The sequence below is a fragment of the Rhopalosiphum maidis genome, chromosome 2, assembly GCF_003676215.2.
Source record: "Rhopalosiphum maidis isolate BTI-1 chromosome 2, ASM367621v3, whole genome shotgun sequence".
In the NCBI taxonomy this organism is placed as follows: domain Eukaryota; kingdom Metazoa; phylum Arthropoda; class Insecta; order Hemiptera; family Aphididae; genus Rhopalosiphum; species Rhopalosiphum maidis.
Genome location: NC_040878.1, coordinates 1,815,308 through 2,076,939, shown reverse-complemented (window position 1 = coordinate 2,076,939; position 261,632 = coordinate 1,815,308). Strand labels below are relative to the sequence as shown.

The window sequence follows — 261,632 nt, the reverse complement described above, 5'->3', positions numbered from 1 at the left end:
ACTTACAAAATAAATAATAATAACAACTGTATCTATAATAATTATGACTTACGATTTTAAAATTATTATTGTATATTATATTAATAATTTACAAAAATAATTCATATCTACATATATGTTTAAAAACTTATATCAACAAATTAATATATACCTAACCTAATTATAATGATGAGCTTTTAATTTAAGTTTACATTGATGTTTTCATTATTTCACTATTGAGATACAATATATAAGCAACAATTTACTTATAAGTCATAAAAATTATTAGTTGATAATATTATTTATTTTATTTAAATTTAAAATAGCATAGCTAAAATATAGAATGTTAATATAAATAATAAGTAGTTTTTGTTGTACTATAATATTTTGAGCAATAATTATTATTTCCGTTGATTAAAATAATTACTAACTATTGTACTAAAATATAAATAGTTAGAATATAAAACTATATTACAAAATTAGTTAAGTACGCAAAAAGAATAAATATAGTTTTATATTATATAGTCAATACTTCTTAATTTTATATACATTTTACGTTTAAAATTGTAAATATCTATACGAATATTATTATAAATTACTTATTACTATAGTATATTTGCAACATGCATGTCTTACAAAATTATCGACATTTTACAAAACAAAACTGAGTAAATATTTAAGTTTTTACCCTAGTAATGGGTACATGAAAGTACCTTTTTTTAGTTCCTAAATAATGTAATTTAGTAAAAAAAAACATACGTACTAGTATACATTTATTATTCTTAAAAACGTATTCCGCTGATTTATTATATTTTTCTAAGTTCAAATTATTATCACCACATAGATTTTATATTTTATATTTCAGACATAGGTACGTACTAGTAAGACATATAACTCTATTTTATGATTTTTTCTGAGGTAGAATTATAAATGATACAAATTAAAAATTAAAATATTAAAATATGTATTAATATTATATGGTTACTGAATACGATAATATGAATAGAAATAAAAGATTAAAATTTAGAATAATTAAATAGGTATCTAATAACGTGTACTACTTATTATTATATAAAATGTATAATATTATAATATTTAGGCACATTATTACGAGGATCCGGTTTTAGCCAATTTATGTTTGCACTATGTTGTATAATGTAAAAGTAGAAAATGTTATATGTTCAAGTTTAATTCATATTGATGTACAAATAATGAGTAATAGATAAACTGTATTTGTAAATTAAAAATATAAATTTAGTATTCTCTAGGGTTATACTATTATCCCGAATTCATGACCATAATCTTATTATGTTAGCATAATTCTATAATATAGAAATATAATTCCACATTGAAAACATTTTGTAAAACGACAAATGCACTTTAGAAGGTACTCAATACTCATTACCTGTTCAATTAAATTATCATATATTTAGATATTTAATAGAAAAATAAAATTAGGGGAAAAGCTATGAGAAATAACTATGTTGCATATTAATTATTATTATTATGAATAAAACACATACCGACATACATAGTACTTTTATTATGTAAGACTATAATTGGTATTAAAAGTATAATGCTATCATCTCAAACATACGTTTGTTAAATATTAAAATGACTAGATAGTACCTACTTTAGAAGATATAGGACGAATAAAAAATAATTTTAACGGATTGGTAACCTAACCTAACCTGGATTGGTTTTAAAAATAATGTACTGCGTGAATGGGATCAACGTATTTCGGTTTTAATTGACTTGAAATATACAATATTTATATTTATCGAGTATAAAACACGCAGGTTAGATTAGTTACGATATACTAGAAACAACTGCCCAATTTGCAAGCTAATGCCAAAGCTAGCATTTTGTATACCTGTCTTTATTTCTTTAAATGTTGATAAGTTAGAGAGTGTTATAGATTTTTTTTAATGTAGTCAATACGTGTCATGATTTAATCTATATGAACTATAAAAATACTACAACCAAATTATTTTAACAATTCTTTGTTGTTTTTTTTTCATTTCATTATCAATCTAATACTTATTATATTATAAACATAATACGTATTTCCATACAGTTTACTAAGATTTTGAGTTTTCTATATTTCTTATGAATTTCTATAATATTTTTATATTATTATATTATTTTTTAATTTAAAACGAACTAAACAATAAAGTATAAATAAATACATGCTGTTTTGACCTGTTTCTGTTATTTTCTGCAGTTTGCACTGAATTAAGCGATTTCTGCTTCATCACGAATCATGTATAATATATTGCAATACCTACTTATTATTACGGTCACGATAAAATTAAAAAGAAAAACTACGTAACTTGTATACCTAATAATAGGATACATATTATTCAACTAACAACTGTATGTTGATAAGATGCACATTTTTATCTTTAAATCTTTTACAGAAACTTCGTATTGTTAGTTTTATATTGTATTCAGTAATAAATTATTGTAGGTATAAATGTATAATAAAATAATTTATACATAAAAACTATGATAGCCTAAAAACACGGATTAGTGCATACTTTTTGATTATAACTTATACGTTTTTACTTATTACCCGTATTAATTATTAAATATTTTCACTAAAATTAATAATTACTATACTTAAATTTAGTGCACTGTACAACATAATTTCTTAAACTATAATATAATATATGAGTATTTGCAGACATTTAAACATAGACATATCTTCTCTGTATTTTGTTTTATTTATTTGTCGTCCTATTTATGCAATTTTTTCGAAAAAAAAAGATCCTATCGATATCCCTTTGCGTTAATTCGTTTGTGTAATAGATAAATTTTACAGAATGGTCAGACAGAGATCACCTTTAAGAAGATGCCACATCACTTGTAATTTACCTATGAACATGGTTTTGCACGGAACAGACTAATATCTTAAGTCAGTATTCACATTAGTTTAACTAAATTTTTACTTAACATACAGAAGACATTTACATAATATGTCGAATCGAATCATTTTTATTATTATTATTATTTTTTTTTTTTTTGATAGCTTAAAGACAATAGCATTCATTTATCCATACAGATTAATTAACGTTTCTTTATGTTCATTAAAAATTATCGTGTTTTGGTATCAATAAAATAAAAAAGTAGTGTGAAAATTCGGTTAAGTTATATCTACTGTAAATAATGTACTTACTCGTAAGTTTGTCCTGTGTGAAACCGTTTTCCTTTACAATACAATATTATTACGCAATAATCAACAGCTGTTGTTATAACTGACATGGGATCACTTTTAAAATACTTTTAATTAGTATCTAAATATATTTAAGATTAAACATAATATTTTAATTCTTCTCAAATTGCATTAAAACTGCCTATATCAAACCCTTTTAAGTGGTGAGTGCGCGGAGTCGTCTTAACTAGATAACGTCAACCATGCACGGGTTGTCTCCGTCTTACAAACGTACAGCATAACACATATTTGTTCATCGGAAATGTTAGTTTTAATATAAGAACGGATGTTCGTTTTTAGTTTTTTCGATATTTTAAGCTAATTACACACAACCAATTCTGATGAACGGAAATTTTCTATTCCACAAAGTTTGTAAACCAAAGTCAACACATGCATGGGTAGCATCCTCTCAAAAGTAGTCCAAAAAAGAAAATGACTACTTTTTGGAGTCGACAGCCATGGGTCTCGCCGTCGAAGACAATAATGCCATACAATATGTAATAATAAGATACCACGCATCTCGTTATTCCTTGACGACAGCTCCGTTGTCGTGATGCTGATGCCATTTATCCTTGATCATGTCAGACGCCTTTTCCGCAATCATTATGGTCGGCGCGTTCGTGTTTCCCCGGACAATAGTGGGCATGATGGAAGCATCTACCACCCTGAGACCTGCAACCCCGTGCACGCGCAGTTCCGGGTCGACGACGGCGTCGTCGTCTTGTTCCGGTCCCATCTTGCACGTGCCAACCGGATGGTATATGGTGGCCGTGTACTCGGTGGCCACACACGCCCAGTACTCGTCCGAGCCGAACTTATATTTTTTGCAAGCCTTTGCCGGCACGTTGACTAACATGGCACCTATTTTACGCATTGACTCCGTGTTCACCAGATTCGCTGCGATTTTCATACCTGCACATATTATTTAATATTAAAAACAATTCTCAGGCGATGTCATGATATACATAAAATAAAATATTAATAATTAATATAGGTAATAATTATATTTTAATACACCGCAAATATATATATATATATTTATAATACAGGGTATGCTTCCTGTTCTTCTGTTAAGGTAATACGTCAAAACAATATCATCAGCAAACCTATTTTTATACCATTGAGGATATTAATAAACCCTTCAAATGTCTTTCTTAATACAATTTTATCTCCTATCATCAATTTGAAATACCTACTATTTTTATTTAATAATGCTGTAATAAGCTACTTTGTATACACATATTTTAATATTATTCATTTTTATATTGCGCAAGACTCTAGCCTCTGTAACCACTAAATTCTAGTTACGCTCATGGACATGATATCTCTTCTATCCAGATGATATAATATATTTTACTAATGAAAACTATGATGTACAATTATCGAACATTTTTTACTTTGTGTATTACTATATTTCTTATTAGATGAATCTAATAACAACTTTTTTTTTTTACATAAGTCGTAATTATGTGTGATTGCTTTGGTGCTATTGGAATATACTAGTACACTAGAGTGTGGCAGTGACAAAAAAATCCTAATTCCTATCAATATTTCACACATTCTTCGTAATATATATGTAGTATTTAATATTTTTAATTTTAAATAAAATTTTACCGATGAGGAAAATATCCGGTCAAAAATCAGATATCTTAAACAAAAATATTAAAAAGTATTCAATAAGCTTATCATAGATATTATGTATTATTCAAACATTATTTATTATCAGCTGTTAACCTTTGATATAAAAAATGTTTTCAGGGTGTTGACAGTATGAAAATAAAATTAATTAAAATTTAAAAAAAAAATAATATATCTAAAAATAAAAAATTTTACCAACTTCCTCTTCGAGAATCGTATATAACTACCTAACCTATATTGAATTTATATGGATACGGTATTTTATACTCCAAATAAGAACCAACCAGCAAAAAGTCACCTGTTAAGTGTTTTAGGTACTCAAACTCAATGTTTTATAAGATTTAATATTTTAAAATTTCTAAAATTAATTATATGGAAATATTTGTTCTGAAGTCCAAATACAAAGTTTTTACATGAAAAAAAATTAAATGCATTTTCTCTAATTTACCGGCAGGGTCAATTCCAAATCATACATTAACACTATTCGCAACGATAAGATATTAAAAATAACATAAATAATATTAATTTTGTATATCTACATTGTGTACTTGTGTAACGAGAAATTATTTATTAACACGCAATTACATAGTAGACTGTGGTAATTTATTATAATTCATAATGTTTTGATGGGAGATGACAATGCCTTTTTGAAATTAAAGAATTTTATTATGATATTACACACACGCACATTCACGTGTGGATATGTACATTGTAAAATAGTCAACTGGATACTGTTAACCTGATTTTAGCACTAGAAAACTAGTCATTAAGTCAGTACGAATCGCAGTTTAAGAGGATGAACATTACTTGACAAAATGGTTACTATTACATAGTATAAAAACACTATGATGGTGACCTAAAACGTTACGTAATTACTAATGAGTAATTATTTCGATGAATGTTCGGTTTTGCAAATGTTTCGATTAAGCACCGTCTATGATAATATTATACAGCATATGTAAATAAATAACAGTGTTATATTTGAAAATGTACATTTACGTCAACGACTTCATTAAGTATTTAACGGGTATACATTTTAAAAAACTGGGTTAAGAAGAAGCAATCCTAACTTAAATTAGAGATTGTTTTAATCGTAGTTGCCACATTTTATATTTTAAGGTAAGTACCTTATGTGATTGCGAAAATCGATTATGGTAACAATTATTATCAATATTTTTGTTTTCATTTTTTATTTTATGTTATTTCTGACAAGCTTAGTTTCATTTCTACTGTATCAAAATAATACTTTATATGCAATACTAGCTGCATAGTCTGACTACGTCAAGAAAAAAATTAAAAAACATAAAGTACAACGCTACATCGAATCGGTATTATCGATATAATATATTGGTTTTAATTTACCTTAATTCGCGACAAATTGGTATCGGTATACCTCGTTTTATGAACTAATAACCGAGATGGGCTAAGTTATAGCAATTGGTATATTTTGTAACGTATTATAAACTACTCTACATTTTTCCGATACTACTAAAAACAGTCGCTAACATTTTCGTAAAAATCGTAGTTTTTTGAATTTAAGAGCTATAAACAATAAATAATAATACGAATATAAAGTAGGTAATTTATTTTTTTGTTATATATAATTTTGAGTAACAAACAATAAATTAAAGTTGTTTTATTTTATTTAAAATCAAATTCGTACATACACATGGTTTGTCGGCTAGTCCGTATACTATTTTTTCATTTGTTTCTGTAACCAATAGCAATGTTAAATATAAATTAACAACTATATTCGATTTTCGTGGCCCTAAACGAAATTCATGTTTGAGCCAAGTTGTAAAGTATGAAGGTCGAAAAATATGCTTAAACACCCTGTGAGTCTCAATAAATCTATGAATAAAACTTTTTCATTGAAGTCTAATATAGATATTTTCTGAGATTAGTCATTAGTAAAAACTCATATCATATTATAAATAATATTAAACAAAATATTGAAATTTTAATTCGTATCTGATGAAATGATTTTAGATATAATTATATAAAGAAAAAAACTCAAATTGTATATATCATATTTATGATGCATTACATCAATGTAGTTAAGCTGAGACTTAGACCAATCAATACTATTATTATTTCAATATTAAAACTATTATTGTATTATAGTAGCGATTAATATTGCATTTGAATTAAATTAATATTATTATTTGAACACTAACAAGATATTATAGTGTAGACAAAAATATCACAGTTCATAAATTATTATATAATGAAACTATTTATTCCAACCAATAATTTAATAGTATTACGATTGATTATAAAACATGTTCTATAGGTACTTATAGTCATTAAAAATAAATATAACATAAGAATTCTATCTAATATACCTTTATTACTGTAAAATGGGTTAAAATAATTGGTACGTTCCCGTTAACTATTAAATTATAATTAATAAATATTTAATTCTAGTTTGTTGTTTGATACTGTTATATCATAAGAAAACGAATATTCAAAAAAAAACCGTGCTAACTATTATATAATATGACTAATGTTTTTATTTTTAAAATGTATCTGTGAATAGTTTATGACAATAATATTTAATATGGACATTTCCAGTGTTTATCTGTGGATTTTAATTTATATTATAGCTACGTATATAATAGATGTGTTATATTATTTATATTACCTTCAACAAGTATTTCAAGATCGTTCCCTTTAGTAAAGAAACGTGGATAAATCAGTGGTTGACCCCATATTGGATGAGTATGGTTGAGTAATATATACCCTCTACTTTTTGGCTTCAACAATATCGGTCTTACATTAATCGCTTCGTAATAAGAAACAGGAGACATAGCGAATTTTGTGGCATTTGCGGGGTCGAGAATCCAATCTTTCTCGTTACTATTATCAAATGCATAATTTATGTCCGGGAGATCCGGTGAATCTTCATATCTATAAGGAATATTGTCAAATGTATGTTAGTACATGATAGTGTTTCTTAAAAGTGTTTATGGGAATATTGAAAAATAATAAAAAATAAAAAATAATAAATAAAAATAATAATATTGATATAATAATTAGTATTATTAATAATTGTATTAATATGCAACAATATAAGATGTCAACCACAAACGAATAATGTGTTGCGTTCAAGTGCGCCGTATAACGACAGTGTAAAACAGTATTTTTGTGTAATAATAATTTACTATAACCAGCGTACTTTGTCTGAAGGAATACGCCACATTGTAATGGGCCAGTGGCCGCCAAAGGACCTTTTCGTTTTTTTTTGTACAAAATAGCGTCTTCCTTTTTCTCTTTGAGTGGTTTGTCAGTGGCGGTTTTTTTCACGCGTATTACAATACCGTCGCTCGTGACATGGTCCTGTAGATTCTTACCGACAGGCAAATTCTTCACCACTTTAATGTTCATCTTCTCCAAGTGTTTTTTGGGCCCGATACCGGAAAGCATCAGTATTTTAGGCGAGTTTAGACTGCCGGCACTCAGAATCACTTCTTTTTTCGCGAATACCGTTCTTATTTTATTCTTATACAAAAACTCCACCCCAATAGCACGTTTCTTTTCAATCAATACCCTAGTGACGTGTGCGTCTGTTAGAACAGTTAGGTTTTTCCGTTTTTTTCTAATCGGTCTTATGAACGCTTTATTGGTGCTCATCCGTTCGCCGTGCCTAGCCGTCGATTGTAAATGAGTCACACCTATTTGATTTTCGGCATTTACATCTACATAAGGCAAACCTTTCTCTTGCCATGCCTAAAACGATAATATAAATTACAATGAAATAATTGATTTAAACGTTAAAGATATATTTTGTTCTTGTAATATTACTCATAAAATGAATTACTTAATACAATTAAAAATTACTGGTAAGTGGTAGTTTATTTAATTATTTAATAAATATTATAAATAATTTAAAAATTTATAATATTATATTCTATATGAATAAAATAAGATAACTTAAACGTGTAACGATATAACAAAAATCTAAGTGGAGCAACAAATTTATTGACTTTACAATGATGTGTCTGCATTGTTTATTTTTTGTCTTTCATCGCCTTTTAGAGCAGTAAAAATTCTTAAATTTTCAACTTAAACATATTTTCTTGCAGCAAGTAAATTTACGTATAGTCGCTCTTTATGACGTCAAAAGTAATCTCTAAGTAATTTTCTCGATAACTAGGAAAAACAATAAAACGAAAATATAAAAATTTCTATAAAAAAGATTTTAGCAAAATCTATTTCCTTATTTATCTGTTATTTAAAAGGAATGATCGTAGATATTTGAAATGTTATTCAAATATTTATATTAATATTTTCTACGTACTATATAATTTTAAAAATATTTCGACTGTTTTTGAGTTATTTATAGTCATTTCACATTTTCAATGCTATTTTTTGGATTTTTATCTATTAATATTAATAACAAAAATTGTCACTAGATCGAAAAGATTGAAAATTTAACATAAGATTTCTCATAACACATTAGTGATTCATACTAAAACTAAAAAATCTAATTTTACTATTTAAACACAATTTTTGGTATAAATATTTAAAGTTTAAATTTAGATGGAATAAATTATTTAAAAGAAGAATAAAATGTGTTAGTTGTTTTGTTATAATTCAAAAATACTATGCGTGAGGAAATTAAAACTTTAATGTATATTATTATATTAGTATACAGTGATGTTTTCAAAATATTTTACTTTTTTTTTTATGTTATTGCCTATTTATATCACGAACTTATTTACACTGGTCTATGGTAAATCCCAATTGACTCAAAAATGAATAAGAAAAATATTATTATATAAATATGAAAATACTATTGAAACAATTAAATAATAATAATATAATATAATATAATAAATGCAATATTTTCTGCAAACGTAAATTCAAACTACATATTACTAACAGTAAAATAAATTACTAACATTATTAAAATAAATATATCAGAAAATATACTTAGTTTTTCGAATACAATGACTCATCATTGAATTCAAATTTAATGTATATATGTATTGAAATGACTTGCTCAATAACGATGCATAGGTACTTGACACCTACTGTACAACAGAGCAATTACCTACTTTCCCCCTTTTTTTTTATACCCAATATTTAGTGAACGTTAAAGCTTTTTATACCTTAATTAAAGATACCGCTGTAGGGTCTACATATGGAAACCATTCCACCGTAAGGTATCCACCTTTACCATGAAACTTCGGGTTTTTTTTATAAACTTCTGGATCTTCATTATCCTCGGATTTTTTAAAATAGTATAGGACTTCATCATATCCCCATCCTGAAAAAAAAAATATTTTTATAATATATAAATTTATATTACGATAAAAATTAAAGATATATTTATTAGCTTCTAATATGTTGTATCTATACGTACATAAAAAAATAAAAGTTTCTATTTTTCTTTTTTTTTACTTTGACCTCTATATACTAAAAAACTACTGGAACGTTTTTTAATAAAAACTTTATAAAGAAGATTTTCAGCTTCATTTTACAACCTATAATTTATACGAGTATACAATCTATGTATCTATAGAGTGGCTCATTAATAATTTTTTTTTTTTGGCTCACAACAATCGATTTTTTTTTTATATAAATAGCATTTTCAGTGAACACAAATAATAAAATAATTATCATGATTGGATATAATTCTCTGTGTTTTAGTGTATTTTATCATTTAAACATTTTAAACTATTAAAGCCATTCTATATGAATATAAAATTATGAAAAAGCTAATTAGTCGTTAAGTATGTTGAAGTTTATAAACTAAAAAAATACTCGAAAGATTTTAGCAAAACAAAAACAATTATAAAAATAGATTGTAATATATAGATGTTTGGGTAATATATTAGTCGAGATATATCTAAATTACGAATAATATGCAAATTCGCAGTTTTTGACCAAGTGTTACCAAATTATATATATGTACATATTATTTTAGACCCTAGACGGATCGTAAGAGTGTATTAGAATATAAGCCACGAATAACAACTATCATGTATAAAATTCAAAGTATATAATATCAAAATAAAAAAAATATTTAACTGATTTTTACGATTCGGGGGAGATTTCAGATTATAAATTATGAACCAGTTATCTTATAGTGGCTTACCCGCTATTATTACCGGTAAAAATATATATCTTAGTATAAATCTATTATACTTATACATATTTATATATTTATATTAGCTGTATAACCTGAATTCTTCCGGAATATAATGAAAAAACATAAAATATGGCAATATCAGTAATATACCGGTTTTAGTGAACCTTGATTCACGAGCAAATCAGCATCGATGCAATCACACGTTATAAACTAATTTTTAATCTGAGACAGATTGGATAAAGCATTTGGTATATTAATAAACGTTATATAGTAATAAACCACTTTCTAAACTTTACTGATATCTCTAAAAGAAATGTATGTAATTTCATCAAAATTTGTTTCGGAGTCTACAAGCATAAGGGCATTGTCTTGCTATTGTACTTTTGAATAACAAACACATAGATTATTTTCTTTCATTAAAAAAGCAGATTTTATTTATTTTTTCTTTAACCAATGATAACCCTATGCATGAACAAAAAATTATTCGATTTTTGTGAACCAAAATTAAATTCATGTTTGGACCATCGTATAGAGTATATAGGTTGAAAAAGAAGCGTATAACAACCTCAAAGTCTTGGAGAATTTATTGATATATTAAACTTTTATTGAAATCGTTCCAGTAGTTTCTATCAGGTCAGCTGTTAGTAAGACAATATATTATGTAGGTAGGTACCTATATATTGAATAGTAATTATAAATAATATGTTCATTATCAATACCATACAAGAAAAAATAAATCCTCAAAATATATAAATTATCACCATATATAACATAGCCGCCTGAGAATCAAGTTAAAAGAAACAATCAACTGTTCACGGCCATCAATAGGTATACAATAAATACACACGGAGCATCTTATTCCCATAAGAATGACGTAATTTTGATGATACTTTCTTTTGACACGCCCTGAGATATGACGATCAAACGGATTTGAACGTATTATGTACATACTCGTAATATCGAATTATCAAAAAACTGTACGAGTATGATTTTTTTTTTTTTTTTTAGGTACTATTATTAGTCTCACGCAGGTTGGTTCTTACCACAAAATAACATGTTTTTAAAAAATAAAAAGTGTTATATAACAATAAGCTATACAACGCATGAACGCAAACATTATAGTGTATACATATTTAAACATTATGGTAGAAACGTGGGTGTATATCATCATCCATCGCCATTATACTCTGATGACAGGTTTCATAATAATTTAAAGATCGTATTTATGGTAAAAAAAAAACATATAAACATAAATTACAGTATAAATAACATAATATCATACACCTTATTAAATACGTAAAATAATATGATGGCTTACTGATAAATGATATTCCGTATTTAAGTTATCCCAAATAAAACCCATCATATTGTGTTATTACCATCAAAAAGTGATTATTAACTATTCATCTTAATAAAAGTGTTTTAGAACAGTGTAAAATGTTATATTATTTACAATACGCTATGTTAAATCCAACTAAATAAAACATATCTACATAATACATAATTAATACCAATGTTTCGTAATACTGTTAGGTATAATATTATCTATCTATAATATAATTATATGAGTTTATTATAAAATATATATAAATATAAATACTGATGGCATATGTTTAAATTGAATATATTAATAGAAAAGAAAAAAGAAAATAAGATGTTACGTATTCATTTCAGACCAGTGAAACTGTACATGTGAAATGTATAATATGGTGTTATATTTATATACTTATCTGATAATGTACGTACCGTCATTGCCCATACGTTCCCATTCATTATAATCTTCCATATTGCCTCGAGTATAAATCATATAGTTGATCGTGCTTGACCCGCCCATTACTTTACCCCTAGCCCAATCACAAACACCTCCTGGTCTAGACCTACACATGTGTTCATCAGGCTGTGTTGTATAATTCCAATCGATCTTGCTTCCCAATTGTAAAGGTGCAAGACCTGGCACAGAAGAAAATTCGGGTTCCTCAATACCGGCTTCGAGTAGTAATACCTATTGAAATGCAAAAACAATACTATAGTTATTAATTAATGACATATTGTTTAATGAATCAATAGTGTAATTTTGATTGTAAGATATGCCCATATATTATAGCAAACTATAATATTATTCACTAAGAATATTAAATATTTTTGAAGTTATTACTATATCGTATCCTGTTGTTTTTAATGTTGTACATAAACTAATAGCAAATTCAACTATGTCAACAAAATATAAAAGTAATTCACAAGTCTATAGTAACAGATATTTTTTATTTTTTTGTCATATTTATTTTTCATATGTACAATCTGTATAAAATATATTTAAAATAAGCACAATAGATGGAAGGATATATAATAGGTCAAGGTTGGCTTGAGTGAAGGAGCACTTCGTTATTAACAGATGTAAACTTTAAATGGTAAAAAAATGTATTTTATAATTTTATAAGGCAATAATTGAGGAGAACCCCCCTCCCTCTTCATCATTTCATCATGATTCAACCACTTTTCAGGAAAAATTATGAAGTACCTTTACAGTCATCCAACATCTTAGGGGTAGTTGCAACAATGTGATTGATTGTGGTTCTAGTGATATTTTATAATACCAATGTATAATATTATAATATTTAGATACCTACCAAGTAGGTACCAATATTTACAAAATAGGTAAGGCTTGAGTAAAGTATGAAATTCACGTTCTTTCAAAATCATTGTGGATCAGTTCCTGTAACTACTTAATGTAGCATAAAATATAGATACCTTCCAGTCTTTAATTTCCGACAATCTGTTGGCAACAACGCAGCCCGCTGACCCGGCACCGACAATCACGAAATCGTACTGTTCGTCCACCGCTCTTTTTCGCCTCTTATTCTGGAACACTGACATAAACATTTCACCGAACAGATGTTGATAACCATCCAAGAAATTCAAGTCGATCTGTGTGTCCGTGGTGGCGGATGATTCAATTAGTACATTTTTATCATTCGTCTTCGGCGGCCCGTCAACGGTGTATCCGAAGAGATGCATAAGAAACCGTAGAAACACGAAGTTCTCTGTATGACAGGCCGAAAGTGGCTTTCTGGTCTGTATACACATTTCCGACGAGTCTTTAGGCGTAAATGGCGTGGGGTAGTGTTTCGTCATGGTTTTCAGTAGTTTTGTCAAGTCTGTCAGCAATAACGGACGAATGATGTGACGATGAAATTCACTGTAAGAAACAAATACAAATATTACATAATATGTATGGGTACGAATTCCGATATTATATTTAAACATTTTTGTGACGTTCGAGTATACATAGAATAGCGCAATCGAGGTACTCATCAAACAAATACAAAACGGAGGGAAATAGGTAACCTCTCTGCAGTATATAGTTATAATAGATGTCGAGTGTACCCTGTCGAGTAAGTCACTGGTAATTTACGTGTTAGATTTGACTTCAACGATAAATCATTGCACATGAAAAACGATTTTGATCGAAGATGATCTGTCAGCAAATATTACTAAATACATTTGATGACATACTAGCTAGATTACTCGCTTTCGCTCATGTACAGTTTTGAAATAAATTGTTACAGCTATTTGATTTAACTCATTTTATACATGAGGTGAAAAATAATTATTTACTTATTATTTAAATTACTTTGTATGTGTTCAATTCATAATATGCACATGGTTTTTTTTATTATGATTGAAAATTTATTGTTTGCTTCTAAAATTTGTTTCCTAACCTTATTTTTCCAATTAATAATATTGCTATAACATAATATTTATTGTCCTATGTGTTTGTATTTTTTATACCATATTTCTAGTAATAATAATAATATGATCTGCAACTAGCGATAACCATTAAAATCAACAATAATATAACATTATATTTTTTTGAGTCTAATAAAAGTACGTGTGAATTACACATAGAAACATATAAGGGGTTGAAAAAATAAGCTGAAAACATCATTAGAGTCTCAAAAAATCAATTTATATAAATTTTAGTAAAAATGGTCCAGTAATTTCTGGTATATAGAGGTCAAAGAAACAAATATTCATTTAGGTGTATATTGATATTATAATGCGTATAAAATCTTATAATATACATAACATTTTCAAGTCTCAACATATAACATTTTTGAAGTACAAAAAAATAACTAAAATTATTTTTATTTAATTTTGTTCATATTTGAACAAAAATACTTAAATAAAAAAAAACGTGCACATATATCTTCAAAAATGTTAAATAGATATTAAGCTAAATAGTATTTTATTGAAAGCTAAAAAAAAAAAGTTAATAAAAAAAATAGCTATTATAACAAGGTGTGAAATGTATTGCATTTTCAAGGTTTTTGACCGAACGAAAATATTCATCGATTTTTGTAGAGGAAAAAACTTGATACTGTCAATAAATAAGTTAAATAAATTCAAAATATTTTAAAAATCAAAACATTTATAGAAAAGCTAATATTTCAATATTTGGTATAATTTCAAGTACCTACAATTATTCATTTTTGAAATTCAACCAAATCATGCAGTATTTTCATTCATTCGAAAAGAGATGATAGACAAAAAAACATCATTATAAAATCAAAATAAAACCAATAAAATAAAATCAATAAAACCTCGGCTGAAAATCTAAAATAGTAATAATGATAAACCTAAAACTTATTAAACATGTATTAACTTAAATATTATAACTCGTACAGATTATGATACATAATAACTTATACTTTAAAATTTTACGACTGACTTATATGAGATATCTCATTTGTTATAAAATATTAGATACTTCAGTATATTATATTTATATACCATTATATTCCATTACCGTTTTTACATACACGCATTTTTATACCAAAACAATCGATTACATTTTATAGTCTAAACTCCAAACAATATATCGTCAAAAACCATCAAAAAACCAATGGTGATCGTATTCTTTTCGACCAATATTCATCTAATGGCCACCCGTGTCAAATTCAATTTCTACATATTTTCCTCGTTGCACAATTCATTATACCTATACATAAATACTTAAGGTTTACACAGAATACAACGTTTAACAGTATTTCTGCAACGTTTTTACGTTCAATTGCACATTTTACAGCAGTTTAATTTCTTCGTAGCCTACTTTTTCAATAATAGGTGCATATATTTTTTCCCAAATAAATATTTACAATTGATTTATTTATTTTATATATTTAGTATTTTAAATGGTTAGTGATTTTATATGCAACTCTTTATAGTATAATCAATAGTAAAAATCAACTATATTCTATAACGACTAACGATTAACGGATTTAACTTATAAATTATAACCGTTTATGGCCTGCATTAAGATTATTTCATTAGCACATTCGCCTTAAATAATCTACATTAAATTTAAAAGATTATATAAAAATAGAAACTAATAAATACTTAATTCATTGAAGTATATCATTTTTCAATTTATTTCCTAAAAATAACAACATTTATACAATATAGATAATATAGAATATAAATAATTAAAAATAAATGTTCATAACATAAAATTTAGGTAATATTATAAAACTATTTAAAATTTATTTCTCTATAAGAGGAATTCTAAATTGTTAAAGAAAAGTCTAAGTATATCAAATAAAACTGGAAAACTTACTCTATTGTAAAGTTTTGAGCGTGCTTTATAATTTATGAAGTCACTGTAATAGATTTTTTAAATTTAAATTCAATATTATGAATCATTATTGTATACAAAAAAAGAGATTTGGAGCGGAGACTTAGTATATCAGCCTATATATTTAAGAATATTTTATGATATATTTATATAAATAACTATAAATAATTTATTTTTCCATTAGAAAAACGGTTTGTTGAACTTAATAAATAGTTGAACTACTATTTATTAAGTTCAACATTTTGACAAAATTATCATGCATATCTTCGTATAAATTATATAATATTGTAATACCTATAACAATTTATAACTCAATATCACCCTACTACAGAATGATTTTAATAGTTTCGCTAATTAAATAGCTTAAAATTAATCTCGACATTCTATGAAGATTTCTTTGTGGATAGAAAATAATAATAAACGATTCGGAACAGTTAAGTCACCACGATAAACATTATTTGATTGACCACAAAATAACAGAAATCATTAGCGAAAATTTAATTTTTCTCTTTTAATATTCAATTTCACTAAAGTTGTTAAATCAAATAAATAAAAACAACTGTGTATATACCTATAAATATCTGATATTTTTAAATTGCCATAAGAAAAATTTAAATGAAACGTTTCGTATATTAAATTTTCAAGATTTTGATCAAGGAAATTTTTTGTCATCATTTATCAAAGAGAAAACTGAAAAATATTTATAAACAGTAAGTTAAGAAAAGTCAAAATATATTAAAAATTACACTATGTAGATAAAATATTTGGAAAAAACTGAAAATTTAAAAATACAAACATATTATATATAAATATTATCAAAAGCATTTTTTATTCTTCAAAAGTGATAACAAACAAAAAATCGTTTTTAATAAAACATCATTTCAAAACCAATTTATTATTAATCCCATTTAAAAGCATACATTGTATTAAATCTCTCTTATTTCACTTAAAATCTAAAAACTCTGTGTCTAAATATCGAAAAACTCTAGATCTATCCCTTCATCGTAGACATTTTTATTTATTTTCAGTACAGAGTCGTAAAAATATAATTATTCCATTTAAATAATATAAACATTTTAAGTATGATTTTGACCTAAACAATAAAGTGTTTTGAACTCTACTGAAATACATGTTATGATAAAATTTATTATTACCTTAATAATTGGACTTTTATTGTTGATAGTATTGAAATGTTTCACTAAAATACATAGAACAATTTAATTTTTACACGTAACATAAACTAAACAAAAGAATTATTTTTAAAAATGTAATGAACGAAAAACTACAAAATTAAAAATTAAACATTCCTCGTGATCCGCTCGATATAGATTGATCGTTTTGGTATTGCTGAACCAAGCGTGATATTTTTTTCCCTCCAAGTGTCAACAACATTCACGATAAAACCAACAAACGATAATTGACTATGGCTATGATTCATAGCCACATAGTTACGTGCTCTAATATTGAACCAAAAGTAAATTGTGTATCACAATATTTCTTAACCAACATTAAACTATCATTTATAGAGATATAACAAAAAATTCTAAATTTTCTACCTGAAAAACAATATTTTTTTTTTTTGCTTCATTTAACACAGTATTTTTAAAATGTAAATTTATTAATTCATGTATATGTATTGTATAATAGATACAATTTATAATAAGTAAATACATGTATATAAGCAGGTATAATGATTTTTTAACTTGTCATAGTTATAATTAAATTAAAAATATTTATATATTAATAAACAATTTGATAAAAGTTTTTTAATGTTCATTAAATACATAATTTATTACCTATAATATTATTAAATGCAAGTATAATTTATTTTGCCAATAGTAACGATGTATCAACATGTTTACACTCACCGAATACTAAGAAATTGATTTTAACTTTAAAGATATGAAATCTAAAAATGAATGTAATGAAACAAGAAAACAATTTAACGTAGTTTATTTTGAATTATACAAACTAAAAACCATAGATGTTGGCAGTATTTGAGTAAAAATATTTGAGTACATGTATTTAAATACTGTCTTGGACGTATTTGTATTTGAAAATCAAAAACTTTTGATAAACAAATTATTCATCACTCAACACATATTTTTTTTTTTTTGAAAAATATACTATTTTTCTATTTTATTTATATTTTTCATTCCTAGATGTTGAGAACCCCTGTCCCCTATTGCCGATGTCTCGTTCATTTTTGAATGTGATTATTACAAAATATAAATGTACTTAAATGCAACAAAATTTTTTTGGAAATGATTTCTTTTTTTTAATTGCTTTTTATATCCTCGTATTTTATATTTCATGAACAACTGTTCAATTATTAATTGAAATACTACTACCTAATATTAAAGAATTGCTATAATATAACAAGTTTTATTTATTTTTATTTTTTAGAACACAATTAAGTAAGTGGTACAAAAAGTTCTAATTATACCTAGTTGAATGTAACATGACAATTTTAAATTAGTTATTACAGCATTAATTTGGCAAGCTAACTAGAAGAAAAGTAAAAAAAAAAGTATTTGAAAAGAATTTAAATACATGGTAAGTATTTGTATTTGTTCTTAAATATGTTTTCTTGAAAGTATTTTAAATGTATTTTAAATACTCTCTGAATGGATTTACTTGCATCTGTATTTAAATACAATTTTAAAAGTATCTTTTACAATACTGGAAATATTATATATTTATTGTAACACTATAAAAAAACCTTTTTAAGATGTTATTAAATGCAGTTATTTATACAATATTATAGTTATATTATTTGTATATTTTGTTATTTATTGACACAAATAATGATGTTTTAATAACAATATGATAATATATATATATAATTATTTATATTATGTTAGTAATACTCATTTACGTAAAAATAAGTAATATTTTTATAAGTTCTTTAAATGCGTGATTATAATTTTTATTAATCACCCGATATTATATAAAATTCTATATTGTTAAATTGTATAAATTATAGAAGTCCTTATAACATGTATTTAATGTTGCTCTTATTTATTTTATATTATGATTCTTTAGGTGCCTATTGAATATTTAACAATCACGAATCATTGAGGTATTTTTGAATTTTTTTTTATTCTTTTTAAAAGTGTATTACTAAATGGATAAAAAGTAAACCAAACTATTGTCTGTAAAATATTTGGTAAATATCACAAGTAGTACTATAAAAAAAAATATTGCATAATATTTTATATTGCATCAAAAAATATTTAGCAATATATTTTAAATTCGTTTGTTTATTTTATGATAAATTAAGTTTAAAACATTAAAATGTGTAGATTAATAACATGTCGAATAAAGATAATTTTACACTAATCTCTAAAAATGTTAGAAATATATATTTTATAATTATAGTAGTTACTTGTACTTATTATGGGTACTATTAATATTTTATTAAAATCCATTTTAAATCAATTTAATTGAATGTTTTGTTTTAAACTTAAAACCCAATAATACATAATTTGATAAAACTAGAAGATTTCAAAAAAAATATATTTAGAAATTATTTTCTTTTACTTATATAACTTATCATAAATATGTATGTATTTATATTAACCACACTCATCTAAATAAATAAAATCAAATAGTTGCACTTAACTCAGACTTGACCTAGGAGTTTTGCTTCAGTAAATATCGATAGTAAGTGTCGATATAGTTGAACGGTTATTGTGGTGAGCCACACACAGACTGCCGACTGGTAAGTTACGTAGGTTGTAGATAGCCTTGACAGAAAGGGAAAAATCCCTTAAAGGATTATCCAAAACAAATAATGATATGTGACCTTCGGAAGAAATTTTAACAAAAATCACGACGTAATCTTTAACCAAAATAACAACTTTACCTGATTACTATTACTGATCTAAATATAATATCTTCAAGTATATTGGCGAACATTGGCTTTTATAAATATATTTAAAAAATCTGATTTGAGCTCCTATGTCGTATCTTTCATAAAAATAATAGCAAAGATAATTCTAGTTATTTCGTATTTCTTAAATGTCAACTCTTACAATAGGTATGTGTGCACAATAAAAATTGAATTTTTCACAGTAGTAAATTATAAGGTATCAAGTTGAATTAATGAAAAAAAAACACAATTTATTCTTTATTAATTAATATGGGTTTGATTACTATTTTGATACTATTTGTATTCAATTCGGGACTGAGCCCACTAGAAATAAACTACATTAACAATAATTCATTGTATTTTTTTTATCCAATAAAGATATTTTCAAAATGTTTCGTCTTAAATACCTATTATTCATCTATATAAACTAGAAATAAATAATAAGCAAAGATAGTAGTTGCATAATTCAACATTCAACAAAACAGGTAAATTTTTTTAAATTCTTACCATTTTCTTAAAAATTATAAAAAATACTACCAATTATTTTTTGTAAATTTTATCTAAGTTTGAAGATACTCTATGCACATTTATTTTTATAATTTACCATCCGACTGCTGTATATTTAGTTATTTGTCGATTTTCTGTTACTTTTATAATAATACATTATAATTTTAAACAGAATATAATTTCAATCTAGAACTCTAAGGTTAATTTTAAATATTTTTCATTTAGTACTAATATTTAATTTATAAATCTTAAAAATTAGAATGCTTGGATAATTTTTTTGTTTAACATTTTTAATTTGAATTACATTACTTTCCTCATTATTAAGTAATTAGAAATAAATACCTGATATAACTTGAATTTTTGTATTCTTGTCTGAAACATTTTAATACAATCTTTATATATTATTTTATAAGCATTTCAAGTTTTAAAAACATATTTCACTTAAAATCGAATACTCGTAAAAAATTAAAAACAATATTCCAAGTGCAAGTAACATTTACTAGGTGCGCTGTAATTACTAATAACTAATTATTCATAAATCTTTTTTAATATTTACAAGAAATACAAAATTTAAATTATTATTAGTGTAAAATCTACTAAATTATAATTTATTGTAATGTTAATTATAATTAGTATACACTCCATATTCACTTACGAAGTAAATAATTAAATACTTAATAGATTTTATATTAATAATTATTTATTACTGTGTTACATTTACTTTCATTATTGTTTTTTTTTTTTTTTAATATAACGAAGTATCATATAGTAAATATTTTATTATACATTTTGACTTTCATATACATAATACTACAAGTGTAAGTTGTTATAATAACGTCAATTCACGCATGCATAAACTACGACCTGTTGTTTATATCATTATATAATTATACGAAATGACCTTTGTGTGTTTATTCAAACATTAAACAAGCTTAATATTTATTTGTAAATAAAAAATTTTAAAAGAAAATAAAGTAATATGCCGTACATATTTTCGTTGGATATCACAAATCAAATTTAAAGTTGATCAAAACTGTAACTGGAATGGTTACCAAAAATGAACGTTTCATCATTGTGTACCGTTTTATTATTATAATGACGAAATGTATTTAAACAAAAATCAAAAATCTAGGACATATTACATTGAACTCATTTGTTTCGGTTCGATGATCGTCCTGGACCCAAATCGTTTTTAATCATTATTTATTGTTTATACGAACGCGCACAACGTGATACAGTTTTCTCCGGACCCCGCGTGTGTTGAGAAATACACCAAACCTCTTCTAAATGTCTACGAGAAACTATAATAATATAAAGCTGTATATTTAATATAAGCATTTATATACAATTATTTAATGTGTAACATTGCATCCGGGTCCGGTCACGATAAAATAAATTAATGAATTGATGAACTTAAACGTCGAAGATACAATATAGTACCTATCAGTATTGTATACATAATGTATACAGACGAGATGGGACAATGACTAACGATACTTTTACAGTAATAATAGCTAATAATTGTTCGTAGATATAACATTGCGTAATAATAATGTGATTGTAATATTATAATAGTCGTTTAACAATAAATCGAAACTAAAATGACATTAAACAAATTCTAAATAATATGTTTATAATATGCTTACGTATTATATCAATACTAATCTAAACAATAATAAAAAATTATAAAATATCATTATTATTATATTTTCTTTAATTTATTTTTATAATGAATAATGCTGTAGTGCCATAATTTTTTCCAAATATTTAAATGATGAAAACTGACAAAACTATAAAGTTACTTTTCCAGAATCTGACGATTGTCAAGTATGCGTCTTACATATTTTAAATATTAAAATTACCCGATTATTACTCGTTTGGTTTTCCTAAAAATATGTACTTCTGTTAGATTATTAATTTCTGTACGGGTATATTAAATTATGTTCTTGGTTCTTATAATTTTTTATCATCTTAACTTTTGTCCATAAATATTAATTCCAAAATAAAATCCAGAACACAGTAAAAGCAAATGTTTTATTTAATTAAATAACTTAAAACCATTAACCTTCTTATGCATAAAGGCTATTTTGGTCTTGAAAATATATTATGTTTTTTATATCTTAAAAGTCAAGGTCGTTAATAAATTCTAATAGTATATACACTTCTTACTTATTTAGAATACTTATTAGGACTGTTTTTACATCGATGATTTGTTTTTCGACACAAAAAAAAAATACACTGAAAACACGTGTGTGTAATCGCCTGTACACGTCATCCGAGAAACGCAGAAAAAATAAATAATGGCAAATTAAAAATACAACGTATACAGCGTATGGCCTTTGCGGCCAGGTTCGCGACGACTACAATATGTCGCAAATAATATTTGTCATATCATCGTGCGGTCGTTGGCTGTTTGTACGGCGGCACGTTGTTCTCGTGCACATATGCACTCCACGTCTGCTTGACCAGATCCGAGCCCTTTTCGGCCACCATTATGACCGGCGCTATGGGATTGCAGTTGGGCCCGGTGGGGAACACGGACGCGTCCATCACCCTCAGGTTGGCCACGCCGAGCACCCGGAGCTCCGGGTCGACCACCGTCTCCGGGTCGTCGGTCGGTCCCATCTTGCAGGTACCCGAATGGTGGTTCTCGGGCCTCGTGTCGGTGACCACCACACACGCCCAGTACGCGTCCGAGTCGTACTCGTGCTGCGCGCATTCCTGGTACGGCGTAATGTCCGGCTGCATGTCCCACTTGCTCATCGCTCGCGTGCGCATCAACGCCAACACGATCCGTATGCTCTCCACCATGGCCAGCACGTCCCGCGGGTCCTGAAAGTAATTGGGCTGGATGATCGGGTCGTCCAGCGGGTTGCCGGTCCGCAGCGCTATGTAGCCCTTGCTCCTCGTCAACAGGTACGTCGGTCTTGCCCACACGTACGCCCTCGCGCCGTCATAATCCCGGTACGCCGGCCCGTCCGGATCCATCGGGATCTTGTCACAGTTGGGCGCCAGACCGTCGAAGTACACCTGTGCGTCGGGCACCTGTATCGTAACACACGCGTAAACGCATACATATATTAATCACGCCGAAAAGATACAACGTTCCCGTCTAATTTATACGTATAAATAACTAGGTATTTAGGTCATAGTGTCGATCGTCGGATTGGTCTTACGTATAGTAATGCGCACACACGCCGTTCGAACGTCGACAGCCGATCGCGGCGAGTTGCGGGTTACTCGTACACGACGACCTAACCCATAGACGTGTTTATGGGTCTTGCCTGGTCCTGCACAGGCATGACCTGCGAAATTTGATCTAACTTATTACATTATAAATTGTGGTGCAAAATATAACCTTATTTTTTTCTCAGTTTCTGATTTCATATAATTTTTTTTTTAATTTTCATCATGTGGACTTAAAACGTTTATATTTATAATTATAGTACTATAAAAATTGATAATTCTAGTGCAGTAACCCTATCCTCCTGGATATGCCACTGTTGTGCACGACCTGCGAATGAAGCCTAGACACGCCTATGACCTAACCTAATACAGTGGACGCCCGATAACTCGAATCGGTTAGGGGCGAAAATAAAATTCGAGTTATCGAAAATTCGACTTATAGAGGTTTGAGTTATCGAGATTCCACTGTATATTTAAGAAAATACTGCTCACCCCGTCGACCGAGTACGAGGTGGTCAAGAATCCTGTGGTCTGCGTGAGTCCCGTGCTGGCCAGTGGGCCGGTGCGCGTGGCCAGGAACTCGGACACCGCGTCCATGGTCAGGTAGTGCGCTTCCTCGGATGCGTTTACCGTGGCAGCGACGCTGACGGACACGTGGTGCTGCAGGTTCCGACCGACCGGCAGATCCTGGAAAACGGTGACACCAGCCCGGAGCAGTTCCTCGGCCGGCCCAATGCCAGACACCAGGAGCAGGTGCGCGGAACCGACGACGCCCGCCGACAGGATCACTTCCTTTCGGGCGCGCACCATGTGCTCGCCGTACTGGTCCACGTACTTGACGCCCTGCACGCGATTGTTCAGCTTGTTCAACACCAACCCAGTCACGCGACTGTTGATCTTCACGAACAGGTTAGGTCTGTCGTGAGCGGGCCGCAAGTACGCCCGTGAAGTGCTCATTCGCAGGCCGCCATCCACCATCACCTGGGCTATGGAAAACCCTACGACAGAAATTTACAATAATATTTGATTATTTGATTTTGTCTATACTTTAATGTCATACCACATGATTTAACAGTAATATTTAAATTTTCTTATAAAAAATGCTCGATCTGGTAATGACGATTTTTCAAAATAGGGTTGTATATTGTATAATACGAGCACGATTTGGCATCACGATTTTACATTCTCCCAGCACAATACGCATTACACACAATAGCGTATTGTATAGGTACGGCTGTCTGAACTACAAGTGTTTATTACCGTGTCGGGTTTATTTGAAAATGTATATAAAAAAAAAAATATATACATGCCCAATGTTCGACTACACAACGCGTTACTATTCAATGCACCACCGCCGGCCAAACATATATATTTTCATCAATAATAGCTGTGCCTACTATATTTCACACAGTAGGCAATACTGTTATGAAATCGACCAATAAACTGTTTATAATAATAATACATCATATTATTGTACGATTTTGTATCGTAAGTGTTACTTAAACGTCTAGTCGACAATTTTTAGTACCCCATAATCCACATAGTTAGTAGACACGGATAACGCGATACACGTGGACGTATTTAATGTACATAATATTTATTAATTCCTGCCAGAAGAAAGAAAAATAATAAACGGGATAGATACAAAGACGTATTATTTAACAAATATACCTATTTACGTTATTTTCCACTAAACTATGGCTGCACGTACGTTTGTGAAATCTATTTTAATGCGAATTCGTCACTACTGACATTATGTTTTATAACAACTTTTTCGTATTCCGTTATCTCTGTGAAAATATTACAAAATATAAATTAATTCAATTTAATCAAAAACGTGTTTTTATTTCCAGGCCGATCGGTTGTTCCTCTTCCATAGAATTAATACTATAGTCTCGAGTTCTCGACTCAATAAACACATAACTGCAGTAATTTTCCGATTTGTGTGTGAATCGTTACATTCCGATTGCATGTTAACCCATATTATAATATAATAATTATTAGGTATGTGTAGCGTGGTTTAGTTTATACTATTGTACACAAATGATTTGCATCTTAAGTTTAGCAAATAATACTTAACTCATAAAAAATATAATGACAGTTTTTTTTATAAAATTCAAAAATAGGTAATAAATAGAGATATTTTTTTTTTTTACTCTGGTTTTGTGAAACTTAGATGATGGTAGGCGATATAAGGGGTAAAATTAAGGAAATCATTTACCTCTTCACCGGTGACATACTGTCAGGAGGAAGAAACACCCTTGTTTTTTAGAAAGTGGCAATTGTTTTAAGGTTAAGTCCTCTCTCTCACTCACTATATAACACACTCATTTAATTGAATAATAAAATAAATTAAGTATAATGTTAACCATTACTGTAACTGATAGATTGACAATATTAAGTTATCGATTTTATATAAATATATATTTACATGTGGTGTTAAATCGAATAAACATAATATTATATTTCAAACTAAAAATTGTTAAACAACCTTACTCCCTATCATCTTCCCACGCGTTTCTTTATGGTGACTTATTGTACAAATTCACGTCACCATTCACAGCTAAAAAATCTAATAATCGTGTTCGCATATTTATGTGGTGTAATAAAAGAAATAGATTCAAATTACAAGCATTATTATAATTTTTTGGTACAAGTGAAATTGGCGCTTTAGGACATTTGACACATATTATACATATCGATTCATTATAAGGCTTGGAAATTAATAATTATATTATTTGTCTTGATCGTACTTTGTACATGCTACAATTACTTTGATGACATCCGATTGGCTGCACATTTATTTTGAAATAAGTATTATACATTTATTTTTTTTTATTTTTTTATAAGATATTTATAATGATTGTAAGTAACGATAATTAAATACGAAATTATATTTTAAACCATTCATATAATTTATTATAATATATACAAGGCTGCTTAGTGTACCAGTGTTAGAATTTTATGAAATTGGAATACTCTAACAAAATAAAAAATTTTAATAGGTCAAAAAAACACTGGTATCACCAAATTTTCAATTTATCTCCTCAAATTAATATTCAAATTTATTGTGTGTAAATTAATGAAATGGCAATGCAACAAAAATCATAAACCAGTTTTAAATATATCGCTATTTAATACTATCCTCTGTGGTCACAACCATAAAACTTTATATACCTACACGTATTTTCCCGTCCTAACATACCGTTATTTTTTTTTGTGATGCAAACTCGTACCTTTAGCAAACATTCGATAAACTACTTTTCATAAAACTTTCATCCGTCGTTTTTATTTTAAATATTATATTATTTAATCTACGGATTATAATATATATATAAAATGTTTACTGTACTACTATGGTTTAAACATTAATCAAAAAATATTTACTCTTAATATTTATACATACATTTCCTATAATCTGTATTATTTTAGTTTTTTATTTACTTCCGATTTCCAAATGTATAATATAATCGTATCACGGAAAATGAGTTAGCAGCTGAATGTGGCATATAAATTCCAAGCGCATACTTTATTATCAATCATAACTTCATAGCAAATCACGAGATCAGATTTGTGGGAATCAGGTTTTACACTATTTTAACTGCAGCAAGGCATCGCATTTCAAGCACGTACACAACAACTATAATAACCATAAACACTATTTGGGCTTATTTCAAAATTATAATAATAATACCTGTAACCCCTCCTGCCAACCGCGTGTGCGTTGCATTGCTGCACATGTAGTTAAAAAAAAACTCTAAATTCCTCGAAAATTATTTATGAATGGTATAACACACTCTGATGTGATATAGTTGCCGTTAAATTATACTCGTGCATTATCATATCGTGTATACATCAGCAATAATGTACGCACCTGTTTGATTGCGTCCGTTAAGGTCACCGGTTCTGTAGCCCAACTCGGCACCGGCCTGCACGATGGACTCTGCCATCTCGGGACGGTGAGCGAACCGCTGCACTGACACGGGACCGTCGAACCCGTGATACTCGGGCTCCACCATGTCGGTGTCCTTGTTCCTCTCGGACTTCTTGAAGTACGGCAGAACGTCCTCGTAGCCCCAGCCCACTACCCCCGAGTCGCGCCATCCGTCGTACACGCGCCGGTGGCCCCTCGAGTACATCATGCCCGTCATGGCCCCGGTGCCGCCCAACATCTTGCCCCGCGGCCACGCGCATATTCCGCCCGCGCCCAGGCACGCGTTGCCCTGCGGCTCGGTCAGGTACCGCCAGTCGAGGTCGGTGCCCATCGCGGCCGACGCGAACGCCGGCACCGACGTGGCCGACGGCTCCTCGGGCCCGGCCTCCAGCAGTCCGACCGTCCAGCCGGCCACCTCGCTCAGCCGGGACGCCACCACGGAACCGGCCACGCCGCCGCCGACCACCACGAAATCCAGCTCTTCCGGATACACCGGACCGGACGGAAACGGCCGGCGGCCCGTGGCCCGTCGACACGGGTCCGTCACCGAGCACTGTGACCGGATCACCAGGTCCACCAACGACATGAAAAACGCCAGGCCGCCGGTGTTGCCGCACGACCCGGACAGGAACGACGAGTCGGACCACGAGCACTCGCAACTTCCGCCGGAAGTAGGCATGACGGTCGGCAGTGTTCGTTATGTCAAGCGGCACCGGACGATGTGCAATTATTTTAGCGACCACCACAAGTGTATAATATATTGTGTGCGCGCGTGTGACGTCGGCAAATCGACGAGAGAACGCGGATTCGGGATTTAGCGCACGCTCGCGGTCGCCGGACGTGTGTGGTGATTTAGGTGCCGGTGCTGTAGTACAGCAGTGAAACGAGTCGAGCTACGACGACGGTCCAAGTATAATAATTATCTGCCGCAGTCATTTCATCCGTAACCAGTGGCTCCGGAGACGTATTCTACACTGAACTCGGTGTGTTCTGTTCTTGAAAAACATAAACGAATATCGATTGAAAATATAATATATCGACTTGGCGCTTAGATGTCCCGTGGCCAATCAACTTTCTCTATTGTTTCAAGCCCAGTAGTGTAGTGTTATAATCATAATAATCCGCAGAGTGGGCATATAAGAAAGTAAAAACTGAGGAGAATTTTTTTTTTTTTTTTTTACTTTCGGATATCCCAGTCGGACGACTAACGAGTTCTCCAAAAACCAGTTATGAGTATATAAATGAAAAATATAGGCTTTTAAAAAAATACATAATCCGTAATCAATCATCCTCCCAGAAAATTCAATTTGAAATCGACGTGTTTTCGTTGCTAAAATACATTCTCGGGTATCGCTTTATTATCATTAATTAACATATTATAATATGCGTAGAATACACATTGTGCATATTATTATAATACTATTATAACATGCGATACACTCGCATACTTCATTCTCAATATCAGTATTACTTTCAGTGCCTATACGTATTAACTTACATAGCACCCATATAAATTTGACTTTTTTCGATGAATATACTGATATAATATTAATATCGTATTAAAATAAATAATTTATATTTTTCATTTTATTCGTCATCATATCTCGACTATTATTACAAATAAATAACAATTATGTATACACACTTAAGCTAAACTATTAACAGTTCATAATAATATTTATAAGATATTAAATACGGTATTTATAATAGTATAAAATAATAATTTACTTAAATTTATTTTGAAATCATCTATGCTTACTCGTCAGTTTCTGAGATAAATATTGATATTTATTAAAAGTGTAAACAATTACAAATTACATTCGATTTACAATTATTGTTGTACGTTTTGTATAATAATGTACGATATACATTTTCATATTTGAAAAATATATTCTCGCAACAATTAATATTATATCTGAATAAACTAAATTCCATCCATATTAGTAGGTACAATACGATTATTAGTGGTAATAATCGATAATTGGTTAGTGATTAGGTATACAAAAAATATAAATATCGATAATAACTTTGTCATTTAAATTTCATTTCTGTAAATATATCTATCAATCAGATTATCTCTATACTCAGATGTACTCGGATAACGGTTTACCACCATCTCCTGAATGTCTTCTTGACATATCGCGTATTAAGTATTTTCGTGTGTCCGGCCCAATCTTGTTTGATCATGTCAGACGCCTTTTCCGCTATCATTATTGTTGGCGCGTTGGTGTTGCCGTTAACAATCGTAGGCATTATAGAAGCGTCTACCACCCTCAAACCTTTGATGCCTCTCACCCTTAACCGTTCGTCCACCACGGCATATTCGTCGTTCTCTGGACCCATCTTGCACGTGCCGACCGGGTGGTAAATGGTCATGGTGTAATGACGAGCCTGGCATTCCCAGTATTCGTCGGACAAAAACTCGTAACTCTCGCACCCTGGCGTAGGGATGTCGTGTATAGTGGTATTGATCTTGCTCATTGCCACTGTCCGGCTGATGGCGTATCCGATTTTGGCACCCTCCACCATAGTTTTGATGTCCCGCGGGTCGCTGAAGTAATTTGGCACGATTTTCGGCGCAGCGTAAGGGTTGGAACTTGTGATCTCAATGTAGCCTCGGCTGTACGGCCTCAGCAGCAACGGCGCTATCGTAAAAGCGTCTTGGTATAGTATGGGTTCGAAAACTTGCTCGTAGTACTCGTCGGTGATGCCAACGTCCCGTTTGTTCAATAGACCACCGTCGTCGTTGTCCCCAGCCGTTGCCATGAAAAGCTGAACGTCCGGCCAATCGAAATCATCATTATAGCTGCAACGAGAAAACCGCATATAACAGAGATAAAATAACAAAACCGAAACAAAACTTAGAAAACTATGTGGACATAAGCTCGCTCACCGTGTGTTTACAAAACCCATGACTTCGCCAAGCGGTATCCTGTAGAGCGGTCCCATTTTGTCGCGGAAGAATTGGATGAACGAGTTGAGCGTCAACACCCTCGGTAACACTATCCCCAGGCCGAGGGGGTTGGATTCGTCGGGTGAATCAAATAGGTATGTTACTCCGCCCATCGCGATGTGATCTTGCAGGTTCTGGCCCACGCCGGGTATGTGTTTGGTGATTTTGACGCCGGCTTTGCGTATCTTGTCGGCAGGCCCTATCCCGGACAACATCAACAGGTGTGGCGAATTTATTGCGCCCGCCGAGAGCACTACTTCTTTCTCGACTCTCACCAACGTCGGTATTGTCCCAAGTTTCGATATCAGTACACCCGTTGCACGGCCGTTTTCTATTACGATTTTTAAGGCATGCGTGTGTAAGCTGATATGAAGGTTTGGACGATTTTTGATTGGCCTCAAAAACGCTTTGGCCGTACTGCACCTTAGTCCGTCTCTTAGAGTTCCTAAAAAATCATATGCGTTACACAATTCAATAAACTTTTAAAACTCTTAATGCGAAATTTAAACACCGACGTGGGTAATAATAAATATCAGAAACACACGATAAATGTTTCGTTTGTTGCCTACCGCATTTTATTAGTTATATAATTAGTACCTTGAGATCGCGTGAATCCTGTCTGACTCTGGCCGTTTATATCGACTTCGTCGTAACCGACCTCCTTGACAGCTTCCAAAAAACTTTCCACGATCGGTGATTGCGACCGGAAGTGCTCCACGCTCAAGTATCCTCCTGTACCGTGGTACTCCGAATCCACGAGCTCCGGTATCCTCATGTCCTGGGACTTGATGAAGTATGGCAATACATCCTCGTAGCTCCAGCCCTCGTTTCCGGCGTCTTGCCATGCGTCGTAGTCCTTCCGGTTGCCCCTAACATAGAACATAGCGTTCAGGACACTGCTGCCACCGATAACTTTGCCCCGGGGCCAGCTAGATTGGTTCCCGTTGAAGCCCAAGCATGACGAATGACTGGGTTCTGTTTTATACTGCCAGTCAACAGACGTACGCTGGAGGGAAGGATATAGCAGCGGTATATCTGACAATGCCGGTTCGTCGATTCCAGCCTCTATTAATAGAACCTAAAAAACGAGAACGATTGTTATTACTTGTTAATTGTTATAGTATTCGTTTACTTTCTAGATACATATTTTTTCTCATTACCTACGATCGATTCATATATCGCATACCTATATTTGCAACTATAGTTTAATTGTATTTTAAATTGCATTTTTATCAATTACAAATTGAATACGATTATTGTTTTAATAATAATTTAACGCGTTAGTAAATAGAAAACAATAATTACGATTTTAGAATTTTTTTTATTTCGCAATATCTGTATGATTTATAATTTCATCTACTATTCATTCAAATTATATATAATAATATAAAAGTATTATTATGATTGTGTTATGATAATAATACATTTTTTAGTAAACTTATTCAAATACGTTTCAAAGTTTGATTTCACTGTTAAATTAAAACTGTGATATAATTTACAAATTAAATTTAAATAGGTTTAATTTGATTGATTAATGATTATTAATCATTGTAATTTGTAATGAATTTATTTTACGTAAACACAATATTCTATTCTATACATTTGTGACAACATATTGAAAAAATATAAAAATAAGATACAAAATCTTTATAATATAATTTTTAAATAAATAATTAAATTACAAATAAAATTATTAAATTTAATTAAGTACCCCCAAGCTCCTTATATATTTATTATTTAAAATTATAATTTATAACTATATCAAACTTATAATAAATATTATATTTTATGTAAAAAGATATTTTTTACTGAAAGTAAGTAATTTTTACGAGAAGTAAATAAACAAATTTCCAGTATATTATCAATTAATATGTACCTATAATTTTTATCTGTAAACATAAAACTACTTTAATGGCTAGCAATTTAAAATCAAGAATTATAAGCTTATTTTCGCATACATTTATACAGCTCTGTTACCCCAGCACTGCCATGTATGAAACTGAATATAAAAATTTTCCAGTACTATGTACTTTATTTTGTACAACCAAACTAAAATTTTGTGCACCTCCCCGATCACGAGAAAACACGATTTCCCTGTGTCCGTGCTGTGATTTTTTATTTTATTACCTTGTAAAAATTTAAATTTAAAAAGCAAATTACTTGATAACTATATTAAACAAACATTAAATATACATGTTTAGTAAGTATTTTGTTTACTCTAAATGACAGGTGAAAATAGAGGAAGAAAACCTAAAATTGAATTCATCAGCATTATCGAAAACGAAATAGTTAAGTTTTAACATGACATTTTTCAGAACGGAAATAGTAAGATTCATATTATTTTAATTAATATTATCACTGTATTATAATTTAAAATTTCGAAAATGTGTGTACTAGAAAAATATCCTATAATGGCAGTGCATAATACTAGTACCCAATTAATTTATTTGCAATTATACCACTAATTTTATTCTTATCATTGCTTAGTATGATGAATCGAATAAATTCACTATAACTGCGTAGTTACTTCTCGGTTTTTAATAATTTAGCAAATACAAAAATTACATAATTTAACCACTAAATAAAAGTATAAATAAAATAAAAATATCTTCTCACCTATGAACTCGTATAATCGTGCATTATAAACATTTTTGACAGGTTAGAGATACACATTTTTATACAATATACTCAATATCAAAATAACTACTTAAAAAAAAAAAAAACTACATAAAAATGTCTTCATGGTATTGCACCATACGCGTTGACATTTGACACTATATAATATACACTAGATATATAATGAACAAAACGACTCGGGTTCCATTTTTCGATTGTCGCGTTTCGTTTGACCAAAAACATAAAAAAATATTTTATTCGTTCTATGTAATCTAATTGTAAACATAAACATACCTGTACGTTATATCCTACGCGAAACTGATTGTAGCGGTGTTATCTGACGGTTTACCGGTTTTGTCATAAATTACAATCTAAATGACAGGTTATGATATAGTAACTTACAATTTAGACGTTTTAGTATTTATCACGCTATTTTGTTATTCTCCGATATTGTAATTTGTAACACTGTAATAGTAAAATCGTTTAATAAATCGCTCTTCGCCAATTACTTTTAGTTGTGTTGGGCTTTTTTTTTAATAAAATGTCCTTGTTCTCTGTCCCCTCCCGTCAAATCATCCAGTTTTTTGTATTCAAATTCACTTAATGTTTTTACGGAATATTGAGTCGATTCAAACTATATTTTTTAGAACATGTGTTACCTAACATGACGGATTTTTACACGCAATCAATTATTATTGTTATTTTCAATTATTCAATTTCTTATTTAAGACATTTTGTGTTTTTACAATAACATCAGTGCACGCACTCAACCGCTACAACCTTTATCGCGATAACGAGGAGGGGTTAGGTGAATATGTTTTTTCATTACCGTCCAGTTGGCGTTCTCGGACAGACGATTGGCCATGACGGAGCCCGCGGAACCGCCGCCGATCACCACGAAATCGTACTTGTCGCCGATCTCGGCGATCCGCCGGTCCTCGAGCCGGTGATCGATGTCCTCGATGTCGGGCCGGAAGAACAGTATGGCCACGCGGAGGAGCATTATGTAGCTGACGCTGGGCCCGTACGACATGGCGATCCGGGCGGCCAGCCGGGCCGTGAACGGGTTGGGCGCCATGCGCGACGGCGGCGACCGGTAAATGGACACTGCCGGAGGCGAACACGCCGGCGCGCGCGCGTGCCCCGCTACCTGCGCAGGGGAATCGGAACACACACGCACACGTCGAGCACACGTACGCGCGCGCGAAATTCGGACGGCGGCGGACGAGATTCGCGATTCGCGGCTGGCGATGTGCAGACGACCGACAAGGCGATAATGACATTATCGCATATTGTCATGTCCGTCGGCCGAGTATGTGTATAATAATATTATACACACGTGTGTACCGGAAAGACGACGCGATAGGTAATAATATAATATTATACTCGTTATTATTATTGTTATTTTTTTTTTCGGGTCTCTACTTCGCGTCGTCTCCAGTCATGCGACAACAACAATAATATCGTTGTGTACCTGTCGACGAAATGTTTTTACACTCCATCCAGTGGCGGTTCGTTGTTTGTTTTTCGCAATATCCACTCGTATGAAAAATACTCGTGCAATGATAATATACACATGACATGTACATTTTTTTAAAAATATTCCGGTCACCGCCAGGACCATTAGGCAGGATAGGCAACTGCCTAGGTCTCCGTTATTAGAGGACCTCGGATTTTTATGAACCTTTTTTTTTTCATCGTATTAAATAAATATAAGAGACATATAATATTTCAAAAAAATTAAAATAATTAATCCTTATCAGCGTAAAATGTAAATGAAAATAATAGGTACAAGAAATCTGTACCCTGTAGAGATGAAAAAAATTTATAACATTATAATTATGTTTGTGAAAATATATAAGTAAATACTAAAATGTAATAAATTATTATTTTGTTCTATACAACCCATTTGTGGAGAGGAGCTATGGCTATATACGCTACTGTTGACAATAAGGGGCCACATTTTTTATTTTGCCTACGGCCACAAAATGTCTAAATCAGGTCCTGGTCACCGCGTAAAACCCTTGTGATTTGAATTCGATATTTCGGTACCTCTAACACATAACTATCGTTATTTTACGCGAGTACATAGTTTGGTATATGTACATTGTACATTATAATCATTGGTGAGCTCCGAAATAAAATATAGAAATCCGAATTTTCGATTTTGAAAGTCAATATCCCAAGTTCGTAGCAGCAAAGTTGCATCTTATAAATCCATCTATCTTCTGTAGATCTTTTGATATTCTATCCCGACTATCAAAGGCTTATCATGTATAATGTGATATCGTATCTGTATATGAGAGTTAGCAAAACTTGCAAAACCTTCGACACACCACACTATACGTACACTATACGATAATGTACTTGACTATGTGCGCAAAGTTTTTAGAAACATAACATTATTATAATGGACATTTTTTCGAATAATAATCGAATTTAATGTTAGTTATCGACATTAAAAAAATGTATCTGTGCTCTTTTGACTAAATGTGCAAGTGAGTATAGAATATAGTATACGTTGAACCGTGGAGAAACGACGTTAAAATCGGTACATTTGATGGTATATTTGCAGTTGTACGCTGAGCACGGTCAAATGGAACAAATTTAATAACCATATACCTAACTGTGTAATAGTAGGTAAATAGGTCCAATAATAAGAGTTATATAAGACCTCGTTTTTTGTGTAAAACAAACCATTGCCATGTGTCAAGTGCTATTGAAAAAAATTTATCGATTATAAATTAAAATAAACTTCTCATATTCGATAATCTATCATAAAGATTGTGAGCCGAATACATATATATATATATAGATACACTTTAATATTAGTTGACGTATTATTAAAAAATTGAAAGCACAAATCGTAATAAAACCAAAAAGATAAAAAAAAAAATAATAATAATATTACACAAAATAAAAAAATTGTCTACAAATTCCTGGCCCATTTGGTTGTGTAATCATAACCAAAGGTATATTCAAATATTTTCTATTTAAATAATAAATATTATAATAAACGCATAAACACTATATACAATTCGATTCGTTATACTATACAGTATAAACAAACGATCAAGAAAAATTCACATAGGTAGCTGAAATACATGAAATTTGATATAATATATTACATACATAAATACTGTATAGTAATAATATCAACTACAGTCTATAGTTCATAATTGAAAACCACGTAATCAACTAAAATTAAAGCCGCCCCCGGAAACAAAGATGTATGATATTGTTACGCAATGTGGATCTATATCAATAATAATATACAAAGTAGACATGTCTGAAATCGTTTTAATTTTTTATTTACACGACAATCACAAGGTTTACTTTTTTTAAATTTAATTTCAATTTATTCTATACCTACTAAATATCGTAGGACTTTTATTATAAATTAATAAAGTTGACTCAGATTTGATATATTTTCTAGAAAGCATATCTTAAGTTGAAATTAAACCATCTCAAGCTTATTATTTAATATTGGTTACAAAAATAAATAATCACCTGATATCGTTAATTTAATATAATGGAAAATAATAATACTGAAAAGTTAGAAAAATTATTAATCAGTTAATTATAAATCATATACTTACTTACACGTGTGTTTATGTATTTATAAAAAAAAAAAATTAAAAATGTTGATTTAAGTATTTTTGCTTTATACTAATATACTATTAATTATTGCATAATAAATTTTTGTCTAGTGTACATTATTCTAACTATTCATTCCAATACATTCGCAGTATACTAGCTGCATACCTATTCAAAACTAAATTACAATAAAAACTTTGTTTTCGATTGTGTCTAAATTAAATGAAAGTCGTTTCAATTTGTGTTCAAGGTACATAATTAAATTAGCACATCAACTAAAAATGTTACTAAGAAAAATCCATCGTCTTCTCCAGTCAGAAAAATTGCTTAGCCAGCAGTACCTAAACGTCCTAAACACCTATTATATAAATGATAAAAATAAATATAAACATTTTGTATAATTCATTTGTCCTAGATAATAGGTAAGTACGTATAATATAGTTTTAAGAAGCTATAAAATAACATTAAAAAATTTAAATAATCATGTGACTGTAAATGATACTAAGTATTTTTAACATATACTTAACGTAAATAGGTCATTATCATCGATAATAGAATAAGTATTTAAATAATTATAATTTCAAGACGTTTTCTTTGTGATCACATATATTATACAAATTACGAAGAAGTATAAAATAATGTTATAATATTATATACTTTTTCAACTATCAAAGAATATTCTTCTATATTACATATAGCTATGCAATCACATTTAATTATTTGACAATAAAACATATTATATATTTTTTATTATAAAAAATCGTTTAAAAAATAAAAATTCTATCGTTTTTTTATAATTTACAAGAATGAAATTAATTTAACTGTAACATTCAAAAATTTAAAAAGCAGTAGCATACATCAAGATTAGTAATATATAGGTAAATGGTAATATTAATAATAATAATAATAATAATAAAAATGGACAAGTCATTCGGCAGTGAAGTACACTTTGAGTATTTCTCATATTATGTGAGGCACTGCAAAATATATATATTAAATTTGAATTCATACGAAATAGGAATCTGTAGTAAAACGATTCGTCAATCTCAATAAAAAATAATAAACATAATATAATATAATATATATATATTATTATATAATTAGTATATTAATAATAAATTCCTATTTTAGTAATAAAGTATTTTGAACTAATTTTTGAGAAAACATCGCATATATTATATAAATATAATAAATATTAAGATATTATACGATAGGTATACCTATTATTTTAATTAACTTAAAAATCAATACCTGTGACTTACCTATTTAGAATGGAGTAAATAGCCTTAAATTAGTAAAAATATTTTGAAAAATTCATTGTGTGTTTAAAAAATAATAATATATATATTATGAACAAATATCAAGTTCCTACAATTAATGCTTTTTAAATACCATTATAACAACTAAAAATATAAGAAAAAATCTTTATTACAAACAAAAATTGTGTATTGTTCAATTTACATAAAATCAAAAAATGACAAATGTTAATAAATAGCTAAAAATAAGCAAAATTATATCATATGATCTAAAAAATTTTAATCTGAATATTTAGTAAAAAATTCAAGTAGATATCTGCAAATGTTAATTTTTAAATTAGGTACAACAAAATAACAAAATTGATGTTATCAAAAACTAAAGAATTTATTTTTCCTGAGATTTTTTAAAATATTAGGATATTATGTCCCTCTTCCTCCAAAGTACTAGCCATATCCAATTTGTTACCAAAAAGTAGAATCATGGTCAAAGTTAAAAATAAGAACATTTTTTTTTTTTACTCCAACCCGTCATAAAATTATTGAAAACAATAGACACACATCTACGTACATTCATCGCTCTGCTAGGAATCTAAAGTAATGAATTTCCTAAGAACCTACTAATTTAATTGTTGCAATATGAGCTCGGATTAAAAAAAAATTGTTGCTTTCATAATATATTGTATTTTATTGTTGACACATTCAGGCGATAACAGCAGTACCATCTACCGTCGTCATATTGAACATGTCAACAATTGTGAGTAGAACCGCCAGCGAGTGCTAAACGGTGTTGCCGTATAAGATTTTTATTTTTCATTTTTTTGATTTTCAACTTCTAGACCAACTGACACTACAATTAATATTGTAGTGACTTAGGAAAGCCCAAAACTGAAAATCTTAAAAGATTAAACCTAATATAGTAATATAAACCATCGCGCATTTACATATTACTTCGAGAATAGGTTATGGTTATCAACAACAGTATTATATTATATTCTCTAATATCGTCAGGCAAATTGAGCAAGTAAATATTCTAGGAAGTTATTTTCGTTCTTCAATTTTAACTATAATTTAATAATTTAATTTTAATGTTTTTAAATAATATATTGCTTATAAAACAAGTTTTTAAAGCTAAAACATTGTTACTCTTAAAATATAGAGCATAATTATTTTATATTTTGTTTTTTATGATGTAGGTATTATTTTTATTCTTGTCTTTCTATTAGATTTATTTGTATTATAACTATATCTATTAATTTATAGTGTCAATAAATATGTAATGTTTTGTTAATGGGCTTATAGCCGTTGATTATTAAAAATTAAAATAAATAAATAAAGTATACAATTTACTAAAAAACTTTTATCACGGAAACGGTTAAACTTTAAAACCGATCGGCACCGGTGGTGGAGTTTAAAATCATAATTAGTTTTTACGATATAATTATATTTATATTATAATTTATACATCAAAATATAATAATACAACGCTCTAACGAGATGAACACTTAAATGAACTAAATTTATGGATATCTATATCTTTGTAATAACTTATATGACCACGAATAATTGACAAATGTAAATCTTACTTTTAGATAATTTGATTTTAGTTCAGTAGAGGCATAGAGGCTGATTATAAAAATCAATATTTATTTATACTATTATGTATTACATTTTTTTGTTATATAAGCAAGCATTTTCAAAACTCGAGACTTACAAAATAATAATTTAAGAGTTATTCAATTATTATTGACTATAAAAATATTATAATTCTACTTAATAATCATATAAAAAATAAAAATAACTGAAATATTGCTAAAAACTTTGTGCAAATTTTAATACATGGGAAATGTTTTAGAAAAACTAACAATTACTTATTGCTACTTGCTAGAATCAAAATGTTTATGAATACTACATGGACAACAAAATTAAAACACATATAGAGGTATTATAAGTGTATAGCTTCATAGTTATAATTATATTATAATTACTACTTCAAATAATTTTATGAAATTTCTTTGTGTTATTATTTATTCTACATAAATTTATTATATCATGTGCTTGATATTAAAATAAATATAACGCGCCCTTTATCAACGATTTTTAAATTAAAACAGGATACGTATTAAAAAAAAATTAGTTAAATTAGCTCATAAATAATATTGAGAAATGTAGAACTAAATCGCTTATGAGTTATGATGAATCGTATAAAATATCATCTTTACACTCTATTGCAGAATGTTTTTTATTTAATCAAAATAAAAAATAAATGAAAACATCCAATAGTGTCTAGATAAATAAAGATAATACAGTATTCCGAATAAGTCATCATTTGCAGACATTATAATTATAAATAATTTAAAAATAATATCATGAACACAAATAATTTCGAAATGTCAAAATGTTTAAATAGTATTTTTTTTATACATAAATTAAAATGTATTTTATCATAATATAGGTATACGAATAAATAAATAAATAAATAAATAACGTATTTTGCACAGGTCGGGATCATAGTCGTGCGCACCGTGGGTTCCGGGTGTGCCTGGGCATCCCCCCCCCCGATATGTAATTGGAGCCCTAAAATTTAAGTCCTATAGCATATATACGGGTCCGTATTTTAACTAATGTTACTAGAATAAAAATTATATTTTTTCTAAAATATGTTGTAAAAAATTATGTTTTGTGATAAAAAAAAAAAAAACAATACAACTTAAAATATTTTAAATTTTCGTGGTAAAACGTATTATGATTATAACAGCTAGATTTTATTGACTACAAAAGTAAAAATAATAAATAAAATATATTGCAATTATCTTGAAAATAAATTTTGGATCCAATTATCTAATGAAATATTATATAACTTGGTACTAATAATAGTAGTAATACTACTGATCAATATGTGATATAATGTAAGTAATGTTTATTTATGCATTATAATTAACTAAAATATGTACTTGTCTTGTTAAGAGAGGGCCCGAAAAAATTGTAGGCGCCCCCCGAAATTCAGGTCTGCGCACGCCTATGGTCGGGATGACAATAATACCTTTAAATAGTTACAATATACTAATAGAATAACGAAAAAAAAACAGAAGAAAGAAAGAAATTGTCGCGGTAATAATAAGTTATTATAAGACCCGGAAAAAAACAATATTGTAGACGTTCGCGCTCAATTTTCAATCACAGTCGTCGCGTGTCACCGTTTCCTGCCCAGCCATTTCTCCTTGATCATGTCCGCGGCCTTCTCGGCGATCATTATGACCGGAGCGTTGGTGTTGGCGCTGACCAGCGTGGGCATGATGGACGCGTCCACCACCCGGAGACCGTGGATACCGTACACCCGGAGTCGCGGGTCCACCACCGCGGTCTTGTCCCACTCGGGTCCCATCTTGGCGGTGCCCACCGGATGGTATATGGTCACGGTGTAGTGCCGGACCATGCATTCCCAGTAGGCGTCCGTATACCGCGGTATCGTAGCGCAACCGGGGAACGGTATGTCGTGCAGGCGACTGCCGTACCGGCGGAACGGCGTGGTCCGGGACATGGCCACCACGAACTTGACGCCCTCCACCAGCGTGTCCACGTCCTCTTGGACCGTCAGATAGTTGGGCAGAATTCTGGGATACATGGACGGGTCGGTGCTTCGTAACAGTATTTCGCCTCGACTCTTGGGCCTCAGCAACATCTGTAGATAAGTGCAAAACGTTGATTATACGGTTTTATCACTGAGCAACGTCGCAGGACTCGCGTCTGAGGGGTGAGTAGATATCTGTGATTTAATAGATACCTATTGGTCTAAGAATGTGACTAGTTTGCGTCAAATAAACTAATAAGGATACAACGAAGAACGTTCAAATATAAACCGTTTTAAAACTATGGTGAACATAACACTATAATTTCAGCTAAGTCTATGAAATAATTTTATTTGAAACGATTAATAATAAGAAAATTATCAAAATCGGTTTATTTAACAAGTTTATAAAATATATTCCTCGAATACTACCGAAGGTAATAGTATAAACGTCAGAAAAAAAACAGTATAATGAACACTGTGATAAATTTCTACAAACGATACATGCATTTGACTTAAGTGAACAATTCAGCTAAACAAAATTTCGAATATTATAATATTGATATAAAAATGTTTCAATTCAGCAGGTTTATGAGTTCATGAGGTATTTGAATTATTAGCTCTTATGTATTTGGCGATCCTTACACACTCCGTGAAAAACCTATTTGTTTTTCGTATTTATTCAAGACATTTCACTTACAGGTATAGCAGACCACACGTCTCTGTTGTTAATCGGTTCGTAGACAGATTTGTAAAACTCTTCTTTCAACCCGTGTGCTTTCCACAGTTGTACACCGCCATCAGAGTTGGTGGAACCAGACACAAAATGTAATTCGATGTCCGGTGTGTCCATTGAATGATTAGCATATTTAGTGTTGATGAACGCCAATCCTTCGACACCGCCCATGACTGTCAACGGTCCGTCGCCCATTGTAGCATAGTTTAAAACCGTTTGGACGTTTTCCACTCTCTCTTGCGTTAGCGACACCTGTACAATGAACAAAAAAGGACGCGGCTATATTATTTTAGTTCAATACAAAATTACTGTAACCAGAAAATTATTTGGGGAGGGACAAATTTTAAAATTGCATAACAACACACGTTTAATTAATAAAAATTGGTTCATTAGCTAGTAAAAATTGAATAAATAGCTTCACCAGAAATTATAATTGCAATTAATTAAGGAGAATACATTTTTAAAATATATAAATTCGATTATTCGATGTTTAAACCTTCCATTAATATAAAAAAGCAAGTGTTCTAACTATGGCTAAAAACTGGAATCCTTAACTAAAAAATCTAAAATGTTACAATAACTCAATTCAATTTCTTTAACTTGTTAAGGCAACATCTAACGTGAAAATGTTATCTATACTCGTGGTACAGATCTGTACCATCAGTTCTGTATTATCATCGATGATAATTTATTGTATTTTTACTCGATAATAATGTTAATAAAACGGTTATTTTAATTTAAATAACTAATTATTTAAAAAAAAAACTAAAAGAGCACATGACCCCCTCCTTCCCACTGGTTACACCAATACCGCAGTGGGCCTATACATGCGTCAACCGTCATTAATTTTAATCGAATTAAATAAAACGACGCTTTTATTATCATATTAAATTGATCAATGTGCACAATAATATCACCTCTTTGTTAATCAGAAATGCGAGGCCACCGAGTCCGATGTGGTCTTGAAGATTTTTGCCGACATCTAAATCGGCTAGAACGGGTATACCCATTTCCGTCAGATGGTTCTTGGGGCCTATGCCCGAAAGCATGAGCAGTTGCGCAGAACTAATGGAACCCGCCGACAGCAGCACTTCTTTGTTGGCCCGGATAAAATGTCGCGTGTTGTCCTTGATCATTTCGACGCCGAACGCGACTTTCGTCTCGGGATTGATCGCCACGCGCGTGACGTGAGCGTTGATGGACACGTGCAGATTCTTCCGCAGTCGGGCGGGTCGCAGGAAAGCCTTTGCCGTACTGCATCTGGCTCCCCTCCTGATGGTCCCTTGAGGCGTCATGAATCCGGTTTGCCGTTCGCCGTTTATGTCGCGGATGTCGTAGCCCATTTCCTGGCCGGCCCTGACGAACGCGTCGGCCAACGGCGTTTTGTACGGCGCCTCGGACACCGTCAGATATCCGCCCATCGAATGGTACGGGGTCCGCGCCAGGTACGGGTTTCTGTTGTCTTCTGATTTTTTAAAATAGTAGAGCACGTCGTCGTACCCCCAACCCGGATTTCCTTGATTCAGCCAGTTGTTGTAGTCCATTTGGTTTCCGCGCACATACATCATATAGTTCAACACGCTAGACCCGCCAAGCACTTTGCCCCGAGGCCAATTGCAACGTTCATCTTTCATAGCTGTAATACACATGCGTGTTTTCCATTTATTATGTCTGTAGACGAATAGTTTTATAATCATTATTATATCGTTGTTTTTTAAATAATTTTACTTTAACATCATATTATTATGTATTATACATACGCATGCGTGCGTCATGCGCTACTTAATAAATTTTTTTTTAACATCTTTAGTATCAAGCGTCTATGAAGAAAGAATTTTAATATTAAGTTAAAATGTTAAGAGCTATTTTTTTTATAATTACAATTAAATAACCAAATATAATTAATTTTATAAAGTTTATGACTAAATTTGCTGCAAAATTTTGCAATTCATTTTTAAGAAAATTTTGTATTGAAAATATAAAAATACCCAACTTAAAGTATCATTCATGTTGATTTTCTAACTATAGAATAGAACTTTATAAAACCTCAAGATTACCACTCTTCAAAAGAGTGTGGTTGTGTAGTTTAATATACTAGTATCTAACATTTAAATAATACTAAATCATTTATATTTTATACCGTTATAACTTAAAAAATTTTAGTAAATTTATCAGAATAAATTGAGTCCACAAATATCTATCTATATTAATTTATTACTCACCCAAACATGCTGTATCCTGGGGTTCGGCTTTATATTGCCAATCGAGCTGGGTGAGTTGCAAGTAGGCAGCCAACAAAGGCACGTCGGATAGTTCAGTTTCATCTCCACCAGCTTCTATTAATAATACACTCCAATCTTCGACTTCGGTCAACCTATTCGCCAGCACCGCACCTGAATAATTAACGGTTTTTTTTTTTATATATAAATATTATAAATAATATATCATTTTGAAGAGTGAGTCCCATCGCGATATCGCAATATGAAATATTACGAAAGTACACCACGTATAGGTATATTATAATATTATAAGAAAAATATAAAATATGTTTTCACCTGCCGATCCAGCGCCGACTATAATAAAATCATATTGGTCAAGAAGCAAATTTCCGGGTTGATCTATAATCCTTGACTCGGGATCATTTACCTCGTAGTGGAAATAAGCAATAGCCGCGACCAAAACGGGCAGGAACCAGGCCACTTGCGACGCGGCCCCTGCAATCGCTCCGATGGGTAGAACTTCCACGCCACTCATAAGTACCGCATAGTATCACAACAGCTAATCTAAAAACATAAACAAGACACAAGATGGGTCGCCGTGGATGTTTGAGGTCACTATCACTATCGGTGGTGAAACTAACCGATGCCAATTGCCAGTATTATATTTTATACCATGTACGGCGGATGTGGCGAAGAAGAAAGGAACGGCGCCCGACGTGACAGCGAGCACGTAGACGTATGTTATAATAAACATGTCGCTGTAACCTAATTTTCAAATGTGCAAAGTCGGACGGACAGGATATAAAAAATATGAGATGATAAAAATGTGCGGTTTTTTTTTTTTTCACGAAAACTATATTTCAGTTAAATTGGTTCACGTGATAAAAGTAGATCAGATTAATAATAGCACGTACAGATCGTTCATTATACCTATCACAATATATGATTTACTGCGATATATTTTTCTCGCGGAACACGGCGGGTTCGATCACTCGAATTAGTTTTACATGACGTCATAATCGTTAATAGTCTCAAGATTCGTCAATTCATACAGGTGGGTTCGGAAATATGTTTTGAATATTATAAACACGATTTTGTCCTTCACGGATGTACAATACGATGTTTAAAATAATTAACTACGTCATTATGATATGTATAATGTCTTTGTATACAACAGAATATATCTTAAATCACCTACCAAAATGTTTTCCGGTTAATGTTTTTGTTGTATGCAATGAAACGTTGCTTCTGCGACGTCAAGACATAACTCAGTCGATAACGTATAGTGTCAAAACAAATGCATCGGCGATTGACGGCTCACGCGACGATTATATCTACATAATTTACGTAATTATATTACACTACATGTCGATAACGCGCGAACGTTAGAGTGATTCGCGAATCAAAGTGAACACAATAGACTCACGCAGGTGCGTTAATGTCACCTCGGCAATGAAATAATTAATTTAACGATGGCGATATTAATAAGATGATACTGTACAATATCGGTAAATCGAATACGTACAATATAATATAATATACGCGCGTTCCTGAGCAGGTTACGAACAACGGACAACCTACCTCCTCTACACGTCCAGATCAACGACCTTACGCACTGACATTGAGATGAGTATACCTACAGAACCGCGCGCACATATATAACGGTATTCGTACAAGACACTTAGACACCCACCTCTCTTTTGCTTTACGAACCAGTTTGAATTAGATATAATTACGTAGGTATACGGTGGCGCTGCGGCGTGTCATCACGAGCCCTAACAACCGGAAAATTGGATAAACCTTTTCCATTTCTCTCAGACGGATGATTGCTTCCAGCGCGATCGGGACTACTACGAGTATGACGTCAATTCGACTACTCGGTCGGGCAAAACATTATAATGGATTTAAACTACATTTTTTCGAATGGATATTTTTTTTTTAATATTATTATTAAATGATCGTGACAAAAGTAATTCACATCGAGTGATATTCACTGAAGTTAATATAATTATTTCGGATCAAAAAATATACTTGAATCACACTATATTATGTAGTAGGTAACTACTTGCCTATATACTAGAGTAAACTTATAAAATATAAAAATGAGATACTTAACTTCAATGTAATCGTGATGTATTTATTAGGTTCGTTATAATTATTACAAGCCGATATTTTTTAGATAAATATATAAAATATGTTACATACCAAAAAAACGAATTTCCTGCTTTGAAAATATTGTTATTACGCTTTTAGTCAAGACTAAATCGTTTTATTTGTAGTAGAGTTCTTTTATCGGGTATCGATAGATTTTAATTTAATATAATAATTATTCTTATAAGTAGAATAATATAAATACATGATGCATATGCCTAAACAGTATAGTATAAAATAATTATAAAACAATTACATTTAAATTAGATAATCCCACGTTTAATATATTTAACACAATATAATGATATAATTATCATTAATAATGTAACATCATTAGTGAAATGAATATTATATCATTAATTTTTCGAAGGACGTAAAACAATATAATTCTAAACTAATTCTAACTAATAAATATTTTCATAATACATATTATAATCACTTGATTCATGAAGTATTTAACAAACATTATAATATAATGAATCTTTTTCATAGATACTTGTGTTAAATAACTTTAAATATTGAACAAATGTAAACTGTTATTTTAAATAATATACCTACCTAAAGTACACACGTGTGTATACATATTATTTTATTACAAATCGCTAGTCGCGTAATGTTTCCAATCATTATACATTTTTCTTTATTAAATAATCCATAAAAAGTTTAATACATTTTATCTGTTTGACAAAACAAAAATATAATAATATTATTATTTATGTTATTATAAAGATCAGACGAAGATATAAATAATACTATAATATTATTATTACGAAAATAACTTTTTTTTTTTAATTGAAACATAAAGTAAACAAATAAACTGAAAATCAAAAATTCCTTTTGCGTATTGATAAAATATTATAAAATACATATATGTTTTCATAGGACAAGTTTGAGAGGCAGGTAAGTTTATTTGTACCTTTAATTATAGTAAAAATATCTTTGTAAAGTATACATGTATATATGACAAGATAAACGTTATTATATTATAATAGCTACCTAGGTATTGTATTAAAAAAAAAATTATTTCTTTATTATGTTATGAATGAACACTAATTTTATCATGAACTACAATAATTAATAGACACATATTTTATTTTTCACGCTTCATTACATTTTAGAAATTCCAGAAACTTGATCCTGAAAATAAAACAAAACAATAATATAATACAGGTAGATAGTTAAGTTTACCCTCAAGTACTATCAGATTAATACCTCTACGGAACTTGCATATTCTACCAACTTAGTGACAGAGTTTTTAAGCAATGATTTGAGTTCATCGAAAATTTTATCAGATTCAATTGAATCATCATTGTAATTTTGATCAAATCCAACAACTTCGTTCAATATATAATCAATAGTGATGTAAAATTTTCCTGTTGCTTTATCGGGCGTTTTCTCGGTCACGTCAGAAACTTTATTTAGTCTTTGCAAAGCGTCCAACCAATTAGTCAATTGACTTTTTAATATCCATATCTTTTCCGACTTTATATCATCGACCTAAATAAAAATAAATACAATATTAATAACACCTTATTATATTTAATGACATAGATTCGTAATAAAATAACGTCATTTAATATGGACAAGACTAACTTGCATTTGTCCGCATCCAATTTTTAGCACTCGTGCTAGTTAGCTCCCCAAGTTAAAAAAATAATATTTTTTTTTTACTAGTTACCTCCTGACGTAACATAAATTACATTGTAAACGAAAAAAGTCTGTGTACTAAATAATACTCTTGTTTATTTTTATACGCTGATTAACCAAAATGTATGTAGATACTTTCATGGCAATTTACAAATATTTACCTGGATATATAGATTATTATTAACTTACAATTTAAATTTAAACCATGGATATACAAAATATATATGTTGGTATCTCACGAGTCACATCAATAGAACATCCTTAATTTGTGTGCACGTTTAGTTATCAACTATTGGCATTTGGCATATTATTTTGGTTTGAATATGTCTTAATCATTATTATATGTTATAATATTTTAATAATTACTTATAATTTTATATGTGTAAAAACAATTAAAAATGATTACCTTACTCATTTCAAGTTATACAGAATACCTGTTTAATAATTTTAGACAGGTCATTTTCCACGAACTTTGTAAATGTATCGAATGCTTCGTTGGTAATCGTCTTAATTTTTTCATTTTCTACGCCATATGATTCTATTTTTGACAAAGAATTTTTTATAGAATTTTGGGCATCAACTATCCATTGATTTTCAGTGACTTTAATCGGTATGCTACTATCCTAAACACACGTGTAGATAATATATATATTAAATATTAAGTAATAAGTTATAACGAACAAGGTATTTCAACACCTACTGGCTTAAATAAATTATTTCAATAAGCCATATCAATTTTGGAGCAAAATAAAAATGGAAATTTAAAATATGCGAGTGGATCTCATGCAATTGTCAACTAAAATTAATATTAATAAGTTCTATGGATCAATTCGACTATTCAGATACCTTTACACATAACACATACGCTTATATATATTAGTATATTACTTACGCATTGGTAGTATAAATAGTTTACAATTTTAAATGTATGTTTTATTGTATTTATAAAGATAACTATTTTAATATTAACTATTGTCGCTCAAATATAATGATGCCTTAAGGCTCAAGATAATTAAATTAAACACATATCATTGCCTAACCTACTAAATTATACGTTTTTAGAATCGGGTAGTTAAAATATTAAAAATGTATAAACTGGATTAGTAGGTAATGACTAATGATTTATATTACTTACTTGCGCGGTAACTAATGTTGCCACCACAAACAATGTTGTATACACAATGATAATATTTAAAAAAGCCATCACTGTATATACAATTATTTTTCAGTCTAGTCGTGACTAAAAATGTAAAACTGTCAATTGAGACAGCCAAGATTGATACTCCCTTTATATACTAATTATCGAGTAGAGAATAGGTGTATGTAATTTAAACTTGGTCCCCACTATAGCCAGACACAGAGCAGACATTTTCTAATACATAACCATTTCATAGGTAGATGCTCATGTTATCTAATATAGTAAGTAATATGTTATCGAAATAAAACCAATACAGCTATTATTAGGTATTATTATAAACGGAATTTATTTAAGTTTATCAATTTAATTTTAATCTTAAATTTTAACATGAAATGGTTATTTCTTATTGGCATTTTATTTATTTTATTGGTATTATAATTTATAACCTATAGGCATTATACAACTATTATTTATTACAAAATATAGAATAGGGCGAATAGGCGCTTATATATATTAACGTAAACTATGTATCATTTTATCATACATAAAGGCATAATTTAATGGTCTCTATAAACATAAATATATTTTAAGCCCTTATTATATTTACAAAAAAAAAAATTAAGATGGTGAACCTATTATTTAAACCAGTATAATATACCTACATACTATATTATATTATTATTTATTACTAAAATATTATGTTAATATACCATGTTTACGTTTAATATTAAATATACCTACTTGCCTAATTTGAAATTTATAACTAAACAAATAATAAGTAATTTAATAAAATTATCCGAATATTTCTAACAAAAAATTATTAATAATAAGTACTTATCTACCTAAGTGACCTAACTACTTTAAATAATAGTTTTATTTATTTTCATATAATTGTGTGCTTATTTAACGTTACTTCTTGAGCAAATATGTTAAACAATAAAAATAAGAGTTTTATTTGATACAGATCATCAACTTAGATAAATGGATATAATTTTATATTTAAATAAATTACCAACATTGAAAAATATAATTTTATTTTTATTTCTGTATAAACAAATGTTCAGAGAAAATTGAAAAATTCTATAGATACAAATTTTTTTAAGTGATATTTATTTAAAAATAAGTGTATAATCCATAAATTATTTAATTCAAATATTTATTTCTATATACCTACATCTATACAGTATTTTTTTTTAAAACAAAACCAGATAGGTACGTATATAACTACAGTTTTCAAAATACAAAAATATAAATATAACATTATTTGTATTATTACGTACAAAATAGTATGATTTTCAAGTTTTGAATTTTAATATCTTTCTACTAAATAATTTTATATTTTTTGTAAGTCAAAACCTACGACAGCAATAGCTGTATTGAAAATGAATAAAAATAATGTAGTACCTACATTCATTAATATAGTAATACTAGTAATAGCAGTATATAATATTAAAAAAATATAATTTATTACGAATCCTTCTTATAGCTTTATTACATTGTTATCAAGAATTTGTCACCTGCAAAAATATATTTACATTCTATTTATATGTATATATTTTAATTCTGTAAAATTTGAAATGTAACTATTTTAAACAAGACAGTATAAATAGTAGCTGGTAGGTGTAATTCATAGTACAAGTTTGTAAAATTTAGTATCTACCTACCTAATTAGTTATACTTATAATTAATTACTAATTACTAATTAGTATATACTATAGTAATTTAAAATTATAAATTGGATATTTTTTTACTAAAACAAATAATAATAGTTATACGTTTTTTCATATTGTTTTTTGAATACCTATTTACTCAAACTAATTTTAAAATTCATATTTAAATTTTGACTTAAGCACGAATAACTGCTTAAAAAAATTATTTATTATACAACAAACCGAACGTGTTTGGCATAGGTATTTAAAAATATTTTCTTTGGTCTTTACAAAGGACTTAACAGACCATTATTGGCATTATGATTCGATTTTTTTGTATAAAGCATACAAAACATAAGTGTGCGACACGGGTTTATTACGCTATTTATTATAAATTAATAAAACCGTTTTTAATTTACTTTTTTTATTATTTATTAAATTGTATTTAGTTGTGCTAAGAATTAATTTATTAGAACATACAAAAATGTGTTTAATAAATTATTTTTTGTTATCAAAAATGTTTTTCAGCTAAACTTTTACATTTTCAAGTCTTTTTTGTTGCATTTTGCTGGTTAAAATGCATTTTTTTATAGCATTATTGGTAATTTTTTAATGCCTTTATTGTAGGTTTTAGTGCATCATTTTCCTAGCCCTAGTTATGACGTACATTAAAATATTAATATAATAAATAATAATAATATTAGGTTAGGTTAAAATGATGCATAACAAAATTTTAAAAATTAAAACAGCATTAGAATTTAAATTACAATCATTTTCTCCTCCTGAAAAGTTTAGTTACGACCCGTTTTCTGCGGCAGGCGATGTACTACTGCTTTGTTCGTTTTAACAAAAAATGAAAATTTTTCAATAACAGTGTACACTGAAGTGTTTATTTTGGGAAAGTTTCAGCATACACTCTGTTTGTTTTGAAATAGTATAGGTTTAGTGTGTACACAATACACTATCCACACCAACTATAAAGTGCAGGTGTCGTACTGTAGTATTGGACTTACGGTGTGGACTGTGGACCCAGTTATCATAAATATATTTCCATATCACTCGCTCAAAACCGTATCTGAGAGGAGTCTAAGGGGTCTGAACCCCTCTGAAATTTTTAAAAGTAAAAATATTTTAGTTGTGAATATTGACTAAACATTTTTAGCATTTATATTTTAAAAAAATTTTGGACCTCCCCCTAAATTTTTTTTCAGTTACGGTCTTGCACTCGCTACATGTCGACCACGATTAAAAATATACTATGATTCCGATATTAATGTATTTCATTTCCGATTTAAACAAATGTCAAATTCCCACACCTGAAACGTTTATTTAAATTGGCACACCACACACCACACCGTCCACAACCAACACGACTTCCAACACACTATAGTATTAACATAGGTTTTTAAAACAAACAAACCATTAACTAAGAAGATTAAAAGTTATGGAACAAACCTATTAAATCAATCTAAGTATTAATAATACTGCGGATTTGTCGATTATTATTTATTAGTCCGTGACAATTTAAAAATCGACGAGAATTAAAAAATAATTCACTGATGGACTGGCGAGTCTATAGTATGCACTATGCTGCGTATAAAAATTCATCCATCATTCATTTGAAAATTTGACATACGTGGTGTGAGCTCGTCAGCTAGGTAAGTACACGTTATTTTTTTCCTAATCATTTCTGTCCATTATTGTCACATTGGAGACCGACCATTGTTATTTATTTTGTTTTTGCGTTCGAGACAATCACCGTGTTTAATGTGGCTATTATTATAATATTATACATTAGACGGTACTATGTTTAGTACAATATTGTTACGTTGACCACCATTCATAACGCCCTATCGTCTTTATGTTTAAAAAGACGAACACATGTACAAAAAAAATTGCTTTAGAATATCGATATTTTATTTATGTTTAAGTACAATATTAATCATTTTGAAAATATTGCATACTAACAATTCTTTCGACATTTTTCTGGATTATTTTATTTTCTGGTCTTACAGACCGTGTCTAGAACGGCTTTCGTCTCCAATGTGTATAGTTACAAATAGTTAAACGTAGAATTAAGGTTATTATTGTTTTCGGTAACTTTTAACAAAATAACTATTAATAACTTTGTAACAAAGGCAGTTTAGTTTAGTTTAGAGTTTTTTGATTTTTTAATTTCGAAAAATTGTATTTTTTAAATATATTATTATATAAGGTATTTTGTTTATATTTTACAATCTAGTCTTATTTAAAAAAATAAGCAACTTCGATAAAGAGAAGTTCTAAGTGACATATGAAATTTTTGAAGAAAGAAACCAACCATTAGTGACACTAAGTGACACTACCTACGTATTTTGAATTTCTATTTTATTTTATTTATTCTTTTGTTACAATTCGTTTATTTTTAAAATTAAATTCGTTTAATGTTAATTTAGAGGGAGATGGTATTTTGCGCCACATCTAAAAATTAATTTTAGTAATTTGCGCTACGACAGAAAACGAAATAGAATATGTAATCCATACCACACTTTTAACTTCATTTGTTGGAATTTAAGTATACTTATATACATTTATTTATAACTATTATATGGCTAAATTTTATACATTGGAATAATACTTATTTGATACTTTTTTTTAATTACCTTTAATAATTTTCTAGAAATGTATAACTATTAAAATTAACTTGATTGATCAATGATTAAAAAACAATAATATGTTATTTTGTAAAAAAAATTGTTTAGTTATTTAAAAGTGGCGCAAATTACAATTTGAATAAGGTGAATAATGGCGCAAATTACATGAATATTTTTTTTCTTCAGGTTGTTTTTGACACAAATTACATACGCCCGATTTAGAAGATTGCAATACTATCTTCGCTTTAACTGTCTTGGGAAGGTCGTCTTTAGCCGTCTTTCTGAAATGGATAAGGTTGATACTTTGATAGATTTTTTATAAAAGGGTTAGAATGAAAAGATAGTTTGTTATAAAATCTTTTGTAGAAAAATATTGCTTTGTCAAGTACTGTTGTTACGTTTAAGTCATTTAAGTCATTACGGAATGTAAGATCAGAAACAAAGAGTGTTAAAGTGTTAAAGTGTTACTGCGTTAGTTATTTTTCTAAGGGAAATATATTGAAAAGTTTAAATTGTTGTATGTTTGATTGTTTTGCACTACCCCAGAATTGAAGCCCGTAGGTCCAAATGGATTAAATTATAATTTAAACTTTAATTTATCTCAGTAAGTATCAAAAGTATTATATTATGGTTTATAAATATTTTACTTATATGAAATGAAAAATGTATCTTAAATATTTAAGTTCTTATATACTTAGTTGTCAAAATAAATAATAATAAAATATTATATTACTGACATGTTAAAATACCTTCATAAAGAATTGATATAATATTTTAAGTTAAATACAATTTAATGAGTTCTTTGCTTTTTCGTGGGAATATTATAATTATAGAATATACGATATTATATCTTACATCGATTAGAAACATTTGAAATGTTTACTGTATAGGTAGGTAGATATTAAACAAAAAGTAATTGATAAACGTAGGTGATTAGGTACCTTTATAGCTATACGGTTACCTATACAACTATAGGTGTATAATTAACAACTTGCCTTCAAACGGAAGTTTTTTTAAAAGTATTATGAAATCTGAAAACATAATATCTTTATTAAAGCATTTATATAAAAGAATAGTATAGGTAGTTAAGTAGGCACCTAATCCGCTAATCGCAATCTTGATATACCTATACTTCGTGGCTCGCTACCTACGTTTTATTTTAATTTGTAATGCGATCGTATTAAATAAAGTCTTTTGCTTATCGTAAATTAGGTAGGTACATAATGGTCAATTTTCATTTTAATTAGTTAGTTATCAGGAATATACATTTTTGTGAATAATATCATATTATTATAATATGTTTATTGTTTATGTGTATCAACTAGCAGTATTCACTAACTAAATATAGATATTATGAACCCAAAAAAACGATAGATATGGAAAAAACGATAAGTTAAAAAACATCAAATATGTTTTACATAAATTCATATAATTAATTTATAATTAAGTTAATTATCAAATTAAAATATCAAAAGTATAAATAAATAAATAATAATAAATCATAAATATCGTATAGAATATGATGCATATGCTATAGCTGTTAAAAACAATTTAAATTTATAAAAACCATAAATATAATTTTCAAGCTAACTGTAAAATTATACAATACATAACATAAACTATAAATAAAAGTATAAAACACAGTATAATAGTTCAGTTAATTAACTTATATTTTTCAAGTAATTCTTCATTCTTTCACTCTGTATGTAATAGTAACCTGTAAGTAGGTACTTTTTTTTTTTGTATTGGATCGAAATCATGCATTACATATTATTACATACTATATGAAAATTAACAACTTGATTAATTTAACCCAGAAAGCAAAGCTTATGATCGACTAAATAAGTTACAATACATTGACCAGTATTAAAGAAAATAAAATAAAATATTACATGTTAACAAATATAACTAAAACTAAGTTTTACAGATAACTATCTGATAAAGTTACACAATAAAGTTTTTATTTACACAAATTCGCTTAATAACCAATTTTTAACAATTATTTTAATGTACAACATATTTTCAGATTTTAAAGTGAAATGAACCTACCCTAATAGTATAAATAGATATATATTTTGATGCAAGTAAGTTGTAATTAGTAATTAACTATAATAGGTAGGTACAACTATCGATTTAAAGTAAATCAAGCTAGAAATTCAAACTATACTTCAATGACGAGTTTGAGAACGAAAATTTCAAATGCATACCTATGTTTGCTGATACAATTATAACATTAATTGAATAGAAAAATTTTTCATTTTTATATACCTGACTATATTTACAATATTATAAAATTTATAATAAAAATGCAAATGCAATTATCTAGAATAAAAATTACGCTTTTATTTTATTATATATATATAAATATGCCTACTGCCTACTATACCCACCTATCTATTTTATACTGAATATTATTTAGATAACGTTAATATATTATTTTCTAAAAAAAATTATACTAAATAGAATAGGCCAAATTTTCCACAGTAATAAAACTCTTTTTTGCTAATTTAATAAGTTTACTATTTTTCATACCTGCTTATATTGGATTTTTCATGTGAATATTTGCATGCATTGGTTAATTTGGTTGTAAGTATTTTATGAACTTTAACTTCTATAATATTTATGTAATTCTTAGTTATTACATACCAACAAATATTCCATAAAACTAATTCGAAATAATACAATTCTTCATTAGAATTGACTAAATAGTATATAATATGGCATATTCCCTTTTACAGTTTATTGATAATTGGTATTGAGTTGAGTATAAGTTAATACATATACATATTTTTATAATATATACAATTTTTTTAGTCAAAAATTAGTTGAAATTACCATATTACTAATAGTAATATAAATATACAATAAAATATGACTTAGAAATATAAGCTGACAGACCACTTCTGCTCAAAATTGTTTTTAGTATAGTACAATAATTAATTGATGGATTCTAATTTAACACATCCCACAATACAAATACCTATTCAATAACAAATTAAATATTGTTACATACAACATTTATAATACTACAGACCAACTTCCCTGAGTTTTTAAATTAAAACAAGCATAGGATATTAGAAGAGTTTTAAGTTTTAAAAATAATACTTTGTAAATAATTCAATATTGCACAACTTTTTAATGGATAATATAATAAATAAATAATCTTTTGTATGGATATTTATCAATGTTCTATAATTTTTTATTGTTGACACACAATACTAACGAGCAAAATAAATTGTACAAACCATTTAACAAATAAATAATACATACCACAATATATTATAGTGTTCAATAATATTATTAAAAATGCAACAAAAATCTCACATTGTATATTAAATGTGAAAATAATACAATAAGTATAAATGTTAAGATAGAGAATAATATATGTAGATGTTCATAAATAAATTTAATCCATGAACGTGATTATAGTGAAATGTGTTTAAAAAGTTGATTACACTTAAACAATAGTCTAAAAGGGAAAAATTAAAAATATATATTAACACATACATTACATAATATATTTGGTAGGTACACACAGCTTAGTCATTATAACTATCAATTACACAAATTTACACTAATACTTTAAAATAAAGTGAATAAACAATTATATTAATAATAATAATAAAAACAAAAATAATATTATATTATCATAAAAATAAATAAAATATAATAGAGTAGGTATACATGTTTAATACAATAATATAATATACATCAATCACTTTAATTTTCAAATTTAATTCATAACATATTTGATGATTTTGAGACTATCTCCTTATACATTTACTATTTCAGATTATTTTTTATTAAGCTAATAAGTAATAACTTTATATATTATATGTTTAAAAAAAAACATACAATTTTATTAATTATTACAATTTAATTTCACTCATAATATATGAATAATAATACATAATATAGTTAAATTTTAATATAAATATTTATTATTTATCAATGTACAAAAGCCAAAATAATTGTATTCTGCATATTTATTTTAAATTTTAGCAAGATACATTTAAACATCTAAAACAATTGATTAAAAGCAATTTTTTTTATAAAAATGTATATGTATTATTAGTTATACCAATGAGAAATTTATGTATTTTTACTTTATTTAAAAAAAAATCTATTTGAATTAAATGAAAATAATCAGGATCTAAAGAATCTAAATATTATTTTAAAGTAATATTACATAAAGTACTTATGAAGTATAAATACATTAAATATATATAATAAACAGAATAGCTGTATAAATATTATTTTAGTTACTTTATACTTTTATAATTAAATATTAATTAGATTAATATAGAAAATTTAACTTCAAAGAAAGTACAAATTAAAAAAATGTATGCATTTCAAAATATAATTACAAATAATACATTTAATAAGAAAATTAATTTTACAGAAAAATAAGAATAATAAATTACATAAAGAAAATGCTAGTAATCACAGATATTAATGGATGGAATTTATTATTTTCCAAATTCAGTTTTAAACAACCACGTAAGCAATAAAAACTATAGCAAAAAGAAAGATCAATACATATGTATTTAATAAGAATAAAATTAAATTTCACGAAAAAAATTATATTTTTTCATATATCAAAGTTAAATTAGAACTTGACATAAACTACAAAAGATCAGTTCAAAAATAAAAAATTGCACTCAAATTTAAAATGGTTTTATCATATTTAATCACATTTAAAAAAATTATAAATGTTTCCTAATTATAATTATTTGATTGTACATAAATACAAGTTGTCTTAAGGTATCTCTAATATAAACAATACAACCACTATAATCATTTAAAAATAATGAATTATGTACATACACATTTAATTAATTATATAATAATTAGATAAATGAATAATCTTAACTGCCTATATTTGATTTGATAAAAAATACATTTGAATACAGAATAGAAACTATTTACTATTTAGTAATCATTTAATATAAATATATATCTACAATAAGGATTGATAATGTTAACCCATGATAACACACTTCGGATAAAAATATATATACCCCATATTTAATTGTTGATAATTTATATCACCAATGAAAATAAATCTAAAAATTTGTACATTTTTGTAACTTCATTACTAATAGTTTAATTCCTATATTAAGTTGTATAGAACAGCGGTTCTTAACCTTTTGTAAATCACGGACCCTTGAAAGATTTTTAGAAATTGCGAACCCCCCTTGCCAATTTTCTTATTTTTACAAAACATTATATGTTATCATAACTAAAATTATAATAATTATTTTATATTAAAAATTACATAAGTTAACATAACAAGACATACATATTTATAATTATTTTTATTGCACTTAATTTTTCATAAAAATGTAATATAAATTATATTATTTTTATATTCTTAAAATTTAATTTTTATTTACTTAATCCGATAATTGGTGACTTGGTGTTGCATTTGAGACACAATTTTTTGAACATCGGGCTTAATACTGGAAAGCTTTAATTTTAATTCAGATTCTACGATATCTATTCTGTTTTATTCTTAATATAAAGAAATGTGGAGAAGGCTTTTTCACACAAATAAGTTGTAAGGAATGGAATTAAAACTTTCAGGGCTTTACTTGATAATTCGGGATAAACTTTTTGAAGATGAAATCAAAAATGTTCCAACAAATTTTGATTGAATCATATTTCTAAACTACTATCTGTAGAAATGTCTATAATGCTGTCTTTTACCAATGATGTCAGTTACAGTTCATGTATTTAATGAATATAAATTTCAAAAGGTTGTAGAATCCAATTTCTACTTATATCTGGAACAGAAAAATAATCACAGAAAGTATGTTGTATATCAACCATATGTTTTATGAAATATAAAGAATTTTTATCAGAAAATTCTTCTTCAATTGATTTAATAACATTTTGGAGGTTTGCAAATGGATCGTAATTCTTTGTTGATAAGCGGACGCTCCATAATTCCAACTTTTTCATCATTGCTTCAATCTTATCTTCAACTTTAAAAATTATAACATTTATTTCTTGAAAACTTAAGTTGAGTGCAAAAAGTAAATCTGATAGGTATGCTAAGGTAGCTAACCAAGAATAATCATTCAAGCGTTCACTCAACAAATACAATTTATATTTGATAAAAATAATTTTACCTCATCTATCAATTCATATAGACAAGAGGGCATTTTACCTCAGGATAACTAACAAATTTCAGAGTGCAACAGAAGTTCATAATTATGCCTTTTTAAATTTAGCAAACGGTCCATTTTAACTTAAATGTCTTAAATATAATATGAAAAATATTACGTATGCAATAAATATACCACTGCTAACTTAAGTGCGGTTCCCCAATATACTTTATATGAACAAAAAAAACTGATAAATAACTATTAATAATAAAATTATTTAGTATCTAAAACTGTAGATACTTAATTGCATCAAATTCCTTTAAATTCCGTTGTCAGTGTAATAAAAATAAGATAGGCCTTATAATTAATTATATAATAAGATAATATTAAATATGACAAAAATAAAATAATGACTCAACAATATTGTAGTAATGAATTCATGTCACATATTGACTTATATTATATGTTAAGGCTGCTGCGGATCACAGGTTAAGAACTGCTGTTGTAGAATATATTTTTTTAGTCAATTTTACTTATCTTGTTTGCCAGCGATGTAACTACATGAAGAAAGGGGTGATGTGATGATATATCACCTTATGAACCTTTATTTAACCGTGTTAACATTATTTTTTTAATTTATAACATTTATTATTTTGGTACACAAATTGTCACATGTTCTGTGAATTTGAGATCAGACATTTTCTATTCTAACTATAAACAAATTATGATAAAGAATCTAGTACCTATCTAAATCCAAAGATCCAAGAAAATTAGACTGATAAACAAGTATGAATTACTAAGTATATTATAATAAAGTATGAAAAATTGTTTTACACTTGACACTGTAACACTTGGTAAATATACTAAAAGGGGCAAAATTAAATATTTTAAAAATAGGAATGCAAATTGGAAAAACTTGAATCGATAAAACAAAATAGCATTAGAATATAAGTACACTCGTGAACCATTTATTTATTTTTTTTTTTTTTTGTAACGTAATACCTAATTTTTTGTGTTAGGGTGGATAAAAGAGTACTATTTTCCCCCCTCAAAAGTACCATGGGGATAATTTTTACACCCACATAATCCTCCCAAATAGCATCTATAGTTTTATTATGATCCTGGTTAGCCCACAATTTGCTTTATCCATTAATACCTAATTACTTATAGTACATATGTTCAATACATAAATGAGTATGCAAAACTGAAAATATGTCTTGTTTGATTTCTGCAGGAATATTTCGCGACATTTATAAATCGGAATGTTTAATAATTTCTGGTGTATATCCACATTGTTATCATAACTCATCAAAAAAAACTTTTTCGCAGCTGTCTCGTTGGAATTTGAACAATTTTAAACCACTTTTAACTTCATTTTATCATCTTAAAACTGTATTATCTTTTCACTTCTTGTGTGAATTTCTACTTCCATTAGGTTAAGTCACACGAGACAAATAAACACTTGCATCGTTTTTGTGTCTTTTTTTTATAGTGGCATTGTTTATGTTAATGATTTCGTGAACAATATTCAGACATGTCTTGAAAATACAACATTAGTGCAGGTATGATACTTTTTAAAAAAATTAACCCAAACCGAGCATCTTCTCATCATATTATTATTATTACAATTAAAATCTTTATTATTTTCTAACACACAAAATTTGGTAAATTTTATGTTTTAGTGTTTTTACCCCCGACAAATGTTTATATTTTTGCAATTAAGTTGGTGTCTATGTGTGTTGTCAAAGGTTAAATACTTTTAACTTATACAAAAATTATAAGTTATTATTTTTACTAACAATTTTTCTAGTAACATTCTTATGACTTCAAAATAAAATATGAACAAAAATAAATTTAATAAATATTTCACATACTTTACTTTACTTTACCATCAGATCAAAAATTTAATAAAAATATAACACTCGTTCTTGTGCAGGAACACTAAGCAGCCTCCAACCACGTTTGATATTCATGTATTGTATGACAGCACGAATACAAATTAAAAATCCAAAAGCCATTACTAACCACCAAAGCCATGTATTTGAACGACTTTCTGGTGATAAATCAGACATCTCAGTATTTCGTTTAACTATCATCGTCCATTTTGCTAATGATAATCCAAATCCAGCAAGTGCTCCATAACGAGCTGCTACAGTTTGGCATAAACACATTAATACCAAGAAACCCACCCAATTGAATAGTAAAGCCACTATAAAAAAAAAAAAAAACAAAAATTAAATTTAAAAATAATTCATAAAAAAAAAATAGATTTATACCCAAAAAAGCAGTTAAAAACATGTAGTCTGTGCCTAATAAATTAGTATCAATTTCACACGGATTAGGTGCAGCATCAATCGTAAGAACAGTCAATGTTTGTGCAGGTATCTGAAAAATAAATTAAATACATGTTTTATAATACAGCAACAGACTGGATAGGACAACCCTATTTGCAAATTTAGATAATGACCCAAAAAATGAAATAAAAGGGGGCTGTTTGATATTTCACTCACAATAATTCTTTTTATAAAACACATCATTTTGTCACTTACATTATTTAAAAAATATACTTTATCATAAACCTTTAAAATAGTTATTTTAATGTACATTCCTGAATACAGTGATTATACTTAACACATAATACCTATAAATAAGAATATACTGATTTGTGCATCCCTTGTAACCCGATTTCTCCATTACACAATAAAAACTAACGGATGATTATAAGAAGATTGCTCACCGCCGAATAAAAACTGGTCGTATATACATTCTAAGAAGGAATGAACTAAATAGTTATTAAAGTTTGCATCTTCATAAGTTTTTAATAGTAATAGAATATATCAACATATTATGGTATATTTAATATATTTTATTAATTACATAATGAATATCCATGGACATTTTTATTGAAATATTAAAATTATTAGAAAATATGTGTCCAAATGGAAAAATAATGTTGACAAAATAAAAACAAAAACATTCTATTGTCTTCAAATATCAAGACGATAAGCTCTTGTATTATCAGGTCATATCTATACTAAAATTAAGTCACAATATAAACAACAATATAAAAATCACGTAAATTGTGTTAGATAATAAAATATTTACTTTAGCCCAGTCAAATTAGACCAAAAATCGACAAAGTTTGGAACTAATTCCACGAAAGCTGGAGTTTAATTTTTTTTTTAGATCATACCTTACTTATAAACATACTAAAAGTCCTGACACCTACCCCTTGTGCGTAGCCCCCCACCCCTCTTCAAAGGGTGGCGCACCCCTTTCACTTGTTTCGCTTATAACTCGTTAGATTTTTAACTTACGATAAAAATACCCATGACCAAAATTAAAGACCATACAATTTACCATAGACTTGTGCTACTTTTAATATATATATGTTGCGATAAGTGTTATTTTTTTAAAAAATATAAAAAATAATTTTTTTTTATCTTTTTTTTTATTGTGTTTTAGCCAAAACCGTCAATGATACGCTGAAATGACCTATGACAAAAGTTAACGAGCATATTATTTTACATAATGTAATGTTAAATTATATTAATAATTTTAATTATTGTAAGTCGTACATTTGAAATAGTCGTATAATTTTATAAAATATACAGTATGAATAATGTCATTGGATTATATTAACGTGTATATTATATTATTTATATTATCGCAATGGTTGTAAAAGATATAATTCGTAGAATCGGAATTGTTGTGGATGGTGAGCCGGCCATAGTACACGTGTACACAAACAGGGTTTCAGTGAACGTTGAATCTTGAGGGGATCTATTGTTGTATTGTAATTAATTGTTATAAAGCACAAGAAGTCGGCCAACAGACGATGAACAATGTTATAGGTGATAATTTTAGTGATGTCAAGTTACAACGAGCAAATCGCGTAGTCCCTTTAGATTTTGCTAAAAAACTAACGGTTTGTATTAGAGATGACATTTTTTCAATTGATCCTTTATTACTCTTCCAAAGAATAATGATAAGAGTTAAGACTGACGAAGAGCTCAAAGAATGTTTTGAATACGAGTTATCACCTATTCCTCTTTCATTGTTCGACGAATCAGGTCAAATGCGAAAATCTAAAAAATCAATTTTATATGATGTGTTTCTAACTACAACAAACACATACAATGTTCTGGACAAAAATGTTATTGTAGTAATCGATGGAGGTTTCTTATTGCATCGTGTTGTATGGCCTTCAACTTCGACGTATGGAAATATCATAGAAAATTATATAAGCTACGTGAAAAGACACTATGGATCTAACTGCATAGTTGTATTTGATGGATACGCAAATACCGAATTAAATATTAAAAATTCAGAAAGACAGCGACGAAAAAATATGTATACGAGTACAAACATAATTTTTGAAGAGTCAATGGATGTACTAACCACTCAAGAAAAATTTTTATCCAACACCGAGAACAAAATAAGGCTTATAACAATGTTGACTGAAAAGTTTTTGACTTCGGGTATTCTTGTTCATCAAGCCGAAGATGACGCTGATTTACTTATTGTCAATACAGCTATACGAAACACCGACGATAATATCCAAGTAGTGGTCATAGGAGAGGATATTGATTTACTTATACTGTTATTAACATTAAGTCCTCCAAAAAACACAATAATATTCGAAAAACCGGGTAGAGGAAAAATAGAAACAAGATCTTATGCTGTTGGAAGTTTACAAGAACATTTTAAAAATGAGATTCAATATTTTATGTTTATCCATGCGGTGGGTGGATGTGATACTACTTCGTCATTATTTCAGACAGGCAAAATAAAACACCTGAAAACAGTTCAAAAACACCCGGAATTACACGATTCATTATTAATATTTAATAATGAATCGTCATCGCCCGAAGAAATTGAATGTGCTGGAGAAAAATATCTTTTAGCATTATATAAAGCTCCAGCCCATATTACATCTTTAAATAATTTAAGACATCATATTTTTCACAAAACCGCAGCTTCCAACAAAAAACAAGTACAACTAGCTAGACTTCCGCCTACTATCGATGCGGCACGAGAACATTTACATAGAGTGTATTTGCAAATACAGTTGTGGCGTGGTAATAGATTAAATCCACAGAATTGGGGATGGAAAGAAGATAATGGCAAACTAAATCCAGTTTTCACGAAAAAGCCACCAGCGCCGGATACTCTTTTAAAAGTGATCAGTTGTGCCTGCGCAAAAACATGTGAACAAAATTGTAGCTGTCGAAAAGCAGGATTGCTATGCTCGGTTATATGCAAGCATTGTCACGGAGGTTCATGTTTAAATCAGCAACCGATCATAGATGATGTAGAAGAGGACCATATTGATGACAACTTTGAGGACAATATCGATGAAATATTTTTAATTGGAAATCAAAAAGAAGAAACCAACACACCGACAATAAAAAAAATTAGACCCACATAATATAATTAATAAGGTACTGTATGATTTTAATAATTCAATACATAATATAATTTAAATAATTAAATATGAAAATATTAAGTATATTAATTAATTTTGTTTCAGGACCCAAAACCCAACACTATTTTTATATTTAACTTCATAGCTTATAGTCTGAAAAAATAAAAATAAATGTATAATTTCCAATTTTTGTAAATATTTTATAAATTACTGTATGTAATTAATAGTTTCATAATTAACTTTTTTTTTATTTCAATTTTATAAATATGTATGTAAAATAAAATAATGTATTTTCATTGTAAATTTTATGGTCTTTAATTTTAGTCATAGGTATTTTTATCGTAAGTTGAAAAGCTAACTAGTTATAAGCGAAAACAGTGAAAGGGGCGCGCCACCCTTTGAAGAGGGGTGGAGGGCTACGCACAAGGGGTAGGTGTCAAGACTTTTAGTATGTTCATAAATAAGGTATAAACTGCTCATATACCGAAATTCAGCTTTCGACATTTTTTTTTTAGTATATTGTAATTAGATTTCTGATTCTTATATTTTGTAATTGTCAACAAATTGTTCAATTACATCGTCACTTTTTATATAAAAAACATTTTTACTTATGCTAATTAAAATTGTTAAAATAATTTAACGTTATCTTATGTAAAATAATATGCTCGTTAACTTTTGTCATAGGTCATTTCAGCGTATCATTGACGGTTTTGGCTAAAACACAATAAAAAAAAAGATAAAAAAAAATTATTTTTTATATTTTTTAAAAAAATAACACTTATCGCAACATATATATATTAAAAGTAGCACAAGTCTATGGTAAATTGTATGGTCTTTAATTTTGGTCATGGGTATTTTTATCGTAAGTTAAAAATCTAACGAGTTATAAGCGAAACAAGTGAAAGGGGTGCGCCACCCTTTGAAGAGGGGTGGGGGGCTACGCACAAGGGGTAGGTGTCAGGACTTTTAGTATGTTTATAAGTAAGGTATGATCTAAAAAAAAAATTAAACTCCAGCTTTCGTGGAATTAGTTCCGAACTTTTTCCTAATTTGACTGGGCTACTTCTTATTAAACTAAATATTTACTTTAGAGTTTAGAGCTATCAGGCAAATTTTAGTTTTTATAATCAATGGTATGAATATTAAGCTATTACTTTATTTATTAATTACTATTGAAAAATATATACCTAACCTACCTAACAAGATACACCTTTTCTTTTGAAAAATTAAATAAAAAAATACCTATGTTTTGATAACAACTCAGACTAAAGTTGTCATTTTTAATGAATTAGCAACAATAAATCAAAATGTTTTATAATTACTTCTTGTGGTAATGGTCCTATGCTAGGAGGTCCTCCAATAACTCTTCCCTGAAAAATGTTAATTGTGTTATTGAAGCAATATTAATTATATTATTTTTAATATAAATAAATAGTAAGACTAACAGGTAATCTTGGAGATGTTTCTCCTTCCAATCGCTTTTCCATTTGCACTTCTTCATAAGTTGGTAGCTTTACAAAATCTGGGTTACAGTCTTCATATGGTGGGGGGGCTGAAAAGTCTAATCTAGGAGGCTGTGCATCATAATGCTAAAAAATATTAACAATTGAATATTCTATTTATTTCTTATTAATATAATTTAATTACATACCTGTGGTGATATCGGTACATGAACTGGATTTTGCTGTATTGTATCAACATTTCTATTTTCTGATTCTACTGTTTGAGTATTATTTGCAACATTTGTATATACAGGAGGAGGAATATCCTATATAAATCACATTAATAATTAATACTTCAATTTCTTGAGTACAATTTTGAGTTTTATGGATGCATATTATACAATTTGTAATGTAGTTTACAATTGCATACATTAAGAATTAAGATATACATTTTTTTTTTTTTTTTAGATTGAAAGGATCAATGTTGTATACCTTGTTTTATTATCAATACAATAAAGTAATTAGGAATTATGATTTGTAACATAATAATTCATTAATGATTCAATAAACCAATGCATAAAATTAAAAATATAAAAAATAATCAGAATACAAAATATTTTGTTTACCCACTCTTAAAAATAAACAATTTTCAATGTGGACTTTGCCATTAATTAAAACAAGACAATCATCATAAACCATTCATCAATTTTAAATTATATCTATATTTTTACAATCTATCTATAACATGTTATTTTATGGATATTTTGCATCAAACAAATATTCTGTGAATATAATTTGTATATTTAGATGTAATTATCAAGCTTTAATCAAAAACTAATAACTTAACAGTTAATATGAAATCAAAATTGTATGCACCTACTTACATAGTTTAAATTCTAAAAAATAAATAGGTATAGATACTTTTGTATGTGATATTAAATATCTATAATTAAAATAATTTAAATAGTGCAATAATTAAAAATATTGAGTATAAGTAATGAATAAAATGTAAAATAATTCATATTACCTATTTTTCAAACAAAATATTATTGTAAATAGCTAATTAGATTATTTGTGTTAAAAAAAAAAATAATGAATCAAAAATGTAACAATTTCAAAATAATTGTATAAAAGTTCCCAATTTTCAAACATTATTTTAATCCTATCTTTTTCAAAACTAATATTTTAAATAATAATTTTTTCAAATACTAAGTACTTAAGCCCAAGTACTAAGATAAATACTTAAGACACAAACTTCATGCCACAAGAGTATGTTCTTTATTTCTGCTAATATTTAAGTATAGATTATGTAATGGCATAAAACTATAAAAGCAAGTTATCTGCTTACCATTATCATGCACTTACATGACAAGTACATTTTTTACTTAAATTTAAAATAACTTTATACCAATAGGTATAATTTATTAATAAAAATTAAAAGGTTATCATTTAGTAATCTGGTATCATTTGGTAATCTTAGTTAATAAATGGGTTAATATTTCCATTTATAACTTTCATAAAGTTTAGCTACAATAGTAAATATATGTATGAAATAATAATATTCAAATTGTATTTAATAATACTAACCATGATATGATTTTCTGGTTGACGACTCATTTTTGACAAAAATTAATATTTTGTAATACAAAATATACCTAATATTGGAATCTGTCATAGAGTTACTTCGGCATTTATGAGCAAGACGCGATCGGATCGTTAAACTCTAATCGAACAACAGTTTGGCGTGCTCCAGTTGTTCAATATAGCTATTGTAGGTCCAGCAAAATCTCAGCTCCAAAACGAATCGTACAGAATTCGATGGGAAATGTATTCAGTTTTTCGCATTTTACATGGGTAAACGGTTATTATTAGCAATCATACAAAACACCAGTAAAATAAAATAATAATCAACTAGGAGGAATCTAACTATAGTCCGAGTTACAACACAGCGAGTCGAGTGAAAAGCTTGAACATTGAACAATGAACATATGTTTAATCGTTCTGTGGAGTTTTTGATAAAGTATTGATAACGACGAACGCAGTACGTTCGTGACGTCAAGCCGTCCGAAATCGATAAGCCGTAAACATATTATTATTAATATTATTATTCATTGAGGTATATATTTTTATTATTTTGTAATACAATGTTAGTTCTCGGTTTATAGTTTAAACGTTAAACTTGACAAAACAGACATTATATTATTTTGTCACGAGTTATATTAGATAGATACGTGTACTTGGATGTTGTATTTAATCATTGTTTTATTTTCTTATCATAATTATTGTGAAACACTCCATTATCGGCGGTAGTTACCATGAACTATAAAAACATAAAAATATATTATACAACTTACTGTTTTACTGGTCAAACGACTCGTTACGACAATATTATTTTGATTATATTATATGACAACAAAATTTTTTTTTACATTTTAATATATTTAAATCTAATACATGTATTATATTAGAAAATTAAAAAAACGCAAAAACGCTGTCGGTCAAATGCAATATTTATGAGTTTCATAATTTAATTATATGCCTACTGGCTACTACCTGCCTATTACAAATCATTGCCTGGACTGGTATCAGACTATGGTTTAATTGCTCCGCGTTCTCAGTAAAATACTAAAATATATCATAAATTCATAACAAAATAAATCACTCAACTATGTGTTTGATATGCACACCTCGTTCGAGTATTTCTTAGCTGCGACTCTATCGTTGTTCTCTGCATATCAATATATTATTATTGGCCGTTGTTCCACGTAGGTGAATAAACAATATATTAATATTATATACATCATAACAAGAAATAAACCGACCAATCAAAAGTGGTGAACTACGACATAGGTTAGGTGCAGTGACTGAAGATTATATAGGTCTTATACTCATTACTCTTACTATATTATGTGATCATGTCAATGATATAAATAGGTTAAGGATATAATAACGTTTTTTGTATTTTTCCCTTTCCCGTCCGCGGGTCGTAGAGGTCACTCGTGTTAAAATATTATATAGTTAACTATCTACCTATAGTTCTGTTTATGATATTTGACGATATAATATATTATATTTGTAATAAATGATGAATGATATAACACCATTGATTAGAATATATACTAATATGATTGACAAATAAATATTATATTTATAGCAATACGTATCCTACTATAGTCTATAGCACTTTTTTTAGATCGCGACCCCTCTGTTTTTTATTTTTTCCTAATGCGACCCCCTAAAAAAAAGTTATTTTATTCATCAAAATATGATTTAATGACTGATAAAATATTTATATGGTATACAATTTTGATTAATTTACATTTAAAAATGTAATTAATTTATAACACAACATTATTTTAAAACGTATTGTTAAGCATTCACAATACATTTAAATATAAAATACATAAAAAACATTTTAAAAATGTACAATTTAACTTGTTATTCACGTGTTAATGGGATAGTTGAGCTAAGATTACGCTCCTCGGCATGTTATTGTATAGATATAGAAAAAAATAAAAAATTATTCCTTCTTTCTATTTTTAAATAATATGGAAAAATCATTTTGTCTATTATTTTTGGCGACCTCTAAACATATCATTCGCGATCCCCAGGTTGAAAATCGCTAATATATTATAGGTACTAGGTAGGTATACTGTTATTAGTTGTTGCTTAAGACTTGTGAAAACAGTCTTGCGATTCACACTTACCAAAAGGTGGCAAAGAAATTTCGAATAACGCAAATATTTATAGTATGCTTATACTTTTTATTAAATTGAATTTTTATATTTTATGTATTTTTGTAGTATCTTATTCGCAAAACTATGGAATATAAAATGTTGACCTTTATTACGATTTACCTATTTATTTCAGCCGACTTGATGATATTTCTTGCGATAAATATAATGAAGCCATGTAGGTTATACATGTGAAAGTTATTTACACAAATAAATTGGTTAAATATACTATGATGTTTTTATATCTTTTGTGTATTGTTGTGTTACGGTTATAACTAGGTATCATAATATTATGTGTTGCGTGTGTTTGCGACCTATCAGTTATCATTGTACTATGTATTACAATTGCCATTTATACAGTGTCTCGCAAAGATTTACTCATTGCAATATCTCCTGAAATAATGAAGATATCATAATTCTGGTTTTTCGGAACAAGAACTACAAATATTTCATATTTTAATTTATTTTTATGTTTTGGTAAAAAGTTAAAAAATGTATTTTTTTATTTAATTATTTTTAAAAAAATTGAAGATAGCCATTTTGTAGAATTGTTTTACTGAAAATATTGACGTTTTAACATTTTAATTTCATCAATTTCCTGATTTTTAATATTTTTCTAGTTTCGAAAAAACTGCGAAATTATTATTATATTTATGTCTTGCCAAAAAATTGGACAAGATAATATCGAAACATTAAATTAGGTATTTAAATTGCGGACTATAATTTTTTCTTAAAAACTTTTTTACCATAGAATAAAAATAAATTAAAACATGAAATATTTGTAGTTCTTGTCCCTGTGAATCTAATTAAAAAACCAGAATTATGATATCTCCATTATTTCAGGAGATATCGCAATGTGTAAATCCTCGCGGGACACTCTGTATACCTAACGAGTAATGGTTGAGGTGTTATATTTTTTTAAATACAAAGTTATGTGACTTATAGTTACTATATTTTACAATGATTATGTTTATATATATCTTTGTGTTTGTGTATTTGTATACTTATTACTTACAGTATTTATTCATTGTTGTAGAAAGATACAGCGATATTCAACTTTGAGAATTGATACAGATAGCAAATTCGATTTACTAAGTACTTACTTTTGGAAGATAAAAATTCCCAATACTTATCAAAATAACTGAGAAAAAAGTACACAAGTTGGTACCGCTCTGCTGTACATTAGATGTCAAGTGGGTCACTATACTTATATAGTTTTATGGTTATATGTATTATATGTATATTTAAATGTATTGTGAATGCTTAACAATACGTTTTAAAATAATGTTGTGTTATAAATTAATTAAATTTTTAAATGTAAATTCATCAAAATTGTGTACCATATAAATATTTTATCAGTAATTAAATCATATTTTGATAAATAAAACAACTTTTTTTTAAGGGGTCGCATTAGAAAAAAAAATAAAAAACAGAGGGGTCGCGATCTAAAAAAAGGTTGAAAACCAATACTATAGACTATAGTAAGATAGGTATTGCTATAAATATAATATTTATTTATCAATCATATTAGTATATATTATAATCAATAGTGTTATGTCATTCATTATGTATTACAAATATAATATATTATGTCGTCAAATATCATCAACAAAACTATATATGGTTATATAGTTAAATTTGAATTCAGTGATAAATTATCGTTGTATAGGTACGAAATATAACACTATAAGCGGAGATGGTCTGTCAGCCTATATCACTTATGCATTACATGATTTGCTTCTTTATATAAGTAGCTATAAAAAAGCATTTATTTTTTCATTTATATTACGGTATATTAATATTATTGTCAAAAAATTGATTTTTTTTTAAATATTTTACGTAAAAGTTTTAATTCACCACGAATTATGTTTTAATTATAATTAATGACATCGTTATTAGTTATCCATCAATAAAACATGTAATTTCGTGTAGATTGGAACTTAATACTACTTTAATTTAACAGTGAACAAATTTTTAATTCTTACAACAAAATACTTATATTTTGTAAAATTTTGTGATTTTGACGAATTTTGTAAAAATTTAAACTTCTAATGACATATAACAAAAAAATATGCCGATCAATTTTAATATTTTTATACAAATATAAAAACAACTTATGTAAAATCTTTTATTAGCTTATCAAGAATTTCGAAAATAGTTTTTATTAGTAATTATTGAGTTTCAAAAATTTCAAATTTCAAATATTAATGAATATCTCAAAAAGAATATTAAAAAAATGTACTATGCTTAAGAAATGTAAATATTATTATTTAGTGAACATTTCAAGTGTATCCATGATTATTCGTTTTTGAATTTCAACAAAAAATAAAAATTGTTTGTAGAAAAATACATAATAGTTATTATACAGGTGAAAATCCAATGTAGACATCTAATAAACATATTTTGAACTTCAAATGATAACATATATACAATTAATGTGAAGTTCGGTAAATTGTTGATTTTTTTTACGAGTAGAAAAATGAGGAATTTTGTGGTGAAAAAAAATGTGTGAATATACAAAATAATTTGTAAATTTTCGAGATTTTAACAAATTTTGTCGAAATTCTAATTTAAACGTTTATAAAAAAAAATTGTTCTATCTGTTATCGAGTTACACAAAAAAAAAAACAAATGTCAAAAACTGGTTTCGCGTACAAATTTCGTTTTTCCAAATTTTTTGTTTGTTTTTTTTCAATTATTTTATAAAGTACTGGAAATATTTCCAATTTTTTTAAAGGTGTATATGTTTATTGTTTGTGGTCACGTTCATTAAAAAATCTAACACGTTTTGTTATATTATTTTACTATATTTGTCTATAAATAAATAAATAATTTAATCTTATATTCGAAGATAAGTACAATTTACTAGGTAAAAAAAATTAAAAACTAAGTAATTTAAATAACCTGTTAAATTCTCATGTTCTCTAAAAATATGAATTTCGTTCTCGTTCACACTCTATTTTTATAATAAATGAGTATTAAGTGATGTTCATTATAATATATATTATATATATAAACTCGTAATCACGTAGAACGAACGCATATTATTCTAAAACACTGCCCAAAAGTACAAACTAAATCCAATTTTCTAAGAGAAACTACTCACAACGTCGAAGATCAAACACAACTAAAATAAAAAATATGTAAAAGTAATAAACATCCTATAACCAGTATAACCTTAATCATAATATTTGGTATATTATGTAGGACATTTAGGTACTATTACTACTTACATACTTATATTTATTAACATAATATATTCATAATGATTAAATTTAAATTATGAGTAGATGACCTATTAATCAAATAATCTATTCTATAGATTATAGCTAAGTGTACTAGATTATGTATTAGTATTACCAATGTCATAACACTCATAACTATTATTATAAGTTTATTTATCAATTTTAAAAATAATAACTTTTAATGTTAGAGAAATATTCTATCATATATCTACAAATATACACTTTACTACTTATTATCATTGATAATTTATCAATTTTGTAGACAATAATGTAATTAATTTTTAAATTGTATTTTTAATTATAGTAATTATATGCGTTTATTTAGAATATTATCTACTTATTATTACTTGGTCAAATTAATTTAAGTGTATTCTACCAATTGAATATTTGTATGCACATACATATCGTCTATACATCCACCAAAAAGTTGATTGCCTAGAGAACGATTATTTTGCTTTCGTGATATTAAGCTGTGTTTTTAGTTTGTAAGATATCCGTATTCCCTGTGGAATTAAAATAAACCTGTTTACTCCCTTAGCGCCCTTGTTAAATATTATTATGATATAAAATTTAATATGAATACAAGATGTTCACCTTCGATTAAAATACTAAATGTTAAAAATAATTTATTGAAAATTTTAAATGTTATATAACCTGCAATTATAATGAATATAATATATGTGTTATTCAGTCAATAAGTAAAATATATTCATAAATCATTGGTTTTTATTTTTCATACATATAAATTATAGCTACATTAATACATAAGCAATTCATACAATTATAATTGTATTGTTTTATACTATTTCAATAGGTACTGCAATAGTGCAATTATTCTACTATGTCTAAATGTATTGATTTTTGTAAGTGCAAAAGTATAGTTCTTCTTTTGAGTAATAGAATAATATAATATTGTGTACTTTATATAGGTACTACATTACTGCATCTAATGTCCTAATTGTATTCCTATAAATACTCCAATGATTTTAGAGTGGCTAGAGTTCTGTAGAAATATATGTCCATGATTGTAATGCTCAATTCATTTTAAGTTCTTTCTTAGACTGAATAACATATATAACTTATATTATGTTTAAATGTTTATGACTATATTTCATACACATTGTTTTTAAATTAACCAACTTTGTACCGATGAAAATGTGTCAAGACTATAAACCAACCTTGTGTTTTATAAACTACAATATAAATTTAAATACTTATTTGGTTTGAAATCAATTTTTGCATTACTTATTAATTTATTTACATGAAACTTTTGAAACACTTAAAAATAAGTCACTAGTCATGATATACCCATATATGTATAAGCATTTTTAAAAATCAATAAAAACAAATTATGTTTATTATATAAAAGATATAAAATATAAAGTACTTTTAACCAACAACCGTATAAGTAAGTGAAATTTACAGTGTTTAAAAAATATCAATTAATTGTTCATTTTTTATAGCTAATAGGATTTGAAAATTTTATATAAGGTTCCTTGTATAAATAGTTCTTACTGAATGTAGGAGAACAATTTTTTTTTTATAGACATTTGAAGTTCAAATCTCGGCAAAATTTAATATTTATATAAAGTATAACAATTTTTTTTTTCGTAATTCAAAAATATTCCTGGGGACTTGATATGCTTACGTATATCATTTCATTTTATCATTCCTACGCAATGACATTTTCAAATTTTTTTAGTTAAATAATTTAAGTTATTGCTTATTTAATAAAAAAAATGAAGATAAAATTGAAAGTATAACTATTTTACACAAAAAATTTAATTGGGACAGTGTATACAATAAAAAATTTTAGTGGTAAAATAATTGACAATAAAGTGTTCTCAGGAGAAAAATTGACTAACATTTGTATATTATAATATTAAATTGTAATAACGGTATTAATAAAAAAAATTAATAATATAAAACATTTGTGATTTTTTTTTTACATTTATTATAATTGTCTATATTTTCAGCTATTAAAAATTAATAGATTCATTATATTTTTTAAATTTAATATTTTATACTTTATTAAATAATATATTTAGCTACACTTTCATACATGTTATAACTTTGAAACTTTGGAACTTCTGTGTATAATGTATACCGATAAATAATTAGTGGTGATTTCTAATAAGTAGGTATATATACAGGTAAAAGTTATAACTATAATAATTTTTAATATACAACTTTTCTCTTGTAGTAATATTAGTATAATTAAAGATTATATTAACCTTCAATAAAGAAATAATAGTATATCTATTCAATCAACATTTACATATTACATTATTACTTTATTTTTAGCAAAATTTTCCCAAAATAGTATAGAAATTATCGTTTTATATTATTTCAATTTTACAAAAAAATTCAATTTCACATTGTCAAATGTTCTAATATTGGTGTTCGACAATAAGTATTTTAAAATATAGTAAGTATATTATACTGTCGTGACCTTAACATTGAACGTGCACCGCTAGTAGTGTATAGTATATGTAGCATTAGAGCAGGTCTTTGAATGGTCAATGTTTTGTCGGAAATAAACAACTCAATAATTATTTGAATAATAATTTAATAAATTTATATATTTTGTTTCATATAAATAATATTCAATAATTTTATAAAAACTAGGTTTTTCAAATAAATAATAGGACGTCATCAATTAGGTATTGAGACGCACACGTAACAGTCATCGTTTTATAAAAAATAATAACAAGTCCCCAGAGAGTTGGCGCTTTTTATGAGCATCTCGTTAGCGTCGATCACTTAAGACATTTTTGTCGAGCTACTCTAGCGCCTACTGACGGAAACAAGTATTAAATTTAAAAAAACATAATTTTTTGTTAGGAAACATTAACCATAAGGAACAGACCAAACCGATTACAAAAGGAATATGTCTGAGTATGCGGTCTTCTGGAATACCTTGTTGACAATATCCTGCGCGATAGCTGCAATCGCTTCTTCGAATGCTGGTTTCAGTTCATCAAGAAGAACTTCCCAGTTTTCATTCAGGATGGAGTTCATGCTATCGCCTATTGTACAAACAATAACAATACATTTAGTATGGAAAATAAAAATAAAAATGTATGATAGTACTATACTACTATAAATACAATAGTATAACAAAAATGATTAAGTAGAATAATATACTCTTCAAGTATGGAGAACATACCTAATTGTTTGTTTCCATTGAAAAGATTTTCCAACTTGACGTTCAGTTTTTTGACACTTGCCACCTTAAGATCGACTTTCTTGATTTGAACGAAGGTCTTACCGTTCTTCTCAAATGGAGTGCCGGACAATTCTTTCACTTCCAATACGGGATCGTCTATAAAAAAAACATTACAGTTACAGAATACATACGACATTTTTAAAAAAAGTGACATTTAGAAAATTGTATTATAATAAGTTCAAAACTTACTCAAGACTAAGGTACACGGTCCATTGCCGGTGATCGGTAAAACGAGCACCTTGCCGTTAACCGTGTATTGTCCAGTGATCTCGAGTGGCTTTGTGAAGCTAATCTTGCCGCTCATCTTGTAGTTGTCCACATCGACTTTCAAGGAATCAATGACTGTGCTGGTCAAACCCATGATCTTGACGTCCTTTAACTTTAAGTCAATGCTGACAGCTTTGCTAGAGCCTTTGCCGTGTTCGATTTCCAAAGACGGTAGCTCGAACGGTTCGATGGCCGGAATCCTGAGTTTCGGGTACCCTTCGGCCAAATCTGGAATGACTGATTGGATGGAGGTCTTTAAACATTTTTCAAGGTTTGGATCACTTTTCTTGCACAAATTGAAAGATAATTCTGTAAATAAATAATTATATAAGTATTAAGAAAACCATAAAAATTATAAAATGTAATAATATAATACATAACGTCCAATCATCGTAAAGGTATACTAAAACTAACTTTATGAATTTATATTATAGCATTAATAGTCTTATAGCTTTTATTAATGAAATATTTACGTTGAAAATATATTTGATTGATTTTTCATCTATTTTAAAACATTTTTAAATGTGAAACTTAATATTTTAACTATACTAAATCAACGCGTAATAAAAGAAAAGATTACATTTTTGTAAGTATTAAAGATTTTTTTCAATGACTTATGAAAAAAATGTTTTAATCTAAACAAATTAAAAATATACTAAGCTACAAAAAATGTATTTATTAAAATTGTATTGTATATGATTATTTTTGTGTTGATGGAATTTAAAATACATTTGTCAAGTTATAAACATCTAAACAAAGCCAGGCGAATCATATAGGCAACTATATAAGCGTTTTTATTTTTAGAAATAAAATAAATATTTTATTATGTTGTTACTAAAATAATTATTGTTATATTTTTTAAGTATACGAATATAAAATTAATACTTTAAAATAAAATTATAATCTTTAGTAAAAAAGTAAAAAAAAATATTTATAATTTTTTTGTAATACTTAAATTTAAGTTCTTAGCGAATTGTTTGTGAAAAATTTCACTCATCAAATAGAATCGAACCTGGTTACTACCTACACAAATATTATAGTGTATACATATACAAAAAAAATTACTTACGTTTTTTCGGTGTGGGTGCAGCGGTTACAGAAGCAACGACGGCCAAAAACAAAGCACTAACGATCAGCAACGATTTTGCCATTTTTTTTAATTGGAAATATTTAACTTGTAAAATAAAAAATAAAAATATTTCAAATGAAATCGATTTCGGATCGAAATAGTGCAAATTATGTTTTGGGTTATTAGTAAATTTTGAAAAAACTAAGAAAAATCTTAATTATTCCCGAAGTTACTTCTGGTACTGAAACCGTCGAAAATGTGATACCGCAACCCTGTGTTCGAATACCTTTTATACCTCACGCAGCTCGCAATTCACGTTGACCTCCCCGGAACTCGTTAAAGACACACCCATAAACGCCTATATAATTTTTTCTGATGGGTAATGTTATGTTATATTACTTGTATATATTTTCAAATTTCAATAGCAAATATAATTCATCCACAATTATCAAGTTTAACATTTATTAATTTATACGTGTTATATGTGAAATAGGTACATTTTATTTGATTTCATAATTAAGTTTATATACGACAGTATCAATTCCATATATTTTCATATCAATATAAGAAACTTAATATTCATTGTTATACTACTTATACTGTTACATAATTAAGTAGTATTAATAAATATTTTCTGATTTTAAATCATAGTACTATTATTATTTATTATAATAATCTATTCAAATATAAAAACTAAGTAGGTACTTACATTTTAACGATTTATTCCAAAAACTTATGTCTTCTTTCATAGAACATATTTGGTATATATATATATATATATATGTATTAATTATCCATAGGTATACATAATTTAACTAAAATAATAATAAAAATATTATTATTAATAATAATATATAATTATATTATGTACAATAAACATAGGATATTTATATTAATACATATTTTATTATATTTATGATAAATCTATATTGGTACAATACTTTCACTCCAAATTTAAATGTTTTATTTGATTACTTACATTATAAATTTAATTAGAATATTAAATTACTCTATAAAATCTTTTATTTTATAAATTGTTTTAAGTAGAACGATCAATGTATTAGTTTTATTAGGTATGATATATGTTTTTTGTGTCTTCTGTCACATTATTTAGGAACAAAATGAAGTTAAAAGAACACAAACTTCCAAAAATATTTATAATTATTGAATAATGAGAATATTTAATGGTTTTTGACAAAATGATTTTATTTGTTTGATAATAAACAATAATGTAGAAGCTTGAAAACTGAAATAAAAATAATTTTAGTAAATATTTATAAACGCATATTTAGACATGAAACTATGAAATTACACCTATATAACATAGTTTTAAAAGTATTTCGGAACTTTTTGATTTTTTTTTTTTGTATAGAATTTGTTTTTATACAGATTGATAAAAAAATTGTTCTAAGTCAAAAAGTTATTTTTACAGCAGTTGAAAAATTCGAAATATATATTCATAATTTTGTTTATATAGTCATTAAAATTATCCCAATATTCGTCAAAATTTCGAACATTTACAAAATATTAGTTTTTAATAAAAAATTTAATTATTCAATTTTAATACATAAAGAATGAAAATGTAAAACGAAATTCCTCATAAAATATTCTTATAGCTAGTCATGAATATAAACACAAGTACCTACATATTTATTTCAATTATTATAAATTATGATATAATAATTAATATTATAATTATTGATTAATAAATGTGATACTTTTAGAGAAATTAGTTTAACATACCATATTAGTTTATTACTAAAGTATTATATAGTAATACATAGTATTAACAATTATAAAATACTCTAAAAAATCGGTGTGATAGTGACACACATTGTATTTGCTTAGTTTTTCGTATGCAATGATTTATTATTGAAATCAAATTTAACTACATTTTACAGTTACATACTCAATGACGAGGTACATTAAAAATTTACTATACAGCAAATAAGTGACTTCCCTAGTTTATATTTCTTATTTCAAGTGTTAAATTTATTTATTAATATCTATTAACTAAATAATATTTATAACTTATCTATTTAAAAATATGACGATGACAATTATTAAAAGTAAGTAAGTATTATTTTTGTGTATTTTGGTATTTATTTTGATTTATAATATGTAAAATATTAAATCATATCTAGTTTATTTTCCATTTAATTGTTATAGTCATCTATTTTTTAAATTAATCCATTGTGATATTTGAAATACGTACATAATTTCATAATTGTCATTTTTTTACAAACATTTTTATTTATATTTATTTTGGCTATTGTGAATTAAATTAATAATAAAACACCGAATATAATTTTAAAAACGTTTTATGTAATAAAAAAATATAATAACATGTGTTTTGTATAATATATACATAAATAAAATTAAAATGTTTTTATAATAAAAAACATCTTTTTCCTTGGATGTTAATAATTCATAGTTTATATCTTCCTATCGTGTATCCATAACCAACAATAAGTATTCTAATATTAACACTGTGTAAAAAAAATCCAGTAATGATCCCTCCCCCCTTCACTTATCCAATTTCCATGAGCAGCGACAATATGATTTTAAAAATTTTAAATTGTTATGTTCACGATGCTTAACCTTGAAAATAATATTACGAGATTCACGTAGACCAAATTACAACAACACCGCGATACCAATGTACACAGAAATGTATATAATTAGTAATAAATACGATAGCGCAGAATTTCTGAATTGTATACATACATTGGCCTCATAAAAATCATTCTATAGTGTGTCCTCCCCAAAAATTATTAAGACATATGAAAACGTCTATTTTGTGTGTCTAAATTACTATACCCAATATCGGCAATATCACACATGACACATCAGTTGTCGAATAACAGAGCAACAGTTATTTCATCTTGATTTTCTATCAGCCGTCAACAACACACAGTTTTTCTAAAGAGATAACGGCCTGTTCGTACCTATTTATATTCTGAATCATATCGAATTCGAACTACCGTATTATAATATTTATTGCATAACCCACTTGTAATGAACTAACCACTATATATACTTCTGTACTATCGGAGGTTTAACATTTAAGGAAGTAGAAAAAAGCTACTTTTTGATCGTGCGAGTGCGGTGGATATGATATGAAGTTGATAATCGACAAACAATTTGTAGCCGATGGTGCCATTCTGACTTCCGTGAGTGGTAGGGAGTGCAATTTAAGTATTTGAACACATCTAACCTTTTACCCTCGCCAGTGGTCTTGATTAGTTTAATTTTTGAATAAATATTTGTTGCAAACAGTTATTTATTGAATATAATCAGCAAATAAAGGATATTATTTTATAAATATTATTATATTAATTATTTAAAATTGATAAATTTCAATAAATATAAAATAATTCCGTCTAGTAAGTAACCGCTTTGCTGTATAGTAGGCGTCAAGTGTACCTTCCATATTTCTTTTTATGGATATTATGCATTTTTTTACTGCCTCGTAAAGGATAGATACATTACATAAATTTGACGAATATTTTAAAATAGGTAAAATAGTGTCCAATTTGAGCCCTTATTTGGTTGCTGCTTAATCTATAAGCCTACCGACACGCAACGTCCTAAACTGTCCTTTACAAATTTGGGGAATAGAATATTCCAACACTAGAGAGGCAGTTAAAAATTGCATAATTTAATTTTTTTTAATTATATAATATGTTTAACTTGTTTAGTTTCTACGCGTAAAAAAAAGATACATATACGCAAGGGCACCCGCAGGCCAAATTTTAGGGGGGGATAGCCATGCCGTATCCAAGGGGTCCGCCTCTCCCCGAAATTTTTAAAAGTGGAAATATTTTAGTGGTAAATATAGTTTATTGACTAAAAATGTTCAGCATTTATATTTTAAAAAAATATTGGACTCTTCGAAATTTTTTTTAAGTTACGGCCTTGGGGATAGCTTTAATTTTTATTCATAATCAAACACTTCTATTAATGTATAATGTATTAGGTTTATTTATAAAAAATGTTTAAAGGTAATATAATAATTAATAGTATATTTTACACTTATAGACGTATAGTAACTATATTAACTAATTGAACACAAATTGTAATTTTATTTTATTTTTCCAAATTCATTAATAGCTTTTTCAGATAAATTAAGTTCTTTGATTTATTTTTCTATGTAAACTTAACATACATAATCCGGATAAACGGTTCTCACACATTGTTGAACGTAACCAGGTTTTAATACGACGTAATTTTCTGAATGTCCTTTCTATACAAGTTGTTGGTAGAATAGTTATATTAATAATAATACTTCTCTTCAAAGTTGCATAAAATTCACAATCTTTAAAAAAAAGAAATATTTTCCTACCGACTATATATTACCTATATCAAATATCCATACACCTTGGTACCAATAATGATTTTTGGGATTTTAGAATATTTAATTTGGATATAATTATTTTAACTAGCAGGAAAGCTAGGGGGGAGTTGTCCCCTCCCTGCACCCTTGCATTTACATGAATTCTTACATAATGGAAAACAATTATATTATTCCTACATTATTCATATTGATGAAATTTGTTTATTGTTTTTTTTTTAAGATATAAGCATTATTTTGACTATATTTTATCATATAAAATATTTTATAATATTATATTTTATTAAAAAAATAATAATCTAAATAATCTAATTATCACATTACAATGTATAATTATTTAACATTTATATAATATAGTATAATAAATATAAACAGCTATTTAAATTATAATATACATTTATTAAGCCATAGAACATAAACCAAAGTAACATTATCGCATAAAATTAAACTGCACGAAAATGTACCGTCAAACTAATGTTCATTTATCATTATCAAATTATCATTACTGCTTCTGCGGTATCGTCCTATTTCGCCGAATCCTACTATACCGACAAAAAAACTAGTTTTATACGGATTGATAACAAATTCCATTTGATGTAGTATTATAGTATTTGTATTATACTAATACAAATTTTGGTCAAAAGTTTATTAATTATCTGGGTCCTGTAAATTTTCCAATATATCTATGTAAAAAAGATTATTTTTTTTCTATAAACATCAAAAAAATCAAAAAATGTATCAATGATGTTTTATTTAGTGAATTACAACAGTGTTTATTATAAGTAATAAAATATAGTCTTTATTTTTATTTTATTTTTTTTATCTCTCTTATTTTTATACAGCGTTTGTTTATTTAATGTTGTTATATTAATAAGTAATTTAAAAATCAATTATGTGTACTGTTACTCCCTACACCACCACAAGCTAAAGTTAAAGGTTTAGGTAATTACTAATTTTTATTATTTTATTTAATATTTTGTTGTTATTTTTGTGTTAATCAAATAATAAAAAAATATTTCAATTAAATATTTCAAATATTTCATTATATATTATAAAATGATAAATTAATTTTTTTTACTAACATTTTGTCGTATAGGTACATAGTTAATGCTTAAATTATTTAATTTATTTTTACGATTTCACGACTTTATTTGAATAAACATATTATACAATTATTATTTTAACGAAACAAAATTCTATTTATATTTCGGAGAGATGGGTTTCGGCAGGATGAGTTTCGGCAGGATGTGTTTCGGCAGGATGGGTTTCGGCAGGATGGGTTTCGGCAGGATGGGTTTCGGCAGGTTGAGTTTCGGCAGGATGGGTTTCGGCAGGATGGATTTTCGGTGAGATGGCCTCCGGGTTCGAGGTCGGCATGGGTTTCTTAGCTAGCCGGTATTGCTGGCTAACAAATGGCTCCCGGGCCTTCCTTTTTTGATTCGGCGCCTGAAACTTTCTGCGTATAAAGGGTTTTTCTACCGTTTCCGGCTTCACGGCTGGTGCGAAGAGTGGTCCTGACGCCTTGGTCACCGTTTCCGGCTCCTTGGCAATCAGGACACTGCGTCCACTAATCCCTACGAAACGCGTTTTTTCCGCTGGTGTGGAGAGTTTTGTTTGTTGGATGTTCGCTTTTTCTCGGTCAGTCCAACCTCGACGGTATATTACTGCCCAAATCGGATCCCGCAGCAGTTCTTGCAGGGACATGCAGTTCACTTGATCTATTGTTGGTCGCTCCTCATGGTCACCGGACACGGCGGACACCACTCCCAGCTGGGAAGTGTTGTCCGCCACATCGGTGGACCATTTTGCGGCCTCTTTTTTCACGCTTATTGTATCTGGAAATAAGGATGGTTAGTACAGCACAATTTTCTTTATTAAAATAAAATGCTGTGACGAAACAATTTTTCGTAGCTGGCTGTTCGTTATTTTGAACTACCGAACTACGCAAATGATGTTTATTGCATAATTTTTTTTCGCATTTACTACCGATCGATATTCGTTTGCAGACCCCCAACCTACACCACACAAATTTTCTTCAAAAATAAATAAAAGTACCTAACACTTAATAAAAATTATAAGATAGTTAAATTAGCAATTATTCAGTCATATTTAATCTATACTATGGTTATATACTGAATAATATTGTTTAATTTAATTTTACATGTGTGGTCGTAACACTTACCTAGTTAAATATCAAAAATTCAGGTTTATGAATTCAAAAAAACAATAATAATAACATGCTTTAAATTTAAATATTAATTTTATGCTAAAGGTAGAAACTTACAGAAGTTAAAAATATTTTTGTAATTTTTTATAAGCCATTACATTTTTTTATTAAATATTCAAATTATACTCCCCTCTAATATAGCTAATATTCTTAAATAAATTATTTACCAGATATTTCAGAATGTTCCGAAGAGTCCACGTGACTATTATTATTGGAAGCACCATTTTCATTATTGCGTAAATGACCTGAAATCTGCACAAATATACTGTAATATAAGCAAATTGCACTATACAAAATTGTTCTTAGAGCATATATAGTGTAAAGCAGATGGCTGAGATGCAATAATCGGTGATAGATATAGTAAGTATCGACAAGCGGTAGTGAGAGGATATACTTACATTTGATAAATAACGACCGAATTTACCATTCATGACGTATGACCGTAGATAAGGGAATGCCAAAAAACTTATCGCAAGCATAATGATATTATATTTTGTACTGGTAATGACGGTAATGTAAGTAACGAAAATATCAATATTAATATAATAAAATAATTACAATTGTTTACATGGTTATTTTATAAACAATACGTACGATGTTTATAATTTTCGCTGTCTAATGGCCAGTATGGGTGATGAGTGATGACACCCAGAGTATTTTTACTACAATTTATAATATATTACGTTTTATATAGGTAGGGAAATTATAAGTTATTTGAGATAGATTAGGTACTATTCAATAATGCACTATATATAGGAATATATTAAGTATACAAATATTACAAAATGCTTACAACATAAAATATATATAAAGTTATAATATTACGCTAAGTGATGATAATAATTTTGAAAATTAATTTGCATAATTATTATTAAATTCAATGTAGGATTCAAAACTATAAATAAGAATACACTTATATCTACAAGTAAGTGTATAACGCCCGATACCTCGGCTTTAATTTACTTTTTCAGATTTCAGATGTTTTAATAAAAATATAATATTGGGACAGTATGTGGTGCCCTTAAATCCGTGATCATGTAGGCTGCAGCTTATACTACCTAATTAATTCCTTAATTACTACCTTAATTCGAGTTTGACCACTACCGAGGTTTGATATTTTTGACAACAAATCCAAATTCATCAATTTTTCTTGAATGTTATGAAATTTTATTGTCATTGTATCAAATAACCAATGACGATTTGGAACATATCATAATGAACTTGTATAAGTTGGTATACCACTTTATTGGTATAAAACTAACTACATACCTATTAGGTATTTATATGTATTTTTAATATTCAATATTTATTTAACAAATATTAAACACATCAGGTCATAGCCCATATTCGTGTAAATATAATGATAATATGTATTTTTTTTTTTTTTTAAAACAAAAACATCTGGAATTAATTTAGTTAAAATTCGTTGAATTATTTTATTTAACTAACTATACAATATAGTTACTATCTTCTTATTTTTAATGTATTGGTCTCTAAATAATTTTTTGGGACAATATATCAATCAGAATTTGCTTCTTAATTTTATATTTTGTTTGACGTTAATTAGGTAGTTAATTTCTATAAATAAATATTTTATTTTTATTGTATGTGAATTACTCGAATAATTACAAGCACTTTAAATACAGAACTATCTATGCATATTACATACATTTTTAATCAATCAAATATTTAATATTATAAATAAATATGACAAGTGACCAATGTTTGTTTTAAACCCGAACCTCATTAGCGCGCATTAAATTTTTTATTCATTTAAAAAAATATATAAATCTGTCACTAATTTAATTTTTATAACAGTCAACTTATAATTTAATAGGTAGATCTTACCAACGATCATCCAATTATAAATTAAACTATATAATATATTGTTTTAATTTATATTTTATGTTTTGATTATTTTAAATGTTTAGTAGTTAACCACTGGTTTATATCTTTTTTTAACTTATAATTTTTTTTTTAATTGTCATTTATAATTTATTATATATAATATATAAAAAATAAATTTAAGCTAATTTGTAAAAATTAATAATTTTGGTAATTAATATCAATTTGCCATCTTACGCATATCATGAAAGTATGTCGGGTTTTTGCCAAGCTCTTGTCTGTCTACATCCAACGAATATACAATTGATGGATGTAGGATTTTCAGTTTCCACATGTTTGACATATTCTCGGTAGCTGATTTAAATAATTGTATATATAGTACTAAGTAATTACTATATAAGACATAAGCTGAATTATTGATATACAAGTTTCCATAGACGCACATTATGTCTTAAACTAGAGAGTACTATAATGTTTTACCCTAAAGTGACCCCTGGGTGGCTTCGAACTCCACATTCCCTATCGGTTACATACCAGATATACATTTTAATTATAAATTATTACATTAAAAAAGTACCTAGTGAATCTGATTTTCACTAAACAATATTTTTTGTCCAATATATTATAACCAACACTGAATACTTTCCTTTATAATATGAAATCAATGAATAACAATAATAACTGTATTATTATATTAATAAATTATATATTTATAAATATAATTATGTACATATATAAATGTATAACATGGTTTTATTTTTATAAGTACCTATAGCCGGTTTAGGAAAACTAAAAAAAATTACAAATTAAAAATAAATTATATTAAATCTAATTTTCTTGATTTTTTTTTTTTGCAAACCAGTTAATTTTATGTTTATTTTTTCATCCATTTATGAGTTCTCTTTCTATGTATAAAGACGAAAGATTAATAAATCTACTCTGCACCATATTGGTGCGTAACCAAATCAAGATGCGGCACATTGACGAAAATTACTTTTCACATGTTGGCATATTACTGATGAGTAGAGACCGGAATTATATGCTCTAAAAATGTAGCAAATATGATGCAAATATGCAAAGCAAATAGGTCAAAATATGCGTTTATATGCTCAAATATGCATCATAAATTTATATAACTTTTAACAAATAAAACAAGTAAAATAATATTTTGTAACAATTAGAGTGTTGTACCTTTCAACATCTAAATCAATGAACAAAATATTTAATATATATATATATATATAAACATCACTATATGTTTTGAAAAAATTTAAACAAATAAAATATAACAAAATTAGGAACAAAATATTTAAACATAAAATAACCATTATTTTTTGTTTTCATAACAATTAATAACAATATACTTTTCCATATTTTATGGGGTTATGTTAGTTCTTTTTTCAGTTAATATAATTTTGTGTGTCCTAAATGACCGTTCAACGTCCACAGATGTTATAGTTGCATATTTCATGCAAGAACTCATCATGAGTATAAAATTTTAGGATAGGAAAATCGTGAATTTAAATCACGGCTTAGATAGGATAGGATAGGATAGGACATTAATTTATTTTTTATTATCAACACGGTATCAAATTAGTAGATAAGAAAAAATGCTATACTGTTTTAACAGTAATTTTTTTTCGCCAGGATGAAAGCATTTAAAAAATCCAATTTCCAAAATAAAAACATGAACTAATTTGATTATTTACGAAGATTGTAAAAAATATATACATTATAATATGCACTTATGAAAAAATATGTCCAAATATGCATTTATATGCAAAATTAAATTTGGTCTATAGAATCAGTTGGGTCTGAATCGCCCACCTTTCAAACCCTCGTATTTGTGCATACACTCAGTATGAACATGCAATATGCAAATGCATAAAATTCTGGTCTCTACTGATGAGTGATGAGATTTATAAGATTATTGTAGTAACTTGAATTAATTTGTAAACGTTCAGACATACTACCGGACTACATGCGCACATGAGAACTTCCAGCAAATAATTTTTACTAAGACAAATTTTTAACACTATTATCTACGCTATTAAACTTTTATATTAAGTTCCTGAAACATCATAAAGACATTACTATTAAAAAAACTTTTTTATTGACTAAATTGCGTTGTGAGATTTATTTACTTAACATTTTATTAGTTAAACCAAATTTTAAAATAAAATTATAAATTAAATATTGACAAGCTGATAACTTATGATGTTTAGGTCTCGTTTCCAAAATCTAAATGCGTTATAAATAAGTAACATACTACAACATCGCAAACCCAAATACCTAATATTGTACTTATAATATTATGTATATATAAAATATATACGTCCAAGGCATTAATGTATTACCAATACAAACTCATTAAACTTAGTCTTATAAATACAAAATTACACTTTAAACAATATTTTTAGCTCAAAATAAGCTGGGGGTGCTAGTCCGCCAATGTGAGTTTCTTATTTCTATAATCATCTAGGTATATTTTATGAGATTGATTAAATTAGGTAATTTCAAAACTTTTATAGCAAAAAAAACATTTTAACTTTAAAAATAACAATAAATTATTAAATGGCAATTACAGAATTTAAAATTTATATACAAAAAACAAGATAATATGATTGCATGATTGTATGAATATTATATCATAGATTTGTGAGATTATAATTAGCTTTATTTTTATGGAAGTAAATTTTAGGATATCACCTATGTTTTCAAAAACGTACAATAAAATAAAATAATAATAAACAATCTAAAGATATTATTATACTGAGATAATAATGATGACCTTAACAATGAATATTAAATACCTAGTACCTAAATCTTAGAGCATAGTAGTACTATTAGAGAGGTGATTTGCAGGACGACAATATTACGTATATTCACGGGAAATAAATTCAACGCAATAATTACTTGAATAGGTAATAATTTAATAATTCGAATTATATTTTCATATAAATAACATTCAATAAGTTAATAAAAACACTAGGTTTTTCAAATAAATAATTTGCAAGTCATCAATTTGTTATTGAGACAAGCGCATAATAATATAGTCGTAGTTTTTATAAATAATAAAAACAAATCCCCAGAAAGTGGGCGCTATATGTGAGCATCTCGTTAGCGTCGATCACATTTGACATTTTTGTCGAGCTACTCTAGCGCGTCCTGACTGTGACGTGTAATAAATTAAAAATAACAACATTTTTGGTTAGGAAACTAAAACAAATACAACAATCCAACGAACTACAAAGGGAATATGTCTGAGTACGCGGTCTTTTGCAATGCTTTATTAACAATGTCTTGTGCAATAGCTCCAACAGCTTCTTCGAATGCTGGTTTCAATTCCTCTAAAAGAACTTCCCAGTTTTCGTTCAGGATGGAGTTCATGCTGTCGCCTGTTAAAATCAATAACACGGAAATTAGTGAATTGAATAAATACAAATTATCGGTTTTTTTTATAATGTTCAGTAACGATTATGGTGTATTATAAACTTTTTGAATATAATAAACTTACCTAATTGTTTGTTTCCATTGAAAAGGTTTTCCAACTTGACGTTCAGTTTTTTGATGCTCACCAACCTAAGTTCGAATTTCTTGATTTGGACGAAGGTCTTACCGTTCTTCTGGCTTGGAGATCCGGATACTTCTTTCAATTCCAATACGGGATCGTCTATCAAAAACATTACAATTTTAAAAATCAGGAATATAATATACGAAATTGTAAAAAAAAAAAAAGTAGCATTTAGAAAATTGTATAATAATTAATAGTAATTTCAAAACTTACGCAAGACTAAGGTACACGGTCCGTTGCCGGTGATCGGTAAAACGAGCACCTTGCCGTTAACCGTGTATTGTCCAGTGATCTCGAGTGGCTTTGTGAAACCAATCTTGCCGTTCAATTTGTAGTTGTCTACGTCGAATTTCAAAGAGTCGATCACTGTGCTGGTCAAGCCCATGATTTTGACGTCCTTTAGCTTCAGGTCAATGCTGACTGATTTGCTGGAGCCTTTGCCTTGGTCGATTTCCAATGACGGTAGCTCGAACGGTTCGATGGCCGGAATCCTGAGTTTCGGGTATCCTTCGGCCAAATCCGGAATGACTGATTGGATGGAGGTCTTTAAACATTTGTCAAGGTTTGGATCACTTTTCTTGCATAAATTGAAAGATAATTCTGTAAATAAATAATTATAATAAAATTATAAAAACAATAATTGAAATCACGCGGTTTGTTATAAAATATTATTCTATGTATTACATATTTGATAGCAAGTCGATTTAATAAGCTTTTTGTATCTACATACTACAAATAAGTATTAATATAAGTTATTCTGTATTTATTGTCTAAATTATGACTCTTTATTGTTTGATTATTATTGATTTATATTGGGTATATTGTCTGGTAAGTGATATTATGCAAAACATTTAGTTTGTAGTCAATTTTTTTTTTAAATCAATTCGATCTTCACAAATGGTGTAAAATAAAAAAAAGATCAACGTCTCTTATAAAGTTGTAACAAGTCTAAAATTGTTATTTAACAGAATTTGCACATTGTACCTAAACTGTTTTAACCTTGGCCATTTGCCACCATGTTTATGTTTTAAACCTTCCGGGATAAGTCACTATTACTGGTAGTGGCGCCGAAGGTGATAATTAAGACTAGTCGTGTGAAATAATTTTCTTACTTCTCACTAAAATACATATAAATGTACTAAATGTACCTATAATTAATAATTGTTTATTCATGTATCCATTAATGATGAATTTCGGTGAAATTTATTATTATTGACACAAACTATTAATATGATAATCACTATACATATATGCATAATATATAAAATATGGATGAGATTGAAAATAAAAATATTAATTATTAATTAATAGATACTAAATATTAAAATCCGTGTTCAAATAGTTTAATAAATAATAATATTTCATAGAATATTGCTACCTATACAGTTAATGAATTATAATAAAGCATTTCTAGTAATAAATACTATCAAAAACTTTTTTTTTTAAATAAGGATATGAAAAATATAAATTTTATAATATATTATGGAATAAATTTTCAACCTTAGAAACTTAATAAATATAATTATTTATGAGATATTCAATTTTAAGATATCTGTTATTTATGCTCCTAAAGGCTATAATTATTTAACATAAATAAAAACCTTTAAGTCGAGTAGCCTACAAAAAATATGAGTAACTAAATATCATTATTTATTTTTAAAATGCAAAATGAATACACATATACCTATTGCAGTTTGATTAAAATATCTTATTTCAAATCTTTTTTTTTAGTGAAATTACAAGGTATAAAATAACAATTCAAGAAAATAGACATTTAAATATTGCGTTAAAAAAATATAGTTATTTTCTAATTTTTCAATTTTTTTTCTTATTAAATAATGGTTAATATATATTCTAACATAAAATGTTGAACATATAAATAGTTTGTATTATTTGAAATTAAAAATTAAAAATTAAACTACACTTGGGATAAGAGTATAAGACTGATATAAACATATTGTGTACAACAATTTTAACTTACGTTTTTTCGGTGTGGGTGCAGCGGTTACAGAAGCAACGACGGCCAAAAACAAAGCACAAACGATCAGCAACGATTTTGCCATTTTTTTTAATTGGAAATATTTAGATTGTAAATAAAAAATAAAAAATTCCAAAGGAAATCGATATCAGATCGTTAAAGTTAAATAATGTTTTTGGTTATTTGTAAGTTTTGAAAAAACTAAGGAAAATATTAATTCCCGAAGTTACTTCTGAAACTGAAACCGTCGAAAGTGTGATACCGCAACCCTGTGTTCAGATACCTTTTATACTCGCGAGACTGTTCGTGTTGACCTCCCCGGAACTGGTTTCAGTTACTGCTATACAATTGTTTTTTTTTTTTTGTCCGTTTTAATGACAAACAACGCTGTAATGCTAAATTGTAAATTGCACATCTTTGTGGATCCATCAAAAACTTACGAAAAAATCACAAAATATGTATTAAACTTTAAATGGGCTACTATAGGTATAAGTTAATTATTCGATATTCAAACTGTTTATCAATAGGTAATAGTTTTTCAAAAATACCAAACTTTTAATATATATATGCTAGTATAAATTATATTTCATATAAATTAATACATTCAATTAAGTTGTATTAATCATTGTTATGTAACTTGTTCCGAATACAACTAGAATTTTGATTCACGTGTATTATAATAAAAAATATACACACACTGACACACTCTTTCAATTTTAAGAAAATAATTGATAAACCATTCATTTACACTGCTAACGATTTATATTTTCAAACTAATAATGGTATACGACTATACAATGAGCAATTTATTTAATTCCCTATTAAGTATGTTTCAAAATAATAGAACCGTTTGCTTGACATGAATTAGTAGATAGTAATTTAACCTCGCATTATTATAGCAAGTAAATAGGCTTTACAAAATATCGTAATATTTTAGAGAGTAAATACTATAGGTAATTACTATATTAATATTTTAAGTGTTATTATTATCAAATTACGGCCATTTTCTATATTTGCTAAATTTAATAAGAGATAATAAAATCTTTAAATATGCTCTTTTAATAAATGTAATATAAGAAAAATAAAAAATTATTAATTATTTTACAATGTTTTGTTTTTTTTTATACTCGTATGTTATTTATTGGTTTGTGATATTGTGTATTTTTTCAATAATAACTAATATTTAATAAATTATTAAATTTTGAAAATTGTAGATGACTTCTGGTGACAAATTGGACTAAACTAACCTTTTTTGGGGGGTTGGGGGAAAGCTAAGTAAAATTCTAGAATTTCTAAGAATTTATTTTAAAAAAATTTTATCTGTCAAAATACTTGGCAATTTAATACAATATAGGTTATGTTATTTATACAACAGCTATGAGATTTTAAAGTTTACATTTTATTAAAAATGTTCAATCACCAACATTAGTACATTTTTTTATTCTTGAAAATTGTTAATTTTTATTAATAACTTATAAGACAGACTTGCAAATTTAAAGCAAGATTCCTCTTTTTTTTTGTTTATTTAAAATAATTTACAATCTATTCAAGAATTAGTACAATGAGCAAATTTTATATCTCTAGTCCAATAATTAAAAAAAAAAAATTAGTGTAAAGAACATTTATTTTATGAGTATTTGAAGTTTAAATTGTGATGAAATTAGATATTAAAACATAAAATATCAATTTTTCCTCAAACGATTTATGATATTTTCTTGTTATTCAAAAAATATTAACTATAAAATCATAAAACATTACGCAATACTTGAATTATTATTATTTTTTATTTATAGTCTTATAAAATATAAAAATATTTAGACACATCTTATGCTATTTAAAACATTTAAAAGATAGTTTTTATTCAGTGTATATTGAAAATAAAAACTATTACCGCCAAACTTTTGAAAATGAAATACAGGGGTCCTCATAAGTTTTACTAATAACATAGACCTTTTTTTTTACAATGCAATTTTCAAATATATAGATTACTTTTTAGCTAGGTATTTACCATAAATCATTAATACCGTTTTATACTGTGCGCGGTATTGACTAGTAGGTTTGGGTTAATAACAAAAATATTTAAATATATGATATATAAATATACAATAGGTACGTATTATAATAATTAAATAATACATGCATTTTTTTCATCAAAAATTAGTTCAACGTAATGCATTCCATTGCCTACTAATAAAATATAAATTATTATTATGCCTAGTGAGTAGTAATATAAATAAGTTATAAAATATTTTTGAGAATAAAATTGACATAAGAAGTATTATTTTAAACTTAATGTCTTAATTGTATTATTATTTATTTAATATTGTTTAAATTTAAATTTATTGTAATAAAGCATTATTAATCTGAACCTAATATGTACCTATTTTTTAGTTAAAAAATATTATATCTGTCTTTTTAAAACATCTATTTTTTTTGTTTTATTTATTTAGCAAAAATAATTACACAAACTAAAAATAAGCTGATCTCGCATGAAATACTAAGTAGTGTAAAAATGTACCGATTCTATACATTTGAATAACTAAACATAATTTAATCTATCGTTGATTTTCATTGAACAAATTTAATTTAAATACTCGATTTCAAAATAAACTGATATTGTATCATTTATTTTCTTTCTGCGTTTCACATTTAAAACACATTTGAATTCACATTATCAAGGTTTTTGATTATTTCATAGTACTATGTGTTTTACTTGATATAGATATTTATATATTTAATTCAAACATAATAAGGACTTTTTAAATTCAATATTACAAATAAGTTAACCAAACAACAACAGATTATTTTGCTGATTTTTTTTATATACTTTATAGTTTTATATTAATTATTAAATACCTATTTTATAAGTATTAGTGATAATAAATTGATATCTTCGTTGAAAACATCACAAGTCAGTTTTAAAAAGTATACAGTACTACAGTAGACATTTTACATACTAATAAGTACCTGTAATATCATTTGTGATTTATACGTTTTTTTACTTCGTTTTGTTTTATACAATATACATTATTAAATAAATATTGTGACAATTGTGTAAACGACTGAGAAAGACATTAATTTTTCAAAATAATATATTTGTTCTTAAATATTTTCATTGAAATGTGTTGATACGTTGAAAATGCATTAACATATATTAATCATTATTCATTATTAATAATGTTCGATTAATGACATTGACCATACGTATTTATTACTATTTAACGACGAACCTAATTTATTAACTGTGCGTTAAATTTATGTACGTCCGAGTTGTTAGTCTAATATCACAAAATGAGTTTACCTATGTACATTTATGAACTTTCAGTCGGTCACGATTATTTTCAGTGAGTTCACATCGTTCATAGATAGATAATACTTAAAATAATATAATAATAGAGTTTATACTAAAATTATTGCAACAATCGCATACATTATTAATATTTATACTGCATGCACATCCTCGTGTTTTCAATGTCAATCAAATTGTCAACTTGTTGACATTGGAACCGCGGCCGTTGATGTTATCAATAAAATATTAACTACAGCAGATATATTTACAGTAAAAATATTTCTATAAAATTAAATCGTTGTATCAGTGTATTTTATATTATTATGGACGATCCCGTGTTTCCTGGTAAACAAATGTAATTGTATAATAGTTGTATTATATGTAGTAGTATATTCAGTTTACAGTGTGTGTGTGCGCGCGCGCACGCGTGTGTGCTTATAGAATATTAATTACCTTTAATTTTTAATTAATTAACTTTTATTATAATACTGCAATAGATATAACGTATGGTTTCTAAACTTCCGAGCACGACGGGGTTGTGGTTGGGCGGTCTGCCGGGTTGAATAGCTGACAACTACCCGTTTGACTGGTCTAAAACATGATCAAACTTGTTAAAGTTTCAAGGATGCAGGTGTATTTCGATCGGATAACTGCGCGCATAATAATAGACTATAACAACCTACCACTGATAGATTTTACATTGAATTCTCGAGGAAGTGTTAACGAGACTCTTTGGACAGCAGTGCAGGCGAAGATAAAGAGAGAGAGAGAGTTAGAGAGTGATAAAGTCAGAGAGAGGAATACGAGTATTATGCGTGTATGTGTGGTCTGTTAAATTATATCGTGAGATGCAGAAGAACCAGGACGAAGGTCGACTCGGTGGCGACAGCGTGTATAGACGACGGACTTTATCCATTTTATTATTTTTTTATTTTTAGTAAAAAAAAATTAATCCATCGTTAAACAACGATATCGGGTAGGGCTCAGACGCACAGACGTACCATGTTATTACGCGATAGGCGCCTAATAAATCTGTTAATAAAAACTGTTAATTTAATTATTTTTTGCAACAGTATTTTCAAAAACAATGTTCACGCAAATTATCAGATGTTTACACGTGCTTGAAAGGTGCAACGACGTACAATAATAAGTTTCTTTTTAAAATAAAAGTGTTAATTAGATATCTTATTAAAGTCCTTATACGTTTGAATCAATATGCAAATTTGATTAAAACAATAAAAATACTGTGGTTAGAATTGTTTATAAGGTAAATAATATTTTTGCTCTTGTATTTAATTCTGAGATTTTTCCTACCTGTAGACTTTAATTTTATGTGTTTATACTCCGTGTTTACATTGTACCTATATGGTACAAATTACCGAATGTCCTCGCTATATAGTAGTACTAATAAAGTGTAGTCCAAACTTCTATTCCTTATAGTTCACACGACGTTTTTCCAAGAAACTCGTCCAAATGTAGCGTGTACCGATTATATTTGTGATTTATTGAAATTAATATTATGCGTTACGCATTAATATACCTAGTATTGACAACAGCATTATTAGTTATGCCTAGGTAACTCGTTTGCCAAGGTGTTTTACGTATTTATGTTTTTACGTTCAAATAATGCGTACCTATGACTTTATACTTTTAAAAAAATTTTAACGACCGGACAACATTATTATTGTAAAAACGTGTAGATAATAATAACAATGTTGCACACTATTACACCTTAAACACGTATAAAGTATAAACGCATAAATCCTAAGATTGTAATTAGAAAATCGTATCTAAAATTTTTATAAACTAAATTGTATAGGTTCAACTAATAGTATGGAAACACATAAATTAAATATTAAACGAAAATATAAACCTATTTAATATTGTATGTAATACGTATAATTATAGTACATATTATTATTATATTTAGGTATATTAATGATTCGCCCAAAGACTATTCTTCATACATACAAGTTACTCAAAGCTATAAGTTATTATATACTTATTAGTTATTGGTACATCAGTATACGTGAATAGCTAAATTTTTTTTTAAAAGTCACTAAGTAAACTCTGATAACGATGCAATATAAAAACAACATCAATCCGTGTCGAGCAAATACATAAGCTAAGTTCTCTTTGATGTCAGCTACACATCAGCTATCGCCGGCTGACAATGCGAAAAGAAAATCAATATCGTCATCGCCGAAGAATAAAATGCAATAAGGAAAATCCTAGTATGTTATCGTAGTACGCAATCTATTACTTTTAAAATATTTGAGTATTTTGTAATTATAAATACATATGATTTTAGCTTTTAACAGGCATTTTATCTTCGTCTTCTTCTTGTGGATTTCGGCCTTTAAGACCAACCCTCTTGACAACTATAGCTAAGTCGTCGGCGCATAGCAGTAGGCCCGTTGTCGTGTTACTCAGTGTGTCTCTATCAAGCACATTTGTTTCTCTGATTTAAAGAGAATGGCGGGAAGAGCTTCTCCTTATTACTAAAATATAAGTTAAATATATAGGTTTTTTTAAAACTACGAACGAATTACAAAACACGGTTATACCTACTTTTATATACTAAAAAATAGGTCGACTGTATAAAATGTAATATTATTTGCCTCTCTATATAAAATTAGGCGTCTACCTACTACCTAGGTATGAGGTTAACTTTTGAATAACGTCGAAAATGTTTTTTCCGATGTAGTGTTATGCCAACTAGTTACGGTATAGTTACACCTTTATATATATATATAGTGTATAGGATATGATAACGAGGAAAAAAAATACACACGTATTATTTAATAACGATAAATACGGAGGTAAATCGTGCTGTACGCATATTAAATATATTCGTAAATCTGACGGACACCGTGTAGGTGTACCTGTGCATAAAGGCGATGTGAAATTGCGCTCAGAGGTCGTCCATACCGTACTCGTATATGTATATAGATACACTCTTTTTATATAATATATATGTATTAATTGTATAATTTTGTGTGTGGTGTACGTATATATATATCGGCGAGTGCGCCACGCGCGTATATAATAATAATAATAATAATATTATATTATTGTGTACCCGCGAGTGAGTGCACACGTCGTCTCGATCGCAACACGATCGTGTGACGACCCGCCGAAAATGGCGCTTAACAACTATCGTCTGCAATATACCATCGCGTGCCCGGCGAACGTCCGTAAGCATTACTTACACGTCCCTGTACACGGTCGACAGACACACGTATGAATATATATTTATATAATATACATAGGTATACAACGTGTATTATAACCCGACCCCGCGCTTGCGGTAAACACAGCACACGCTCCACTACGCCGACATTATTCTGACATTTTCACCGATGTGTCGCGTACGTATTGTAATGTAAAATATACATTATAACGACGACGACGGCGATAGTAATAATAATAATAGCGTATCTCTTCGCCGTCGCCGCAGTCTATGACTCGGCAGTGTAGTCGGGTGTCCGCAGTCACGTCAGGCGCCCCTACGCGCGTGTACATCACTTTTTCGCGTCACGACAATAATAATACAATGTTTGATTTCAATATAATACTCGCCGGGGCAGTGCACACCGGATACATATTATTTTTGCGTTGCGCGTAGTTTTCCGTAGAAATCAAATCCGAACGGATTGATATCGCCGTCGGTGTTCGTACCGTATAATATTTGGGGTGGTCGGTCCGCGAGTAAAAAAATAACGTTTTTTACCTTCCCCCGTAATGATAACAGTGTAGATGACAATCGTACGTATTTAAACCTAATAGAATATCCGCGTGATAATACAGCCGCGCGCGGTGGTAGACCGACGTTCTTCCGCGATACCGCCGTCGTGCACACACACACACGCGCGCGCGCGCGCTATACGCGCCGAAATCGTAATAATTATTATTCGCGGCCGGGCCGTATATGATTTATCGTACACGATAATACCGCCATTATTAAAGTGTTTTTTTACTCGGAGTTTTTTGTCACGACCGTCGGTGAAACATATAATATATAATTTTCACATAACATGGTTAGGTACACGCGTTACATTATAATATAAACTCATCCGGCCCAACGCTATCGCGCCGAACAAGGTCGTGTTATTATTGAAGATCAAGGTCCGCGACGTTAAAATTGTGTTATTTTATAATATGTTTTAACTCTTTTATTATTTCTTTGTTTTTTTTTTCTTCCGTTTCTCGTTATTTATTTTTTCCACTTGTCGCCATACAATATTCACAACCAAAGGGGTTGTCCGTGAACTTCGCTAGTATTTGCATTTCCTCGTTTGTTTTTTTTTTTCTGTTTTATTACAAAAAAAAAAATAAATATATACACATATCCAGACGTGTTGTCCAGCCGCCGTTCGCCATGACATCGACGCTGTACAATAAGATTGGGCTTATACCCAAACAAAAACCGATTAGAGTAATGATAATGGGACAGCCCGGCGTGGGGAAAACTGGTAAAACACATAATAATTAATTCTTACTGTGATCATTTTTTATATAATCGTTTAGACCGTTTGGTCGTCATTTTATAATTGTATATTAAAAGAGATTTATAAATATATAATATTATGTTCTACAAGGATACGCATTTGCTGACTCGCTCTGTCTAGTATACATACCTACCTATATTGTACACAGATTTACATATATGTGAAGAGAATGTGTATACGTCTTTTTTACCGTCTCGTATATTATAATATTTTATGTGTATTGCAGCGCTATTAGTAAGGTTCGTGACGAAAAAGTTCATCGGTGACTACGACCCCAATCTAGAAAAAGTGTACACGTACCAAGTGTGCATGGAATCGGAAACGGTCAACTTTGAAATATTAGACACCGCTGGATACGTACAAGACGTAAGAAAACGCCCGTCGTTTTTCCAAAATCCTTTCATTTTTTTATAAGCCTGCCAATTGATGACGCCTGTTGATTGTATTAGAAATCGTGCAACTTGGAAATGAACATGCGTTGGGCCGACGTGTTCATATTGGTATACTCCATTACGGACAAATGTTCGTTCGACGATTGCAGTAGGCTCAAGTTTTTGATTAACTACAACAAAAAGAAACGACGTCTCTCCACTAAAGTAAGAATCAGGCGAAAACCGTTTAAGCCACCACTGATCTTATAATATAACACACGATAGAAGCTATTTTTCTATACGCAGTATACACGAATACGTGATATAACATTATGCCGTATAATTATTTATTGACACTGATGACCAAACTCTAGAATACAATATTGGTAGATATTATAGCATATACAGTATATACGAAAGCATGAAAATAAAAATCTTAGGTACAGGATTATCACTACATAATATATAGTATATATTAATGTAAGAATATGTTGCATTTAATTGACCCACATCAATGTATAATATAATTAAATATCTACCTAGGTACTAAGTACCAACCAATTTTCGATAGTATTCTAATACCAAATACGTACAGCAGATACACGAAACGAGATTACTTTCGACTAATATTAATCTCAAAAAAGAAGATATGTTTACAAAAATATAAATGTTAAAGCGATCTAATTACTATTTATTTATTATAGTTTTTAAGAGATGCATTATGAATAAATAAAATTCACAAATTAAGTATAATTTCAAATTTTGGAAAATGAGCTGGGTACGGATTTAAAAAATTCCAACATTGCGGTGTACAATATTGTTCTAAAAATATGTATAATAATTATAAAAATATAATGTGACTTTGCGTGAATACAATGTATGAATGAGATATTCAAACTTATGATGGTACGGATAAATATATTTATACAAATACAGAATACCTGAATTATGTATTAAAAATATGTGTCGGGATGATTTTTTAAACGTAATACATTTTTACATAATTTGAAGTTTTTAAACAATAATATTTTTCAATAAAATTAACTTTTTATATTTTCCGTCACAAATGTGAAATAGATTTTTGATGCGCACCAACTTTTACTATAACTGAAAATTTGGCTCAATAGGTTTCGGTTTGAAAAAGTTATTTTTTTAAGATGAGCCAAATATTTCCCTTTTAAATTTATGATGTATGATGGTTTCTACTTTCGCAGTGAAATGGTAAAATCTGAAAATTTCCCTCCACATTTAAATATAACTGTCTTCTTGGAGGTAATTATAATTAAAAATTTAAATATTAATTCATAAAATTAATTTAAAATTGTTAAAATGATTATTTGATGCGAATTTTTATCAAATATTTTAGTCGTACTAATAACCCAACCCGTTAACGTATCTAGTTGTACATCATACAATGTTTTAAAACATGATTTTATATTGCAAATAAACACTTAATATGGATTGAAAATTTGAATTATTTTTATTAATATTGGTTTGGTAGCAGAACTGAATAGAGGCGAAAACCATTTCAGCTCACCTTAATAAAATATATTTTTTTTTAAATGGGAACCAAGTCAAAGTCAACTAGGACTTTAAGGTTGAAAATGGGTTCTTGGTTATTGTGTTATTGTGTGAACTATCAGATTAATATTATGATATACTTTAATTATATTATTATAAATAATATGCTATACCTATTATTATAGTAGATACTATGTAACCACGTATGAACAATCAGAACCTAAATAAAATTGCAAACAATTAAGTTGATAATAACCACCTACTATATTATTTACAAAAAGTACTGTTGGTAAAAGAGATTGATAGCTGGTTGTTACCTATCGTTATTACTTTATTATTAACTATATACCTACTGATGAATATAGTATATTATATAAAAGTCATTGTTGACTAATTAAAACCATTTTTACTAAAGTTATTTCTGGTGGTTTTTTAACACTTGTTTACAAGACAATACTATACATTTAGCCATTTATGTAATTATATAAATTGGCATAAAATATATAAACATTGTTATTATTTGTACTTAATCATTATAATCACATTAAACCTATGAATTCCCATATGTTAGTAATTGTATACTGCTTGTTAGTGAGTATACCCGTAACCGTCAGTTTATCATAAATTATTATACTCTAAGGATTCTTTAATCTTTGTATCATATAAGTGTAGTGTTTATATATTTTGGATTTTTCACCTCAGTGACCAAATGTTTTCCTTACAAAAACTGGTTTGCCTAATATTTGTTTTAATTAGATATTTTATTTATGAATTTAGATATTCTCATATATCCTACAATAATATTTATACGCGAGTGCAAATTTTAATTTTTTTAAGGTTTCTTATTTGTACCATACTTTGTATTCTTATTGCGTAAATCCGTCCATTGTAGCGTTGTAATACTCATAATAGTTTTGGAAATCATCAATATACATTTTTTATAAGCACCTAGACATTCTATTAAAATATTATTTTTTATAATTTGTAGTCTTAAGATTTGGACATATGATACATTTATCATTTATGTGTGATGTGTATATTATTCCGTTCCATTTATCATTATTTATTTTAATTATATGAATATACTTGTATTAATTGTGTAGTACAATTTCGTACATCTACTATATTTCATATAGTTATACTATAGCCTGGAAGCATTAACTAAAGCATTTATCACATATTATTTATGTTTGTTATTTTGGTGTGTAATATTGCATTATTACTGAATAAATTACTCCCTATGGCTGGCCTTAAGCTCTAGGTACCCATTACGATATTAACTAATACGATTACTAAAATTACTTCCTATGGTTACATATCACATTAGTACCTACCTATAGAGAATTATTTTCGTTGAATTTTTATTTTTTTAATAAATTTGAATATTTTTAGTATAATATAGCACTATAGCTATCTCATTTTAGCATTTAAATTCAACAAAATATGATTCCATAATAAACTATATAATACTATATAATCATTTAAATCCACTCATATAAAATATATTCTCTCTATACCTGTCCAATACAACCCGTCGACTGAAAAGAAAATGGTCCAAAGATCTTTTAACTTAGTTAATATTTATACTCAAATTTATAAAAAAAAATCAATTCTCAAACTCAGATTTTAGATTATTTATTAATGTTATTATTATACTTATATGTATATATATATATTATATTTATGGATTGATATCAATGGATATTTTCTTCACTCATGTCTTCCTCATTTCATTATTTTTTCTCTTTTCATCAAATTTACTTATTAAATTATTTAACATACATTGTAAAAAAAACTATTTTAATAATATATATATATAGCTAAAAAATATAATAACTTTGACATTTTCTTAAATTTTTGTTTTCATCATAATGTAAATAATAATAATAAAAAAAGGATAAATCTTTATTATACAGTAGGTTTTGAGTATAAGTACTTTGTTATTGAGTAGATAGCTGTAATGAACGTACCTATTACATTTTAATTTAATGATAAATTATTTAAAATTACGAAAAACAATTCCTGGTGTAGACAGACCCGTAGCTTATATATATCTAAGAATATTTCATAGTACCTATATAATTATATTGCAAATAGTAATTTATTTTTTTTTATAGAAAATACGGCAGAATGAACGAATTTTCTGCCAAAAACAAATAGTTATGTCCTATATAATTATAATAAACTATTATTTTTCAAAAACAAATCGCATACATTAATTTATTATAATTTACGAGATAAACCCTTTTTGTACGTTATAAAAACTCACAATACAATATTCGATATAGGACATAGGTATAGGTACAAAATAATAATAATCCAATTTAACATAATAACATAAGCACATAAACAATTAAACAATTTTTTATTACATAAAGTAACAAAGGCAGTCTTTCTCTAAGACCCTAGCCCTAAAATATATTATTCTAACAAAAATAAACGCAAAATAAGCTCTGTAACTATGCATTTTCATGAACACATCCCTTAATATGTTTATACGTTTTAAAATTGATATGATACAATATAATTAAATATAGTTATCACAAACATGTATCTACTAATATTTATGCACAACTCACAAAGTATGCAATTTTAATTGCTATAATATTTTGAATTGTTTAAATACTATCTACCTTATTGTAATAATATTATCTTAAATAATATAAAATGCAAATATTTATATTTACTGCAAAAGAACTGGATTACTTCATATATGTACTCACGTAAACGTAATACAGTAAATAATATTTATTGATAATCTAATAACGGACCTGAACTCAAGGATCATCCATTTGACGTGCCAGTGATACTAGTCGGCAACAAAGTGGACCAACAGTATGATAGGATGGTAACGTATGCTGAAGGTCGGAAACGTTGCCAGGAACTTGGGTGCGTGGCTTTTCATGAAATTTCAGTGCGGGAAGATGTCGATCAGGTCCGTGAAATTTTTACATAGTTTTAAAATTATATTATTATTAACTTTCTTATTTTGATTTATACATATTATAGGCATATGCGGTATTTAAAGAAGCGTTCACATGCTGGAAGTCAATGTCTAAAAATCCAAAACTAAAACGTTCTTCTTCTGATCACGGTGCAGAAGCACTCTTCAATTCGGCTTCTAGATTTATAAGTATTTATATTTTATCAATTTATTTAATATATATATATATATATATATAAAGTAATTTTCCCCTTAATTACACAAATTTAGATTTCATATTTACAATTTAAGAAATTGTACAAATAACAAATACAAAATAATCTTATACCTAGATATTAACTACTAAGTGTCAGAAGTAGAAATATTAAAAAAAATATGGTACCTAATAGATGCAAGACATTAACCGATTAACCACCTAACGGATTCATTACACATGTAGTTAATGGTGAAATGAGTAATATAAAAAGAAGCAAAAGAAAAAAGAGAAACCTTTAAAATTGTTATTGTTTATGAATAGGTAAAATAAATATTTTATGTAAAAATCGTATATCATATAGGTATAGCTATTTGTCTATTAGAATTGGATAGATCAGGGATGGTAAAACCTTAGCATACGTGCCTAAAATTAGATGTTGTAATGTTATTTTTTTACTTAATAAAAAAAATATATTTAAAATAATACGTATTTCGTATTTTCTTGTATTTATATTTATTTTATGGCACGCAGGAAAAAAATTTAAAAACCAGGTAATTTTTGGCACGTAACTTTAGAAAAACTTGCCATCCTCTACTCTCTTTATTTTGATCAACATTAGTTTTTTTATAAAGTTTTTTCTACCTTAAAAATTGAGTGGTTAAGAATGTATTAAAAATCATACGAATTAGTACAAATCATACAAAATTACTCAGAGGTTTAACTCGGGTTTTTTTTACTACAGCATTTCATATAATATTTATTTTTGAAGCTCTCTTCTATTCATTTGTAATGAAATACATTGTTTTTAATCGTATTCTTCTTTTTTGAGTTCAAACTTAAATCATATAAGTTTTTTAAAACAAATTTGATTTATAAACTTTTTAATCAACTTTGATACTTTGTATGTGAAATTGTAACTAAATTATTTGTAATAAAAAAAAAATTTGAAAATACGAATTATAATAAGAAAAACATTATATTTTATTATTCGCAGTAGGTATTTATTATTTATTTTTATTTTTTTTATTATAAACAATTTTTTGAGCGTATACGAAGTTAATTAAAAAGCTTATAAGTCAAAGATGTTTAAATAAATAAATAATGTGATTTATGTTTGAACTGAAAAAAAAGAGTGATTCATTTCACTAAGCATGTCTGGAAAAAAATTTCAAAAATAAGTAGAATACTAAATGCTGTGTGCAATACGAAAAACCCAAGTCAAAGTGAAGGTCATCCAGATGAAATATTTAGTGTTGTACCTTAACTCGTGATCATACTATAAACTATATATATATTAAACTGATGAAAGTTAATTTTGCGTTATTAAAGCAGATAATAAATACAATATTTATAATTATTTTGCGTATAAAATGCGTAGTTAAATAGATAATAATATTATAGGGACTCTGATTAATATTTAATGTTACATTTATTATAATAATATTATATTATTTATCTGAAAATTTTAAGCAATGAGCATCATATTATGTTAATATTTTTCATTAAACTTGAATATTAATTTCTATAGTTGATATTTTATATGGGCAATAAATTAAATCTACTATAAAATCGAATGTTTCGTAATATTATCGTCACACGCTTCACTGCATATAATAAACTACGTAGGTATATATTTATATAGTGGCCTGGTTGTGTTATGATGCGAATTATTAATTTTTTTATCAACTAAATTTTGGTAACCTTACTAGCAGTGGCAAATAAATAATCTACTGTCTAGGCATTGATATTATATAAGTAGGTACTATTTTTTATAAAAAAAATAACATTTTAATGTTTTAATTTTTATTTGTTTCATATGATTCTACAAAAAATTTAATAATATTGCTCACACTATTAACTAATTATTGTTTTTATTATTCTTACCAATTGCCACTGTAATTTCTATTAATATTTTATTAGTTGGGTATTGAATTTTAAACAAATTTTTACTCTAGAAATTTAAAATGGAAAAATCAATTAATTAGTTCATTATATGTATAATAGAAATTATATATTATACACCTACTAGGTGGTTGTTTAGTTAATAAATTCTACATTCGTCATGAAGCTGTTTAATGTTTTTAATTTATTTTCCTGCCTATTATTTTATTGAATAAAACCGTATTTACTCTGAATTGAGGCTTCATACCAATTTCAACATGTCCTCAGGCAAAATTTTGTATCATGATGTATATATTCAATAGCTTGTAATGTTCGAACTAAGAACGCATTGGTATTAGTAATATTTGCATACGACATCGAACATAATGTGAATATTCGAAAGTCCATCTAGGTAACCATTCTAGCCAAACACTGCATGAGCCTGAGAAAAAATTGGGAAAAAAATTATGCAAGTTCATAGCAATAATATATTAAGTTCTTATTTGTTTTTCAACTACTTATAAGTTATCGTATTAAATAGACATGTACATTACGGTTAAATCGTGGTCATCGCATTTAAACGTATACGTCATGTAAAAACCTAGCCTACACGCCTACACATAAGTTGTATCGTTATTATAATATATACCATCTCCATTTCAATAATAGATGTATACGATTTAATTATTAATTTGCGAAAGAATAAAAAAATTATATAGATACAAGACACACTAACAGATACATTAACTACCTGTGTATAAATTCGTGTAGTAAACAATTTGTTATTTAGACTTTACAGACATTAGTCATACATGATAAATTGGTGTACACATTATTATATATTAAGAACAAGTAATTTTCTAAGATTTTTAATAGTCCTCGTTAAAAAAGTTAAAAAACACATTATCTAATAATAGTAGGTTCCTATATAATTGGTTATACGTATTTGCGGTGGTTGATAGGGGGAGAGGGTGAGGATTAGGTGCATAAATATGTACTGTTATATTAATTATAGTTATTGCTTTTTAGATTTTTTGCGAAGACCATTATGTAGTATTCGTTTAAGTATAAAAATGAAAACTGTTTTGTTATATACCGTTAAATCTACCGAGCATTTAAGTATCCTGTGAATGCCTGTAAACAGTCGAGGTAAACTTAGAACTATTCAGAGCGTGCGGTTCGTGGCCAGTAGCTAACTGTCTTTATATGCAACTATTTTGAGAATATTAACATGGTTAACCCTTGACTTTAAGTTTTAACTAATCTGCATTATGGTACGCCGAGATTCCGGTGCATTTTTTGCTTTTAACAACCTCATCTCTCTCCTCCAAAACCTCTTACCTTTAATCAGGTACGAGTCAACGCGGATAATGCATATACCTACTACTATCATAATTATGTGGCACAAATAGGGAAAGTCGGGTAGACAACTCAACAAGTCCCCTCAAACAATATAATATAAACAACGACCTATAATGTAGACACTATGTATTTGTAGATTTTTCTCGATTTCTTTCTTAAAGTTTTTAGCATTGTCTGTTAAATTACACTTATAAAAAACATTAGGAGGCTGAAACACCCTGCACATAGAACTTTGAACATTTGCGCCACTGCCATTTTTAACAATCACAATACATTGCAACACAAACATGTTATATATATATATTATAAGATGTATTTATCGATATATCGTCAAAACAACGCAGGTTGGCCGCTAGTGTTCGGCGATAGCGCGTGCAGTTCGTCAAATAGGACAGAAGACACTCCGGAGTTCCGGGCCAGGGCTTCGACGGAGGGACACATCCGGTCAAACGCGACGGGTTACCGGTACCGGCCCACGCTGTCGGCAAGAGGAAGTATTTGCTGCTACTTGAAGAAATGAGAGTCAACACCGTCGCGTAAGACAACACGCACGTAATACTACAACGTATTTTATATTAAGCTATAGGTATTATACATATATATATATATCGCGAATTCGCGAGTGGCATCGATAATATTGTCCTGATGTACAATAAAATATATATTATGATATATGACACCTGCAACGATGTATCGTGTATAATCATGCGTTAATACACGTATTATATATAGTTATAATTATAATATCATTACATAACTTATGTACTTATGTATGATTAATGTATATTATAACGATCACGTGTTGGCGAAAAAAATGAACGATTTTATTGACTCGTATATACACGTGTAGACAACAAATCGAATTCCTACAGAAAATTAACTAATAACTACAACCCGCCAACCACGCGCGTGAGTGTTTTTACAACGTTAAGACGAGATTATGTCTTTAAAAATTACAATTGATCTATATATATATATATACACAGCACACGCACTTGCTATAGATAATCTAAGGCGGAGTAACTATTTTACGTTAATATCGATCTTTGTATCGAACCCATTCGTTTTGCACGACAAAACATTTAAAGTTTTAGATTTTGATAATTCTTCGTTATAAGAATTGAAATATTATATCAGACTATGAAGATAGTATAAGGCTTATTATATTGATACTCGATGACTTCATCACCATTTACCATAATAATAATAATAATAATTAATACCTCTATAGGAAAGAATGAAAGATAACAATAAGATTAGCGATTAGGAACGTATTAACAATGCTCGAAGAACTGCTTATTCTCATATGATATAACTACTTAATATTGATATATGTTATGACAAGGGCCCAGATTTTTATGCAAATGCAATAAATGCATATTGTTCAATTTATCTAGAATAATTTTCATTAAAACACTCAACATTTTGTAATCCATGGGTAATTTTTTTATCATGATTAATTAAAAAAGACTGTGAGCTGTACATTTCTGTATAAATGCATACAAATTACGTTTTAAAAAATAATAAGTAAATTAAATTTATTTTTATTTTGCTCCGATTTACAAAATTAATTAATTTTATTTTTTTAGCTTGATGAAGCTTTCTGTATAATAAGAACTAATAATATAATAGAATAGATATCATTAAGACAGTACATTTAATGAAAATTATACAAGGTTTTAGGTTAATTCAAAATGTCCATTGTCCAATAACGATTTAAAGATTTTTAATAATAATAACTTGTATTACTTAATGCTATACTAGCTGCCATTCAATTTTCAATTTTTATAACAGAGATCACCAAACGAATCGAAAAATCGGACACTAGTTTCTGAGAAACTCTAATTAAATTGTAAAAGGATATTTCGGTTTAAATCATAACATTCTAATAATAAAAGAAAAAATCAAAACTTGTAAGAAATTTTTCAAAATGTAATTTTGTTTTGTTTCGTTACATTTTTTCAATCATTTACTATTTTTTTATAATCTCTTAATTCTTTAATTATTTCCAATTTTTGATATGTGCCTGGTGCCTTATAAGTCATAGTAATTATGCCATGTTAATAAATTTTTATATATTATTATAATCATTATATACTGTTATATACAATCGTATATTATAATGGCCTTAATTAAGTCTCCCCTCTAAAATCTAAAGTGTATAGTGCTATGAAATAGCTAGATACCTCCTGTCTACTTCAAATTATTAATTTGAATTAAAAACAAAAATCGCTCCATCAATTCGAATGCCTTCGATTAAAAAAAATCACCTTCTGCGTTGATTTCTGACAGCCTATATTATAATAATATATGTATATACATGTAGATTGTAGGTATACATAAATAGCAAACAATTTCCTCCACAAACATGCGGACATGCTTATTATATAATAACTGTACGGAACTGATGATTTAGACATAACTAAAACCTATTTACCTATAAGATATAATATTTACAATACTAGCTATACTATAATGCCGGGCGGTGGTAAATTTCTAACATAATTGTGCGGAATTATACAAACAGCCATACAGGAAACGATGTTTACTACTTATAACATGTATGAATGGTGCATATTATAATAAATAATATATTATACTCATGCAGGTATGCGGCATCGTAGTATATATACGAACACGACGCATACGTGAACATATTTTAGATACATTCCTTTTTATATCATTATTAGGTATACAAGTGTGTAATTTATAGTTTTGAATAAACATAATATAGGTACTTATTCCCTTCCCTTTTTTTTAAATATTGCATTATCTAATCAATATATTGATTTTTTGAATTTTTAAATATATTTAGAGATCATATTTTAGATTTTTCTACCACTTGAAGAGTGCCCTGTGGTAATAAAAACCTACGTTTTTCAGATGAGAACCCTCTTTTACTTTAATATTATTATAGATATTTATTTTGAAAATTCTGATGAACTAATTTCGAATTCAAACAAGTAGTTTTTCAATTATTAAAATTTTTATAACTATAAACTATAAAAGTCCTTATAAATGGTTTTACAAAAATATAAAATAAATGTTTTGCCTAGTCTTTATTATACTTGGAACATTGGTACACACTATAAAATGAGTCCATAGATTATTACGAATTACCAAAACTTTCAAGCTATTTCCATACCTCACATTTTCGAATTTTAATCAGCCAACAGATTGTTTTCTAGAAAAATTATCCGCGCTCAGAAATACACAATAGAAAAGGATTCTTATTTGAAATTAAAAAGTTTGTATCTCCTCAAAATACTTTATAGTTCCCAGTAAAAATTTAAAGAACTTGAAAATATGATTTTTAAATAGGTTAGGTTTAATTAAAGAAGAAAATGAGGAAAATAAGTAGATATACATGGTGGTAAATCATTCTATTTATAGTAAAATATACTTACACAGTAGACGACATATGTTATATATGTAAGTTGTACCTGACCATTGAGGATTGGTGAAGCCGCAAGGCGCGAAGGAAGTATTCGATAGTGTCAATATTCAATTTCTTCCAAATGTATAATGACACATTGATGCTTGGCCAGTGGCCACTTTACAATTTTTTTAATATATTATACTAAATAAGAATAACTAAATAGCCAAAATCCCATTCAAGTACAAAAGATAAGTGTACCTATTGGCTATTGTCAAAAATAAATGGATTAACAATCAAATATTATATAAATAGATTTTTTTTTATTATGATGTTCGATAATATATATTTAGTATGGTTTTTTATAGAAAATTGAATCTAGTTGGTACTTAGGTCAAAAGTTCACCATACATTTCTCAATAATCATAAAAACTAAGAAAAAAATTGGCAATATACTAACACAATTTTTATACTATAAATCAATATGTTATATAGGCGTAATGCGTAGGTAACATACAATAGTACCTAAATATTTCTACAAGACATGAGAGGTAAGAAACCAAAAACCATATCTACATAATATAATTTACGAACAATTAAATAGGTACAACATAAGGTAGGTATAATAGCTAATTATTAGCTATACCTATGTATGATGTTTGATGTATTCATGTTTGTAATATCTATACAACGATGTACCTATTAATTTCTTAGTGAGTCGTATAAAAAGTCATGACCTAATTGTCCTAATTATATAAGAGGAAACAGTTTACATATGTTTCACTTTACACAGTTGTCTGTACAGGTCTATAACTCGTCCTTGATTTGAAGAGTCGATTGTGACCTTCCCGATATTATACATGTAACATGTAGATATCTCTATTTTTCCATCTAATTTCACTATCTATATCATAATAATAAATAAAGTGTGAACAGATCAATGCACACTTGGCCAATTGCCAACTATCAATATAGCTTGTAGATGATATTTTAAGTTTAGTAATCCTGTTTTAAGTACCCATTCCAGATTATTCATATCAATAGACCTAAAATTTTTTGAAAGGGGGTGGAGGTACTACATTTTTAACTATTCTCAGACGATAATAATAAAAAAAATATATATATAATCTGTATAGGTATTCTTGTATTTTACTGCAGAAATTGGTTAATTATAATAATATATCATTAATTGCGCGCAAAAAGAATTTATTGTATATTATGTAGGTGTATTATTATAATTATTACGAGTAGTATAGTACATCTTGGGGTAAATCACCCCATGTCGGTGGTAAATTATGCTTTCATTACTTTATCAATTATTTTATATGATAAAAATAAGTCAAAGGGAGAGCACCATATGATACTCTTATTCCTCCCCCCCACTCTGTGTTCACGCTCGTGATTCCTATGAAATAAATATTTTTAAAATTTTTCATTGAAAATTCTATACAAACATAAATAATTATGTAAGTAATCTCAAAATGTATTATTTAAAATTATTCTTAAATTCTAAGTATAGTGATGAATGTAGGTTAGGTACTTATTAGTTTTACAATGATGTGTTTATCTTTGAATTTATCTTCGGCTTTTGGAGCAGAAAAATACTTAGATTTAAAATTTTAATATATTTTCTAGTAAGAAAGTGAAACTAGTCGATATTTAAAAAATTCAAAATTAAACAATTTCTTTATAAAAATTTAGATGAAGTTAGATAACCTATCTAAATGTAAACGAAGAATAACATTTAAACATTTATATATAGCCCATATAAGTATTATTATATATGTATTATATACGTATACACAATAACATTTTCAAGATATTAAATTAATTTTAAGCTACAACTTAATTTTTTTTAATAGGTACGAGTACATATGATATACACCATTCTAAAGAAGTCGGCTCAAAAGTTAATAACAATAATAAATTAAAAATATCATTGAATTCAAATTTAATACATATATTTCAATAACAAGATAAACTCAACACCTTCTGTAACTACAGTAATATCTACTTACCCCCCATATTTGTTAAACTAAATTGAACGATTAAAAATTACAAAACTTCAATTAGTTTAATAAAAAACTTGAATAGGAAATTACTTCTTGATAGTTGATACCTATATTTTATACAAATAAATTTAAATCCTGACCTTTAGACAAAATTAAATTGAATCAATTTTTGATTGAACTTTGAAACAAATATCCAGCAGTAGCTGAAAAATCTACTCTGATTCTACTACCTTTTGTGACAAAACTAGCTACCACTGTATAACTGGTGTTTCGTCAAATGTTTATACTAAAAATAAGTATAAAAATAGATTTGATGCCACTCCTGACTTATGAATACTACTTTCAGATATAAAACCAAATTTAAAAACTATCATAATTCAAATCATGAAAGTTCTATTCTTCACATCAAAAATATTAAAAGTAAACATGCACAAGATCTTACTAATTGTAATTTATTAAAAACAAATACATTTCATAATAAACTCATAAATAATTGTAAAAAAAAAGAAATAAATTTTAATTGAACAGTTATTTTTTTAGAGGTGAGGGGGGAAACATAATATTATTTTGCTAATGGTTGAATATCTGATATTATATTTCATAGTTGAAACACTTGAAACTCATGTATATATAATGTATTAAGATCAACTATAATCAAGAACAATATTTTTGTAATTTTTTTTTTCATTTTGTTTTTTCAAAAAATAGTTGAAAATGTTTGGTTAAATTGAAGTTAATCGAGTCCACAGACACAAATTATTTTCTAAGACCATCATAAGTTTGAGAATAGCTGAAATAATATATTATGTGATTTTGGGTGTTCAAAAAGAAAATATTTATTAAAAACAAAATGAGTGTAAGTTATGAAGTGTCTATAAGCTAGACAAAAAGTAAATTTACTACAACATAGTTGTATATTTAAGTTATATTGGAATATAAATAAATCAAAATAATCAATAAATACTAAAAATTAGTATTTGTTTACTTAATTTAAACTCTTTTCTTTAAATTCAAAATTTTGAGTTATATTTATTGTAAATTTTAAATGGTAAACTCCAATTCATTATTTTCACAAATTAAATTGTTATACTTTCAAGTGTAGTAAAAACACAAAATACATCAACATTTTTCATAATTTATATATTATCCTTATATTAGTTAATGTACATTTTACTAATATAAAATGTAACATGTACAATGTTTCCTCGTCTTCCAAAATTTAACAAGCCAGTTTATACCTACTATAATTTATATGATATTTAAATTTGGAATTGTTATTTTCATATTTTATAGTATTTACAACATTAAAAAATATATTAAGTTTCATTGTTTTAATCATAATGATTATAACTTAAAAATTATTCTATATTTTTAATTACACATTTTCTTGCTGTTAAACCCATATTGAGAGACATTTTTGAGAATTTTAAAATTTATAGGAAATAATTAAAATCTTATCAATTATTTATCAATTTTTTAATCAAATATAACGTTCTAAAAATATTTAATTGTTAATAATGTACCAAAATACAATCTATCACTTATAATATTCTATCACTCATAAATTGTAAATATACAATTACTTATAAATCAAAAGCTTTTAATAATTACATTGACATTAATTGTTTTACAATAAAGATAGGATCTAATATATTTTATAGCCTATTAAAATATTTTATAATTATAACAAATATTATTTTAATGATACAATCAGCTAACATCAAAAGTTGTTAAGTTACATAAGTTATCAATATAACTTAATAATAATAAATACAGAATATAATTATATTTCATTCACATTTAAAAGGAACTACAGCCTAGAGAACTGGTCAATGCGTAAAGATATAGATTTACTGCATAGCAGGCATACAGACATTTGACTCAGTTGGGGAACAAATTAATGTTGACTGATGTCCTCCTGATGAAGTACTAGTCACAAGTTCCTTCTTAATATGAATGAAGTATATATAAAAGCAATTTTAAATATTAGCCTAATTTTGCTATTGCACAAAATAAAATTAAAAATACAAATTAGGAACGCCAGAATACAATTTGGTAAGTATTGAATTTATAGAGTGTAGTATACAACACAAAGTCGTAAGTTAATTTGTTTTATATTTATTATTTAAAAATATATTTTGTACAGAAAATGTAAATCAAGATAGTTAGTTAAAATAATTAATCTATTAAATTTTAAGTTAAACTATAATATAAAACATTAAAAATTATTGGTTTCTATTATTTTAAAATCAAACAAACAACCTAAATACAAATCATCTAATTAATGGTTACAATTGTGGTAACCATTAAAATTTATAGAGCAACACTACAGCAACTTAAAAATAATTGGATTACAATAAAATATATTATGGTTTTTATAATTTAATCATTTAACTTGAAATGTAAATAGCATTCACAATTCTCATATTTTTAAATATCAATATAATGTATAATATTTGCAATATAATTATTATGACTAATAGTATATGTATATAATGTTACGTATCTTATATTATATACATACACAGTCCTATCACTTGCAGTGTTAGAAGAAAACAAATTTATTAAAACAACAAATATTTATGATAGAGTATATTAACATAGTCACAATCAGACAGGCAAGGGTAGAAAAATATACATGATATAATACTAATTTACATGTGTTGCCAAGTGATAGGTATTAGATTTTGTGTTGAGTCTAAATACCTAGATATTTCTTCATGTAACCCATGACTCAGCCAAAGTATTTGTAATTTTCGATACTGTTCTTTACAAAGGTACAATGGATTTCCACGTTTTAGGCCTTGGTCAGTTTCACCGTACTCATCCAAATATGGTGGCAAAATAAAGCTTCCTTTATTTAAAGTGGCTAATAATAAAACTTCACACTCGCGTACACGTAAGAAAATTCCAACTCCACAACCACATGTATAAGCATGGCCAGAACATGCTCCAACCTAAAAAAAACCAATAATTTTATTAATTTTATACAACTATAGTTTTAAAAAATGTAGACATAATTAAGAAACAAGTTATTTATTTGCATTAAGTTATTTACATTGTTTGTGCATTGCAAAATATCTCAATTACATAATTTTATTGACATAATGTATTATAATAAATATAGGTAGGTATTACTGTTGAACACTAAACAATTTATTATAAGTACACTTATAAGTTGTAAGTTTATAACATATTAATTATGATTATGAATTATGATAGATAAAATAAAATATAAACAATTGTTTATAACCTATATTTTTTTTTTACTTATATTTGATGGGTGCACATTTATAACACAAAATATTAGAGCTAAATTTTTAAATTATCAATAGTTATGAAAATTAAAAGTTAAGATTTATATTAGAAAAAATATTGTTACAGTATAAAAAATAAATAAATATAAAAAGGCACATAATTTAAATTATACTTGAATTCTGTTCTATTATTTTAAGCTCAATCTTATATTATACTAAATAATTAAAATATATATTTGATAAGACTTAAATAGTATAATAATAAACAATACTAATTGAATAAAGCATAATAGGAAACAATAGATATTTTATAAAAACCATACAACATAATATTATAATATTTAATTTATTAAGTAAAAAAAAATATCATTAAACAAAATATGTAGTCTATAACAGTGCTTTCCAATTAGCATGAAGCCACCGGCCCCTAGTTAAAACTTAAATTGGTTAGGGTCCCAGGGGTGTATTTGCGATTTTTGCGCCCTAGGTATAAAAATATATTGGCACCCTTTTTTCCTCTTAAAAAAAGCATGGTGACCCTTTAAGAAACTTACTATTTAAAGACTCTTCGACCCCCCCCTAAATAGCCTCTAAGGGGACTCTTTTTTGTAAATACTTACTTTTTAATTTTGTTTAACTATGAAAATTTAAAAAAAAATGTTATAATTTATTGTTATCTTAATAATTTTATTAAAATAAAATAAAAATGAAAAACTATTACAGTATTACACAATCACGGACCCCCTAACATCAATTGGTAACATTTATAATAAACTGATATGAAAGGTGACAATTTTTATTTTATCTACACTTAGAATTTAACTTAAACAGACCCTATTAATAAATGTTAGATGAATAAAATAAAATAAAACAAAAAAAATCACTTACAGCAACACGTTTGACTTCAGTTTGACAACAGTAACTTTGAGAACATAACATTGCTCCACACACCAAACACATAGTAGGATTCCTCGAATCTTCGTGATCGCTATTTGGACAGGTAAACATTGATACAGTATTGATCAATTCACTATAATCATCTGGTAGCTGTACTAATTCATTGATATGTAACCAATCTCTAAATCGCATTCTATCGCCTTGTTTTATCCTTATTAATTTTTCATTTTCAGACCATTTATTTATCAATGTCTCAACATATGGTTTGTCTAATATTTCTTTACACGTAGTAGGTAATCCCAAATAACGACACATATCAAAGTATGTACCACCATTTACATCTGTTAAGACACTAGATGCTGGAACACCAGTAAGGAAATGATAAAACAAACAACAGCATCGCAAAAATGGTATGGAACAAGCCATTACTTCATTCCAAACATGTTCTGTGTTCAAAATATTAATACCACGAAGTTGTTTAACTATTTTTATTAAACAATAAGTGTCTTTATTTTCTTCTGGGCCCATTGTCTCAAAATCTTTTTGTATATGAATAGTTAATATAATTTGTACTAAATTTGAAATGAACATTAAAAGTAGTGTATGGTAATCTAGCATAGTTCCTCTAGGTGCTGGACCAGGCACTTCAGTATAGTACAAACTAGGAAGAGTCATAGTCAATGAAACTAACATTCCAAAAGCATCCCAATCAAGTATTCCGATTGAATTATTTCCACCATTATCAATTGCCAGGGATAAAAGGCGAAGTGCATGTAAATTGATTTCATGTTCTTTTTTCCAAGTTGAACTGAGAATTCCTGAAACCCGAACTAATGCTTCTAGACAATCTTTTTGTCGAGAAGATAATTCACCAAGTAATGGTTTCTGTTTATAGCGAAGAATCACTTCATTTGAATGTATAGTGTATGCACATGCCTTCCATGTCATTAATGGGATTTGATTATTATCTGGATGTGGGTTATTGATACCAGTACCTTTAGAATAAGTAGTATGAGCAAATTTCAGTATAGTATCAACTAAGCTAGTAGAAAGATCACTGTTTTTATATACTGATACTTTAGGTACAGCTTTTGGGGATGATTTGTCAAACATCAGTATTTGCATAATAAAATCATTAGTTCCTATAGAGAATTTGTTTGACGGTGGCAAAACTTCTTCCTCGTCGTCTTCTTCATCTTGGGGTACTTCAGTATTATCTCGTATAACAATTACTTGAGCCAAATTATTAGCAGCCTGCAATTGTAATGGAACATCTCTTCTAGTAGGACGACGTTGTTCAGGTTCCGGACTTGTTGATTTTTGAACAACGGATGGTTGTGATTGAGATACTTCAGAAGTTATTGGCTTAGCAACCTTACTTTGTTTAAGCGCCATATTTAATCCTTCTAACCAATTTTCAAATGTTAAATTTTCAAACGTTTTCATGTTTTCTGGCTCAGTAAAACTCGAAATTGGTGGTAGCAATGGTATGACAGTATTACAAAGTCCTTCACAAAGTGGACACAGATATTCATTTTTATGCACATCAAAACTCAATGAATGTCTTAACCGGTAAGGTCTTCTATTCTCTTTGGCAAGAATCATATCAAAATGTCTTTGCCAACAGGCAACATGCATAACATGTCCACAGGTGGAAATATGAGGAGAAGGACCAAAGCTTGCTGGTATAAAGTATGGATCAGTAAAGTTATCAATAACATTTTCTGGACTATTTCTTACTTGACAAAGAATGGCTGATTTTTGTACAAATGAAGCTAAAACCATTGCTTGGCTATCATGGGTCACCAGTTGTTCTTCCTGACACAAAATGCACGTATATCTGTTGTCAAAAGTACTGGGTTTAGTTTGATGTGGACCTAAAGCAACAGAAAGTTCACTAATATTTTCTAGGATATCCATATTAGATGATTCTGAACAAGTAGGTGTACTATCAAATAATGGAGCGTTATCTTTCATAAAATTGTTCTGCATTTGAGCCATCTGAGCCATAACAGCAGCTCTTCTATCAGCTGCTAATTTAGCTCTTTTTTGTTTTTCTATTTCTGCATCTACACTTTTCACACCTTCCATGTCTTCAACTTCTTTTTCTACTACTTCAGATTTTTCAGATTTTCTTCTTGGAGCAGACACTTGCTTAAACTTATTTAGTGTCCATATAGCCAAGTCTTTATAAGCATCAACCCTAGGGCTACGTCTAAGCTCGTCTAATGCAACTTCTATACCATAAGATTCAGAACGTTCTGTAAATGTAAATGATGGACTTTGTTGTTTTTCTTCTTCATGAAGAGCATAACCAATAAGATGAAGGACTTTATGAAGCTGAGATTCAGAAAAACTTCTACTTCTTAAATTTACAGTTCTATCTAATATCAATCTCATAATGTAAAACATTATATCACATTGCAATAAATCGGCAATCTTTGCAAAGGCATCACTGAATAATGGTAAACTGGGTGGAGGACAACACTCCAATTCCCCAGCTGCTTTTCTCCGTTTTCTTTGTTCTTCTTCAGATTTAGACATTTCTTCTCGTGAATAATGATAGAAAAATACATTATAGTCATCGTAAAAAATTGGCTTTAATTCATAAACACCTTTACCTCTAGTTTTTTTAAAGTCCGCAACGTCATGTATAACTTTTTCTAAACATTCCTCATCTTCAATAAGGTTTAAGAGTGTCTTATTTAATTCTGAATGAGGCATAGGTTCCACGCATAACTGTTGTATCACTTCTTTTTTTATACAATCATCAAAGGTTACTTTTCCAACACCAGGTGTGTATCTTTCCCCGACTATAGTGATTATAAGAGTTAGAAATTCTTCTACTAAACTAATTGTTTGACGTATAGATTCATCTTCTGATCCATTTAATAAGTTAAGTTCATAATTGGGTTGTGCCCACTTTAATAAATTAAACTTGTTTAACACATGAATTAAAAATTCATTACTATCAATTAAAGATGCGCCCATTTGAAGTATAACAATATCCTTATCTAACATTTCCACACGACATTTAGAATTATGATACAAATAAATTTGATTTAATAGAGAATATCCGTTGCGTCTCCACATTCCTGCATGCACTTGTGATATTAAAACAAGAGCACGAAGAACTGGTTCAATAATCTGCTCAGGAGACTGTTTTGCAGTTTGTAACTCTGAATGTTCAAAACTTAGACCATATCGGTCTAAGTATAAATGTAGTCCAGCAAGAAATCTTGAAAGTGGAAGATGAATAGATACTGGTTCAATTGAAACATCATAATCAATACAAGTAACTTTATGATCAATCAATTCTCTAACTACAGTTGGTCTTTGAGGATCTAAAATTGGATTTTCCCAAATTTTTTTTAAAGTCATCCTGTACACTTTTTTTAAAACAACAATATCTGATCCGCACCATGACAGGATTTTGGTTATTAATGGCCTCAATTTTATATGCAAGTTGAATGCTGTTTCCCATTCTGGTTCATACTCCATATGTTGACCTACTTGCCTAGTAACAGTATCCATATTTTGCATATAATTAAGTATTTTAAGGACCAACGAAACAGCATGACAAAATGATACTCTTAATTCAGGATTCCAATTATCAGGTACACAACCTAAGAGATAACGAATATCACCAAGAACATGTTGTGCTCTTTTGAATGGCAAAGTTGATGTATTTCGTTCAAACTCCAACTTGCCTTGTTTATTTATTTTATGTGAACACTCTGATAAAAATGTATTTAAAAGTTGATATAAAACGTCATGATGAGCCATTAAATAATTAGCTAATGTAGGTACAGTAAATATTTGTACACCTAATGAAGCAACAGAATATGAATAATCATGATCATCATTAATGAAATCCTTCATAATTGCACCATAATTTTTTGTAAACACCTTAGCAAATTCTTTTTTATTCTCATATTCTATGAACATACCAGCAATGAAAAGTTTATGCCAGTGTAGTCTTGCTGACTTCCATAAAGCAGTGTCTTTTCGTAATATGCTTTCTATAATGCAACCTTCTGACGGTGTAGATGCAAGTACAACATTTGAAAATACTGCTCTTAAACGTTCTGAATATCCTAGTAAATTCTGCATCCATGTCAACAATCTAAGTGCATATATTTGATGGGCAATAACATGAGAATGAACTACAACTGTTTTCAAAGGTTTCCCCCCATGACGTGATGTAAATTTTTCAATTTCTTCTTTTAGGTCTTTGCATTGCACAAACCCAGCACATTTAACAACTGCTCTACCTTCTCGGTCAATAGATGTTACATAATCAATGGATTCTCGTTGCGGGCATTTAATGAATCTAGTAAGAGTTGTTATAACTTGATCAAATGTATGTGTTTCGTCATTATAAAGAACTGTGCAAAAACGGTCTTCCTGATTTTTATAAATGCTATATAAATCATCTAACATCTCATCAGAATCCAACTCAGCAGGTAACATAGGAGGATGTTCTAAAGTAAGTAATACACGAGCATAACCAAGAACAATTTCAAAAACTAAATGAGCCCGTTTTTCCATATCACTTGTTAAAAAATTTAAGTTAACATGTTTTTTCTCTAAGCCAAGTTTATGAGTTTGACAGTAAGGATCTTGTTTCCAAGCTTCTACATCACCACAGTCACAACAACCACCTCCATAAGATGTTCCCATTTTATATTTATGATTTTTATGTGGAGATCGTTTAAAACAATCTACACATAATACACATGTACTATCCATTCCACATTCTCGACAATTATATGTTGGCTCACCCATTTTGAATACTCGACCACATACTGAAGGTGGGAAGTTCTGTTGTGTTAGACCATGTAATACTTCAATACTATTTCCATTACAAATAAATTCTTCAAGTGTATTGAGTAAAGTTTGTTCGGCCTTCCGTTCATTAAATGACCAATCTAGAGAATTTCCTTGGACTTCTGGTTTCAAAATAATTGGCACCCAAGTTTTCCAATAGCTACGAAAGTCAGATTCAGTCAAGGTATTATTCTCAAATTTTTTTGACCATTCATTAACAATGTCAACATTTTTATCTGGTGTTTTAGAATCATTACTTTCATCCACATCCATTGGGGTGTCTAAATCACTCATTTTGTCATGGAATTACCTAAAACAAAATTTAAAAATTAAGTATTAATATATTTTGTTGAAAATGTAAATAGAAAGTAAATACTGATATAATAGAATAATTCAATTTACTAATACACGATCAATAAGCATAAGCAAATGTATTTAATTTCCATGCTAATTGCTAATATTAAGGAAATACTATATTGCTCATAGTATGTATGTATGTATGTACGTAAGTATTGCAAGTATATATTACCACCCTGTTAGACAATATACTGCTTCATACATTAATAAAATATTAATAAATTACTGTACAATTACTATACAATTTAAAGGTCTATCAAAAAACCACTATTAATATTTAATTGATTAATACTTCTACCTTTCAAAATAACAATTAAATACTAAAATATTAGATACTAGATAGCTATTTTGTACAAAATTTACAAAATTAAATTAAAAAATTGCATAACATGTATAAGAATAATACAAGTTTAATATCATGTAGCTACTTGAGTCATATGTCTAAATGAGTTGTTTGTAATCTATGTCTAAAGTGATATCTGAGAGTCGGTAAAGAGACTAAAGTTGTCAGTATGCAACAATGAGGTGTAAATAGTTGTTGTATAGTAGAAAATTGGTAAGAACTAAATCACTTTCCGTTATAAAATATGAAATAAAATTGGAACCCATGATTCACTCGGGCAAATAGAAGGCTTATATTAACTTAAGCCATGGTAATATTATGTTCTTGATAGCATAAATAACCAGTTATACTATGTCAATAGAAAATACCAATTTTGTTCATCCCCAAGCAACATTCTACCGTTTTCTTACTGGTCTTGATAGCAAGGTGTCAAGTGGAGATGCCCAAAAAACCAATTTTTGTCTTGTCATGGTACGTTTTCTGCTGAATAAAGTATATATTAATCTAGAAACAGAGGCAACTGAAATTTGGTATCAATGAAAATGTGTCAGTCAAATATGCTATGAAAACAAGTGGTGCCACCAACCTATTGAACTGGATGTAGCAAACAAAACAGTGATGACATCACCCATTATCTCCAAAAACCTTTTAAATTAATTTTTTGAACACGTGAAAATCACTTTTTTGATGATAAAAACATAAATTTTCACAAATGACAGCATTATTACACAATAGATATTGTAGATAATATATGACAGAAGTTCCAAAAATAAGTGGCTATGATATTGATGACAAATATCTCTACCAAATTTTTGTCGTACAGATTAGTGTTTCAGTAGTTTCACTTTGATTGTAATACATTTAATATTGTCAATCTTTCATGCAAATTATGTATAAAAAAAGCTTTACTTATTAAGCCAAATATGATTTATTTAATTTTAAAACTAAAAATTAATGATCTGGACAAAACCTTAGAGATATGACTAAAGAATATTTTAATTTATATTAATTTTTAAAACTCTTCAAACAGATTGATTTTCTATATAATATAATTTAAAATTATAAATTAGGCTAAGCATTAGTCTAATGCAGAGATTTCCAATCAGGGTGCCGCAAAATTATTTGAAATATATTTTTAATCTATAGGCCATAGAGTATAGGGTGCCTCCAGATTTTTAGATAATGACTAAGGGTGCTGTAAGTCAAAAAAGGTTGGGAACCTCTAGTCTAATGTGTGATCTAATCTACCAGTTGTTGGTGATCTACATTTCAATGTTTACGGTATGACGTATGATCTACTAAGACAATTTACAGTATAATTTCCTATAGCTATTTACCAATAATAAAAAACTGGTTTTGTTTATCTCTGAATGTTAAAAATGTGAAATAGTGGACAGTTGTCGGAAGTTTGTAATATTCAGTATGAATTTTTTATTTCTACATATGTACATTAAACTTAATATTTTATTGTAAATAAATTACACAAATAATAATAATAATACAAATTGTATTTATTGGATCCTGTAAATTACTAAAATTAAGTTAGACCATTTTATAAAGAAATAATTACAAAAATCCAAAAATTCTCTGTTAGTTTGTCTAGGTTTGGAAAAAGCTGATAATGATAGACAGATAGATTGAGGAAAGCAACTAAGCTATACTTAACAAAATTTTTCTAATAAATGTCTTTACAACTAAATCAAAACTGAACAAAATAGGTCATCAAAATCAAAATCATGTAAAGTAAATACAATGAGTTAAAATTTTATTAAAAATTTAAAATAATTAAAAAATATTAATGGTAAATATTACCATTAATATAGAGCAGAAATTGTTCATTAAATAATTTACTCAGGGTAATGTAAAATAAAAATAATTTTAAGCTGTAGTTGTGCCAATGGTGATATTATACATATAACATACGACCATATAGTGTGGGTTGTGGTGTTTTTTGTATGAACTAATATCTAATTGGCTAATATTATGACTCACTCTGTATACATATAATAAAAGAAATTATATATATATTTAGATATATTTAGTTAGTATCTTATAAACAAGAATAAAAATCATAATTATTAATAAAACAAAATTATTACAAAATAATGAATTATAAATTATTCTCTATATTTCTTAATACCGAATATAAAATTAATAAAGAATTTTAATAAATTGTACTACATATAATATATTAAATAACATTATACCAATCTAATGATTTTAAAAAATAAAATTTTGTAATTTTATTTTTTAAAAGTACCTAAACCTATGTATAAAAAAAATAATAGCTATAGATAAATATTCAATAAATGATCACCAGACAATATATTATAACCTATATTTATACACCTTTATAGGAATTAATTTAGCCATTTACTGCATTATATCAATGTCTTTAACCTTGAATAACAAGGAAGTTATCAAAATCCATACTTTATTCAGGTTAAACGTAAACTAATATAGTGCATAAAGACTGAGCCACTGATTATTGTCAAAACCCCAAAGGATTGTCTAGGTCCACTATCATAGATTATAATTACTGGTGACCATTTATAAAGAGCAGCCATGTCACATGGACCATATTAACACTTGTGTTGAGACCTTTTTAAAGGTAGAGATTTTAAAAGTGTATACACGCACATAACTAGTTTTCATCAACCAAACAATTTATTTTTAACCTGAATAGAGTTTAATATCAAAGGTATTATTTATTTTAAGTTGTTATTTTTTCATCAAATAAGCAAATTTTCTAGAAGTATAATTATATACCTACAATAAAGAAATTAATAAAATTAGATTATTGATCAAAATGTAATGACTAAAAACATCTAGGTAGGAAGAAATAAAAAAAAAAAAATAATGAAGTTTATACAAATAATTAAATTAAATGTATTTATAGTTGTATAAACAAAAGAAAAGTATATCATTAATTAATAATATATTTTAAGTACCTACATGAAATATTATTTTAAAAATAATACTATAAAAGTTCAGGATCAATACATAAATTAAAGTTAATAAGTTACCTAATATATCATGTTTATCATAAATCATAATCAGTTTTATTATACATAAGTAGGAATAAATTGAATATTGGTAAATAAATACCTACATTCTTGATGTCAAACATTAACAAAAATTGCAGACAATGAACATGCAGACTCATTGCTTTAAATTTGATGTTATAAACGTGAAAATTAAAAAAAAATAGTAATGAACATGTGTGTTCAGAAACATCTTTGTTTAATTAATTCAAAGCATAAAAACAAAAACAATACTGACCTACACTTTCAAGGCAACCAAATCTCAGGAGTTGTTATACTGGCATAGCAAATGCAGCAATTTGTGTCATTGTTTTACTTATAAATGGGGGAAATTAAAAATCCATTGAACTTGATGTTTAGACTAATTAATCATTATAACTAATTTATGAGAGAGAGGAGGCATACAATTAAAACAAACTTAAGGGCTACTTCAAGTACAAAACAATAGTTGGTAGACTAGGGGCAGAGCATACAACCGGCTAGAGTATACACCCGGGTCATCGATGGGCAGTGGTTGTTGAAGTGGCGATGAGGACGTGATAGAATATACAAAAAAGATGCGTGTGAAAAACATTAAATACTTCAGGACGGTTGCAAAACAAATGCAAAATACTCACAATGCGCGCGGACAGCGTTAGCAGATGAGCTCCTCTGGTTCGCACAAAACGATCGCGACGACGACGGCAGCTGTAGATAGGATTCGTTCTCGGTCGAGCAACGCGCAAAAGCGCCAAAAGCGGACGTCGGCCGTCGGGGGTCGCTTTGGTCGACGTCTGCTGGTCGAAACGGACTTTTGCGTTGTCCCTTAGTCGATTTTACTTTTACGTTGAAGTTTTTTTTTTTCACCAATTGATAAAAATAGCAGTAAACCTATCCTCGCGAACAGCTGTCGCGCCGTCTCTTCACTGTTGTGTGTAATGGGTAGTGCAGTCGCAATAGCCAGTGGGTACATAAAACGACAATTTAAGTACGTATAATAACAGTGACAGTAAAACAGTGTATAAGGTATAATCACAAAGTAAATGAAATTGAATTTACTCCGTTGTGTTTTTATCAGCGACGGAATAAAACGGACAATGGCGAGGCAATTTATTAACAGTAGACAAAGGGTCGGGTACCCCTCGTTATTCAACACCGTTTACGCCTCACCTACAGACATCTGGGAGCCTGCGCTGGTTTACTAAGGATACCTTAAGCTCTACACCAATTTATTCTTATCTACATATTATCTACACGCTCCGTAAAGATTAAAAAACAAATAACAATAATATCGAAATTAGTGACGACGACAATAATTATTATTCAATTTATGTCATAACTCATTAACATTAATCTCACAATAATTCATAGTACAAACTATAAATACTATCAATTTACGATTGGATAATTATTTTAAATTTCTGTTTATTGTTTTATATTTTTACAGGTATATTATACAATCGAATACCTATATACTTTATGCTGTAAACGTTGATATTATAACAATTATATTAATATTTGGTAGATAAGACCGTGAAAAATTAAATTTCTTATTTCTCATACTTAAAATATCATTAAAAATAATATTCATTATTTATATTACCTATTTAGTTAGACAGAAAAATAATTATATTACAAGATTTACCATAAAAACAATTGTGTTATATTTTGATTACGTACGATAATGGCTCATCATTTCAAGGAAGAAGACATTGACGGTAAGACATTAGTTTATTGTAAATACTTACTGTAAAAGAAAAGTGATTACTTGTGAGTATTTGACCTAATGTGTGTTCTGTATTTTATATTCTGATATTTTTTTTCAGAATTTAGAGAATGTTTTTATCTATTTGCTAGAGAAGGGACAATTAATAAATTAGATGAACTCAGTGTAATTATGCGATCTCTAGGAATGAGTCCAACAATAACTGAATTAAAGAAATACTTTTCAGAAAACAGTAAGTACAATTAGGTAATTAAATTTAAAAAAAATTAATATAATTTTTAATTTACACCTAAAACTATTTCATTTATCTATTGAGAACTTTGTATAACATACAATTTTTACATAATTCATAAATGTCATAAATACATAACACATTCATGTATGTACTTAATGTTTATTTTATTTTAAATATATAATGATTGTGATTTTTTAGCTAATTATAATTATTTATTATTGCACTTTCAATTTTTGATTAATTAACTGACAAATCAATAATTAGAAAGTATTTATTGTATTATTTTTAATATGATTTATTAGAGCTCAAAAACAAATCAAGAAATACTATAAGGCTAAAATAAAATCAATTTCAACTGCAATCATGGCCTTTAAAAGTGACCCATATTTTTATTTTTTTACGCAAAATTTGAAAAATTTTATGTTGGTGATCGTTTTGAATATTAGACAATAAAAAACTTTATTTTTGAAGCTGAATTATTTATTCTAAGCATATCAAAATTTATGTTAAATTCTACATTAAACTATTTCATCTAATAAATTTCAAAGATTGCTTTAAATAATGATATAATCAGTTTAATTATAAAAACATGATTAATGATTCGCTAAAAATTATTAAAATGCTATAAAAATACCAAAACTATTAAAAATCCAAATTAAAAGTATAAGTTTTCAATATTGTCTGATGTACGAAACAAATTTTGTATTTGACAAACATTGCCTAGGACATTCCACAAAATAATACATTTTGCATTCAAATCCAGGGTCTACTGATAATATAATTATATGTATTTACAGATATGTATATATCATGTTATCCAATAATTCATAGGTACATAATTTTTTATAATAAATCACAAATATTATTGAGTATAATTATCATAGTTAGGTTGTAATTAATTCATTAAAAACTTATCATAACTAGTTTAAAAATACCTTAAGATAAAAATATAAATTAATTTTACTAAATCATAAGTATAATTATTTTTTTCAGATGGAAAATTACATTTTCCAGATTTTCTGAAGGTAATGCACAATCATTGTCGTGTAGAAAAATTACCTAATGAAATTTTAGCAGCTTTTAAAGCTAACGATCGTCAACATAGCGGAACTATTCATAGCAAACATCTTAAACATCTATTGCAAGGTTGGGGAGAGCATTTAAATAGCAAAGAAGGTATATTATTTATTATATTAAATGAGTTTTATAATATAAATATTTAAAGCCCATTTTTCTCAATCAAGTTATTATTTTTCAGTTGAACAAATTTTTCGAGAAGCCAATGTCCATCCAAATGGCAAAGTTAACTATGATGAATTTGTAAAAATTGCTTGTGCACCAATTCCTGATTATTACTAATTGTCACATTTGTAAATATTTATAAAAATTATTTAATCTTAATAGCATTGATTGATGTATCCCTCGTATGTTGTGAAATGCGATTTCTAATGTTTTTTTATTCACATATTTCTAATTATACCTGGATTGACACTGGCAAGTATTAAAAATGTGAACTTTCAACAATGCTTTAAGTGAAACTATTTATGTTTGAATATTATTTTTAATTGTTACTAATTTAGAATTTTTATACTATAATATTATACTAATTTATAAATCAAAGATGAATATGCACATGTATGTTTTTTTTTGTTTGTTTAAAAATAAGTAAAACCATATAATTTCAAGCTTACATGGCATTATTTACTATTTATATTTATTGAGAAATGAAAGACAAATAAATATCAAACATACTATTAATTTAATGTTTCTAGTTCTTATCTTCTATTTCCTGGCCAAAATTAGTATTGTAATCAAGAGTCAAAGAGTAGGGGACACAAATATACTGGTCAATTTAAATTCCAAAGAAATGTGTATTAAAATTTTGATTAAAAATAAAATCATGTAAATTATTACCATGGCACTTACTTAATAAATAATATAAAATTATATAGTATAATTTATAATCATTTGTAATCCACTCATAACAGCTAAAACAAAGTTGTTATGTAGTGGTGCTTTTATGATGTTACTACAACATGCCATTATAAAAGTTAGACTACTTAGACTTACAAGTAACTTAAACTTAATGAAAATTAAGGTCTACACTCTTTACAAAAGTTGAGGTGAATCTCTACTATCATGGTGGTGCCACTAATTAATGTCTGTGGTTGCATTTTATTGCTGCTGCCACAACGTATGTACATAATATAAGTAATAATTTGGGAGCAAATGTAGTTTAGTTCCCCCTTGCTATTTTGAATTTTTTTCAACTATGATAAAGATACTTAAAAGGACGCTATACCTGTATGTGTTGTCTCTGTCTTATACACGCATAACATAGCTGAAATCTGTTTTGCGCGGGACAACTTTACTCCCTCGATATTTTAATCAAAACAATCAAAATTATAAATTCCATTGAAAAACTTTACCTGTGACGTAGCATTTTAATTTTTTTGATAACATGAATGCAGTTAAAGTTATCGGTTTGAGAACTTTAGGTTTTTTTCATTTAATTATTAAAAATTATTGGTTACCACAATCAAAAAAATTAAAACGCTACGTCACAGATAAAGTTCTTTCAAATGAGATTTATAATTTTGGTAATTTTGATATAAATATCGAGGGAATAAAGTTTTCCCACGCAAAATTTTTTTTAACTATGTTACGCGTGTATAAGACAGAGACAACACATGCGGGTATAGCGTCCTCTTAAACGTGGTAGTTAATGAGTAACATCTCCATCGCAGATAAGTAATAAATATGATGAGTAAAGATCCTCTGGAGTCTGGACCTCTTATTGCAGGGTTGGTGAACCTATAGCACGTGTGCCAAATTCACGTGGTTGATCAAATTTCAGTGACACATGAAAAAATTGAAATTATGCTATTTATAAAGTTTTGATTATAAATGTTATAAGAAATACAAAGAAACAAATAACTCTCTAGCTTTAACTACCACATTACTGTTATTAGTGTTATTATTTACTCAATTTACTGTCATTTTGTTTTGTAAAAGCATTTTTAATTAAATAAACACTTTAAAATATTCAAAAACTTTATCAAAATTATTTTAAGATCATTCACTGGCTACCTGTACAACTGCAGGGTGTTCGCATCAGTTACATAAATAGTATAGTCAGTATAGAATATAATATAAAGTAAAAATTAGTAATAAAAAAAGTAAATAAATCATCAAATTAATAACTGGTAGGCACTAATAAAATTAGGGCCAAGTACACAATTTTTTTGGGGGCTCTCAAGTCAAAAAAATGTTCTAGAAAAATTCTACATATAGAGACGGGGGAAATGTTAATAATAAAAATATATATTTATATGTTAAAAGTATTAAATACCAATATACCTATCTCAAAACTCATAAAATATTTGTACATTATTTCATGTACTATAAATACAATTTAGTTACTTGGTCTAGTAAATTAAGAACAATGAAAAGATAATACTAATTAAATAATATAACAAAATTATACTACATAAAAATATTAAAATACTTAAGGATTTTATAATATAAATTTAAATTAAAATAAATTAATTTCAGTTTTCCATAAAACTATAAAAATGGAAAATAACTTATTAATTTAACAATTTATTCTATATAATTAAAATTAAATAAAAAATGACCAATTTCTATTTACATGTTATCATAAAAGAGTTTAAATTAGTTATTAGGTATCAAATATTTCTGATATTTAAACAATTTTCTATTATTATTATTTTAATATTTTGTGATGGTAACTTATTAGCACTGGGGTATGGAATGACAAAAATAAGCAAAATTCAACTGACAATTTAATGATAAGAATATACTAAAGTTTGAACATTGACAATTGGTATTACAATTTAGAAAATACATTTTTGTGGAATTAATTTAAAAAAAATAATTTTCTACAACTTACAGAGCCCGGGGGCCCCCAGAAATTGGGGACCAAGTGCAAGTGCTCCATCTGCACTTGCATAAATCAGGGCCTGGTGGTAGGTATTAATCAACTATTTATTATTCAAAATTAAAAACGAATGATATACACCATTTAGTTATATCACTTATATCGAAAGGACAGAAATGGACAATTTTTCAGAAAATAGGATTTTGGTATGCTAAAAAATTAATAGACTAATTTTGTTTTGAGCGATATACTAACATTTTTTTTGGGGGGGGGGGGGTAACACTTAAAATAGTACCTACCTATAATAATGAACGATTGTATTATATTTTGACTTTTTTTGTAAAATTAAGTCCTGATTGAAATCTTATAAAATTCTTATTATTTATAAAAATTAAGCTTGTTGTTTTATAAATTAAATATTTTACATATTTACATACGCAATATATTTACTTGTACCATAATTATATTTTTAATTAATGACATTTTTTTATTATTATTTCTCTGTTAATAAAAAAGTTTAAATACTATACAAAACCATATTTTTATAGAAACTTATATTCATACATGAAGTCTTACAGATAATATTTAAATTAATTATTAACATAATAATACTTCCATAAGATTAACTGAATTAAAATAAATAAATAAATAATCAACTAATGATTTAAATTGAATTTTGTTTTATTATGTTACATTGTAATGTAAATCATATTTTATATATATATATATATATATATATATTATTTTGTCATAATAAATTGCCTTCTAAATACCAACAATACACCAATTTCCAATAGTGGCATTTTAAATCAATAATTTATACAATATAAATAATAAAGTTTTATTGAGTTATCATTTTTCCATTGTGTCCCATGGCATGAGGCTCAATTGGACTGAATGCAATTGTAATTCTAAAACATAAATAAATATTGTATATTAGTTTAATCATAAATAATAATTCTCATTTAAAATTATTAGATTATTATTTAATATTTATTTATATGCAAAATATTTATGATAAAACTTTGTTTTGCGTTTAAATATAAGCTAAAATAAGTTTACCTACACATTTTATACTTAACTCTATAGAGATAGAGATGGTGCCGTATCCAGGGGGGGCTTTTGGGCTTAAGCCCACCCCGAAATCTTTTATTTTAAATAGTATGCGTATATATATATATATGTTTTTAAATTATTTCCTATTTTTCTATAAAGTTAAGTATAGATGTTTAAGCATCCCCCCCCCCCGAAAACAAATCCTGGGTACGGTTTTTTAATAGTATTATATTGTATGTTTAATATATAGCGTAATGTTCAATATAAACATTATTATTATTAAGTAAATAATAAATAATTACTTATTTTATATCTAGTTATATACGACAGCAATCAGCAAGCCTTAAGAGGACGCCATACCCGCATGTGTTGTCTCTGTCTTACTAACGTACATCATAACAAATTTTCGTTCAGTAGAATACATTTTGTGACGTTAGCTTTAATATTAGAGTAAATTTACCTATTATCAAATTTAAAGGTAAGAATATTATTTAGACAATGACATATACTTTAATAATATTATCATTTTAAAGTGAATTAAGCTATGTAAAATATAACAACTTTAAAATGTTCATAACTCACTTTAAAATGATAATATCATTAAAATCATATGTCATTGTCTAAATAATATTCTTACCTTTAAATTTGATAATAGGTAAATTTACTCTAATATTAAAGCTAACGTCACAAAATGTATTCTACTGAACGAAAATTTGTTATGATGTACGTTAGTAAGACAGAGACAACACATGCGGGTATGGCGTCCTCTTAAAAGTTAAAAGTATTCGGAATAATATAATTTATATTACGATTTATAAAAATATAAATTCAGTGCTTGAATTTGCTTGGGGGTGGACGCGAAGGGACGGAGTCATTGTACATTTGTATCGACCATGAAAAAAAAAATTGATTCTAAAATTCGTAACCGTAGAATATAGTGATGATAAAGTATTATGCCCTTCAACTATATAAACTAAGTTTACTCGGTTGTTTTTTTGCTTAATTCATATGGTCGAAGTTTATGCCCACAGAAGTATAAACATATGTCTGTGATTATGCTATAAATAATAGATATTATATTTTATGGATTATATCTCTTTAAATCGTAGTATAAATTATAATGTGATTGGATGATGTAATAAACAAATAAGTGTTCTTTCTTTTAAAATATTTTTATATAATAAATTTAATAATTTTTTGGGATTAAGGGCTGCAGGGGGATTTATCCCTCCACGGTAATGTGACAGTAAATTTTATGTAGAACGCTCGTTCATCCAATATCCATTGAGTCCCCCTTCTAGTTTTTTTCCAAATCAAGCACTGAATATTCCTATGATTTAGTAAGTATTTAAAATTAAACTAAAAATTTCAATAAAAATTCCATATATCCACATACATAATAAAGAGCAGGTAAGTATTTGGATATTTTTCAATTATATTTTTGCTGAAACACTTAGACACATTAGGAGATACCTAAAATCTAAATGTAATTAATATTATATTTTACTCACCTATTTTCATTAATTTTTAGATATTTTGTAAACAATGGAAACAATGCTGCAGAGTGGAGTTTGTTAATATTTGCATTTATTCCATCTACGCTGAGTAATGATACAATTACTGCTGGTTCTGTAGAACCAGCAATAATAATGGGTTGGTCTCCATTAACAAATACTAAAATATCCTAAAAATAATTATTAAATTTTAATGTTTTGTATTTATTATATTAAAATCGATGTACTAATAGTACTAATGGTGGTACTATATTAGATAATTAAATTTCAAATACCTATTTCATTAAAGCTGTTTATTTTCTCATGAAAAAAAAAAAGACAATGTAGGTACTTACAGATTTTGGTTTTTGGAAAGTTTTAGCAAGAGCTTCTGTACACAGCACTAAAAATTCATCATCAATGTCCACATGTGAAACATTTGTATCAATTCTTAGAACAGACATTGTTTTAAATTAATTGTAAAAACTTTCGGTAAATAGTATAAACGTATATGTTTAGCATTCACGTCCTCTTATTGATTAATAACGGATTAACTAGTTTAACCACCAAATCAGTTATATACCGACTTAAATTTATATACAAATAGATTATTTAAATTTTACATAATATATTGCATAATAATAAGTATATAATACATTATTATGAAATTTCATAAAGATCATGTGCATATTTTCAGAAAAAAAAATGTATTTATCTTATTCTGGATTATCATTTTTTTAGGTCAATTATAAACTACGTTTAAAATTAGATAATAAAGTTAATAAAAATTAAAATGATCATATAATAAAAATGTACAGTCCTCTATTATGTCATAAAAAAATAAATAGACGCTTAAATAAATTACATAAGAAATTTTTTTTATAAGTTGCAATTGATTTATTTATTGTTAGTTATACAAAAATAAAGAATAATAATAATAACTAATAAACATAAATTAATACGATATTATTATTTATTACAATGCTGTAATAATTAATTTTAAATAGCCTATATTTTAAGATATACAGTGGATTTCGCCTAATGTGGGCACCGGTTAATATGGGCATCCTGCTTAATATGGACAAAATGGTCTGGTCCCAGTATAAATATATACTAACAAGGTTAAAAAAAAACCGCGTAATATATGGGCACTCGGTTCGGTTTATATGGGCAATTTTTATTAATGTCATTGTGTATGTCTATGATAATAAAATATAATAATATACATAAAAGTTTCAATTCTTCAAGAATCATACTTTTCGAATAAGCCAATAATAAAAACTTAAGAAGATTTTTTTAGTTATTTTATGATTTTATAAAAATTAAACTTTAAAAACTTAGAAATAATAAAATAATATGACTGTATTTTCGATCATTTTTAATAGGTATAAAAAAAACTTGTGAGGAGTGTTATAAATTCTAAAATAAACGCTCTTCAAAAATTTAGAAAGTTGAACATCTAAACATTTTTATACTGTTGAAAAAGTAATGACTGATGACAAATACAATAAAAATTAAAAAAATACACATCGTTCAAAATTTAAGTAAAATCAATTCATTAAAAAATCTAAAAATAGTAATAAAAGTACAGGTATTTTTTTAATCCTAACCTGACATGATATTATTGTTTTCAATCAATTTTATTTGTTATTTAAAATTTAATATGAAATTTACAATGTAACAACAGTTGTATTCGTTGTATCACGGGTTGACTGTATATATATATAATTAGGTATTATATTAAGTAATAAAATATTATACATTGTTAGTATAATAATATATTCATTTTTTTAGAAATGTTTTGTTTTTTTATAATTTTTAATAATGTACACAAATAATTTAAAAACAGTGGCAAGTGGCTCTTTGCTGTATTGTAGGTGAATGAATTTGTTTACTTTAATACATGTGTTGAATACAAAGAACGATTAAGGTTTATGAGTGATGACCCGGGGTTAAAGTGAGGGGGGGTACTCAGTCTCCCTATCTATAATGGTGATTAAAAAGCGTCCCTTTAACAAATTATTCGTAAAGTAGGTCAGAATGCTCCAATTATAACCAAATATTAGTCAATATAACTTAGAATTCCGTTGAGGTTAAATTTTATTTTTCATTTTTTCTAAATTCATTTTAAAATATACATTTATTAACGAAAATACAATTTATGTTCTTATTTAAATATTTATGGTTGTTTTTTTAAACAGTTCTTTATTAAATAATGTAAAATTGAGCTTTATATATTTGAATATAGGTATAGGTAAAGTAAGAATGTGTGATTTTTTTTTAAGGATGCTCGCCCCACCATGTGAAGAATTAAAATTTTTTCTTGTGTAATTTAAAGCACTAAAAACACTACATTTATAAACTACATTTAAATATTTTTTTGTCTGAATGTTTTTAAAATACAATCAATACTTACAAATTAATATTATGAGAAAAAGTATTCTCTTTCAAAATATTAAATTTGTATAAAACATTAGTCATTCTTAAAAAAAGTAGTATTATTTGTGATATAAATTTTTCATGAAATAAAGTACAAATTTGAAAATCACTCAAGGATAAGTATCTATGTTAAACAATTACTGTTTATAAGCTAAATATTATACTATAGTACTATTCATATTATACTATATTAGACATAATGTATAAAATGATATATGAAACGCTTAAAACTATATGAAGACCCCCCTGAATTTTTTTCCCACTTTAAGCCCTAGACTGATGACAAACATATTACTATAGTCTATAAGTATATTTTATGATATTATAAAATAATTACTATTTGTTTTACTAATTGGCATTAGTGATTAGTACAACATTTATTTATTTATAAGACAATTTTGGTTTTAAATTATAAAATTTAATTTTTATTTTTTTTCTAGGAAATTTTAGCAAAGCTTGGAATAAAAAAGTATACGAGTTAACTGACTGTGAAGATGAAAGAGTTCAAACGAATAAAAAACGCTCACTATCTGTGACCAGTGACATTGATGATGAAGGTAATTAATATTTTGAATATAAACTAATTTTAGTTCAAATGTATTAACTAGATACTTTAGTATACATAATTATATTGTGTACATACTGGAATACATTTTATTATTAACCATAACTTACTTTAAATGTATTTATTATTTGGTTTAATTTTTTAGATAATGATGGATTTCTTATATCTGAAATAAATAAACAAAATTAACCATCTGCTGTTGAATCAGTCTTCACAAATGTAGAGCCTGTACCGATATCCACATATGATGGTGGCTATGGTGATTTAAGCTGTAATTCAGATTCAATGCCAATTACAGTTTATCCTGCTTCAACTTTAAAATCTAACCTTGACATATAAGTAATTTACAAAAAAAAGTGAAAACTATTACTAATACAAAATTGTTATGGTTTGTAAACTAACACATAATAATCATTTAGTTAATTAAAATCAAATTAAACTTTATGTATAGTAAATGTTAAATATTAATACATTTTATCCAAATTTTTTTTTCAAGGAAATATGTATTATTGTTATGTTTAGCAGGTACAAAATAGTTATGAAGAACTAAATTTTTCAAATTTAGCAAATTTTGTGCCTAACTGAAAATCATTTGGCTGAACCGTTGCCAAGTACATCTGATGGTAAGATAAATTAGTTTTTAATACATTAACTGAGGTACCACATAATATAATATCTATAATTTATATAAATATTACCAAATATATATTCATTATAAAATTACTATGTCTATATTTATTTATACACTTATAGAGAAAGTTTACCAAATTAATGTATAGGTAATAGGTTTACAGTATACTTATGGTGATCATTTTGCAATCAACTTATTTTATTAGTTTAAAACCATTTTATTATTTAAATTCATAAATAATATAGTTGTTTTTATATTAGAAGGAATTCAAACTATTTTAATAAAAATTCACTCTGAATTACTTACCAATCGCATGATGAGTGAACGATTGTGGAATCAAATGATTAGCTTACAAAATGAATTTGCCAATATTAAGCACCAGATGGTACCAGGCTTAAAATTTTCAAATAATTCCAATGACACAGAATTTTGAAAAACTAATTTCATTTTCATTCAGAAGAAAGTGTTTTAGCTTGTGAAAAATTATTACAAGCAGACAATAATATCAAAGAAAAATTTATATGTTATTTATACACTAAAACAATTAATTTTAATATATAATTTTGAATTTATTCAAGATAATTTTTGTTTGATAGAAACATTTTCTTCACTCGGTTGGTGGTGTGTATGCCAAAAGCCATATTCGAAGAATTTTAAATAAACTATTTAGTAACAAATTTGCAATAAATTGTTCATGGACTGTTAGAGCATTTGAAAAAAATATATCCAAGTTTAAAATTAAAAATTTAGAAATAATTGCAGTGATGAAATGTGTGTGATGTATTTGATTTATATAAACTATATAATTTGGTTTTAAAATTAATAAATATGTTTTTAAGGTGTTATTAAAAATGATCACCAGCTATATTCAGAATCTAGCTTTGAAAATGATGTCTAATCATGGTTTAGAACTGCAAAAACAAGATTTGACAGAGAAAAGTAAGCTTTTTTTGTGAAGGGATATAAATTATTAGTTTATTAATTTTTAAAATAAGTTTATATATATATAATATTTTAACAGGGACTTTTATGTTTTGATAAAATGAATAATAAAGCATGTTTTGTGTTATGTATTAATAAGAAGATCAAATGACTCTTTGTTAAAAACTCTTAAGGGGATACTTAAGAGTCATAGCTGAATATCTTATGTATTACTATTATTTTTTAATTTAGTATTTTGTTTAATTTATTTTTGTACTATAGTTATTTATTTTTTTTTATTATTAGAATGCCCAAAACAATGTAAGAGAATTAAAAATATTGGATCTATCTTTAATCGTCAATTTAAGAGACAATTAAAGCTCAAATAGAAGTAAGTAGCATTGTATTCAATCTCGAGTATTAATGTTTTGTTAACTAATAACAATTTGTTTTTAGGCTATATCTAGTTCATCACAAAAATGTACAGTTATTAGCTCAAGTAGTACAATAACAATAACAAAAACGACCATAACAACAACAACAACAACAACAACAACAACAACACCAGCCAACATTTTAGTAGTAAGTGATTCATCAATTGTTCATTGTTCTTCAACATTATTAAACAACTCTCTTGTACATTCAATTGTTGAAGATCAAACTTCTGAATCTATTAGTATTTCTGATAAACTAAGGTCTTGGGTCGTTCAATATAACGTTTCTCATGATTGTTGTAATTTTCTCCTTAAAATAATGAAAAGTGAAGGTTTAAAAGCTCCTAATAATATAAAAACTTTGATGAAAACCCCCAAAACCTATAATGTTATAAATATAACTAATGGTTCATACATTCATTTGGGAATAGAAAATATTTTATTACCTATTCTTAAAAAAATAATGCTAATATTTATATACCATATCATGTTTTAAAGATAGTCATTAATATTGATGAGCTACCTATTTCTAGAAGCTCTAAATCACAACTGTGGCCAATACTGATTTCTGTTTTAAATTTTAAAGAGCTCATTAATAATGTTGTAACTGTAGGAATATATCATGGAGATAAAAAGCCTAATTCTGTTGAAGAATTTATGAATCCATTTGTTCTAGACCACTTAAATATTATAAATTCTGGTTTGAATGTTAATGAAACTCTTATGAAACTAAAAATATATAACATTGTTTGTGATTCTCTAGCTAAAAATTTCTTTTTGAATGTGAAGTCACACAATGCATATTTTGGGTGCACATCATGTCTAGAAAAAAGTAATATGTAAGTCATAGAGTGGTATTTCCTAGAGTAGAGTCTACATTAAGAATTGACTATTCTTTTCAAAATAGACTTAATGAAGATTACCACAAAGGACCTAGTCCATTGGAGTTATTGCCAATTAATATAGTAGATACTGTGTGTCTTTATTATATGTACAATGTATGTTTGGGTGTAACAAAAAGATTAATTTAATTGTGGGTAAAAGGTAAAAAAGACATTAGAATAATTGATATTAATATTCAAGAAGTGAATAATTCAATACTAAAATTAAGTGATTATGTACCTTCTGAATTTTGTCATATACCCTGCCCACTTACTTATATTGAATTTGAAAAGCTACAGAATTAAGATTTTTTTTCATTGTATTCTGGTCCTATTGTTTTAAAAAGCCAAACTTAAAAAAGCCCAATATTATCATTATTTATTATTAGTTTTTGCCATTAGGATTTTATTATGCACTGAAACTTGTTATACATTAAATGATAATGCAGAATTTCTATTAAAAAAATTTGTTAAGGAATATCCTATGTCCTACATTATATATCATATATATAATGTATATGTAAAAACAAAAGTAAATAGATGTAGGCATTTATATAATAAATATAAATAATCTATCTAATTATTACTTAATTAATATTTCAGATGTTAAATATAAAATGTTGTGTCCAATTATGTGGTAATTCATCAATTGTTATTACATTGTGCCACAATGCACAATTTTAATAAATTACTTTATATTTAGGTGTGTATATTTTTATGTTTTTTTTAAATTTACTATCTACAGTTTTTGTCATATTGTTTAAAATTAAATATATTATTAAAATGTATACTTGTTTATTATACAGTTAATTTTGGAATATTTATATTTTTATTTGTTTTTATGACTACATTTTATATATTAAATGCTACAGTGTATAATTTTTATACTATTTGATTATTTATAACTATAATACCTACTTATATATTATTTTATTTTATTATTTTTTTTTTAAATTTATTACAGTTTTTTTGTTATATTGTTCAAAATTAAATATATTATTAAAATGTATAATTGTTTATTATTCAGTTCATTTTGAAATATTTAAAATTTTATTTGTTATTATGTCTACATTTTATGCTAAAATGTATAATTTTTATACTATTTGAGTATTTATAACTCTAATACCTACTTATGTATTATTTTTTTGTATTGTTTTATTAAATTGATTACAATAAACAAAGATTTTTCAATAAAAATTGCTTTATAAGTACTTACCTAATTTATTTAATATAAATATTAATTTTATAGTAAGTATGGGTGTCTTTGAGTGATGATTTATTCTGGAGCAGGTACCAAAAATATATTTACAAAAGTGCTTAAAAGATTAGGGGAATTAAGTATTTCCAATTATTGTAATAGACAATAGTATATATTCTTGCGTGAAATTATATTTATTTATGAATATATATCATAGGGTGGTTGGGGGAAGAGGGATTCTAACCGAATGTACAGTTAAAGTTACGAGGAAACATAACGAGAACATATTATTTAAAACCATTATTTGACAATACCTAAAAACGTCCCAGAAATAGTTTTTTAGAAAAACATTACTGTAATGTTTCTAAAACACTATTCACGTAATATATATCAGATAACAATTACATAATGTTTTATTCAATGTTACAAGCAACACGGCATAAGGCGTTTCTGTGATGTTTTTGGAACTTCTACGTAAGTTCCATAAGAACGTTTCAATGTTTTTTGGGAACGTATTTTTTATATAATTGGAACATTATTTTGCACAGTGGGTGCAACAGTTGGTAGGTTGATATATAATTTTTTCTGAAAATATTGCCTTTATTTTTACTTTTTATTAAATGATTAGCATTTAATTATTATAATAATCTGTATCAACTATCGATGCTATATTATATCTTACTTATTGTACATAGATCAAAACTGAATAACATCTTTCTGTAATTAGTAAATATCATAAAAATAGATTCATAGACTAATAGTATGAACTGTGAATAGATAATATCTTAAAATAAATCAAAAAGATCATTACGTATATATGTATAATGATAATATATACTATACGTAAAAGTTATAAGTTCCACAAACATTATTTTTAAATTATAACAAAATAATTTACATTGTTTTTATTCTTAAAATACAACATTTTGTTTAAATTCGATCTTCTTTACCTATTCAAAAAAAAATTTGTTTGTATATTTTTAGACATTTTAGTTTTAGCCATATGTAATAAATATTGCTTTTATGGGGGCAGCACGTCTCAGGGGCGACAAAATATTTTAGTGAAATTAATTTTAAAAATATAATGGAAAAAAAATTATGTTTTATTATGTTAAAATTTATTAATTAAAAAAAAATTTTAATGTTTGCTGTTAGTTTTGATATTATAATCAATTTTTCTATTGTTAAACTTTTAGATAAGGACATTATTTGTGTTCTCTCGATCATTTTTTTACGATATTTTAATTTTCAAATGAATCATGACAATTTTCAAATATTAATATTTTACATACTTTTTTACATTATAACTCACTTCAAAATTAAAATATCGTAAAAACCGAAGAGACAACCTAGATAATGTTTTTAGCTAAAAGTTTAATAATAAAAAAAAATACTATAATATCAAAACTAACAGAACACTATCGAACTTGCTAACGAATATTTTCTATGGTGAACGTGTGCATGCAAGACAGAGACAACACAAGCGGGTACGATGACCTTTTAAGTTTTTATACCCCGTGCATTCAAACATACAATCAACAAAATCGACAACTATAATAAAAAATTATTGTTAAAGACAGCATATTTGATATGAGTTGCATATTATGATATCCAGGATTCGGGACTTATAGCATTTTGCCATTTTGATGTGTACAACGCGCGTGATTATATTATTAAGTTATTGTAGAGTTAAGACATGTATTTAATGATTATATGACAAGATCCTTTTAAAATGATTTAAGCTTTGATTTTCTGCGATTTATTAAAATTTAACTAATGAACTTATAACATAGATTTTCTGAAACAAAGAAGTTCTGCTCGAAATGCGTCGATCTTTGTGACTGTCCTGGCGACCGTGGCGAAAAACTTCGCTGTCCAACGCTTGGGGTGGGAATTTGTGGATCAGTAGATTCAAGCCCAAATGTCCGGTCTCGCAATCGCGTACGTCAGTGTCTTATTAAAAAATTCTTACACATAACAATTTGCATAATATTTTATTTATTTTAAAAAATAGCAGTGTACGAAATAAATATTAATTTCTCGATACCATGATGATATCCAATCTGAAATTTGAACGTGCATATTTTTGCATATTTCATTAGTTTGCAAGATAGTGCTTATTTTTGTGGTTTTTCGCTTTTTTTCGTATTATAATGAAAAGTTCTTCAAATCTTAAATAAAAACTATATCTATATTTAACTTGTAAAAACATTTAATTTTTCTATTTTTTTATTTAGTTATTTAATTCACGAATAAAGTTCAAAAAGGAGAGAAGTTGCCTATTATCAAGAAATAATACAGATTTATCCAAAATTTTAAATAATATTTTTTTTTTTAATTATTTTTAAATTTTTAATGTATTTTTTTATTTTTTCTATTAATACTAATACTTATGCAATGACTATCGACTAGGAGTCTAGGATACTAGGTAGTAGGTACTTATACTATACAGCCTACGCCTATACTTTAACAAGAGTTACTTCACAGGTTTTATTTTATTATAGATAGCTATACTTGTACAAATACACAATTCTCTCTAACTTATAACTCTAAATTGTGTTTGGTTTTTAGAATTTTAACTATAAATTTATAAAAACAAGTAATACATTAAAACAGTACTCTATTAACAGTTACTAAGTACACTTACATAAATAAAAGATCTCTAGAATTTATAAAACTATAATATGTTTATATGTAGATATATATCATACACATTTGTATAGATTTTGTTTCATTGGCATAGTATATTAATATTACAAAATGGATTTTATCAAAACAATATTACTAATTAATAATTGAAAAACCTCCCGTTCATTAAGTAAGCGATGTTATTGCATGTTTAGTATTCTTATAGAAATACCATGATGTAGGTAATAAAATCTATAAGAACTATGATGATTATATCTAAATGGGTATTGCGTATATAATGTATTATATATAAGAAGACTATGAGATAATTGTTTATTGCGTCATTTGTTTTTTTTATGAATTTATATTTTTTTTGTTCATGACACAACAGATGCTTAAAATGATAAATACGAGAATACCTATAATATAATGAGAATATCTCATAAATTACAGTTGGTGTACTGGAGTTACTTACACTATTTGTCTACTTATTTTCCGTATAACGTTCTCGTTAATCTGCAGTTGCAATTTTTCATAAGTTAATTATTATAAGAAATTTAACAATATGCCAACTATAAGCATTACTACTAACATACCAAAATACAAAATTCCGTCAACTTTTTTAGCTGAAACATCAAAATTAATCAGCCAAACACTTCAAACACCAGAACTAGTAAGTTAAATGAATATTTCTATATCTCCTTCTAACACTGAATATTGAAACGATGTGTTATTAATATTTTTAGAATGTTTCTATATGTAGTATGTACCAATTATTTACAATATTAATTTTAGAACTTAGAAGTTAAACTAGATTTTATTTTTCTAGATTTGACCACATTTTATCACACTTAATTTTCAACGTCTCCATTTACTTACATGAAAATATTTTGCCAATTAACAACCCTTAATAGTAAATAATTTGATTTTTTTATAATTTTACGAGTTATTACTTTATTAGTGGACACTACCCGGTAGTAAAAAAAATGAAATAAAATTTTATTGTAGGTAGGTACTAATATTTAATTTTGAATATTTCTATGGACTTATTTTTTAATCCAAAGGATTTTTCGCCTCCAGAAATATCCTGTATGCATTTTATGTTATGAAGATATGATGAAAATCTTTAGACCTTCAGGGATGTAGAACGGAACTCTTTAACTTAAATATTCCCAATAATACTATGTCTTAATTTACACTCCAAATTTATAAATCTTCTATTTGTTTATTTTTATTTAACTAAATAAAACAGAAATTTTTTCTACAGTAGGCAACTCCATAAGCTATTAATTATCACAGATATTTAAAAAAAAATAGTGATTCTTACATAAATTGAATTTAATATTTATTTCATATTTTTATATTAAATACTATCAAAGCTGGATATCACTCTTTTATAATATTTTAGCTTAGTAGATGGTGTGTGTAGCCTTACCATAATGTTCAACCAGAAAAATGTTGTGTAGTATATTTAATAATAACTCATTGCTATTTAAATTAGATAAAGTAATTCCAATCTTCAGTGCTGATGCTCTTTCGTTTCGTTTATTCGTATCTAAGAACACGCAAACATAATTTTCCAAACTTTCGTTTTGGTGTTTACTTTGTGAATACGTTCGCATTTGTGAAATTTTTCTTATTTTTTTTTTTCATATTTGTATTTCAACAAGTTAATCTTATTTATTCGTGTTAATTAATATTTTGTGTTTTACACAAGTAACGTGTTTAGAAGGCCTACCTATACTTTACCTATTAATCTTCACATACGCTAAAAAATATATAATAAACATTTTAAAAAACAAAAAACGACCTACTTAAAACGGCATATAAAAACTAATAAAAATAATAAAATAATTGTATTTCCAAAACTTTATTATTAAGTAACTTTAATAACTTTTATAAATCAATCAGTACTTCATTATTTATTTTTTTTTTTTTTAAGTCTGTTTCTTTTACGGAATACATTTTAAAAACTTACTCAAATATATCCTTACAGTTTGATAATACATTATATATATATATATATATATATATACAGAGTGATTCAAATTTTATGTTACAGCCATTTTAACTCATCGATATTCATAATAGAGAACAATTTATGATACGAAAATTTTTTGATTTTGAAACATTTAAAATGATTTGTACATATTATAATTTTTTTAAATATTTTAGAGGGGTTTTGAAGGATTAACTTTAGAAATTTAAATGGAAACATATTATTTTTTAACAGACACAATATAATGGCTGTAACATAAATTTTGAAACACCCTGTATATATATTTATATAATGTGCCTATATGTTGATAGGTAATTGATTTAAAAAATTGTATTAGGTATATAAATGTACTTAATATTTATTACAATATAGCTAATATAGATACCTAGCCTACCTTTAACTTATTATTAGGATTCGGAAGTTTATGCATTTTGCATTTATTTTTGGAACTTTTTAGACGATGCTTTCCTGGCCACAAATGTGTTTTATTAGTATGTGAATCTGAACAACTAATCTTTATTTTGCATTTTTTGATGTTTATTACTTTTTAAGTTATTTTTTGACATTTTCCACATTTTTAGTTATTTGTATGTCATATTTTGAGAAATTTGTAAGTTTTGATAAAGGTATACATAATTTTATAGTAAAATAGAGTACAATTTAAAAAAAACATATCTTTAATAATTTAAAACAAATAATTGTAAATTTTTTAGGTCATTTTATAAGGACATTTTTTGTCATTTTTATGTCATACTTGGATTTTTTAATGTTTTTAAGGTCATCAACTTCCGAGTCCTATAAGATATTTTGTTATTATTTAATACACCTATTGGCGATGTATTATCTATTTATTAATTATTAAATTGTTTTAATTATACTTATTGATTGATCAAATTTTAATTTTTAATTCTTTCAGTATATTGGTGTGAGAATCAAGGCAGGACAACAGATGTGTTGGTTTAATGATGAATTACCATGTGCATTAGGAAACATAACTGGAACTGGAAACTTTGGAGTTGATGAAAATAAACATTATGCGTCAATAATATACGATTTTCTTGAAAAAAAAATTGGCATACCTCAAGATAGGTAATTTCAGTATTGAATCAATTAATTTTCTGTGTATATTGTTTATAATAATGTTACAATTAGTTTAATATATAATTACCCCTATTATGTTATTTTTTTATAACCACTATTAATAAAAAATAGTTTATTAACTATAATTTTTCAAATTAAAAAAGAAAAAAAGAAGGGTGAATATTTAACTTTATTAATCTTCTGTACATTTTTACAATAGGAAGATACTACAGTTTACATTAAATCGCTCTCATAAAAATAAGCTTTTGATAAATTTTCAATATTAATATCAATCTTTTAAAAGAAAAACAATTGTTGTAATAATTTAAAACTAAAATAATTCTATTCTTTGTTTTGCCACTTAATACAATATAGCCCAAGAGACAACGATAGAAGGTATACAAAATAATAAAATTTAAACATTTAAAAATAAATCAAATTATCTACTAACTACAGAGTAGGTACCAACTACCAACACTATACCAACACTACTAAATTATCTACTAATTAAATAATATTATATACAGTTAATCAGTAATATTCTGATTCATATAGTCTAATTCTATATGGTTTATACGTCTATAACAATATGTTACTTGGTATGTTTTATTTTAAACATAATAATCTGCACGTTTTATTATTTAAACTTGTGCAATTGTAACGACACTACTTTATTAATAATCAATAAATATCATTTTTACTTTTTACTAAAATAAGTATATATAACAATTAACAATTTATTTAATCTTTTTATTGTATCTCAGCATACATTAAGTAAATGTTCACAAAGTATTAACATTACATCAGTATACAATCAATTATATCATACATTTAATACAAAAAATATTGTTTTGTTGTAGATTTTATTTATCATTTGTGGAACAAAAACCATGCAATATTGGTGTCAAAGGCACAACTTTAGAAGAGATTATTCAATAGATTATTAGAAGTTCAATGATTATGTGACGATAAAATTATTGTTTTTTTTTTTTTATGACTTTTAAATCTATTATGTAATAATATTAATACTAATAAATAATTTGTTTTCATTCTATACACTTTGTTGCCATTTACAGGGCAGGCCGACTAGGCCTGAGCCTACCCAATTTTCATTTGACTGTTTGGTTCCATATAATAGGAAAAATCTTCCCTAATAGTTATAAGCACACTACAGAACAAAACTGGTTAGGTTAGGTTAGGTTAGGTAACCTGGCCTACCCAATTATTTTGTGCTGGACACGCCACTGTTTGCAAGGCTCTTGATGTTCAAAAATCTTACAACGCCCTTCTGATTAATATTTTAAAATAACTTTTTTATGGCCTTCAAAACAACTTTTGCAGTTTTTCCTAAACATTAAAAGGACGTTGCATTCGTATGTGTTGTCTTCGTCTTACACACGTACGACATGGTAAATTTTTGTTCACCAGTTTCAATAGGTAATATGTTTTTAATTTTGATATTAGAGTAAATTATTGATCTATTGTCAAATAATTGTTATATTGGCCGCCCATACCGATCTCATTTTGAACAGACTATAGGTAAAAATATTATTGGTTTTTCACGATATTTTATTTTTTAAGTGAGTTATGAGTATGAAAAATATTAAATATTTTAAAATGGTCATAATCAATGATACAACGTACAAAAGTCGTACAACATTAGGTACAATAATTCGACTGCTGAAAGAAAATTTAGATTGAAAAATTCACGTGGAATTGTAAAAACACTAAACATCAGTCATCGCTCACTTTTATGATGTAATGCCCCCTAATCGAGATTGTAACTTCTATCGCTATTATTAATATTGTATGATAAATTTAAATTGCATATTATAATAAATATTTCAATTTTTAAGATTTGTGTCCTGAGGTACAAATAAAAATTCCTTACTGTTTATTGCAAATTTTAATCACCTAAAGCCTAAAGGTTAAACAAATATCATCTTCTATTATTGACATTTCATTTAATTCCAAAACAATCTAAACATTCAATAATATAATAATATACTTGAATTATCTATCAATAACATCATTACTAGGGCTAGAGACTTCATGCTCTTAAAAACCTTAAAATACGTATGTATTTATGCCCTAAAGAACCACTAAATATGCTATTAAAATATGTATTAAAAAAAAATAAAAATCATAGAATTAAAAAAAATCTTTTTATTTAAATAAGTATATAATATTTGCAAAATTGCCAAAATTGTAAATTTTTTATTATTATTTTTCTTTTCTGATTTATTTTATTGGAATCACGTTTACGATGTACCGATAAGTAACAATGCAAGTGATTGGCGTGAAAAAACACTAATTTTAAAATATTTATTTTATATAAATAAAACTATCATATTAATATCTTAGGTCTAGAAAATCTATTTCTAGGTTTTTCTTTATAAAATTTTAAAACTTACACCTTTACATAATTGTCAAATATGCACTTATTATAAATGAAAAATGATCAAATATGCAAAATATGCACTTATAAATTCTATATATACACTCGTATTGCTATGAAATAAATTAATATTTTACATTGCTATATTGTGTATGATTATTAAAAAACATGCAAACTCCTGGCCTACACATAGGTAAATAATATATAATAATATATATTAATCTTTGTATTATGGCGACACACTATTAAAATGTTTCATACTTTGCGACATACAATTAAAAAAAAAATAAGAATAATACCAATTAATTTTTGTAAATATAGTGTCAACAAGGTTTGTGCATTTAATATTAATACTTCCCGCGACACGTTTAGACTTCCCCGGCGACACACCAGTGTGTCGTGACACACCGGTTGAGAAACACTGACCTATAACCTTGTGACCTTGTATAGTAATGTAGTATTATTCGTGGCGTTAGTGTTGTATTTACAAATTTACAATTTATCGCGTATGATGTTTCAAGTGTTTCAACCATTGATTAAAGAATAACCTACTCTATAAATCTATAATACATAAATGGTTTCAACTATTTTTTGAAACATGATGTAATACGTATTTAGTATTTATAGTGCATGCTGGTCGATACGACGATACATCGACCATAAACAATGAACATATTAATTTAACTCTATACATAGTATATACAGAGACAGACCTGTATAGGTAGTGCGTTATTCAATAGTATCTTACCTATTACCTAATCTATCTTAAATAGCCTACAATTTCCCTATATAAAACGTAACATATTATAAATTGTAGTAAAAAATACTCTGGCTCATGGCTGTCATCACTCATCACCCATACTGACCATTTGACAGCGAAAATTATAAATATCGTACGTATTGTGTTTATATTTTATAAATAACTAAGTAAACAATTGTAATTATTTTATTTTATTAATATTAATATTTTCGTCGCGAATTCGCAATATTCACTACTTACATTACCGTATGCTTGCAACCAGCCTTTTGGCGTTTCCGTATCTGAAGTCATACATTATTAATAGGAAAACCGGCCGATATTTATCTCATGTAAGTGTACCCTCACTACTACTTGTCGATTACTTTTGCATCCAGCCATCTGCTTTTCACTACATATGTCTTAAAGACAACTTTTTATAGTGCAATTTGCTTACATTACAATATATTTGTGCAGATTTCTTGTTGCTTATGCGATACTGAAAATGTTCCGAAGCAATCTTCCAGTAATAATAGTCCAGTAGGCTTGTCGGAAAATTGTGAAAGATCTGGTAAATAATTTATTTAAGAATATTAGCCATATTAGGGGGGAGTATAATTTGAATATTTTATAAAAAAATGCAAAAATATTTTTAACCTCTGTAAGTTTCTACTCTTAGCACAAAATTAGTATTTAAATTTAAAGTATGTTATTATTATTATTATTATTGTTTTTTTGAATTCATAAATCTGAATTTTTGATATGTAACTAGGTAGGTAAGTGTTACGACCACACATGTAAAATTAAATTAAACAATATTATTCAGTATGTAACCATAGTATGGATTAAATATGACTGAATAATTGTTAATTTAACTATCTTATATTTTTTATAAAGTGTTAGGTACTTTTATTTATTTTTAAAGAAAATTTGCGTGGTGTAAGTTGAGAATCTGTAATCTGTAAACGGGTGTCGATCGGTAATAAACGCGCAGAAAAAAATTACGCAATAAACATTTGCGTAATTCGGTAGTTCAAAACAACGAACAGCTACGAAAAATTGTTCCGTCACAGCATTCTATTTTAATAAATAACATTTTACTGTACTAACCGTTCTTTCCAGATACAATGAGCGGCAACAACGAGGCCGAAAAATGGTGCACCGATGTGGCGGACTACACCTCCCAGCTGCGACTGGTGTCCAGTGACCAGGAGGAACGGCGAACAACAGCTCAGGTGAATCAAAGTCCACTTTGGAACTGCTGCAGGACCCGGTGTGGGCTGCTATATAACGCCGCGGTTGGACAAACCGGGTGGTGGACAGCCGACAAACACAACGGCTGCAGCTTAGCAGCTCTCTAAGCCAGAAGAAAAGCTACAGTAAATGGACCCAGTGCCGAGATAACCGAGGAGCCGGAAACGATAACCAAGGCGTCAGAGGGTACACCAGCCGTGAAAGTAAGAATAGTAGCACAACAAGCGCGGCTCCGTAGAAAGTTCCAGAAGCTAAAGGAGAAGAGGAAGGCCAGGGAGCAATAATTGGCTAGCCAGGAATACCGGCTAGCTAAGTAACCCGCACCAACTTAGCTAGGACCCGAAGGCCATCGGACTGTACGAGTAGCTTACCAAAGCTGCGGGATTGTAATTTTTTATTATTGTGTTATGCACCATGACTACATCTGAAAAATATAGAAGTAAATAATTATTATATAGTAAAATACTCAATATTAACTTTAACCTAATAACTCTATTATCAGTGGCATGCATGTATGAAAATTATTTTCACTGTGGGCCAATTTACCACTAGTGTTATAGCATAGCCACATCTAGAAATTGTTTAATACACCGGATGATTATAATAATTACAAACAAATGAAAATTGAAAAGATATAATTTTTTAATAATATCTATTATAAATATTGTGTTATATTAATTTTTAAAAATATTGATACATAATTTATTGCATTTATATTAGGTAATTATAATTAATACTGTAGTATATTATTACAATTTACAATAATCTAATATTAATAATATTATCCTTGTTGCTTCCTCAAAAATAAAGAATAGTGAACAAAAATTCTTTAAATAATGACAATATGCCCAATATGATGTCCTAAATATGGACAGGGTACAGTTATGTAAAATATCGTACATACCTACATACATAAAAGGTTCTAATTTAACCTGATATTTCAGTACGAGTCCTAGCCATATAGAGAGTGCTTTTTCAACTATACTGACTAATAACTATTACTATTGAGTATACTACTTATTATTAATTATTGTATATTATATTACATAATTATTACTTAATAGTTAATACTTATATTTATTTACTATTTTACCAATTTAGTTAAAATATTTAACAAACAAAATAACAACTCACTTTGTATTATTTGAGATGTTTTATATTTTCCAAATGCATTAATATTCCCTTTTCCTGTTATACTAAATATCTTGGCCAATTTACTTGTCATCGCTTTTTTTAATAAATTATATACCGTTGTTGAAGGTTGTTTCACATGTCCAACTTTCAGATAACAATTTTTCTTTAAGAATATATTTTTTTTCTTGTAGTACGTCGCATGGGGGATTGCACAATACTTACCCCCATGGGCCCCACGCAACATCGTTTATTGAAAGAGATTCAAATTACATAATAAATTATTATATACAATTAATGCACAAAATACAACAGTTATTCATTATTACAACAATGGTCATCGTCGGACTGATAGGCTGCCGTGATCGCCTGACCCTCCCGTGGTGCCATAGAACGGTGGTATTCAACCTTTTTGGATTCGCGACTCACTTTTTAGGCCTACATTTTTCGTAACCCACATAAGCTTTGTAAAAAAATTAAATTGCTTAAAATTTAAAAAAAAGACTTATCGCGATCCAATTTTAAAGCTTACGCGATCCAAAAATGGGTCGCAACTAGGTTAAGTTAAAAGTGGAAGACCACTGCCATGGAATAAACATTGATGGACTTATATAATCATATTTTTTTTCTTCTATAGATTAATCAATTTATTTTTCAAACCTTAAGGTACCTTAATCTGTTAATATGTTATAGAAGACATTTTTGGAATATTTTATTTCAGTAATTTAAATGAAAAAGTAGTAGTTCTTAGTTTCTTACATTAGTAATTAGATACATCAAGTTAACTGAAAAAATATATTATTATGTAATTCATCACACCCCCATCACACAACCGCCAATATTTAACAGTTTGCAATAGCTAGGTAGCAGTGTAGCACATATCATAAACACATTGTACACAACTTAGATTTTATTAAAAAGTCCTTTATGTTCCCATGTATAGAAATTGAAAATTGGAAATCTATACATCTTGCTTTAGTAAAATGTAAATCAAGCCTGAAACAAAAGGTTATAATATGTTTTGATCAAAGACCCTCAACTAGGGGTTAATATTTGGCTTTTTAAACCCTCGGTTAATCGTTATTCTAAATTATTTTTATTTTTGTACTTGGTTGTTCTGGTCAATGTTTACTTCAAATATATGTAGGTTGGAACAATGAGCCATAGTCTAAGGTCCTACATTTCTACGAATAAACAAATATAGAAAGTATTGACTAGTGGCACAAATAGACTATGGAACAATTGGTAGTTGGAACAAATGTACATTTTTGGATATTATGTAGTTCAATTTAAACAAAATATGTACTTAAGATTCTTTGGAGCAACTATTTTGTGAAACAAAACATCGCGATTTGTCTTATGACCTTGCGCATGAAAAAACAATAATAAATAAACTAGACAAACCAATTTTTATTGTTTTATGACGTAGTTACTATTTAATACTATTGTCCTTATCAAAATTTTTTTTGCATTATCAAAAAATTAATTTCATTTTACAACTCGAAATAGTTAAAATCCTGAGCTTGTCTTCAGTTTTGCATAAATACATTTAAAGTTATTGGTTGTATGTAATCAATTATGTCAGATTATATTGTTTAAGAGTGTTTAACTATAGTAAATTCTATTAAATAGAAAATAACAATCTACTTCAGTATTACTAAATATTTTCTTATTCATACAATTACCTAACCCAAGCAATATAAGATGGCTGAAAAAAAACAACAGACAGTTTTGCCCGAAGAGGAATATTTAGAGGTAATTATATATAAAAATATATCCTGTGTATGCTTAGAGATGAAAATATTTTAAATAGACTATACAGCTTCTAAAAAAATATGTGTAGATCATTTTATTATGTGCATTATACTATAAACATAACTGTTATCATTTAAAAAAGCACTTAAAGTGCCATTACAAAAAGCATACAAAAACACACATTTTTCAAAAAAAAAAATTTCAAAAATCGCTTGGGAGCTAAAGTAGTAGAATTGTTCCAAATCATCAATAATTTTTATGTGAATAATACAAAAATTATCTATATTATTTTAAAATGTACTATTACTATATTATGTATATGAATTATACCTACTTTTATTGTTTATTTGGTACAAGTATAGTAGTAGTAACATTATGTCCAAATTCTTGTACAATTACACGCAATTGATTCACCGTCAAACATTTTACTTATTACATTTTTTTTATATAAAATTTTCAAAAGAAATTAACTAGAATAATAAAATAATAGAAAATAAATTGACACGGTAGATACAACCACAAAACTTGTACCGACCAATACTGTTGGACGTCAATTTTATCAATTTAGGATTATTACACAGGAAATATAAGTGGTAGATCTAGATAATCACGTTAGATTTACCATAGATGTGTCTAGACATGTTAATCTAAGTTTTAATATTTCAACGATTGTCTTATAATATCATACAAATTACAAGTATTTACTTTGTAATCAGTTATACATATATACGTATATAAAAAATCATGTTAGTGTGTAAAAATCTTAAAATTAAATTTCAAATTTATATTTTGTTCCAAAAAAATTCTCCAAAATGTAAAATATAATTTCTTATCTTCATTTGTAATCATTTAATTTTTTCTCAAGAATATTGAATAATAATAATAACTAACTTAATGAATAATAAACTAAATAACAATAAATCGATATTAAATGTATAAAAATAAAAAAATATTTTTTAATTTTGATGCCAGTAGATTGATTATTATTATTATAATTAAACATTAATTTAATAGTGACAAATATAATATTTTAATATTTTAGCTGAAAATGTATAATTTAAATTTTACAATTTTCTTTTTTTACATAAGAATTCATACTTACTTGTGAATTGTTCCAAGTACAAAATTTTAATTAATTGATTTTTTATTTGTTTGTTTCAGAGTATTGGTAAAATTATAGAAAGAGATTTCTTTCCAGATTTGGAGAAATGGAAAGCTCAAAAAGATTATTTAGATGCAGTTCAACAAAATGATACAAAGAAATTAAGAGAAATATATGAAAAGTATAGTTTAAGCAAACGATTGCTTATTGAACAACCAGGTGATTTTACAGTTTAATAATTAGTTTTAAAAATAAAAAAGTAAAGATTTAATATTTTATAAAAGAATCAGAATTGAAAATCTGATTGTTCCATTATGAAAATATTTGCTTGACTCTTATTATAGTTTCTAACTACAATTTTTTATCTAAATACATTTACACGAAAACAAATATCATCAATTTTGATTATGTTATTTTAAATACATTAAAGTGATGAAAAAATCAATTGCCTACTAATATTTTCTATTTTATTTTATATAACTATAAGTTATAACGTATTGACTACTATTCTACCAATAATGTTGGTTTTATTTATTAGCACTTACCAGTAATATTAGTATATTATATTTCTAATTTTTATTCACAGATGCAAGCCCAGATACATTTGAGACACCACAACCAACTAAAGGACCAATGAGTAATAGAACTGTTAATCCTACAGATTTAGATGATGGAAAACCTGATGATCCTAAATCAAAAGACACTGGTTAGTAGATAAAATCATTTAAAAACAAATTTAATTAGTACTCTTGAGTTATCATGACTATCACATAATTAGACTAAAGGTGCCAAGATTACATTAAATTTTTTGTTTTACTTACATAATTTATTAAGATTACTATAATATTATAGATACGGTAGGTATAAGATACTTAGGTTAAAAGGGGTCATTACAAAATTTGAAGCAAAAAACAGTTTTGGTTTAAACCCTACAAACTTTTCCTACATGAACATAAGAACAAAATTCTATAGAACACAATCTAAGATATTAATCATAATATAAAATACATTCTGATATTGTGACAATTGGAATAATCTGTATGTGTATTGCTTAGAACACTGGTTCCCAGACTGAGGGGCGTGTATATATTGCTGTGGAGGCGCAAGCAATTATTACAAAACTATCCTAAGAAAAATGTTAGCATTAACATTAATTATTAAATTCATTATATATTTTTTTATTTACTATTATTTATATTTTATAATTATTATCATCAGTAAAAAAAGTAGTCATTCCGAATATTGTATAGTTTATTTTTAAATACACAATAAAAGAAAATCAATTTTTTTAAATTTATAGGAGGGGCGTAGAATAGAAGAGGTTGGGAACCACTGGCTTAGAAATTAAAGTAATTATGCTAGCCTAGAAAAACAATTTAATCTAATGACTATTAATTTTTGAATTATTGCAAATGTTGAAATTTCTTAATAAAATGTTTTATAATATGTAGTCTATATACATATTATACATAATTATATTATACAATTAATTTTTCAGAAATTATTGGATTGGACAAATTTTTAAGCAATACTACAAGTGAAGATAATCATAGTTTTAATGAAATCATTAAAGAAGCTGAAATTCAATATAAAAAAAAGGTTTTCATTTATAAATATTTCTTATTAAATTAAATGAATAATAAAAAGAACTTATAATTTTTATTTTTTTAGAATGCGTGGTTATTTGAAGGCGAAAAAAAAGCATTAGAAATGGTTGATAAACTTGAAGTACCTTCAATTGAAAGTCAAGCTTCTAATACAGAGCGTGCATTTAATTTAGATTCGTGGGCATTTAAAAACAAAAACTATATCATGTATATTCCTGATGGAGTAACATTAACAAAAGACGAACTTATTAATATGGCATCTAAACGACAAAAAATTGACCATTCTAACACGAGGCTCAAATTAAACCCATTTGATGAAAGACATAATAAACAGCAACTATGCAGCTTAGCACACATGCAGACAAGACAGTTAGACGGCAAAATTGGAGTTGATGGCAAAGAACTAACTTCTTCTACCCCTAAAATTAACGGTTATGGTTTTGTTAAAACTCCATCTCCTGCTCCTGGTGTTAATCAAAGCCCACTGATGACTTGGGGAGAAATTGAAGGTACTCCATTCCGTTTAGATGGCAGTGACACCCCACTGACTCCTCATAATTCTGGCCCTATTTTCAAAATACCTGAACAGCCCAAACGTGAAAGATTAGCACACGCACTTGCTGAAAAAGCTAGTGAAAGTCATAGAAATAAAAAAATTAAAGCATTGGAAACAGCCCGAAAACAGTTATCTACGTAAGGAATATTATTTTTTATATGTATTATTTAATTTTTTAATTTGTTTTCTTTGTACAATTTCAGACCTTCACCATCCAATTTAATGAATAGTCCATTAGACCGATTGAATTCTATGTCGCCAGCAGCTCAAAGACTTATATGCAACCGAATAAGTAGTGATAGAAGTAGAGATGCTGCTTTAAGAGCATCTTATAGTCCGTCACCACATACAACTCCATCTGGATCACCATCAATTTCTGGATTAAAAGGCAACATTAAAAAATCTACACCTACCCCTCAGAAAAAATCATATGAAGTACCTAAAAACCTTACTGATAACTTATTGAATATAAATGTTTCCAAACGTTCAAGAGCAGTAGATTTCTTTTAAATAATTAAATAATATTTGTATTTTATAATTTATAGTTAATTTTTATTTTTTAAAAAATTTAATACAGTAGTATTAAAGATTGTAACGTTAGCTGCATCTTGCTCCACAAATGATATTGATATACTGAAATAAAAATCTTGTTAAATATTTTATTTTTATAAATAATGATTTTTTATAATATGTTTATACTTCTTATTGGTTAGTTTTAAATTATCACTGATGTGCTTTACAAGTTTTTCAGCATGTCCAATATTTTGTTCAGGACTGATTGTTCCAGAACCACGTACTATTTTTAATGTTCCCAAAACACATGGACCATCTAATCCATACCAATGTATATCTTGATCAGTGTTTATGTGCACAACACAAAACTATAAATTAAAATAGGTTACAATTAATATCAAATTGTTAAACAATAATTATATTTTATATAATTTACATTTAAACACTATTTTGTATTAATATTATTATGTACAAATGTGCTGTAAATTTTTACTGATTATTGTAAATTACCTTCTAAAATTTTGTCTAAAAATTATATCAATTAAGTATTATTGTAAATTATAATTTACACATTTATTCAATTTTTTAGATATTAATTTCTGAACCAAATCAGAAATTTTTCGTTAAACTAACAACAGTATTTATCTTAACAATTAATTATTTTAAGAAATATTGCCTAAATATTTTCATAAGTTTATCATTTTAAAAAAACTAACAGAAGACTGAACAATATTTTATTTTATCGACATACCAGAGCTTGATTTATGAAAATACCAAGTTAGAAAAAGCTCTGTATCATCCTTCAGTGAATATTAATTAATAATTTAAAAAATATGTGACATAGGTACATTAAAAAATGTACTTAAGTATTTTATTATCTTACGTTTAATGGTGATTTAAATATTTGCGCCATCAGTTCACAAGTCTGAATTGCAAATTCTAATGGCACAGAAGTCTTCGACAAATTGGTATCAATTTGCAAAATTGGCATTTTAATTTTATGTTTGAAATGAAAAAAAGATTTAATTACAATTATCACAAACTAGGTAAAGTTACATTAGAATATTAATTTATTCACTATTATATTAAATGAAGATGTTTTATTATATGAATTTAATACTTATTAAGTTGTAAATATAGATCACATAACATAGTGGTTGGGTTATAAAAAAAATTAAATCATTATATAGTAATGTTGCTGTGCATATCTGTATGACTGTACAAAGTACCTTTATTTATTTTTAATGTACCTAATGAAAAAAATGTATTTATTATAACATAGAATTGTGTAACAAAATGTTTATTTTTTCTACATACCTACAATTATATAACAAATTTCAATAATAAAAAAAAACATGAAATTTATATTATTACTTATAAGTATGTCTAGGATTTGTATGTAAATACATATTTTTGCTAAAACATGATAAATTAATTTCACGTGATTTGCAATAAAATAAAACTTATAAATCCCAGCCTTACTTATAAGTTATAATGACTCGATATAAATTTACACTTATAAGATAACTAGTACTTATTTGTTATTATTTATTTTTTATCAAAAAATTAAAATATTTAATAGTTATAATAACTCCCGTTTAGGAATGCTTAAAACATCGTCAACAATAATATACTCGTAATTAAATATTAAATTACTTTTCTACAAATCTCTCCTATAGCCAATTCGAAGTTACGGCCTACAATGCAAAAGGGCAATGCAAAAATCTCCAACCTAATGAAAACTCAGAGATTCCAAAATATAACATTAAGAAAAATTACCATAATGCCTCCAGGTACAAATTGTATATGAATTAATAGAGGGATTACTTGTTGTTTTTTCCTAGGTTCTATATTGTCATCAGAGGCGTATTTACGATTTTAGTGCCATAAGTGCAAAAATATATTGGCACTCTTTTTTCTCCCTAAAAAAACTTAAATCCTAAAAATTTAACTTCTAACGCGGTGTCCCTTTATAAGAGACTTACAATTTGGTACCAAGGGCGATCCCCTCCCGTCGCCCGTTCGCCACTCTAAATACGCATCAGATTGTCATTTGTCATGGAGTAGATGACTCACTGTAATCTGTAAAACTTTTTAAAATTTAAATTCAATGCTATTATAAATCATTATATACATGAAAAACAATTCTGAGCGGATCATTGTTGCGGAAAAATATTTTTTTTTTAAATACCTATAACCTACCAATATAATATATTAAATGTTTGATTAAAATCGATAATTTAACCTTATTTTCATATCGTTCGATTATTAATACAAAAATACCTATTAGCTTGGCGTACATGTCATTAATCACTGTTATGTATAATATATATTATGTTTTATGTACTGTCGTTTGGTTCAAATATCCTTTAGGATCACACTTTATATACAAACAATAAAGTTGAGATACAGCTGTATATTCGGGTGGGCCACTGGATCGAGTGTTATTTAACTTGAAAACTATAATATAAATAACATCATCGTAACCGGAAAACTGTTATGAACTGTATTCGGTTTATTCGAACAATGGCTAAAATTTCGTTAAAAATGAGAACTCTGACCGTTTTTATTTTTTTGCAATCATTTTTGCAAAAATATATGCGTATCAATGACAAATCCAAAAATGATCTGTCCGTAGAATACATATTATATTTATACACTGAATTCTGAATCTCAAATGTACAATGTACAATTAACTTTTTCAGTCGATATTTATTACTTTTATTTATTTATTTATTTATTTATCAATTTAAAAATTATTCGTGCCAATGTAAAAATGAGTAAAAGTTGTGTTGAACTATCAAACAAATCTGAGTTTCTGAGTATAACTAAAATGCTGTACATTATTTCCTACTAGTTATACAGATTTTAAAAATATGTATCTATGTCTATTGGCTTTATTGGCTATATTGATTTATTATAATATAATATACAATGATTGAAAATTTCACAAATATACAAGGTGATTTATCAAGTACGCTCATTATTCCTATTTTTATTTAAATATTTATGCATTTTTTCAATTTCTGATTTTGAAATTTTTAAATAAATACTGAAAGATCATATTCTCGAATTATTGATTTTTCGTGTATTACTTCAGGAGTGTCCCTATGGTGATTTAAACATTTATTTTTAAATGTGATCCCCCCCCCCTTATGACAGTAAATTATTTAGTTAATATATATTTTGATGCACCTAATTTAAAATTTGAACGAGTAATTTTTCAGTAGTTAAAATATTTGGATCAAAGATACTATTGTCTTTAAAAATATAAAATAGTTATGATATTAATTATAGTACTTATAAATTATAATACTTGGGTTATTTTTATAAGAAGCAAAAATGAATACGATAAATTAATAGAATCATACCTTGCCATTTATCGACTACCTCCCCGTCCGCTGCCATCAACATCACCACCCACACCGCCGAAAACAGCCGTCGTCGCACCACCACCGAAGTTAAATAAATGCAACTACCGCCAATAAATAAACTGGAAAAGGATGACGGGTCACCAGGCGAAGACATCACAGCAGTTCTGACGAACAGAACACTCCTCGCCTGCATACGCAAAAACCACACCCTCGAATGAACCATGCCCACCGCAGTTGGAAGATTTGGAGCCGTTCCAAAACGAAGACGCGATACTGGAAGCTTCAGACACTCCCGAAAAAAGCAGGTACCCCGGATCAATAGACTTCTACCCCTCTCCCCTGCTGGAGGATTCCTAACTGGAAGTACCAAATACTACTGCAATAGTAATTTTTATCCCCCTTTCTGAAGGGTATAAACTACCTGTTACACTGTGTTTTCGTGTGTATCGTTCATTCCCCGTCTTTCCGATGGTAAGACCCACCCGGGTAGACTTACGCGTATAGGAAAGGCGGCCACCTAGCGCACAATTTATCGGACGGTTTGTGAATCAGTAGTGCAATAGTCGGAGTAATTCTGGTGATTGCATTGGTTGACAAACAGTTCGATAAATTCCCTTCCCCTTCATTTCGCCAGTGCACCTTATAAAAAAACCTTTAAACAATTTGTGTAACATTAAACTAAAGTTGTTTCACTATTCAAAATAAACTTAATATACTAAAAAGTCTCTTCTATTTATTTATCGTTTTGTCGATTTAAAGCGATTTTTACCTCCGGATATTTATATCCCTAGTAAAAATAATTTTACTAAGTTTACCGTATACTTCACAAGTTTATTTCTATAAGTGTTTAGGAAATAATAAAATATGCCAATAAGATATACAATAATGATACCCAAATGATATTGAAAAAGCACTTTCAAAAGAATGTGTGCATTTTAAATCTTATTTGGAATCTTAAAACAAACAAATGAATTGCATTTCTTCTCTACATATGTGATAATTATTACGAGAAAATTCTTTTACGGGTGCGTAGCACTTAGAATGTATGTTTGTACTATCGTACTTCAATTTCTAATTGTACTACTGAGCGTTCTTTATCGTGTCTTAAGCGAATCAAAAAATATTTAAGATTGACTATGGGTACTGAAAAACTCAATAGTTTGGCAATATTGAATATCAAAGTAGATTTACTGTGAACTTTAAATTGTAATGATTTAATTGATACATTTGCTGAGGAAAAAATTTAAATTTAAGTTTGATTAATTTGTAAAGTACAAAAAAGATATTACGTGCAATTTAATTTTTATTAATAATATATCTTTTTTTATTTATAATACACAGTAAATTTCCGTTATAACGAAAGTCATAGAAGTCCCCTTCCAAAAATCAGGGCTTATAAAGAGCTTATTCGAATTTTCGTTACAACGAAAAATAATTCGGTTCCTTGGAGTTCGTTGTAACGCGATTTTTCTGTATAATATAACAAGTTGTCCAAATATGTTTTATAAATAATTTTAGGAAAGATGGGGGAGAAGCAAATTGTAAAGTGCCTATAGACAGAAAACCCTTAAATACACCACTGCCTATTACGATTTATTTCGTATGGAAATTAAACTATAAGTTGTATTGATTTAATTACATAGACTTTCATAACAACAAGTGCGAATTTTCAAATATTTTCAGTATATATTTCAATTAATATTTATATTTTAAAAACTATAATATAATTAGTTATAATTATCTATGCATTATTTATAAATTATAAGAAAATACCTCACCAGTATGTGTGTATGGAGTTGTCGATAAACAACCTATCTCTTTATTCCTAGTTTCAAAGTAAAAATGAAACAAATAAGCTTTATCATATGATTTTTAAAAATGATAAACCCTCCCAAGAAATTATTGACAATACGCCACTGATGATATTATTATACTTTAATAATAAAATACACTTATATGAGTAAAATACATGAAGTCTATTACAACAAAAACAACATTAAAAAACTTGTTTAATAAAACATAATATTTATAGACATTACATCAATAATAAATAATTATCTCAGTCATTTGAGTTCATACATCATAAAATCAACAAAAAAGATAATAAAATACTCATCGCAGTAATTTAACAACTTGACTAGTAGTTAACATAATAATTAAATATGCTCTTGAGTTATAAAAGAATAAAATTCCTAAAAAGGATAGTAAAATATTCATAACAGTACCCAAAGAAACAACTTGATAAGTTAACATATCTAATAATAATTAAAAATAAATCACTTTTTGAGTCTTAATCAAGGCTTTGCACCGGAATCATTTTTTCGGTTTTTGGGTTTTAGATGTTAAAAGAAAATTTGGGTTATTGAATTTGAGTGTTTCGAAAGTTAACGAAGTTTTCTAATTACGGTTAAATATAAATTTATTTGGGTTAATTAGGTTAATTCGGGTGTTATAAGGGCCCATGTTTTATATCAATTAACATGAATTTTTTTATTTGAATTTGATATAATAATTTTATTTTTATTTTTAAAGCAAATTTGATATAATAATTTTATTTTATTTTTAAAGCAAATTTAATAAAAAAAATTGTTTATTTTATACATAGGTACCAATATACTAGGTATACAGATTAATTTACTAGCCTTAGTAAATAATTTAAAATTATATATTTAAAAAGGGTGGACAAGTGGGTTTCGCTCTGATGTATAGTAAAAATGGAGAGTATAGGTATATTGGCAATAATGCTATAATGGATATGCTAAATTTGAATGCAATGACATGTATCATTGTATACGAAAAACGATTCTGAACGAAAATGATTTGTCAGTCTAGGATAATTAGTAGGATATATTATATTATTACAATATTACCTATATTTAAATTATTGTATAATTTATCGTTATTTTACGCGATTTCGTAAAAAATTAAATTTCATACGCTCATACATTTTTTTTTAGACTGACGCTAGAATTTTTTTTTAGTTATTTAAAGAAAAACTTATGGAAAACCTTGTGTTCAGTTATTTAACCTTAGGTATAGGTTACAAAAATGTTATGCATTTTTAACTTCAAAATTCCTTGCAAATTTCGACATATTTCGTAAATATTTGAACTTAAAATGCTCATAAACAAAAATTGTGACTAATAATTTCTGATTTTTTTTTACAATAAGTATTTTCTATTAAATTTTAAAGATTTTTGGGAAAGCCAAATTTTTTTATCGACATTTTAAGAAAAATAATTTAGAAACATCGAAAATGTTAATTGTCTGCAAATAGCTTAAAAAAAGTAAAAATATTTTGAAAATTTAATCGTAAATAGATAACGTTAATATAAACATTTAAACATTTTAAACGATTTATTTTCCATTTCAAAGAGGGACTGAAGTTAAAAATCAAAGCATTTAAACTACTGCAAAACGTGATGACAGGCACAAAAATAAAAAATTTAAAAAAAACACACATCATTGTAAAATCAATATATTCATCACTGCGTTCAGAATCTAAAAAATAAAAAAAATAGTAAAGTAATAACTTGACTAGTAGCTTACAAGGTAATTAAGAATACATCTGTTCTTGAGTTATAATATAGTATACAATTTCTAAAAAGGATGGTAAAATATAATATTTATAAACTTTACATTAACATTAAGTATTTATCTTAGTCTTCTGACAGGACCATTTAGGATTTTGGCACCAGGTACAAATTAAATTGTACACCACCCCTCCCTCTAGGGCGTATTTTAGGGAGATATGTTTTGGATATTTGTCCTCCCCCCCATGAAAATATAAAATATACACTTTAATATAATTACTTTCAAATTTTATAAAACAGGAATCATTTATTGAAACAAAAATATTATTTATTTTAACATAGTATCTACTAAATATATATCATATATTATTATGTGTATGTATAAACTAATTCTATGTTATATGTGTATTTAAAAATATACTGAGTAGATTTATACTTATAAAGATATAATTAGATATAATTCACGAGAAATATCTAAAATATTTGAAACAAAATTAGAAGTTAATAGAAATTATTTCTAGGGAAAACGCAATTGTCGTCATCACTTAAAAATAAATAAAAAACAGTGCTCCACAGTCCACATGGAGCTAACATTTACCTATACATTTTAATTTTCTAATTAAAATACTGTTCCTATTACTATTACTATAAAATACTGTAACGCGCTTAGCGCGTGATTAACGTATTTTTCTATTATTGTGTTTCGTCTCGAATGTGATAAATGTTAAAAAGGTTTTAAATGATTAAATTATTTGTTTTACTTTCCATCATGATTATTAGAATTTATTCAACATTTTGTACCTCTTTACTATTGCTCCTAAAAACTATAGCCGCCCGGTACAATTGTACCCGTTGTACTCCCCTAAATGCGGCTCTGTCTTCTGAGTTAATATATATGTAATAGTAATGTAATAACTTATTTGACTTGTGGTTAAGATAATAATTAAAAATAAATCACTACTTGAGTCTTAATAATAAAAATATAAAACAAAACAAATAATATTATAAAAATCCTAAAATTAACGAAAAAACTGTTTAATTTAATCAGTTTCAAAATCCAATGATTCATTAAATCCACCTACATCTTCAACAATGACACTATTATACAAATTAAGTTATTTAAAAAATTCACCGCTGGTTTTTTGAGTAAAACTATAACAGTTGTTATTTTAGATAGGTAATTAAAATTACTAAATATTTATTTTTAATAACAGTTTGTCGGTACATTGCTAATTTTTGTAACTCTATAATAGTTTACCTGCATAGTATTAATAATTACCTAAATTGTATTAACTTGTATAACACAAGTTATATTTTATGAATTTAAAGATAGGATCAATCTGAGAATAAACTCAATAAACACCAGAGAGAAGACTGACCCCTAGACAAAGCTGAATTTGGTTTGTTATTCAATTTATGTTAAATTGTTTTATTTTACTTGTAGACAGATAAAACATAAATAAACACTTATTTGAGTTATTTGTTTCCATAATGATAATTATTGAGTCTGCAGCATGACAAAATATATGTCATGGTCTGCAGTGCTCGAATTGGGAAAAATTAAGTAGAGGAGCTGAATCCAACGATTTAAAAACTACGTTCCGAGTGCACAAAAACTTTACACGGATACGTGGGGGGCTTTGCTCCTCTTACTTATATTTTGAATACCACTTTTCAGCTACACGGATATTCTAATAGTATGTTCACAAAGAAGCTTATAAAATGTAACATATTATTATGTGCAATTATTTAATTATAAATTATGTTAATATTTTTATTCTAGACTTTTTAGTTTTTAATGAGTCTTGATAATAACCAATTTATTAAGAGGTTTATTATTTTTTTTTATAATCAAAAATAAAATAAAATATAAAACATCTATTATCTAGGATTCTAATCTAGGATACAGCCAACACTAAAAATTGTTGTAAATTTATTACATAAAAAATTATAATATTTATTATTGGATAAATATGTATATATTGCTATTAATTCTTAAATACTAAAAATTATTCTACAGTGTTGATTATAATTATTTAAGTGTTATACTTTAATATAGATTAAATTACAATCACTGATAATGAAATTAATGGCTTATTAGAAAAATAAAAATAAATTTACATTTTAATTCATGATACAATACAAATAACAAATATAAGTAATTCTATACCATAAAATTTGGATCCAAGTAGTTTTGAGTTTTAAATACTAAAGGGACATAATTTTGGTCAACGAGATTGTCAATATTATCATCATTCACCTGAACGGTTCTAATAGGAGTAACTATGTGATCCATAGGATGTGGAGGTTTTCAAGAATGTTTCGAACTGTGTCAACTATGCAATCACTGCAAAAATTAGTACTTTTACCAATAGTAGGACAATCATTGCAATTCCATCTTGTTCCAACAATAGGGGATGACTGACATATGCAACATGTAAAATCAATATGCACAATAGGACTATTTTTTTCTGTAAGTTTGTCTTTTAATACTTCATCTAAGATTTCTAATTTTGTTTTATTATTCATTTCAATATTTTTGTGACTTACATTGAAGTTATTTCGATTGGCATTATAAACATCAACATCATCAATTAATGTTGTTGATGGTATAAATGTGGTTGGTTTTAATAATGCACCAATATTTTTATGACTTAATGATACAGTTTTTTTATTTAAATTTTTTGAATTTGCATTAATGGTTTTAATTGAACCAACTTTTTTCATTTTCATATTATACTTTTGAACTCTACTACAGACTTGTCTCAAATTTCTTGTACCCAAAGCATCAGCTATTTTTCTGTATCTGTTACTTTCATTTCTTTCAGGTGGATATTCGATTAAAAGTTCTTCAAGACGCAATTGTTCTTCAACTGTCCAAGGTTTTTTAAATGTTTCTGGTTTTTCCATTTCTGAAGTTGTATTGTTTGTCTGTGGTTCTTGTTTATCAGAAACATTTTTATGTCGTAAATTAAAATCGCATACTTGTTTGATTGGTTCATTTTCTGTTTCATCATTATTTATATACACTGACCAGTCAATATCTGGCAACGAATGAACAGTAACTGATTTTAATGTACCTACTTCATCACGTTTAAGAATTTTCTGCAAAGTCAACAAAGGATTTTTTGATAAATCATCTTTTAACACAGCAAGTTTTTCAATATTTTGAATTGTTGTACATCTTTGTACTTCAAGTATAGCCAAAGATTTCAATAAATTTTTATAATCTTTATTATTTTTTAATAAGTAAAAGTCTGTTTCAAAATAAAATTCTGTTGCGTCCAAAGTTTTTGAATTGGATACATTATTGGTATTATTAAATTGTTTATCCATTACATAAATTATCTGAAAAAAAAACATATAATCAGTCTTACAAAATCTAAAAATACAGGAAAAATAAATACTAGCATTATATTTAGTTAAATTACCTGAGAAGTAAAATTATATTGAATATTATTAATGATTATAAATTATTTATTTCAGTTAACAAAAATGTATCATTAGTCGTTACCAATGGACAATGATAGACAATGCAAGTAGTAGCACTTTTAAAATAATTTGAAAAATAACTATTGATTGTCTGAATTCCGAATTACAACAAAATAAATAATAATTATTATTATTAGTGATCAGTAATTACGATTTAGAATATCCTGGATTTAGTAATATCTATAATTTATAATGACAGGCACACGGTTTATAATACTTGCATCGCTGCATCCTTGTAATTAATTTGAATCCTTCGGACTCACGTCCCGTCGTCACGACTCAACTATTAATCAGCAGTCAGCTGGTTCCGTTGGTGGTAACTGGTGTTTAGTGTTTTACTATTTAAAATGTTTATATTACTATAACCATAGGATACTATGTGTTATATGCTTAAACTGTGCTAAAAAGTAAATAAATAAAGGGGAATGGGTATAGATTTCCCGATTTTGATAACAACTGATAACAGCGAACTTGATAAGAACAAAAAGAAAGCTAATGCCAACCTCCAAAACGTAGATAAAATCCCAATTCCCGTTTCGTTTTCCAGCAAATAAATAAATAATCAATTTCATACCAATAGTAATTTTTCAAAAAAATGTACCTATACTGACAAATTTTGTCTTTCTAGGTCTAACTAAGGTCTATTACGCCTGTTTACCTCCTAGAATACAATACATTACTAGTATTATTATTTTAATTTTTGAATTAGGTGAAGCTTCAACTGTTAATGAAACTGAAAGTATTTACACTTATTGAAGTATCTATGAAAAATGTGTTAAATAATACTAATTAGCCATATTTATTGAAAATATATTAAACAAAACAATTTGTGTAATCACCAATTATTTTTATCTTTTTTATTAAATATATTACATACATAATTTTTAGAAAAACTATCAATACAAATGATGTAGTTGTAATAAAAACATATTAAACTCTTTTGTAGTAAAATCTACAAGTATTGGAATTCAGAAAAAACACAATTAGAAATTTCTTCATTGGAATCAATAATTTAGGTTTATACAAATTATGAAGAAACGTGTGATAAAATGTTTTTTATATGTTGAAAAATGATCAAACGTTCTTTTAGGAGGATAGATCTAAAAAATATTGATGTTATTTTTATTTTAAATTAAGAAATCAAATGTTTGGTCTAAATGATACTATATCAAAATATTTAAGTTGTTTAAATAAGGTTTTGTTTGTCATGAGTCATATGATTTGTCATAAATATTATACTAATAATGCCTGATTGTATAGAAAATTAATTTAATGGCTCAAAAAAATTGTATAGATCAATCATGGGTCACTAAAACATGTTTAAGGGACCAGGGACCATTAGCTCATTATTGATTCATTAAATATTTAGTGATTGAAGATTGATCATATAACCAGGTATATGTTTCTTGTTAATGTTATTGTAACATTAATACTGTAATAGTTAGGTAACAAAATATTTTATTATGTGGTAAATGTTTCCATACTACATATGTTTATGTCTGCCTTTTTTATATAATTTGGAATATGTAGAATATTCTATGATCAAGATTGCCGTTTTATTTATTTTTTTTTTGTGATTTTGCTATAATTTACAATATATATAATTGTTATTACTACCATATATTTGTAATATTTGTATATTACATTAATAGGAGTTTCTACTGTTTTTCAGTACAATATATTAATATTTAATTCAACTTTTAACCTTTTATTTATTTAATTTGATAAACGCAATACAATAAAATAGGTACAATGAACAATTCATTAAGGTGCTGGACATTTTGTGCAATTTAAGGGTGACCATAACTCGTTCGGATCTTAATATTCCATCTCTAATCTAGTAAATTGAATAATTTACATTATATTTCAAATTAACTAAAATAAGTTTAATGTATTAACTAATAACCTGAGATTATTCTGAACTTGATTGAACTCAACTGAAAACTAGTATTCAATGTAAGTTAATTTTCCTGAAACAAAGCATTGCTGATTACTAGAGTTAGGATGTTGATAACCTAAAAACACAAAAATGCCCTAAAAAAAAAAATGCAAAAATTACCTTAAAAATTAATTAAGTGAAAAAAATGTATTTTTAAATAATAATTTTTATTAGAGATATGGGCGTAGTGATTCAAAATATTAATTAAAGATTATAATAATAATATATTAATAAACAAAAGTATACATTTATAATTTTAAGCATTATATAAAATTATTAAAAATAAATTAAAAAGTAAAATATAAATGAAAAAAAAAATTATATTAAAAATATTCTTATTAATAATATTTATATTGCATTGTTGTACTGTATAATTAATTAAATTTGTTTCCAAACTTGGGTTTAATACTTGCTCTAAAATTTAAAATTGCCCCACATTGTACAAAAACTACAAAAAATGGATTTATAGCTAAAAATGCCGAAAAATGCAAAATAAAATTAAAATATTGTATCAAGATAGTATGAATCAAATTTTTAGCTAGGATAGCATTGTATGGGATCAAAGGGAAAAAAATGCAAATGTCATCAACATCTTAACTCTACTGATTACTAATGGAAAAATAATAGTAATTTAATATGTTAAATAAGGTGAAGTATGTTTCTTTTGTCCGATTTCTTAAAAGAACATACACCATTGGAAACGATACACTCTTAAATACTACTTGAAAAGTCAGAAAACTTTTCAAGTCTGCTGGAGCTGCGAGGACAGTATTAAATGTTCCGTCAATTCCAACTGTAGTTACTGTGGCCAACTCTTCTCAGAATCTTCCAATTGCATCCAAATTTGCAAAAATCACACATTCACTTGTTCCATTGACCACTAATTCTTGTTGGAAGAATGCCGATGGTGGTGTTTGAAGCGTGTAACTTTAGGCAGCATTTTCTGGCCGGATCAATGCTTCGCACCCTCTTCCATCTTCTTTGTCTCTGCAGAAATGTATAGTTGTTGGCAGCTTCTGGATGTCTAAAAAAAAAAAAATTAAATTAAAATAATGACAATTGAAGGAATGAGTAGATATAGGTGTTAATTTACTAAACTATTATAAATTAATTTAATATACATAATAAAAAGGTTTTTGGTATACTATAAGGTTAGTTTACATTTAAAGTTAAAAGTTACATTGATAAATAAAATATGTTTGTATTTATTAATTTATTATAATATTATTAACACATTTAAAAAGTTTAACATATTAAGTATAAGACAACCTATCTATATAAAAATACAATAAAAATAATAATAATATAATAATGATAATGACTTAATCATTAAAAAATTGTCGTTATAAACATTTTATTCTGTGTTTATAGAGTGTGTTCTAGAGTTAATTGACAATTGTCCATCAATGATAAGTACTTAACTTATACCTACTTGATGTGTAGTCATATTAAGTATATTATACAATATTAAAATGTCCACTTATTCGTTAAATTATTAAAAATATAACTATCAAATAAACATTATTTCATATAAAATTAGAAAATTAATTGTTTTTAATAACCATAGCAGGGCTAAGCAATTTTATCATACTATTTTTATAAATTGATCGGACTTCGTCAACCTGTGCTAAGGTTCTATAAAACATGTTCTATAGTGCTCTACTTATACCATAGTGTTCTATGCTTATACTAAGGTCTATGAACACGACTGAAAATAATCGTTTGATAACGACACATTACCCAGCACATTGGTATATTTTATTCCATGACAGTAATACCCACCTGCCACCACCGCAACTATCACCATCACCGGGCAATAGGCATCCTGTATGTCTGTGATCTAAAAGAAGAAAAAAAAAAATTCCATACTTTGATACTTTCATTTCCCCGTTTGCTTCGCTCGTTCTCTTTTATGTCGAGCTGCGGATCGCGATAGCAGTCGTCCCTTGGATTCTATATTTTTTTTTCAAATTTTTTTTTGTTATTTAATTGTCGTCTAAGTAAACAATTTTTTTTTTGTTTGATTAACTATTTGATTTTGTTGCAGTCGAACGAACACTAACGGCGTATGTATATTATTTTCGTACTTCAGTTCAACGCTCGTATAGGTCGGTCGTTAACGTACGCGCTAAAAAGTAATAATCCTACGGGGCTGCAACTACGGGCTACAACAGTAGAGTATTCACACTCGGCGTCGGTTATCACCGTTCAATAATAACAATAATAATAATAATAATAATAATAATAGTAATAAATAAATAATAATAGTAATTAGTGTAATATTAACAAATTTACAAATAACAATTATAGCCGTCCGTCCATTAGTCGCGCACAGGAAACAAATAACGATATCGTCTTGTACACCAACAGGAGACAACTGTGTTTTGTTCCTGTTTATCTGCATTCTACACGGGCCTACTGTGAGCTATAATTGTTCGTCTCGTCGTGTTTGTTGTTGTCCGTGTGTTCCTTACATGTCCGATATTGTAGCTTGAAAAAAACGGCGTCCAGATATTTGGTCGTTTTCTCGTTACGAAGACTTGGTCGTCGCCGAGTGTCGATATGTCCGAAATGATCAACGATAATGACAAATTATCGAAATCGATGGCGGATGCCAACAATGAAGGTAAGTACTCGAAATATTCATTCCACGTTCAATTATTTACATAAGTCTACAAAAGTAAATACATTGTTTAGAATAATCATTATAATTGTAGGTAAATCTGACCTAGAACTGGAACCATTAAGTTGTTCATCTCTTAACACTTCATTTATTTAATATTTTGTTTTTTAGTCACCTTCCAAATAGTAATTAGACTTCTGGTGTATTTGATATTATAATTATTTGTAGGTACCTTATCAAAAATAACTTGTTAGAAATGCTTATGTATTTTAAACCATCAGCTTTAGTTTACTCAATAACTAATTAAAATATTGAATCTATCTATTATGTTTAACATTATTTTATAAATGATCTCAGTTGTATCAGTTGGTTCAAGTTATAAACAATTTATTTTTAATTTTACCACATTCAATATAAATTGTGTTTAACATATAGTTAGTATCAAATATTAGTTAGGTATTCTAGAAATAGTAATAACTAAGTAGATTTTAGACAATCAAATATATATTTGAGTGTTTTATCATTGTATATGCTATGTTCTTAGAATTTTATTTTTCTAATTGTAAAGGCATTGATTAAATATACATATAATTAATCAATGGTATAGGTATATAGTTTGAATTTATTTTGCTAAATTAAAAACTTTATATTAAATGTTAAATCTTATGCTTAAGTACATGTATTTATTAATTGTATTTATGATCACTAAACAAGTATTAATTATAAACTAAATTGATGAAATACTAGTGTAAATAATTTAGATAAATATAGTGAAGAAACATGTTTTATGAATTAAAAAATATTTACTTACTGTTCTTGAATGAGTTAACATAGTTAAAAAGTAAAAAAAAAAAAAAAATTAATATAACTAATTATATATCCATTTTCTATATTTATAGTAAAATATAAAGTAATCTAACTACAAGACTCCTTTTTAGAATAATAAATTTTTCCATAATTTTCTCTAAAATTAATATTTTATTGCAGTTATTATTATATGTTATACAATTTATTGATGACAATTTTAATTTGTAAGATAGACATATAACAAATATACATTTTTTTTCGACAGACTTATATTCTGGTAAAATATTTTTATAACTACCTTAATAATTATAAGAAATTAAAAATATTGTTATGTAAATAAATCTTATCTTCTGCCAGATCACAATTAATCAAGTTGGTACATAATTAATTAAATAAGAATTATCCAAATATTTAAAAATAAAAATTAGAATATCAAATATATTGATTATTAATAATTTTATTTATTATTAATGCCTATATTTTATTATTATATTACATACAAGTTTCAATATATTTTATTTTCTATGCTGATATTTATTTTGTGTAATTTATACTAATCTGCTAAATGATCATTTTTATATTTAAATCAGAGTACTTATTAAATTATAATCAAATTATTCTAATTATTCAAATATATTATATAGGTAAAGTTGTATATCAAATGTTAAATAATAAAAGTACTTACTCTTAATTTGTCATAATCTTTCATAATATTATACCTAATATAGTATGCATTTGAACATATTCTTTAATTTTAGTGTTATAATCTTTGCTGTTATTTATTGGCTATTATTGATAATAACATATAATATTACTTTGTCACAAGTTTAAGAAAAGTATTTTGTTTTCGTATAATTCAGTAATTCAATAATAGCAGTTCAGCCATTTAGTTTTATTCATAAGAATAATTAATAAGCCTGTTTTATCTAATTGATTAGGAATTATTTTGTCTCATATTTTGTAATGGCCTATCAATGTGAATTTATGAGATTATATTATTTTAATTATATTAAAATTAATTGAATGTTTAAATTACAAGAAATATTAAAATAATTAGAATAAAAGAAATATTCACCTTAACTGTTTTGTTTACGGGACTACTGTGTTATTTTTATATTTTGTTACATAGTAATATATAAACATATATCGTTTAATACTCTTTTTATTTTTTTTAATTTTATTACTCTCTTAGCTATATTTTAAATTACATATTTATAGGTAGGTATTTAATTTAATTTTCATATCCTTTTTAATAATAGAAAAAGATTTATTGAAAAACTGAATGTAACATACTATATTAAATGTACATAGTACATATCACGCTATTGGTTTTTTTCTAACTTTTTTTGAACTAGTCCTATTAAACATTGTAATTATTTGATTAGTTGATAGACATTCATTTTGAGTTCAGAATGATTCAATTGGTTTAAGAGAATAAATACTCAAGAACTTAAATTCATAATTAAATTTTAATTACAATTGTTAAATAAATCATATTTTATGGGCCTATGTAAATAAATATATTATTTTATGCTAGGTGTTAGGAATACTATTATTTGAATAATATTATAAAATTAATTTATATAGTTTAATTGTATTATTATTTATATAAAAATAATATATAGTGTTATTTGAAAAAAAATTGAATATTAAAAATAGTTAATTTATTAATAGGTTTTATTCCATTACAGAAATTAAAAAATATATGTAATGAATAATAATAATAATGTCTATTATATATGTATATATTTATCAAAGCTTTATATTGAATAATCATTGGTAAGGTAATTTTTATGAATTTTGTATTTTTAATATTTTTTTCTATTTAATACAAATTCATTGATAATTTAATTATTTTCTTAAATGATCATACTTTATATTTAACAAATATAGTTGTTAGGTTTTTATCAATCAAAAACTAAATGCAACATAAAATGTTCTTTTGTATTCATTTATTTATGTTACACATGACTGGCTATTTATTAGAGTTTAGCCAATATTAAGATAATATTATCATATTATATTACCTATATAGATTGGGGGAAATAATTCTCTGATTATTTATTATTAGAAAATCATTTTAAGAAATTCCAATTTGTTTTTATCAAAGAAAATAATTCAGTTGGATTTTATAATTTTTATTAGTTAGTACCTGTATGAACTTAGTTGTTCAAAATTTCTTATAATATAATATGTATAAGAATGTTAAATTTTAATTTGTGATTGTCTAGTATTTAATTATAAAAGAATAATTGACACCATGGATAGTAGAGTTAGTAAAAGTCGTAAACGACATTCTGGTATTCAAGGTCATATGTTAAAAAAAGTTTTGAAAACCATGCCTCATTGTAAAGAAAATATTCCAGAACTACCTTTAAATTATAATAGTATGTGTACAAAAGGCCTAAAAAATTGTTTAGGTTTGTATTACTGTATTACTTCGTATTTGTGTATTTTATTTTAAGTAAAAAATTATATAAACTTAAATTTGATATATTTACAAAAGTATAAGATTTTTAATTTTAAATAATATTTATTTGTATAACTAAACAATAAACTAAAATATGTATAGGTATAACAACAAATGAAATGGAAAATGAAACAGTCATTGAAGATAAAGTTAAAGTAGTGAGATTTAAACAGCCAACACAAAAATATACCAAAGAAGCTTTGTTGGAATTACAAAACTTGAGCAGTTCCAAATTGCGCCCAAAATTTTTAGACAACTTCCCTGACTTGGATGTAGAACTTGCCGGAAAAACTAGAAAGTAAGTTTCAGTTTTTATATTCTACAAGTACATAATAAATTATTTTTGTTGCTTGTTATATAAAACCACTTAGATGCATATTTGAATAGTTATTAATTTGTTTTTTTTTCTACAGAGGAAGTAGACCTGTAGCCAGTGGAAAACCCGCTACTAATACTAAGACAGTAGCATTTGATTTACCACCTTGGCAGAACCAACCAACAGAAAATGGAGAATCTAAAACTGAGGTTAGTTTTATATTGTTATTTTATAAATATTTGTTAAAATTAATTCAACTTATTCAAATGATAATGAAAACACATAATCACCAGTGGTTGTTAAAAGAATCAAAGTGGTGTTCAAATCCCTTAAATCTCTACTTGATTGTGTCTGTATATATATTCATATAATTAATATATAAGTTAACAGTATATTTTCATCTTTGTCATTTTCTCCATAATCTAAATATTCATTTAACTATAATATAATACAGTGATTTTTGTCAATGCATTTGTTCTAATTTCTGACTAGTTTAGGCTAAAGAATATTGAGTGTTTTGTAATACAATTATGCTATAGATAATTATTGTAGAATTTTGTGGGACCTTTTAAATCTCTAATGAAGTACGTTGGTTTTTATAATGAACTATATAATAAGCATTCATCAATTTAGTTTATTGAATTATTTAAAATAGATGTGAAATTTGCTCATTATTTATTTATATTGATTTTGTAATTAATTTTTATAGAATTATAATTTTCAATTTTTAGATTTAGATTTTCATTACTATATATGATAATAATAGTTACAATCATCTACAGGGTAGCATCAAGCCAAATCAAATATAGTAAAGAAAATTTATTTTTAAATATTACGTAAAATGTGTTATTTTCATATATTATTGATTTGCCAAAAATTAAAATTATTAATTGACTTCTATATAATATGTTATATATTATCTCATATTTTCAAATATTAAAATTATAAAATAAAAATAGGATAGTGTAAGATAATATTATTAAACAATTTTTAATAACTTTTAATTTAGAAAAAACCGCAGGATGCTAAAGACCGTTTGAAAAAGGATCAAGATATAGTTTTGAGTCCTCAAAGACGCAGTTTCAATTCAGGATGTTTTGTTACTATGAATGCTTCTAATGTACCAAAACGTTCAAATAGTCCTTTGAATACATCTGCTAAACAATATGTTGAAAGGTATGGTACATTTTATTTTGTTTGTATATTTTTATTTATAAAATATTTATTTATAGGGAACCCATTCGAGAACCTCGTCGAGTTGGTAGTGGTCGATTAATGAGTCGAGATTCTTGGGATTCTAGTTTTCGTCAGCCAGAAAATGGAATCGCTAATAATTATAACTTTGGTAAAGGAGGCGGCTTTCGTGAATCTTCATCTCATAACTCAATGTTTGTATTTATAATTATTTTTTACATTTTTGATCTTCTATTATTATTTATTCAATAATATATGTTTTAGTGAACCTCGTAGAAAAGATTTTGAGTTTGACAGAGGAGAAACAGATCGTTATAGAAATTATGATCGCTTCAAAGGTTCTAGTAATTATGATAGACGCCGAAATGATTCTTATCGAACGCAAGAAGAACCGGAATGGATGACAGGTTAATGAGTTTTTATTAGAACATTGAAGAGGTTGATATAACATATACATTGTCTCCATCTTACAAATTTACAACACATTTGTATTTAGCAGAACCAATCTAGAGTGATTAACTTTAATATTAAAGTGAATTGACACATATTAACTAATTTAAAGGTAAAAATATAATATAAAGTACCTCATAGGATTTTACTAATAATTTAATGTTAAAGTGAGTTATAACTTATAACTATTTAAAGTATAAGAATTTAGTAATTATCATTACTCACTTTTAAATTAAATATTAATAAACGTCTGTGAGATAAGTATATTCTGGCCCACAAGAGATCAGTACCGCATTTTGACCAAAACTCGTCCGATCCGTGCATCCACTCATTTATCCACCGAGAGCATTGCTGCCCGGTATTTTACATGTGCGTAAAAGTACTGATCTCTCGTGGGCCGGAGTATAGATATTTCTTACCTTTAAGTTTATTAATAGGTTAATTCATTCATAATATTAAATTTAACAACTAAAATTTGTTATTTTGTATGTAAAACAAAAACACTTGTATGTTGTAAGTTAGGCATTCTCTTAAATAATTATTTAAAATAATATATCATGATTATTTTTTTTTTAATTGACTAAAATATTTTTATTATTAAAAGATGGCCCAACTTCTCAACATGATACTATTGAGTTGCGAGGTTTTGAAGATCCACCTGTTGACAAAACAAAAAAGAAAAAAACTAAACCTAGTAAGTAAATATTGTTAATCTTAACAATGACAAGAAAGTGTTTTAATGTAATATGTATAAAATATTTAGCTCCCCGTACTAAAAAGAATTCAATTGACTCGACATCCACGGAATCAGCAGCTGCTATAAAAGGAGCTAATGAAACTAAAATAAAGAAAACTAAAAAGGAAAAAGATGAAGATAAAAAGAAAAAGCCAACAGTTGAAAAACCCAATGTAAAGTTATTTAAATCCACATTTTTAATTTTATAGAAATTATAATTATTGTTTTGTGTAGAACGAAGACCAAACTAAAAAAGATTCTGAATCAATAACTGGAAATGAGTTCATTCAAGCTTATGATGCTGAGCATAAAACTAACGACAATGTATTCAATGATTTCAATATTGATGATTTCTTAAAGCCAGATTACTTAAGTGATATAATGCATATTGAAGGAGAAACTGACGCAAATGTAGCTGGTTCACGATTCCGCCAATGGTTTACTACACATGATAGTAGTCGTGCTTCATCTGCTTCTACTGAAATGTTAAATTCTGCAACTAATAGTACGATAATAATTATCATAATTATTTATAATACATCTTTTTATTTTTTAATAACAATTTAATAAAAAAACATTGTATTATGCTTGTAGAAGGTGCAACAGATAATGTAGAAGAAGACCCTAGACAGTTATCATCAATGCTCATGGGAATGGTTAAACATAATAGTCAGAATGAATCAAAAAATTTAACAAATGCATATGACTCTATCACATCAAGTGAAAATAATAAACTTCCTCCTGCTATCATGGATGTTATTAAAGCTAGTGCACCTCAGTTGACTGATCCTAAAGCTGCCATACGCGATTTAGGTAATTTTTTCCTTCTATTTTATTGTTAAGTTATATAGTTATCATTTAACTATTATTTTTTTTTAATAGAGGTTAATGGTAAAGTTCAAAGTCTTGAAGAAATTGAATCTAGGCTACGTATGTCAAGTGGACAACAAAATGGCTATTCACCACCACATAATAATATTCAATTCCATGAAGAAATGAAACTAAAAAAACTGCAGAACATGAAGGCAAGTGTGAATAGTTGAAATTATACTAAGATTTTTTAATAAATAATATTTTTTAATATTTAGATGTCTCAAAATGAGCACGAAAACTCTAACAATGATGGACATGTAACAAACAGCTCACAAAACTATTCCATACTGCAGGTATTATATTTTATTTTTGTAAAACTAGAAAAATTAAAACTTATCAGTGAATATAATTTTAATAATTAATAAAATTAAATTATAGATGCTGAATAATGCCCAAGGACCACAGAATTATATGGCAAACCAAGTACAAAACCCTACTGGTATGTGTATTTACTTAAAAAATATTTAATTAATCATTTGATCCCTCTGAAAACCGTGATCAATTAGCACTAAAATTAATATGTAATTGTATAATTTATTTATTATTTTATTTTATTTAATATAAAATAAATTATAATTACCTCAAATGAATAATTGATTTTAAGTAATTTTATTTTATTTTCATGTACAAACTTAGGTCCATATGGCCATTCAAATAATTATCGTGGTCAACAACCAAATATGCAAGTTCCTAATGATCTTGTTATGAAGCTCATGGAAGCACAACAGGTAAATAAATTAAATGAAATATTTTATTTATTTGAAATAATATAATATAGAAAAATATTTATTATCCTTTATATTTTATAGTGTTGAATATAAATCTTTTTGTAAAATCTTTTAGAACTATTTAATTCATGGTTTTTTAAAACAATAGTAATAGAACTAATGTTAATTTTTGAAATTTAGTATTAGTAAATTTTTATTTAACATCTTCAAACCATTATTTTAGATTTTGAGCTGAAGGAATTCATCATTTATGTCTGATATTTTGTTTCATTTACAAGTAAAAATAATCTTAAATATTATAGAGGATTCTATAACTTCTTGCTGCAACTAAAAAATATTAAAAATAATATATGAGTTATTTTACAGTTAAAAATCCACAAAATTTGTAATTTTAACATCAAAGCTTAAAAATGCAATTAAAAAATATTTTTTTTTTTTTTTACAAGAATTAATAAAAAGTTTAATGTTAATCTATACTATGCATCTTCTAGACGTATATTTAAATTTAAATATTGTTAACATTGGTTATTCAATAATGTAAAAATATAAAAATGTATTCTCTAACAATTTTTATTTTCAAAAAAATAAACCCTAGAAACTGCAAACTTAAATCTGAATTCCACTTTTACTTAAATTATCATACTCTATTTACAATATTCAACATATTTTAAATAATTTTAATCTATGAATACCTCGACCTATTCACACAAACAATATATTATAATTGACTTATGATAATAAAAGTTTATTGCTGTCAATCAATATAGTGTTACATAATGATATATGTTAGTATTGACTTATAAGGTATAATATAGTTAGTATACAGTGTAACTTGTCTATTTGATAAATTCAATAATAGTGCAAATGCAATAATGTCAAATAGACGAGTTACACTCTGTATATTAGTTAAGAATAACTATTAATATTAAATAGTAATTGTATAATATACTTGATTTTTTTTGATAAAACTTAGTAAACTTACCACATTATTATAATGAACCTGTATATAATGGTCAATCATGGGATCAAAATAATTGTCCGTAATAGACAGGTTTCAGTGTTTTAAAAGTAAAATTAATCTACAAACATACTTATTTAATGAAAAATAAAAAATTTATACTTATACTATGTTAATATTGTACATATTATTAAAATCTTTATCATAATTATTATATTAGTATATTATACATATACATTATAAATTTAATTTTAATATTTCTTAAAAAATGATAGCAATTTCTTTCTGTTAAATTGTATCTCAACTTCATAAATTCAATTGGTACTCACAATTAGCGTTACTGTAATCAGTGTTTTACATATACTTAATTGTAGTTCGTATTAACATATAAAACTTTGAAATTCAACAAAATAAAAACACAATAATTTTATAGGATATTCTTCATTAGTTATCTTATGTATTGTTATAACTTAGAATAAACTAGAAATACATAATTATTAATTGTTTAGATTCAAAAGCAACATGAAAATATGGTTGCAAAAGCAATGGCTGCTCAACAACAACAGTCTAAGCAACATATGTTCAAACTTCCCGTTGAACTTCAAAATATGGTCAATTTCTACACACCTACTAAAGATATATTGCAAAGCCGCGAAGCACAAGAAATGCTTATGGGTATAATATTTATATATTATATTTTGAGTATTAAATATTAATTATATTTTTTAATAGGAATTAAACGCGGTGAAGTAATGCTACATCATTTAGTTGAGCAATGGAAAAAGACCAGTGCTAATCAGTCTCGTTATCGTGAAACTCTTATTTGTCTTATGAAAGTATTTCAACATTCAAGCAGTATGTGTTTTATATAAATATGATACTATTGAAAAATAATATATTTTATATTAAAAAATACAAATATATAATTTTAGATGCCCAAAGAATGGCTAATCAACAGGATTTAGTTTACCAACAACAACAAGCTGCATTATACCAAAGCCAAATGCTTAAAAGACAATTACTTGACCAAACCCATAAAAGGATGGAAAATGTATGCATAAGTTATAGAAAGAAGATATGATTATTTAAATTAATTAATACATTTGTTTTAATTAGGTTCATAATGCATCATTTGGAGGAGAAAGTGCTATGGATTTGGGTTCATCTCAGTCACAGTCTCAACCAAGAATTGGTCTTACTCCAACATCTGTGTTACGTAAGATGACTTCAACTTCAGAACCTTTGGTAGATAAACATCATATACCTGATGAAAGATCTGGTTAGATATATTACCTTTAGATATTTTGCATTAATTTATTAATGATTTTCATTGAGAAAAATTATCACGGAAAATCTGTTGTTTAGTTACCCAACATGCACTTCAGCATCAAATAAACACTTTGCAACAGCAAATACAGCAACAACAGTTTATGCAGCAGCAACAACAACAACAACAACAACAACAACAACAACAACAACAACAACAACAACAGCAACAACAGCAGCAGCAACAACAGCAACGACCAGTCAATACTACTATTCAGCAAATACTAAGTGGTAACTATCCTAGGTACCATGGAGCACAACAACAACACCAACAGCAACAGCAACAATCTAATAATATGAATGGTCGCAGTAAGTTTTCTTCTTTTTGATATACATTTAAATTAAAATTTAACATTTTTAAAATAATTAAAAATGAAATTTGTCCATAAATTGTAATCAATTATTCAATTTTGAATAGGAATTAAAATAATATGTTTGTTTGATTTTAAGGTATAAATTATGGTTCTGGGGATAAATCGCGTATGAACCGGGTACAATCCCCTGTTAGCAATCAGCTTGCACGTTGGTTTTCTCCAGAATTGTTGGCACAAGCCCGTGCTGGCCGTTTACCAAACATGCCTGCTATGTCGCAGAATTTAAATATGCTCAGTGTTGAAGATATCGAAAAGTTCCAGGTTGGTGGTCGTTCTTAATTAGTAAAAATTGTGGCGACTTAACAATTTTGTTTAAAAATCGTAAAAACTACAAAAAAAAAAAAAAAATAAACAAGTTGTTATTCCTTTTAAATATTTATAGGGCCCTTCTCCAAGTCTCAATATTTTCTTTCTTTTCCTTTTGTTTTAGTATGAGGTTCTTTATTTAATTTAAGTTCAGTGTTTTTTTTCACTGACCTATTTTTAAAATTATTCCCTCAGAGCAATTCAGTTGTTTTTCTTTTATTTTTGCATGTTTAAACAAAAAATTAACTATTATTTTTTGAAAAATTGTAATTTTATTCTAATGAACTTGAATCGCATACTTATTTTATATAATACATTATAATTTCTTAAAGATTACGAACCTCTTGTGTACAAAAATTCATTATTATATCTTTAGAAAACAACGTGTATATAAGTACAAAGAATTATTTTCTTATGTACCATTTGTCTGTGATGTTAGAAGTTGTATATGAAATGTAAGTTTGATAAGTCTTTGTATTACTAGAGTTAAAAAATAATAATAATAAACAATTGAACCGCTATAGCGGAAATATGTATGAAGAAATAAACTATTGTAATTGTAATATATATACTTATAGTTTTTGACAAACTCATTTCCATTGTTTTCTTAGTGCTCAGTGAGTAAATGTTTTCTTTACGTTACACATACATGTAAACATATATATTATATATATATGCATATTATATTAAACAAATGTTATTATATATATTTTTTTTCATTTTGTATTTTTATTTTATTCAATTAAATAACTTATATACAAATTACATTAATTACATATTATTATTATAATATGTAAAGTACAATAACAACAATAGCAACAAAACAAATACAAACAGTTTGATTTATATAAGAAGTTGTATCTGCAAAGGATATGTAATGGTTATATGTCTAATACTTTATAACAGTAAATAAACTTCCAAAAATTGTTATACTTTATTTTTATTATAATAATATATATAAAATGATAAAACGTAACAGATACAATTAAAATATTACTTGTTAAGTGCACAAAAAATAGTCCAGCTTGTGGGGTAACCATAATAAAAGTTAATAGCCACTAATAAAGAAGCCTTCACCTCAAAATCATTCTTATATATTATATTTGTAAAGATGTTCACTACTCAGTTGGGGGTAATTAATAGTCAGTGGACCAATAAGTTTTAGATAATAACAAAGAATAGTAGACAAAAAAATAATAATAATTTATAGTTGAACACGCCTCAACTTAAATTGTACTTTTAACAATCCTAACAATAATATTGTTCTATATAATTCACACATAGAATAATATGTTACATGACGTGTTTATAATTGATCAACTTCCACCTATAATTCGTTTTAGTTTAATTTGACTGAGCTGGCTGTAATGTGATGTTTACATTTTTTTGATCATCTGCAACAGCTTGCTTACATGTGATGGTGGTGGTGGTGGTAGTTGAAGTGCAAGTGGTCTTTAAAGCTCCGACTGAAAAACATGGCTCGCACACTCTTACAGGTTCATAAAGTTGTTCAGCTGGTAGAGGAACCAGATTTCGTGAACAGTCAGCGCAAAATATTTTGCCACAACTCCTAATAATAAATGATGACGAAAAATATAACATTGATGCATACTAAAATAAAACAATAAAATTTATTTATAAAAAAAGGTCTTTAACTTGCCTACAGTGATGCTTCCGTCTTCCCAGCCAAAACTTGTTGTCGCACGACGTACACTGGGTAACCGCGTGATCCGGTACCCACAGGGTTGGCTGAGCATCGAACGATTCCACAGGTTCCCATGACAATGTCGTCTCTCCTCCTGTGCTGCTACACACGGATACCTTCAAAAAATTACTCCACCCTCATTCTAATACATGACTAGATAAATGTATCAGTGTACCCAAATAAGGCTGCTAATACTTTTAAATTTTAAATTAGTTACGCACATCGTCATCAGTTTTGTCTGCTAGTGATAGACCATTCACATCAGGCGTAGTTGTTGCTTCAATACCGTTACAACGATGACTTGCTTGCCGCAACAGTACTAGCCGAGTGACATGTAATTCATTTTGAAGAGCTGCTTCTCTCGTCTACAATCAATCATTTTAATAATAGACTAATGGTTAATTTTAATAAATTATTGATTTTTTTTTTTACCTTATGTTCTAAAATTAACTGCTGAAGTCTATTTTGTACATCGTCTACAAGTGGTAACAGTCCATCAACAGTATTTAAGATACAATTAGTTGGACTTGAATGCCGTTCTACATAACAAAATATAATTACACAAATGTTGAATAATGAATAATATTATTTTAACAAACAAAATACTTAATAAAACATATTATATAATCATTATATATTAAGGAATCTTTTAATTGTTTACCTATACCATTTTCCTCAGCAATAATACTTGACAATGAACTAGAATTTGTATCTGAAGATTTATCATCTTTTTCATCTAAAGATATTATATCTTCGGATTTTGAAAACTCTATACAAGGACCTTCACCGTTTATCACAATAGGCTGATCAATTCTTATTAATGGATCAATTATACCTTCCATTCCCAATCTAAAACAAAATTTTTAATAAGAAAAACTATGCGAATAAAATATATATGTTTTCTCTCTAAAACATTAATATTCTTAGAAAATTGCCTTTGTAGTAGCTATATAAAGCATTATTTAATCTAAGCTGATTTATTAACTGTATTTAAATCAATAATAATTTGTTCAAATATGTAGGTATTGTGCTAATAAATTACTTACACAGAATTACATATTTCAGTAGGTTTTGTTAGTTGAGGTCCATCAGTAAATGGTCCAACATATAAATCTCTCCAAAGATTCATATCTCTCACATTACAACTAATCCATAAAACCTAAAATCAAACAATTATATTGTTTAAAAAGAAAATTTGATAAATGTATCATTAATATTACATTATCCGGTTGAGATGAATATAAATGATTTTTACATTCAGCAGATGCAGCCAAATGTTTCCAAACAGAAAATGTAGCAGTACCTATCCCTGTACGTTTTCTTTCGGCACCACTATTGCACAAAAATGTACCAAAAAGATTTGAGTATGTGTGTTGTGCTAATTTGACTAAGTACGTTTTGGAAAATTCAAAAGCACAAGGATGCTGTGACATCACATTATGTATACAGTCCAACCATTGAATAAATACTGGGCATCGTTCATTCGGATCTTCACCTTGACCACGATCAGCAAATTTATGTCCAAAATCTAACCATTCTCTTTGACATAGAACACGAAAACCATCAATTGTTCGATAATATGAATCCAACATTAGTTCAGCCAAAGAGACAATTTGAGGAGTACGATCCCAACCATCTGAGCAATGAACAAGAACTGGTTGCATTTCAAATTCAATGGTTGCTGCAACAGTATTAGCAGCATGAAGAAGACCACTTATATTATGTAACCATCTTGTGTTTTCCAGTAAACTGTACCAGCTAAATGAAATATTAGATTAATTAGAAATAAAGAAAATAGATTATGATATTAAATATGATATTTTAAAGGAACAAACTTTGGAAGATCAGGAGGTGAGGCACATAGTTGACGAAGTAAGTGAAAACTTTTTCTGACTGCATGAATATTTGCCAAATTCATAAATCGAATTTCACATCCAGGATAATATTCAGGACATTCACATCCTCCACCTCGAGCTCGATTGGCTACGGCAGATGGATATGATCGTGCATCAATTACAACTAATTTCTAACAAAATTATAAAGGATATTATAAATACATTATGCATCTTTTTTATTTTTTAGGTTATTTTTATACTTACCTTAGGTTTTTTAGATTTATTTTGGCAAGATTCAGCGATTGCTTTTAATAAGTCTTCATCTTCAGAGGATCTCCACCCTAACCAACCCACTTCAGGTTGGGAACATCTCGCTAAAATAGCTCCATTACCCTTATGCCTAATATTTTTATTAAAGTCATAATAACACAATTAGTATTTTTAGTATAAGAAATTTTTAAAATTATTAATTAACAATTTAAATTTAACTTTTTACCTCCATACAATTACTGGAACTCGTTTGGAACTACGAAATTTGGCAGCAGCTTCCAAAGTTTGATCAGTAATACAGGAAGGAACCAATAATCGATTTGGATAAGAGGTACATAATTTATAGTCCCAATTTACTTTAGAAATACGCCATTTAGAGTTATCACTTTGAATACTTATATTTAGTCTTTCAATCTGCATAATGATTTTAAAATCATAAAATAAAAGTATTTGGTTTAATATTAATTATTGTTTAATTAATTTACCTCTTTCATAAAATAATCATCATCACCATCATGGCCTAAGTTTAAAGAAAGATCTTCATTACATTGATCCTCAATGGCCCAAGCATGAAATGCAAACGCAAAAACATCTTGAACGTTTTTTGGTGATACTATTACTCTGGTTAATCGTTTATACCACTCCAAACATAAATCATTTGTAGTAAAAGTACACCTAAAATAAAAAAAAATATATTATCTTGTATTAATAGTGTTAAGTAAATTTTTCATTGATTACAATTAGCTTGGTTTTATAATCATATTTCTAATTCTAGTAAATATTATTTCATAAAAAATGATAATTGAATTTTTATTACTAACATTTCTAGTTGACACATCAAAGAATTATAAATAAATTATAAGTTAAATAATTGAAGGATAAATAATTATTTTTACAACATTTCTATAAAAATATTTAATAACATCTTAGTAACTTGTATATCTAGTTGTATACCTAATAAAAATCTTTTCAATCTTAATATTTTTTTTAAAATGTGGATTATTTTGGTTATAGTTATGTTTAATCAATATATATTTTAAATAAAACTTAAATAAATTAAGTCCAACTTGTATATTTATATATTCAAATTAGAGGAATTAAGCTTCTATCTGAATAAGAAATCTTTATAAGTGTCAATATAAATTTAATGAAATGGAAATATAAACCAAGGTTATTAGTATATTTATATGACTACAATAGTTATATAATAAGGTTAGGTTAGGTTATAATTGTTATAATTTTAACTTTTTTGTTTATTATATCATTATGTCACTAGGGTATACTTTTATTTTTATTTGTTCAAAATATCACATTCAATATTTTATAGAATTTGTTACTTTTTGGGAAGGCGGATATCATATTTAATTTCAATTATAAATTATAATACATTTGATTGTAATATTGTAAAGTAATAGTTATATAGTATTATGAAGTTTGTTTTGTAAGAATAATAATAATAATAATAATAACACGTCATATAATGAAAGAAATACTTGAATAAATATTTGAGCTATAGAAATTACTAAGAATGCAAATATAATATTAATTGCAGATCCCTTACAAGTTATAACTACTAAATATACTTATGTAGATATTTTAGAAACTTTTATAACAAATTTAATTTATTAAAAATATGTTTTCTTTTAGTAAATAATTATTCTTAATAAGATTATATTTAAAATAATTGTTGTGTTTGACTAGAAAATAATTTATACAAAGTATAATTAGTACATAGTTACATAGTATGCTTACCTGCATGTACGAGAATCTTTGCAACTAATGATCATGTAAAATAGATCTTTTATTTCAATCATTTCAATAAGGCCCAATGGTATGTTACTGTCTTGAATGCCTTTTCTTCGTTTTGACCCTTCATTAGATACTTTTAGGTAAAAACGGTAATTGGATAGTGCTAACACAGTGTTATTGGCACCACGACCTAAGTATTCAACAGATTCACCAGCTAAAGGAACAAAAGGCACTAGTGGTGGTTCTAAAGTTGGAGGACCTTCATCGGTTTCCAAATCTCTTTTTGGATACAATTCAGAGGCTCGTACATGACACATAGACTGAGTCACAGTTGATGAACTACCAGATGAATCGGATAACTCCATCTAAAATAATAAAAAATGTATTACAAAACCTTCATTTAATATTTTAAATTTGTATTATAAGTTATTTATTTATTTATTAATAAATTATACACATATGAATGAGGTAAAAATAGTTTAATGTAGAGTAATGAGCAACCTTGTATTTTACAGTTTTAATATTCAAGTCTAGTGTTTAGTGACGCCGATAGTTATCTTAAATACCTGACAAATTTTTGTATAACAATATACCTACTATCCATCTCGAACCATTAAGAGGTTTATTAACTATTTTTTAGCAATTAATTATAAACACATTTTCGAATCTATCTTATATAGATCTAGATAGATCTAAAAATATTTGATGGTTTAAATCTATAGTAAAATTAAGTGAGATCTATTCTGTTAAATCTGTAAAATTTTAAAATATTTTCAAGCTTCATAATATTATAACATTACCTTTATGAAAAGAAGCTTTTTTTATTAGATATTTTTAAATTTATTCACAATGACGTAAAAACAATAGATGCAGTTTACTTAAAAAAATATAAAATGGTTCACATCGAATAATATAAAATTAAATTAGAAATTGCAAAAAGAAAATCGAATTAAAAAAAAAATTGTTACTTGAAACTTATACCAATATACCAACTAGTACGCAATTTTGTTTGTACCTATTAAATTGACGTTTTATCAATGGACTTGATAAAATGAGACGTTTAAAACTATTTATGTTTAAATTTATTCACATTGAATACCATAGGAAATAGGAACCAACTAATTGTTTATCTATTATTCATAACACAAACACACTATCGAATAATACTATACTTAAACGAAATTCAATATATGTTGATACCGCTTGACCACAATAACCGTTTAAATAACACTGGACAGTCAAAGGTCAAAGCAAAATGTTCTGTTTACATTATGTTAAGTGTAATTAATCGTTAAAACACTCGGAACTAGGGAGGTAGATAAAGAAATATCAATTCGCGGTGAACCTCATAGTTATTTTTAATATTTTTATTTGTTAGTGGCTATGACGTTACGAGTATAATATAATACATTAATACATATAATAATATTAATTATCTACTTAAACGGCTAAACATATCGAATTTTAATTTGACATTGATATATATTTTATTGGTTAGGTATACTAAATAGACTAAATATTATTATTTTTTTTTTTTTATCACACTAATCTACTGATAGTGAAATCACAGAATAAATAATACTTATTTAATCTTCCTACTTGTAAAATTATCATTCAAAAAACATAAGGCATTTACATTCCAAACAATTGGAATGTGTAACAATAATGATGATCTACTTGATGCGTGATATTACTAGATCAACAAATAACATTACACAGTAACTGGAAAAGAAAGAAAAATAATGTCCAGTCATTGAATCTAATAGCTGCAGGCACACACTATCAAATTGCACTAGTCAACCTTGTCGACAACTACAATGTACCTATAATAAACATCTGGTATAAAATGCGACATAGGAATAATGTTGCTCGAGAAAAAGTTATACTCGTTTTTCGTTTCAACACGACGAGCGGGAAGTTACCCCTCGTTATTGTACTCAGTAAAATTTTATATTTCGAAAATGGCAAACGTCGCGTTCTAGTTTCGCGAAGGTCGTCTGCCTTTAAATGGTCATAATTATATTATTATCGATTGTTATTAATTATTTATTATTTTTTTTTTTTTTTACGGAGGTTTAAGTTACGAAGGGAGGTTAACCGTTCAATGTCGAAGTCGTACCCTTCTCATCCCCATTCGGGGAGATCAGGAAAACTCACTTTTTTTTCAAAATATGAATTAGTGTTCGTGCATCTCCGTCGGACCAGGAAGACAATCTTTCCTCGGTGTAATGTCGGTCCGTCGGGCAGAGCGTTATTTTATGGTCGACGACTGCAACGGAGATTATTCCCTATTACGTTTGATTTACGATTTTAGTCGCCGCGTTCCGCGGAAAAACCATCGAGCGGCGTACCGACGGGCACGTCGTGCGGGTGTTTTCCACGGACGTGCATCACGTCCCTCGACGGTGGAATATTATAAAAATATTATTATTATTATTATTGTTATTATTTTTGTTGTCGTCACTGATTCGCCAACGCGTGCAAAAATGTAACTACGACGATAACAATATTAAAACACTGGGAAATACATCCACGAAACGACGTCGGCCACAACGCACATCGACGAAAACACCGAATTTATTACCGATGCGAGTATGATAAAAATGGTAAAAAGATACGATTTGACAGTAATAATAATCGCAAATCTATTGGACGTAAACACGAAATAAAACACAACATAAAAACATCTCTTTATACTATCGAACAAAAAAAAAAAAAAATAAAATAATAATACCCGTAGAACGCGAGTAGTGGGTACCAGGGTACCTATGTGGCTATGGCCTAGTGTGTGCAACGAAATATTATTACGTTCAGAACTTAGGTGTGTATTTATATATATATGTACGTATATTTAGCAACAATCGTGTTCAAAGGATGAAATTCGATTAAAAAAAAATAAAAACCCATATGACAACTACAGTGGTCGCCCGTCGGTTACAGATGATTAGTAGACGCTCTTAGGTTGGTCACACCGTCGGCAGTCCGTGAGCGTTATCTCTTTTAACCGCGACAATAACAACATTGTGTAAATACAGTAATTGACAGACAATATACATATTTATCTCATTGTTGTAATTAATATTACCCGTATAACATAAGCCGCTAATATGTGTGATAAGTGAGATGATAACATAACATAAAAGACCGTGATATTTGGTCTTTAGAATCGCAACCCTCGTATTTAGGATTAGAGTGTCTACGATATAGAAAATTCAAATTTGATTAATTTAAGTTTAATATTTTTTCGTTACAATTTTCGATCCTGTAATAATTTTATTTTTCGTTATTCTTAACTTAGTTTAATTAAGTCGTTTTATTTTTAAATTTTATATCCAATAATAATTGTTTTTAACCTTCTCGCATTCAAATCTTTTGTAAATAAAATAATAATAACATAACAAAACACATTAACTCAGGTTATACTCTGAATTAAATGTTTGGATCAGTCTTTCAACTGCCCTATGATTTTACTATGCATTAGTTATAAGATCATTATTTTTTAAACCATCACCGTGTACTTTAATTAATAGGTATATCAATCATTTTATTACTACAGTATATTATATTATAATACTTATTACCTTATATATTTATTTATGCAAAGTCTTAAATCGGATGAATTTAACATTTTCATCAACCTCTTGAACGTGGATAATGTTTATGTCACAAACAGCCTACAGATCTATTATTTTTTTGATAAATTTAATTACTATACTTGTGCTAAACCAGAAATGAATGATTTATATTTTACTCAAACCTACGAAAATTTATAAATTATAAGTTAAAATATAAGGCGTACATTAAATAACTTTTACTTTAAGCCTGACAGGAAAAAGTTAAATTTAAAGTGGGTAGGTACAGTAAAGTAAAAACATTAAATCTTATACTTCAATTCTAATATTTACAATTCCATTCTATTTATCTAAATTTCCAGACATTTAACTAATTGAATTCAAACAATCAAAACCAACTTTTAAATGTTTTAACTTGTTAGTTCACAATAAACCAAATGAAAGCATGCTGTGCCCTTGCGACACAATTTTAACATACACATACTTTGTACTTCCAATATTAATTTAAATTTTGATTGAAATTAGATTGTAAACAAGTATTGGTCAAAAATGGACATCACACATAATTTAGATGGTGGAGTTTTGAAAGAGATATTAGTACATGGCAATGGAACGGATAAGCCACATAAAGGATGTAGGGCTTATGTACACTACACTGGTTCACTTTCTGATGGTACTGTTTTTGACAAGACTAATGATGTGCCATTTCAGTTTACAATAGGAAAAGGTATGAATAATTTGGTTAAAGTTTTCTGCGGTTTTTTTTTTAATTATTCTGTTTCTTTCTCATTTCAGATATGACTATAAAAGGTTTTGACTTGGCTGTATCTTCAATGGCTTGTGAAGAAAGATCAACATTTCGATGTCATCCAGATTACGGATATGGATCAGATGGTTTTGAACAAATTATCCCCCCTAACACTTGGCTTACATTTGAAATACACTTACTGAAATGGACGTGGGAAGATATTAGCCGGCGAAAAGATAAAAGTATTACAAGACAAATATTAGAATATGGAGTGGACCATGCTACACCTAGTAGTGTTTCGTTAGTTAATATTCATTTAGAAAAAGAAGAAAATGGTAATGTTATTGAAGAAAGAGATATAGAGTTTAGATTAGGAGAAGGCAAAGACTTCGGTGTCTGTCCTGGTATAGAGATTGCATTAACTAAATTTAAATCAAAAGAGAAGTCAAGATTGTTTATTCATGGAAAACATACATTTTTGGAATTTGGAGATGATGAGTTCAAAGAAGTGTATGTCATCAAACTTAACTTTTTTGAAAAGGTTAGAAATTATTAAATAATTATATTGTTATTTGGTTTTCTTTATTAAATTTTAATTTAAGTATAAATGTTATTATCTACTATTGTTATGTAAAGTTAAATTTTCCTTAGATTTTTTTTGTAAATAGGGAAAGGTTTCTCTTTCTTAAATAGTTGTGGTGACCCACTAACTTGCCATCTACTATTTAAATTGTTTTAACATAAAATACACAAAAAAAAAAAAATATGAGTGGATACAACACCCAAACCCCTCTTAACTTTACCACCACTATATTATTTATTTTTTTATTTTTTTTAATGTTTATAATACCTATTATAAATTATTAATAATAAAAAAATAATTGTATATTATAGTTTAAAGAAAGATGGTCATTGACATGTGAAGATTGTATTGAACAAGCAAAATTTTTCAAACAAAAAGGAACAGATTACTTTAAAATGGATAATTATAAATTAGCTCTTAAATTCTATAAGAAAATGGAGGACTATTTAAAAGATAATATTTCAAGTATTTATCTATTTTTAATTAATTGTTTTATTTTTAAAATATATTTTAATTACTTGTACATTTTTTTTATCAGTTGATGAAAATCAGATAAAAGAAATCAAATGTCTTTCAGTTACATCTTATTTAAATTCTGCTTTGTGTAATTTAAAATCACATAGACATACTCAAGCAAAAAATGATTGTGAGAGTGCACTAAACCTTGAACCAACAAATGTCAAAGCTTTGTTTAGAAAAGGCGAGGTATGTATTCATTTTATAGACATTTTTATATTAAACATTGTTTACAATTGTTTATTCAAAAAAAGTTAAGCAGAGTTCAGTAATTAGATACATATAAAAGGAATAATTCACTATTGTAAATAAATTAGAATTTGAAAATCAATCAATTAATTAAATAAAAAAACATATAAAAATTAGTATTGCTTTAACACCTTTTATAATTCTCCTATTTGTTTTATTTCTCGTGCTATAATTAGTTTTTAAGAAAACCATTTTTTTTATGTAAATAATTTTTATTATTTATAAAATCTACAATGTCTGAATTTTAAGATTAAAATTCCATTTTCCAGAATTTTGGCTTAAAAAAAATACTATCAAAATTATAAAATACATGTATTAATATTATTTTTGTGATAAAGCTGTTTTAATTTATTTATCAATAAATGAATTATTGAGTAAAATCTCTCCACAATAATTAAAGGCTTCCAAATTCTTATATTATTTTTATATTTTTAAAGGCTTTAGTTGGTTTACATGAACTAATAGCTGCAAAACAAAGTTTTGAAGCTGTTTTACAACAAGAGCCAAATAATCGTGCAGCTATCGCAAAAATATCTGAATGTGATAAAAAATTAAAATCACAAAAAAAATTAGAAAAATCTGTTTATTCAAATATGTTTGAGAAATTTGCCAAGAGAGATAGTAAGTTAATTTTGTTTTTAAACTTCTTCAAAATGGTTTTACCAATTATTAATTTTAGCTGAAAAAGAAGAAGAATTTCTGAGTCAACAACCCGATGTTATGAACACGCTTGGAGAATGGGGAGATGATGAACGTGAACGAGCTCCTACTGAATTTGAGAAAGAAAATCCCAATATATTGATGTTAAACACAACAGGCTATTTCAAAAATATGTAAAATATTAATTATATGATTAACAGGTAACTAGGTATTTTAATTATTAGGTTTAAATAGATGAAACATAAATCACAAAAATAAGACAACTGTATAACTAGTGTATTTGTTCAAAGTACAATTTTTTTGTTAGTTTAATGTATTCCATATATTTTTTTGTTAGTCAAATAATTGATATATTTCGTACTTTTTATGTTTTTCAAAATGATAATAATTTTACAGTAAAAAAAAAAAAAAAATAATATAATATAATATGTAGGTAATAACAATTCTTGTCCTGATAGCTTCATTTTGTATTTAAAAGCAATATTTTTGTTAGGCGTTTCAATTAAACTTGTTAAATTGTTTTCATTTCCACTCAGTAACCAATGCCAAAAGAATTAGAATACGGTGAATGTTTAATTCCAAACGAATGTGCTGGTTGCAAATCGACTTGAACCTGAAATAATAAAATCAGTATGACAGCAGTGTGTTGTAAATAATTGTACATAAACATAAGTATATTTGTAATGTATGCTGTCTAACTGAGATAACTTTTTTTTAAGACATTAATGTCATTATAAAAAAGTTTTATCAGATAATGTGAAATATTGTATAGATGTGATAACTTTCAAGACCCATTCCGTTAACGCATATCTTTCCTCGAATTAATTTATTAATCTGCTGGCTTTTTTTACAATATAAATTGTATAAATATAAATTAATTTTAAATTTTACATATCATTTAAGAAAATACCATAATAACATGTTAATAAATTAAACTAAATCATTTAAAATGCTGAAAGCTCAGCAGATTGATATTTTAATTTTTTGGTATTTTGTGATCATTTATATTTTTCTTTTCTTTTTTTCTTACATAATTATGGAAATAATAGTATGACTAAAACTAGTGTCTGTAATATTTTATCTTGTGTTTTAAGGGGCAAAACCTCACTTGGTTCTGCATATATGCTAAGATCATAACTAGTTTTTAATTTTATAACTACTGAATGTTATATTACTAATTACTTAACAATGTGAAATTAAATTAATTTTATAATTTGTGCTTTTCAACGTGTATCTTTAAATTAATCTTAATCTAGTCAAACTGTGCATATACTAGACTTTTTTCAAACTTGTCCGATGTGCGTTATACAAATTATTTTGAAGTGTTTATGCTGTATGCACTGACCTATTCTTGTTCATATATTATTCCTTCATATTGTGAATGTCTTATACCAAAAGAATAGGATGGTACAGATGATTTTAACATTGTCACCTAAAATGTTTCATAATATTAAATTAAGATTATTATGTATATATATTTTATTGTGGAGAAAGTATGTTTTAAGTGACCCATGTTGACTATGTTTTATTTTTGTCATATATTTGTTAATTTTTGTGATTGTGTAATAAATAAATCATCAAATTGATATGCCAATTATTACTGACACTTTTATTTTTGTATAACCTCATAAATAATACAAAATCAAACCAAATTTAAAAATAAAAATTGTGTTAAATTATTTTGTGCTGCACACTTAACCAACATATTTCAATGAAAACACTATATCACAATAGAAATATAGACACTAATTAAACACTAATGTTATAATTGTAATTTATATAATAATCGATGAAAAATTCTAAAATAAAATTTATTTTACATATTTAACATTTCATTCTGTTTCTTTTTTTGTACACTGTGCACTGTTAGGTATCTATGCTCAGGACAAGCTACTGAATCAGTAACTTTTAACATTCACTATCTTCTATTGATTTTCAATTATTAAATTAGTTACACGCCTTTAATAAAGTAGGTAATGAGCAGTGACGTACCTAAGGTTTTAATTAGATCTAACTAACTAGGATTATAATATTAACCGCTTGTAAAGTTAGGAATTATTTCGTTGGTTTAATATTTTGAAAATACTAATTTGTCTAAACTTGGGCTTTACCTATTTGTTCTACATATAAATACGTTTATACAATTTGTCAATTTATATAGTTGTTATTTATACTGATATTAACTGAAAATCAAATATATTGTAGTTATTTATTTTTTTTTTTTAATGAATTATTCCATTAATTATTAACATGATTGGGACTTAACTATTTGTAAAATTTAAAAATGTATATACCTATTTAAGTAATATTTGAAAATATTCTCTTAGAAGGACGGTATACTCGCATGTGTTGTCTCCGTCTTAAAAATGTAAAGCATAGCAAAAACTATTTTTCGCGGGAAAAACTGAAAAGGCTAAAGTCATACCTAACTAAGAAACAACATTTTCACCTCATAAAAAGGAGAACTTTGGCTGTGAAATATCGTTTTATTTTTTTGATATCGGAACAACAAAAAAGTTTTTTTATTTCAAATCAATAGATTTTTAACAATAAGAACTATTTTCGTAGAAGTGATATCAAAAAAATAAAAACGATATTTCACAGATAATGTTGTCATTTTTATGCAGTGTTAATTTTATTTTTTAGGTATGACGGTAGTCTTCTTGGTTATTTCCTGTGCAAAACAGTTTTTGCTATATTTTACAATGTAAGATGGAGATAATTAATTAGTGGCGCCCACAAGTTTTCCACGAACCAATGCAGTTATAATAATTAGGGCCCCTAAATTGATTTTAATCTATAATCATATTCACATAATTCATTTAATTTTTTTCCAATTAACGTTTCTCAATTTCTCATGATTTCCTTAAAAAATTCAAAAATATTGCTAATTTATAGCCAACATTTTTTTTATGTAGGCCCTGGGGGTCCCATGAAACCAATGCAATTGCACTACTTGATATTCTACGTAGGTGGCACTGGATACAACATATGTGAGTGTAGCGTTCTCTTAAGAAGACATTTCTATTATGAATAGTTATTGACTTATTATCAAATGTTAAGATAAGAATATTGTTATTTAAAGCCCTTTGTAGGCTCATTTAGATATTTTAATTTTTAAACAAGTTTTGATCATTTTAAAATGGCAAATTGTAGTTTAAGTATTTTTATATTATAATATTAACAATAATAACTATTAAGATATACTAGTATATAGATTTGAAAGTATTGTATAATTTTGTAATAACGATAGTTTATAATAATTATACATAATTGCTCAAATCAAAATAACAGTCTTATACCTATATTTATTCTTTAATAGATGGCGGGTATAGGTGAAAATTGAAAATAAATCTCTTCGTTTCCATCGTCAAAAATGCTTTTAATCACTCAAAAAAATAAAGGCATATCTTATTATTGTATTTAATTCTCAAAATATTTTACTCACAACTTTATAGTAAATTAATCGAAATAAAAACTTAAATAATTTGGATATTTATTAAATACCAATAAATGTCATGACAAGAGCCAAAATAGATATTTTAGAAGTAATAATTATTAATTATTTTTATGTCTAGAAAATTCTAATAAAATAATATTTAATGAAAATCTCATGTCTATAATTCCTCACAACAACAAACAAAATCGTTGTTGAAAACTGGTTTAAGGTTTTACTTAAAAATTCATTATTCCCGATTATTTTAAAAATCACTGGGAATTTTTACTTTTAACCGACTAATCCTAAATCCTATTATTTGCTATCAGAAATCACCCTCAAAGTCGATTTAAGCATTTTATACTGTTGACGATTGACGCGAAGTAGACGTAAAAACAGAAATGAAAATTAATCATATATACCTTTTTTTACATAAATATATACTCATTAACCGAATAGGAATATATTAGCATATACCAGATACCTATACTATTGAAAATATCAAATAACGGGTTGCCCGACCTCTAAAGTATAAAATAAGAATAACCCTTAGTCTGCCCCTCGTTGGTCCAAGTGTAGGTACTTATATATTATGTACAGGTTAGGGCCTAACCGTTTGACTATATGTCTATATGTATATATATGCGTATTTTATGAGAGCACTCGTCACGGACCCTCTGCGTTGCGGGAGGATGAGACATCGCTGCGCGTGCTACAATTGTGCATCCGATACTTTACGGAAATGCGCTTCACGACTAACCTTTTCGGGAGAATACGCTCCCGGGCCGGGTCTGGGGGAATTGTCGCCGGGCATGTTGTACCGGGCGCTGACCGTGTACGCCGGCGATTTCGGTTTAATACTGTCTGCGCTTACGTCGTTGTAAGCGCCCGGGCCGGGATTCAGCAGTCTGCCGTCCGGGAATTCCTTGGTCCGGCCGGATATGCTGAACGACGGGGCCGCCTTGAAGTGGCCCTCCTTGGCCGCGCCCATCACCGTCGGTATGTTGTACACGTTGGGCGCCGGGTTCGGGTTCGGCTTGTCCACTTGCGTCTTCAATCCGAACGTGTATTGCGGCGAGTGTTCGTGGATCACCTTCTCTGCCTTTTCCGGGTTGTAATCGCCCGGGGCTGGGAAGTTGTCGGGCCTCACTTCCTTGGGCCGCGAGTGCAGGGTGGACGCTGGCGGTGTGTCTTTGCCTGTAAAAAAATACGCGTTGTTCTATATAGCCATTTCGGAATACGATGTTGTATTGTATAAGGTAAGTGGTAGTAATAGTAATCCGCATTCATCAAGTGGTTACACTTATTACTGCGTTGCATAGAAGAGTTTTAACTTTTTGAAAAATATTTTTTTTTTGCGTAATTCGATGTTGTTGCACAACGATATTTTTTATCGTTAACAGTATTTACCGCATTGATTGACTAAATACATTTTGAATTTTGTATTTTTAAGAATAATATTTTTCGGAGACTTGGATACGGAAAATTCTAATTTCGAACGGGTAGTTATAATAATTGGTTATAAGTTTATAACGTTGACTTATAATTAATATTAAATAAGTGGAATAGTAACACAGAGAGGTATTCCTTCAAAATACTTATTATAGTAATAAGTTGACAAGTTGTAATTAATTAAATACTCGTTTGAATACATGGGTAGTTATATTCAATAACAGGTGGGTACAAAATTATGTGCAGGCGGTAAATATAAATAAATTTACTATAATAATTATTATGTCGATCTAACCTTTTGCACTCAATCCGGTGATGTTGTATTGGCCTGGTCCTGGTCCGGCACTGTCATTTTTTTCGTTATGTCTATTAAATGTATAATAGCAATTATTAATTTTCTAAAACTACATTAATGAAATATGATTTAAATGAATAAAAAATAATATATTTTGTTAAAATAACATACCTTGCACCAAAACTAAAAGCTGGTGCACGTCCACGTTTGGATTCTGGTACTAAATTTCCTGTAAAAAATTCAAACAAATTTAGTACTGATTTTTGAACTAGCTTTGAATAATATTAGTCTAGAAATATATCTAATAGTTCTACTACATTTAAAATTATACTCAAACATGTGTATAATTATAATATTATAAACGTTCAATATAAAACTTCTAAAAATACAGATTTTAAAACCAGTACAATCTGCACATAAAGTCTTAATATTTCATATTAAAAAAAAAATAATCGACATTTGATTAACTCACAGAATATGAAGGTTTTTCCTATGGGCTGTGTCCTGTAAGACAATTTTTTGTACAAAAAACGTTCTAGCTCAAACATATTTCACGTGCGTATGGCGTATCACGTATTCACGCGTAAATAACGCATTTATTATCATTTATATAATACACACACATATATATATATATTAGTGATGGGTCGAACTGTTCGAATCTCGAACCAAACCGAACCGAACCCTCGATGTTCGGTTCAGTTCGAAATTCGAATTCGGCATGAAAAAAATTCGAAGCGAACTATCAAACATCTTTTACTGTTCGAAAATTGAATTTGAAAATATTTTTCAAGCCAGACTTACTGGCCACAATAGTTCAAAGACCAAATATTTGTTCAATTCTTCAAAATTTATTTAAAAAAAATAAAAATTGATAATCATTATTTATAAATAATTAGACTATTAGCGATAGAAAGTTATAAGCTGTAACGGGCACTTTATATACCATTTATAACAATAATGATAAAATGTATTAAGTTCGAATTCGAGTTCGACTTAAAATGATTTTAGGTTCGGTTCGGTAGAAAATATGAAGGTTCGGTTCGGTTCGAGTTCGAAAAAATAATTTAAAGTTCGGTTTGATTTAAAAAATCAGGGTTCGACCCATCACTAATATATATTTAAATTTGTATACTAATATACTGTAATACAGCATACGTAGATTCAATTTTACACATAAGCACGTTATAATGTATTATCGTTTTGGTTATAGATAATACTGGGAAACTTTTAGCTCATATCCGGGGGGTGGTTTGAAAATAAGTGTATATTTATTTGTGACGATTTTAAGGGTTTTGTGTACAAGTACACGTAATTACTACAGTTGTAGTAAAGGTAAGTTTAGACTTAGGCTGTTGTACCACTACACAGTAATAATGTAGTTTATTTACTATTTAGTAGGTATGTTGTAATAATCTAACAACGATATGTAACGATAAACGCTCGGCCGGAATTCGCTGAAGCAGCAGATCCCCCTCCTTGAGTATTGGCCATAATGCCTTACATACAATAGTCAGTGGTCAAAGTAAACAAAATGTGAGGGGAAGCCGATACTTTTTTTTCTGTCTTAAACATAGGACTATAGGTTAGGTTTTTCGATAATATAGTATACTAGATTCAAACAATTGTTTCGTTCAAACACTTCAATAAAGTTCAAATTCGAAATCCAAAATCTAAGTTTTCAGTAAATGAATATCGGAGTGATCTATAGGTTGTACGTGGATAATATTAATGCGATATATGGTCGAACCCACATTTAGAAATTAAACGTGTTATGATATTATTATATATTAAATCAACAATTCTCTCCCCCCCAAGATTTTTTTTCTTTAAACGAATTTATATTAATGTATATTATTATTTTTAAGACTTACCGACGAGAGTTGGTAACGCAACCGCTGCTGGCCCGGGACCGGAAAATTCGGCAGCTATTGGGCCTCGTCTTTTAGTCGGCGTCCATTGTCTTTGTTGAAATCCGCCCATTGTTGTTTAAATTTAAATACGTCTATTATGCTTGGCACCTTGAAATGAGAAAATTATTTGCTATAATAAATGGTCTTTTGTTATATTTTATTTTTTTTTCTAAAAGACAATTGTTCAAGACGACTAGGTGTGGATTATAATTTATAAAATAGCAATATCGAACATAGACTTTATTATGATAAGTATCTAAATATTCAGACATATTCAGTACTGCAGTGGGTTTTTTTTTGATATTTATATACTTAATATATATATATATGTATTTACAATATTTACATATATAAGTATATTGTGTATTTATATATGCATAAACTACTAATCAATTACAACGGCATACCGCATTATGAGCATTATTGTAAAACTAAAATTTAATAATTTTGAGAAAATTGAGTTTTGATGTTTTCAATATCATAAATCACAAATAACTTGATTAATGTTAGTATATGTTTATATATAATTGTAATAGTTCAAAATAATACATTATTGCATGGATTTAATTTACACGTTTCCTTTAACGGCTTAATGTTAGATTATATTAGACTGTTGAGTATTTAATGTAATACATTTTACGGTACAGTGTAAATAGCGTAATACAGTATAGAATATTATTTTTATTATAAGAAAACACGTATAATCCTAAATCGTCAATTTTTTATTACAATATTCTACTTACAATACGATGTATTTATAACTCATAAAACTTATTACTTCTAGCGATGTTGCCAGATCGAGTATTTATTTATTTTTTAATTTAAAATATATTCGAAGAATATATTGAATTAATTCTATCATCCAGACCGTCCAGTTATTAACAATTGATATACATCGCATGATCGTTGTATATACCGCAAGATTATAATATTTAATAAAAGGGTGAGAAATGGCAACAAACCGCGCGTGGCTATTTACTCCATGTGTTCCCTGTTATTGATGTTTCCGATGACTTTTTCAAGGTTTTTTTTAGGGTCATGGAAAAATGCTACCTATATTATTGTGTATACATAGCATTTGAATCATTTATACATATATAATATGTGTGTGTGGGTGGGTGGGTAGTTGAGTGTATATGCAAAAGCAAAGTATATAAGCGTAATATACCCATCGAGAAAGATTAGTAATATATAGTGTTCTTATATATACTTGTATACGTATAGATTATTTATTTATCGCTTAGTAATTACTAATTACGTATATAAAATAAGTATAAGTAAATATGTATATATATACGTAGATTAATATAATATAATATTATAAATATATTTGCAGTTGTTTGAAAAGTCTGCAAGAAAAAATATTATTGCGTGACAAGTGCTGACAACTCTACAAATCGATTTTGAATCTATGTGTATGGAAACTAGAACACAATAAGATATAGAAATTAATTTAGCTTATATTGTTTCCGGTAAATTACGCACGAACACGGAATGCCGTTAAATTAATAATACAAATAGATAATATTCATCCCTATAAACGCGCATACACGTTATACAATAATGTACGCCTATATAATAAATATTTATGTACGAATTTCAGTATACCTACCTAATAATGTAATAATAAATATGAGAGTACCGTCTATATGATGGAATAGTACCTATATGTGTAGGCAACAAACTTTGGGATTGTTTTACAATGTACTGCAAGCACTAACCATTAAACAGAGGGACGATGCGCGATGTATGAACGGGTTCTATGTTCTCTTTTTGGAAATATTCTATTCGAAATAATTTAAAAAAAAACTAAAACTATAATATAATTATTCTTGTTTAGTCGTGTAAGTAACATATTTTTAAGGGAAGTGTTTTAATTTTATATTTAAATATAACTTTTAGGGGGGAGGGGGCGTGTGTATAATTTATAATAATATGAAATAGTACTACAGAGCTATACAAAATACAAACATAAATTTTGTATAAATACGATAGAAGGGTGTTTCAACACTCGAAATATGCTAGTATGCCACTGCTTTAGCTCATATTACATATAATATATTGTAGTTATTTCAATAAAATACACATAGGTAGTATAATTTCACATAATACGTACATAATGGAAAATGTCAGTAATACACGAATTTAAGAAAAGTACAAATTTACTATATCGATACTCTAAAGCAGAGACGCAAACTAATTCAAAGTATAGCGGGGCAAAACAAAAGTATTCAATACCCACCTATTAAAAAAAAATGTTCGCTGTGCTTTCATGTATAAATAATAATAAAACGTATCAAACAAAAATAAAAAATATAATTTCCACTGTGAGATAACAGTATTTACCAAATTTTTTTTTAAAGAATAACCATTAAATTCTCTAAAATGCATTTTCAAAAAAGCACCTACCAAATGAAGGGGGCAGTTTCCTCCCCCCTGCTCCCCTAGATTTGCGCCTCTGCTCGATAACACACAATAGTAATACCAATACGCGATAGTTACAATCGCGATTACAGCTATAATACTTAACATGATATATATATTTTTTAAAGATCCAGTTACCGCTAGAACATAGATTATGGAATAGTTGCTGGTATAGTGTCATGTATTCTAATAATCATACACACACGTGTATGTAGGTAGTTGTCTAATGAATACAACAAAATCCATATGCGTCGTTTATATAAATATATATATATTATCTGCGATATGTATATGTAAAATACTAAAATACCTATTTTTGTGCATAATATCTAATACCTAAATCATTATGTTCTACTAATACCCTCTTCATCATATACAAAAGTTTTGAATACAATATATTCTCACTTACGCGCGTCCTCATCGTTTCATAACCATTAGGCAGGCATGGAGCTCTGTCACAAATTTCGCAAATAGATTAATCTGAGATTAATATACGCGATCTTAAATGGTTCATGACGACGATTATTATCATTCTTACGTTATTGGAAAATTCTATGCAAACAAATACAAATGATTTCGTCGCAGCGAAACTGAATAAAATATTATTTGTGTATGATTGATTGATGATTATAAAACTTCAATTATAATTACCCGTATAAATATATTATAAATATATAAACATTATATTTGTATACGTTTAAACTTAATGCCTACATATATAATACGCCTACTCATATTAAATTTTTTTTTTTTTTTTGGCGGTGGCGTGTTTTTACAGTGATTTTCGTTAAATTGTTGTCATGTCAGTCAGAGGTATTTGACCTAATTCTCAAATGACCTTTACCTTCATTGAGTGACTAAAAAAAAAAATATATAAAACTCGAACTTTTGCCTTTTGACAAGCAGTTTTTTTCAGTGTACGAATTAGGCATATGAATATATATACACGTTATAATCGCACGCGTGTACCTATGTGTATAACGTTAAGGTCCGTACCATCCGGCTAAATATCACTGTTAGTAGTCACGCGATTCGCGTTCAGAGACTATCGTTCCATCCAAACTAGTGTCGTTTTGGAACGCGTTATTTTTGCGCTAGACGATAGTGCAGATATATAATATTATTATTATTATATGTGTGTACTGCGAGGCAGGGAATATAGGTACTTACAGAGGACAGAGGGGACAGAGTGGGGCAAATTTTTTTTTTTACATGAACTAAGGTTTTTTCAGCAATCAATGAAGTTATTTAAATAAAATTTAAATATTTTCGTATCATATAACATAACATAATATAGCTATTAGCTATATAGTACAAACTTTTGAATAGTTAAAAATTTTTTAAGAATAATGTCAAATATTTTTTATGTATTTAAGAAAATTTTTAATCACATACCTTCAACAGGATAATAACTTTATTAATAATGATGTACAAAAATGACTTTATTACTTTAATATTACATAGGTACCTTTGTAAATGAATAATTATGTTTTTTTACTTACATTTCATAAATATAAATTAAAATAATTGTGTTTAGTAATGAACAGATGAATTTGTTTGACTCAACTTTAATGTTATGATTTGGGATACATTTGTTTGTTTATTTTCATCCAGTAATTAGTACTCAATAAAGGTTAAATAAAAAATAAAATATTTTTTTTTATATTAGACAATAGTAATAGGTTAATCCATAATAAAAAGACTAAACATGTTATTTGTTTAAACTTCATTAGTTCAATTATTATAATTTATAATAAATTCAATTTATTCCGCAATTTATAATGTTTTATGACTTTGTTATGTATCATACATATATTTTTCAGTGGGGGGCTGGCGAGGGGGCTAAACTGTTTTCTGAGCGAGCTAGAGCTTGCCCCTCTCCTTGGCGCCGTGCCTGTATATTTGTTCTATTTTATTATTCATGTATAAATATATCATAATAATATAATTATGTATAACATTTTGAATTCAAAACTTTATATCATGTATTATACACTCATTCCAATTACTGTAAAACGCCGAATGAACTATAATCCATTGAAACGTTTAATAGAAGGCTATGATAATCAATTTTTGCAGAACGCATATATTTTCATTTTCATCTTTTCTACTTCACCCGCGAGATTAAGACACATTTTTATTTTAAAACACCTATTCGTGGTTTTCATCCATATGTCCGTATAGACATAGATGTAGTAGAGCTAACACAGATAGTTATAAAGTTAAGTAGGTATAAGCAGATTATGTATAGAGTGTTTACATAAAATAGTGCTGCAGATTATTGACAAACGATTTTCGTTTGTTATCCACTGCTGTGGCCTGCAATAGTTATTTATAAGTACGTGTCTGTGTCTTAGTAGTATTATCAATTCATATAGCTTTTAGCATTAAGTACGTGAACGTGTGCACGTCACTATTCGTAACACTAGAAATAAGAAAGCCACTGCCCACTGAACATGAGCTCTCTACTTGCGCGCACGTTCTAAGCAAGTCCCGAGTATTTAACATACTGGGTGATTTATTTATCGAACAACACTTATTATTTTAAAATCTATCAATATTTTTGGAAATATTTTTTTTACCTAATTTCTAGTTGAAATAAGAAATTTATAAAAAAAAAAATTATATTTTTTAATATTTTTTCGTTTTAATTTTTTTTACATTTATGAATGACAACATACATATTTTATTTCATAAAAGAAAATATTTTCCATACAACAGTCAATTTAATTTCATTGGTAGGTAGGTAGTGTAAATTCGTTAGTTTTATCATACCGAAAATGTTTAAAGATAATATTTTGTAATCACTAATAAATAACGTAGTTGATAATGTTAAAACTACCAATAAAATAATTTAATGACCATCTATATTTTATATAAATAATTAAAAGTACATTCTAAACTAACACTTTATACAAAGTATTCAAATGTTTGTTGCTTAGGCTCAGCGTATGTTACATGAGAATTTAAATATTAGATGTTGTATCACTCTTACCTTTATTATGTTTTATAATTTAAAATTTATTTTTATATTTTATAATCGGAATGGTGTTTTAGTGATATAATTAAAAATAATTAAACAAGGACGATGGACCGGAAGTAATTTTCGTTTTGTCAGAATAAGTAATGATGTATTAAAGGGTCACGTGGTTACGTGGGTCAGATTAGATAAATAACTATTGAGTACTTATTCTTTGAACTAAAAAATGCCGAAAATATTACACCCATGTTTAAATAAATTTATAGTAATTAGTAACTCTAAATATATATATTTAGCTTTTATAATAACATTGATAAAATTATCAACCATTTTATAGATCTCTACGCCCACTGAAAGTGAATCGTAACTATGTACCAAATTTCAGTACATGAATATGCAATTATCCGAGACACAAAAATAAAATTTAAAAAAAATTTAAATTGTCTTGAAACAGAATGCCTATGTATCTTATGCATTTATATCCTATAGTATAATATAATACGATATCTATAATACCTATGCTGGCTATACTAAAAAATATCTAAAATAATATGCTGATAACTTAATTGAACTATATAATGTAGATTATAATATAGGTACTTTATACAGATAGGTCCTATCCTCTGTAGATATACATTTTGTGACGTTATATAACCGAAGACCACTTTAAAAATGTATATATATATTATGTGTATTATAAAAAATAAGTAGTTAAAATTTTATTTTAGATTAAGTAATTTATATGCAAATTAAAGTTCTCTATAACCAATTATGATAATGTAAATGATAAATCTTAATAAGCAATTAGTTTATATGAACATGTAGTTTAGATTAAATTTTATTGTTACTGGTAATGCAATAATTATCATCCAAACGATTAAAAACGTAATTACGATATACGTACAACACTATATTATACAAATTACAAATACAATGCGATAGTTTTTACATAAAATCTTTAAAAAAAAACATTTGATTACAACAAACAAGTTTCTTATAAGCGACTAGTGGAATATTTTATGATATTTTATTATTGTTATTAAATCCTTTCAATACCACTGATCAAAATACTCTATATATTATCCACAATAATATATATATATACTTAAATGTAGTCTTTCGTCATAAAAAAAGTACTAATCGTATACGATTATAACTGAAGTGCTGTGGCTTATTGTGTTTATACTAATTAGTAATGATATACATAATAAGCATTATATGCATACGTCATTGTATATTATTATATAATATTTAAGTAATGCGTAGTCAATAGTCATGCTGTATTGGTGGATTAGATATTATTATATTAAAGATATTTATTACTAGAGTACAGAGCTATAATATTTAATCCAACATTTGTACAGACCCTTATCTTTTTCCTCAGTCCTAACTGACAGAAATCTTTATCAATCTTAATTTTTTCTACCCTATATTCATAGGCGCAAATAGTGAGCGCTTAGGGGGTATTAACACCCTAATTGTAAAAGTATCACTCTCAAATATTTTTTTTATAATATTACAATTAGTAGTTATTCAACGCTATGCCCGAAAAATGAAGAGTTGTAACACCTTCAATTTTTTTTTTATTGAAATTGCGCCTATATGCCTATATTACTTACAATAAGATTGTAGTTAGCTTTGATAGTGTACATTGATCAGTGGGGGTTTAAAATTAAAAGGCTAATTAGATCAATGTCAAATATTGCATTTTTTAACTGAATAGTACTAAGTTATCTGCAATTATAAATTATGTACTACCTTATAACTATCTAATAATGCATACAAAACTATAATAAATTCCCCCTGCATAACTTATGCTTGATCCACCCTTGACATTGGACATAGTGCGAATGTGTAAAGTTTGGTATAAATATGATTTTTTTAATTAAAGTGCTATAAAATACAGTGGAAAATTGCGGAAACCAAAAAACAAACACAGTGCCACGTACCAAATATCCAAATAGTCCTGCACATAGACCATGGATTTATTTGTTGTGGACCGGTTTTTAGGTTTATGTTAATATTTGTTATTGTAATATTATGTTTGTATCTTATATGAATCAATTCTTAGTTATTTTTTTAATCGTTTAAATATTTTATTGTTATTATAAAATATTAAGTATAAACTCGTACGAATAAAAGATGCGATTGCAGTGTAGTAACGTTTAATTCACAATGTTTGTTCGTGAAATTTTGTTGTCAGCTTTTATGTTATCGCATAGTCATCGACTAGTCATTTATTCAACAATATAATAACATTTAACAAATTATGTTAAAAATAGGGTATTATTAATAATTATATACTATTTATACATTTATACATACATTAGATGTAATAATATTATTGTACACGTAAAACACTTGTATTTTAATTTATTTTACGTATTTTAAAACTCTATGAGTATGTACATAATAATAATATAAATAGGTACCCAAATAAGATGCCCAACTGCATAAACAATTTAATAAATAATAATTATTATTAATTATTATTAAATTACTTATGTACATAATAATATATTATTATTACATAAACGTATTTATAAAAATATAATTTAATGATTTTATTGTAATTGAACATTTTATAAAAATATGTATACTATGTACTATGTATGACCTTAACTGCTGAATTTATTGTCGATCACTAAAAAATAGAATAAAAATAGTATGAATTGTAATGTTCTGTATTTTTACAGATCATTTTAAAATTAAAACAGCGTAAAATATAGTCATTTGTGTTATGAAAGAGAAACATATTTTTATATCTAACAACGTTTGAATAGTTATATTTATTCTGTAGGCTGTAATCGAATATGGCATAAAATCGTATTGCTTTTTAATATTGTTCGCTATTTTATCGTGTATGAATTTTATTATTAAAAATATTAATATAATATTATAAAATTAAATAAAATCTGAATAATGAAACTAATTCTTGTATAAATGACTATAATATAAGACATAAGTACCTATATATAAATATAATTTATAGTTCGTACATGCCATCTGATTAGTGATGAAAATATTATAATCATATATAGTATATTTCCTGCGATATATATTATATTTACTTAGGTACTTATCTAATTTTATATGTTCGTATTTTAATCAAACCACGCAAAACAGAATTAAAAAAAAAAAATTAAATTGTTATACTTATGTACTTCATGTTTAAGTGTAATTTTATGTTTTTCAATTAATCGGTAATTGTATTTACAATCGTAGATTAATCGTGCTGTTTTATAAAAAAACGTTGACTGAAAATTACATAGGTAAAATATATATAACATGATAATGACAAACATATCTTAAACTTAAAAGCATGCAATGATAATAATATATATTATATTGATATATCTGTACTATGAAATTTTGATAACTATTGTTTATCGTAGTGTATATAAATATCTATATATAACTAATATTTATAGAATTATTGATTGTAATATATCAGGTTAGGTTAGGATATCAGATATGTACATTATTATCCAGGTGGCCTGGACCAGGCCATAATATATAGGGTAGTCGATTGGTATAGTACAATAAGATACACGTCATGGCTCGTTAAGTATTCAGATAATGTATTTATTTATACATAATTGGATACTTATAACTCGTGAAAATAACATCAACGCTTTGAAATGCACTTCTCAATACCGTTGTGGTTGTCCCGCCCCACCATCGCCAATAAATGTTCCCCAAAAAACATTTGTATAATCAAAATACTATATATTTAAAATACCTACGCCGAGTAATTTGTCCTTTTTACTACATAATAATATAAAGGCGTATCAAATAATAATAGCAGTATATATGTTGCACTGTGCCAATTAAATTATTATATGTATGTATTTAATGTATTATATGAGTCAGTATCGCGTACACGCTCAATTGGGACATTTGAATCACGGGGGCGGTCAACTTAAGGTTGCTGCAGCAACAGCAACGTCAGTGCGAAGGTGTTAGCTTTGGCCATGTAAAAAAGGATCAGAAGAACGATAAAGAAGGAGAACGGTTGGGGGCCATTCGCGTTACAGAGAGTATGGCAGAAGGGGAATTGGCGTTTTTCTTTCATATCGGAATCGGAAACGCGTTCGCATTATTTTAATATAGTATAAATTATATACGTATATATTATTATCGTATAAGTACGCGGTTTACAATATACAGCACACACGGGTTACGGTACCTATATAAAGTTTACGTGGGATGAACCATCGCAAGTGGGCCGTTTCGTGTACACGCGTTTTCCTTGATATAACCATTTTTGGTCAAACCCTCTTGTATTACTAATATATTAATATTATTATTATTGCTGTGGTCTTTTTTTTCGGCAATACTTATTGTGGTTTTTACTATTATTGTTATTACTAAACCATTTATTATTATCTATATAGATTCTACACTATTCTCAAAAAAAATAGGTAGATAATAAACTATTTATATATAAGACCTTGACGCTATTAAAGTGCTTTTAACGCGTACAACAATACATCGATTAATTCTTTTATGAACTGTGTGAATGTGCCAATCAATAATATTTGTTGATTTAAACCGTAATAAATAATAATCGATTTATTATAAACTAGCAGGGTGACATGGTCGCACGAATCGAAGAAAAAGTCCAAAAATAGCGTGAACGTGATGTTAGTGTACACAATCAGCTATATACAATCTACATGTATGGTCAACTACTTTCGAATAATAATAATAATTCGATGTTTCTTTTTTTTACCTTTTAATATAGTATAATATGTTGCATGAGTATAACAACTGCAGTCTATTCATAAACTTTATGGGACTTTTGGAATTTGTTAAATACTTATACAAAATATTAACCGGTTTTGGATGTGAAATTTTTACGATTTTATTTTTTTTAAATGGTTTGCGTGCGACATGATACAAATAATAGATTTTTTGGGAGAGAGGGATATCCTCAAAAATAAAAAGGTTTATTCTCTGTTTTGACTTAGCATTTCACAGAGCTTTTTTCGACGATGGGAAACTGACATCATGGGTAGTGGGTACCCTTCTTAGTTCTAGGTCACGATTTGTGTGTTTAGAAGTTATGGCTTATTTTTTCGAAAATGTTTGTTAAATTCAAAATTAAAGTTATTCTTGGTAATTAAGTGAAAATCAAATATTATTTCTTTGTTTTTGTAGTTATATATTAAATTACAGTATCATAATACGAGAATTAATTCAACAACTTTTAATTTCTTAAAATAATAAAGTCTATTATTGCTTGATACTTTATATTATTCGTATACACAAATTAAACATCATAAGAGCTGCAGGCATAATGTAAATGATTATTTTAGTTTTAGAATACTTATTCTATATCTTGAAAGTTGATAAAATATACATAAATAGTTCGTTTAAAATTATAATTCTTTGTAACTAAGCTAAAAATGTATATGCTAGATATAAGTGGTAATCGTGTATTTTTTTGTAATCTTTCGATATTTATTTTAATACTAAATATTTTGAACACAAAAATATGATTGGAAAGTGTATCTTTAGAGCTCCTACGAATCTTTATATATTTTAAATTACTCTTTATAATTATTACTTAATATTTAATTTCACAATTAAAAAAAAAAAAGCTTTTAATTTAATAATATTATTGTGTATAATATATGTAATGGGTACGCTAAGCGTGTGTCGCGAGTGAACAATAGACTGTGAATTGTGATACACAGTATGATTTAGGTACCTAAATATATCGTTTGTATTATTAATTATTAGACTTCTAAGTAGTTAATAAACAAGTGATACTCGATGCTTTACATACATAATCCTAATAACGTTAAATCGTATTTTATTACCATGTAATACAAGAACAATAACACATCTCTTGAAACAGTTGATTTCAGACTGCTTATCTCCGAAAATTGTGAAAACTCGTATATATATATTAAGCATTAATTGTTGTGTTAAACGGTTAAGCTCGAATGTTATTTACAATTATTGAATAATTAGCTATATATATATATATATATATATAAAAGTGAATATTTTAAATTTTTCCAATACACGATACTACATACAAATAGAAGATAGTAATAGCTAATAGGCAATGAGGTTTCCTGTATTCGTGTCCTTCTAAATGAGTTGTAAGCCATTTGTACAATAATAAAACGGGTAGTATATATGTGATAATATTTTACAATAATATGTACTTACCTATTGGCGAGTATGATACAAATATATATACCGTAAAAAGCGATAGGTATATTATGTATTTAGAGTACACCCGTGAAAGCGGTGTTTGTTCGTCAGGAGCACGGGTATAACTGAAACGGAAAAGTTTGCCCGCCCCGCGGCTTTACCACCGCAAACGGATGCATGTGCAAAACGTTCGTCGTCGGGCCCACGCCCGGCCGGTCCCACGCGAAACGATCTCTCTGTCACCGCGAGAACGACCGCATCGTATATGCAGATTTAGGTATAATATAGGTATATAATAATACTATAGTCTGACACTTGAGCACCTAAACGTGGTCCGTCCCCCTTCGACCGTTGATCTTTTATTGCTAAATTTGGTCAAACCGGAGCGAAAACGGCTACACGGTCACGAGGTACCTATACAAACAATGTATTTGTAAACGCATTATTATTATACAGTCCGACAGTCATACAGGGTGACTGTCACACCGTTTGTGGATATACTACTGCACATGCACAAAAAAAAAAAACACATCTGATTTACATACGATATGGGTGCCTCGTAATAGTATAACATATTAAATATTATGATATATTTATAAAAATAATACATTATTTTTACTTAATATTCATCATAGTTTAATTTATTTCGTCTACTTATAAACACCAAAAAGAAATAATTTTTTAAACAGTAAACTTGTAGGTTTAATTTAGTCAATGTACTGTATTGACGTATACGTAAATATTTTAAAAGTATTGAATTTGTAGTGATTTCCGTTAGGTATTTAAATGGTTACATTTTGTCTTAAATGATGGGTAGGAGGCGGCTGTCGAGTGTTGAGAATATTATGTATATATATATGTATAATGTTAATAATTAGTAGGTGGCGGATATATACGAGGACAAATCAGCGAGACACCCTGAATAGTACATAAAGAAGGCACTTATTACTTATAACATATATCTTCTTGCCATTGTAATTATATTATTATACAATATTGTACGCCTGTATACGGATGCTTTTGTCTCTTTTGTAGAGCTTCTGTACTACGACGGATGCGTAATAATAGTATCACACGTAATATGCAATATGCAGATTTGTTTTTATATTTATATACTTTCAAATAATACAGATTGGTAATTTAATTCCAGTCGTCGTCATTATAATATAATATATCGTCATTGAATGCTTGCAATAGGTACTGTCTATATTATAATTTATGCTAGTTTCGAAACAATATTGTATAGTGAACGATATCCATATTATTACAATAGTATCTCTTGTCTGAAATGGGGAAACCAGGAATTTATCTTCAATCTAATGTTCAAGTTTCAAAGGCCTACTAAGCTGATAATTCGATCAAAAAAGATCAGGATTAAGTCTACATAAATATGACTTAAGCAAGGCAAACACTATTTCTGATGAAAATAGTTTACTTGGTATATCCTTCGAGAGGCTAGAATATATTGTGTTGGCATAGCATATAAATTAATAGAGTTTTATATACCTAGTTGAAACAGTGGAAACATGATATTGATAACTTATTACTTGTGGAACGTGTGAAATAAAGCTAGATAAATTCGATTTTATATAATCGTAGTCTGATATAGGTAATCCGCTCTTTTTCTATATTCTACATATTGTATGTAGCAAATTTGCTTTTGCATTTAATTTATAGTTCTTTAAAAAATTAATGAGCTACAGAGAGATAATAACTAGTCAATTTTCGAAATTATTTTTATTTTCTTGTTTAGAATTTACTATTTAAAAATGTTTAGTCATATAGTGTCAAGAAATTATTACCAGCATATTTTGGGTACACCTATGATTTATCGTTAAAATATGATACAGTAATTTTGTTTATAAATCCATACTTGAATTGTATTAGGTTTGATTATTCATTGACCAGCTGATTTCAATGGTGTATTTTTGTATAATAATATTATATTATATTTTACTGTATAGTATTATACTAATTTATACTTATAAATAGATTCTTATCACCTGGAATATAAATCATACTCAATTTTAAATAGAATTTAATAATTTACGCAATTTTAAATACATATATGTATGCTTATACTAATAAAAGAAAAGTAAATTGAGACTATTCAAGGATTTGAAAGACACGCCTTTTTTCCCAACTACATCGGCGCAGTTCACGGCATACACTATATACGTTCTAGTTCTATAAGTAATATTTTAAAGATTATAAACAAATTTTTTTTACAAAATTCTTGCCTTTAGAGGTGTTTCTATAGAAAACATGTAATTTCCAAAAACCATTTTTTTTTAGTACTTATATATGTATATAAAATATAAATAATAATTTATATTTTTAAATATATTTTATCACGGTGACACGACTTTTAGTATTATCATAAAGAATCAATAATATGTTAAATTTCATATTAGGTATTTTACATTCTAAGCGGAGCAATGAATGTATACATCTTACAATGGTGTGTGTGTATGTTGTTTTTTTTATGTTTGAGTACACGATTATAGGTTATCGATAAATTCTTTGATTTTCAACTTTCGGATAGAAAATTTAATTTAGTTTTTACTTTAAAAAGGTTAAAATCAAAAATTCTCAGTTGTTTTTTTATACTAATTGGGAAAAAACGAATAATAAATTAAGTATATCTTTGATAGACAGTTAGACAGGATGAATATTAATGGCGAGTTTAATAAGTTTAACTAGTTTAACTCATTCCAATTTTTTCCTATTTTATGGATAAGTTTTAATATCATTGCGTTTATTGTTCTGTTATACCAATCTGCTTGTCAATTATTAGCTTGAAGAGAATCTATAGCTATACAATATGTATACGCTGAATAGGTATCATATTGAGCTTTATGAAATTCTGAAATAAGTGAGAAGTAAAACTTGTCTCTCAATCAGATAAACTGGTATTTGTCTAATTGGTTTGTTATAATACGTAAAGCAGCTGGTCTTCCGCAGAACCTAAGGGTTTCGTCAGCCAGTGCCAATAAGAGTTCCGTGAGAAATTTGGGAAAATATGTATTAGTTAATAATATTTGTGACTTGAATTATGATTTGAACATAGAAAAGCTCCAAAAATTATATGGGAGTTCCACAAAACGTTCAAGCTCCTGCAAAGGTACCGCGAGTAATAGAAGTTGGGAAACACTGATGTAAAGTACAGAGAAATTTCGAATATATCCCTGCAGCTGCCTTCAATTTTTCATAGACCGAACGATAATGCACATGTTTATACGCTGTATGTATATAATATATAAATATTTGCGATTGTCCATGTATGATATAATATGTATAATATATAATGTTTTCAAAATAATTTCATATTATAATTAAACTAACTAACATAGTAAATACTTTAAAACTATTTCTTTTCACATTTGTTATTTTAATACGTAATATCCAATCTGCATTGTTGTGTATAAAAAAAAAATACATATAAATTTAAAATAAGGCGCTTTGAATAGTCAATTTAGTAGCATTTATGTGTGTGAACCACAATGCATGTACTACACATAATATTAGGAGTGACTAATAAAATAATGATCGTTTAACAAAATATAAAGACAACCAAATATTAATTTTTTATATATTTTGTTACATAGACATTATTTTTTCATCAGCATCATCTAGACTAAAATAATTACTTATAGCTACCGAATAATATCGTTTCGCGTAACATCACAGATTTCATTATACTTTAATTATATAAAACAAAAACTTACACTATAATTGTATTGGTAATAATAGATACCAAAAATAAATAAATAAATAAAATGATAAAAATAAAATATCTTGTCATTGGCTTAATTAAATATATGGGAGTTACATAGATTATCTAAATGCGATTTAAATTATAAACAAAAATTCAGCACAATTATCAAAATAGAAACTGTACAGGATGTATCACTCAAATAAACAATCTCACCGTCGTTCACAACAATAGTCTTTTTTCTTTATTATTTTACAAATTGAGTACCTTTTTCCATACATGTTTAGAAATTGTTTATAATGTATTTTGAATTTGAATTATTATAATGAACAATGTTGATGAATTTAATAGCCAAATTAAAGAAACATACCTAATATAATAATTTATGTTATGTAAAATGTTTATATAATCAAGAGATGTGCTGTAAAATGTGTTTTAAAAATTTAGAAATTTTTTTAAAATGCTAGCAAATTTCAGGCATAAAAGATGTAATAATAATTTCAATCATACTCCATATCACATCTATGTTATGATTTTTCTATAAAATTTAGTTTAATTTTTTACACATAAAAAATTGAAACATTTGTTTTCTTTTTAATTTCAAAATTTGAATTTACGATTTTTTACATATAAAATAAAATAGGTAAACAAAAGAAATAATTTTGTTTTTAATTTAATTGATACGGTCCATTTATAAATCAAACTAAATATTTCAACAATATAATATATAATGTAATCTAAATTGAAATTGTTGTACAACAATCAAGATGTTTTTTCATATATTAATATTTATTGTTAACCAAAGTATACACCATAAAAAATATAATTTCTCAATTATAAAAAATAAAAGTAATATTATATATGCAAGATGGTAATTTAAGACACGTACACAAAAATAATTACTATTATGAAGGGTAATATATAGTCAAATTAATAGAATCTTAGTCTTTATGACGGGTTGATAAACAATAATTTTATAATTTATGAATAGGTAAATTAATGAGCACATTACTAATTAGTAAATTGGTAGTAGTCACCAGCTATATTATATACTTAGTAAGGAAAAAAATAAGTATATTAATATCCGTAATAAAATACAATAATATTCAGATACTAAATCAACAACGATGGATATGAATTTGTATAATTTCAGTCTAAAAATAAATCATTTAAATACCTCTTAGATTGATCAAAATAACTTATAGCTACTATATCGACAATATTGTAAAATTTGTCATGATTATATATTTCTTATTAACATTTATTTATTATTATTACTACATCACAAGGTCGCCTTTTTTAAAATTTAAAATTTACTACCTACCTACAAAATGCAAACCAAACAGTATTTGAAATAATATTTTCAATTTACATTAGGTTGCGATAATTTTTAATATTTTCTAATCGCACCACAAATAACTATTATTTAGTAAATAAAATTATAGAAATCATGATGATAAATAATAATATCATGTAATTTACTTATATTGTTTTAGTTATTTAAATAATTACAGGTAATGGTAATCAGTAAACAACAGTTTTCTAGATCATTTAATTACTTACATAATTATAGTTAATTTAAATTTGAGGTAAAATAGTTTTGTTTATTTTATAACAAAATATTCTATTCGTTTGTACATGATCTAAACAATAAGTTGTTTAGTTGAACATAATGTAATCACTTTAATAGTTGTCTATGTCAAAGAGAAATGTACAATGAAACAAACACAAAGAATTATATTGTGAGATTAGAGAACTACATATTTGGACATGAAATCAACTTTGCTTCACTAGCTCAAAAATCAATGAATTTTCATTATTATTTTATGTTATAAGAACTTACCCATGAATAAAGTTTGTAATTTTCTTAGTTAAATCTCAGTTCTTAGTTTATTAACTGAACAATAATAATAGCTGGTTGATTGCACTCATCTTTAATATAGTTATTGCCCAATTAATTTTTTTTCTGTTAAGAATTGTTTGTTTTTAGTAAAACCTATATGGCTATATAGTTTATATGTATATAAAAAATAACTAATTAACTGTATCATAAATAGTCCAAAGTAGTTATAGTTTGGTAGAAAGTGATTTCAAACATCATTCCTACCAAACTATTAATTTTCATTGATTTAAAAGGTATCTAATTATTTTTGTATTAATACATAATTTTTTATGCAAATCTGCTCATAATAAACACAGTTATAATTTCACAGTAACAATCAAAAATGTTATAACATTATTGGTCAAACAAATATTTATTATAATAAATGGACAGAAATGTATTTGTTTATCAGCATTAGACACGTAAAAACAATATTATATATTTTTGAGACAGTGAAGAATAAAATAATATATATATAAAAAAAAGTTGCATATAAATAAAAATAACTAAAATACTTAATGTCTTATGGTATATACTATATAGTATCAGAAAAATAATAGTACTACAATAGTATAGATTATTTTAAATGTGGATTAATTATGAATTATTTTTTAAGATAGTATATGGAATATTCAAATAAAATAAGGAAAACTTTATCGGACTCAAAATATCTCATTACGAGCAAATAACACTCATAGAAATCATGAAGTACTACTAACGGAAACAAATATTGAGCAACAAGAATATTTCAATTTTTTACTTACATTTTTGTTAGTCTGATATTGTATTATTATATTTACAAGGCCGATCAAGGAACATTGTAAAATATAATAATATAATATTCGAAAACTGATGACAAAAGATAAAAGTCTAATATCTAAAATCCATGATTTTGTATTTAAATTTTTGTTTCAAAATTCACTGTTGCACCCTAGTTAATCAGTACAAAATAGTTATTGTCGTTTTTTTTTTTTCTGTTTAAAAACAATTTTACTGGACACTAATAGCTGTAATTGACAACGCTAATATTGCTGTTCTGTCTGTATGAGAGTTGTGTCGCTGCCATCCTTTTGTAATTGAAATAATTACTTGCGCACACGCTCACTGATTGAACTGTTCGATGATGTCGAGTACGCTAGAGTAAACACCGGTAACCAATCCCAAAATGCCAAACATTATGATGGCCAAGTTTTTCCACAGGCGCCAATATCCTCTACCCAATCCAGGTTCTTCCCAGCATGTAACCAGATCGATACAGCTTGGCAAGATTAGACCCAAAAATGACAGACATAGTGCTCCGACGAGTGATATGACTGGGCCCAGGTTAGGACAAGCAATGGCAACACAAACTAGAAAAATAAAACGCCTAGTTAATATTTGGATTTTCCTGTATTTTAATTTAAACAAGTAACATTTTGGAATATTTAATGACTTTTTTAATTAATTATATTAACTCCAATGTAAATATATACTATAGATCAATTCTAGAACTTAATACTCCTATCATACTCAGCATTATACATTTATATTTTATAAATTTATTCCTATATAAATATTTAGATATTTTATAAGAATAGTGTTTATGCTAATGTTGGCTTATTTCCTTTTTTTTCACTTGATATATTTTATCTTTATATTTTATTTTATATTAGACCTTGTCCTGAACATTATTTTAAGTAAATAAATATTATGTCTGATGTTTTTATAGCAAGAAATATATTACTCAAATTTTAACTAATATTACTTGTCATTGTATAAGCTAATATTCAATAATTAATACATTCTTTTTAATATATTCATACAAATTCCCAACTCTATAATAATATTAGTAATTTAATTATTTTTACAAGGAAAACGACTTACCTGTGCACACGACCAAGAACACTCTGAGCAAATATTCAAAAAGAACGGGGTGTGATGTAAACCGGTGCTTAGAGCCTTTCCAGATTATTTCAAAAGGTACATAAAACTGAAGACTGTATGTAAGGAAAATGGCCACGGCTATCATGATCTTAACAGATTGCGCTAATCTGCAATTAGGAAAGGAAAGTTTTTATTTACTTATTTTAATGTTAAAATAGCTAAACTATTATTATTGTAATAATTTATTGAAAGAATCATTAATGCAGAATTATAATAACTTACAATTGATCTTTTGGTAAATTTAGCGTGATGCTGCCCTCAGTTTTATCACCATACTTGAGGAAGCCGAATAATCCAACAGTAGAGTACAAAATCACAACAATGGACATGCCAATGTTGAGCACACTGGGACAACCAATAAAATGTTGTGGTGTTTTCATGTTGTTTTCCAATGGCATTACCTTAATAGGTATTGAAAAATAATAAATAAATAAATAAATAATAATAAATAGGTCATTATATATTAATATATACAATTTTATTATAGTAAAATTAATTTTCTTAAGAGATAGTTCTTATTCTCTCTTGCAAAGTAAATTTTGCAAAACATAATATCTCATTGGTTTTTTTATAATGTAGTTATATAAATGTAAGTAACTGACATTATTATACAATTAATAATTAAAATGCAAAAAAAATGAGAAATAATTGTACATATCTAATTTAAAAAAATTAATTTGTAAAATATGATATACTCACAACACCAATTCCTTCCAAAGCAAAGATGGCAGTGCCAAAGAACAGTGGCCATTTGTGCCAATCTGTAATGTACGGTACAGTTTTTGTGGATGGCACATCTTGAAACACATACCAGAATGTAATGGTCATGCAAATACCAACCAAAAAGTTTGCAATCATTGAAAATGGAGCCAGATATTTCAGATTACGTATTAAATTCATAGCGATTACCAAAGGCAACATCATTAACATGTACCACCTAACATTTATTTCTAATACATATTCATCCATAACCTGAAAACAAAAACCATATATTTAACATTAATGGCCTATGCAAGTAATTAAAGTTGCCTTAAAAATCTACAAAGCATAGAAACTAAATAAATTCAGTACTATAGAATATTAATACATGTGTAATGTAAGTGATGTAACCCAATTATTTCAAATTATTTGTCTGTTCATAATAATAATGTGTTATATTTATATGAAAGTATTGGATATTTTTCTAATTTATTCATCACAATATTGCCTAAATATCTAAAAATCTATAACTATTTTAAATATTTAATTTAATTATACAAAATATTTTGAAATATTTTTATAAGTACTTAATTGTCAAACATAAAAAACATAGCAAATTTGCGTTCAGTAGTTGATTGTGTGTAGTAAGCCTTTTAATTAAAATGAACTAACTAATTACCAACCTTAGGTAAGGATATTGTTTTCTGATGGGTTTTACAATATTTTAATTTATAAATAAGTAATTAGTATATAAAATATTTTAATTTATCTAAAACCCTTTATTTCACTTAAAAATTAAAATAAAACATAAATTAATTAACTAGGATTATACTGAACGAGACTAAATTTACTTAATTGTTTTTTTCAAGAGTAAGTAATACATTTCTAATAAAATAAAAAATTAAACCAAGTTTGGTATTCATTTTTAAAAAGAGAGTATAAAATATATAAATAGTATTATTTATTTGTATTTGAGTGTATGAATCAAAATTGTCTTATTAACAAATACTTTGTAATAAATGTCTTGATAACTATTAAATGTAAATTATAAATATTCAATAAATGCATATTATTTTTTGTTTTACCTGTTTTATATTTTTTGCAACAAAAACAATATAAACACAACAGCAACCAAGCAAATCAATGGTTAGGAACGTGTTAACAAGGCCTCTGAAAAATTCATGAAAAAAAAACATTTAGATATAAAACAATATTGTATGAAACCATACAGACCATATAAATATATGATAGGCAATTAGACAAATATACCTACTTAAGAAGACATCACACTAAAGTTTGTCATATTCTGTTAATCACACATGGAACTTAACACAAACAAGTTCACAAAGGCCTATCAATTATCATAAATTATTGGTAAAGTTTTTTAGAGTTAAAATGTCAGTATTAAAAACCAATAAAAATGATATGTAGTAAAAGAGTTTAACTAGCATACAGGGAGTTATTAAAAGTAAAATATACTTAAATATAATTTATAATTGACGATACTACAATGTATTAAATACCAAAAATAATGTTACGAGATGCAATTAAAAAAAATTATTTTTATAATAGTGTGTTAAGTAACACTACTTAACAGTAATAATAATCATGTTTCAACCATTTACACCAGTAGGTACTTTATGAACTTATTTTTTGCTGTGTTCCACATGAGGATTCAGATATACAATAAAACTTGGTGAGCCACCTCTAACTAAAAAAATTATATATCTACTAAGAAATATTTAATATTTAACTTTTTAATTGAATACCTGAAGAGGCCTGAAAATTTATGGAAGGCTGGGGGCCCAGCGAGGAAGGCAACTTCTGCAACATCAGCAAATCCCAATGCTGGTACTTGCATTCTACGGCATAATTTATGAGAAGATTTTACCTAAAAATACAAAAATACATAAATAAATGGGTTTAGTTAATTTTCATAAAACTATCGAGTTAAAAAAGTATAATTATGTCCAATCTATTAAATAATTTTTTTTAGATAAACAGTTTTATTAAATCATCTATATGGAAAGATACGTTTTTACTCAACTGTATGGAATATTACTTAATTTCACGTTTATTTTTTTAAGAAAATATCGCTAAGTTCCTTTTTATTAAAATTCCAATAATTTTGTTTATGTAATGTTTATTAAAATATGAATAACTTTTGAAAATAAGTAAATGTTTAAAATTAAAATTAGAAGTTTAAAAGGTCAAACTGATAAAACTCGTTGAATAGACTGGATTTATTTTAAGAAAAAAAAATAAGCGTCTAGCTATTTTTTTTTAAAAAATACTGATTTTATCAACAAAGAATGAACAGAAAGTATTTATTGTAACATAATTTAAGATTATGCTTTTTTTTTTGCCAAGTTAGTGTTTATGCCAATAATTAATATCTATGATATTTGAATATAATTAAATCTTACCAATATATGGACACAATATGTACAAACGAATCCAATTACAGCGGTTGCGACGAGCCCAAACACTAGTCCAGCGTTCATAAAAGCCAAAGGCATGGCCAATATGCCTGAGCCTAGACTTCCTTTCAGCAAATGTATAAATGTTTCCATATCCCTGAAAATTAACGATTCTAAGTTTTTGTACGATAATCTTAAACAATTTTTATTTAATTACGTGGTCGGATATTGGACTGTCCGGTGGTCGAATGGATTGTAGCCACCGAACTCGGCATCTTTGCTTGTACTCGATACCAGCGGAAGTGTCGAGCCATTGGTTTGTGTTATAGGTACTCCGTTTGATGAACATTTGTATCTAATTAAACGTATGTTAAAAATTATTTATTTTTGGATTTAGAAAAGAAATGCGGTTTTCAATATAATTTCACACAATCAAGTTGTGATGATGTACATTACATTATAGCCATTAGTAAAAGAGCCCACCATAATATTATATATTTATATACATAAGATTGTAGGTAAGTACAACTGCATTATAATGTTTAGCAGTATACATAATTTAACATTATTCGAGTAAGAATAGTTTATTTTTAAACGCATAAGTCAGTATTTATTTATTAGTTTGATGGTAAATACAAATATTAGACATTAATAAAAAAAAGTAGTTAAATACCTCTCCACATATGTATTCCACCAGATTTTCAAACATGTACATTGTAAAAACATTTAGTGCAATAAAACATCGACCGACGTCGGTAGTTCATAGATAGGTAACCAATAGAAATCAATTGATTGTTTTTTTATTACAGAGATTTTAGTATACGTAATACAACTGATTATAGAATAGTCTATTCTCTATTTTATAATCAATGGTAATACGTATAACATTTATTGTCTTTGTCAATTTAAGATGATAAATTATCGTTTTTCTTGTTTCATATAAAAAACAAAAGTTGAATAAATTACTAAGTGATGCATGCACATAAGTTATCAAAATAAACGTTGATTCTGCGTAGGCAATCCAATAATATATTTATCATTATTTAATCAATTCCTAAGCATATACAGATTAAATAAAAAAAATTATAAATGTTTGAATTTGTTATCGGATTTAAAATAAATCAATTTCGTTAACGATTACTACAATTTATGTGTATGATATAATTTTCCTTTTTAGAGTTTTATAGAAAAATTTAGTTTGAAACACGTTGGCTCAATGATTATAAAAATGGATATTGGTATAGGATCTATATTATAGGTACTTTATCTTATACAAATATTATACTCGTAGAAATGTACAATACTTTAACACTAATTCTAAATAATATATAATATATAAAATATATACATAATTTAATACTTCGATTTTTATTTTTAGTATTATTAAAAAAATTATATACATATTATTATGTATTAGAATAACATTTATCAGTAAAGTCAAATATTTTTATAATTTATACATCTTTATGTTAGAAATATGTGAGCACTAATTTAAATTGCGATTATTGACTACCCCTAGTACTTATTAACAAATATTATTGTGTTTAAAAAAATACTATAGGGAAATATATTTGTTTATAATTAAAAAATAAATTTGTTAAATTAAAAATAAATTGTTTAGTCATATTGATGTGTTATATAAAGATCAAGTGGATGAGTTTATTAATTTGATTATTAATTATGAATAACTTTTAAATATGTAATAAGTAATAACTAATAAGTATTATACTAATATATATTCTGTACAATAATAATTGGTATGTAGGTTTCTATTCAGCCATCGCGAAGATAACAAGTTATTGAAGCTCGTAATGATATATTATGTTAAATTAATTACACATATTTTGTAATTGAGTGTTCAATTCATTAAATTAAGTCAATTTTATTATCATAATATGATATGCACACCAATAATATTAATTGTATAATATTATAAGTTAATATTTTACCGAAAAAAGTAGTTATTTAAAGACAAATGTGTTATAATATTAGTATATTAAATATCTAAGTAAGAATAATATAGCATATTCAATTTTTAAATCGTAAAATATAAAATGAAAATAAAAAATGGTTATACATTCTTAACAAATTTATACTTGTTCGTAAAATTATTCATATTTATACGAATTTGTTGACCATGAATATTAGTGAAGTGGATTTTTGATTTAAATGAAAGTGTAGTGGAATCAATGTGTGTGGAGACAAACTATTTACTTTAGTGAAAACGTTTTTATTTTTTTCTTTGGTGGGTTCATCCCATTCTAGATTCAGCGCGGTGTTTTCGATTCAATAAAGTGCTTTGGAAATATTTCTAGTAAATGTAAATACTACATTAAAATTCCATTATATGAATACATTGTGTGTGGTACTTTTCAGTCTAATATATCTACTTTAACTAAATAATCATATGTATACAATGGAAGGTTGATGTGCCAAGGCACCTGCTGACATTTTATAATTAGATCCTAAAAATTAAACCATTTAGCCATATTTTATATGTTTTTCCTAAATAAAATCAAAATTCTATAGCATGCGATAAAAAAAAAAAAGAATTATAAATTATTCCGTGTTATTACATAATGTAACATAATGTACGTTTTACATTTGAGTGTAAAAATCATTATTTTAATAGTAAAAGTAGCATGATCCAAAACCATTAGGAATCATTAGAAGTCTACTACAGAACAATAAATGGCTTCAAATGTAGATTTAGATTGATAGGAGAGGGGCCAAATAAAGTAGGGTACCCAAAAATGTTGTACTTGGTACCTATCACCTAAAATTCAGGTTTGTCCATGTTTACATTTATAATGTGTATTAAATTAATTATAGTAAATACCTAAGTAGATATTGTGTATTATACATTATAATAATGTCTATATTATATTTTATAAGAGTCTATGCCCAACTACTAATACATGTATTATTAGTCATAAATGAAAAACTAAAATATCTAATAAAATTAAATATTAATAATATATAATTCGTGTTTGAAAAGTATCTATGTCTTATTATTAAATACAAGTTATGATTGTAATGTATTAAATTAGATTACATTTTAAGTAAATTATTTTTATAAAGTGGTAATTTTATGGTTAATAGAATAATATTTTTCACAGATATGCTATATAAATATGTTTGATATTATATACCTATTTAAAATCAAAATGCAATAGGAAAAGATAATGTATTTAGTATTTACATTTTATAAAATTTTCAAAATAAATTATTTTAGTGTGTTCATTTTAATAATCTTAACTATACATTTTTAATAATAATTTTTAAAACGTACTTGACCATAACAAGATCGGCAACATCTGTTCGAATAGATCCTTTTTTGTTGTTATCCAGTTCTGTGATAATCGGTCGCATGGACCCCTGAAAAATTAAATAATATGATTAGTTTAAATTTAAAAAAAAATATGTTGCAATAAAAATTAAATTGTTCGTTTGAAAATTATATGTAAAGATTTTTTATGAAATATTTCTTCCAAGGAATAATTTTTTTTTTAACACAAGAAAAAATGTAATTAATTGATGAATTGATCAAGTGATTGAAGTATTATGTTAAAATTACATGTTAAATTGAACAATAAAATAAATTAAAAGAAAAAATATTGAAAAAAATTAAATATAATATCGTCAAACTAATAAATAATTTTTTTTTTAATATTGAACAATACACATTTCAAAAAAAAACTAAGAACAATTTAATTTGTATTGCTTTAAAACTTTAACTATGTGATTATTCTATGATCTAATTAAGCAAAGTAGTTCTTTCATACTATAGTTATGAGACTATACGAGCTTGTAATGTAACAAACTTTTTCTCAACACATTGAGTAAACTATAGCAGTATTTAAAATTACAAGGGGACATATAACAAAAGTTTCAGCATGAAATCGTCAATAATATTCATGCTAATGCTATGGAGAACAACACAAATTTGAAAATATATACATGCGATGGTTACATTATAGTACGATGAATATCTACAGAAATGGAAAAAATTAACAGTATATATAAACACATTATTATAATTTTAAGTTAGTTATCAACAATAATTTAAAAAACCTATATTAAATCAATTTAATTATTTAGTTCAAGTTAAACTATCTATAATGTTACACACAAAGAAGAAAACAAAACTAAACGTTGATATGCATAGAAGTATGAACTAACTCATTTGATTAATAATTACTATTTATTATACATTATGAAAATACCCTATAGCGCCTCATATTGAAACGACACCAACAACCGACCAACGAACACTACTCACTACAGACTAGAAAATGCAACAGTGTCATATTGATCTCGAGTTTTATCAAGAAATCATAGAAAACTTATTTATTTTAAGCTTTAATGGTATCGGATTACAAATCGTCTTTACTGTTTCTAAACATAAAATAATTATCCCAATACACCTTATTTACATCATGTACATATCGTATAAAATAAAACACTTGAGATAATAATTGTTTTACTCCTGATTTTATTTAATCAATTATATATACTTTACTCATTCATAGGCATAATTTTAAACTAAATTGTTGATATAAGCATTTGTAATTATCAGGCTTAGTTAATGCTCTTCAAAAAGTTATCAATAAATCCATGATGATAAAATTACATATATAAAATACTAATATTTATCTAACTCGAATACTAATTAATATTACTCTGATAAGATTTATGTTAAAGTTATCAAACACATTTTGGCACTTTTGTTTTTACAATTTTTACCCGAAGATTTATTAGGACATAATTAGTTAGTTTCGTAATTACTGGTTATAGTGTTAGATGCAAGTTAGTTTCATTTTTACTTAAAATACAAAAATGTATACAATCAAAATATTATAATGTTTTAAATTAAAAATAATAATTAACAAGTTAATTTTTATTATTTTCTAAAAATAACTATATTAATAATTATAAATATATATATATTTGATATTACGGTTAAAATAAATTTGATTTATCATTTGTTGAAGTGTTCAATAAAACAAAATTTAAAATAGCAAAATGATGGAGATGGACTTTAAGAGATTTTGAGCATTGTTTTCTCTTAATAAAAGGTAAAGTAAGAATTTTTATATTCTAAAAATTTAAAATTTATACCTATTTAAAAAAATATTTTTTACAAATGAAATATGAAATTTATTAAACCGCCACAAACAGTACAATTTTAAAACCTAAGAAGATTTGTTTGGTACCTAACTTGTAATCATTGAAAAAATTATTATTTTAATTTTTAAATACTAAGTAATTTTCTTATTGTTATATATAAAAAATAAATGCTTCTATCAATGTGATGAATTCATGAAGATAGTTTTAATTCAATTTCATCAAATGACATGTCATCGCTGTATACTAATTGAGTCCCAATACCTGAACTGGAATAAAATAATGTACTAATTGAGTCCGTGGTTGGGAAACCATAAGTATATTAATTGAGTCCGCGGACTATTTTGAGTAAAATATAAAACTAACTATAGTATTCATATATGAATACTACGTATATCGTTGACATCATTTTATAGGTACAGCGTTTATCACATATACATTTTTAGTAATGTAAAAAATGTAATTTTATCATCACCTTATTAATTTATTTATACACAAGTAAAATTTAAATTATTCATACTATATTATAGCCATACATTATTATATAATAAAATATATACATAAAAAAAATTTCAAGTCTATAAAAATAGGAAGGATGATGTTTTTTTAAGTCTAACACTCTAACGGGACTCGGTTAGTGTTAAAATACGGACTCAATTAGTATATACCTCAAAACAACCTGAGATTCAATTCATTCTAAAACGTTTTATTGAGACTCAGTTCGTATGCAGTCCATATTATCATTATGTACGGAATTGCATTCAACACTAGCACACAAAAGATTTGTGTGCACTTAAAAATAATTAAATCTTATAACGAAACATAAATATTCGTTTATTTGTTAAAATTATAATCGTTATAAGTTTAGAGAGGTAAAGAAAATTTTTAACATTTACATTTTACAGTATAAACCGACTGACTTCGGTTGTTTACAAGGGCTTTAAATTTAATTTTCGCCAAGCCAATCAAATTGGATCATAAAAATAATAATTAGTATACTAGTATACATAAGTCATAAATATAATTTAAAATATTTAACTACTTGTAATGTGAGTATAAAATATAAAGCGAGAGCTGTAATTTTAAATCAAAAATCAATATTTTCGAACGGATTATTATGAAGAATATTTTTTTTAGTATAAGTTTATTCAAACACAACTACCTAAAATTAGACTGTTTTATTTTGAAAATAAAATAAACAATGATGTAATTATTTACATATTATTTACAGGCCCTTTTAAATCTCCATAAGATTATAACATTGTACCTCTATGTATATAGATAGAAAGATAATTACAATTTATAAATATTACAAATCATACACAAACTACTAATAAGATGCTGTATTATGTTTGGTAATTTATTGAACATTGATATTTACATATATTTAGTACCATGGTACAAATAAAAATGCAAAAAAAAAATTATTTTAATCCTCTTTATGAAAACTGTCAAATCGTATACTTAAATTGTATTCGTTTTTTTTTAAAAAGTATAGTAAATAATTAGTAGTTAGTTAATATAAACTATCGACTGTTTTTTATTTTATTAATATATTAAATGAAATTAACAGTTTCAAAAGGAAAATCGCCCCTTTCAAAATCACAACTGAAGTTTTATTTTAGTTTAAACATTTATTATTGTTAAGTAATGACAATTGAAAGATCTACAAATAATTATACAAAATACGTATAAAAATCGTTACTCAAACACGGGTACACACGTCATTGTCCAAGTACATATCGTTTGTCTAGTCATCTCAATTGGTTTACATAATTTTATCTATGTGCGTAATGGTTATCGATTTTTCTCTATTCGTTCTAAATAAACGGCAACTTATGCCGTTCAATATTGTTCTATACAATTGATTTACCCTTGACTTCGGTGACCCGTTGAAGGGCCGCTATATGCATATTTCATACACATAATATCATGTATAATATGCGCGTGTATATACAATCTCTGGAGCAGTAAACAGTGACGTTTTGTTTGTAGCGCAATTGACAAATTATAATGTAAGGACGGCAAAAATTTGTTGAAGATGATTTCAAAATATATTAAAACAATTAAGAGGGACGACGTCGAATATGTGGATGTGTTCCGAGAATTGATGTTAATTTATCACGATTATCGTTTGGTATAAAAATAAAATAGTAAAGGACTTTAATGTCTGTTTTTAATTAAAACTAATTATTCCATAATAATTAACGCTTCAGTCATCACTGGAGTGCGTCGTAATAATGACACGTAATGATCTCTTATTGTTTTTAATAAAAAAAAAATTAATACATCAATACGACACAAACAGCGTTGTTTGTGTTTATAGATAGAAATGAATTGCGACAACGGTTTTATTCTTGATTTTTGTTAACGGGGGTAGTTTTAAAATGTTTACGTTCGTAGAATATAAAAAAAAAATTAAACATAAATTTAAATAGAAGAATGATGACATTTCTGCCCTACTTTAATGTTCGCACAATACAATATTATAAATTGTAACGTTTCAGTTTTAAATTTGAACGAAATTTTAATTCTATATTTCTATATAAATTCTTTTTTTACCTAACAGAGGTATTTTAATTATCTTACCAGTAGGAACGGGTAATATGATTTGTTGATATTAAAATTTCAAACAATGCAGCTGTATACATTAAAGTAATTAAAAAAGCAATATAATATTTTTTTATCTATACATAGTGACATTTTTTAAAATATAGGTTCGAGAAATGTATACTAAACGGGCGCTTTAAATGAAATTCAATACATATATATTGTTTTTTTTATGTGGTGTAATAAATATTTAACAAAGAATAAAGTAGGTATGTACAAATCTAATTTGTATTAATTTGAAGATTCTAAATAATTTTTTGTGTATACTTCAATGGTTGTCCTACGGGGGCTGATGGGTGGATCGCCCCCTCCATCTTGGCCTATATTTTATTAAAACAAAAACCTGATAATAGGTATATCTATATTTTATATTATTTTTTTTTATGACTTCTATGTTTAAGGATTGTATTTAATGTAAAAAATATTTCCCCCCCCTGGAATTTGTCAAGGACCTCCACTGGTATACTCGTAGACGTTTTCAGCGAATACACCTTATTTACTATGTTTTTTTTTTAAATTACTAAAGTCTCGACAGATTTTAAAATAATGATTATCAATATCTACAATTTATTATAGTAAACATAACGTGAAATAAATAAATAAATAATTATAAATATTATTATTATTAATCTAAAATAATAATCTATTGTAACATATAAAAATAAAAATGTATTAGACAATTAGCACGTGGCATTACAACACCGGTTGTACATGAAATATATTTTCAAAATAACATCTAAATGAGTTTTTAAATTATAAATTAGTCATTTATTTGAACAAGTGTACCTCTAAGCGTAAATGAAAAAAAAAACCTAAACAAATATGAGATCAAAGAATTCACTGACATAACGAGTTTAAAAGTAGCTTAGTTAGTATGTATATTTTTCTCAACCGTAACACAATAGTATAAAGATAATATTATTTAAAATGTAAAATTTTTTAGCAAAATAGTCATATTATTAAACATTAATGTTATAAATCGTACAAGATGGTTAAAAAGTGTGTAGAACTGCACAGTCTGAGAATAGATAAAAGTTTTAAGCAAATTGAAAAAAATATAGAAATTCATGATCAAATAGTTCTAATTTTTAAGTGGAATTTATTTAATTTTAATTTGTTTTAAATATTTTTTTAATATTTTGAATCAAATTAAATTTAACGATTAAATTGATTACCTTAACCGTATTTAAACGATCAGCTTCGCAATAGTAATACATCAGAACATGTAATCGTTTTAATAAAAGCTGAATAAGCTGAATACCTACTTTAAAATATATTTAATTTATTCACTATAATTCACGAATTAGATTTTGTGTAAATTTCTCATTCGATAAACAATGTTCTTAACCTTATCAATAGTATCAAAGAATAATTCATTATAAAAATTAAATTACAACCATGATTATTTTTTTTAAATAAAATTAAATATAAATAAATCGAAATTCATTCAATATTACGCTCTTATTTATTGATATAGACATATAGTCGATATATATTATTTATAATTGACCTAACTATATTGAGCAACTAATCTACTAGTCGAAAAAAATGTATATATAAATAATATAAATTGTATTTATTTATTATTAAATGGGTTATTATTAATAATTTTACAAATTATATAGGTGCAAATTACAAATTGCAATAGAGTTTAATAATTAATTCAATTTTTTCTTTCTATTGATAAAAAATAAAATACCTAAACGTGATTGATATTAATATTTATGTATGGCAGGCGCTTTGATTAATGTCTTTAATTATTGAAGTAATCTGTAACACATTATTATACCAAGACAAAGGTTATGTTTATTTACTATATATAAATATAGGTACTCTCATTACTATAATATACCTAGCTCTTTAACTAATAACACGCACATTTTTTTTTTTTTTGCTAAAATTCAAGTCCAATAGAAATGAGTGAAGGTTAAGCATAACAATTTAACAATATAGGTATATCTATATATAAATACAGTTATAATATTTTGTAGGTCATAATTCATAATTATCACATTCATTAGGAAACTACAGTAATTTATGTTATTGAAAGTATGCCAAAAAAGAAAACCCGTTAAATCGTTGATTTTGAAAATGTATACACTAAACAAAATTCTAATATAAAAAATGTATATTTCAAAAATGTGATGCAATTTTACTAAAAAAATTAATAAATATATTTTAAATTTCAATTACACAGTAGTCATGTAACTATCATATTTTATTTCGGTATTTTGGGATTAATATGTCGGACGGTATTACTGAGTAATTACTGCTTACCCATTTCAATTATTTTTGTCACTATAACGTGTAATCAATATTGCCTATTAAAGTTTTTTTTATTTTTAGATTGTAATTATTCTTTTTTTATGAAAAAAATTAAATACGTATTGTTTCCTATTTTCTATTTTAATAGATAAACGAATGTAAACCTTGAATATTGTAAGAAAGATTTAGACTTAACCGGATTGACTAGTTATCATAGGTATTATTAATATTATTATTTTTTTTTTTTATCAAACAAAACAAGATTTACGTTATAAATTATTATAATGATGGTCAATTTACACACATATATATATATATTGTAAGTTCTATAATGATTGGTTTCAAATAAACTCGTGAATTAGATTCGTTCAAACTTCCAATTTTTGTTACAAATGTATTAGGTATAATAAAATAATAATAAAAAAAATATTTAATTTATTTTAACATATTAACACGCTTGATGGCAACTACAATTAATGTTTCGTAGTTTTTGTAGAAACAATTTTGATAAAATGTAAAACAGTGGTAGAGTAGTTATACATGAAGGGAATATTGTTTAAAACGTTAATAGTTATTTGAAGGCAATAAATATAATAAATAATAGGTATTAGATACCTATATAATATATATTCACGTTACAGAAAATTGGGTTCAAGGCGATTACATACGAAAATATTGTTAATACTTTTTGGTTAGTTCGAATGTTTATCATACGACGTCGCTTCCTACTCATAATTTGCACCACGAATGTCTCTAGTCGTACACATATTATGTTATTATCGAAAAGGTTATTGGCATGCTCTATAAGTGCGTTTTTCGTATTGTTTAATTCCCACCATTGTGTAAGCTCTATTCAATACATATATATTATATATAACAACTTATACTATGCATTGCTGCCAGGTATACATTGTGCTAACGATGAAAAATAACAAAACTGCCTCCAGTATACAAAAATAATTATTGCGAATGCGCGCGATTAGCATTTTGTATTTTTGTATTTTGACTGCGTAGAGATGAATATTTTGGTCACTCGATGCGTATAAGAACCACGGGCCACGAGCCCCGAACATGTTGGAAAAATTTCGACGTACATTAAATTCGGAATTTTATCATAATCGTTTAGTCGCCGAACAGCAGCAAAACAGACCTCCGTCCAGTGTCCATAAAAAAAACCGAGCGCGTACTCAGTAATATATTTTCGACGTAGATAAGTATTTATCGGGACTAAGAACTTAATATATTTTTACGTATTTTATAAGAGAATAAGTAACATGTACTGTACAATATATTTAGATATGATAACGTATAATCTGATATCACTTTCAGCATCCATCAGCTAATAAATGACAGTTGTGTGTATTATAATGCCGCTTGGGATAGAGATGACATCATAGATTTGAAAAAAAAAATTGTTTTCGGGTTATTTAAATCCCATCCAAAACCCTATAATAATATGCGTGGACATATTGCTATCGAAGAACGATATCTCTGACAACCGTGTTGCTCACGTGCAAACAGGAATATTGAGCGAAACCTTTATATACGGACATCTAATTTACATAAATCGCGATTCGGCATATTTCGGACGACCGCAGGCGCGTGTAACGACCGTCCGGCGTCCCAAAAACGAATATAATATATATTTTATTATAGCTGCCTCCGGTGATTGAGAGGATCGGCGAATCAGCGAAAAGTAGCAAAAAGTGAACTCTGATTTTCTAGTCGTTCTCGCCGTGTGTTTATCGTGTTAAATTCTAGCCAGCGCATAAATTGTAGATAAATCGCCGCGAGTCGATAAACCGTCGTCGTAGGCGCATATTGTTGTAACCGCATATCGTGTGTTCGACGTGCGCACAACATATTGTAAAGAAAAACGTGTGAAAATTGAACATAAACGCACGCGCGTGCGTGTGTGTGTACTGTGTAACTAGGTATACACAATGTAAAAGTGTAAAACCCGTTTATCGATAAAATTGTACGACTTACGAAGTTACGATCGTCGGCTACGCCATTTGTTATATACACACGCCCACGTTATGCTTGTGAGTTGTGACGCGAGAACAATTGAAACCACTGTTGAAAACAATAGAGTTGCAGGAGGACAACGCAAGTCGTGTGAGGCGCAAAGCCGAAAAAGGTTGCAATGCTCAACAATAAAACAGCTCTATCGTTATTCTTTATTTTTTCACCGACTATAGCGAGTTACCCCGCGATATAGAAGTAAACGTTTGCGTCAAATCCCGGCATTAAAGCTCCCGTAATGATTCTCGAATTGCGGCGGAATTATGTAACACACATAAAATATATTGTACGACTAGAACACGCGACATCTTTCCATCGCCGTGTATACGATTTCAAGTCGATTTGTAGACTGTAGTGTATATATTATTTAATCGCTAAATTGGCAAACTTGTTTTATATACAACTCGAATGCTAACTGAAATTAGATAATAACAAATTATAATATATTGTATATGGGTACACAGTTTTTAACGAGATTCGAGTATATTATTTCATTGCTATGGCCGACGTGGAATTCCAAAACCGACGGAAACGTATATATTATTTGTGAGACATCAATGTTTTGAACGATTTCCGTTTACGGTCCACGATGGATTTTCTGCAATTTAAACGTGTACAACGAATCACGTGTCGAATTCGGTCGAGGATCGCGTGTCTTTTTATTTAGACGGTGTAAACTCTGCAATGAAAATCCGAGTTAGGGTAGGGAGCGGGTTGTGGGCAGACGACGACTTACGAGAAAAAGGAAAAACCAATTACGATCTGCAGGCGTGTGTTCACAGGTGCGTTCGGAGGACAGGCGGCTCTGCTGCAGCAACTCGGGCTCAGGTAGATACAGACTGACCGGCTGGCCTGAATGCATAATGAATAGTGCGTGCTCGTGTCCTGCGCTTTTTATTTTATTTATTCGCTCTTCGGATTATATTTCTCTTCTAACGTACACATCACATATAATAAACATTTCGCGCAATCTTCGTGGCAGTGCCGGTTTTCCCGCCGTACATGTAAATTCCATTTTGCCATCGCAGTCTGTGATGATAATGATGTTATCTGTGCGGGGCAACAATATTATATATACAGTAGACGGGACAGATGATCGAGGTGCTTTTTCCGATGCTGATGCACATTGCACACCAAAGTATGGAAATAGCGAGAGAGAAAAATATGGGGAGGGGATAACTGAGATATGACATATATAGAGAGATATAGAAAGAGAAAGAGAGTGAGAGAGAGAGAGGAGGCATTTGGCAGGCGCACAGCCTGGTTTTTTTTCACCGCACACATGCCTGTACGTAAAATGAGAAATGGTATACACGCGAATATCACGCTTTATACACGTGCTCGCCGGGTCTGGCAGAGTAAATACGAAACCTATAACTTCGCACTACACCCGGGCACACACCAAGCGATTATGATACAACGATATTGTATAAAATCACGTAAAAATTGTTATGGTTGTATTATCGTTATAAACTTTATATAATATTATTTAAAGTATAAGTATCAGTGTTAATGTCACTACATGATGCCTATTTAAATTACAATAATACAGTTACGGGATTAGGTTTATCGATATCAATATATTATTATTATAGATAACAGGTATCACGAAAACGAATGTAACGATTACGAGTATTCTGATAATTTTAAGAAAAAAAAATTAGCGGTTTTTAATTTTAACGATTACGTTATTATATACACGAAACATGTTATTATTACCTAATAAATTAACCGACGTAGTGTACTTCATCATTATTCACGGTTTTTATTATTTACATAACGTGGTTAAAAAAATTACTAATACTATTTAGACACACACTTGAATGTGTGTGTGAAATGACATGTGTGTGTCGCGTGTGCACTGTAAGCCGAAGCCTGGTTGTTAGCACGTCAACAGAGGTTATAATGCGTCGTCCGGGCTGTAGGTTTCGGACGTCCGGTAACAGGCGGTCCGACTGGTATTGATCTGGAAAACGGACGGGGACCGGAGGCGGTGTGGAGCCGGCGCATACACGCCGACCTCGCCAATAACAGAGCTCATTGTCCGAAAAAAAAAAATAAATAAAAGAACTATAGTTGCTAAAAAGAATGAAAAACACAATATATATACACTCCTGTAGTTCTGTCTCCTACATACTTGTGTTAGTACAGCTTTATACACGCCCGTACGAGTATCATAGGTGTACAACAAAATACAAGAATTTAGTCATAACCTGTGACGGGGCTAGTTTTGCAAAATCAGAGTTCAAAAAAAAAGGCTTTGGTGGGTTTTGCGTATCGCGTTTAACAAATAAGGCACTCGCCACTCTGTATAAAATATTAATAATAATATATTACGTATCAATTTACAAATTGCGACTAAAACCGAACAAAACTGTCATAGGTATAATTACCAGCATTAGAGTAAACCGCTAATGCAAGTTAATAAACTATATTATAAATGTATAATAATAATAATAGGTAAGGCAGATGGGTTAGGTATATATAAAGAATATTTACATAACTATAACTACCATAAGATAATAATACAAGACAGTATTAATAACGAAATTTACAATTTTAATTTTATTAATCTTTAATCTAAACGTTAGATATATTCTTTAAAATATTAAATGGCATAACAAACCGATTAAGAGAGTATTAAGCAAATGACAAAATATAAGCTCCTAATTTTTAGCGGACTTGGTAAAAATCCCAGAAAAGGCAAAAAAACATCTTTAGGGGATAAATCCCTCTAATTATACCGATGATCATAAATAATAATAATATATAAATAAGCATAGTTATATATTTTATCATGAGATGATCGATGTAGTGTGTACTTATAGACAATGCGTCGATACGGATATTATTTACCTAAATATTTGGTACACAAGTACACAATACTATAATAACTATTACTGTCAGTACTTGTGTGTATTTTATTAAACGCCATGTGATACCCAACAAGTTTATTCATTCACTCGATTGTGGCACAAGATGTAAATAATTATGTGACACGTTGTCTGTCTTCTGAGTGGAGGAAGAACTCCGCGAGAAAAAAAAATACGAAAACAAACGTTTTCTATACTAAAAAGCGGTATAATGACCGAGTGTACATATCGTTTGCGAGCAAACACACACAAAATAATGTACACAACCTAAACTACGTGTCGTCCGTACAAATTCGGTTCCGCGCAAACACAATATAACATAAAATACATCATATTATTCATATTATTATATTGTTAACGTCGACGCGTCAAAGTTATCGTCGTCGTCGTCGTCGTCGTCGTCGCCGTTGCCGCCGTCGTGTCAAAATCGATTTTTGGCCGTCTCACGCTATAAACGCAGGGTAAATACGCACACGTACGACGCATATATAGCTACATAAAATATAATCTGTGTAAACCTATTATTATAGATACACGACATTTCAACAGTTTATCGTGGACGCGTGTCATATTATATTATACAAATATACATATTGCATCGTTATACCGGCAAAGTGTTGGTGAAATCGTTCTCAAGTGGAGGTGGAGGGTACATTACATTTGAATTTTCCTTATTCTACTTTTGAAGACACCGAACGCACGTTGAGAAATGCGTATTTTATTGGTGTTTTTTTTCATTGTTGACAACGATATGCGGTGTGCTTTTTTACGGTTTCTTTTCATAAATCACATTTTGCAGAAGAAAATGAAATGCCAATGGAGATTACTATATTCAAATCAAATACTGTCCGATGAGAGGTTGTTTTTGAAATTTCTAGGGAAACAGTGACGATCGAATGAAAGCGAACACATTGATTTAAACTAAATGTTGTCGATCATTATGTCATATATACTGAACTATTGTTGCTTTCAAAGTTACAAAGTTCAAAAACATCTACCCCAATGAATACAGTAACATTTGTTTCGAATAAATTATTATCCACGATGTGTGAAAACAATATCATGGTTTTTGAAATATTTAAAAGAGCATATTATTATGCAACACGATGTTTAGTTATGCTTATGCAGAGCGCATACAAACAATTAATTCAGTCATTAACAAGTCGATGATTATAATATAAATATTTTAATAAAAGGAATAGCTGATATAAAAAAAACACTCTCTAAAATGCCACTGATGGAGTTGTGTGTAATTTGTGTAGATGAAGGGAAGCCGCGGTTGTGCACTGGTGCCTGTTTACAAGTTGAAACAACAGAACTTACAGAACCGACAGGGAACCACCACATTTCGGTGTACGTATCAAAAGCATTCACCGTTGTTCTGACAGACGAATTTATGGCATCCCGAATAGCAAGGTTGTCGATTGATCAGTCTATCCGTGCATGAATATTAATATATATTATACGTGAAATAACAAAATTTAGTTTAATTTCATATCCGTCAATTATAATCCGGCTGGGTATATCAATAATTATGCATCACTCGAGGAGAGAGAGCAAAATGGGCATTTTCCACTATCTGATTTTAAACGCAACCCAAGGTCCAATGATTGTTAGTAAAAAACAGCTATTTTTATAACTCTGGGAAAATTTAATATACTGTAAAAGTACTGGGAGATTAAACATTTTTATTGTAGTTTATTGAAGTTCTTAAATATAGGAGTGTATATAAGATTTGGTATAAATGATGGTGTATGTTTGTGGTGTGAAAAAACATAATATTTTTTACCTGTCTAGATGTTATTATGTATTTTTAAATGCGAGCTATTAATTATGTATTCTTCTTCTACTGTCGAACAGAATGACGCGGATATTACATAAATATTAGATACACGTTTACAGAGATTTGTATGCGGGCATGTACAACCACAATACATATAATATTATACTTCCATCAAATTTTTATTTCTAAACTTATTTTTTTTTTTTATTCCGTCGGTAGTATGTATCAACTACCACAATAAAAATTCTAAACAGCCACTTCTAGATTTATCCGCGTAATTTATAAGAAATCTCTGATAGTATTTAATAGAGAGGGTTTATTTTTTTTTAACTATATATATATATATATATATATATATAGTCTGGTCAAAACTATTGACTTCCTCTATTGAAAACTGAAATTATTTCACTGATAAGGCGACAGTACTGAAATCACCACCGACTTCCGTAAACGTCAAAGACAATTACAACTACCGAAAATAGCGTACGCTTTTATATAAACACAAGCACGGTCTATATGCATACAATATATACTCGTCGCGAAAGCGTTCAAATCGATATTTGGCGGCGGCAGGGTTACAGCCGAATGACGCACGCCGGAGGGCAAAAATAAAATAAAAGCCGTACCCGAGACGACTCGGCCGCGACGGTTAAGGCCAAAGTCCGACGGAAACGACCGTGTCGGGGCAGTAGTGAAAAATCGCTTGCTCGCGCACCCACGCACATGGGTCATACTATTTCACTCAGAAACCAGCAACCGTTGGTGTTTAAATTTGTGTTTATTTTCCTCTGGTTACTTATGGTAAATCCCTAATCGCTCGAATTTAAATCACACTTACAGGCTGTAATTGATTTTCGTAACGCGGGGGTCGCATAATATTATGGTTTATACCCACGACAACAAACTGACCTAACCCAATCCATTGTTGCATAGTGAACACAGTAATAAAGAGTTAGTTGAGTATTGGTACAGAAACTCGGGTATGTTGTGGGAGCTAATCGAAAACAGAACCGATTGAGACTATATTGGTACCTATATTATATTGCAGACATTCGCACACGGCGTGGCATCGGGTGATAAAATATATATTAAAAGCCTGTAGGGAAATACAAGACAAGTATTTTACTTGCCGGTCACGATGATTGTACGATTTAGCGAGAGAGATTGTCGTGACTTTTTTACAATACTACGTATAACATGTGGTTAAAACTTTGGAAGTCACTCTAAGCCATATTTTAATGTACACCTGGATATTTTTACTTAATGCGAATAAAAAAACAAAGTTGATGAATTTATCAGTATAAAATTATACAAATAAAATATGTATGTAAGTCCTGGTTAATGGTTATAGGAAGATAAATCTCAAGTTCTATGTTTAATGTGCCAGTTGACTAAAACAAAAGTTTTTTAATTTAGAATTAATCAACGATGTATTTTAGTTTATGATATATAAAACAGAAATAACGAATCAGTCGACAAAAAAAACGTAAACGATCGTAAAATGTGTAGCGTTTAGATTATCGACATTTGCTTGCGGTATATTTACAGAGGAAAATTTGTTATTTTAAACGATATATATAGGAACTTTACAAGTCTATACCGATTACCGAAACATAGCAATATAGTGCAATACACGCTATTCGCTGTAATATATTGACATTACTTTAAAAAAAGTTGTACGCTATTTTCCAATCAATACGTATGGCGTATATACAACTTAACATTTAGGCGAATACATTTCGATCACATTGAAAATACAAATTGTTATTATACATTATCCATGTCGCACTGCAAAAATAATTTGTTTGCACACGTTTATATATATATATTACATATTACATTGTCCGTAAAAAATGAAAATATAATCGCTGTCATCGTCGGACATGGATCAAAAATATTTGAATGAGGTTTTATTGTTAAACAACAAAACGGTTTCGAAATCTATTCAAATATTAGGTAGTTCCTATTACATTATTACGTCATTCGTCCATGTACATAAACATCATAAATTAATTTTATGATATTATAAAAAACAATGTTCGTCCTTTCAATTCAAATCGAATATAATAATATCCACTACGCAATCATAGGCTAAATTTAAATCGCCCATTGCGTGTATCGCGCTGTTACTCCAAACTGTATAGCATAATTTTGTACAATAATTGGATTTTACAGAAATACCTATCTTTGATATAAAGTTTTGAGTCAATAAGCCCACCGTCGTAATACGGTCATATTTTGTACACGCCATGGTGAAACGTGTGTGTGTGTGGGAGAGTTTGTCATTCGGAAAATTTAAGGCACCCACGCTGGCTGTCGTGGAAACGATTGCCGATTGGTAAACACGAAGTATATTGTTATTGTAATTAAAAGTTATATTTAATATAGGTTAGGTGATAGGTACGTGTCAGTACGTGTCGACTTGGATGATGTAAGGGATATTTTGGTTGAATCGACTAAATGAGTTTTCATAATATAAAATAATATATTGCAGTATTATTATTATTATCATTGTATTATTTGATGTCATCATTATGAAACTCACTTAACTCCAGTTCTGTTTTTTTATTTTCTCGCTCAATTACGCGCGTGTATCCCATCGAATTTTAAGGTACTTAAAAAAACGACGATTGCATAACACTTTAAACACTAGGTGGAGCAGTGTTAAAGTATAAAAAATAATGGGAATTCGATAAAATAATTTTTGAGTTTAAATTTTTCGAATTATTTTATATTATTTATTTTAGTAACATGATTACTGTATAGTATTTTTGGTACATACGCATTTAACTTTATACACATTTTTCACGTATATTAGGGTTAGACAGTGAATAATATTTATGTCATAAACGGCATACAATTCTTAACAAAAGGTATATTACACTTCTTTCGTTATAATGCCCAAACGTGGTGTTTTTTTTTTTTTTTAGGGACACGAGTGTTCAAACGTAATGTGGATTTTGAACACAGAACAGGTAAAAAATAGTTACTAAAAATGCCCCCAATCGTACTGCACCGGTTAAAATACACCGTAATAACAGACACTCGTTATATTATTTTCATTTCTACAGTACATAGTACGGGCCGTGGCATTCGACGATTGTGCGATGCGGTAAACGGATATTTCGCCTGCCGTTTTCGTGAACACGATTCACATGGGTAGGTCACTGGCATGACGTGTTTAATGACACATGTATGTCTTTATTATTTTTACAGTATTAATGGACGGTCAGCGAAGTGCAAAAAAAAACCACTGTAACTGCCCTGACTCGTCTCACTATAGATACACTTTAATTTTCATTATTTTTATTCCTCCGCACCATGCACGTAACTCTTTTGATTGATAATCCACGACGACGACGACGACGACGACCTTTGGGCTTTGACCGCTACTATATCGGCGAGACGATGACGACTTGTCCTATTTTTTTTTACGTTTCACTTTTATTGTACTATTATATTATTATTATTATCAGTTTTATATTGTACATCAGCGCCGCCACTTTTACATTACGCCGAATGTTTGTAATTTATTACGTTTCAGTGTCGGCGTTCGCGGAACACAAGTTTCACCGAAATGATTATAATAATATGGATATTACAGTAAACGATCGTTTCTGTTGAACATACTGATTAATATGTATTTTAGTTTCAATAAGAGCCAAGAAGAATATTGATCACGTACCGAGCAGCTGGTAATTCATTCGGACCAGACGCGAGTCGAAGACATATTTTTCGATTTCATCGGTTCTCGTCAAACAGGTAGAGAACCTACATGCGCACGAGGCTTGAAATCGCAAATACGATGCCCATATCGTGTCGTCGAAATCCGCATTATAAATCACACACATTCACACATCTTACACCGGTTCAATGTAATATACGTACATTATATATACGCAAATATATTATACATCATACACATTACGCGTATATTATGTACATATAATAATGTAGGCATACAGACACATATTATTATACTACACGCAACTCATAATATTATAATAATATATTAAAGTGTTTCAAAACACTGATAATATTATGTTACAATCCGTTACATTACTGTGAAATTGTCACAATGAATATTATTAAAATATCATATATACTGTTGAAAATATTTTATGGTAAAAATATTATGCTTGCACAGGAGACATCTTCCTCCCCCTCTTAACCAACCACCCACCCACAGATATAGGAGTCTTGAACTTCGTCATAATAATATACCCCATTCGTTCAAAGGACATTCTTACATATTATATTATTGTACGTTGTCATGGAAATCGATAGAATACAATAGAAATTGATACAACACCCGTGTTCCGTAATAACTCAAGTACCTAAAGAAATTGTTTAAGGACTAAGAATCGATTTAGAACCAAAATGTTTAATCTCTGATCTGATGTTCTCAATTAACATATAATTAGGATAATCGGATGATACGAACATTATAGGCATAGCCGCTCATATCCGATGGCATTGAATGGCGAAAATTATAGAAAATTAATTTATAATTTTAATGATTTTATATTTTTTCTAAACTAATAATAATTTATAACAAGGCTATTCTGACAAACAATTGATCGAAAAGTATGAACGTTTTGAGTAATATTAGATTTACACAATTTCAACTGAGAAGTCGTCATAAAACGTTATCTGTGATGAAAATAATTATTTTATTTACTTTTTGTATCATTTTTATTTATCAAGTGTTTTTTTTTTTTTTTTAATGACGTATATTTTCAATTTTATATTCCTAAGGATATTTTTTTTAGTATTTCAAAGTATGAAAATCGAATTTCAAATTCATTTGTTTATAGTCAAGATAAGCGGAGTGAAATGTCGCTAGAGTACCACACAAAATGTTAGGTCTTCTACTCTGCTCATTAAAAATATATGCTGTTATTAAGAACTGTAATACTTAAAAAAAAGAAATAGAAGAATAAAAACATAATTTTTCTAAAATATCGGTTTGTAACGACTTCAAATTGTGTAAGTACAATATTTTTATCAATTAAATTCTTAATGTTAAAACGAATTTAACTTTTGGAAAAAATCGTTTATACATTAATTTAATATAAGATATTTTGAACACATTAAATAATAAGTAAGTAAAAATATATGGAGATTTTTAACTAATACAAAGTAAATTTAGCACTCGAAACACGCACTAATAATTAACTGGAGTATATTATTATGCGATGTGCACCAAGAAACCTTGTTTAAAATAAATGTTGGGTTTTTAATATATTTAATATCTTAATTAATTGTACGATAATAATTTACAGTAATTTAATTTAACTTTAAATAATGGCAATAATGGAATAAGCGTTTTGATCATTTAGTTTTTCGTTTTACAACGATATAAAATATTAAAAATATAAAATTCAATTTTCAACATAAAACACAAATTTTATTATTAGTGTTTAATTATAATTAACAAAATGTAAATATAAATGTACATGAAGTACCTTATCTTTTTATAATATAAAATTATAATTGGAATATAAATATGAAAACTGTATAATTTGTTCAACTTTTGTTGATGTATAAAACTAAATTAAAATATAGGTACTTAATTACGGTGTGCAAATAATTTAAATTTAAATTGATTAGCGGTGTTCGCGGAACATAAAATATTGTTATTATATAAATATTAACATACATTTTATAAATATATTTTCAACACGATTACTTTTGTTTGTTTTTATTATTAAGAAAAATATTTAAAAGTTCAAATGTGTGATATTTTTGTTTTTAATGATATTTACAAAAATATATCCTTGAAGGATATTTTATTCGAATCGTATTCTAGGCGAAATAAGAGGACAAAAGGATTAAACAAATTTGTACAAAGAGACTAAAATTAACATCCAGTCCCAGCTTGAAGTTCACCATAAGACATGTCTAATAAGTTAACATAATTGTTTCTACTTAAATTGCATATACCCTTCAACGATTTTTTTTTTTTAATAATAATAATAAAGTAATAACCTAATGTGGATGAACATGCTTGATTAATCAGTCTATATTCACATAAATAAATGCTTCAAAGGTAATAGTATGTAAAAATATCAATAGTTTATTCTATGTGTCACGATAAAGATCGTTTAGTAAACTCATAACCGGAAGGCGGAAGGTAATGTGCAGAGGTCAACGCGATAGGTTATACTTAAACAGTTACACATTAATTATTATCGTTTATTAATGTTTAACTATTTTTCTGCTGTTTCCTTATGTTACGACTGTTACGAGTGTGTCACTACTCACATGTCTAATCTATCTATATAAACGAAGTTCGACGATCATAAAAAAAATAAAAAGCAATCATCAACGGACGTAAAAAAAGATGCTTAAATGGATGAGAACCTACTACGTAGCATAAAAAATCTGGCTTTTTATAATCACGCATGCCTTAAGATATTAAAAAGAAAAAAATAAATAATAAAAATACGCAGGTACATCGGAGGAGGATCTAAGTAATAATTTTATTATAATTCGTCTTACGTAACTTTAATATTATGTAGCAGTCATTTTTACTTACGTCTTACAGACAACATTGTAGACAAATCGTAACAATATCTAGGTCTACTAGCAACGAATAATAATTAATCATTAGAGGATTTAGTCTAAAAGTAATGATATACGAATAATTATGTATTCGGAATAGGAGCACAACGAATCCGATTAGACATTAAGATAGTTCTGGTCCACCGAGTAAGGTACTATGAAAAATTATAACATTCGTGGCAGATATTATAGAAAATAATATAAATTATAAGCATATAATATATATATTTTTGATTTTATTTTATGTTTACAGTTTTTGAACTGTAGTCAGAGGTTTTCACCGGATAATCGCTTTATTCTTAAATTTTTGTTTTGTCTGTACTTGGGTATTAAATATAATATTTGTTATTAAATCCCCAATGGACGCGTTCTGTAGCTCAAACGTACACATAAACAATATTTTACCTGTACATAAAATATATTGTATGGAAACGAACCAAACGCATCGATACTCTAAGTATATAATAACGGTATGAAAAATGAAATATTATTAATTATTGTACTGGATTTTACCGATTTCCAAAAACCGCAACAAACGTTGTTTGGTTGTACAATTTCGAACAATGACCATTATATTAATATACTCGTAGTGAAACATCGACTCGGGACGGCGAAAGGACAGGAATAAAGGATAATAGATTGTATAATTATAAATAATTATTGCTGTTGTCGACGCTAAGCTGAAACATGTAAGAACGTGTAAATTCAAAATTCGTGTGGTATATAACGAAGAAAACACGAGTAAGATCTCTGAAGAAAAGAGAAACAGTAGCGAAACAATATTATTCATCATAATGTAGTGCTGGTTTAGGACGTTCGGACATCGTGCAGGTACCTTATGTATAATAATATTATTATACATACTCCATCTAATGAATTAACCGCGACCGTTCATTGGCCATAAATCTTAAAACAGACTGTGTAAGAAACAACAGTAACAATAATAATAATAATATTACGCTCGAGAAACCGTGTTTATATTATTTTGTGAATAATAATTTGTGTAACCGTAGCCCATGTATAATATACGTCTAGACGTCACAATAGGAATGAAATTATATTGTTTAAAAAATATTTAAATGCTTTGGATTCGAACGATAACATTACGTTATTAAACAAATATAAGCGTAAATATAGTAAATACAGTATATAATAACAATTATGTAAGTACTGAGATATAGGTTGGTGACGTAATACGTTATTAATAGAGTCTTATTACTTATTTATTATGATATAATAATATATTGTTAAAACTCTATAGTTGGTATTCAATTGTACCTAATACGTTTTATATTGATGACCTGTGTACAGCTACTGTAGGGAATATTGTAGTGTAAACGCCATTTATTGAGATGATAATATTGGTATTTATTATAAAGTTTTAAGAAACCGTTATGAATACAGCCTTAGGTCTATTAATATCATATAATAATGATAACACCTATTTTGCACAATTTACATTTTAATATTCGATTACGGTAATGCTTAAGTCTACTATCACTGTCAATTAAGCGGTCCGTTCCTCATTTAAAATCTTTAATAATTATTAAATTAAAAAAAAAGTTGCATATTTAAAAAAAAATGTTGGTTACAATAATTGTATTGCATAATAATTTGAATATTTTTAGGGTAAATTGTAATTGTTACTACACGCCCAGTTCGAAAGAAAAATGTAATTAATTTCAAAATTAACTTCATGAAATTAATTAACGTAATATCGGTACCCTATGTCACAATATTGAAATATATTTCTAATTTAAATTATTATCATTTTTTTTTTTTTTTATAATAACATATTACGTTGTTTACCCGACTCCCCACCCTTACCGGTATACGAGTGTTTTTGTTGCCACAGTGTATGAGATGCCAGATGCTAAATATACATCGGGTCTGTAGGTGTATGGTGGGAGGAAAAGAAATACACCGTTTGACATTCAAGAATTACTTGGATGTTCTAATTTATTTTTAAGTTTGACATGACCTTACCGGGTTTAGAAAAAACTAAATAGCCGGTGCCAGTTAAAAAAATAATATCGATAGGAAAAATTGTACAACCTCTTGCGCGATGTGCAGTAAGAATAATATTTTTAAAATACTATTTTACATTTTTACTCCGTAAGTTATTCTTCAGTCCGTTTTTTACACGACCGTCAGATAAAACACTGCACTAAGTATATTCAAAACAAGCATCGCTCGTACGTGACCAGACTGACTTAAACATTTTCGATTTACGTCCATCCCCGACAGGTCATTCAATGTTAAACAAACCTTGACGTTCCTTAAACAGTTATACTGGACCAGATGTGACGGGGAAACAAACTTTTCAGTTTAATTAAGAAAATGCAAAATCATATCGACCAGCTACTATATACACACACAAAATATATATTATTTTAATAAGTGACCGACTGCCGTTGTAATCTTTCTAGCCGTTTTTATGCAAATGTATGAAAAAGTAAATCCAATATGTAAAAACAAATAGTTAATAGAGCTGTACTGGTAAGATATTTGTATATTTTTAACAAACAAAATAGTGTTTAAATATCGTTCACGTAAAAAAAAATTTTACCAAAATAATTAAATTTAAGTATGTCCATCGAAATATTTTTTAAAAATAAAATGTAACAAAACATAATTGAAAGTCTTTTGAACATTATTTGATAAGTTCCAATTTCCTAAATCATATAACATCTAACTATATAGTGTATATTTAATAGTATTATGAATATTTAAAACAAGAAAAAAATTGAGCATTAAAATATGACGACTATAACATATACGTATTCAATAAATCAAGTTCACAATTTTTGGTATGGAATTCATTCCTCGTGTTACCCGCTTACCCTATTAGAAATCGATCACTTCTGTCCTATAAAAGCCGTCTGTTGGTTAGCCGCCTACCTAACTAAAATAGAACAAAATGTTTGTTCAACAACAAGAGGAGTGGCCGTAATGTTTTAAAGTGCATATTAAAATTTAAAACGCACCACGACACTTTTGTAATGAACCATAAGTATTATTATACAATATGTATACACACGAATTTAAATACATTTTTAATGTGAAAAAACATATACAAAGTTATTTTTGACCGTGTCACAGGGGGTCGCTGTGTTTTCTGAAAAAAAAATAAATAGACGATCGAAATACCTCGTAAAAATAGCATTAAACATTTATACATGAAAGAATATAATTTTAATAATAAATCGTTCAAAGTTCAAACCTACATAAGGAATATTATATTATGGGAATATATAGAAATATATTATATATAATATAATATTATTACACTTAGAGACTTGAGTGGTTAAATAATGACGTGGTGGTTTAATTTTATTCAATGAAATCATTGTTTAATGTGTTGCGTAGAAATAAACTGAATTGTTATTAGTTTTATCGACGATCGCTTCAATTATTCATATTTGAGCGTGTACACTGTTGTGGCAAATATCATATTATTTGAAATTTTTTTTCGTTCTCTAATAACTAAACGTCTTTATACTGATGTCAATGTTGATTGTTTACCAATCGATAACTATTTTTAAAGCCCGGAAGTATATTTAACAGACTTTTAGAACATTGATTAAATGTATTTGCATAATATGCGTCGTGTACATCAGCTATACATAATATGGCCACATGGAAGTGAATAAACGCACATTCACCTATAAATATTTGAAGAATGCGAATAATTTAAGTATATTTGTATTGAATGCCAATATAATAAAAAGAACCTAAATTAACGATTAGTTTATTATATCGTCTCGACGTTTCTCCATTATGGACTATTATAATATTATATAGAAATGGAAGTCGCAAACGAATAATACAATGTAAAACACTAGAAAGAGTACTCGAAAAAACATATTGTTCGACATAGGAAGCTTAAGGGACCACTCGCAAACGAAAAATCGATTGATTGACTCGCAACTATATAATATATTAACATGTAATACGTTATACGATTAACATGCAAATTTAATGTAAAATGAGTCACCATTTCTTTTCGATGTTTGACAAGTCTCGTGACACCATCAACAAAATATTGAATTAAATATTGTTGTGTACACGAACACGTCTCTGAGTAGTTTAGAGTTTAGGGATTATGGGCAAGCATCACTCGTATGTTGTGGATGGTGTTAAAGGTTATTTTTAAGTAGGTAAATGAGATCCCACAAACATAACGTTATTATTGTATGAAATCGGTAAAACCAGTTTGCCCTCTCCGTGTACACTGTATAGTGTATAGGTATGAAGAAAATATAATATAATGCAATATTATTATTATACGCGCATAATCGGGCAGCACAGTAGGATGTTCAAGACTTGAAACTGAAACCCATTTTCAAAGTCATGATTATACTACGAACAAATACCAACAACTATATAGAATTGATTGTGATTTGTAACTAACTGCACAGTAGTATAACGAATCGTGAGGATAGGTTTTCAAAAATGAATTATTTTCGTGATAAAACTCACAAGTTCTGCTGCGATACAATCATAATATAATACAAAATGTCATAATAAGTTTAATTTGAGTGTTGTAGATGTCGGGTATAGTACCCGTTCCGAGAGGATTGCGTGCATTCGCGCGCATGTGGCATCACAATCATATTATTATACACAGAACGTAGTCTACCTATTAACCATCGTTTTTATACCAATAAAATTAATTCAAATAGTTAGTTTAAAGAACTATAACTATAAACTAAAACAACTAGGCATAGACTGCCGACGCAACTGCGCGTAATATAAAATAAATAAAACGCGAATCGCTATTGATATTCCGACCCCCAATACACGTTCAATATTTACACTAGGGAATGATACGAGCAGATTTTAATACCACGTAAAAAGCTGTGTAAATTGTTCGTCGGCGCGTGTGTTGTAATTACTGGCGTCACAATAAAAAACGATATATCGTATACGTGGATGAAAAAAGTGAATTTTATTCGGCGGCGGTGTCTGCAATTTAATATGATGTAAAAATGTTATAGTATTATACTAATGCAGTAGTGATGCCCGTCTATTCGTACGCTGCACTGATGCAGTGGCAAGTTAGCTAGTGTTAAATTTTAATTACAAATTACAATAAATAACAACAAATAACAATAATAATAATATTAGAACAATAACACTGCAGCTTGTAAGCACTACTAATAATAATAATATCTATACATACATAATTATGTATAAACGAATGTATCGTATTATTATTATTATTATTATTATTACTATTATTATCATTAATACTATTATTGTGGTAATTTACTATTACTGCATTTACTGCATGTCTGCATGTGTTATATAAATCGAACTAGGCACAATATTATGGAAACAATAAAAAATAATTAAAAAATACAACGGAATGCAACACTATATTTTCGCGTTGTCCTATTTGAACACTCAGAATGGATGAAAGCGGTCGTCACACGCACACACACAAATGTGTGCGCGGCAAGTTGCGTGAACTAAGTTATTAATAGTTATTTAATATTATAATATTATATTTATATATTATTATAATTTCATACCGTATAGGTATTTAATCGTCTAATATAAATCTATACAAATTATGGTCATCAAAATGTTTCGTTATAACACTGGCGGAGAGTGCAAGTAGGTATACATTTTGACATAATCCCCGCCTGTATAAACGAACAATTTCGTCGACCCTATGTATATTATAATATAATATTATGTCAAAATATTATATATAATATAATAAAATTAAAATAATATTATACCGTCGTGATATAAAATCGTGGCATGCCAACAAACAAGCTCTCGCATGCATTTCAGTTGGAAGAACATTGTTGTTATAACAAAATAAAATAAAAAAAAAACAATGAGTATTATATAAAACATGAAATAATTGTTATTAGGTATATTATGATGTAGAGATAATATCCAAGCGTGTAGAATTTGGGTGAGACAAACGTTATAGAATTCGGTTTTTAAAATACATTTTTTTCTATTAGATTTCCAAAGCATACATACGCACACCTGCAGTCTGTCATCATTGTCGAAAGTCTGTAGGTTTATATCTTCGGCCGAGACAGGTATACCCACCCCGACCTGAAAACGGGTAAGCGTGTCAAGAAAAAAAAGCCGTACCACCAAATATAAATAACAGTATAATAATATTATATATTAATATTATTGTAATATTATGATTACAAGGAACCTATATAGTTAAATAGAAAAATTTGAAGAAAAACACCGATTTTACCGAACGCGAATACGTTTTTGTAATCTTATAGAGTGGGGAACATACCATCACAATTCATTTTATATTACGTAAAATAACATGTATCCACACGACATCAAAACAGTGGTATTTATTATTGACAACACTATATAGACAACCGATATATATATATATATATTATAATAACACGTATACAACATAATATTAACATATAGGAACCCTTTTTTGCGAACCAATGTGCCGCGGTGCGGATATACATATTATGTTAATATATATAGGACCTCGGCATCTGGCCAGCACGTGAGTTGGCGGCCGCGGCGGTGCGATAACACGCGTATCAAACTATCAACCCCCTCGTCGTGCCGGAAAAACGTAAAAAATCGTGTAGGTTCGTGAAAAGTTGGGGAGGGAAACACACGCTGCGCTTTCGCCAAGTGCAGGTGGCAAAACGATCAAATATACTTCCGCCAAACGGCCGAACCAGCGCAAAATCAGTGGCGTTAACATATTCTACCGGACGGTGGTTAGTGGTAGGTGGTGCAAGTGGTGACGGCAGTGTCCCGGGACGGTTATAATATAATAATTAAAATAACGGTATCGCAATATTATAGGTACATTATATAACGTAGAGCGAGCGCGATCGCTGTCGCAATTACTTACCGTCGACTTCAGGGGCACTCCAGCGACGTCTCCGGCGGCGGCGAAATGATGCGACATAGCGGTGCGTCTGGTGCGGTCTGGTGCAGCCGTGTGGTTGTCCGTCGTCGTTAAGGCGCGCTGCAGTGGTGCAGCAGTGGCGGCGGCTGCGGCCGGCGGTCGTGCGGTACGGCGGCGGTCGTTTGGGTGCCGTGGCTACTACTACGTCGGGTAGCTGCGGCGGTGCGAAATTGTTACCAGTTTGCCGGCGACACGGTCAAGAGGAAAAACGGACGTGGTGCGTGCGGGTTATTTACTACGGGGACTCGGGTCTCGTGGGCGTCGGACGTGGGCTTGTGAGGGGTGAGTTAAATTAAATGATAAAATTGTAACTATGTCCCAGAGAGGAGATGTCTAACTTTTTCTCAATATTATTATTATCCGTACGCGGACGACACCGAGAGACGTCGGCTACTGCTGCTACTCCTACTGCTCAGGTGGTAATAATAGTAGTAGTAGTAGTAGTAGTAGTGGTGGTGTTGGCGGTGGTAGTGGCGACGAGAGTGCAATGATCGACAGCTGCAGCAGTGCGTCGTGAAGTACGGTCCGCTGTGAACTGCCGGTGGCGTGTGGTGGCAGCGACGGCAGCGGCGGTCGTCGTCGAGTAGTGCTAGTGCAGCGCAGTGCACCGTCGCGGTCGTCGTAGCTGTCGGCTCTACCCGCCCGCTCACCGCCGTCGACGCCGCCGTCCCGGCATGGTCCCAGCCACCGCGCAGACCGTGCGCACGACGACCGCGTGGGCCACGCCTCCGTTTCTCTTCCGCGGCGCAAAAACGAAAACCATTAATTTCCATTCCCTCCCCACTGGTGGCGAACGGTCGCCAGCGGAGGGGTGTGATACGGAGCGTATACCAACCACCCGCCGCCAACACCACCCCTTTCGCCGGGCGCGTAGGTAGATGGGTTTACTGGAAAAACGTCCGTTCCGCTTTGGCTGCCGAATGCAGGCGGAAGAATTGACGGCGCACGAGTTTTGCGTCGTTTGTTATTATTGTTGTGGTTATTAATATTTAATAATAATTATTATTAATATTATTAATAACCACAACAGTAAATAGTATGATGAGTATTATACGCCACCACTGATATAAGATATCCTTGTCGGATTGTTGTAGGTCGTGATGACGCAATCGCGGTGACGTCGACGATTTTCTTGTCGGGTCAGTATCAAAAAACGCCAGGTAGGTTTTTTTATTTTTAAAATCAAACGTCATCGGGTGGGCACCACCGTCGTTCCAGGACGATAATATTATAATGCATTGTTTTCGACACGATCCATATATGTTCGGTGTAGTTTCGCCGAACCAGGTACGCAAGTAGAAAAGGATTTCTGTGGAAGGGGATTCAACCTTCACTGCAGGTCTACGCGTGTCTGCGTCGAACTATTTCCCCAAGTTCATGGGTAAATATTGAATATATTTTTAACCCACTCAGCCACCCCCTGAAAGTATATTATGTTGTATTATAACCAATAATTAATATGGTTGATTAAGACGCTGACTCGCACTTGTAGGAAGTTTCCTCTTCGCTCGGTGACTGGTGTTCAATGTCTATATGAGAGTATACATATAAGGTTCATTAAAGCAGACTTTCAAACTTTTCAGGCCAGGTACCGCCTTTTGGTCAACCCCAGACTTGAGCCCCCCTTCATAAAAATAATTTTAATAGTCATGTTTAGAGTAACAAGAAAGTTATAAACAAACAACAGATATAGGCTATTATTAATATTAATATTACAAATTTATTTTAAAATAAAATGTATTTTTTATAAAAGGTTTTAATTGATCAGTCATTTCAATGTGATGGGTAGGCTTGTTTTTATTATTACGGACATTTCACAAATTTTTTTCTGTCCTACCAATGCAATGTTTATTTTTAAAATTTTCTTGCGCCCCTCTCCTATAAAGCTTTCGTGGCCCCCCGGAGGGTCGCGCCTCACACTTCGAAAACCTCTGCATTAAAGTATTAAAATTATACATTCGTTTTTAAAGACAGGCCACAAGTACAATGCATTATTATATTATATGTGTTTGTAAAAAAGACACAGTTATACATGCGTATAAAATATATATTATTTTTTCATACAACTATAGAAATAATTGAATATTACAATCCGTCATGTCATGTCGTCTCGTAAAGGTCGCCCGTAAAGGTATTATATAAGGTTTATAGATTATTTTTAAAACTTTTACAACAATATATAGGTACAGCCCGACTCCGACGCTGCACTACTATTGCATATAAAGAAAAACTGTTGGCTTTATGTCATATTATATTTCACTGCCAAATTTATTACATTATACACACACACAATTATCTGCTGCATAAGAAATTCAATTTATTTAAAAATGTGATTAAGAAGTCGTTTTTAAAATGTCCATGTGTACATAATAGAATTCGATCTGTTCTTTTGTTAGACCACTAAATCCTATGTGTTAGTTATATAGATCTGAAGCTTTTTTTACTAATAAATATTCATTGTACACATACAAAATAGCTTCGTTAAAATGAGCATGTTGTGTTATTATATCTGTATATAGTGTATAAAAAATGAAATTTAACGAGCCACAAGATAACAACAAACTTAATTATTATTTTATTTTACTGTTCGTTTATAAAAGTACCAAAATGCAGACTAATGTGCGTTTTAGTTTTTTAGAAGTTCAAAAATATAACGACTTCAACTAAGTATATAATAGCATTCAAATTCAAACAAAATTACCGAAGTGCAACAAAGTCATAAAGTATGTATCGTATACAACTTAAAATATAGTAATAACAAACTGTTATCTAATTTTTAAATAATTTTTCGTTACCATTAACAATTATATCCAATCCATATAAATATTAAAAATGCAATAATATTGGCAAGATAAAAACAAATCATTTCAACATAATATCGAACATTTTAGATATATTTAATTGAATATGTTTCATATCTAAAATTTGTTAGCTACAGGCCTACTGCCTGTTATAACAGGCTTCTCGGTTAGGTATACTCCAATCAGAGGAAGATGTAAGAGGTCGATGATGAATGAAGAATTGAAGAACAATTATGAATAATTAAATATTTTATTATAAACGATACTAAACAAAAATAGTTAGGTACACAGTAATAATTTTAGATTAAATTTTTGCACAACTGACGTGCATTAATTGTACTATGTAATAGTCACGTGAAATATGAAATGATAAAAGTGTATCCATAAGCAAAATAATATTCTGTCATTAAACCAGGGGTTCTTAATAAGACTACAATTAAATTTCAAAAACCCAAATCAAATATGATAACTGATGTACAGGTGCAATTTAAATTTTTCACTTGAGGAAGGAAAAGCTGGAAAAATTTATAACAAACAGACCCATGAGTGACTTTACCTTCCTCCCTTCTTCAACAAGACTTTACCTAGCATTCCTTTTGAAATCTTGCTAGATTTTAATATAATATTTTATTGTTACATTAAAGTCATTATAATGAATATAATGTAATATAATATGACTTATTATAAGCTTTTCTAGATAAAAAAATTGTAACTTTACACACCTTTCTATAGTAAAATAAATGGCACTGTCAATTTTTTTTTTAATATTAAATGTATATTTATTTTATTTAAAAAAAAGTGAATGTACTTTGAAAATTAGTTTAAAATATATTCTATAGAAATGTTGTTGGAAATATTCCTTTTTGTCCGAAATGTATTCAAAAAAGATTTGTAAATTCGTCTTGATACATTGAAGTTCTAAGCTAAGTAAGTCATATTTAATTTTTTGCATTGCAGAAAATAAGAGCGTTCGTGATAAATGGAAATGATTGACACCACTATCTATTGTAAAATGGAATTAAATTGGAAAGACAGATTTATCCGAATTTGTACATGTAAAAATATGTAGGTACCTACTTGAATTTTCATAATTATTTAGTAATATGTTCAATTTTATGATTTAAGTATAAACAAATATTTATTTTCTGTAATTTATTTATACATTTATTACAAAATATAATAAAAAATAAAAAAAGGTTAATATAACAAAATACAATTTTTTTTATGTTATTGAAATACTATATGTATATTTTTCAAATTTTTTTATTACTTGATAAGAATTATTTTTCTTATTCTTCGTGGAACGAGGTATAATGCTTTTTATACTATTTCTCCTCGGTCTATCATTACTATGAATCATGTATATTTAAAAAGCTTAACTCTAATATAAAATCACGACGTAAATCATATAAATATAATTAATAATAATTTATAATCAAACATTCATGTGCTATATGGCCATATATTGTAAGTAATACATATTAAACCGTTGTTGTGCAATTTTTCTTCAATAATATTTGGAACAATCTTAACCTGGAAATAGTTGAAAATTATTATTATAATAGGTACTATTATATAATATTAATTTAAGTATCACTTTGAAACTTGAATTTACCTTTTAAGAGGACGTCAAACCCGTATTTGTTGTCACTGTCTTGTAAGTGCGTGACATAGCAAATTATGCACACTTAGCAGTTCACGTTTAGCTTTATTAGCTTAAATATTAGAGTGAATAACCTATTATGAAACTTAATGGTAAGAACAATTTAATGCGTTTGTTTGTTAGTTTTTTATGATAATTCTGTTTTTAAGTGAATAATAAGGATTTTAAAATTCCGCTATTTTATTTATGCAAAAAAAATTAAAAAATTGAATTATCGTAAAAACCTACATATACGAACGCAGATAAAGTTCTTAGGACAGATAAAGTTTCATATTAGTAGATTCGCTATAATATTAAAGCTAACGAAGCTAAACGCGAACTGCAGAGCGTAAATTTGCTATGTCACACACTTGTGTAAGACGGAGACAACTAATGCGGGTGTAACGCCCTCTTAATAATTCTTTGAATTTTTGTAATTAAAAACACAAAAATCTCCGATGATAAAATACTTAGGTGTATTATTGAGTAACGACGACAATTGATTATCGACTCACATGTCGAGCATAATATATTTATTATTTATATACCTATACACCGAATATTTTTCCCTTATTTTTTTTATTGTTGTTCGATTACTGTAAATGATATATGAAGTCATGTAGAGGATATTGATGAAAATAATAATTACATTTTCATTTGACACAATACGAGGGCTTGAAAAAGAGATTAAAAAATGTGAAAAAGTGTATTTTACGGTATAAATACCGTAGATTGTGTTAATAAAGCACATTAAAAATATTATTATTTCATATTTTGTTAGAGTATCTGCAAGCTACTTAGTATAGTATACTTAGTATACTCATCATTCACATTCTATTTTTTGCAAAAAAAAAAATATTATTAATATTTATTTATCATGAATAATAAATCAGTTATTTAGTTAAAAGAAAATAATTTTTTTAATTATCAAAATAAAACAAAAGTTGATTTAGATATTGCAGCTGAATATTGTCCACTAGTGATAGTTTGATGTAATATATCAGTTAAGATACGTTAATTACAGTTTTCAAGTAAAATAAAACAAAAAAATTAAGCAAAATCAAATACTCTTATAATTACTGTAAAAATATCAACATAATTGTTTATTTTTTTAGATATGCCCACCCACAGGAATACACCCATCTTCATTATAAATTATAATGTTCGATTATTAATTGCA

General features: G+C 27.5%; 22 protein-coding genes, 3 long non-coding RNA genes and 1 pseudogene across 39 annotated transcripts; 9 read left to right on the top strand and 17 right to left on the bottom strand.

Annotated features, from left to right (window-relative positions):
• Positions 1-3,003: 3,003 nt before the first annotated feature.
• Positions 3,004-17,812, bottom strand: LOC113551694 (glucose dehydrogenase [FAD, quinone]-like). The gene is made up of 7 exons (XM_026954091.1): positions 17,715-17,812; positions 13,677-14,124; positions 12,675-12,930; positions 9,946-10,103; positions 8,010-8,560; positions 7,476-7,741; positions 3,004-4,105 (listed from the first exon to the last, which is right to left on the bottom strand). Exons 2-7 carry the CDS (start codon positions 14,058-14,060, stop codon positions 3,717-3,719), a joined length of 2,004 nt encoding a protein of 667 aa, XP_026809892.1. The 5' UTR covers positions 14,061-14,124; positions 17,715-17,812; the 3' UTR covers positions 3,004-3,716.
• A 4,873-nt stretch (positions 17,813-22,685) lies between these two features.
• Positions 22,686-29,024, bottom strand: LOC113552747 (glucose dehydrogenase [FAD, quinone]-like). The gene is made up of 3 exons (XM_026955642.1): positions 28,002-29,024; positions 24,620-25,125; positions 22,686-23,986 (listed from the first exon to the last, which is right to left on the bottom strand). The coding sequence occupies exons 1-3, from the start codon at positions 28,738-28,740 to the stop codon at positions 23,333-23,335; spliced, it is 1,899 nt and encodes a 632-aa protein (XP_026811443.1). The 5' UTR covers positions 28,741-29,024; the 3' UTR covers positions 22,686-23,332.
• Positions 29,025-29,817: 793 nt separating this feature from the next.
• LOC113553641 (glucose dehydrogenase [FAD, quinone]-like) lies at positions 29,818-34,913 on the bottom strand. Its single transcript, XM_026957080.1, is given in 5 exon segments — positions 29,818-30,867; positions 30,955-31,459; positions 31,612-32,092; positions 34,460-34,852; positions 34,854-34,913. Coding segments are annotated over 5 exon segments (2,139 nt in total). The 3' UTR covers positions 29,818-30,167.
• Positions 34,914-41,319: 6,406 nt separating this feature from the next.
• On the bottom strand, positions 41,320-46,602 carry LOC113550966 (glucose dehydrogenase [FAD, quinone]). 2 transcript variants are annotated; one of them, XM_026952942.1, is made up of 6 exons: positions 46,202-46,602; positions 45,340-45,567; positions 45,007-45,177; positions 43,702-44,420; positions 42,749-43,036; positions 41,320-42,162 (listed from the first exon to the last, which is right to left on the bottom strand). In XM_026952942.1, exons 2-6 carry the CDS (start codon positions 45,536-45,538, stop codon positions 41,674-41,676), a joined length of 1,866 nt encoding a protein of 621 aa, XP_026808743.1. In that variant the 5' UTR covers positions 45,539-45,567; positions 46,202-46,602; the 3' UTR covers positions 41,320-41,673. The 2 variants fall into 2 exon arrangements, with proteins under 2 accessions (XP_026808743.1, XP_026808744.1); XM_026952943.1 differs by lacking the exon at positions 46,202-46,602 and adding an exon at positions 45,645-46,158.
• A 1,393-nt stretch (positions 46,603-47,995) lies between these two features.
• On the bottom strand, positions 47,996-50,071 carry LOC113554376. The gene is made up of 4 exons (XM_026958193.1): positions 49,937-50,071; positions 49,236-49,424; positions 48,367-48,651; positions 47,996-48,291 (listed from the first exon to the last, which is right to left on the bottom strand). The coding sequence occupies exons 1-4, from the start codon at positions 50,003-50,005 to the stop codon at positions 48,262-48,264; spliced, it is 573 nt and encodes a 190-aa protein (XP_026813994.1). The 5' UTR covers positions 50,006-50,071; the 3' UTR covers positions 47,996-48,261.
• Positions 50,072-62,189: 12,118 nt separating this feature from the next.
• LOC113555162 (NEDD4 family-interacting protein 1) lies at positions 62,190-69,334 on the bottom strand. Its single transcript, XM_026959515.1, has 6 exons — positions 68,789-69,334; positions 67,411-67,527; positions 67,205-67,348; positions 67,082-67,129; positions 62,608-62,716; positions 62,190-62,540 (listed from the first exon to the last, which is right to left on the bottom strand). The coding sequence occupies exons 1-6, from the start codon at positions 68,816-68,818 to the stop codon at positions 62,236-62,238; spliced, it is 753 nt and encodes a 250-aa protein (XP_026815316.1). The 5' UTR covers positions 68,819-69,334; the 3' UTR covers positions 62,190-62,235.
• LOC113555161 lies at positions 63,462-65,923 on the top strand. The gene is made up of 2 exons (XM_026959513.1): positions 63,462-65,775; positions 65,865-65,923. Exon 1 carries the CDS (start codon positions 64,170-64,172, stop codon positions 65,760-65,762), a length of 1,593 nt encoding a protein of 530 aa, XP_026815314.1. The 5' UTR covers positions 63,462-64,169; the 3' UTR covers positions 65,763-65,775; positions 65,865-65,923.
• A 7,398-nt stretch (positions 69,335-76,732) lies between the features above and the next one.
• On the bottom strand, positions 76,733-79,011 carry LOC113553234 (circadian clock-controlled protein-like). The gene is made up of 4 exons (XM_026956450.1): positions 78,746-79,011; positions 77,599-77,985; positions 77,350-77,505; positions 76,733-77,209 (listed from the first exon to the last, which is right to left on the bottom strand). The coding sequence occupies exons 1-4, from the start codon at positions 78,825-78,827 to the stop codon at positions 77,058-77,060; spliced, it is 777 nt and encodes a 258-aa protein (XP_026812251.1). The 5' UTR covers positions 78,828-79,011; the 3' UTR covers positions 76,733-77,057.
• Positions 79,012-90,083: 11,072 nt separating this feature from the next.
• Positions 90,084-92,983, bottom strand: LOC113553233 (protein takeout-like). Its single transcript, XM_026956449.1, has 4 exons — positions 92,727-92,983; positions 90,959-91,345; positions 90,689-90,844; positions 90,084-90,569 (listed from the first exon to the last, which is right to left on the bottom strand). The coding sequence occupies exons 1-4, from the start codon at positions 92,806-92,808 to the stop codon at positions 90,418-90,420; spliced, it is 777 nt and encodes a 258-aa protein (XP_026812250.1). The 5' UTR covers positions 92,809-92,983; the 3' UTR covers positions 90,084-90,417.
• A 7,343-nt stretch (positions 92,984-100,326) lies between these two features.
• Positions 100,327-109,475, top strand: LOC113553232 (ras-related and estrogen-regulated growth inhibitor). Its single transcript, XM_026956448.1, has 6 exons — positions 100,327-100,487; positions 100,750-100,889; positions 100,973-101,119; positions 105,198-105,350; positions 105,425-105,548; positions 109,143-109,475. The coding sequence occupies exons 1-6, from the start codon at positions 100,394-100,396 to the stop codon at positions 109,316-109,318; spliced, it is 834 nt and encodes a 277-aa protein (XP_026812249.1). The 5' UTR covers positions 100,327-100,393; the 3' UTR covers positions 109,319-109,475.
• A 7,288-nt stretch (positions 109,476-116,763) lies between these two features.
• On the bottom strand, positions 116,764-127,911 carry LOC113554829 (E3 ubiquitin-protein ligase UBR2). Its single transcript, XM_026958883.1, has 3 exons — positions 127,532-127,911; positions 118,332-123,480; positions 116,764-117,143 (listed from the first exon to the last, which is right to left on the bottom strand). Exons 2-3 carry the CDS (start codon positions 123,462-123,464, stop codon positions 116,841-116,843), a joined length of 5,436 nt encoding a protein of 1,811 aa, XP_026814684.1. The 5' UTR covers positions 123,465-123,480; positions 127,532-127,911; the 3' UTR covers positions 116,764-116,840.
• A 171-nt stretch (positions 127,912-128,082) lies between these two features.
• LOC113554830 (calmodulin) lies at positions 128,083-130,617 on the top strand. Of its 2 annotated transcripts, XM_026958885.1 has the most exons (5): positions 128,083-128,340; positions 128,505-128,611; positions 128,720-128,851; positions 129,848-130,030; positions 130,113-130,617. In XM_026958885.1, exons 2-5 carry the CDS (start codon positions 128,578-128,580, stop codon positions 130,211-130,213), a joined length of 450 nt encoding a protein of 149 aa, XP_026814686.1. In that variant the 5' UTR covers positions 128,083-128,340; positions 128,505-128,577; the 3' UTR covers positions 130,214-130,617. The 2 variants fall into 2 exon arrangements, with proteins under 2 accessions (XP_026814686.1, XP_026814685.1); XM_026958884.1 differs by lacking the exon at positions 128,083-128,340 and having other exon boundaries at positions 128,443-128,611.
• Positions 130,618-133,463: 2,846 nt separating this feature from the next.
• LOC113554219 (macrophage migration inhibitory factor homolog) lies at positions 133,464-135,879 on the bottom strand. Its single transcript, XM_026957967.1, has 3 exons — positions 135,661-135,879; positions 135,323-135,495; positions 133,464-133,666 (listed from the first exon to the last, which is right to left on the bottom strand). The coding sequence occupies exons 1-3, from the start codon at positions 135,766-135,768 to the stop codon at positions 133,597-133,599; spliced, it is 351 nt and encodes a 116-aa protein (XP_026813768.1). The 5' UTR covers positions 135,769-135,879; the 3' UTR covers positions 133,464-133,596.
• Positions 135,880-140,756: 4,877 nt separating this feature from the next.
• Positions 140,757-141,558, top strand: LOC113555120 (annotated as a pseudogene).
• A 3,875-nt stretch (positions 141,559-145,433) lies between these two features.
• On the top strand, positions 145,434-149,136 carry LOC113551009 (macrophage migration inhibitory factor-like). Its single transcript, XM_026952998.1, has 3 exons — positions 145,434-145,674; positions 147,917-148,089; positions 148,941-149,136. The coding sequence occupies exons 1-3, from the start codon at positions 145,567-145,569 to the stop codon at positions 149,017-149,019; spliced, it is 360 nt and encodes a 119-aa protein (XP_026808799.1). The 5' UTR covers positions 145,434-145,566; the 3' UTR covers positions 149,020-149,136.
• Positions 149,137-151,368: 2,232 nt separating this feature from the next.
• Positions 151,369-154,139, bottom strand: LOC113551010. Its single transcript, XR_003405097.1, has 3 exons — positions 153,603-154,139; positions 152,325-152,892; positions 151,369-151,782 (listed from the first exon to the last, which is right to left on the bottom strand). It is a non-coding gene; the product is annotated as an uncharacterized LOC113551010 (long non-coding RNA).
• Positions 154,140-155,075: 936 nt separating this feature from the next.
• On the top strand, positions 155,076-159,151 carry LOC113552178 (splicing factor ESS-2 homolog). Its single transcript, XM_026954913.1, has 6 exons — positions 155,076-155,354; positions 156,516-156,675; positions 157,043-157,162; positions 157,955-158,055; positions 158,128-158,756; positions 158,823-159,151. The coding sequence occupies exons 1-6, from the start codon at positions 155,304-155,306 to the stop codon at positions 159,127-159,129; spliced, it is 1,368 nt and encodes a 455-aa protein (XP_026810714.1). The 5' UTR covers positions 155,076-155,303; the 3' UTR covers positions 159,130-159,151.
• Positions 159,148-160,352, bottom strand: LOC113552179. The gene is made up of 3 exons (XM_026954915.1): positions 160,016-160,352; positions 159,319-159,500; positions 159,148-159,252 (listed from the first exon to the last, which is right to left on the bottom strand). The coding sequence occupies exons 1-3, from the start codon at positions 160,121-160,123 to the stop codon at positions 159,165-159,167; spliced, it is 378 nt and encodes a 125-aa protein (XP_026810716.1). The 5' UTR covers positions 160,124-160,352; the 3' UTR covers positions 159,148-159,164.
• Positions 160,353-168,115: 7,763 nt separating this feature from the next.
• On the bottom strand, positions 168,116-169,965 carry LOC113553392 (ZZ-type zinc finger-containing protein 3). Its single transcript, XM_026956705.1, is given in 3 exon segments — positions 168,116-168,352; positions 168,355-169,387; positions 169,749-169,965. Coding segments are annotated over 3 exon segments (1,188 nt in total). The 5' UTR covers positions 169,755-169,965; the 3' UTR covers positions 168,116-168,203.
• A 1,258-nt stretch (positions 169,966-171,223) lies between these two features.
• LOC113554694 lies at positions 171,224-171,663 on the bottom strand. Its single transcript, XR_003405293.1, has 2 exons — positions 171,438-171,663; positions 171,224-171,368 (listed from the first exon to the last, which is right to left on the bottom strand). It is a non-coding gene; the product is annotated as an uncharacterized LOC113554694 (long non-coding RNA).
• Positions 171,664-173,376: 1,713 nt separating this feature from the next.
• LOC113553642 (eukaryotic translation initiation factor 4E transporter) lies at positions 173,377-184,720 on the top strand. 5 transcript variants are annotated; one of them, XM_026957084.1, is made up of 21 exons: positions 173,377-173,536; positions 173,781-174,096; positions 177,473-177,668; positions 177,784-177,895; positions 178,696-178,862; positions 178,919-179,074; positions 179,145-179,287; positions 179,935-180,024; positions 180,094-180,239; positions 180,301-180,571; positions 180,661-180,879; positions 180,949-181,091; positions 181,155-181,232; positions 181,318-181,378; positions 181,576-181,667; positions 183,135-183,300; positions 183,358-183,480; positions 183,558-183,676; positions 183,742-183,904; positions 183,991-184,260; positions 184,402-184,720. In XM_026957084.1, exons 2-21 carry the CDS (start codon positions 174,033-174,035, stop codon positions 184,602-184,604), a joined length of 2,982 nt encoding a protein of 993 aa, XP_026812885.1. In that variant the 5' UTR covers positions 173,377-173,536; positions 173,781-174,032; the 3' UTR covers positions 184,605-184,720. The 5 variants fall into 5 exon arrangements, with proteins under 5 accessions (XP_026812885.1, XP_026812887.1, XP_026812884.1 ...); XM_026957086.1 differs by having other exon boundaries at positions 173,386-173,536; positions 173,841-174,096; XM_026957083.1 differs by having other exon boundaries at positions 173,390-173,717.
• Positions 184,721-185,483: 763 nt separating this feature from the next.
• On the bottom strand, positions 185,484-192,930 carry LOC113552972 (myotubularin-related protein 3). Of its 5 annotated transcripts, none has more exons than XM_026956043.1 (13): positions 191,206-191,590; positions 190,194-190,555; positions 188,927-189,116; positions 188,668-188,855; positions 188,436-188,571; positions 188,172-188,362; positions 187,557-188,094; positions 187,383-187,495; positions 186,998-187,185; positions 186,769-186,875; positions 186,558-186,701; positions 186,292-186,452; positions 185,484-186,201 (listed from the first exon to the last, which is right to left on the bottom strand). In XM_026956043.1, the coding sequence occupies exons 2-13, from the start codon at positions 190,553-190,555 to the stop codon at positions 185,976-185,978; spliced, it is 2,544 nt and encodes an 847-aa protein (XP_026811844.1). In that variant the 5' UTR covers positions 191,206-191,590; the 3' UTR covers positions 185,484-185,975. The 5 variants fall into 5 exon arrangements, with proteins under 5 accessions (XP_026811844.1, XP_026811843.1, XP_026811845.1 ...); XM_026956042.1 differs by lacking the exon at positions 191,206-191,590 and adding an exon at positions 192,348-192,927 and having other exon boundaries at positions 185,485-186,201; XM_026956044.1 differs by lacking the exon at positions 191,206-191,590 and adding an exon at positions 192,348-192,929 and having other exon boundaries at positions 186,066-186,201; positions 186,292-186,438.
• A 369-nt stretch (positions 192,931-193,299) lies between these two features.
• Positions 193,300-196,844, top strand: LOC113552321 (FK506-binding protein 59-like). The gene is made up of 7 exons (XM_026955142.1): positions 193,300-193,720; positions 194,288-194,489; positions 194,558-195,051; positions 195,405-195,558; positions 195,632-195,798; positions 196,296-196,479; positions 196,538-196,844. The coding sequence occupies exons 2-7, from the start codon at positions 194,312-194,314 to the stop codon at positions 196,693-196,695; spliced, it is 1,335 nt and encodes a 444-aa protein (XP_026810943.1). The 5' UTR covers positions 193,300-193,720; positions 194,288-194,311; the 3' UTR covers positions 196,696-196,844.
• Positions 196,774-215,315, bottom strand: LOC113552322 (outer dense fiber protein 3). Of its 2 annotated transcripts, none has more exons than XM_026955143.1 (6): positions 215,205-215,315; positions 203,576-203,722; positions 201,873-201,930; positions 201,702-201,772; positions 200,715-201,151; positions 196,774-197,131 (listed from the first exon to the last, which is right to left on the bottom strand). In XM_026955143.1, exons 2-6 carry the CDS (start codon positions 203,682-203,684, stop codon positions 197,051-197,053), a joined length of 756 nt encoding a protein of 251 aa, XP_026810944.1. In that variant the 5' UTR covers positions 203,685-203,722; positions 215,205-215,315; the 3' UTR covers positions 196,774-197,050. The 2 variants fall into 2 exon arrangements, with proteins under 2 accessions (XP_026810944.1, XP_026810945.1); XM_026955144.1 differs by having other exon boundaries at positions 200,829-201,151.
• Positions 215,316-221,662: 6,347 nt separating this feature from the next.
• On the bottom strand, positions 221,663-256,591 carry LOC113551060 (proton-coupled amino acid transporter-like protein pathetic). Of its 4 annotated transcripts, none has more exons than XM_026953086.1 (11): positions 255,953-256,591; positions 255,082-255,159; positions 229,121-229,206; positions 226,046-226,183; positions 225,835-225,985; positions 225,178-225,299; positions 224,494-224,578; positions 223,409-223,681; positions 222,932-223,110; positions 222,650-222,816; positions 221,663-222,135 (listed from the first exon to the last, which is right to left on the bottom strand). In XM_026953086.1, exons 1-11 carry the CDS (start codon positions 256,007-256,009, stop codon positions 221,888-221,890), a joined length of 1,584 nt encoding a protein of 527 aa, XP_026808887.1. In that variant the 5' UTR covers positions 256,010-256,591; the 3' UTR covers positions 221,663-221,887. The 4 variants fall into 4 exon arrangements, with proteins under 4 accessions (XP_026808887.1, XP_026808888.1, XP_026808890.1 ...); XM_026953087.1 differs by having other exon boundaries at positions 255,088-255,159; XM_026953089.1 differs by lacking the exon at positions 255,082-255,159 and having other exon boundaries at positions 255,953-256,589.
• A 546-nt stretch (positions 256,592-257,137) lies between these two features.
• Positions 257,138-259,832, top strand: LOC113554693. The gene is made up of 3 exons (XR_003405292.1): positions 257,138-257,390; positions 258,640-258,732; positions 259,768-259,832. It is a non-coding gene; the product is annotated as an uncharacterized LOC113554693 (long non-coding RNA).
• Positions 259,833-261,632: the final 1,800 nt, after the last annotated feature.

Excerpts from the sequence above, each read along its gene's own strand:
- LOC113552321 (XM_026955142.1), top strand. The coding sequence starts at position 194,312 with ATGGACATCACACATAATTTAGATGGTGGAGTTTTGAAAGAGATATTA. Across the intron at positions 195,559-195,631 it reads TTTAAAAGATAATATTTCAA|TTGATGAAAATCAGATAAAA; the intron begins GTATTTATCTAT and ends TTTTTTTATCAG. Across the intron at positions 196,480-196,537 it reads GAAATTTGCCAAGAGAGATA|CTGAAAAAGAAGAAGAATTT; the intron begins GTAAGTTAATTT and ends TATTAATTTTAG.
- LOC113552972 (XM_026956042.1), bottom strand. The coding sequence starts at position 190,555 with ATGGAGTTATCCGATTCATCTGGTAGTTCATCAACTGTGACTCAGTCT. Across the intron at positions 188,095-188,171 it reads TCACCTCCTGATCTTCCAAA|CTGGTACAGTTTACTGGAAA; the intron begins GTTTGTTCCTTT and ends TATTTCATTTAG. Across the intron at positions 187,496-187,556 it reads ATTCATCTCAACCGGATAAT|GTTTTATGGATTAGTTGTAA; the intron begins GTAATATTAATG and ends GTTTGATTTTAG.
- LOC113551009 (XM_026952998.1), top strand. The coding sequence starts at position 145,567 with ATGCCAACTATAAGCATTACTACTAACATACCAAAATACAAAATTCCG. Across the intron at positions 145,675-147,916 it reads CACTTCAAACACCAGAACTA|TATATTGGTGTGAGAATCAA; the intron begins GTAAGTTAAATG and ends TAATTCTTTCAG. Across the intron at positions 148,090-148,940 it reads ATTGGCATACCTCAAGATAG|ATTTTATTTATCATTTGTGG; the intron begins GTAATTTCAGTA and ends GTTTTGTTGTAG.
- LOC113554829 (XM_026958883.1), bottom strand. The coding sequence starts at position 123,464 with ATGAGTGATTTAGACACCCCAATGGATGTGGATGAAAGTAATGATTCT. Across the intron at positions 117,144-118,331 it reads CTGAAGTCAAACGTGTTGCT|GTTGGAGCATGTTCTGGCCA; the intron begins GTAAGTGATTTT and ends GGTTTTTTTTAG.
- LOC113555162 (XM_026959515.1), bottom strand. The coding sequence starts at position 68,818 with ATGAGTCGTCAACCAGAAAATCATATCATG. Across the intron at positions 62,717-67,081 it reads TAGGACCATTACCACAAGAA|ATACCTGCACAAACATTGAC; the intron begins GTAATTATAAAA and ends TTTATTTTTCAG. Across the intron at positions 62,541-62,607 it reads GTTTTTAACTGCTTTTTTGG|TGGCTTTACTATTCAATTGG; the intron begins GTATAAATCTAT and ends TTTTTTTTATAG.
- LOC113553233 (XM_026956449.1), bottom strand. The coding sequence starts at position 92,808 with ATGGCAAAATCGTTGCTGATCGTTTGTGCTTTGTTTTTGGCCGTCGTT. Across the intron at positions 90,845-90,958 it reads ACCGTGTACCTTAGTCTTGC|ACGATCCCGTATTGGAATTG; the intron begins GTAAGTTTTGAA and ends TGTTTTTGATAG. Across the intron at positions 90,570-90,688 it reads CAATGGAAACAAACAATTAG|GCGACAGCATGAACTCCATC; the intron begins GTAAGTTTATTA and ends TGATTTTAACAG.
- LOC113551694 (XM_026954091.1), bottom strand. The coding sequence starts at position 14,060 with ATGACGAAACACTACCCCACGCCATTTACGCCTAAAGACTCGTCGGAA. Across the intron at positions 10,104-12,674 it reads GGAACGTATGGGCAATGACG|GATGGGGATATGATGAAGTC; the intron begins GTACGTACATTA and ends TTTTTTTTTCAG. Across the intron at positions 8,561-9,945 it reads CAGCGGTATCTTTAATTAAG|GCATGGCAAGAGAAAGGTTT; the intron begins GTATAAAAAGCT and ends TTATCGTTTTAG.
- LOC113552747 (XM_026955642.1), bottom strand. The coding sequence starts at position 28,740 with ATGCCTACTTCCGGCGGAAGTTGCGAGTGCTCGTGGTCCGACTCGTCG. Across the intron at positions 25,126-28,001 it reads TAACGGACGCAATCAAACAG|GGTTTTCCATAGCCCAGGTG; the intron begins GTGCGTACATTA and ends TTTCTGTCGTAG. Across the intron at positions 23,987-24,619 it reads CCTCGTACTCGGTCGACGGG|GTGCCCGACGCACAGGTGTA; the intron begins GTGAGCAGTATT and ends GTTACGATACAG.
- LOC113552322 (XM_026955143.1), bottom strand. The coding sequence starts at position 203,684 with ATGGGCGGATTTCAACAAAGACAATGGACGCCGACTAAAAGACGAGGC. Across the intron at positions 201,773-201,872 it reads GCTTTTAGTTTTGGTGCAAG|ACATAACGAAAAAAATGACA; the intron begins GTATGTTATTTT and ends TACATTTAATAG. Across the intron at positions 201,152-201,701 it reads CACCGGATTGAGTGCAAAAG|GCAAAGACACACCGCCAGCG; the intron begins GTTAGATCGACA and ends ATTTTTTTACAG.
- LOC113553232 (XM_026956448.1), top strand. The coding sequence starts at position 100,394 with ATGACATCGACGCTGTACAATAAGATTGGGCTTATACCCAAACAAAAA. Across the intron at positions 100,488-100,749 it reads GCCCGGCGTGGGGAAAACTG|CGCTATTAGTAAGGTTCGTG; the intron begins GTAAAACACATA and ends TGTGTATTGCAG. Across the intron at positions 105,549-109,142 it reads TTCGGCTTCTAGATTTATAA|GTTGGCCGCTAGTGTTCGGC; the intron begins GTATTTATATTT and ends AAAACAACGCAG.
- LOC113552178 (XM_026954913.1), top strand. The coding sequence starts at position 155,304 with ATGGCTGAAAAAAAACAACAGACAGTTTTGCCCGAAGAGGAATATTTA. Across the intron at positions 155,355-156,515 it reads CCGAAGAGGAATATTTAGAG|AGTATTGGTAAAATTATAGA; the intron begins GTAATTATATAT and ends TGTTTGTTTCAG. Across the intron at positions 156,676-157,042 it reads ATTGCTTATTGAACAACCAG|ATGCAAGCCCAGATACATTT; the intron begins GTGATTTTACAG and ends TTTTATTCACAG.
- LOC113554219 (XM_026957967.1), bottom strand. The coding sequence starts at position 135,768 with ATGTCTGTTCTAAGAATTGATACAAATGTTTCACATGTGGACATTGAT. Across the intron at positions 135,496-135,660 it reads CTTTCCAAAAACCAAAATCT|GATATTTTAGTATTTGTTAA; the intron begins GTAAGTACCTAC and ends AATTATTTTTAG. Across the intron at positions 133,667-135,322 it reads CTAAAAATTAATGAAAATAG|AATTACAATTGCATTCAGTC; the intron begins GTGAGTAAAATA and ends TTTATGTTTTAG.
- LOC113553642 (XM_026957081.1), top strand. The coding sequence starts at position 177,161 with ATGGATAGTAGAGTTAGTAAAAGTCGTAAACGACATTCTGGTATTCAA. Across the intron at positions 178,863-178,918 it reads GCTAAACAATATGTTGAAAG|GGAACCCATTCGAGAACCTC; the intron begins GTATGGTACATT and ends ATTTATTTATAG. Across the intron at positions 180,240-180,300 it reads CAACAGTTGAAAAACCCAAT|AACGAAGACCAAACTAAAAA; the intron begins GTAAAGTTATTT and ends TGTTTTGTGTAG.
- LOC113555161 (XM_026959513.1), top strand. The coding sequence starts at position 64,170 with ATGAACAATGTTATAGGTGATAATTTTAGTGATGTCAAGTTACAACGA.
- LOC113552179 (XM_026954915.1), bottom strand. The coding sequence starts at position 160,123 with ATGCCAATTTTGCAAATTGATACCAATTTGTCGAAGACTTCTGTGCCA. Across the intron at positions 159,501-160,015 it reads TATTTAAATCACCATTAAAC|TTTTGTGTTGTGCACATAAA; the intron begins GTAAGATAATAA and ends TTTAATTTATAG. Across the intron at positions 159,253-159,318 it reads TTAAAACTAACCAATAAGAA|TATATCAATATCATTTGTGG; the intron begins GTATAAACATAT and ends TTTTTATTTCAG.
- LOC113550966 (XM_026952942.1), bottom strand. The coding sequence starts at position 45,538 with ATGAGTGGCGTGGAAGTTCTACCCATCGGAGCGATTGCAGGGGCCGCG. Across the intron at positions 45,178-45,339 it reads AGTCGGCGCTGGATCGGCAG|GTGCGGTGCTGGCGAATAGG; the intron begins GTGAAAACATAT and ends TTAATTATTCAG. Across the intron at positions 44,421-45,006 it reads CCAGGATACAGCATGTTTGG|CTATGAAAGATGAACGTTGC; the intron begins GTGAGTAATAAA and ends TGTGTATTACAG.
- LOC113554376 (XM_026958193.1), bottom strand. The coding sequence starts at position 50,005 with ATGGCTTTTTTAAATATTATCATTGTGTATACAACATTGTTTGTGGTG. Across the intron at positions 49,425-49,936 it reads CAACATTAGTTACCGCGCAA|GATAGTAGCATACCGATTAA; the intron begins GTAAGTAATATA and ends ACGTGTGTTTAG. Across the intron at positions 48,292-48,366 it reads AATATGCAAGTTCCGTAGAG|GATCAAGTTTCTGGAATTTC; the intron begins GTATTAATCTGA and ends TTTTATTTTCAG.
- LOC113551060 (XM_026953086.1), bottom strand. The coding sequence starts at position 256,009 with ATGTCGCATCATTTCGCCGCCGCCGGAGACGTCGCTGGAGTGCCCCTG. Across the intron at positions 226,184-229,120 it reads GCCGATCTTGTTATGGTCAA|ATACAAATGTTCATCAAACG; the intron begins GTACGTTTTAAA and ends ACGTTTAATTAG. Across the intron at positions 225,300-225,834 it reads CATATTGTGTCCATATATTG|GTAAAATCTTCTCATAAATT; the intron begins GTAAGATTTAAT and ends TTGTATTTTTAG.
- LOC113553234 (XM_026956450.1), bottom strand. The coding sequence starts at position 78,827 with ATGGCAAAATCGTTGCTGATCGTTAGTGCTTTGTTTTTGGCCGTCGTT. Across the intron at positions 77,506-77,598 it reads ACCGTGTACCTTAGTCTTGA|ACGATCCCGTATTGGAAGTG; the intron begins GTAAGTTTTGAA and ends TTTTTTTTATAG. Across the intron at positions 77,210-77,349 it reads CAATGGAAACAAACAATTAG|GCGATAGCATGAACTCCATC; the intron begins GTATGTTCTCCA and ends TTTGTACAATAG.
- LOC113554830 (XM_026958885.1), top strand. The coding sequence starts at position 128,578 with ATGGCTCATCATTTCAAGGAAGAAGACATTGACG. Across the intron at positions 128,612-128,719 it reads CAAGGAAGAAGACATTGACG|AATTTAGAGAATGTTTTTAT; the intron begins GTAAGACATTAG and ends ATTTTTTTTCAG. Across the intron at positions 128,852-129,847 it reads GAAATACTTTTCAGAAAACA|ATGGAAAATTACATTTTCCA; the intron begins GTAAGTACAATT and ends TATTTTTTTCAG.